General features: G+C 41.2%; 11 protein-coding genes across 45 annotated transcripts; 5 read left to right on the top strand and 6 right to left on the bottom strand.

Annotated features, from left to right (window-relative positions):
• Positions 1–46,726: 46,726 nt before the first annotated feature.
• Positions 46,727–59,095, bottom strand: NFKBIZ (NFKB inhibitor zeta). Of its 2 annotated transcripts, none has more exons than XM_051780990.1 (12): positions 58,497–59,095; positions 57,917–58,056; positions 56,970–57,006; positions 56,767–56,870; positions 55,896–56,659; positions 55,348–55,453; positions 54,871–55,017; positions 54,317–54,380; positions 53,523–53,692; positions 52,755–52,865; positions 52,469–52,636; positions 46,727–51,808 (listed from the first exon to the last, which is right to left on the bottom strand). In XM_051780990.1, the coding sequence occupies exons 1-12, from the start codon at positions 58,729–58,731 to the stop codon at positions 51,755–51,757; spliced, it is 2,100 nt and encodes a 699-aa protein (XP_051636950.1). In that variant the 5' UTR covers positions 58,732–59,095; the 3' UTR covers positions 46,727–51,754. The 2 variants fall into 2 exon arrangements, with proteins under 2 accessions (XP_051636950.1, XP_051636951.1); XM_051780991.1 differs by having other exon boundaries at positions 58,558–58,816.
• A 13,689-nt stretch (positions 59,096–72,784) lies between these two features.
• Positions 72,785–94,559, bottom strand: NXPE3 (neurexophilin and PC-esterase domain family member 3). The gene is made up of 7 exons (XM_051780997.1): positions 94,487–94,559; positions 93,153–93,202; positions 91,068–91,280; positions 83,808–84,568; positions 81,856–81,929; positions 77,948–78,154; positions 72,785–77,060 (listed from the first exon to the last, which is right to left on the bottom strand). The coding sequence occupies exons 3-7, from the start codon at positions 91,158–91,160 to the stop codon at positions 76,510–76,512; spliced, it is 1,686 nt and encodes a 561-aa protein (XP_051636957.1). The 5' UTR covers positions 91,161–91,280; positions 93,153–93,202; positions 94,487–94,559; the 3' UTR covers positions 72,785–76,509.
• Positions 94,560–97,149: 2,590 nt separating this feature from the next.
• CEP97 (centrosomal protein 97) lies at positions 97,150–114,085 on the bottom strand. Of its 7 annotated transcripts, none has more exons than XR_007903403.1 (13): positions 113,893–114,085; positions 111,469–111,611; positions 110,381–110,539; positions 109,888–109,989; positions 109,308–109,421; positions 108,217–108,383; positions 106,829–106,993; positions 105,668–105,798; positions 104,387–105,143; positions 103,289–103,364; positions 100,938–102,575; positions 100,378–100,453; positions 97,152–97,938 (listed from the first exon to the last, which is right to left on the bottom strand). XR_007903403.1 is itself a non-coding variant. In XM_051780982.1 (12 exons), exons 1-12 carry the CDS (start codon positions 113,936–113,938, stop codon positions 100,449–100,451), a joined length of 2,460 nt encoding a protein of 819 aa, XP_051636942.1. In that variant the 5' UTR covers positions 113,939–114,085; the 3' UTR covers positions 97,152–100,448. The 7 variants fall into 7 exon arrangements, 2 of the variants coding, with proteins under 2 accessions (XP_051636941.1, XP_051636942.1); XR_007903404.1 differs by having other exon boundaries at positions 97,153–98,815; positions 101,981–102,575; XR_007903400.1 differs by having other exon boundaries at positions 97,151–98,815; positions 100,378–102,575.
• Positions 114,086–114,151: 66 nt separating this feature from the next.
• RPL24 (ribosomal protein L24) lies at positions 114,152–117,635 on the top strand. The gene is made up of 6 exons (XM_051781087.1): positions 114,152–114,224; positions 114,339–114,414; positions 115,224–115,334; positions 116,434–116,570; positions 116,875–116,938; positions 117,508–117,635. The coding sequence occupies exons 1-6, from the start codon at positions 114,220–114,222 to the stop codon at positions 117,586–117,588; spliced, it is 474 nt and encodes a 157-aa protein (XP_051637047.1). The 5' UTR covers positions 114,152–114,219; the 3' UTR covers positions 117,589–117,635.
• A 2,608-nt stretch (positions 117,636–120,243) lies between these two features.
• On the top strand, positions 120,244–139,529 carry ZBTB11 (zinc finger and BTB domain containing 11). Its single transcript, XM_051780960.1, has 11 exons — positions 120,244–120,743; positions 123,423–123,658; positions 124,293–124,524; positions 125,657–126,444; positions 128,476–128,655; positions 129,168–129,404; positions 129,789–129,933; positions 130,910–131,027; positions 133,533–133,691; positions 134,160–134,335; positions 136,290–139,529. The coding sequence occupies exons 1-11, from the start codon at positions 120,434–120,436 to the stop codon at positions 136,820–136,822; spliced, it is 3,114 nt and encodes a 1,037-aa protein (XP_051636920.1). The 5' UTR covers positions 120,244–120,433; the 3' UTR covers positions 136,823–139,529.
• A 3,991-nt stretch (positions 139,530–143,520) lies between these two features.
• Positions 143,521–152,734, bottom strand: PCNP (PEST proteolytic signal containing nuclear protein). 3 transcript variants are annotated; one of them, XM_051781096.1, is made up of 5 exons: positions 152,623–152,734; positions 149,015–149,183; positions 146,985–147,059; positions 146,428–146,483; positions 143,521–145,484 (listed from the first exon to the last, which is right to left on the bottom strand). In XM_051781096.1, the coding sequence occupies exons 2-5, from the start codon at positions 149,090–149,092 to the stop codon at positions 145,355–145,357; spliced, it is 339 nt and encodes a 112-aa protein (XP_051637056.1). In that variant the 5' UTR covers positions 149,093–149,183; positions 152,623–152,734; the 3' UTR covers positions 143,521–145,354. The 3 variants fall into 3 exon arrangements, with proteins under 3 accessions (XP_051637056.1, XP_051637057.1, XP_051637058.1); XM_051781097.1 differs by having other exon boundaries at positions 149,015–149,235; positions 152,623–152,706; XM_051781098.1 differs by lacking the exon at positions 152,623–152,734 and adding an exon at positions 149,259–152,546.
• A 1,600-nt stretch (positions 152,735–154,334) lies between these two features.
• On the bottom strand, positions 154,335–158,235 carry TRMT10C (tRNA methyltransferase 10C, mitochondrial RNase P subunit). 5 transcript variants are annotated; one of them, XM_051781032.1, is made up of 3 exons: positions 158,194–158,235; positions 156,340–156,493; positions 154,335–156,138 (listed from the first exon to the last, which is right to left on the bottom strand). In XM_051781032.1, exon 3 carries the CDS (start codon positions 156,105–156,107, stop codon positions 154,854–154,856), a length of 1,254 nt encoding a protein of 417 aa, XP_051636992.1. In that variant the 5' UTR covers positions 156,108–156,138; positions 156,340–156,493; positions 158,194–158,235; the 3' UTR covers positions 154,335–154,853. The 5 variants fall into 5 exon arrangements, with proteins under 5 accessions (XP_051636992.1, XP_051636989.1, XP_051636988.1 ...); XM_051781029.1 differs by having other exon boundaries at positions 158,057–158,200; XM_051781028.1 differs by lacking the exon at positions 158,194–158,235 and adding an exon at positions 158,024–158,187.
• Positions 158,218–164,162, top strand: TXNL4B (thioredoxin like 4B). 6 transcript variants are annotated; one of them, XM_051781088.1, is made up of 4 exons: positions 158,218–158,332; positions 158,684–158,856; positions 159,209–159,360; positions 159,813–160,660. In XM_051781088.1, exons 2-4 carry the CDS (start codon positions 158,725–158,727, stop codon positions 159,976–159,978), a joined length of 450 nt encoding a protein of 149 aa, XP_051637048.1. In that variant the 5' UTR covers positions 158,218–158,332; positions 158,684–158,724; the 3' UTR covers positions 159,979–160,660. The 6 variants fall into 6 exon arrangements, with proteins under 6 accessions (XP_051637048.1, XP_051637053.1, XP_051637051.1 ...); XM_051781093.1 differs by having other exon boundaries at positions 158,224–158,327; positions 159,813–160,661; XM_051781091.1 differs by lacking the exon at positions 158,218–158,332 and adding an exon at positions 158,339–158,456 and having other exon boundaries at positions 159,813–160,661.
• Positions 161,219–165,832, bottom strand: LOC127468132 (putative protein FAM172B). Of its 6 annotated transcripts, none has more exons than XM_051781043.1 (4): positions 165,289–165,633; positions 164,874–164,945; positions 162,833–162,970; positions 161,219–162,497 (listed from the first exon to the last, which is right to left on the bottom strand). In XM_051781043.1, exons 3-4 carry the CDS (start codon positions 162,839–162,841, stop codon positions 161,442–161,444), a joined length of 1,065 nt encoding a protein of 354 aa, XP_051637003.1. In that variant the 5' UTR covers positions 162,842–162,970; positions 164,874–164,945; positions 165,289–165,633; the 3' UTR covers positions 161,219–161,441. The 6 variants fall into 6 exon arrangements, with proteins under 6 accessions (XP_051637003.1, XP_051637004.1, XP_051637005.1 ...); XM_051781044.1 differs by having other exon boundaries at positions 165,518–165,600; XM_051781045.1 differs by having other exon boundaries at positions 165,532–165,549.
• Positions 164,188–203,122, top strand: SENP7 (SUMO specific peptidase 7). Of its 12 annotated transcripts, none has more exons than XM_051780949.1 (24): positions 165,660–165,708; positions 167,128–167,174; positions 170,043–170,150; positions 172,358–172,452; positions 177,822–178,019; positions 179,600–179,797; positions 183,179–183,294; positions 184,018–184,193; positions 185,117–185,471; positions 186,031–186,182; positions 187,043–187,189; positions 188,682–188,715; positions 189,472–189,645; positions 191,202–191,464; positions 192,493–192,626; positions 193,781–193,897; positions 195,370–195,489; positions 196,426–196,518; positions 197,247–197,434; positions 197,850–197,902; positions 198,228–198,265; positions 198,494–198,562; positions 199,366–199,516; positions 200,747–203,121. In XM_051780949.1, the coding sequence occupies exons 2-24, from the start codon at positions 167,139–167,141 to the stop codon at positions 200,882–200,884; spliced, it is 3,153 nt and encodes a 1,050-aa protein (XP_051636909.1). In that variant the 5' UTR covers positions 165,660–165,708; positions 167,128–167,138; the 3' UTR covers positions 200,885–203,121. The 12 variants fall into 12 exon arrangements, with proteins under 12 accessions (XP_051636911.1, XP_051636916.1, XP_051636918.1 ...); XM_051780948.1 differs by lacking the exons at positions 165,660–165,708; positions 167,128–167,174 and adding exons at positions 168,075–168,144; positions 169,433–169,503 and having other exon boundaries at positions 185,117–185,441; positions 200,747–203,122; XM_051780947.1 differs by lacking the exons at positions 165,660–165,708; positions 167,128–167,174 and adding exons at positions 168,075–168,144; positions 169,433–169,503.
• On the top strand, positions 203,121–262,200 carry IMPG2 (interphotoreceptor matrix proteoglycan 2). Its single transcript, XM_051780935.1, has 19 exons — positions 203,121–203,197; positions 208,392–208,652; positions 218,186–218,352; positions 226,659–226,690; positions 226,783–226,806; positions 236,327–236,373; positions 236,841–236,932; positions 239,776–239,937; positions 242,587–242,645; positions 245,962–246,206; positions 246,832–246,914; positions 250,489–250,813; positions 251,273–252,987; positions 253,736–253,955; positions 255,188–255,398; positions 257,523–257,711; positions 257,899–258,097; positions 259,052–259,131; positions 259,995–262,200. The coding sequence occupies exons 1-19, from the start codon at positions 203,161–203,163 to the stop codon at positions 260,005–260,007; spliced, it is 4,161 nt and encodes a 1,386-aa protein (XP_051636895.1). The 5' UTR covers positions 203,121–203,160; the 3' UTR covers positions 260,008–262,200.
• The last annotated feature ends 24,156 nt before the right edge of the window (positions 262,201–286,356 follow it).

The following is a 286,356-nucleotide window of genomic DNA, read 5'->3' as shown; positions in this document are numbered from 1 at the left end:
CAATTTTTGAGTTGTAGGACCAGTAACACGGGACATGAGATTTGCATCACAGACACTGGTGCTGTCTCTGATGAAAAACAAGACACCATGACAGCATAGGGCACCAGAGCCCTGCAAACTCCTTTACCCTCCACGACCTAGCAGTTCCCACAGAGCTCCCCAGTACTATGCTCATCCTCTCAGGCTGGGAACCAACAGAAGCTTGTCCTCTCAGAAAGACCTGAACAGCTTTGGAAACACTGTGTGCCTGAGAAGGAAGCTTTGCTGGGGGTACTGCTCTTCGCATAAAGTAGCCAGGTTTGGGTCTGTTTGGGCCAACCTGGCTACTACCATGGGAGCCAAGTCCTCAATGACTTGCTAAACCTTGACTGGAGCACACGCTGCTCCCTCTCCCATCAGCAGCCCTGCCTATACCTCAGTCAAGAAGGACCTCCTTCTTCTCCTCTCTCCTCCTTTTTCCATCCCCACTCCCATGGGCCAATCCCCAGGGACACTTGCCCCTTGGCGAGGTGGGCAGCAGGGGCAGGGGAGAGGAATGGTAATGGTCCACGAGTGCCCTGGTGCATCCATTTGCCATCAGCAACAGGCAATTCACAGCTGGTGTGACCTAGTCATGTGGGGGATTTGGCAGAGGGCCAGTGGGATCTGGCCAGGCCCTCTATGGCTGGCTGACATAGACACGATAGCTGGGGAAAAAAAAAAAAAAAGAGAGATTCTGGAGGTGCTCAGCCAGAGCAGCACCAGGACTTCCCCACCGTGTCTGGAGCTCAGCCATGCTGAGATGGACAACATGCTGTAGTTTTCCTTTAAGTGACAGAGAGTGACCCACCACGATGAGAAACCCTGCATTACCCCTGTGCCAGCACAACCTGGGAAGGGAAAACATTGATCTTCTCATTGCTCAGGTCACACTGAGATGGAGAAGGTGACCTGTTTACTGAGTCCCAGTTGGAAGAGTATAAACCACCTGTGATTTACCAGGACCCCAATTTAATATACCTAAACTGGAAACTCTGCCTTGCTGCAGCTCCTAGCTGTGGAACAGTAGTTGCCACTTCTGCAATTAGGAGAAAAACAGAGCGGTTTATGAAGTACCGTTGTGGGAACGTAGTTTCAGTTTTCAGTGTGTTCATCTGAATATTTTTCCATTGTAGTTCATGTAAGTTCACGCCCTTTGGGTTTCACATAAAGCCGTAGGGTCTGAGAAGCTCAAAAAATCTCAAAATCAAAATGTCAAGTTGAAACGAAACCATAAAAGGTATTTGGATTTGCATGAAAACGGGCCCAGATTTGCTTCAGGAGTTCCTGAAGCCTGGTAAAGCTTTTGAAGAGCCTAATCTGAGTTTTGTGGTTTCAGTGCAGACTGAAACCAGTGCAAAAGAGCAGATGGGCTCCTTTCAGGAAGCCAAGGCAGAGGAGAATGATTAAGAAGCTATGAGAACAAGAATCATGGGCGGGGGGGGGTGGGGGGTGGGGAATTTTAAAAAAATCTCCAAAACCAGATTTTCAAGTGCTGTAACGGCGCATATGAGGAACTAAGAGGACACAGGTCATGCCAAGGCACTGCAAGATAGCGGATAGGTCCCCTTGCTGAGGATCAGGCTCTGAATGGGAGTACACCTGTCTGGAAAAAAGTCCAGCTGTAATAGTGCCATGTGCCTTTCTGCCCGTACATTGAACATTCATCTCCCCTTACAAGCAATCCTCTTCCCACAATACTCCAGCCACACATGAGGCAGGAAAGCAAAATGAAAAGAATAATCTACTGGGCTCATGCTCTCTGTTTAACACCTATAAACCTGTCCCAACATCAAATATTTTAAATTCTGGCTTTGATCTATTTTTTAAAAGAGCTATTTTAATTTCATATGCTCTAAATTGATTCTTTTTGCATTCTTTTCATGACATAAAAATAAACATTTCAGAGTGACAAGTCAATTTAGTAGCTTACTTGAAGACATGCAAACACTAGAATAAATTTAATTGGGAAATTAACTTTTCTTTCCATTAAGAGTCTATACATCTCATTCAATTACACTCTTCACATTAACATCTTTTACACTGACAGGACATACAGGAGGCACTCATTGATTACTTGAGATTTAGTCTCCTGACTGAACAACAGAGTGTCTTAAAAACAATAATATCTTATAATGACTGATATAACATAGGTACAAAAGATCGTGAACAACATAAGTAAAAACTGACACTCACCAGTATCTTTGAGAGTATTTTGCCTCCTACCTACACAAAAACTGAACACCTAACCTGAAAATTAAACTTTCGGTCCCTTCTTCGTGCCATTTCTGAAAAAAAAAAAGACTAAGAGAAGAAAATATAGATTTGGCTAAAACACTGAGTTTTGTTCCTCTCCATCAACATGATATTTAGTTTCACATCTGCTCTACAGTTCATCTTGCCAAAGAAAATAAAATGGTTTCCCACAGCTTCAGCATTCTCTTGAATTCACATGAACTTGGAGTGCTACTTGAATGCTGTGTTATCCTCCCAGGAGCATGCACTCAGGAGATAGGATGGTCCCTGATGACATTGTCATGCAGCATCACTACAGACCAGCCAGTAGCATTTCCATCATCTGCACTTTTTATAACAATGTTTTGCAGAATAGGCTAAATCAGTATTTTGGTGTCCGAATTTCTTCTCCAGCATTTCATCCACTCACAGGTTTACTTTCATGTGGGACATTAAACTCATTTAACCTATGAAGCCATTTACTTTCCCCATCCTTTCAGCACCATCTTTTGTGATATAAATGAATTCCCATTGACTTGGCCTGTTCTCATAGCACAGACTCTTCCCAGGCACATCTTTTTTTGGAGAGTCCATCACAAGTGCTATCACGTACTGCAGTCATGCTTTGGCTGCAATTCTTCAGAGAGGATGCAGAGAATGTTTAGTTCCTTGCACCTTCAAGAGCTTTCTGCATCCTGTTAGCTAAGATCATATTCTGGCATTCCAAGGATGCTTAGTCAGATCATTTCCATTGAAATCAGTTGGGTTTAAATGCTTAACCAGACTCACAGCTGGGCCAAACAGTCCCCATGCCTCACCTATTAGATATGAAGACAAATACTCAGTCCTACACTCCTGCACTTCAAAGATAGCTGCTAGGTTTGTTTGGAAAATTATTGTGAGGCTCCTTTGCCACCTGGCAGCTCAGCCTCAATTTTGACAATACCCTGGGTCAGGGTAAAAATGGCTGAAAGATGAAAGTTTCCATGCCCCAGTCACAGCCAACCAGACTGCTGAGGGATCATCTTCTTTCTAAATGATGATGTTTCAATATGTTTTCAGTTAATTTCATAGAAATAGGCTATAGTAAATTACACAACCTTAAGATGCAAACCAAACCCCAAACCACAACAATTTACTCCATTTAAACAAAACTAAAGAGTTTAATTTTCTCCAACCTTCTTGGCAGGAAAGGTTAAGCAGGATAGTCTGAAGTCCTGTTGTTCAGACAGCTTGGACCTTTGGGCAGTAGTTTCAGAAATACACCCCAAATGATAACAATCCAAATTCTCACAATTTCCATAAGCAGGATTTGAAGTGTCCAACCTGGTCCAGAGCGTGAACTGCAGAGTATGCAGGAGGCAGGCATAGGCAGCTTTCCCTCCTTCATGTCTGGCATTCCAAACAGCTCATTGCCCTGTAGAGTTACTGACCCTTTTATAGTCACTTCTCTCCCTCCAAAGAATCATAGAATCACAGAATATGCCGAGTTGGAAGGGACTTACAAGATCATCAAGTCCAACCCCTGATCCACTACCACCACAGATTCAAAGGAACTGCTGCTGTGGCAGCCAGATAAACAGGAATTTCAATAGCTTCCAAGTGGCCTTCAGTCTTCTCATCAGAGAAGAGAAATAACAAGCTGCCTGAAAAGCCAAGCTCCTCTCCCTGGGTCCATGGGCAGCTTGCAAGGTGGTACAGGCACCGGTGTAGAAGGTTCTCTCCCTATGGATGTGTATGGTCTATGTAGTGTTGCTGCTGCTTCGGGGGGGGTGGAACTGGGTACACGAGTAGGGTCTTAATCATAACTAAATTACAGCTTCAGAGACTGGACAGCCATTAAACCTGTTACCACAGGGTAGTAAGCAGATGGTTCTGGCAACATTCCTGCTGATTTCACAGAGTTTCTAAAAGCCATCACCTTAAAAGCCACCATCCAGATCCCAGCTTCACTGTAGATCATCTTAACAGCATTAAGTGAAAGAAGAGGTTAGGAAAGAGGAGAATCTTTAAATCACATTTAAAAAGGAAAAAAAAAAAAAAGAGGAAGAAGCACAGGAGGAGTATTTGCATTATCCATCCAACAACAACATTTTAAACTCATGGGGAAAAAAAGGGGAAAATTGGAAATTAAAAATTTATACAGGGAAAAGGAAAACACAGCAGACCAAAGGCATGACCCAAAGGGTAGCTGATCCCCACCACATGGCTGCCTGCATGAAGAAGTCTCACTCTTTAGCAGGTTGTAGGCATAGGGAACACTACAGGCAGCTGTACTGGACTTGCAGTACTTGCTCTGAAATTTACCACTGCACCTTGTCGATGGCCAAAGGCAAAACCAAAAAACAAACAAACAAAAGCAAAACAGAAGAGTAGTAAAAATATTGCACCACGATGTTATGTAAAAAGAGAAGCACAGCTGGAATCATTCTGACAAGATTTGGGGTTTGTCCTGTAACATTCATTTCTGTGGTTTTTCTTGGTATCGATGCAGTGTGAAAAGCACACAGCTATGTTTCCCTTTTTAAAAATAAACATGCAGTCCTAAGCGGAAATTGCCTGGTACATGAGGGAGCCAATTCTGCCTTATGTCACCTAGTTGCACAGGCAGGAACTTCCCCACAGGCATCACTGTGTTGGTCCCTGTGAGAGCCACACGTCACTGTGTTACCCAGGGGCACGGGGGCACTGATGCCTGTCCCACTTCACCTCTGCTCTCTGAAACCAGCCAGGCAGCAGTCTCAGAAAAGTGTAAGAATAACGCGAATACACAGCAGTGCCTCCCCTGAATCCATTCCCAACCTACAGCAATTTACATCTCAGGGACTTCCTAAGCCAGAAGTAGTTTCTGTGCATTTAAAACCTCCACTGGGTTTTTTTGCTCCACAGCAGAACAGAGCATTGTGCAAAGACTAATCTTGGTCCATTAATTTCAAATATGCCACTGGTGATCCCTGGCTCTTCCCAGGCTTTGCAGGGTGTGGGAATAGGCCTGTGTAATCCTTGTAAATGTCCCAGAGAACTGTAAAGGCCAGCAAGGGCCAAGGACCTGCACTTTGCCTCCCCAGGAATAAGGCTGGCTGGAGGTCATCAAAGACAACATGCTGGGAGTGTGCGATCCCACCCAGAGCTGGGACACCATACCAAGGGATACAGCACAGGGTCAGAGAGGCTAGACTCAATCCTGAGCAGAAAATATGAGCCATAGTACCCAAGGAAACACAACTGCTGCAGCAGGGTACCAAAACTTCTTGGGAGTTCAGCGCTCCGGCAGACACCTAAACACAGGGCCAGTTTTTCCCATAGCTCAGCACATCAGGCAGCATGCTCTTTGGAAAACCTGACTCACAACGTTACAAGCAGCATCAGCACCTTGAACCCTGTTATTTATCTGCAGGACAACAATGTCTAGAGGCCCCAGACACGGCGTAGCACTGCTCCTTCCAGGCACTGCGCAATTCCACTGGCTGCGAGCAGTAGCTCCAGGAGAGCTGACCTAGTGTTGGCAACACCATCAGCTTCTTGGGATGCTCCGGAGCAGACACGGCTTCCCACTGGCCATAACCCATCCCATTTCTCTTTTCTGATCAATCACATCACTGCAGGGAATATTTAGATTTTAAACCACGGTGCCAGACTCCAGCAGCTCTGTTGCTGCTGGTGAGGCATCCCAAGGACACATTGTGGGGCCTAATTTTATCCAGCTCAGACTTAGCCCCGCTATGTTTGCATCACAGGCGAGACAGACACCAGCAACCAACATCTTTTTCTGTGGCTTGTGTATGTGCTCCTAATCCTTCATCAGTCCTTGGGGAAGAAGCTGCCACTCCCTTCCTGAGCTCATGTTTTGCTCCAACCCATCAGAAGTTCTTCCCCAATATGCATTGTGGAGAGGCAGCATGGGTTTTCATCCCTCTTGTGGTCCTGGACCTCCTGAAAAGATCCAGCTGTGACTTCTCCCCTACACAGACATTTAGGGGGGACTTAGAAAAACAAAGTTTATGCCAATGGGCATCAGTTTCGCCATGAAAGGAGCATGGAGCAAAATAGGAAGGCAGTTCAATCCATCTGGACAACATGGAGAGGGAGCTGACTGACAACCTCCTCCAGAAGCAGAGAGACATGGCTTAGTGGTCTGCAGCAGTGATCCCACAGTTTCAGAAGCCCCAGGCAGAAGGAAATGTTCTGTGTCAACTGCAAAAGGAGGATGTTTTAAAATGCAAAGGAAAAAGGCGGCTTCCTCTAGCACAGGAGAGAGAAGGAAGAAGATAGGTCTAGGCCAGTGTAGCACATCAAGATCTAGATTTGCTTCTCCTTTTTTTCCCCCAACCTTCCCTGTGAACTTAGGCAACCTGCCCTAATCTTATTTGCAGAAATTTTGAGTGTTTTCTGCATGCGCTGAAAGGGCTAGTGTTCAGCACCCTGGCAGACAGGTGCCAGGTTCCCATTGGTCATGCCAGGGACAGCACAGCACCATAGGGACGTGGAAAGGAACCCTGACTGAACCAAAGCCACAGGCAAAGGCACCTTTTGTCTGCAACATTTACAAAACAAGAAATATCTCCTGTTGCCATCAGGAGGAGGACTGTAGTCAGCTCTGAAAACACAGAGGAGCTTTCTTCCAGAAATGGAACCATCCTTTGCTATCCTCCCAATCCTAAAGTAATATAAGAGAGAGGAGACTGGTACCACTGCTACCAGACATTATAAGACTTGCCAACCCATCTGGCCCACAGTAAAGTAGACCAGAAGAGAAAAAGTCCTTGCTGAACCATAACTAATGACATAGGATGCTCTCTCTGATCCAGACCGAGTCTTACAGGCCTTCCACCAAAATTATGGGACAACTCCTTACCCTACATGAGTCAGCAGGAGCACATTGGTTTCTGTGGAAAGGAGGAAAAGTTTCCCCAAATAGAGGATAGACATACCCGTATGATTTTTGGTAGGTGTACCTGTTGGCCAGAAATGTGCTGGCTAACAAGATATCTGAAAAAAATGGCCTGCAATTTAAGTTTTGGCAGAAAAATAGCAATAGGATAGGTCCTTGTTTGAAACCCACACCTCTAAGACAGGTCTTGGACATTTACTACCAAATGTCAAATATATTTATTGTAAAAATACTCAAGTTTCAGAATACGCAGTTGAGAACAGACACATCTCCAGGGGCTTCAGCTCATGGGTAGAGATACCAAGCCAATATTAGGAACTGTTCTCATCTGACTCACCTTGAAAGCGACAGGGGATTTTCAGTATTATCACAACACAAGACATCTTCCTCTGCTGGCAAGAGGGATTGAAAATGACTGACCTGATTTCATAAAAATGTCAGCATGTGTGTGGTGTGTGGTCTGTTGCTCTTCCACACTCCTGTGGTTTCTGGGCACAGAGCAGCAGCCTGCCTGCTACAGACTGTAAACCAAAATACAGGTTGGGAAACTGAAAAGGTGGGAAAGGAACAAAAGACAAATGCCTGGACAGGTCTGCATCCAGTATAGGTCAGCTAACATTTGAATCAGAACAAAAGCAGTAACTGAATAGGAAAGTAATCATTTCCTCTCCTTCGGAAATAGCAGCAGTGTAAGGCACAGGAAGTACACATGCTCTCATGTTTTGATTTTAAAATAAACATCAGGTGAAATGACATCAAGAAGAGATGGAATAAGCTTGGGAAAGTCCTTTTTTCATTATTTTGTCTTTGCTTTTCTTTTCTACACAAAGGCAAAGTTTTGGCTTATTTCTACATTTGCAGATTTACTGAAAAAATTACAGTGGTACCTGAAATTCAGAGTATATCACTATGAACTGTTTAGCAACTGGGCAGGATAATATTTTCATGGGTTAAAACCACAGGCTACTTCAAAATTGAAGTCTATTATTTCCTTAGAAAGATTTCAACGAGAGAAAAAAGTGACAAGACCCAGCGCACAGAAATTAATTTCTCCAGTAAAGGCAAAAAAAATAAATTTTTGAAAAGTTCTTTTTGTTACGTAATCCATCCTCTGTCTTCCTGCATGGAGCCCACTTTCACACTACCAGGCCTGGTGGCACCTTTCAAAAGCGCTTCACTGCTTTAAAGTGCATTAACAGGTTAGGTGCAAAGGCAATGTTACTTGTTTCTACATTGCTCCATTATTTTTCTTGAGTTTCTGATTCAGCCTTGGCTTCCATTTCTTTTTGCTCCAATTTAATGTATTCCTGAGTATTGTTTCAACTGTCCACCTTCAAAAGCAGCTTCTATGAACCCAGCGACCTCTCTATTCCACTGATGGGACAAGGGAAAGAGTTGAGGCCTCTGACTGGGAAGGATCCACCCTGGGGGATGGCAGGCAGTGAATCAGAGGTGGACTCATTCCCAGCATTTCACACAGAGCAGCAGCTGCTGTAAAGTTTCTGTTTCACACACTTGTTCTTGTGAATGCTCTGATTCCACTGGATCTTAAGGCTGATAGTGACAAATCCCATTTCAGCACCAAGAAACATGATACAAACACCCCATGGATAGCTGAAATTGTGACATACACTGCCAGAAACTAGAGATAATCTGAATTACTTCATTCTGCTCAACTTCTGACAGGTAGCCAGCATGCACCAAGCGCTCACACAGACAACCATTAGAAAGGATAGGTACAAAAATGGTAACACTGTTCCACAAGTCAGGTCTTGTGTGTAGAGATCTAGCACTGCACAGGAGGCACCAGCATCTTGAAGTAAATATTCAACAGCATCTTGCTCCCTATATGGTCTTCTTCCCGGTGCACCAGGTTAGGAACCAACCTGTGAAAAACAGGTTAAAGGACTCATATCCCAAACCAGCCTCTATACTGAAAACTAAAACCAAACTCCGGCCAGGTTCATTTTTTGAAGAGCAAAAGAGGAAATGGATCAGGGCCCAAGGCCCACTGTCCCACAGCCCACTGTCCCACAGGCTTGTTCTAAACAGTTCTTCTCTCTGCCAGGCTGGGGTGGCATCTATACTCACTGCAGCTGGCCCACAAGCCGATGGATTTTTCTATCAAAGGATCCATCTTCAATGCATTTGCTCCCTAGCCAGTGCTGAAGCACTATCAAGTTCTTTGCATCCATCAGATGGCAGAGATCTTACCACTTTTAAAACTGTGAGCACAACCCCCGTGCAAGATTGCAGCCAGAGCTGTTCAACCTGGCTCTGTCAGAGCAAGGTCTGAGCAAAGCAAACAGATTTCCAGCAGCAAGCCCTGACAATCAGAGTAACTCGTCTCTAGGGAAACCCCAACTAATATACCAGGTCTTCTTAAATAATGGTGCAGACTCATTTTGCTGTTAGAAGCAGCTGAAATGGGCATGTCTCACCTATTTCAAGGGAGCTTTTGCTGAGTAATTCTTCCTCAAACTAGTTTGCAGCAAGATGGCTCAGCAGGGCCTCCTGTGTGGTGATTCCCTTTGTCAAACAGCACTTTCTGGTTTTATAGAAAGAGAGAAACCGAAAAGAATACTCTCATTTTTCTAAGATACACTTATTGTAAGTGATTTCAGCAGTGTAGGAAGCTAACTTCAGAAAGGCAGATTGGGTGATTCAACTGAACCCAGCATCTTGGTAGTCACTGATTTCCCCTTTGCTCTTGTCACTTCCTCTTTTGAAGACATTTATTCATTTAAAAGTGTAGGATAATGCCTATTTTAGAAGGTTAAAACCACACAGATTTGTGGTTTTCTTTTCCTTTCGTGAAACTTAAACAACCTCCAGTGGGCACTGGATCTGGAGAAGGCACATGGAGCTAGGGAAATAGAAGCATCTTCCAGTAACCTGAACACACTGAAATGAGACGTGGAACCTGCCTGCACACAAAGCACTTCTTCAGCTCATCAGAGAGAAACACAAGAGTGAGAAGAGAAAGAGTGAGATGAAAAGACAGGGAAAGGGCAATACTAAAAAATATCTGTAAACCAGTCTGCCTCAGGGTTTAATGCACAGCATCCATAGCAGGGCAGCTGGTGGATGAGTAGGAGGCTGCAGGGTATGAGCTCTGTCCCTCTCATGCAAAAGCTGAACCAAGCCCTTTAATGCCTGGCAGTGCCCATGCTGACACCTCACAGTCAGCCTATTCCTCCTCCTTCTCCCTGCACCTGCCTGTGTGTCATGCCAGTCTCCTGCCCTCAGGCAGAGGCTCCCCAGCAGCCAAGCACTGCAAATGGGACTGACTCAACCGATCTGTGGGAATTGCTCTGCACACCCACACAAGAACATGGCAAGGTTCATTCCATTGCCAAATCCTGTCTCTCACTGTCCTCAGCTCTGCACCTCACTCCTCTCCACAGCAGGACTAAGGAAGTGTCTCTCATGAGTCAGCAGCCATCACCTCCAGGCACCGGTGCAGCAACACGAGTTGTGAGGGAAGATTTTCCACCTCTGATCAAGGCTGCAATCTCCTGCTTGCTGCCCACAATGCATCTTGACAATTCTCTTTCTAAGAGGGGTTGGGGGAAAAAAGCCTTCCCCATGCGAGGAAGGAGGGAGAGAGAAACCTCAGGATGAGCTGGTGGGTTGAAGTAGGATCCAAAGTGACCCCTGATCCAGGAGCAGCTCCCATGCAAGACAAAGAACCAGATGGCAAAGGGGGACAGTACTCTGTCCTCCCATACCATGCAGGTTTCTAAGGCTCCTGGAGCAATTCTGGGCCTGTGTGGGGCTCACTTGACTGCTACTAAAGCAAATCAGAAAAAAAAAAAAAATAGGAGCTTCCCACGATGCTTTGATTCCTGGGTTTGGTTTGGATTTTCACTTCACTTTGCAGATGACTGGCTCCTTTCCCCTGCACACTCCCTGCTGCTGCTGCCCTCACTACCAGTAACTGCTACACGTGCTGTTCCAAGTTTCTCTTCCCTCTCCAGTTGTACAATCTCCAAAGTTCTTGTTAGAGTGTAAAAACAGCTATTGTCTGCCAAACTACTCAGATGTATCAGCTGCAATGATTAAATACTTTGCAAGATCTGATCCCCTTTCTGCGTAAATCTGGCTTAGATGAGAGCATTTCTTAGCACTTCTTGGAGGTCAGCAGAACATTTTTGGAAACTATTCTTCAAGGCAGGGTGAAGTCCTCTGGCCTTGCTTTTTCCAACGGCTCCTACAAACCACATTACACAAAGAGAGATGTGATGTCCTTCAACAACCCCACAAACAACATCCCTGTCAGAAACAGTGGAGGGATGAGTTTGGTTTCCCACTGGGCTTTTCCTTCTTTCCATCCCCAGCTGCTGCCAGAACCAGCTCCTCCCTCTCTGCCACGCTGCTTGGCACAGCCTCGTGATTCACATGTACATTAGAACCATTACAAGGGCTGTCAAGGGGAATTGAGTCCTGAGCACTGCTTCAAGGTAGATCTGCATCCAGAGCAGCATGCTGATTTTCAGCCTCTCCACCCACCGCATTCACAGTTGTGTTTTCAGATACGTATGTTTTTGGGGGAAAGTTCATCCTCAAGTCAGAAATTTGTTAGGCCAGTGTTGAGCTAGTTCAGATGATAGCAGTCTGGTTTGGCCAGCTTGTTTTCTCTCTCAGGAGCAGCCAGGCATGAAGAGTTTTGACTTGAATTCAATTAGCAAGTAGGATATTTTCCTGTGATGATAATGATTACCTTTCATCAAAGTGTGCTTCAAAAGTTTGCATACCAGGCAGCTGCTGAGAGGGAAACCCCTTGATACATGACTTCTGAGCAGAGGACAACAGACTCGAACCATGACATCATCTGCTAGCTAGAAAGGACTCCGGGAATCTCCTACCTGAATGTCAGTTGCAGGCATGCAAGGAGACCACTGGTTCCTGATTAGCTACTTGCAGCAGGGAAACTCCAGCATTTTCCCCTCTTTCCTCTTGCTAAAACTTAACTGCAAAAGCCTCACCAAGAACACCAGATAGGAGGAAAAACGCTAGCTTCGAATGTGGTAGCTCCCAAGCACTTTGCAGTCAGAGAGGCTCAAAGATAAACCCCACAAATTATATATCTGATAATGAGAAACTACAGATTCTCTGCTCTCCAGCAACTGACTTGCTGATTTCATCACAAACGAGATAAGCAGCTCTGAGCTGTGAAATGTCTCATTTGACACTGAAACAAGGAGTCACCCTAATACATAAAGATCACAAATAAGAGTTGAAATGGCTTTGGTTGGCATTCCCCACAGACTTTTCAGACAGCCCATGGAAATCCAAACAGACACTTCCCATCAGATGTAAAGTCATTTTGCAGCTTAAAATATCTGAAAGCTCAGGGTCTGCTTTAATTACAATAGGCACTTGAAGATTTTCTGCTCTTTCCTTCATCCACCATTTAGTAATATCATTAGGCACCTTCCCATCACTGGGGATACAAGCAGTCTGTCCTGTTTACAGCCCAAAAGTATTTGGGGGACGTTTCGCTGGTACACATCCCAGTCCTCTCTAAGTGTGGAGTTATGGATGGACAAAGCTTCCACATCTTGCTGCATCAGCTCAACAGCTTAGCATCACGACATACTCATAACCTGCTTTCCTCCTTAACATACTGCAGCCACAATGTATTCATTCCAAGAGTTTTAATAGGTAAACAGGGCTGCTTTCATCTCCAATGGGTTACAGATAACAAGCGGTTTTGCTGGCAGATCAAGTCAGGGCTTCACATTCGTCTTCCTGCCCAGTAGCTTGCCTTGCACACTCGTGCTGAGGGCAAACCATCAAACCACCAGAGCCAGCTGCTTGCTCTAGGCAGGAGGTTTGTGCCTGGGAAATGCTCTCAGGGATCCCACCACGATGCACCAGAGAAGGTTGTTGCTGTTGCAGCTGCCTCCCTCTGGCGCAGAAGCAGTAACCAGCAGGCAGGCCATGGTAATACCTTCCTTTAGCACAGCTGGCTTAAAGTGAACTTGCCTTAAATTATAACTGAGCACGCAATATTGCTTAGCCAAATATTTAAAGAAAATGAAAGCTTTATCTGAAGAAGCAATCAATTTATAGTCCAGCTGTTACTTACATAATTACAGCTTAATTTTGAGGTTATAGACCCTTTTGTACAAGATTGAGATGGAAATATCACTTTTAACAAAATAATAACTTTCAGCTAGGATATGGATATTTTATCTAAGCTAGACGAGGTATTGATAAATATCAAAGAGGAAGGAGCTTTTGGCAAGCAGAATTTCTCTTTTTCCACTGATGCAACAGAAACTGTATTATTAAGTACTATCTAGCATTGACCAAACTGGACATGCATCTTAGACCACAGTCTTGAGGCACACAGAGCCCTCGTTTCAGGCTTTAACAAAGGTTTGCAGAACAATGCTCTGCGTGTTGCAGTCACCAAGAATGGGCCACTTCACAACACAGACTGCAGATAAAAAGGCCTTCAGTTGGAAATCAATGGATGTAAATCAGACATCATCCATATAGAAATGTGAATGTGGATAAAAAACAAGCGTGTGTGAGAAGGGATAAGAAGGATCATCACACAGTCTTCGGTTAATTTTAGGCATCTGACTTGGGTGCATACACCAGCCCTATGGAGTCAGCAGAGCATCTAGAAGGTGATTCAGATCCCTGGAGTCCAAAGTTGAGTTGTGCCTCCCCAGGTGGGCTTCTCACCTGCATCCCTGGCACAGCAGGCATCTCAGGTGCCAGAGGTTCTGGCAGAGAAGCTTCCATCCTCTATAAGAGCATCAAGTTAAATTAAACCTGGAGGGAACAACAATAAAATGCATAGCACCCAGACCCAAATAACTTGCCATGTAAGTAGACTAGTGATTGCAGAAATAAAAGGCATATCACTTACAGCACCTTACAGTGGAGGATCTGAAAGCAGAACCTGGAGCTGCTGAAAACCCTGGTCTCTGCTCAGACCCCTCCCTGAAGTACTGCTGGGAGATGTCCTGCTCTGCACCTCCACCCACCCTTACTTTGCTGACTGGGTACCTCTCCAGGGACATGCCACCAATCCATATATCCAGCTGACCTTCTAAGTGCCGAGACCCCGTCTTCTCAGCAGGAAGCAGCGCTACTTGACTCGAAAGAGTTCCTGGCTTATCTTGCCTTCTCTACCAAAGCACAATTGCTCTCTGCGTGTCACAAGCTGGAACAAACACTTGAATGTGGGCAGCTTCAGAGGATCACCAGCTACATGGCACAATGCCTCTTCCAGAGACTTGAGGGTCTACAGATGGAACACTTCCCAAGCCAGCATATGCTTCCTCCCAGCTTTACAGGAGACACTTTTTGGGATGAGATGAGACCAAGATATACCTTCATACAGGCACCAATCCCCATTTCCTCTCCAGGATTCACATGTATCTCTCCCAGTTTAAGAAACAGATACCAGATGCTGGACTGCAGCCAGAAAATCAGGCTGAAAAGCCTTCTTTTGAGGAACAAACATTATTCTCTCTGGGCCATGAGCTAGATTTAAGGCACTCAGTTACATATTTCTTTTTTGTCTCTGCTTTGTACACATTCACACGATCACAGTTCCTTTCCACCACTCCCAGCAGCACCTGAAAGCGTAGTTCACAGGCAGTAGTCACATGTGAGGCAGCTCACAACACCCACAAGCAGATTGGTGACTGTCACAGTCAAGTGTGGCATGCAAAGATGCCACCCCACAGTCTCTGCCCTTCGATGAGCCATGGGCCAGACACAGCCAGACTCTGTCAAGGAGAGCATTTCAGAAACACCAGTGCAGGTGGTCAACTGGCCACATCCTGAGGCAAACACAGCACACAATGTCAGCTGCTCATGGGAGACTCTGCGCGGATCCACAGTGTGAAAGAGAGGAGCAGAAGAAGGATGCTTGAACTATCTGACCCAGAGAATTGGCACTGTAAGACAAGAAAGACTTTTCTGCCATAGAAAGGCTGGTCAATGCATGGAGAGCAATCCTACCAAAGGAAAATACTCAGCAGAGGTGCAATGAAGGGCTCAGCATTTGGTATCACTATGGTGAGTCCCAGAGTCCCTGAGCCCAGAGGCAAACTGTTATCCTGACCATCCTGGACCATCTAAACACTAAGTAAATGCAAAGAGTGTACAAATGCCACAGACCTGCCAGTTCCCTCCCACAGTGACAGAAAGAAAGCTGGAGGAACAGTGCACTTATTTGCAACAAGTCAACTTAATTCCCTGACAGGCTGCTAAAAACAGCGAGACCTTCCCCGGAGCAAATGCTGGGCTCCAAGTGTTTATGAAACAAAAGCCATTGCTGTTCCTACATCTTTTGGAGATATGTTCCTGTTGCTATTGTGAAACAACAAGAGCCAGCAGGAGTCAATATAGACCTGCCATTTCACATCAGCTGGAAGAGAACACCTAAGTTACTACAGCTCTGTTTTTCTCACATGACTACTCTATATGATAAAAATTCTAATTAACTACATAGTAAATCCGATGGGAAGACTCTTTTGCTAATTATTTCTATACCCTTAGGCAACAGAATAAAATCAATATGTAGCAAGAAAATGATAGTGAAATAACCTTGGCAACTTGTGCTGTAGGTAAATAGTGTGGCAGTGGATGGGAATGCCTTCACAAATCAAGCTGCCAGTGAAACCGGGCTTCAGATGTGTGTCACCCACCAAAGCCGCCTCTGCTTCCTTCAGTGCAGCCTCTCAACTCCCTGCAATGTGGTCGTACAGCCCTCTCCTTCCCAGCTGCTCTGGGGAGCTACTCAAGTAGGCTTCTCTACACTTGCTTGTATTGAAAAGTCTATGCTAACAGTTACTTGCTTTAATGCTACTGGAACAGCCAAAAGGAGGGAAAGCTGCTGCCATGCATACTGGCATAACGTTGCTTGTTATTTCTGACAGGGGAATAAGTTTTTGGATTCAGTCACACTTCTATAAAACCAAGGCTCACCACAGTGTAATTTCATGACCCTTCATTAATAGCTCCTGCACGGAAAGATGAGATTTAAAGATTTAAACTCAAGGGATTTGTCATTTTGGACTCTCTGCTTTCCTGTGCCCACTTTCATCAACCTTGAGGGGATCTGCACTTCCAAAAACTACTGAAAGTTTAAAGTTGGGCACCCAACCTAAGAGCTAAGCACATCTGAAAGCCTGGGTACGTTAACATTGTTTGTCGGCCACGGAGTTTGTTTCATTGATCCGAAAGTGAGATAAGGATTTACAAAACAAAACCACAACCACTTGTTACCTGTAGGTGCCTTCATATGCACTGCATTAATTCAGATGTGAATTAGACATGGAAATGCAGCTGAAGCATGCGGTGCTGGTGGAACGGCGTTCCCTTTCAGACTCCTCGAATCAAGTCCCGTCCTGCCGCATTCCCATGCCAAGCTGGCAAGGGCCAGGCCCCGCCAGGAGATAAAGCTGGCTGCTGCGCAGGAAGGTGCATGCAGAAGGCATGTCTAGCAAGTATGCTCTCATGACTAACATTTCGTTTCTGCGATAACAGGCTCGGCCACCTACACAACTAGCCCTCTGAATAAATACTTTTCTGCATGGGTTCCCATGAACAGCAGACTGATGGGAGAGCAAGATAGGCTTTTGCTGTCGCTCTCACAAGGGTTTTCTAGGTCCGGACTATCTTCCGGATCTCACACACAGCTCTTGTAGCTCTGTTTTCTGACAGTCATTTTGGTCAGGTCCACTGCTCCACTACCAAGGCACCAAGACACTGCTTTTGTTCATACCAGTATGTCACTGAGCTCCCAAAACACCCATGTGAGTACAAACTGCAGCAGGGCAGATAGGACAGCACAGTGTAATCCCTTGCCGTTAGTTCACAGAAACACAACCAACAAGCCAGATGAGTTTTTCAGACCCAATGCTCAGCAGCCCCTACCTGGTAAAGGCATCCCCCCACCTCCCTTCCTTTTTTTCTCTCCCTCCACAACGTCCCAGACCGATGTATTTTGAGAGGCATAGACCATGAATCCATACTGTCATCACACACCAGCAAAGCTTCCAAATCTTCAACAATAGAAATTTCTTGGCTTTCAAATACAGGATCTCAGGCTTGTTCACAAAAACGAGCTTACATCAAAGCAAGTTGTCAGCATAATTGCATTAACTGGCACAAAATAGGCAGATCCAACAGTTGGCTTTTCTACTGGCACTAGTTGTTGCTTCCATTTCTTCCACATCGTGCTCTTGGCACTATGGGTATAGTAAATGACTCATGTCTCCCAGGTCCTGAGCACTGTAGGATCATTTCCACAACCCATGGTGGGTTAGCCATGTAAAAATCACTGCATCCCACGCAGTGGGTCACACCTCTGCCAAAGATTAGTTGGACAGCCCACCCTCACCAGATGCTGGGAAACAAAAAAGCAGTGGTTCCCTACAGACAGCAAGGACAAGGCAGGGAGGAAATAGGCAGTGCGCTGTCACCAGCATGAAAGGAACCCATCCTCCAAAACATATCATGCCTTTGGGAAAGTCCCCAGGAGTTTGGAGACAGTGGGATTCCAGCATGGACTGGAGAGGCAGGAAAATAACCTAGGCAGAGAGATACAAGGCTGCAGGCAGGGTACACGCAGAGAGACCAGCCCTAGAAAATAGACTGATAGAAGAAGCTTTTAAGCTAAGTTTTCTAATGGTTGCCATCATTGGGTAATGAATCACCAGCACTCACTGAGCCTAGACTCTGTGCAAGAATCAGGGTGGACCACCACAGCAATCATGGGCAGCTTTATTTCTCAGGGCCCTGTAAACTAGGCCTGCATCACCTCTCTTTTTTTGTTTGCATGAGGAGCCTCCTTTCCCTGATATCTTTAATTAAGAGGGTTGTGTGTTGTTTTTCTTTTACTGTGTGGTAGCTTTTATCTAACAGGTATATCTAAAAAGTGTGCCTGGGGAAAATCATATTCATGGGAACAAACTTAGCAAAGCCACTTTAACCCGGCTGCTTTTTTAAGAAGCACCTCGGGGCAAACCCTTGAAGATATTTATGCTCTGATGGTGAGTTAGAGGCTTCTGAAAACTCCCACTAATCCCATTTCCCTTTATTCCCCTGGGTACAAGCAGTGGGAAGCGCCACTGTCCCTCTGCTCTCAGTCTACAACATTTATAAGGAGCTACTTTAAAGCAGGGCAATGAGCTCCACCCTGCAAACTGCTGAGGGCCCCAGCCCCCCACAGCAACCAGTGAGTGCTCCAGCAGCTCAGAGGGTTCAAATGCGGTTGTGAAGCTCATATAAATCTAAATATCTGCATAAACCACTGATGATGAGGTGCCTTAAGGCTACAGCACATAGGCCAGGTACACATCACAAACATTTTTGGGGGGGGAGCAGAGAAGTTGTCAGTCTGGGGTTGTGATGCAACTGGTGCTGGAAAAGCATGGCACAGGTTGCATCACAGTCACAGAATCACAGTATGGGTAAGGTTGGAAGGGACCACTGGAGGTCATCTAGTCCAACCACTCAAGCAGGGTTGTCCTGAAGCACAGTAGTGAGAATTATGTTCAGACAGCTTTCGAATATCTCCAGGGAAGGAGTCTACACAACTTCTCTGAGCAATCTGTTGCAGTGCTCTGTCACCCACACAGTAAAGAAGTTCTTCCTCACAGTCAGGTGGAACTTCCTGTGTTCCAGTTTCTGCCCATTGCCTCTCGTCCTTCAAGAGAAGGGAAGGTTTTAAGTTGGGGCTGGAGATTACAGAAGTACAGGGTATTTTTGCTATGTTTTGTCATTCCTTTTGGATAATATCAAACTGCAACATTATTTCTAGACTTTAGTTTCTGTTAAAAAAATCTGTACAAGCTACCTTAAAAGTTTGATCCAGCTTCTCCTGAAGTCCATGTCAAAGTGTTTTCTGGAAGGATCAGTCTCTTCCCAAGCAGCTCAGGTCCATACTTTTGGGGAAGAGGGACCTACAGCAGAAAGAGGGGGAGATAGGATCATGGTAAATAACACAGTCCTGTTGCGAATTTCACGAGCTTTAAGTGTTCAGAAGTGGGGGACAAACCCCTTCCTTCTTGACACACAGACCTTTACCATACTGACTGAAAAAAATCCCCACAAGGCCAGCTTGTAAATTCAGGACTTTAAGGAAAAAAAAACTTAAAAATAACAATATCAAAAAACCAAACATCTGGGCAGTTTCCCTTCAGGTGTCTGAGTCTGGGGAGTTTTCCAGCCGCAACCCCAAATGTTTTCACCACAACCCCGGGGGCCAACACAGTTCCCTCTCAACAGGCACAGCAGGGCAGGCAGCTGGGAGGTCAGCAGCAGCTCCTTGGCATCTGAAACCTGGAGGTGCAGGATGCAAGAGAGAAGGATGGGCAAAACCAGCCCAATGCAGCCGCCGTGAACTGTGACCCCATTTGCAGAAGCTGGCACGGCTGTGTGGAATGCACCAGCATGTTTGTGCCATCTGTGGACAGGGAGAGGAAGGGAGGGGAGAGCCCACTGGGCATCTCTCGTCAGTGGAAGTTGATGGAGTTAAAAATTGCCCAAAACAGGCAAAAAATGGGGAGGGTTCGGCAACTTAAATTCAGGGTGCATCGCCCAGCAGCTGCAGCACAACCCGTTATATGGCACTACCAGTCAGTGGAGAGGGACTCATGGGGTGAGGGCCCCACCAGTGTTGCTGCAGTTGGATTCTACTGCCTGCACTGCACCCAGAATGCAACAGCTCCCGGGAGAAATGGCCTCAAAGTACTTCCAAAAATGCATTCAGGCCCTTGCTGCCAAGGAGGCTGCAGCTGGCCCCAGCTGAAAGAGACATGCTGACACATCTGGCCCCATGCTTGTGCCCAGCGCAGCACTGGGGTCAGTGTTCACTGCTCCTGGGGCACGATCCTGATCCACATCCATCCCACCAGGATGTGGTGCCCGTGCACCAGGGCCTGGCCACAGTACTGGGAGTGGGGGGGGAGCAGCAGTGGGGTGCAGGCTGCTCCCCTCCAGCCAAGTGCACTGCAGGAGGTGAAAGCTTGACCTTGCCATCGTGGTCCCACCACCCCTGCTGTGGAGCAGGGACAGAACCCTGAACCAGGCAAACCCGTGGCCTGGTCCCTTACACATGCACCTTGAATTCATGTCATTTATCCTCTGCCTCCAATATGAAACAAGCTCTGATTTTTACTTCTCTGCTGAAAATTCTGGACAGGAACCAGAGTGGTTCTTTCCACACAACTCCATTTCCTTTTTCCTGGACAGTCACTTCACTGTGGTACTTTTCTTGCTTCTTTTCTGGTTGTGTGCTGTAAGTCTTTTTCTGGTTGTAAGACTGGAGTGAGAGGGAAGGTGCAGGAGTGGGTTTCACTGTTGACAGGGACATTCCAGACCCTCCCTAGCTGCCAAGGCATGTGGAGATGGGTATGTACCATGCATTGGCATTCGCTCAGTGCAGGCTGCTCTTGCCACATCTGCAGCACCAACAAAAACAGACAAATCCCCATGCAGAAGCTGTGAGAAAGTGAATAGAGGAGCATGAATGTGATAAAATAAAAACCATCAAGCAGTTGCACTGTTTTCTTGGGCCTCATTTACACTGCAAACATGAACAGCCAAGGCCGGTCTCTTTGACTTTGGTTAAGCTGCGAAACAAAAGGGGTCAGAGCCAGAGGCCAAGCATCACAGCAGGGCTTACTCCCCTGCAGCCAGCCTTTCTCCTCATGGCCAGGAGATTGGGACCCATCTGTGCTGCCCTGGGGAACAGCTCCCAAGGATGCACTGCCCCTGTTGCCCCGGGGTCGGGGCTGTTCTCAAGGCACCACACTGGCAGTGAGGCAGGGTGGCTGTCTGGGGGGGACGTGCTCCTGAGCTTGCTCTGGCCCCGCTCTTGTGGCTGGTGCAGATCTAACTCTTTTCTCTCTGTGTTTGCATTGGGGGAAACACTTTGGGGACACTTTGAGGACCTCTGGGGACCAATCTGGAAGCCCTTTACAGCCTACATCCCTGTCTGGCAACTTTGAGGCTGCAGTCTCACCTTTGAGATGATATGCACATAACTCTTACACTAACAGGCACAGCAAAAACTATCCTATAGAGTCCCTTGATTGCTAACATCAAAGGTAACCTCCTGGCAACACAAACAGACTTGACAAGATGCCTGGAGCATCTGCTGATGTCACCCCATCACCACTCCTTTAAGGATTGGGCAGGGAATCTGCTAAGTTTTCCAGGCTAGGATACCAAAATACATGTGCATATTTGGCCAGGTTGGGGGCTTTAACACAGAAGATGTAACAGAACTATTATCATTATTATTAATATTGTTGTTGTTATTTAAAAAGTATCTATTTCCTGGAGAAGTTGGGAGCTCCAGTCTTACTCTGGCTCCACACATAATAGGAGGATGTTCCTGTCAAAAGAGCTGCTCGTCTCATCCCAGATCACAAACTAGTAGCTTGAAGTAGCACAGATAAAATACAGCTGAATACCTTTATTTTCTGCCACCAGCCTGTGCTGTCAGAAATGAGCACTGATGGGCTAAATCTCCTAAAACAGGCACTGGAACCCTACTTGAGATGTTCTCTTACTTGGGAATTAAGATGCAGTGGTCTAAATCACACATCCAGGCATATTACACTGTAAAACACCTCCAGCACAGTGTTATATGTCAAATGGCAGACTACTGTGAGCTTCATATTAAAGCTTAAACACTGATTGGAGAGGGGCGGAGAAGTGCAGCAGAGAGGTAAGTAAAAGGAAAGGCCTTAAGAGGCTTACAGCTGCCCTGGTATAAAAGACTCATCTTTCAAGCTGATAAAAATATTGTTACAGGCTCTGATAAGAATAATCTCCCGGGCTCTGATAAGACTACAATGAGAACAAGCCTTTTACAACACAGCATTAGTGAACCACAACCCCATCTTGCCCAGAAATACCCTTTCTAGGTGCCGCTTCCTTTTGTTCTCCAGCGGGGCAAGCACTGAAAAGAGCTACTGTAGCTTTGCTCCCCGTCTAGCAAACTGGAGCAACGCAGCCAGGAAAGGACTCAATGGACTCCACCCTACTGAATATGGAGCAATTCACTCCAAAGCAACTAAAGCATGCAAATAATTACATTGACTTCAAATGAAATTATTCCCATGTTTAAGTGTTCTACTGAATCAGGGCCAGGGTGTTTAGCGCTCTGCAGTATCAAGTCTTAAATGTTTTGGAAGGCTTTAAGTGAGAGGGAATGGTTTGGGAAATAGGGGGGAGGAAAGTGGGCGGGAAAGGAGTTCTCCCACTGAATAATAGGTCAATTATCTCTTGAGTTTGTGATGAGTATGAATAGAGAGAAAAATGTTGGAAGGTCTGAGCCTGTTTGGGCATTTGTGTTAACCATGACTTAGCACCCACTGACCCAAAAACTGAACTGGCTATATCGCTAGGAAATTGAATTAGGAAATACATCCTGTAGTAGCCTATGCACACAACTTATCTTCCTTCTTTCCTTATTTCCAACACAATACAAGAACATATTCAGACAACCTGCTGTTCTTGAAGGGATGGAATAACTTCTACAGTATAAAAAAATTACTGAAATCCTGCATGTCCCAAGCTGAAGAAGGTACTTTTTTTGAGTGAATGCCATGAAGCTCCATGAAGCCAGCTAAGCATAAACACCTACCTATGCACATGGGAGGACCTGTAATGCAGGGCATTTGGCTGCAGACATCCGAAGTGGCCTGTGAGCAAAATTAAGGAAAATGTAAAGTGAGGATGGAAAGCCATAGCCTCAGTTTCATGCCAAAAGACCGTGAGTATCCTTTTCTGTGGTCTCATCTCAAGGACCTGAACATACTAACCAGATCATTTCCAGCCTCTCCCAGCACATCACTGGTTTCCTTCTGCCTTAACAGACACAGTTTACGCTTCTCACGCCTGGTCTTAGTTTATTCCAAAAGCAACAGATGAAAGGCAGCAAGCACTAAAGTAAACAGGAGTTTTGCTCTCAACCACATTTGGAGTAGAATTTGACCCAGAATTAAGAAGACACTTTCTACTGGGGATCTAGCAGGTTTCTGATGCTGTTCCAGTAGCTCCAGGAGGCACACCTGCTCTTGGATCTGCATGGCAATTTCTGTGGTTTGGCCACTGAGGATGGTTTTATATTATTTTTAAACATTACCATTAAGAACAAGGAGCTTTTTTTTCTCTTTTCTCTTCTTTTTTTTTTTCCCCAAAAAGCTTGGACAGAACTGAATAACCATACAGGTGACAGAGACATACAGAACATATTCTCAGGGTTGTACACAGAAAATATCTCCCACAGTTGCTCTGGATACTACACCCAGCCTCAGACCCTCATCCGAAACCCCCTCACTCAGCCTCTTGGGACTGACCCTGAGCAAGCCAATTGTGGTAGAAGACCACTAGTGCATCTGGTGTGCTCCTAGAGGACCTCAGCAGCCTCTGCTCTGTGTTTCTGCCTCAGTTCTCTCCCACTATTCAGGGGAACTGAATGGCAAGTGATGCCAGGCTAATAGACACCATAAGCTTTGCAATCCAACCATTACTATCCTATCTTACATAGGGAGACGGAGGCACAGTTGCTGACTCACTCTGCATCACAGAATCAGGCTGGGTAGGCAACCAAAGCTGTGGTCTAGTGCTTCCCACCACTAATCCCCAGGATATATCTTATGCTTTGACCATTGCATAAATAGCATGAGATGACACTTGCTATAAATGACAAAATCAGAAGTGAAAACATTTATGAAAACATATGAAACTGTCTCAAGTGATATTGAGCAGCTGTTACAGCAGTTTTTCACAAGTGTTGCCAGTGATGCAGAGACACCAGTTCACTGGGGGCAGTTCACAAGCCATGGTGAAACAATCTTGTATGATGTACCTGCTACAGGACAGCTAAGGCAGGTACCTGGGCAAAAATAAGAGTGTTTAAGGCATTGAATATGATTTTAAATAGTTTCAGGCAATAAAAGAGTATGTCATGTAAGCATATGTGAAATAATGCTTGGACAGGCATCAGGAACAGTTTCTACATATAATAGGCGTGGGGGGGGGGAAAATGATGTTTAAATCAGAAAAAAAGGCCAGAGGAAAGAGTATTTTACACCAACAGAAATGAAACACTGCTTTTGGTATAACCTACCTACAGCAGGAGTGCAGCCCCTGGGGAATTTACAGGCCTGCCTTCCACCAGGATATGGAGAGCAATAATAGTCGAGCAGGTCATTCCTGCCCGGGAGACGGCAGCAGGGCTGAAATTGGACCCCGTCATTTGCGTCATCATCAAACAATTAGTAACTGCTTCGGGTAACTCGGGCCACCAGCCAGTGCTTTTGAAAACGTCTGTGGCCGGATAAGGGCTGTCATATTCCTGATGTCAACACCGAGGCTTTGCAGTGAACTCTGCATCGTCACATAAGAGCAGCCAGGCTGGTGGAGGAAAAACACCTCCCAAGGTAAAGAGCTGCTCAGGGTAATGGGAGGACAGACCTGGGACTGCACGGAAGGAGGTGCCAGGCCAACTCGCTTCCCACCAGTGTGCCAAGGTCGCGTTACAGTGGGAATTTCCATGGGTAAATGGAAATAACAACAGGGAACTGTCACAGGATAGAAATTGTGTGAACAATTTCCCTTGCATTTCTGTGTGCATTGCCTTGGCATGGCTGGGTGCAGACAGTAAAAAATACTACGCCATTAAGATGGCTACAGGACCTGAAGTTAGAACAAAGGTGGATTCATGCCAGATGCCAAGGAGGAGTTTTGGCAGGTGAATAAAGTTTTCTCATCTCCTATGACCACCTGTTGTGATCCAATTAGCAGTGGACAGCAGAGTATGTTTTCCTTATGTAACCAATGTAGTGTGAACAAGAACTAAGCGTCATAACCACTATATATTTTGTCTTTCTTCTAATAAAGCCGACATTTTGCCGACCCTAAGGGTCTGTGAGCATCTGTCCATGCCCTTCCATCAATAGGGAACAACATTCACAGATGAAATTTCCACAGCTTGCTGATGTTCGCTTTGGCCAGTAAAAGTCATAATGCTCAAGGTGCTCCTTTAGCCAGCTTAGTTTTTAGCACTTCACAAATCAAACTTGATGATAAGCCATTTCTTCAAGTGGGAAGAGCAATAAAGCAGCAAAATTGGGGCCATTATGGAAAATGCTTTGGTATTCTCTGTAATGAGACACTTTCATGATTCACCCTAGATCCAAAGGAAAACATTTCTATTACATGTTGCAAGTCAACCAATTCAAATAACACCTGTGAGACCTGACATCTCTCTCCCTGGCTCAGCAGCTCTGTTATTCATTTCTCCATCATCAAGTAGATGTGTTGACAACCAGAAAAGGCTGTTGTCCTCTCAAATAAACATGCAGACCCCAGTTGTAGCCCTAATAAAGAGACAACTATTTTTAAATCATATACCTAGGCAATTTTTTGTCCAGTTAAAAAAAAGGGGGGTGGAAAAATATACTATTACCACCATTTCCATCAGGTTTTCTTTTGGACAGACATGGGTAGACCAAATCAGAACTCACCATCTAGATACAGGGAGGTTTAGGGGAAACATTTGGAGGATTTTATAAACTTTCAATGTGTCTGTAAGTTACTGCACCAGATGCAAAGACATCACTGTGCATCAAGGACACAGGAGGCGCATGAGCAGGTGAGGCAGGCTAAGGACAACACCTGTTAGCAGGCAGAATGTAGCAGAATTGACAAGCCAGAGCTTTTCACATATTGCTTTTTCTCCCCTCAACAACAGAAGTTGACTGGGGGACTAACTGCAATTCATGTAAAATTCACACTTTCACATTAAAAATTATATACCGTCACCATTCAGAAATGCTTTGGTGGGAGAGAAGGAGCAAAGAATCAACTATCCAGTCTCTATGCATAAAAAGAATAGCCAGAATTACTCCTGTAAATTTATGGAAGAGTTACTCAATCTCTGGTTTAGATCTGAAAATAATCCCTAACCATTAGCTGGTTAGTCAGTTGATCTCATAGGCAAGATAATGACCCACTTTCACAGCTTTTGGATCACATCTCTAATAGTTTTTAGGCCCTGGCACATGTTGTCTTATTTACAAACAAAAACGGGGAAAAAAATCCTCATAAAACAGTAAACAAGGCAAATACTACAGAGCTGGAACCGAGACCAGCTACTTAGCAACACAACCATTTTCCAGTAATCACTTCCAGAAAAAAAAAATGTTTTTAATGTGCACATATTAATTCCGGATCCCTCATACTTATAACCCTTAGATGTTTTTTCTGTGCATTAAGTCCATTGCTAATGTAACAGTCTGGAGCTGAGTGGAGCTCACAGCTACCATGGTTTGGGTTCCACCTGTTTTTAGGTAAACCCTGACTTTCTGCTATTAGGCATATCCCTCTGCCAGGAGCCAGAAAACGAAGATAAACTGTTTTCATTGCTTTGCCACGGCTGAATTGTATTGTCATAACACTCGGACCCAGTTCTAAAAGGCAGTAAAACTGTAGCAAATGGCCAGGGTGGAGGACTGTGCCAGACAGGCTTATTGACCCATAGGGTACAAGTGCAAGTGTATATTTAACATACAGAAAGGATGTATTGTAAGGGTGCAAAAAAAGCATGTCTGTGCCACATAGCGAATTTTTAGAGGGAGCAGGGGAAAGCAAGAGAATAGAGAGCTTTTGGACTAAGCTATTAGTGCCTTTCTTGAGAGGACCTTGTATCACTGCTCTTCTTTTCCCATCATAAAAGCCTATGTTGAGGAACTCAGAATATAAATCTACATAAAAGTCTATTCAGGTTAATGGTAGCACTCAACTGCAAGCCCATTCTCAGAAGATCCCATGTGTCTAAACATCTGCTGTAACCCCCTAGACTCCTAGTAGTAAAACAATGTGATAAAAGGTAATTAATACAAAGCAAGCAGTAAGACAAGTCCAGACTGAAGCAGAAGGACTGCAGCCCTGCCAATAGACAGGAGAACACTGTATGCATTCCCAAAGTCACAAATCAAGGCATATACAGTAACCAGAGAATACCTGTCCAGGTGTGGAGAGATCTATACTTAACAGGAAGACTTAACCTGAGCTAATAAGAGGGAAATGTATGCCTGTTAGGAAGATCTCTTCAGTAGCAAGTAATGAAATTCATTTGATGCAAATGTAAGCCCCTATTAGGAAATACAAACCAGACATTGCATGTGCATTTCCAAACCAGCATAGCTATTTTTACTTTCATTTTGCATATATCCCCACAGATTTTCAGAATGTGTTTTCAGCTGTCTGAATTTTACTAGTCAATACATACTTCACATCTTGTCTTTTTATGCACCAATAGGTTTGGTCTCATAAGCAGCAGTATGTGCACTCTGCCTCTTCAAGTACTCAACATTTCTGTTTTCCATAAGGAACAAATCCTTTTTTACTCAGTTCAAGCAACCATCAAGGGAGTAGGATGACCTTCATGCACTCACAATGCTTTTGTGTGCTTTCTCTACCTGCTCTAAGCCTAAAGCTAAGGTCTTTCTGTGTAAATATTTCTCCGTCTGAGAAACCTTTTTTCCATTCCAGGCTTATAAGCCATTAGCAAACCATGTCAGTCAGGAATTAAGCCCCATCAGAAATTAAGTAGTGTGTGAAATTCTGGGAAAAGGAAGTGTCTAATCACAAAAAAACCCTCAAATCCTCTTAAAATAAAGGGGGGAGGGAAAAGGAGAGGGTTGGAGCAATTGCTTAACTTAAACTGCCCAGAGTACCAGTGAGCATTTTGTGCCTCCTCTTCCACTAGACATGGTTGCCTACAGACACCAGAGAAATAGACAATTCAATTGTTTCTTACCAATTTCATTTTCATAGCTTCTGTCCTCAGGGAGGCAGTGGGAGTTGGAGGGCAACAAGGTTGCCAACAGTGTCCCACACTGGTGTGGGACCAAGCAGGCACAGATCTCTGGAGGTCCCCATCACCTGCACCCGACCTCCCTTCGTCAAGTAGCCAGTGAGAAATGGAAAGCAGTGGGATGCCTGGGAGTAGAAAGGGGAGCTTACCCAGCACCCCCTCAGCAGGACTTGAAACGCACCCCAGCCACCCAAACCCTCCTTGTGTGTGGCCATGGGCCCCCAAGCCGAGCTCTGCCAAAAAGCAGGCTCCCCGTGGCCAGGCTGTACAGTGGTGCCCAGCCAAAGCCATGCTCTGCCTCCCCAAGCACCACTGACCATCACCTTTTCTCTGCTAATGTTGGCTGACTCATTGCTGGACTTGATGTTGTATTTGCCAGTACTCTTTATTTCCCAAGAAAACCAGAAGCACAGCTCTGCCACAAGTTTATATGCTGAAATGGAAAAAAACACATAAATACAAAAGATAACCAAAAATAGCACACTATGTCTTCAGGGAAGCAAATGCAAAGAGCTGACTTTAAATCATTATATTTTTATTATGCAAATAAAAGAGCAGTTTCTTCTACTTCAGTCCAAAAATTTTATCAAGCAGCATATCACACACAGTTGCAGCTCCACCTCAAGAATTAACAATATAAATAGACAGATATGTGTGTGTAAGTGAATATAAACACTTGCATTACCCAAGATACAGGTATATCTTGGATTATAAGGGATTGTATAATGCTCTTGGTTTCTTTGCCATTCCAGCTGTTACACAGAATCCAAATACTGACATCACTGCATGTTATTTCAGCTAAAGAGCTGATAAAAGTACCCACCACAGAGTGCAGAGAGGGTTTATTCATAATTCATACAAGGGTTTTTTTAACCCTGCTGGATCCCTGACTGGATCCCACATACTGCCCATTTGCAAATGCAGACACTGGATACCAGTTTTGTAAATGGATATGTAGAAATTAACAGCATGTAAACTCCTAAGGCCACTGCTTATTTGTTCTGAATGGGCAGAAAAGAGTTAGACTTACACCAGGGCAAGAATTTATAAAAGGCATTGATTTGCTTTAAAAAACAGGAGAATTAGGTCAAACAATCTACTCTCTGATATCTACGTGATCGTCTGGCAGCACTGATTTCGACAGCATGGAAAGAACCTGGGACAAGATGACATCTGAGTCATTCAAAACACAAGGTCACCCTGCAAGACATGGCTGGAGCTTGCACAGTTCCTGCAGCCCATGATTCACTCCAGCTATGCCGAATTTCAGCTCCCATCAAATCATTCTAGCCACCAAATACAACCATGATGTGCAGCCAGTGGCAGAGCCAGTGCTGTGACATGTCAAAATGCCCAGACATTGCACTGGCCAGGCAGCTGTGATATTGGACACAGCTTTCTGAAGCCACAAACTGACCTGCACATGGCAGCTGTGCTGAGTTTTTCCTGAAAAGCAGGGAAGAGAAAGGCATACTGATTAAGCAGGAATCCTGCATCTGGGGCCCATGTAAGAAGGAGGCCCCTGAATCTTTAGAAAGCCAAACAGATAGGATGCCCAGTACATTGCCACACTGCTCCCTATCATCCTTCCCAACGTGCAGGGATGTGCCTGGAGACATCTGGACTCTCAGCCTCCACGTGCTGGGAGCCAGCAGAAAGAGGAGCCCTCAGAAAGACGAGTTTCACACAGCATCAGTATTGAAGACAGGGAAATACCCAATCTAGCAAGAACATCATCCACCTACCAAGAGAAGGATGAATCACCTAGTAGCAGTTCTCAAACTACATGAAACCTTGATTTATTGGTAAATCGTGACAAGTGGGCTGGGCTGTTCATCTCTGAACAGGCTCTGCCATTCAGGCAAACACCCCCAACATCATTTGTGATGTCAAGTGCTGGCACAGAGCTGCTGAGCTCATTGGCAGGAAGGACCTGGTTTCTTCAAGCGTGGTTTTACTCTGAAGTAAATGCCTCAAAAAATTACCTTCCCTCCGCAGGCTGTGTCTCTGCAGAGTGAGTCAGAGTGTAATAGATGTCTTCGGTGACTGAGATAAAGTTGGCATGGCCAGACACAGGCAACGTGCTGAGCACACCCTGTATCCTGAGCTCAGAGTACAGCCATAGCTGGGGGGCAAGACCACCCACCCCTGGGATAGGCTTGTTTCTGATGATCCAGTGGAGCAGTAAAAGCTATGTCTCATGGAAGGAGCCTTTCATTTTCAATTGTTTAGTATTTAACGTGACTCCTTCTAGTGCCTTCAGATGCCTTTTACTTTGCAATATTAACCACAAAAGCAGTCACAAAAAGCACTCTATTAAAATGCAGGAGACCCAAATTCTGCTTTGCACAACACTAGGAAATTAAAACAATATGTCACCATGATTTATTAATAAACTGGATGTTCAGTCTTCAAATGAGAGATGTTACAGGTATGGAAACAAGCTCTCCTATTTTCTTTACCCTGAGTGTGTCACATCACATAACTGAGTTACCATGGACTATAAAATTTCCTCTGAAGTGTCTGATTTTGGTCCCCTCCAGACCCATACACATGGTCAATGGCCTGAAGCAACAGATTATTATCATGAAAAGTTATTTTGTTAAAAGTCACCTGGAAGAGGAGGGAAAATGCAAGTTCTCTAATTTGCTCCTTGACTTGGATGTCTTTCTTGCTCTTTCCCTGAAGAGGAGGTGGTGGGATTCCCCAGCTGGCTTTTGCTGTTAAACATCAGTCTTGTCTGCCAGACTTTTCCCTGAAGGCAGAAGAGTTAACAGAGGGAAAAAAATTACAAAGCAGAAAAAAATTGCTTGTTGGAGATGTTGTTTTTCTGCATAGCACAAATACCTGAAATACTTGCAGAAAAAAAAGGTATTCTTGCTTTAAAAGAAAAACCTGCAGATTTTCCATCAAGGTTCAAGGAAAACTAGTCAATTACTCAATTCTTCATTAAGTCCCTAAACGTATTCCAAGGAAATCTACAGACACATGTAGCCAAGTTATGAAAAAGGGGAACACTTCAGGTCTCAAGTCAGTAATCTCTTTCTTAAAACATAAACTGCCAGAATCAGGCTGCAGCTTGACAATGTCCTCTTTTGTATTTGATTTAAAAGTTCTAATTAAAGTTACTTTTCTTTACAATTTCTGAAAGGAAAAAATGTTTGAAAGTGGGACATAAGGATATTCTAAAAACAGAAGGGAAAAACACACCACTCCAAATTACCTTCAGATCAAGTCATTCTCCTAAGCCCAGGTTCAAGGTAGCCATGGGTTAATACTGGTCTACCAAGACCAGCACTCTCTGTGCACCAAAGTCACTCTCCACTTTTATATCAAGATGAGGAAAAAGAAATGGGAAAAAGTACAAGCCTATGTGTGAGGTCAGACCTTCTTAAGAAACCAAGAAAGAGCTGCTTTTTTTTTTTTTTGTCTTCCATCTTGCCTTTCTTTTGTTGGGTGCTGCTTTGGAGCACACATACATGTTTACATTATCCATGCTTATGGCCTGCACTGGGGGCTCACAAAAATGAATGCAAGCTTTAGTCAACTCACAGATGCAGAGGGAAGCCCAAGCCCATGCTTGAGGGCTTTGATACACTAAGATTCATCAGCAGGCTCCATGGCAGAGCCAGACACAGGTGCTGAACACGCAGATCTCACGGCTGGAGAAACATCCCTGCCGGAGGGGCAGTGAGGGCTTCGGCCACAGGGTTTGCACACAGTGCAGTGCAGAGGGGGGAAGCCCTGTGAATCACAATGGGCACTTTCTCAAGGGCTTCTCGGGAGATTTACAAGTCTAATTCTAATTGTAGTTTACTCAAGCATGGCCTCTAGTAGAGCTGCAGGCATGCCACCCCCCTCCTGCTCCACCTTCACAACCCCCAGGTGAACATCCCATTTCCCAGCCATCTCTTGTCCCAATACACCCGAATCTCCAGGCTCCAGCCCAGCACTTGTATACACCTCCACTGTCTGGGACCCAGCCCCATCCCTCACCTTCATGAGCCAGGAGCTGCCCACACATCCCCTTCACCACCAGCCGTGACCCATCTCTGCACTCTGCGAGTAGGGCTTTTACTGGAAAGGTAAAACAAAATTTACCCTCATTCTGTACATAGTGGAAGTCTTTTTGTTGGACCCACCAGTTAGCACACCAGTGGATCTCTCTGAGCCAGCCATGATGCTTTAACAGGACTTAACCTTGCTGCTCATCAGCAGGTCAACTTTCCCAGAGCTGCTGAATTCTCAGGAGATAACTCAGTCCTTTGCAAAACAGGGGACAGAGAAAAATATGATTTTAGGTCCTCTAGTTTATACAAAGAAAAGCAGATGATGGTGGGGTACCCTGCATAAGGGGCCCACCTGGGCAAGAGGAGGGAGAGAATCCCAAACCAGCACCAGCACATCTAGAGGGGAGGGAGGCATGGTACTGGGACCAAGTACCTGCATCTTCCACCACAAACTGATCTGCATTAGCAGATTTCTGGGTGAGCAGAAAATATTGGTACAGAACATACTGGTCAGAAAAAAATCACCCTGAGAATTTGGACAGACTAAGCAGAGTAAAAAGATCTTTTTCTGAAAACTATATCGATGTCATTTGACCATTTGTTCAGCCCTCCAGATTGTTGCTGACAATTTTGGGTTTTTCAGCAGAATTAGTCATGCTGCAAATTGTTACACCTGAAATGAGAACCACAATCACTAGTTTATCACACATCTAATTAAAACAAACCTAAGTATTTCACACTATATATATAGTATGGTGTTCCTGTGCCAAACATCAAGATACAAAATGCTTTGGAGTTCATACTGACGTCAGTTTTTTACTTCAATCAACATTTACCTTTTAGGTCAATACATTTTTGTGTTTGCTATAACAGAAGCTAGAATCAACATGCTACACCTGTAATTATTTCATTTAACTCTTTCAGTGTTTGAAATAAAGTTTGCAAGAAAAAGGCGAAGCTAAATACAAGTGTGCAGTGGCTTTGCCTGGACCTTTTCTCAGCTAAATCCAGAAAAATAGTATTGCAGGGCTGTTATCTGGAAGAATCACCTTGCTCTTTGCCAGCACTGGCACAGAATATCTAACAACATTGCCAGTAATATTAAATACCAGTAATAGCCCACCTGAATAGCCGGGAGACAAACATTCAGTTATTAAAAGTGATGGTACAGAATTGCCTCATTAAGCCCAGTACCTCGCTGTTTACAGTGGGCTACTGCCAAAAGAAGAACACAGTTTTACAGCCTTTATTGCTATTGTCTCGGCACATTGAAAAAGTAGCCTGTTTTCAGATAACCTACAAAAACCCCCCCGATTTTAATCAACATGAGGTGTTTGAACTCTGTGACCATCATTTGATTCAGCCCTGCTGAGATAAGTAGGAGAACGTATGTTCATCTGTTTTGTTTATACAACAAGTAAACTGTTGGGGTTTTTTTACCCCACACCACTTGCCAGCATTACCCTCACTGGCTTTAGAACTGGTGGAGAAAAAAACATCTGCCCAGGGATGGATGATTCCTGTCACATGTGCTGCGAAGTCTGGACACAGGTAAACCATGACTAATGGTTTCCTCAGCACCACCATCCCAGGGAATGATTTTGCATCCCCAGATATTCAAGTCTAAAGTGGGATCAGTACGAGAAGAACGCATAGAAACAGTGTAAAATGTGCAGGCAGAAAGTCACATGTGCCCTGCCAAAGGGTACACACACACACTCACATGGTAGGTTTGTTGGCAGGCTCTCTCCCCTGATTTCTCTCTCACATGTATATGTATATATGCATATATATGTGTATACATATATGTATGTGCGTGTATATATCTTCTTTTTTTGGGCCACAAGTCTTCCTGCAAGCCTATAATTACCAAACCCCCTTTCACTGGCCTTACTCCAAATTGTTGACAAGGCCAACAGCTGTTCTGCTCCACCAATAACAAGGAAGTGAGGAAAGGCATGTTGTACACACAGCAGGGAAGAAAAGACCCCACTTTAGGGGAGAGAAGGGCAAGAGCCCAGAGGAGATTTCACCCTTCACAGATAAAGCACATCATCATGGGGGTGCAGTACCCTCTGAATGGTGTAAATAGGAGTTTCTAGGCATCTAACAACCATTAGCCTGTCTCCATTCCAGAGGTGGGAACACTATCTCCAGTTTCTCTCTGGGATGTGGGCATGGGGTATTTCAGTGGTTGCTCATGCTCAGGGAGAAACCATGACACTGATACCAGAAATTCTCTTGTGCAGCACCATTTCTGCACCTCACTGCACACATCCCCCTCCCAATTACAGCTCCTCAAAGCAGAAGGCAGGAAGAAGGTCAGTGTGCTCCATTGCAGACTGAAAATAAAGATAAAAAAATGTGCAAAATTGGGTATTAGTGCATGAAAGACAGACACTGCCTCACTTTCCAGTAACTCACTACCTTAATGGCCAAAGATAGACAATTAATACTGTGGCTTCCGTGTTAAATCACACTGGGGGCTATGGCTTGAACCCACTTTAAAGAAACTAGGCCAATCATCTTATGAGGCGTGGGAATTGTTAAATTGGCCTACCCTTTCTGCTTTATACAATTGCATGAAGACTGGTATTGTGGAGAGGCTTTAATGAAGGCCTTATATAGCTCTAGGTCAGGACATTTGCATTTGTGAAGATTACATTGAAAACACAAGAAATGAAACAGCATGAACAAACAGCAGTGTTTTCATCTTAAAAATAAAAAAAAAATAAAAAAACCACGACACATTCCATTCGTGGGAAAATATGGTACAAGGGACTGGGAAACAATGGTTTCTATTTCCAGCTCTGTTGTCAACTTACAGGAGTCTGACCTTAAGCAAATCATTTTACTCTAGAACCTCATTTATCTGCCTCGGGTGTGTAGAGGCTCATTAGTATCCTTACTAATGAGCTTCATATAATCATATGCAAAGCACAGTATTTTAGTTGATTTTGGAAGGGTAAGATTTGTAAAGCCCTTTGAAATTCATGATGATGTAGATATGTAAAAATCTGCCTCTCACTCGCGCTCTCTCTCACACACACACTCTGTCTAGGTGATAAAGACAAATGCCATTAAAAATTTTCAAATTCCCAAGCACAAACAGTGTAAACTCAAAGTCCAGTTTTTGAAGTTTCATTACTTCTCTGAAATAACAATGCTAACACTCACACTCAAAAGAAACCCAAACAGCAGCAGGGTACTGGAGCAGTTGGTCCTGAGCAAGCAATAAAAGCCTATACAAAGTTGAACTTTGGATTACATGTTGAGTTATTGAATTTGACAGGTTAATTTGTTCATTTCTTTGACCTGGTTTATACATTCACTCTATACTTGCAGGACTCCTCCTCTTTAGGTGTTGCTTTTATAATTCCTACCTTGTTGTAGCCCTAGTAGTACAGAGGCAGTCACCTGCTATGAGTGCACAATTGCAAACCTGTGTCTTTCATTAAACTAATTGGTACCAGTGGAAAAAAACCAGTTTTCATGCCTAAGCCAAAAACCAAAGAAATACTCTGTTCCCGAAAGACTGTCCTCATTTTTTGCAGTTACAACAGTCAGTTTAATAAAATATTGTCCACCCATTATTTTTTTGCGACAGAATACCAGGATAAAAGTTCTGACTCAGCCTCCCCACTGGAAATAACAGGTGCACAGGTTTTGACTGGGATAGAGTTAATTTTTTCCATAGCAGCTCATATGGTGCTGTGTTTTGGATTTGCGACCAAAACAGTGTTGATAAAGCACTAAGGTTTTAGTTACTGCTGAGCAGTGCATTAAGGGCTTTTCTGCTTCTCAGGCGGCCCCATCCATGAGTGGGCTGGGGGTGCATCAGAAGTTGGGAGGGGACACATCCAGGACAGCTGACCCCAACTCACCAAAGGGATGAGTATCCCCGCACGTTACAGTGTTGTGCTCGGCAATAAAAGCTGGGGGGAAAAGGAGGAAAGGGGGTACATTCAGAATTATGGTATTTGTCTTCCCAAATCACCATTATACATGATGGGTCCCTGCTTTCCCAAAGAGACCTGAACACCTGCCTGCCCATGGAGAGTAGAGAATTAATTCCTTGTTCAGGTTTGCATGTGTGAACAGCTTTTGCTTTACGTATTAAACTGTCATCTCAACCCATTAGTTTCTTTACTTCTATCCTTTCAATTCTCTCACCCATCTGGCTGTGGGGAACAAGCAAGTTACTTGTGGGGGGAGGCTGAGCTGCCCACCAGGGCCAACCCACAGCAACAGGCTATTTCTAGCAACCCACATACATGCACAAAAGGCTGGAATTCAGCAAGGCTGCCTTAACCAGAGCAAACTGTAGTCACTTACGCTACTTTAAAAATATTGAAGTGTCAGGTTGAACATTTTCCAAAACTGAAAGTGTTGTTTAATGGGAAAAAAAGGAAACAAAAAACAAGAGCACTTACTAAGTGCCAAAGAAGCAAACTGCAATATCCTTGGACAAAGCTGTGTCTCATTTCCCTTTCCACATGCAGATAGTGAAAGGCCTATCCCACTGATTTTTATTATCCATGGGTCTAAACCAAGGATAATCCCTATGAACATCTGCAGTAGAGCATGATGGAAAGTCTCCCTCACACAACCAGATGCATGAAATCAGTGATTAAAATAACTCTCATCTGCACATGGAAAGCTAATTTGGACTCTGAGCAGAGGCAGGACTCAAGTGATTCATCTGCTGTGCTCACACAACCTCTTCCCTCTCCCTCCTAAAGCCCCCAGAGAAGGACTCTGTTCATTTAGTGAATGTGAAGCTGAGGCCCCAGTGCCATGGCTTTCTACTATATGTGGGTACACTAAGGAGACTCAGCAATCCCCATCAGGTGTGTAACCCTCGCAGGCAGCAGTTGCTTTTGTAGGCACAGCCTGGGCAGGCTCTGGACAAGCCTCCACACGTGGGCACTGAGGAGAGCCGTGTGCCAGCTCACCTCCACTCTCCACAGGCAGAGGTGAGCCCTCGCTGCTCAGGGAGCCATGTGCTCACACTTAAAATGGAACACTTTCCTGAGTAAGAAAGGAAAGATTTGCTGTGGGAAAAGCAGCCAGAGCAGCCCTGTATGAGGCCTCAGGGCTCCGGGGAGCCACAGTCTCCTTGCAAGCATATCCCGGCTATTTGAGAGCAAGAAATAGTGTTGGAAGATAATTACAGTGGTGGGGAATTTGTCCTGGTTTGTTTGGGGCAAGCTTTGTGTACACTAAGCGTTTGCTAGGCTGGAGGTTTTGGGTGTTAAAATTAAAGAGAAATTATATTTTTGAATGAATAGGCGAAGCAAAGGTCCCCTTGGCAACTGAGGTTTTGCCAGAGAGAGGGAGCAGCAGAAAGACTACAATTTTACAGGAGATGAAATCAGATTCTTATCACTGATCACTTTTCTACCATTTGTTTTTTCAACCTAATTGCATTACTTTGCATTTATCCTTGGGTAAGGAAAAGGAAAGCAGATTTGAAGTTCGATTTAAGAGAAATTAGTCAGGCAAGGAGGTTAGAAGTCTTTAATTATAGCTTCGTCTCACCAACTGACTAGCTTTGCTCACCCTCTGCACTTGCTGTAACCTCTCAGAAACACAAGGAAGGCTCTCCACACCTTTCTACAGCCAGTCAAAAAACCTCACCTCCCTTTGCCTCCCCAAGAAGCCACAAGGTTCTCTCAGGATTTCACAATATCAGAACCAGATCTCAAACCGTCACCCAGATCCAGCAGGCTCCAGGGCTCCTCGAGCCAACATCACTTTGCCTTCATGAGCCAAACAATCTCCAGCACAACTCCCTCACCATGCAATTTGGGAAGAAGGTGGCTGCAGCACGGTAGCCAGTTTTCTCCTCCCATTGCCTTCCTCCCTATGCTGCTGCTCATCCATCCCTGAGCTGCAGGGCTTGTCTCTCTTAATAGGATCCAGAAATTGTCCATGGGGTCAAACTTCACTGAGGCAGTGAAGGGGTCGAGGTTAAAGATAACCGCTTAAAAAAAAAAAGCTTGTGGGGAGAGTTGCTGAGGCCATGCAACACCTGGCAGAACCAAGGAGATGGTGATCAGTGGGAGAGGGCATGAGGAAGGATGGGGCAAAATCTAGTGCCTCAACCCTGGAGGAGCCAGGGCTGGCATCCATTCCCATCACTTTCTGATGTTCCCTGTCCTGCAGAAGTGGCACTGGCACCAGTGCTTGAAACCCGGGGGGTATCCGTGTCAAGCCCTCCTTGGTGGAGACAAGTCTTTCCCTAAGGGCAGGGCACTCTTTTCAGAGAAACTGTCTTCAGGGGAACAAGACTTTTTTCCCAACCAGAGGCTGGCAGCTTGCCACCAGGCCAAACAACCACAACATTAAACAACCCAGAGCAACCCATTATTGAACCCCTCGACACACCAGCATGAGACACACTACGAGAACCTGTGTGTGACTGACGTGGGGACTGCACTGGAGCAGTCACTGGGATGGCTGCCAAGGGATGCAGACAAGCCCAAGGGCCCAGTGCCTGAGGGAGAGAGCACTGCTGACACCCGGCACCTCAGAGCCTTTCCCTTGGAGAGAGAGGGGACCTGCAGAGCTCTCGTGCCCCCCACTCTGCCCAGTACTGAGCTACCCCTGGTATCTGTGGTTTCCCCTAGGAGAGGACTCCCTTACTGCATCCTTGTCACAGAGGTGACAGCTGATGTATAAAGAAATGTCAAGCATGGGTTTAAGGAGTCTCATCCCCCCCAGGCCAGCTGTGCCAGTGCCACTCTTCATGCTGTAAACTGGATGTGGATTGAAATGGAGAGGACATCACAGTTCTCCTTTCTCCACTGCACAGAAAACCATCTCTTTCCTTCCAGACAGGAATGAACTGGTGTGGGGCAGGGCTGTCAAAAATCCCCACACAGCTTGCAATTACCAACACAGTTCTGTTGCCTACTTCTGGAGCCAGGACTGATGTTCGGGTGTTTCCTACCTCTCAGGCCCAGACAACCAGCAGGCCCACCCACTCCTTCCTTAAGGGAGGGCTTGTTCCCTGCTGGGTGCATGAGCTGGCTCTGCATGCATTTGCATGTCTTCTGATGGCACCCAGAGAGTCGCTCTTCCAAAATCTCTGCAATAGAGACACAAGGAGAGTAATATGATGTTATGATGATTAACACCAAACTCAATCCCCATCACGCAGACCTCTATCCCTGTCCCCAGTCCTCCTCATGTACTTGCACACACACATTTGTATGGACAGTTTTGCAAGTGGGATCACAAGAGAGCACTTTGGGGTCTGAGAGCATGCTCCTGGTGCCAGCATCCCAGGCAAGCTTTGGCGTGGTCTTGGAACACAGGAAGTGCTTTGCTGCTCCTCTGAGAGGGGGAAAGGGAAAGGGAAAGGGAAAGGCAAGAGAAGGTTTTAAGAAAAACTCTCTTTTTTCCCTACTGCTGAGGATCTCTTTCACTTGCACCACTGTCCCCCCTGCTCCAAAACAAGTTTTACCTCATCAGAAAGCAAAGGAAAGCAACAAGGAAAATGAGAAACAGGAGCACAGCAGCAGGGAGAGCCAGGGCCCCAGCCTGGCAGTGCAGGAGAGAGCAAGCCGAGCCATGCCACCAAGAGCTCCCACATTCACATCACCTCCAACCTGCTTCCGTCGGTGCAGGCATGCTGCTTGCATTGCCATGGTGCCAAGGCATATTCCCCCACGCCTGCCCCTCCTGCTCCTCACCCATCCCAGCACAGAGCATGCCAAGGCACACAGGCATTGGGCTGCAGCCAAGCAGAGATTTTTTTTCAGTAAATTCACCTATCAGCCCAGTCTTCACATTTGCAGCTCAGTGATCAATCTCAGTCCATCCTCACCCCAACCAGCCAAAGGGCATGAGGCATCTGTGGAAAAGGGCACCCTAGACTGATGCTCCAGGTTTTTTTTCAAGGCCACTGTGTACTGTACAATCAAAATTACCAGGTATTTCCAAATCTGCTTGGTGGCCTTCTTTTCCAGCTAGCATGTCTTGTGGAGAAAAAGCAAAAGGGCACCACACAACTGGAGAACACTGAAATCATTGTGAGAGTGCTGCAGCTGTGACCTCTGCAAGAGCAGAGCAGGAATTTCGCCCCCACCAGCATGGGTACTGCCAAGGTGTTATCGGGTTGTGCACCAAAAGACGATGGTGCTACTAGAAACTGGATACAAGGATGATTGTAAGAGCTGCAATGTTTCTCTACACTGCCTACCCCCTAAAGGTATCTCTACTTGGAGTAGTTTCCAGCTGGGCTGACAGACTTGGAAGCTGAACTTCTGTTTAGCAAGAGAAAAGGTCTAACATAGATCTCCCCATGGCTTTTTGATAAGGACATGACAGTCAGGAACCACGCCTAAGGAGGCTCTTTCTGGGCTTGTTGCAATCTGTAAGGTCTCTGTCAGCCCTGGCAGAGGATGGTATTGTTGGGCAGAGGGGGGCTGTGCCATTCCCTCCACAGCAGCCCACTGGGATGTCCCTGGGCAGCAGCAGTCTCCTGGGATGTGTCTGGGATAACATAGGGAGAGCTGGGCACCACGCTAGCTCTCAGACACATTTCTTCACAGGGAGAGTGATTTCTGCACGGGTGTCTCGAGAGCCTGCTAAGATTTATTGTTAGGTAAAAATGCGTTGTGCAAGAGGCCCTGTGAGATGTAACAGGAGCTGGCAGCTGCCACTGCACTAGGAAAGGAAAATCAAGCAGCTGTGTACCCCACTCAGAGATATCACATCCTTTCTATACCTTATGTCATACACCTGATATGTTCTGAAGGGACAAGTCACCAGGGTACATCCTGGTGACCCAAGATGTTAGCTCTTTATTAAGAGGAAGACTGAAGACAGACAGATACGGACATGCAGGGAATACCTTGCTCTAAAAAAAAGGGGGGGGGATAAAGTACAACTTTCTGTGGGAGATGGTCTCCCCACAGGAAGAAGTAGAGGTTTGTTTTAAGTGGGTTAATTTTTTTTTAACATTACAAGTATTTTGTTTTAAAGGAATGGTGTTTCACCTGCAAAACCAGAGTTCATTTTATCTCCACCCACTCCCCATTAATCAACCTCAAAGAACACTTTTACAATAAAGAGATACAATATTAGTTAAACTAATGACTTAAATTAGAGACAGGATCATTCCCGCAATCTTGTAGAATGCTTGGAGCAAGCAGACAGATCCTGAGAACTGACAGTGCTGGCTGAGGGGAGTGAGGCTCTTGAACAAGAATTGCACCACGGAAAATCCCTGATTCCAGCAAAAACCCCTGGCCTCACCAGTCTCCATCAACTGCACCATATAGTGCCATGACCTAGACCACAAAGATATGGCATAGCAAAGAAAACACTTCTGGGTAAACACAGACAATAGCTGGAAATCTTCATGGTCCAGTTTTGGGAAAGAAAGGGCAACACCAAGGCAATTCCTGGCCCCTGTGCTGACAGGCAGGATGCAAAGCAAGTCAGATTGGCTGACCTAGTTAAAGCCCCATGTGCAGGGTGGGCAGGAGGGTGAGCTGCAGGCTGTGCCAGCCTACAGCATTAGTGAACAGAAAGGTAAAAAGGGCTGCTGGTCTGCATGGATGCTGGGACCTGCACATAAGGGAAAGAAGCAGGCATTTGACATTTCAGCAGTGAGTTATGAACAGAGGCATTTGAAGAGGAGACTAAGATGGTAGAGCAGGTTAATTCTAGGCACATCAGCAAGGTTTGTCTGTTTCTAGGTTTTACCACTTATCCTTCCTCTTCTAGTCTCCTAAGTTTCAATTTGCCTTTTCCACAGCCAACACTTTATAAGTATCCAACACAAAAGGAAACGTTGGTGGTGCTACAAAGGGAACTTCAGCTAGTAGGATTTGCACAGGTCGGAAAATAGACAGGGGAGAAGATGGATGCAATGGGGAGGCTGGAAATGGATGTGACTCTGGGAACAGCAGCATACAGAGCACAACACCGACTGGTGACAGACACTGAATGCTGTAACAAATTGGTAAGCCTAAGCTCCATAGAGGTGGAGCACTCAGAGGCACCAGGAGAGGCAGGATTTGACTGCCCAAGCACAGGAACAGTGCTCCAAGGAGGAGTCTGAGCAGGAGATGCAGAAAAGGCCAAGCTGGATGGGTGTTTGAGCAACTTGGTCTAGTGGAAGTTGTTCCTGCCAATGACAGAGGGGCTGGCACTAGATGATCTTTAAGGTCCCTTCCAACCCTAACAATTTTATGACTCTGTGGTGACCAAGTACCAGAGCAAAACATGGTGGACTGAATACAAGAAGACAGAGGCTCTTGGGAGCTGCTCAATAGTCACCAAAGAGCCATCAACAATAGTCTTGAGCAAAAAAACAGGTCTTGAGATGAAGTTTGTCAGCAAGGGGGTGGAGAAAGTTGCAAAGTGTATCCCACCAAACTATTAGGGACACCAGCAGAGAAAAAAACAAAACCACTATCAAAGCAGGAAATAAGTGTGATAGGGGAAACTGGATGGACAGACAGAGGACTGACAGCATGCATGAAAGCCAAGAGAGAAGACAGAGCAAAAACAAATTGACCAACGCTCTCCTGTCCCCAAAAAAGGCAGCTTTGATGCAGGTTGTGAAAGAACGAGGCGACAGGGATCTGGGGGCACAAGACAAGGCAGGAGGGTTGCAGTAAGACCATTAGGGCTCACAAGAAAGGATGGGGAGGATACTCCGTAGTATCCATGCAAGATGCAAGGAGATGGGGAAGGAGGAGTAGGGAAAGATGAGAAAATGGACAAAGCAAGCCAAAAGTAAAGCTAATAGATTCAACAAAGGCACAGAAGAGTGTCTACTAGTATGGCAACACTAATTAAGAGGATGTGGCACCAAGATATGATGGCAACAAATAATTAAAGGTAGTTAAGAGGAAGTAATTTAAGGCTAATAAGAGTCAGTAATTTATCAGGAGCCAACAAGAGTAAAGAGTTCGGGAGCAATAAATTCAACAATGGAGTAAAAATAAACAGGCAGAGCAAGAACCAGAGCCATTAGAAGGATAACAAGGACAATGCTGCAGCAGCATATAAACTCTGTACACCAATGGCAAGCAGCTGATGGAGACCCAGATGGAGCTGTCAGGCCTCCTCCCTATCCTTATTCAAATCTTCCCTGAATACCCATTTGCGCCAGGAGGCATTTGGGAAGATATCAAACCAGTGATCAGGGAAGACACATCTTTTTGAAGTAGGGCCCCTATTGCACTTGCTCCTGCACCTAGCATCTTAAGTCAGAGCTCTCGGGGCAGAGGCTGTCACAGGATTCCCACCACAATGGGGTGGACAGAGTGGGGACAGATGCAAGGCTGGGGGAGAGTGGCAGCCACCAGTAGATCCCTGAAGGAAGGTGCTATTGCTGGGCTTGTGGTTGCAGCCCCAGCTAAGGAGTGACAACCAAGCACTTGCCTGGGGAGCAAAGGACCATCCTCCCATGGGAGTGGGGAAACAGGATCCCAAGCATCAGCTTGGGAGTGGGAAAGCAGAAGGAGCAGGTGCCTTCCCCACAGATCTTGCTGCATCTTTAGAGTACCTTGCTAGAAAGTACATAAAGCTTATTATCCATGCTCCTGGAGCTCCTGCTCTGTCCAGCCCAGTTGAACAGGAGACAACTGCTATTGTCCCTGCAGCTCGGACACCTCTCACTCGCTCATGCCCGATGTCCCAAGCTAGGCAGACAGAAGTACGCACCCACTCTGCTGCTCCCCACATTGAAAATCCCAATCCTGAGCTCAGACAGCTTCAGAGTGAGTGAATGGCCAGCGACCGCACGCCGGCGGTCAGGTTCGCTCCAGCGCTCCCTCCCGTCGGCTGTGCCCGAGCTCAGCCGCAGCCACCGCAGCAGCCCCGTCTGCGCTCACGGCTGGGGACGCGAGGCATGGAAAGGGCTGCCCTGGAATCAAGAGACACACCTTGAGACATGGATGCAGAGAGCGTGGGAAAGAAGCTAACGACATTCATGTTCATCAGAAGGCAGATAAAACCACTACAATAATAAAATTTCATTATGACAGCTAAGGGAGAAGAAACAAAAATTCTTTGTTCACTGTGTCTATAATAAAGTACAAAGGTACCTGCCTTTGCACTACTGGTTGCACAGGCAGGTTTCAGCCCTGGGTGAGGACTAGAAGTTGCTGGTGCATTGTGTGTTGTTTTCCAGGTGGCAGATCAGCCCTTTGCAGTGTTAACTCAGCCGTCTGTGCCACAAGGTACATGCAAAACACCTTTCCTGGGGTCCTTCTCTTTATGGGAACAGAGAGCAGAGATGGCAAGATTTACTAGTTCAACGGATGCACAGATTTATGAATTAATGAAGAAAAAGGGAGGACATTAGGGTCCTCGCCAACAGCCAAGGACTATGCTTCATCATTACTAGGCATGGGAGAATCTAAGTTGATTTTCATTCTCAGAACAGAAAACCATTAGAAACCTGACTTTTATTCTTCATAGTGTTTTGGTTTTCAGTAGTGCATTCAATTTGCAAATTCAAGGGAATAGTATTGGAAAAGTGTCTATTTTTAACAAAAGATGGTGAAAACTTCTGAAGTAATGAACTAGTCCTGGATAAAAAGATTCATCTTCTTTAAAGAGTTTTGCTGCCTTATGTACTCCCACACAATACATTTTACATACTTACATTTTGCATGCATGTATATACATACAATTCTCCTACAGAGTACAAAAATAAATTGATCCATATTATAAACTCATTCTACATATGCATGTTTTTTTATTCACAGACATGTGTGAGAAAGTTTGAGAAAATGAAAAACCATACCTGCCTGAGACTAGAGCCAGGGGCAAGGACAGAAGTGGATAAAAGCTGTGTAAAAATAAAAAAAAAATAAAAGCAGTAAAGCATCTTCTCCTATCTGCTAAATTTTTAAAGACAGTCTTTTTCCCTCCCTTATTATTTTTTTAAGAAAAGTCCATCTATCCTGAGCACCAGAGCAATTGATCCAGTGGCATAGTTACCTCCTAATGAGTTATCCATGTCTCAAGCTGAATCTCCTCACCCCTCTCCCAGTAGGAAGACTTATTTTATACAGTTCCATCAGAGCATTCATAGTGGTGCCTTAAGCACTGTCAAAAGCTCAAACCACTAAGACAAATGCTTATTCCTCAGTTTGACTCATCTTTCTTCTTTTTGTAAGAAATCCATTAATGACCAAGTATGTTTTATGATGAGGTTTTTAAAATGTCTTTATATAATTTCACCTAACTTTAAAAAGTTTTTCATAGTTTTACCTCAAATGTTCGCAAAATTTAATGATTTTAGAGACATTGGTCTAGCTCAGAGTTCACTTCCATCATAGCATATTCAATTTGCTCTGGTCTGTTTTTCACTTGTCTTGTTCTGCTTTTTCTCTTCCTGTTCCAGCAATCATGGCTTAGAAAAATTAAATTTTTCAGGGGAAAAAGCTCCTTTCTGAGATTTGTCCAATGGTTGCTCTCAGCAGTCTGGCAATGCTAGCAGTGAGCAAAAGCAGTATCACAGGAAGGGTCTCTGAATGGAGCATGCAAAAGACATGAACTAAACATGAATACCTACAAAAGAAGTGTGAATGACCTACAAAATAATCATGAATGACCTACAGATCAGTCATTGCTTACTGTCTTACTTGGCAAATTTTGAAAGAGCAGGTAACTAGAAGGATAATTGCAAGCCTGCACTGCCTTCAGATGAAGCTCCTGTGGTTCTTTGAGTATCTTCAGATGAGCTTCTTTCCTTCTCTCTGCTTCTGGTTTCTTATCTAGCTGATGGGACTAGTGATTACTACTGGCTTTTGAAGCCACCTGGGAATCTATTGATGAATAATGATAATAGCATGCTACTATCTTGGTGGTTTTTCTCCTAAAACTCTTCCTTGAAAAATGTACATGGGGTTCCATTGGTGACCCAGTTCTTACTCCTACACTGTATCCCCAGCTACGCAGCACAGAACAGAGGACGAGGGCATAGGGAGCATGGTAAGCATCTCTCAGGATCTTTCATCACTGTGACCTCAAATTTCCAATTCTTCTTAAAGAAACCCCAGATTTATTGGCATCACTTACTGGGCTGTTTCTAGTGGAATGAAAGTCCTTGGGCAAGGACCTGTGGTCTGCCAGAGGATAATAACAAGAGGTACCCGCTCGGCTCTCCAGGGTTTATTGGTTTGCCATGAACAGCAGTGTTTATGTAGTCCCTGTCCTTTTCTAAGGAGCTGCTTGTGAGGCAGCTCTGGGCCTTCCCAGAAAGGCCTCAGGAGCCACATAAGCAATGACTGAAGGCTGTCCCAAGGAGCCATGTACTGAAATGATCCAAATTCTACCTCTCCCAGTTGAGTCAATGGAAAGAACTCAGCACTGCTGAAGAGATCTTTTATTTGGGGCCTAAAAACCAGCTACAGGAAGCCAACATGCAGCATTTAATAACCATGACCTACCTCAGAAACAAATGGTACCTGCTGTGGTACCGAAGACCATCGAAACAGAACTACAAGCTTTCATTAAGCATATGCAGAAGCATCTCCGCACTGCAACCACAAGACATTTCACTCAGACTCTTCAATCTGACTTGCAGCCCAGACAGGTCTACAGAAGCACTGTGCAACTTCTTTCAGTTGTCTGCTCCCCCTTCTAAATCTAAAGCACCACCTCAGTCATCTGTCCCTCAGGCTTTCTGACTAGCAAATAGGAAGGGAAAAATTTCACCAGAAACTAAGGGGAAAACCACGTGTGAAGTACAAGTTGGTTAGCACAGCAATCACTTTCTCAAAACAGCCTAGATCATGTTTTCAGAGCTAAGAGTAAGGTTTACCAGGTAAAACAAAGATTTACTGAGTCAGTCTCAACCATGAGAGCTGAAAACAAACAGACCTTAAGAAAACACAGCCCAAGATATGCTACTCTTCTCCAGCAAGCCTAAGATAGGTGCCTGAAGAAGAAACCAACCCCCAAGTCCCACTATTAGAAAAGAGATCGTCTGAAGGAGAAAACAACACACAAATTAGAGACAACCTCTGTACTAGTGTGGTTCCCAATTTCATTAGTGCTGCCTTGAGTGTTTTGCTATCGGTGATCAGATCTAAAGAAATACTGTAAGATTAGACACTGGTCCATTAGCCAACAACAGTAAGGAAATTTTGCCAGGAAACAGAGCTGCCCATATGGGCTTTGTGGGCAGATGAGCATTCCTAGGTAGCAAGACTACCTGTCAGGAACAACTTCATTTCAAGGCTAGTTCTGCCTCATTTACAGGCAGAAATAACAGCAGTCCAGGGGCAGTGGGGGAAGGAAGTGAAATGCTGCTTGAAAGGTGTCCTGATGTCTGGGGATGCCACTTGCCTTTCTAAACCCAAGCATAGGCCCGTGTCTGCACAGCAATGTTGGTCCTCATCCTACTCATGAAAAGTAGAAGGTGTGGTATCAAAGGCTGGATGACACTTCACCAACTTGGGAAGGATTCAGTTGTAGGACCCTCCCAAGCCACCATTCTCACAGGCCAAAACTACCACCAAACACTCAGGAAAAGTAATAGATAAAAATAGAAGAATTTGGTTTCAATACATTGAAATACCAGGTCAATTTTTGGCAGATACTTAATTGCAGGACCCTGTTCTTTGTCTTTATATGTTTACTGCACTTTAATCATCCTCAGCCGTTCTCTTACACAGGAGAGTATATATATTTAGAGTATATATATTTTTTAAAGAAAGGCAACCAGATACACAAACTGTCAGGCGAAAAGAACAAGCAGTTGATGTCATATCTTTACAGTCACTTCTACCACACCCAAGTCTCTCTAATAATGCACTTCCTGGCTATGTTTTTATTGTCTGATAAAAATATAAAATGAGCAACGGATGTGGGAAAAGTACTTTTTCCATCTCCAGAAGCAGAACACATTTCTTGTAAATCATGGATTGCCACCTTCCCCAACTCCAGCCAGATGAGTAGTCCACAAAAATCAGAAAGCAACTCTTTACTGAGGTTTGGCTTACTTAGACAAACAAATCAGAAACATCCTGGGAACAAAGCACCATGTGTCTTAATATTCCTACTCAGACCTAAGCCAGAGTCTCTTCTATCTCTACTCCAACCAGAGAAATAAATGGTGAGCCTGCATCCACATCAATAAAAGCTATTCAGTACTTTCCCAGCACCATAAGTTTTCAGGAAAACACTGTCAGCCTGCAAAAAATTTAGTGTTGCTTCCTCTTCAGTAAAAAGGGTTTGTTTCTAACAGCTAGTTATATCATGGCAGATATGACAGACCTTTCCAAGATCACAGGGAAGAAAAATGAGTCAGTTAGACTAGGGGTGCTTTGTTGTGAAATTGCCTACTGAACTCTTGAGACAATGAAATTAGGCTCTAGGCAAATTAAATTAGCTTCAAACACTTCAGTCTCCCCTTAAGAATTTTCTGACTTGGAGTGCCAGGAGTGCCCCTTCCAGAAGGGTCCAAGTGCCACTGAAAGTACCACACTGCTTCTAAATGCCTCTCACCAGCACCACCTACTTCATGCTCAAGCACTGGCCGAACACATCTTAATATTCTGCCAACCTTATAAGTCCAAGGGACTTTATCCATTTATGAGATGACTCAGGCAATGCCACCCAGAAAGGAGAGCCAGGCAGTCAGATCAGACTGATCTGAAGGCCCAGAATATCTCATCAGCAAATCTTTTTCCTGTGTAATCACCTTTTATAAAGAAAACGAAAATTATCTGGAAAGAGTACTATTGGGCTCTTCATAAAAATAAAAACTATATACCCAAGGCAGGGTCACTTGCAGTGAGAGGAGCAGATGACAGCATCTTCAACACGATCTAGACCCAATTTGCTGTTCACATAAAGCAGTGCCATTTTATCTTTGCATATCCTAACTAGAAATTCGATTCCACTTCCAGTCTCGATCATCATTTCCCAGTCTTATCTGCTAAAAAATGCACAGTTTCCTCTCTCCACCACCTTACCTCAGCACAAAAAGCCATTTTTTAGACTTTCAGCAATTAGTTTTCGCACAGGGCAGGAGCAGAGGAACTGCAAGCATATCCCTGAAGGACTCAAGTGGCTGCAAGGTGATTTTCCTGTTTTCTTCTCATGAAGGTTGCAACCAGTATCGGTGAAGTAAGACTGAACCCATGAACCACTACCAGTCTAGGCACAGTGATTTGAGTAAAGAGAATAAATTAGTCTGGTATCAGGCCTGTGAGTGTCCATTAGCAAGTCCTCAGGGAAGAGCTGTGAGCAGGGCAAGCCTGCAGGACAGTGCCTCAGCACAGAGTGAGCTGCCTCACACAGTAGTTCTCTTCTGTAACTCTTCCCAAAAATGTTATTCTTTTAAGTATGCACCCAGGCTCTCCTGCATCAACAAGTGTCTTGTTTCTACCATTTTTCTACTATCTCTAGGAACTGCATCCTGTTGTCTGGTGTGTGCTTGCTACCTTCATCAATATCTTCCAGGTCTCATGCTGGGAGAGCAAGCAGTTCACCCCCACCCAGTTTCTAGGGCCCGTCCTGGCTCTACAGAACTGCCCTAGTTGACTCTCTTGCTCCCTGGAAAGGAGCTCCTACACACCTCTGGGTCTCTTCCAGTCCCCACACTTTCACCTGAGGGGACACCCTCACCACACAGAGCAGTAAGGCAGGGGCAGACATAGGGTTTATACAATAGCATAGTGGCAGATCCTAATGCTTCATCCGCTTTTCCCTCTTGACTATTGCCATCTCAACAGTTTTATGCTCAGCAGGGACAGGCTGTGATGGCAGCTTTTCCTCCTGAAGGATTGCTGCCAGCTCAGAGCCCATCTTATCTGTGAAGCAAGCACAGCCCAGCCCCACGTGCATGGTCCCATTTGGCTACACAGACTGTCACCTGTGCTAAGGTGACTCTTGTGCCTGGGCTGCAAGAACTGAGGGCCAAGGCAAGGAAGTCATGGGGAGAACATGAGAAAGTTCTTGTCAGAACTTTCAAGTACACAGGGACAAGTGTTCAGGTGACAACCTGCAATGTGGACAACCTGGTGACTATTATCTCTATTTGGGGCATATCCACTAAATACACAGGCAATACAACTGCACAGTGCATGACCCAGAACATCCAAGCACCAGCTTCAAAACCAGCATCAAACAAGGGAAAGCCTTAACAGCAGGATGGAGAGACTTCATTTCATCCTTAACAAATTACCTTTGAGCCTCACAGTATTACCATGCTAAAATCAGATTTATCTCAAGCTTGATTTCATTGTCATTATTTGTATCCCACACAGTAACCACCAAAATTTAATTTTCATGTTTATTCAAACACAAGTTACATGTGACCCTTCAAGAAATACATTGCAACTAAGCCTCCATATATCAGATTTTTTTCATTTAGCTTGTCTACAAGACATACTTTGTCAAAACAGCAGAATCAGACTAATTAAATGGTTATGGCAGAGAATTGCATGTGATGCAAAAACAGCTTAAGAGCAAAGACCATACAGAGAACACATTACTGGATTACAGCCCAGCACAGATCATTCAGAAAGTGATAGGAGGAAGTTTTTTCCAACAGAACACAAGTATACAGCGTCATTAGTATACATTTTGCATTAATAATCATAATTATTAAAAAATAGAAAAACATTAACTTCAAATATTACTTGGCTAACCACTATACCTATAAGGTAAAACCATAAATGGACTAACTGCTCAGGAGGTGGAAAACATTAAGTCTCTAGAATTAACTAGAGCTCAATTCAGTAAGCTACTTATGCATGTGCTTAAGCCCTACCAACATAGTGGGGTTTACACATGTTGAAGTATTACAATTAACATGGAGATATGTCAGCATGCACCAACAGTTTAAGTACATGCTAAATACTTGCACTGAATCAGGATCGTATTCCTTAAAGTGCAAGTTACATATACACTATAAGAGTCATGATCTTTCTCTCTCAATCTATTGTTCCATCAAAAGAAAAACCCCTACTAGGCATGAGAAAAACTGACAGTCCCTTGAAGAAGTATGGCTTTTCATGTGTTATTAACAACAGTGCCAGGACAATCTTAACTGTACTTTCCATCCTCACTCTTTCAAAACAACAGAATTTACCCGATTTGCACCAGTCTAGTATTAAAACTCTATATGCAATTTGCAAGTTCAGGATCAAGGAACTTGTTTCTTCAGGTCATTCCCTAAGTGATCAATAGATTCTTAGAAATATACAGCTGTACAATAGTGCCAGTGACTATATACAATCCTGCACAAGATACTGGAAGAAAGTTAAAAAGTTACATAAATAAATGTTCAACTTCAAAAATATTCAATTTCTCTTGCACTTAAGTGATATTTAAAACACAAAACATTACAAAGGCTGTATTGTTGAACTGTATCAGCTGTCTCTAAAAAAAAAAAAAAATCCTGTAGAATTTCCCTTGTCTACAAGTTATCTGTATGGCTGTTTAAATAAAATCAGTCTTGTTGTAGCTGTGAAATCCAGGTATCCAGGCAAATGTTCCACATACTTGGGAATTAAACATTCCCGTTTGGTCAGAGGAATTTGATTGTTGGGGTTTGAGGTTCTGTTTTTAACTCTTATATAACCCACTATATAATAGTGAACAAAATGCTTTTGTTTCATAGAAACAACTAACATTTGCCCACACCAGGCAAATGGTCTATTTACAGATACATTAGGACTGCCTGACTGACAGTGAGTGTGAGTTGCTGAACTCCAAGAAACATGGAGCCTAAAACGGCGACACTCTCTGCTGAATCGCCTTCCCTTTTAGGATACGTCTTATCTGGAGAAGAGAAAGACACAAAAACATTAGTATTCATCACCCTAAAGTGAGTCATAATGTGAAAATAAAACCCCACCCTAGACTCAGTTTTGTACTCCTCATTTATCTAAGCCTAGGTTCTGAGTTCAGTTACACAAGAATTGATCCAATTTTACACCACTTGAACCAACGAAAGGCAACAGTCAGCCACTCAGCTGTGCTTAAGTTACAAGTCTCTTATGCCAAGAGTCACCTCTTTCATCATGTATTTATACAGCTCCTAGGAAAAAGGGATTTTCTTCATCTGTTACTTGGATCTAAGAACTGTCTTTACTAATTACAACCAGAGTAACAAAAGCACAATCACGGGTCATACTGAGACGAACTGGAGAAGGAGTATTACCTCCAGTATGTTGCAAGGTTACAAAGACAAAACCTATTTTGACAGGAAAAAGCTTTTGAGATGGAAAAAATAAAAGCTACAAGTGAAACCTAAAATTCCAAGTATTTGTACATTCTGCCTGATCTTGACATTGAAACTAAAGATCTCTGAATAAAGTGGCACTTGCTAAATCTTTTCCTTAGAAGCTGCAACTCAAAACCCAAAAGAAATTTTTGGAGAGGAATAAAGCTCTTGTGTAGATAGGGACAGATGGAAGGAGAGGGTTGTTATGACTTTACCTGTTCTCCTACAAGGCCATCAGGAACCAGGTGAACTGGTTGTTCATTCTCCAAGTTTCTGGCACTTGGATCAGCTCCCTTACGCATCAGCAGGCGCACAGCATCCAGCTGGCTCACCCGATACTGCAGGCTAGCAGCCACGTGGAGTGCTGTGTTGCCATTGTAAGCCTGAAAACGACAAAGTAACTCCATGAAGAAAAGCTGAGGGCATGAGACTCAGGACACTTGCGGTGCCACACACAAGCACATCCTGGATTTTATCTGCATTACAGGAAAACTACCATACCTTGGCATTAACAAAAGAGAGGCAGTTGGGCAGCTCCAAAAAGAGACGAATGAGCTCCAGGTTTGCTTCTTCTGCCGCCAAATGTAAAGCAGAGCGACCACTTTTGCGATCCTATCAAAAAAGAAACTGTTAGTCTTCCCTGCAGGTGCTTCACCTATCCAGGGTGAACATGTAGACAAACAAAAACAGAAAGCAAAGTAATTGCAGAGTGTTGAACAAACATACTTGCACTACAATTCACCAAAAGTCAATCTGAATATATATTTTAATATCAACACCTGATGAACAGTGGACCTGAGCTCATCTGGAGGTAAGCTTACATAATGTAACATTTTGATATTTTGGCTAAGTAACAGTCTGGCCCAGCACAGACCTGAATGCACAGGTAAGCCGTTTTTAATTAAATGTTGTAGTTCAAGAACAAATTATCATCAGTATCCCATTACTATGGATACCTGAGTGCTCCAGAGATATTCCTACTTTTACAACACTACTAACTGCAGCCAGTGTAGAGCCATTTTTAATCCAGAAATTAGACTGTCACCTCCCTCTTTCCCTAGGGTTCATTTGCATTGATAATACCTTGCTCCTTGCTCTGAATAAATGCAACATTCTCATCCCATTTGGGCAAATTAAAACTGTAGGGAAGCTTTCAAATTAGTCTACTTCCTTTGTAATAAAGCTGAAATGTGGCGTGGGAGAAAGTGACATGTTCTGCTTCCACATTCTCGCTGGATCTGGCACTTCAGACTAAACCATTTTACTTACTTTCGCTTCAACAGAGGCTCCCATTTGTATCAGAGTCTTGATAGTTTCTACCAGGCTCTTGTTTCTCAGCAGAAGCTCCTGGACCTCAGGGGAGTGAGGTGGCTGACTGTTCTGCAGTTCATGCAGCACAGCATTATGGGCCAGAACCGCACAGTGCAACGCTGTCATACCTTAACATAAAAAAATTAAAATCATCATTAATGAACAAGTACAATACAGAAGTATTGTCTGGCTGCTTTTATCCAAAGGCTAGATAAAATTGCTTCTCATCCCATTAAGCCCAGGGATGGTTCCATATTTGCAAGTGACAGTGACTGTTCCTAAGCAGCTTGAGATTTGGGTTGTCCAACACTGGAGGAGTTAAGTAGCAACCTACTGTGAGCTCTCAGCCAGCAGATAATGAAAGAATCAATTTCTAATATATTTTTTTACAAAATATACATTAGAAAGAGTTGTTTATGGAAAAGAGGTCCAAACAAAGCAGCTCTCAAGTGCCAGAGATTCTGGCTTCTGTATCCACTGATGTAACGCTGGCACTCAAATGTTTTAAACAATAGCCAATTACTACCTACACTCTCTGTGCCAAAGGTGGCAATCATATGCAAGAGGAAAGAGGTCCTGTCAGACACAGACTAACCATGTTTTTATCTGACAGGTATCAGTTGTAACTGTAAAACTCAATCTGACAAAGAAATACTCCATTTTCTTGTTTCTCAATCCAGGATAACATTCATATCAGCACCTATAAAACATTGTAACATCCAGTAACTCTGTAAATTATCTTAACTACTCACCATCATAGTTTGTTGCCTCAAGATCCACATACTGATTGCTTCCCATAGCTCCCTTTTGGATTGCCTACAAAAGCGGGAACAGGTACACCTTTAGGTCTTATCCAAACCACATACTGCTTCAAGTTTGTATACAGTCTCACTGCAACAAAGTTGCAGTAAAAAGGGCACTCCTGTAAGTGTTCAAGAGCAGGCTGGATGGGGCTCTGAGCAATCTGATCTATTGAAAGGGGTCTCCGAACACAACAGGGTAGCTGGAACTACATAATTGTAAAAGGCCCTTCCAACTCAAACCATTCTACGATTAAGAGGAGACTTATTTATTGGTTTGGTAGACTTGAGGATTCCAGCAAATGACTTCAAAATGTTGGTGAGAACCTTAATGTGAAATTCAGTCTCACTTCAAGCTGTTAATGTAGAGCCTTGAGACACACTCGCAGGGCTACCCAGCGAGAAAAGATAAAGGGAGGAGTGATGTTTCCAGAGTTTCCCCAAGACAACTAACACAAAGTGTAAGTGTTAATGGTTGGGGCAAAGCTGTGCCTGCTGGTTCTTACCTGGAGGACCTGGGCATGCCCCTTCTCAGCACAAACATGCAGCGGCGTTCTACCCCAGCAGTCTGTGGTGTTGACTTGAGCCCCCAAGCTAACCAAGTCCTGCACAATGAGATGCTGGTTGGCAGCCACAGCAACCTGGAAAGCGCTCTGCAAACATCAAGAAGAAAATTTAAGCTATTAGTCATCTGATCTCTAACAGGAAAGAGCAACTAAAACAAATAAAAAGCCTAGCTGCCTGGTATTATTTAAGTAGTGATTATGAATGCTAAGAAGCCAGGACAAATGAAGCAGAACACATAGTTTTACCAGCTCAAGGTGATCCCAAGAAGTATTATTAGCTCAAGGTTAATATTAGTATGCAGGTTAAATCTTGGGGTTAATATTAAATAAGCATTTCACCACATCTTTCTCAAGGTCCAGACATGCAGGAAGCACTCAGGTGCACAAAGCAGGTGCAAAGGTTTTTGAGAACCTCACCTGGCCATTGTGCTCTTTAATATCCAGCATGTGCATGGCAGCCATCTTCCTTGCAAGAACATAGGAGAGTGCTCGACGGCCCTGGGCAACAGCAATGTGAAGGAAGCTGCAGGAAAGAGAGGAAACAGTTACACCACCATACAAACCAGGGTTCAAGACATCAGAGATCCAAACACATGGTAAGGGATGTTATGCTGCCAGCTTCAGACCTTCTCTGCATAACTAAGACAGGAACATGGATACTTTCTTACCAGGGCAATTTAAAGCATCTAAATTTGAATGTTTTTCTCTCCACTTACCACAGTCTATTGATAAGTACTCAAAATTAGACAACACAAACACCTCACCTACCCAGTGCGCTGCAACTCTTTGCATCACACCACATGCTTTGCTTGATTACCTTGAACTACTGCACTCATGACACAAACACTGCTACTGAAGGGCTTCCACTATACCACTCTGCCTCTCAACTCCCTCCCCAGCCCATCAAAATGCAAAACCATTCCCCAACCTCCCACATAAGAAACACCAAGATAAACGGCACTCACGTGTCTCCATCTGAGTCTTTTGCAAGGAACTGGTCCTGAGATATGTTAGCCAGTTTGTTTTCCTCCTGCTCCACTTGCCATTGAAAAAATGACTTGCCCAGCTGCGTCGTGCTTCTGGCAATGCTTTGATCAGGCAGAGAGACAGTCAGAGCAGCCAAAGAGACGCTGCGCTCCAGACCACCACAGATGTTGTTGGAAAGCAAGCTGAAGTTCGGGGCATGAGGGGCAACATCAGCCTGTGGGTGGGCACTGGTCAGAGGCTGGAGGGGAGTGGAGATGCCCTCTGAGCCTTCAGAGTCATTCAAGAGGGAGGAGAAGCTCTGGGACGGGCAGTACTGCAGTTCATGGCTCTCAAAGGTGTTCTGCTGGTAGGCAGGAGACTGGTCATTGGCAGCAAACGGCCTGTACTCCAGGGAGGCATCTGAAGGATAACTCTGTGACAAATCTTGGTTCTGGGATGGGGGGAACTGGTAATGTTGCGGTGGATCGAGTATATGCTGGTTGGCATGATCTTGGAATGGCTGGTATTTCTGGGACGGTGAAAAAGCCTGTGTTCCTGGGCTGTCCTGGTACTGCTCACCGGACGAGCCGTGGCTGGAGACAGAGTGCATCCAGCTCACCTGCACCGTGTTCAGGGAAATGGGGCTCGACTCGTTCTTGATGTTTATGATGTTCTGCAGCAGATCAGAACTACTGTCATGCTTTGGGTCGTTTTTATGTGTCTCTTCCATGTTATCCATAGAAGTTGGTGTCTGGGGTGGTGTCTGACAAGAGGAAAAAAAAAAAAATCAAAACAAGCCCCAGAAAGTCGGAGGTACAGTTGTATCTGGTAGTTTCTGATTGTATAAAGCAAAAATTAATACAAACTTACCAGGAGATGTGGGTGAATATTAGCCTGGCGTTTGAAAGAAGGTCCATCAGAAAGGAGCTCAGGAGCCTTTCTTTTGCCACTGTGACCTAGTATGCTCTTCAGCTCTGTTGAAAAGTAAACAAATTTAGAATCCATTTGGAGGTTACTCTTACAACTGATTTAATACTGTAAGGTATGTATAAAAAAAAAACACAACAGTTTACCTGTGTATGGCTCGTAGTTCACCAATCCTCCTTGTGCCTTTCAAGAAAAATCCAGATTATTCTGTTATTATAATGTTATTACAGGGGAAAAAAAAACAAAACAAAACAAACAACAACAATAAAAACACCAAGAAAGCAGCAGTGACTTCCTTCATAAACACAGAATACACCTTATAGTAATTCTAGTACATGGTTGTCTAACCCTAACTTAATTGCTTTTAATTAAGGTTAGAAAATGGAAATACTTTCATGAAATTTAAATGAAAACCACCATTTTTCTTTAGGCTTTTTAAGCTATTTGTTACAATACCACAAAACTCCAGAAAATCTAGAGAAAGATACTGTTCCTTCCCAAGGATTTCTTTTAAACTTGAATAAGCCAGCCAATTTTACAGTTCTCCAATGCCGTGAACTTTTCTATGCAAAAATCTTCCAGTGACACACTTATCTAGAAAGCTTACAAATACACACTCAGAAAAACTATTCTAATAAAATCAAAAATACCCTTTATCTTCTCAGAATTTCCTGTATTTTTTTTCTGTCTTTTCAGACTGGAAGTGGAAGGGCCTACCTTTATACTGTGTGCTCTGCACAGAGAAGCGCAAGAGCATGACAAACAAATCTCTCCTGAGAAGAATCCCCAACCCTTCCAATGAATGATCTCATTGCAGTTAACAGGGAGTTTCTGTGGTTTCGTAACGCAAATGTATCTTTACCCAAACTCCCTTTAGAAAATAAAGCTTCGTAAGAACATTTTTAAGTGCTTCCTTCTCCCATGGTAAACCTTTCCACCGATTTCTGCCCAGCAGTATTCTTCCATTATGCGTTGAAAAGGAAAAACACTGATTCCAGCCACATCAGATAAAGCAGCAGCTCATTTCTAGCGTTATCGCGAGGCACAGTAACCATTAAAAGCAAATATGTCAGTGTACAAAAATGCCGGTTACCTTGCTTTCCTCGGTGGCGGGGCCCGAGGACATCTGTTTGCTGCTCCTGAAATGCAGCAGGAGCTCCTTCACGGAGTTCTTCACGCGGACGCCTTGGAAAGGTCCTCTGTGCTGCTTTCCCCCCCCCATGTGTTGGTCAACTGCGGAGACACGAAAACAAAACCCGATTTTTAATCACTGATTCCGTTTTCACAGAAAAAAAAATAAAAATAGAGAAAAAAAAAAAACACAAAGCCGGGAACTCTTGTGGAAAACCACCTAAATCCCTGGTTAGCAGAGAGGAGCCAGGGCGCTGCCCCCCGCGTCCCCTCCACCACCCCACGGGCGTGCGGCTCCTCCGCAGCCTCCTCGCCCGGGCACCCCCCGGCCGCTCCCGCTCCCAAGAATGGGAACACTCCGGCGCTGGGCGTGCAGCACCTGCGAGCCGCGCCCGCCCGACGCGGCACTCCCGCTTTTCACCGCTTCGGCGGCTTTTCAACCCGAAAGGGTCGGCGACCGGCTTCGCCCCCCGCAGGGACACAGCGCGGACCGCGGCCCCGCGCCCTCCCCGCCGCCCCCCAGGCCGGAGGACACGCCGTACCTTGCAGCGCGGGGCGGGGGCCGCCCCGGGGGTCCCTCCGGCCGCCGCCGCGGCTGCTCACCGAGAGGTCCGAGTCGGATCCCGGCGAGCCCGGCGCGGAGGAGTGCGCCGGCGAGCAGCTGCCCTCGCTGGAGTGGGGCGAGGCCCCGTAGAAATAGGCGAGGTTGATGGGGCTGCTGAGGGCGCCGCCGTCGCCGCCATCGGGCGCCGCGTCTCGGCTGCTCTCCACGATCATGGCGGTGCCGCGGGGCGGCGGGCGGCGGCGAGGGGCGGCTGAGGGCGGCGGAGCGGGACAGGGCACGGCCAGGGCTGGGCGGGCGGCGCGGCGGGCACTGGGGGCGGCCGGGCGGCTGCGGCGCTTATAGCGGGTCCGCCCCCACGGGGCGGGACCGGGACCGGGCGGAGCCGCGCTTCCCGTAAGGGCCGCGGGAGGAGCCGCGCCCGCGGCGGGGCGGGAATCGGCAGCAGGATAGGGCAGGGCCGGGCAGGGCAACGCGAGGGGTTCGTGGCGTGGACAACCAGAGCCCCCAGCCTGGGCACTGGGCAGCGTCGCCAGGGTGGGGGTGGCGGGATGGGATGGGAACGATGGGGTGGTAGTTATGGATGCCACCTCGCACCCTGTCCTCCCAGTTTGCCCCTGTAGGCTTCATAGAATCACAGAACGTGCTGATTTGGAAGGGGCCCATCGGGATCATCAAGTCCAATTCCTGGCCCTGCACAGAACACCCCAAGAATCACGCCATGTGCCTGAGCTTTGGCAGCCCTCGCTCACAACGAACGCAACCCCTAATTCCCACCCTCTTACGGAACTGCAGAGATAGAAAGGACAAGCATCCACCTCAGCCCCCTGTTGCTGATGCCCAGCTCGCCTCCCCGTGTGCAGGTACCTCTCACCCCAGGTGCGATGGCCTGGGAGTCTTTGTCCCACTCCTGCCAGGCCGCGGCTCCGGGGACGTGGTCTTGGGAGTACAGGGATTTTTTGGTCGTGTGCTTCAAGTGAGCAGCATCCAGCGAGAAAGGGAAATGTGAGCGGTTACTCACAACAGAGATGACTCATCTCTGTTCCTCTGTGACTGGAGCGTGTAGTAGGCAGGGGGCAGACACAGGAGTTATTTTGGTTTTAAGTTGCACCATACCATGGTGTCAAAGCCTCTTGGTTGAGGCCAGCGGGGAGAAGTGGGTAAGCAACACAATGCCAAAACAAAAAGTGGGCGAAACCATGTACCTGCGATTACTGTGAACAACAGTACTGAGTTATTACTGATGTTCATGGGGAGACTTCTCAGGTTTCTACTTTTCAGACAAATATATCTGCTTTCCTCATTTCCACTGAGGTCACTGTCTTTTAAAATACAAAAGTGCGATTTTGTCTGTAAGGTTGATTAGGATGGTTTTAGTACTGTGGGTGCTCCAAAAATTATGTAGTAAAACAACATGCAAATTGGAAGTCTATAATTTATATTATTATTAATGTTTCATTGTATTGAAAAACATGGGACAGGTGCAACATGAAATTATATTAATCAGCCCATGAGGAGGCAGGAGCGAATTACTTTATACTATTCAAATATTTCTTTCACTGTCAACTGAAGCAAGGTTTTTGCTGGGAATTAGCTAGGCAGTTTTCTACTCCAAAAACTGCTGTTTTACACCACAGATTGAATCTATGCAGTCACAACAAAATTTGCAAATGGAACCCATAAACTGAAATCAGATGCCAAGTAATGTGAGAAATAGCCCAAGAACTCACTTGCTCCCTGAGCAGCAGCTCTCTCCAAGCACGGGTCCCTCATTAATGAACCGCTTTATGCAGATGAGGATTTCTGAAATCAAGCCATATGGTTTCAACACACAAGGAGATGGTTCTCTGTTCTTCAAGCCTTAGTCCTCACTTACAATACCTTAGCCTTAGGTAGATGCTTTTAAGTATTTCCTCATTGAAAAGCACTTGGTGCTGAGAGATCCTTGAGCCCCCGAATGCTCTTTGCATAGTTGGTGGCTAATGGGAGGACTCACAACTCAGCTTTCTGAAAGCAGATCTGACTGATGGACCTTTCCATTCTCATCCCTGCCAAGTAGCCCAGAAAGCAAGTTATTTTAATATCACCAAGAGGGTCTACAACTACTGCAGCAAATGGATTTCATCTTTTAACAAGCAAATGGTAACATGAATGTGAGGAGTTGATAATTCAGAAAATTAGATTTGTCATTATAGTTGCCTGCAATTGTCTTCAAAATGCCGAGATTAAATGAGATTTCAAACCAAAAGTGGATTTCTCTCCTTGTAGTTGTACTGTACCATGGAAGGTCCCTAGACCACACACAGGTAGGGACAGGCAGCGCCTTTATCCTTGCTATTCAGTAACAATTTTGGAATGGATTTAATTGAAGATTAGTTGCTACATATGAATGAAAACTATTCTATAAAGTAATTTAATGAGTTCTTGTTTGGGTTTTTTTATCTTAAAGAGGATGTGAATTTTTTTTCTCTTCTATTCCAAAGTTTCTATTCTCCTGAATGCTGAATTGCTGACTTGCTCTCCCTTTACCAAGGAAAATCCACTTCAGGCAACACTCTGATACATCAGCTCATACTTGTTTCATCAGTGACATCTTATTTATCAGGTCTCCTGGCATAAACCTACTCCCAGTCAAAGCAGATTAAGACAAGTCTAATTCCACTGAGCTCTGTAACAAAAGGCTCTTTCAAAAATACACACACACCCATAGGTTGCACAAGATGAGCTGGCTCCCAGCGGCCTTGTGTGCTCAAAGTGCTTCCATGAGAGTTACTGGTAAATTATTGCTACATCCACAAATTGTAATTATTAATGCTGCAGACCTTGAACATTTGGGTTTTGGCCCAAACACTACTTAATTTTTGTGGTGACCATAGCCCTGTGAGGCATCTTCAGCCAAAGTAAGTTCCTCTGGGGCAGGGTGGTGACCAAGAAAAAGCACTTGTCACTTCTTCTCCTAATGAGGAACCTGACACAGCCTGTACGAACAGCTACAAACTGGAGGGGAAGGGGACCAGCTGGGAAGGCATTGCAGGACACATGTGGCATCCAGGCAATTTCAGCCTGCTTTGCCTGAGCTATAATTCGGTACAACCCATCAGTCCCAGAGCTGGAGAAGGCTGCAAGGTGAGCACAGAGGTGGCCCTCTCAGTTCCCTGAGCACTGTCTTTCCATGTTTTATTGCACCACCTCCATTTACTGGGATGTATCAATAATGCCAACTAGTGGCCATTATCAGCAGCATTTGTCCTGAAACTCCTCTTCTACACACCTGCAAAAAGCAAGATAGGCTTATCTTGGTATCACAAACAACAACAAAAAAGAAACAGAGTGCACTTGTTTCTGAAAACTCTGCTTCTTCCCTCCCTTCAGAACACAGTCTGGACAACTATTGTGGCATTAAAGCAATCAGTCTCGGTTTAGGTTAATCCAATATACTTGATTACTGAAGCAGCTTTTGAGAGGGTGATTTGTGCATACCCATGAGCTGCCTCAAAGGGATCTGAAAATTCAGTTAAGAACTAAACCAAAATCCTGTTGTCTTGAAGTTTGCATTTGCTGGGCAGGGGTCTCATTGCAAAAATTAAAGAAGCTGAATACCAGCAACTTAAGGCTTTCATCACCGGCTAAACATCTAGGTTAACCAAGGTCATGTGTCTCTCTTTTGCTATCCTAATCAGAACCAGCACAGAGAAAAGATGCAGTGTGCCTACACTGCTCAATCCCTGGGGCACATACTGATGTGAACGTTATAAGGGATGTAGACTTTAAATAAATAAATAAATAAATAAATAAATAAACAAATAAATAAATAAATAAACAAATAAATAAATAAATCAAGCCCAGAAAGTGGAAATTTGTCTTCCCCATGGAGCAGCACGTAGTCATTCTGCCAGGCACACAATCCTTCCTAACCTCCCTCTGTGAGTGAGGAACATGCCAGCTCTCAGAGCAGCCCACGGTTCAGTGGGTATGGGAGCAGAATAAATCTCTCCTCAGTCTGTCTCTCAAGCAGCAGTGCAGGATAAGGGTCAGTCTCTGGGTAAAGTGGCAGAGCACAAGCTATTAGTAACAAGAATTCAATTTTGCAACATATTTCTGGGGCAGTATAACCTTTGTGGTATTTCTCAAACTGGAAATAAAAATGGTAGTTTACAGTCTAGTTGCTTAACGCAAGTTTGCTGTATGGACGTCAAATGTTCCTTACTCTCCAATAGGTATAATTAGGCTCCTGCTGCAGGCTGAGTGGAGGTGAGTGAACACCTCCACCACACCTCTGTACCCCAACAGCATTTCCACACAGTATGCAACCCCCAAACTATCCAGCATAACACCCGGATTGCTTTTAGAATAGCATCAAGAAAACCAGAGATAAAAGCTCAGTAACTATTCCACTCCTAGCGAGCGTTCAGGATCTGTACCTCTGTTTGCTTTACCAGTTTCGGAGAGTGCATGTCAGCAGGTTGGAAATGGTTCATGACACAGGTTTGCTCTAAAAGCTGGTACAGAGCAGTCAGTGTTTCTTCCCTCTTTGCTATACTTGTATTGCTGCATTTTTTTCCTAGACTTTGGTCTACAAGACTGACATTCTGGAATGAAGCTGAACATCAAAAGGGGGCATGTATAAGCCTTCATATTAAAGGAAAACTCAGACTTTTTATTTAACATATTTCTTCTGGGCCTTGCTCCTTTGATCCAAAGAATACCCTCAATTCTGCTTTTTTTTCCTCCCAAGCTACCTGATATTAAAAAAAAACAGAAAAAAAGAAATTAAAAAAAAGTGGGATGCTCCTAAGTAGATCTTTTTTCACTGTGTATATAAGGCAGCTTAAATCAGCACAGACTAAAAGAAACCCTAAACCCAGTAAGTGTTGCAAAGCTGGTGAAGTGGATCTGAGTTCTGTGAAAGTAAACAGTTTCCTTGTCCATACACCTCATGTTTGTGGACATTCCTCTCAAGATACTCACTAGCCTGGTTAGTCATGTTTTCTCAGAAGCTTACATATCTCATTAGTTCATTAGTGCCTTGCAGTAGGAACGCACGGCTAAGAAATACATCCACCACTGATGTCACACCGTGTAAACAAGGAGCAGAAGGCTGTTTCCCCATAGCAAAGGGAAACGTCATATGTCACCTGTAAAGAATACTGTGTGCACATAGATGAGGTAAAGAGTGCTCAATCTTGCCTCAAAATATTTGGCTTCTTCCGATATTCCAGTTTAGAAAGGGAGTTAGTGCAGTTTCTCAGTGCTGTTAGGGAGACCCAGTGTAAGTTTGGGGGAGTAAGCCCCAGTTTTCCTCATGGCTCATGCTTAAGACATTTTTCCTCCTAACTCAGGTGACCAGCCTGGGCCAAAACCTGCCCTTCTGAGCCCACAATAATTTTATGTTCTGCTGTAAGATGCAGGAGCCTGTGTTGCAAACACAGCAGGTGAGTTAGGCCCTGGTGTACTTCCATTTCAGGCTTCCTACCTTCCACAAACAAACAAGAACTGTTTCAAGCCCCTGTGAAATGAAACCACTTTCTAGCAGAGACTGCAGAGCTGTCCCAATGCACATTGCCAGTCAACACTTCAGTACAGGAATGGGAGGAAAAACTCTCAGTTGAGATTTGAACCCAGAAAAACATGGTTTTTTGAACTGCAATCTACCCGGGAACTTGCATTCCTAGACTCTCGATTTATGTAACGGGTAACCTATCTCAGGTTAAGGTCACCATACATCCAGGCTTCCCAAACGTGTTTTTCCACTCAAAAAAGTCGTCCAGGCAGATTTTGAAAATTTGCACTCCTCTTGGACATGGCAAACCAGTCACATCTATCAGACAGCAAATCTAACAGCTGACCAGTCCAGAAACCCCAGGCACAGTGTCAGCATGCATGCAGCTCATCCATGCAGTGGTTGCATGGCAGGATCAACACCTGCAGGAAGCCTCAGCGCTGATTTGCACAATCCTACGCAGCCTGTGAGCATATCATCAGCTCAGGGGTGCAGATCCATGAGCAGGAAAGCCCAGGCAGAAACAAGACAACCACAGTAAAAAGCACTTGTAGCATGTTAACACTGTAGAGATCATTGAAGGAAATGCCCTCATCTAATATCTTGATCTTATTTCACTGTGTTTTCCAGTCTATTGAGTTTAAGTGCTTTCAGTTCAGACGTCCATTCATGAGAGAAATCCCAGCTTTCAAAATGCACGTCTGTCTGACCATTGGGAAAGTCCTGAAACTCAGCTGCAGAGCTGTCCTCCATTAGTCAGACAAAAATTCAATAAACAGGAAATTTTCTCATTTAAAAAAGCACCTAAATCAAGGCAGACAAATAGAATTTTATTATGGTAGGGAAAATGTTAGTTTGCTTTCAGCAGTTACAAAAATTTTCCTGTTGCTTAGGATGAATTGCATGTACTAGGGCAGGTTTTATCTTCATTTAAAAGTGTGCTGGGACAACTGGGACAACATCACTGCACCTATGGATCAGAATTTGCTGTCACATAACTCTCAACCACAGTTGTCCTATGTCTGCCTAAAGGGTATTAATATCATGTAAAGGATACAAAGTACTGTGTTCTTTCTACAGATTGAACAGCCAGCTGCTACACATTTAGAAAGAAATCCGTGACAGTAATGACAAATTTACAGTAATATGTAAATCATGCACAAGTTAGCATAAAACATCAAGAAAGTTGAAAATAAACTCTTTGACTTGGTGGGGCACAGTGCAAAGCTCTGTTCCCAGGCATTGCCTCCCTCCTCCAGTCCTCAGCTGGGAAAAGACACCTACCAAAGCCAGACATATCCTGTCTGACAGGACGCTGCTCTCCACAGAAGCCAGCCCATGGATGTTTAAGTTTCCTTTTCATTTCCTGCCAATTTCTTGAGAAGAAAGCAAGAGTAAAGGCAGCTCTTGTTTCTACCTTGCACATTTTGTCTCAGAAGCTCGTGACTGGGAACACGTAAAATCACACAGCGGTTTCTCAGCAGCACTGTCAGGATTGAGTTTTGCTGCTCTCGAAAGTCCAGGTGAGAAGCAAAGTGAGGTCAGGCCACCTGGGCTGCAGCAGGAGCAAAATCAAAGGGAGGGATGGGGCTGTGCCTGCCATCCCGCTGCTCTGGGCAGCTCAGGGATGGGAAGAGAAGCAAAGCTTCCCAGTGCCAAGGAGAGCTGCTGGAAACACATTTCCAGCAACTGTTAATGATTATGATGACAACGATGATGATACCCCAACCAGCCCCTCCAGGGCAGCAGAGTGCAAGGCAGCTGGACTGCCCCAAGCAGCCCAGGGCTTGGCCACTGCTCATGCCCCAGTGGCAGAGGACATTTCCTCCCCACACACACCCTACTTGTACCCACTGCCATTAAACAAAACAGGAAATGTGGCTTGCTGTAAAGAAAGTTAAAAAAAAGTCTAACTAGCAAAAACAAAATCACATGCCAGACAGTGATCACCAAGCTGACACTGGAGTTTTGTTTGGAGCAGAAATGTGGCCTTCTTTCCAATATCCCTAGGTGACATTTCTCCCTGACCACTGATCACCCAGTCTGGCTGAGGGAGAGCCCAGGGTATCACCCATTCCCTGTACTCCACGTGCCTCCAGGCAAGCCACAAAAGTCCCAGCTGAAAATACCCAGCTTCCATTTAAAGTACTTGCAAACTTAACCACCGCCCGCCGTACACAAGTCTTCAATGACACCATGGTACACACATGCCCCCAAATAATTGGGGTCTAAAACCAGACCACAATTTATCCTCTGCAAGATGCTTAGTGCTGAGCTGCCTTCCCTGCCTGCCAGATATGGGCACTGTTAATGAACTGGGGTGCTGCATAATTGACCTCATGTGGTAAGCCAGAGAAACCCTCACCAAGTGATGAAAAGAAGTTTATGGTTTGGTTTAATAAATTCCTTAGCATAACAAAATTTAAAGTGAAGTTTAGGGTCATTAAACTTACTTCTTTTCATTCCCACAGACTTTTTCTGAATTACAAGAAAGTAGGTGTAGATCCCTATTTTTATATGTTTCCCTGTGTTGTCTCACACTGCACCACAACAGTTTATGCCTCTCCTGTTGAAGCTGGCAGGCTTGTATGCTGCTGATGCTCTGCTATTCCAAAATTAATGATGAGCTGTGAGGAAAGAAATTGTAATCAAGATTATACAAAACACCTGCTTTCACTAACAATGCTTCTTTCATTCAGTGCTCTCTAAGCTTAGCTTTCATCCACAAACAGACAAACATCTCTCCATCTAAACTCTGGAAAGCTATTACATCCTCCCCTGGAAAAAGCAGGTTGTTTCAGAGAGAGTTGCCCAAAACAGCTAAGCTATTTAGGGGTATTTTGCTACTAGATTCACTGTGGGCTTTCAAAAACCCCACTGTTCTTTGTGGTTTCTTCACCCTTGTTGTTGTTACCTATTACCTTCCCAAAAGCCAACCATTCTTCCATATCCAACCCCAAAACAGGCACAGACAATTATAACACAAGCCCCTTGGAAGGCTATTAGAAGCAAAAAGAAATAATAAGAAGAACTCAATATTGTTCCGATCAATTACAGCTTTTTAAAGCAGCAAATAAAATTATAACAGCATACCTTCATGTCGGAGCACTGAAGTTAGAAATAGCTCTACAGAAAACAAGCCCCTTCTTTGCACCCCACTGGCAAACAATCATTCCTTATGACCGTGTCTGTGTGAATGACTGAGAGGTTCCTCTGAGGTTTAATGATATAAAACAGCGAAGCAGTGGTAAGGAAACTATTTTTTCCCCTCCCTCACGAAAGTCCTGCTTACTCTGACTTTCTGGTCACAAAAAAAAAAAAAGAAAAAAAAGAAAAAAAAAGAAAGAAAAATACCCTAAACAACACCCCACAAGTTCATTACAGCTCCAGGCTGAGTACCCACAGGGCTATTTTTATTGCAGTGGATCACACAGCACTTATCTTTTGGCTCAGGTTAGCCAGAAGGAAAAGGGGATGTTATGACATGTGAGGGGAAGCAGCAGGGTGGAGGAGCACAGTGCCGTGAGTGTGGCTCCCTGGACTTTTTCTGCACGGTGGAATTTCCCAGGCAGGGTAAGCCCTGGCCAGGGACATTCCCTTGCCAAGGAGGCTGGCAGGAAACCCCAGGCTGGCGTAACACTGCCAAGAGAGGGTCTAGAAGACACTGATACAAGTTTCACAGCAAGATTAATGAAAAAGTGTGGCACAACAAACGGGTGAAGAGAAACCTTCAGGTACAACACGGCGGGGTTTCCTTCCTGCCAGGGTCAGGTTGTCCTCCTTGTCCGCCTTCTGCCTGGAGTGCTGCCTGTATGGCCACAAGCAGTCAAGCTGCATCTTGTAGCCCTTTTCTGTCTTGGCACTATGGGGTAACCTGGACAAGCAGGTGCCTGCATAGCAGTCACACAGGAAGCTAAAGAGATGCAACGTCCCGTAGGAAAAAAACTCAGCTCCAGCCTTTGGGCGGTGGCACAGGACAAACACCTCTCCTTGGTGACTGTCTGGATTTCAGTGGGACTTTGCCCTCAGAAAGGCTGGAGTAAGTTTCACAGGGCTGGTGTCAGTGTGAAAGCTCCATACAAGCAGGAGCCTGATTAAAATGGAGGGGGGGGGCAAGTGTAAAAAAAAAATAATAATAAAAAGGCTGTCTCTGTCACAGATCTATCAGATGTGAAATAGTCACCTGCTCCAGTAGATATGAATAACCTCCAGCTTGAAAGAAGTCTCCAGGATTTTCCTAAAAGGTGAGCAGATCCATCTGAATCATGCTCCCTTTTCTTCTCCTTTCATCAGTGGCACAGGCATACCAAACACGGTGAGCAAGGACAGGACACACAAATCTTTTCAGGGCAAATATCCCCCAGCTTCAGTGCCTTGTGTTACCCCTTCCCAAATGCACTTAATTCCTACAGTTCCCAGCAGCTGGTGCCAACAAGATACTAGCACTGGACCACTTCTGCCCTGCCCACTGTGTATCCAAGTGCCTCCTGCACTGGAACTTAGATGTTAAACAAGCAGAACACACACAGACTTTACCTACACCCTTGGCCTGCCTCAGTAAGCTGCAGGAGGGAGGTAGGAGAGAACATCCCCATCCCAAAGGTGATAATTTTGAAACCCTCCCCCTGCAGGCAGGAAATGCTGCGTGGGCTCCACCTTCCTGTTCACAGATGTATTATATCACTGGAACGTGTTCAACTGATAATCTTGATGAGGTCAATACTTTTCCTTGAAATAAGGATGCTTTGTTCTAGCTGGGGCTGGTATTTGCTCACTGGAGGCCCGTGGTGCCCTCAGTCTTGTCCAATATGTGGCAGGGCAGTGCCTCAGCCAGACTCAACATCGCAGGCAGTAGGAGCAGCACCTGGAGCACCACTCAGCTCATCCAGCTGCTACACCCCTTTCTCCCAGGTGTTGCTGCCTGTGGACCTATGGCAGCTCCGATGCTCTGGCTCCTAAAGCCATGGGGGACACTTGTTACCAGCGATATATGCCAGGAGGGTCAGCCCCCTCCTGAGCACCAGTCACCTGTGCAAACAGGCATTCCCAGCTGCAAAAAAAAAAAAAAAAGAAAATCCAAGAAAAAAAAAGAAGGGCAGAGTAACAATGCCATGGCTGATATGTGGCAGGGCAGGATGAAAAGTCATGACTTCAGTTAGAAATGAAAATAACTACTTGTAACAATGTTTGTTGCACAGCAAAACAGGGGCAACAGGACATCAGGAAGAAATGTGTTAACGTGGGGAACCTGCATTGCAAACAGCAGATATGAAATTTCTGGGATTGGAAGATACACATATGTTGAACACATATTACAACAATGCAAAATAATTATAATATCTGCTTGTTACTGGAGCTCCTGGTTTCTTTTAATTGGATTTTTAAGACAGGATCTTTTTTCTGTAAAAGAACTTTTTTTTTCTATTTTTACTTATCAAAGCGAAGGCAAAACTAAGACACAGCAGATGCAAATAATAACAATACAAATACATAGGGAAAAATATAAAGGTGGAGCAGAAAGATATGAAACCATTAGAAGGAAGAAGCAGCTAAAGACAGAAATAGCTGCCTTGCCAACAGCAAGTGACAATTCCCTGAGAGAAGCTGACTCAGACAGAGAAAGAGGGCAGGCAGGACTGGAAAGCGTGACTCACTTGGCACAGGGCAAACCAGAGGGCAGCAAGCAGTGGAAAGAACTGACTGCAGGATGGCAAGAGGGGAAAAACCCTGTGAATTTGTCATGGTTCTTTCACTGCAGGTATGTGTGCCATGCCTGTCACCTGCTGTACTCCCACGGGCATGTCCCACCTGGAAGCTCTTTTGTGAGATCCTTCAGAGTGGGCTGCCATGCCACAGCAGAGCATTAGTCCTTGTCATATAAATAGTCCCAATCATTGCAAACAACCTGCAGCAGAGATTTAGAATAAAAAAGGGGAGAGCCCCATACCAAATTGAACCAAAAAACAACAGGTGCATACAGAGGGCCCAAACATGAGGGCACAGGGTGAAAATCACTTGTCTATTTTCAGAGCTGTCCAGGGAAGGGAGACTAACAAGTGGAGGGGCAGGACAAAATGTTTTAACAGGTGGCTGACCCAGCTAACATTGACTGCCACATCATGGTCTTGCTGTCAGACCATACAGCCTGCTGAATTTTCTATGTTTCAGAAAGATCTGGCATCAGATGTACTATTCTATCCCAGTCGAGTTTACTCCTCTGGATGCTTTTGTGACTTAGAAAAAAAAAAACACCCTCACTTTTAAAAGAATCACCCTCTGAAGGACAGTCTTCATTCTAAGTTATCAACATCAATAGCAACTCTAGAATGGACTCCCAGTGAGAGAGCTTCATTCAGTGGTGTTTGTGACATCTGTTTTCAAAACACAGCTACCCAGGAGTTAGAAAACAAACCACCACCAGGACTATTATGTTGTGGCTTATGTTTTTCATTTGAGAGTCATCCCAGGCTCTTTTTCAGTGCCTCAAAGCCCTCTTCTGGCCACATTCATTGAGGATTCACTAATGCTTTAAGCCCACACCAGCTGACACAGTCGGGATGTGGGTGAGGGCACATTACACTTTCACTTATGTTTAGTGATGTGCTTACTCTGCACCTGGGCCTCACACAAAGTGACTTACACACACTTAATTCTCTAGCATTCTCCCACAAAATCCCTCTTTCCCTTTCCATGCAGAGAAGCTCCTGTACAATTCACTATGACAAGACTTACAGAGCAGACCAGCTTAAAACGCCCCAAAAGGCTATTGGATATGCCTTCAACAGGCTAGTAATGCCAACAGAGGAGGACACAGCAATTTTGACAGGATTTTAGAGTCACTGCCCAGATACGAGCTAGGTTCCCTTACATGAAAGTAAGGGTGACAAGCACTGTGGTGAATTCAGGAAAGACTCAAAAATCCAGACTCAGGGAGATACTAAAACATTTCCCTGATTTCAAATACATTGATCTTGCATTGTAAATAGGACAGCTAATGTTAGAAGTTACCTGATACCTTGCTAATTGGGGATGCAGGACTAAATCATGGGATGAATACAAGAAGACCCATTCCAACCAGATCAGAAACCATGTGGTTTTGGCTCTTTGCTGACCCTGGTGAGCCTCCTGTCCCTCTGTCCAGCAGAAAGAGGCTCAAGCCCCTTCCCTGCCAAGCACCTGTGCTGTCTCAGGTAAGTTACACACCCCCTCTGAGTCACCACAGCCACAGAAGAGCACATGACACATGATGAAAGCCTGCCTGTGCACTCCTCATTTTGGTTATAAATGCTTCGGGTTTGTTTTAAAAAGTTCCCCACTATGATATCTGTCACACCTACAAACATGCAGAAACCCAATACACATGGCTTCAAACCAACTGTAAGCAGAAAATTTGGAACTGTACCTAGCATATGATTACTATGACATTGCTGTCAGAAGGGAGGAGAGGAAGATGTGAGTGAGCAGCCTGGGTGGGAAAAACTTCCTTTTTTTACATATTTGGAGAAATACGTGTATGTATGTATATGTATTTCAGTGTACTATCTCAGAGGAGTGAGTTTGTCCCACACAATTGGTATTGCCTTTGGGAACCTCCACATGACCAAATTCCCAACCTTCTTCCTCTCTTCAATGCCACAGAGAAAGACCTTTACGTATTGTTTTTCCTTAAACCCATTCTTAAATCCTTTCTCTTCCTCTCTTTTTCCTATTCCCCACTCCCATTTCCCCTGTAAGGATGCCTGGGTCCTGACCTAACACCACACTGAAAAGCAGCTCATGTTTGCAGCATCTCTCTTCTATTTTTGGCCAAGAGAAGGCTGACATAGGCTGGACACGATTGCAGCACACTTCACTTTCAGTTTCCAGAGCAAAATGCTGGAATAGGGCACTTTACCTTCACCCTGTTACCTCATGGCTGTCAGGTGGCACTGGGAGAGCAGGGCATGACCTCAGCTCTTTGTTTTGGAGGAATGTAGGAGCAGCACCCTGGATCTGGGCCCTACCCTCCCCCTTCAGTGATCACCAACAAATGAGAGGGGGAACAGAAAAACAGAACAGACACTGTTCTGTGCACTCTATTCTAGTTTCCAGGAACTTGTAGTTCAGTGATTTCCCCCCACCAAACAGGCTGGTTTTGGCTACATATATTAGAAGTCAGCACAAAGGACAATGCACCCTGCTTACTACTTTCCCAGCTGTGAATTCTGGCTGCCACCTAACCCCAAGGTAAGCTGGTAGCCATCCCCCAACTCCTCCACCCTGGTCCTCCAGCCATCCCAGAGGCTCCCCAGTCTGTGCCATGCAGCCACTCTCTCCCATGATCTTGAAAACACAGCTCTTGGGCTCAGCTTCTATTATGTCAAGACCTTCTATTATATCAGGACGAGAATAGAAATGAAAAATCATTTATAGATCAACCAAATGACATCTAAAAGCATCGTGTGCCCAGTCCTCATCTTAAAACACAAATCCTCTGTTTCTTCATTTCTCCTTCCTGTCTATTCCAAGCCTGATGCACCAACAACAGGAAACATCAGTGTGCTTTGGTGCTAGGTCTCGTGTCAGGCACAGATCATAAAAATCACTCTAAGTGAATTTAATCTATAAACCATTGTGTGAAACTCCTACCCAACATATAGCACAAGAATGTAACAGGTAAAACTAAGGGAACTACTATGCAACTGTAAAAATATAAAGGATGTGGGGTTATGACCAACAAAATAAACTGAGACTAAATCAGATTAAATAGTTCAAGTAAACTTTCCCTCTTTATTAGGAACTTTTCATTCTTTGAGCTTTTTGGCTATTAAAATTGTTTTTCTGATCACATCAGGAAATAAGACAGTAGAGCTTTCTTCATATTGTAAGCATTTCAATTAATATACATATATTAGGGGAAAAAAACCACCTTTGAAAACAAGTTCTTTCTCTAACACATAGATGTAGTCCTTCACAGCTCCCAACATAGTAAGAGTCTTCCAAACAGTCTAAACATACATGGAGTAATCTGGACTTAACAAGTAAGTGCTTTCTAAATCAAATACACATCTATGACTGAAGTTTTTTGCTGTTACTTAAACAGTCATGAGAGGAAGAATGTTTTAACCCACACCTTGCAACCAGACCAAAGCAAAATTCCAATGCCCTCAACCCTTCCAGGAGACAACTTCAAACCTTTGTTTTTGTCACATGTACACGGAATTGTCACCTGTAGTACATAAAAAGTTGTACAGACACTTGTGGTAAGCCAAGTTTCTATTTTTAAATGCTTACCTCTAACAGGTAAAACAATGAAAAATGGTGATTTAAATCTCGTAAAGCAGAGTCACAACAGTGCTGCACTGCAGATGAAATTAGAAGCAACTGAAAACTTGAAAAAAGGGAAACTTCTGCTTTTTATCCTCTCTTCTCATCAACAATTCAACTAATGTCTTCTAGAAGGAAGAAATCAGCCTAAGAAGATATACAGGAGAAACAAGATTCTCAAAATATTACAGTGCAACACTCTTAATATGTAAAATGGAGTTTACTTATTTTATAAATAAATTGCTCTGAAATCTTCTAATAAACACCATAAAAGTACAGTTTATTTCACTGGGATTTGAGGGATCTGGATTTTGAATAAAGACATTAAAAAGGAAAAAAAAATCTGTACTGAAAGGTTAATAATAAAAATGCTCAGAACAAGAATGAAAATATCAAAAATACATTTTTTTCCCTTCAAATTAAGAAAATGGAAAGAAAAGGAAGACAAGATTTTGAAATATTTTGTGAAATAAGTTCTTATGTTTAAAGAAAGGTACTTAACAGACAACTGAGATATTCCTTTCCAGTCCTGTTTCACATTTAGTAACTTAAAAAATAACCAACCTATTAACCCAAGTCCCTATTAAAATCCATTTAAAAGTTTAAAAAAACTGATTTAAAATATTTTATTGCTTCTATGGTTGCATATACAGTACATACACAACTGGTGCGATGGTAACAAGATGAGAATAGAAATGAAAAATCATTTATAGATCAACGGAATGACATCTAAAAGCATCGTGTCCTCAAACATGAGTAAATCCTCAGTTTCTTGATTTCTTCTCCCTGCCTATCTCAGAGCCCAAAGAAATGAAGTATTGGTCCTCATTCCAAATCAACTGCCAATTTCCCTCAGGTTCATTACCTAAAAGTTAATCTGTTATTAAAAAATTAATCTAATTAAAGGGTGAGGTTCTACTAGAAGGCAACTAGACATCTTTGCTAATAGCAGTCCTGTTCTCTTTCCCTCCATTGTCAAAACATTCAAAAGAATATTTTCTTCTCTATCTGTGCTTGGTAGCTAACAGTGATATAAAGCTGCTGTTGAAGAGCAGTGGCACCACAACATTCAGAGGAGAAACATGCTGCCGCAACATTTTCACACACAATATGGCTTTATGAGGGAAACCTAATGGTTAGTCCACAAATTAGGTAGTTTCCTTCAAAGTACAAGTCTGAAGTCTTATTTTCATTAACATTACTAGGATAGATTTGTTATTCAGGATGAAAGTCTTACACTATACCTATTTTAAAAATCACACCTGGGAAAGATGAAAGGTCATTTTCCATCGTGGTGGTTTACTTTCCCAGACCTGAACCGGCGTGGTCTCTTCTTAGCAGAGGATAAATTTCCATTACCATATAAAAGGAATAAATAGTTACCTAAAGGCAGTGTATGGACAGATGCTATGTGAGGCAGTTGTCAGTAGGAACCAGCAAATTGGACCTCCTTAATTCTGATTTGAAAAGCTAAGAATAAACATTATTTCAGTGTATATGACTCGTCCAGTCATTTTTAAACATTTTTAAATTGCTAAGTTTATAGATGGATGCCTTTTACATGCTGAAAGCATTTACATTTGTTTTTAAAATAATTCTCAGTTGTCCTTTAAAATGAACAAAATAAAAAGCACTGTTGCTGTAGCTGGTAGCACTAGCTTTCTTGGGGCTCCAGCAATGAGAGCACAATCTTTCTTAATAGAGCAGCAAACCTGACAAAGAGCAAAACATTTCTAACATGAAGACACTTCAATTATTTCACTCTGTGCAATTTACCAATTTGCCTTATTAATCTTCTCTGTTTGCTTACGAAGACCCACCTTTGTTTTGACCCATTTCTCAGTAACACCACTGGTGAAGACTGGCTTTGGCCTGAATGGGACCAGAAGTAAGACAACATGGAACACTTCTCTGCTGTTTAATTTGGGAGCTGAATTTAAACAAAATTCTGTTTAAAGCGCTATAAGTTAAAACTGAAGAGAGGCTCAATCCAATTAGCAGCAGTAAACACCACACCAAGAGGCCTGAGAGCCACCAGCTTTCACACCAGCAAACCTGGGTCTGTACTAAGCAGCTGTATGAAGGCAACCCTGTGTGTGCTTGGCTTTTGGGTGCTACGTTTTTTTACCTTTTGTATTGGTAGCAGTGGAGTTCATGAATAAATGATAAAACTGGCAGACTCAGGGCGTGGCCTTGGCCATTAGTGTGTGCCAGTTACTGTTACCCAGTGCCAAACCTGGCCAAGTGCATTCGGGTTCCTTGGCCCCTTCGCACAGACACAGCACACGAAGGATGTACACGAGTCACTGTCAGCAGCCTGGCTTTGCAGGAGCATAACACAGTAGCTTTATCTCCCAGGGAAGGGAAACACATTGGAAAATACTTCAAGTAGGCGAGCCTGCAACTTGAACTTGCAGAAACTGCCCGAGACAGTGTCTTCACTGAGATCATAATACACATTTCATCATTACAAATAAATCAAGAAGTAGACAGTGCATCAAAGCTCAAAAGAGATTCAGTAGTACAGGAAACAAAACTCAAATACTGTCTATTTGCACTATTTAGCAGCCATCTGTAAACACCACAGGTGCCCTATTAAATTTCAGCAAATTCTTCATGACTTAATACTATAGATATTTTGATTGTGCTTCCTTATTAGTGACTTTGGTACACTCCCTTCATGTCTCTAATTAGGACTTTGCAACAAGAATGGACACTGTGTTTCTCTGACATACAACTAGAGGAGACATCTCTTAAACTCTGGAATGTTAAGAGAAAGACCATACCCAAAAGCTTTCCTAGGTTTCACATACAGTTCTGAGCAACAAGACCCTGACAACAGAATCAGTGCCATATGGATTAAATTAGGTATACAGTGCAGACAACTAGTAAAGCTAATAACCCAAATATTTTCTTATTGAATCCTGTCAATTTAATTTAAGGTGCTCTCTAATAATCTCAGATATGAATGATAAGCTTGAAGGAATCAACCTTGCAGGAAGATATGGCCTGAACAGTCAACTCCTCTTTACCACCTTTCACAGCTACCTAGAGTTAAGGCCACTCTACTCATACTGCATGCATTTACAATAACCAGAGTTCCTCCATATCACCCAGCATCATTCCATAGCTCTGACAAAGAGCAACTTCACTTCAGCTGTAGCAAAAGGTGACATAGGGATTTGTGCTAAGTTTGCAGAGGGCATACATAAGATAAAAATGCATCTATTTGATTCTTAACAATTACTTCCTGTGGGTGCAAGTTGTGTGGCAAGTAATGAGCCACAGACATCTCCCAAGCATCCACAAAGTGCACAGCAATTCCTGAGAACATTTTCCTCATGACAGAATCAAGCTGAAAAGAATACCAATCACTGTTAAAGAGGCTCACTTCTGGCCCAAGCTCCTGAACATTAGCGGTTCTGATGACGATTAAAGTCTCGGGGCTGCGATCCAGCAGCTGAATAACTGCTCTCCGAATGTTCCTCAGCCGCCGGATATACACTTCCACAGGGAAGGTGCTGAAGTGGGACCATATGGTTATGGCTATCACGGTGTTCCTGCCCCCCACGATGCCGTTCAGCTCGTTGGCGATGTAGCGCAGTTCACTGCTGAAGACTGTGGAGAAGCGAATGGGTGGTCCGTGGCAGCGGAACTTCAGCAGGATGTTGTGCTTCAGGTCCACAGACATGAAAGGGCCCACGTTCTTAGGACTCCTCAGGTTAAATTCCACGAGATCTGAAAACCCGAGAGCGAGCATTAGCGACAGACGGCGTAAGAGGTCAAAACTATCAGCAAGACGCTGGGACCACAGGGCAAAATAGCGGCAGACAAGGAAATCTGAACACAGTTCTAAGAACTCCAGAATTAAACAGATGATAAGCATAACTTTTTAGAGTGGAGTTTATGGGTGTTAAAGTTGTATGCAAGGCAAGACACTTGGACTCCACAAGGCTGTCAATGCCTTTTTCAAGTTTCCTGAACTATTTTGTTTTCTCTAGTAAAAAAGAAATTCTCCAGATAGCCATTGTTGCCCTATGAATCCCGTGTTCACAAGAACCCTACTAGCAACTTTAGGACTCCATTAAATTTAAGGTGACTTAAACTTGTAGGCACTAAGGAGTCCCAAAGTCTGTGTTCCAGTGCAACTGCTTTATGGGAAAGGGATGAGGGAGGGAGGAATATCTAAATGGCTAATGAAATTCTGTTATTTAAGTTAAAATAAGGGAAACAAACAAAACCTATGAACATTAAAAGAAGTCCTTTGCTACTTCATTCCAAAATCACTGCTAGGACTGTGACGTTGCAAGGCCTTAACAGAAGCACCCTAAGTCACTTCTGCTGTGGCTCCTGGCCAACTTAACTCACAGCCACAACAGTGGTCCCTTTACAAGGACAACTTCACTGATACCTTGTGGCCACATTTCCAAGGCCTACATGTTTCCAGTGTCTGCTCAAACATTTGAATAACTGTCTGCCAGGACTTCTGATGAGGTTTTGTCTTCCCTCTTCCTTTGTTTTGCCAGTGTCACTGTCACTCAGTAAGATCAGCTCTGTGTCTGAGATATGAGAAATAAAGCTTTGCAAAGGTCTTTAAAGACAAAACCAAATTAAAAAAAAGGTACCTGGAACAAATGCTGTCAGATATTCAAACCACTGCCTTATTGTAGAGTCTCCAAACAAGTGGATTACTTTTCCTTGTAAGCACTCGGTTATATCATCTGATTTGTTAAAATTATGGATCCAGTGTGTTCTGGACCTCCACTGGTCTTCATAATAATAACCAGAAGGGGAAGCTGTGGGATCTTCAGCTCTGTTCATAGCGATTACATCTGGAAAAGAAAGATTCTTTGAAATTAACAACAAAACCAGACTCCATAATCCTCATGGACATGTAGTCAGTGATGAATGAACATCTTCTCTAGTTTAAAGCAAAAAGAATGTGCTGGGTTTGACTGGGATAGAGTTAATTATTACAGTAGCTAATATGTGGCTGTGTTTTGGATTTGTGCTGGAAGCAGTGTTGATAATGCAGGGATTCCATCACTGCTGAGCAGTGCTTACACACAGCCAGGGCCTTTTCTGCTTCCTGTACCACCCCTCCAGTGAGTGGGCTGGGGGTGCACAGGAAAGTGGGAGGGGACAGAGCCAGGACAGCGGAATCCAGCTGACCAAAGTGACATTCCAGGCCACATGGCATCACGCTCTAATATAAACCTGGATAAAGAAGGAGGAAGGGGGAGGAGGATGTTTGAAGTGATGGCAATTTTCTTCCCCATGATGGAGCCTGGGGATGTCTGAACACTTTCCTGCCCATGGGAAGTGGTGAATGAATTCCTTGTTTTGCTTTGCTTGTGTGTGCAGCTTTTGCTTTCCCTATTACAACATCGTTATCTCAACCCAGAAGTCTTCTCATTTTTATGCTTTTGACTCTCTCCCCTATTCCACCAGGGGGGTGAGTGAGCAGCTGGGTGCTCCTTGGCTGCCGGCCAAGGAGCACATGATGACCACACAGTGGTCGTGTGCATCACACTTCTGATGCATCACACTTCTGTAAGCTCAGGTATTTCACCCCATACTTCTGCAGCAAAACCTGCAACTGCTGGCAGAGTAGTTTGAACAATCATAGTTTAACTTGGTTTAAGTTAAATGGTATCTCTGACATTGCTGTAAAAAAACCCCAAACCAAACCAAAACAAAAAGAAAACCTAAAAGTAAGTATCTGGCATGTTTCACACTGCGACAGAAGTGCTCTATCGTGGGTGCTTGCATAAGGCAGGGAGGAGCAGAGGCAGAAGGACGAGCAGAGCATCTTCCCTCATCCCCGCCGTGTGGCAGCGCGCGGCTGCCCTCTGGTGCCCTGCCTGCGCACGGCAGCTCCGCTCAGCGCAGGACACAGACCGAGGGGACAACCTGCTACCACCCAAAAAAACCCCCCCAAAAAACCCCAAACAAACCCACCCACCAAAAAACCCTCCAAAAAATCTCTGCCTACGGAATATGGAATAACATATATCGCCACAGTCCTCCTCTATCACCACTAATGCCCTTTGAATATGTTAATCATGAGAGTCTCTAATTCCATGGATTTTGGACTTTCTCGCTGCTATCTAGCTCCCTCACCCTTCACTGCCTGCGACAGGCAGCCCCCTGAGGAGCAACTACACACCAGGGAAGTTCTATTCTGTAGGACGCCTGTGTGATACCTTGCAAGCAAAGGCCAGAGATTACAGGAAGGGAGCTGCAACCTCATGGTTATGTAAATCACATATTGCCATATTTCTCTTGGCAACCAGTGTGATATCGGTACATCAGACTTCTGTGAGGTCATTTCAGGTTTCTCCTTTGCCACTCATGTATTCAAATACTTAAACTGAACAAGCAGGGACCTCTTCCCTGGCACAAACGCCAGCTGCACAGAGCAGACACATCCAGCTACATTTAAGTTTAAATGTTTAAATGATTTAATGTTTAAACACTTTTACCCATCTTGGTGTGGAGATTATCTGTTAAGAACAGTCCTTGCCCTGTTACAACTTAGAGTTGTTTGATAAAGCACACATTGTTTGCCATGGCCAAAATCATGCCAGGGACCATTCTAACTATGTATAGAGTACAAGCACTGGAGGTCCAGGGCCTAAAAGCATCCCCTGGTAGATGCTCCATTATAACATCATGCATAAGCATCTTTAAACATCCATTCCTTACAAGCATTTTTTTGCCACTCCCTTTCTGTACAATATTCTCTGCATGTTGTATTAGTAGATGTTAACCTGAGAGCTTAGAGGTTGTTAACATCCTTCGACCTCACAGGGACACTGTAAAAAGCAAACTACTATTACGTTTGCATAACACAAGTAATATAATCACGAGTACCACAGAAAAGAGCCTTCAGAATGTTTTATCTTTGGATGTTACTTTAAATTAGACAACAGGGACAATGAAGGAAGAGGAACAAAAACCCAGCCAGCAATGTGGACTCATCCAATATTTGTGAAACAGGAATCCTACAGAGAAAGGAAAAAAATCCTTTGTATGGTCATATAATAAAAGACCAATTCACAATGTGATTGCACAACTTGAGTTTTTTCGATTCTAAGTTTTGATGGAAAAGTATTTCCATTTTTTACCTTTAAAGTGGATTTTTCTGCTACACATATACATATAAAAATGGTACTAGAACAACTTTTTGGTGCCTCATAGTAAATCAGCATTTCAAATCTGTGTATAGTATCATATCACTTTTGATCCAGAATTCAGAAAGCCATTACTTTGGGATTTTATAGAAGAGAGTAAAAGTTCCAACCTGAAGTTATAAACTAAGGATAGAAATAAAAACTTGTATTTCAGAAAAATAAAATTTTAAAAAACTTGATCTACATTTACCCCCAAACAAAAAAACATGGAAAAAGAGAAGAACAATGAATTTGTGTGTGCCAGCAATTCTAACAAATCCATACATTCACAATCATTATACTAACATATTAAGTTTATTTATTCAGAGACTGCTGATCCTGGAAGGAATTTCCCTGAGGAAATGTGCTACTCTTATCTACCCTTTCTAACCCAACATTAATCCTTGGGAAATGTAGGCAGGCTTTGATCATTCATAGCTCCTGGAAGAAGGGTGACATAATCAAATCTCAAATTTGCAGCAGTTTCTGTGAGGAAATACACAAGATTAAAAAGGCAACAAAAACACATCATCTAAAGGGTCTAGAGAAAGAAAAGGGACAGAGGGGAAATGCTGCTAACCTAGTAGCAGCACTCTATTTTTTTAGTGAACAGTAAAACTAAAAGCAATAAATGCTGTAGGCTGCTCTCTGTTCAGACTTTATTGCACAGGTCAGGAACTCTACCATAAAAGCCTCTTAAAACCTTATGAAAAAAAAAGGTCTAAAAAGCTCTCAATCAAGAAATATTCTCTGTGTATCACATTTTACACAGGCATAAAAAGTTTGCACATGGATATGAACGAGATACAACCTCTAAGTTTAATTTAGTACAGACTGTCTTCGTTCTGTTTTTAGACAGGGCACAGAACAATAAGGCTCTGGTCCACAACTGTAGGTTCTGTCATCCTGTGGTAACACAAAGGATAGTAATACTTAAATGCAAGATATCAAAATTTGTTCCACAAAGTTCTTAACAAAGAAAGAAAGAAATTAAGAAACACATCACAGCTATTTTTGCTAGATTGAGAGTTTGGTAAACAGTTACCCTAAGACATTTTACAGCTGTGAGTAAATGCTAGGGGGAAAAAAAAGACAGTTTTGGCAAGAGAACAATATTTTCTCTTTTTTTTTTTTTAAATCTCATTTGTGTATGTAATTTTGGGAAAAAAATCGTTATTAGTACTGAACTTATATTACAGTTAACAACCAAAAGCCTTCATCTTTTCAATATAAATATGAAATTAATTTCTATTTCATGCTACAAAAACAAACAAATCAATTATTACCTCATGCCTGTTGCTCTTTTTTATAAATTTAATTATGAATTAAAAACAAGAATCTTATGCAGTTCACTTTACCTGTAAATGCCTTGGGCTTTACAGTGACTGAATCAGGTCCACTGGAGAGTATCGGCCTTTTGATGTTCACATGACTTGAACAAAACATAAACATAATAATATTTGTAAAAATTACTGTAAAATTTGAAGGTGATATTAATCTTGTTTTTCTTAATCCACTTCAAATAAGTACGTAGTATTCACACAAAGAATTTTTTACTCCAAGTTTACTCTACTTCCTATAACTGAACTCATTCTGCATTAATTTCCTCAAGACCACCATCACTATTCTGAATCCGAATTCAAAATTTCACAGCACTAAGACCCCAATCCTGTGCACACTTTTGCTGACACAAATCCCAGTAAAGCTATCAGAAGCCTGCGAGAAGCTCTGGAGGATTTTCCACAAAGATGGGAACTTCCCAGCTTGCAGAGTGTGGGGACACAAACCACTGAAAGGGTACAGTGCTGCAGCAGCTCCCAGCTCTGACAGACCCCTACAGGTGCCCATCACAGCAAATACCTCTGTTGAGGTGGTTGCTGCTTCCAGCCCCTGCGATCCGCAGCACAGAGCGGAGCTGGCGGCAGTGCAGCCCCACCACCACCTGCAGTTCTGCCTCCAGACTGGGCCACTGGTGGTGTGTCCTCTGGGCACCAGACGATGCCCAACCAACTTCAGAGACCTCCAGCAATAAGGTCTTGCACTAGTACAGCAGTTTGCTAAGCACAGAAACAAAGGTCATCCCCCTAAACACCAACAAATCTCAGAAGGACTTGTTTGGGGACACCAGTGAATTCTGATCACTTTGTGTTGGTCACACTGTACAGCTGTGACAGATGCAGAGATTTAATACTAAGCTTTTGTTCTGTCTTTTGCTACTGTTCTGAAGAAAATCCTTGTCTAATGTTTTTCTCCATTTAAGAAATAAATTATTTGGAATTTCTATAAGCCACTCAGTCAAGGATCTCAGAGCTGCATGAAACAAACAAACAAAAACAAAACAAAAAGCCAAACAAACAACCCCTCCTCAGCCAAAAAAAGCAAAACCTTTCCCATTCCCATTTGGAAACATCACCAATAAATATAAGCCAGATTTTACAGGTGAGCTGCCAGAGGCACAGAAAGTCAGAAGACCCACTTACAAACTTGATAAGGAAGAGCCAAAAAAAATTCCACTAATACTTACTTTTTGTTTCTAGTCTTGGTTTCAAACATTCACACAATACTTTCCTAATTACAGTATTGGGAACTGTTACTCTAAAATCTTTCCCAATGTAAGCCTCAACTGAACATACTGCCAAAAGCCTTTCCTTCAACACTTTTGTTGGAGAGCAAGGCAGCAGCCTGCAACTACAACTCTGACACTACAGAGTGGTTACCTTTGTCTAAATTCAGATGTCTAATTTCATACAGAAGCAGTTCTGTCACATCTACCCAGGTACTAAGAGATGGTTTGGGTTTTTTTAAATGCTGAATGCAGAAGAAAAAGATGACTGATTTAGTTTGACACTTGAAATAACATGCACAGGTCATTTGCACTTCCACATTCCTAAGATTTGACAGTCAAGCCTGGACTCCTTTTAAGTAGTTCCGATTTGGTCAAAAAGGCATCTCAAAACATTGTTATTGATACTGCAAATGTAGATGTGGAAACAAAAAATAAGGAAACACTCCCCCAAACCACCACACAATTCAGACAGCATGCTCTTGTGAAATTCAGGAGGTGCAGCAAAGTTGAATTAAAAGCACAGAGAACTACCTACCAAGTTTCTGTAGTTTAAGATTGCTGTCTAAGATTCTTGTACAGCTGAATGGAGGAGAACAGACTATTCAACAATTCACATCCTCCTCCTGCAGATACACTCTTCCTCCAAGGCCATGTGTCATAATAACCAATAAGCCAAATTTGTATAAAAAAACCCAAACAAAACAACTTGACTGAGTATATATATAAATTCAACAACACACATACCTTTGGAAAAAGAGGCTTTCCTCTTTCATCAGAAGACCTTTTAGATATCCACCTTTGGCATGGCTGATTCGGCTGGCACAGGACAGTTTTCGAGGCTTATAACAGAACCACGGCTCACCCGTGTAGGGATCTGTGAAGTTACACACTGGGAGATCTCCAGGCAAGCAAACGTTGCACTCGGTGGTTTCTGAGTACCTCCCAGACTTGAACGAGCTTTTGAAATAGACCCTGTCCGGCCTTTCCTCTCGTAAACGCAGGAGGACTTGGATGGCTTCACTCGGATGGACAAGTGACACAGAAACTTTGACCTCTCCTGGCCAAAGCAAGGTAAAGAAGACTTTGTAAAGGCCATTATGGCAATCTACAATCCTTCCTGTTGCTCCAGCTTTCAGCAGAGGAGAGTGAATTCGCGCCTGTAAGTAGTCTCCGCCATACCGCTTGGGCTTTCCTTGGAAATCCTTCATACGAACGAGGACCTCCAACTCATCACCCACTTTGAAGAACCTGCTGGGTTTCACAATCACAAAGTCACTACGTGTGGGATCAGTGCTCTGTGCAAAGGCAATTTTGTTATCGGGGGGTTTTGGCCACTGTATTGCAGCAAGCAACGTTTCCTGCTCCTCTTGTTCTCTTTTGGACAAAGTCTGCTGCGTGTAACCGCAGTAAGGCTTCCTGGTAGTTTTGTTTGTCTGTGACAGAGAATGCTGGACATTGTTTTCTGTTATCCAATTTGATCCTGAAACTGTGTCATCATCCAGGTTCTGGGGAGGAAAAAGATCACCTGAAACCGTGCTATGAAATGAAACATTGTGAATAATGGATAATGAAATGATCCCAAGAACTGGGCTTTCCTCTGTAGAGCTTTGAAGCTGACCAAATGAAGCAACTTCACCAGAAGACTCGAATCTATTACTCTGACCATGGGATTTCCAAGGAAACAGGTGGGCAACACCTGTTTTGTTACCCTGTTTTGGCAGAGAAGCTTTCATATAGATCATATCCAATATTTTCTATGGCAGTATTTTAGCTACCGGTATATTCCGTAAACATCAGCAATGCAAATAAAAATTAAAAAAGGTTGAAAGATTAAGTAGCAAATTGTAGCTCATGTTTTATTTTCTTCTGTAGTAACATTTTAGTCTTAGAGCACCATGAGGTCTAATAGGTGCCCAATGTAATGCAAGGAAATAGGGCTTCTTTGAGACACTACACTGCAGATGATGCAGATGCACCCCCTGCACACTCCCTGCCTTCTAGAGAAGTCTGCTGCGTGTAGCAGCTGCAGTCATTTATCTGGTCACACTCACATTGCTTCTTATCTAATTATCTGAAATGTGTCTTTCCCTGTAACGTACAGATTGGAAGAAATAAAAGAATAAAAACCCAGATGCTTCAGGGACAATGAATTCATGAGCCAGTTGCCAAGTACAATAGCGTAGAACAAGCTAGGACTGAACAAGCAAAAAAATTATTGGTTTGTTTATTTATAATATTGTAAAAATCTATATACAGCTCCTTCTAGAACCAAATGAAACAGCAGAGTATCCCCTAATTCACACAAGAGTTTAAAAATTAAAATAGTTAAATACAATGCTAGACTAAGAGAGGAGGCTTCTGCTGCAACTTGACATCAGTGTCCAAAACTGTATTTTCATGCAAATGACTGCAGAGATACCATCGTCTTCATGATATCACATGATTTCGCAGGTTTGCACTAGGAAAATTTTAAAAATAGCACAGCCTAAGCCTCCAGAGCTACCCTTGAGATTTCTAATCAGCAACTCCAAATTTACCCTTCAAATACACACAAAATCAGCAGTTAATGAGTAATTAATTATCAGGTATATATAGCAGAACTTATCCATACTTCTATTTCATAAAGAATGAAAATAGTTTTTCAAGCAAAGATTACAATTATATAGTGCATCATTCGCATGGCATCAGAGGATAAAGACTGCTAAAAAAGTCAAACTATGTCATTTGAAATCTTTTAAAATATCATTGTACTCACCAATGCCCCAGTGTGTCCCATTTAATTCCTCCATAACTAACTGCCCAGTAATGTACTAAAATTCACAGCACTTATATTAAAAGCTTATTCATTGTTATAAACCTTTCTTAGTCCACTGAAATATCACCAGTGTATAAAAATCATTAAGAACATAACTGAGATTCAACACACTTTTTCAGAAGAGCGTAAACCTAACAAACAGTAGAAATGTACAGGCTTTTGAAGTCTGTGATATACGTTGGTTTTGATCAGCTTAAGAGTAAGAGGATGAGCACATTAGGATGTAGGATGGATACGTAAAATCTTCTTTGTATGATATCCATGTTAACAATAAAACCTGCAACCTGAAATGTAGACTGCAACATGGTAACTCTAAAATGTAAACTGACAGGTATCCAGACATACATCAAATGTTAACATCACAATAGAAGCTTTTGCTTCTATTTTGCATTTCCATCCAGGATTTAATAAATTTGCCCTGAAGGCCATCTGAGACAATTCGTAATTATTTACATTTTCCATCACAGCAAGCAAAGCTGCAGATGTATTGCTGCATGTTACTTTCATTAGCCCAGTAAATTTCAGCCAAAGCTGAGAGTGAATCTCAGGCATGGTTCTACTTTAAATCTTGTCTACATGCATTCTTGAATTAAACCAAGTGTCTATTTTTGGATACCTTCGCAACTTCTTCCCTTCACTTGCTTGTGCATATCTATAACACAGAAAATACTGCATGGAAATATTTTTAAAAGGTAGCTATCTATTTTAATGCATCCAATAAGCTGGTAACAATGTATCGGTCAGCAAAAATATTTAAGCGTTTTTCTAAAGGAGGGGTGGAGGGGAGAATATGTGTGTCTGATTAATTGTTGTTTTCAGGGTAAGTTCTCAAGAGAAAATTTCTATAGTTCAGCTGATTCTTCAGTGGTTGGTACTTCGGGTCAAGGGGCATGGGAAAAAATCCTTTCAAATTAAGAAGAGAGATGCTAAGACAGCCTTAAAAGCAGACATATCCCTATTTTTAATCTTCTATAAATTTCTTCAGGGTTTTTAACCCAGTCTTTCTGTCAGAGTTGTAGAAGATGCCATTTATGGCCTAGCTAGGCTTTCTGAAGTCTTTCCAGGGGCATACCTATATTTTTCAGTGGAAAAGGGTGCAGAGAAAAGCAAGCCAACAAACTCATTCAGAAAACAGAACATAGTTCAATGTCTCCAAATCAGTCCCTCTGCACAGCAAAGCACAAGGCCAAAGCTGTTCACTTGCAGCTGAGGCCAAGGACACTTCAGCATCTCCAGATTATGACCCATTATGCAGAACAGATCACACCACAAATATTTCCTCAGTCTATCTTCAAAAGGGGTGAGGGCGAATCTCCATGAAAGTAAAAGCAGAGCTGCTTCAACTTCATGAAGAAGCCATTCTTTCTCCAGCATTCTTGTTCATCTTTACAGTCCTCTCTCAAGCACAACCAGGACCATGCATCATTGCAGAGATTCTCTTTGCCAGTAAAGGCAGGGAAAGCTTCACAGTCAATTAATATACTGAGGATCCTTGACTGACATAGAAAAGCTTTCCAAACCATCTTTCTCTCTTTAGTGTTTCCCAGGCTAAGCTCCAAACAAGTGCTCCAGTTCTCCTGCCCCTATGGATACATAAGGGCTGCCCCGAGGCAGATAATTAGCTGACTTTGCCCCCACTCCATTTCCTACTTCCTCTTTCATTAGCATTTCCAAATCTCTCTGGCTCCTCCATGGTATGTTGGCACACTGAGACTGTGCAGAACTGTGGGCTCTCCACTGTACCTAGTAGCCAAAACTAAATAAAATTCCTTTAAAAAAAAAACCCAAAACAGATAAAGAACATTTCTCAAGATTTCTCAAGAGTACTCTTCCTTTATGACACAGATACTTTTAGCTTTTATTACAGTCTCCATGATAAATAACACTTGCCCTGCTTTGCTTATTTCCTTATATACTCCATTCAAGGTGTCATGTATTTTAAGTGCAATTTCCAAGGGACTTTGTTTGTTGGTTTGTTGGGTTTGTTTGAGGTTTTTAGTTTGTGTGGGAGGCATTTGTTTGCTTTTGTTTTGTTTTGTTGAGGGTTTTGTTATTGTTATTTTTACTTTCTGAGTTTTGAAGCTAACCAGAACCCAAATCTGACCACAAAGTACTTTAATGGATGCCTGCCAAGTAACACAGGTAGGACAAAACAGATTACATGTCAATTAAGCACAAACAAATATACAAGCGGTTCCTGGCATTACAGATGTCAAAACAAGGGGGGAGCTAATGGGAGTTTCAGCTTAACTACTCAGCTTTTGGCATTCTCACTGCCAAATAAGCAAAAATGAGATAAAACATACAGATCAATAGAGACAATAATGCTCTCAAAAATATTCTAGAATGATCCCAGAGTACTTGATTAGATCTGCAATGAACACTTCAGTTAAACACCATAATGTAGGTGGTGTCATTGAATGAATTGTTTAAAGTAACCTTAAAACACTCATTTACAACAGGTGGCCAATGAAAATGCTGAGTATTTCAACTGCTGCTGAAAATGTGGAACTCCATCTCAAAGCCCAAGATCTTCCACCAACTGTAACTCCTGGCTTGGAGTTCAGAACAGTTGCTGCAAACCTTCAAGTCACTATCATTAGAGCAGGACACATCACAAGAGATTCCCAGCCAACAGGCATGGTGGAGGAAAAAGACTTCCAGTTTGACCAATAAAAACTCTCAATTTATGCAGCAGACAGCATTTGAAACTGAACAAATTCCAGTTACTGAAAGGTCAGTCATCTTATTCTCAGTAATTTTACTCCCAAGGTACTCTATTTGTAGTCTATGACAGACATGAAATCAGCTCACTGTCATTACCATCTCACAGCACTGAGTGGGTGCTAAACTACATTAAGTGTCAAAGCCAATCCTAAAAAGCCATCACCTAACAGAGAAATGTTCCAGCAACACTCTGAATAAGATGAAGTTATCTTTTGTAGGCACCTGCAATTTAGCAGCAAGAAAAAAAAGACTTTGTTACATAGTTCTTTTGTTCAGTTTCAGCTGTTTGATTTCATACACCATTACTTCATTCTGGCAAGAAACTTCCCTTCTCCCCATACACTCTTTTCTAAGTTCCTTTTAAAAAAACAGTGCTCACAACCAGTCCTGAAATGGTTCTTTCACTCTAAAGCTAATTGGTACAAATTCACAAACTCTCCTGTATCCTAAAGGCATGATGTTTGGCAACATCCTGATACTTGACCAAAAAAAATTATTGAACATTTTACCTATGTTCACAGAAAAAAATTAAGTTAAAATAAAAATACATTTCTTCCAGTACTATAATACAGTGACATGAAGGGAGTAGTGGACAGTTTGGTTCTTTTTCAATACAGAGTAAGAAAAGTAAAATTCTGACATGAGGATTATTGAGAGGGTGTCATTAGTAGCTTAAGAATTTAAGAGGAAAGATTCCAACATGAAAAAGCATAAAATCCTACAGGAAAAAAAGTAGGAAGGATAGCTAGGGAGGGGGGATAGCTGACAACTGCCTTAGATCTTAAGCTTTAGCCAGTTAGGCTAGATGATTTGGGGATGAGAAGCATGTCTGATGCATTTACAAACATGCTTTCAACAGCAGTCAACAAAAAGCCCACCTTCCAGAGCCCAAACAGATTAGGGTACAGATATTCTGTGAAAGCTTTCTAAGGCTTTTTCTGGTTTTGATCTCTGACTGAAAAGAATCAGCACAGACACCTATGGTAGACTGCCTGGAAAATTATGCCAAGACAGAGACAAATACCAGAGCATGTCCATTCAGAAAAGTCAAGACAACAGAAGGGGTCAGAGTGGCATGTTGTGGTGTAAAGATTTACCAGCAACACAACACTTAACCAAGTTTGGAAGAGCAGGTAAGTAAAAGGTCAACAAAGCCATGAAGATACTATCATGAACAATGGCAAGAAAAAGCACAAAGCAAAGCTGCATTTTCCATTTCATTCTCAAAGCACTGCCAGAGCCCTCTTCTCTAAGAAACGTAATTTAAAAAAAAAAAACAGTCTAGGTTTCGAAATATCAACACTCCTCATACAACATTCTAGGTCATAAAAAAACCCAAAACCACAGAAAGAGAAAACAAAAGCTACTTTATATATTACACAAAAAGATCATGTTAACTTGAGCAAAAGGTCCATCAAACACAGTATTTTGACGGCCAATAGTTTCCAACAGCGGGTGTGTAGGAAAAGAATACAGACCAAATATTTCCTCCTAAAGACTTAATGCAGTTTCTAGCCCTTTATGGCTTAGAGATTTCTTAAACACAAGGGTGGACATCTTTAAGATCTAGTATCCTCTAATAGACTTTTCTTCTGTGCATTCATCCAGATTCTTTGAATATATGCTTTTAGCAGCTACACAGCCTTACTGCAAGGACTTCTGCTGCTTTGCTGCAATCCATAAGAAGCATCCCTGCTTCCTTTAAAAATCAACATTTGCAGTTTTTATTTAGTGTTTCCAGTTATGTCACTTGTGGGTTGACTTTAACCTGGGTTTAGTAACTCAGTAACTAAGCAGTTTCAAAGTACATCTATAATAACATGCTAAGTAATATGAATAAATATGTAAGTCAGACACAGCAGAGGGAAAAAGGGAAAGGCAAATACAAGTTGCATCAGTAGAGGCTGGAGATCAACTTGCCATCTAACAGCTCTGCAGAACTGGCCATGTCAACAGGACAGCATTGTGGCAATGAATTAATGAGACCATAACCAGTTGATTGAGCAAAGTGATAGTTCCCCTCAACTTGACCATGGTGAAGAAGACTGTGAACTAGAACACTGTGTCTGGTTTTTGGACAACCCATACCAGAGTCAAACTGGAGAGAACAGCTAAGAATCCCTGAGATGATTAGGAAACCGGAGTGACACTAATGGAACCAAACTTTTTTTTATTTCTTTTTAATCTGGAGAAGACCAAAAGGGGATCTAACTGCAGTCTTTCACTACCTAAAGGGGAGTTACAGAGGAACTGAGTGAAAGCACACACTATAAAAGTAAGACGCAACTTCCACCTGCACACAAGATAAACATTCTTCATTGCACCAGAGGTGCAGCACTGCAACAGGCTGCCTAGGCAGGTTGTGAAATCTGACCGTCCTTGAAGACTGCCAAAACTCAACGATACCTTGTGCTCAAAATGGAATAATGTTACTCAAGAGCTCTTGGAGGGGCTTCACTTACCTCTAACTGAAAAAAATTATGGACCAGCACCACAACAGCCAGTACTGCCATAAGCAGGCAGAAGATCTGCAGTCTGAACGAGTCACGCCACATGGTCCATTCATATCTTTCCCTCCCATGTTAGACGCTGCCATGACTTCCATCCACCACAAACATGAATGTCATTTCGTCTCAGTAGTGCACAGGAGAATTCAGTTGACTTCCACTTCATTCCTGCAAGTGCATTTACAAAAACTATATTAAGTCCTCAAAATATTACTGTAAGTCAAGTTTAACACTGAAAGCGTACAGATGGTGGAATTTGGTAGCACAATAGAACAGTCAACACGGATTTTTTTTGTGGAACTAATCTGAACAGTACTTACATTACTTAATTCTCTAGGTCATGTCAAAGCAAAACCTTATAAAGGTAGTCTCACCTGTAGCTGATACAAAAGAAAGGCAAAAGAAGAGTGCAAGATTTTGTTTTGCCAAACAACAAAACCAAACCAAGTAATAACCACCCAATTTATCCATTAGGCCACACTATCACTATCCAGACATCAGGAGACCAAGACTTCCAGCAGAAACTTGTGAGTTTAGATATCTCCCATTTACCTGTTTACACATTTCAAGAAGTTGTTATTAAAAACTAAGCTCTGAAGCAAGTTTGGATAAGCAAGATAAAAGATGCTTTCTCCAGTTTTCTACTGGGGGAAAAAATTACTGTAGTGTTACAGAGGAGATATGTAACAGAGTTCAATGCACTAAAATTTAACTCTGCATCATACTACATCTTCTCTGTTTTTTTATCAATCCTTTTACCTCATGTACTCATATGCAGTTCTAATAGTAAAAAAATGAACTTCTGGGAAGAATGTGTTCAGTTTTGGTGGTTTTGGGTGGGTTTTTTTAATAAAATAATAGTATTGTTTTCCATAAAATTTAACTTCTGTAAAATATATTGTTTCTTTGAGGTTGCTTGATAGCTGATCCACTATAAAAATCACAGACTTAAAGCCATTGATAAGGTTCTCACAGCTTAATGCTTGCTCAGTAAGACTCTTATTCCTTTCTCTTTGAGAAGGACAATTTTGAGGCAGTCATTTTGCAAGCAAAAAGGATACTGTTCCTGCAGAAGCTCTAAACTTGGAACCAGGAAACAGATGGCAAGGAGAGGCAGTCAAAAGACACCAATCTCTTCAAATCTAATATTCTCAAAGCAGTATTACTCATACAACCATCCTCCAAGTGCAACAACATAATCAAATGATTACATTAACTTTGTAAAACTTTCTATAAATAGTATAACTGAGAATTTATACTATTTCTTAAGTCTAAATGAAGAATGCTGTGTCAAAGTAAACATAATAATACATAAAATATCAAAATTAACTAATTAAATTATTCAACAAATGCACATAGGTTAGAAAACTCAAATATATTACTGGTATAACCAGGACAGTCTCAAAATAGACCACACATCAAATTGCTTTACAAGGATTATAGGGATTATAACTTCAAATGCTTTGCTGAGAATTACAGAGATTGTATTTCTGACCAACGAACAAGCATTGAAAGAGCAAGACATCCATTAAAGTGAAAGTATCAAAATGCCACAAAAATGCACCTTTGTTGGAACAGTTCTGCACTAACAGAAAGTACTAAATTTGCATAAAACAGCAGCTCGGGTTTTAAACAATAACTGATAATAAATATACCTAAATACACGAAAATGCTAATTTAAGGCCATATATGCCCATTTGAGGAACAGAAACAAATATATTAGAGAAAAAGAGAATTTTCAATTGTGTTGCTGAGAATTCTCTTCAAATCACCAAAAAGCACAGGACACTGAAAATCAATAGAAAGTCATTTCAGATGCCTAAAAAGGCCACAAAGGCTATTCCCATGTATTTTTGTTCCAAATTTTCCACATTTCTGTAAATGTCACATGCCCTAAAACATTCGATGTACAGGTTTAGAGCTTTCTTTATGTTAAAGGCCTTAACGTACTGACAGTTTCACCATCCTTGACCAGTTGATCTCGTTTATTTTCTGTATAAAGGAAGCCAATAAGAACATCAAAAAGCCTTAGGTTCTTACCCTACTCCTGAAATGTTCTCTGAAGTCATCCATGCAAAAGGCCAGACAACCTTGGAAACAATACATTAAAAAAATAAATATATCTATACACACACAACTATTTTCAAATAAAATTCGTGCCCTGGCAGTTTGTTTGCAGTGACACAAAACAACATGGCCGTCATGACTCTTTATCAGTAAAATTACTTTTCTACAATAATCCAAGGATTTTTTTAAGTGTTTCATTTTTTTTAAACTTCAATCCTATATCTTTGAATTTTCTCCCATTTATCATTAAGTATTAATTCTCTCAGCTTTGTTCCATGTTATTACAAGTCCCCCTTTTGCCCAAGGTTAAAAACAAAAACCGGTTTAATTACATTTTTATGAAGGGTATTCTAATTGCCTCATGCTCTATTACGGGATTATAGTTCGGGCCTTTTTTCCGAGTTGTCAGTTACTGTCAGGTCTCCATCTCCATAACTCTCTAAGCCAGCAGCATTACGAAAGCATTAGAATTATGAGTATTGGTGCAACCGCTCGCAATGTTGGCACGCGAATCGCAAAGGCAGAGGAGCCCCCACCTCTGGCGATGCCCAGACCGTGCCACTAAGGCGCAGTGTCTCAAGGCTTGGTGCTCGCGTGGCTGCAGGCACGGAAAATCCCATTTGCTGCTGTTTTCCCCTAATTCCTCCCGCCTCGCTCCCCGGAGAGCGGGAGCCGCCAGCCCCTACAACCCGCGGACATTCCGGGCCAGTGCCGCAGCTCCCTGCGGCGGTGCCGCTCCGGGGAATCACGGCTGCTCCCGCCGCCCCGCGGGGCCGGGACACGCACCCACGAGTGAGGGACGGGGACGCCAGCAGGAACCGCCGCTGCCGGCAGTGCGAACCGCACAGCTGCATCTCACTGTCCCAAGCTACTTTACAGGCGCCGCCGGCCGGTCCGCCCGCCGCCCGTATCCCCCGGGGGAGCGGCACAAGGCGGACCCGGCATCCCCTGGGGGAGCGGCACAAGGCAGCCCTGTATTTCCCAGGGAGCGGCATGAGGCGGACCCGGCATCCCCCAGGGAGCGGCACGAGGCAGCCCCTGGACCGGCAGGAAGCATCTTCAGCCGCCGCCGCGATGGAGCGCGGGCAGCGCGCCCCTGCGGGCCGGCGGGCCCGGTGGCGGGGACGGGGCACCCGAGCGGGGCACCCGCCAACCCCGGCACCCCTCACCCGCCCCAGGCCTCTCCACCGCGGCCCCGGCCCCTGCCCCTGCCCCACCGCCGCCCCGCCTTCCCCCGCCGCAGCTTCCCCTCCCGCTCCCCAGGCGAGCCCCGCAGGCCCCGCCGCTGCCGCCCCGCGCTCCCTCACCGCAGCCCCGCCGCTCCCCCGGGCCAGGCGGCGGCCTCGCCCCCGGCCCGGAGGCTCTCGCCGTATATCCCCCGGCCCCGCCGCCCCGCCTTCCTCCCCGCCCCCGACACGGCGGCGGCGCCTCCTCCCGCCCCGCCCCGGTAACGGGTCTGTCCCGGCCGCCGGCGCCGCATCCTGAGGGGAGGGAAATCCCCGGCACCGCGCGCGCTCCTTTGGGGACATCCTAGTTGCTGAGGAGGGGGCTGGATAATGAGAAGGGAAAAAAAACCCCAAACAAAACACATACAAACCCAACACCAAAAAACAAACAACCAAACACAACCCCCAAAAAAACCCAAAAAGCTTCCTCTCCCCCCTCCCCCCCCCCCCCCGAAAAAAAAGCCCCAAACTAAGTCCCCATAATTTTTGGGCCACAGTGGGTGAAGCCAAAGACAGCAGGCTGTGGAGAGGCTGGCATGCAGATGGCATTATCAGGCCCCCCCAGCCGCACCCCCGGTCAAGAGAGAAGGCTCTGACAGGAACCATCGCAGCTCAAACGCTGCAGAGCCCGAAGGCAAGTGGAGCAGGGAGGTGGAGAGGCGGCGTCTTGGCCAGCGAGGAGGTTGTGAAGAGGGAGAGCTGGCCCACGGACCAGCTGCAGGGGCCGAGCTGGGCACAGGCACAGCACAGCAGAATCGGGCAAACCCAGCTGCATTGAAGGCAGGACTCCAAGATGTGTGAGGAGATGCACGCAGCCAGCATTGAGTTTAGTACCCTGCACCAGAGCTGGGTAGCACTTTCAATTTGCTAACAGGACATCTGCAATGGCTTTGCCATCACTTGTAAACACCGCACAAGTTTGGGAATGCCTCTTTCCAAAACAGTCACCTGCTATCAGTTGTTTGCACTACAGGGTAAGGGCTCAATCTTATTTTTACTAAGGAATATGGGGCTCACTTAAAACCTGGAAGAGAGACAGAGCAGCTGAAATATTCTGTGAACAAAACACTTTAGCCATTATAAATATAACTCTTGTCTTCTGCCCCCATCCCCATCAACCACAGCTATTTTGAGTAAGTTATCTTCTGTTTTTCTCTTCCTTTCTGCATCTTGCAATGGTGGTTACATGGTAGAGAGAGAAAGCAAAATCTCCACAGGCACAAGCTTTTATTAGTACTATACATTGTGGGTCAAGAATTGAAAGTCATCTGGCTGCGTAAGCAAAACAGTTTAAGACAGTATTTTGAAAAATACTTGGTATTGATTTTTTCCCCCCTCTCAATAGAGATATTTTGGCTACTGCTGAGCAGAGTTTACCTAGAGCCAAGGGCTTTTTTGCTTCTCACACCACCCCACCAGCAAGGGGGCTGGGAGCGCACAAGAAGTTGGGAGGGTACTCAGTTCCTAGCACATATAAGGATTTCAGCCCATAAAATTAAAATTAACTATTTCCTTTTGAAAAAAAAAATGTCTCCATCCATTAGATATCCCTTTATTTTCCAAATCTAATAAGATTTTAATTTCTGATCTTATTACAAATGTGAATCAAAAACAGGAACAAGAGGGACCTTCAACCTGAGGTCCTGTAGTGTTATGGTTACTATCCCTACAATACACAGCATTTAAACTTAGTAGTACAGCTTTAAGGTCTTTACTCCAGGAGAAAACAGTATCGCTCTTTTCTTTTCAGACCTGAAGTTACTTTAGCTATGCCTCTTTCTGTCTTTTAAATAGAATCCTAGGATGGTTCGAGTTGAAAGAAACCTTAAAGATCACCTAGTTCCAACACTCCTGCCCATGGCAGAACACTAGACCAGGTTGCTCAAAGCCCCATCCAGCCTGGCCTTGAACACTTCCAGGGATGGGGCATCCACAACTTCTCTGGGCAATCTGTGCCCCCACCTCACCACCCTCACAGTAAACACCTTCACCGAAGAGCAAGAAGAGTCTCACTTAAAAAATCTCAGCTATTTTTCTTGGTGTAATGAAGTAGGAACACACAGTAAAGAGTTTAAAAATGCCCACTAACATCCACATGTGAAATGAGTTAAAAAAACCAAAGTTATCTTTGTTGGTTTGGGGGTTTTTCATTGTTTATTGTTTTTTGGTTTTTTGTTTTTTACTTTTGGGAGGATTGTGTTGCAGTAAAACATGACTTTCATATATGTCTGAGCTCCTCAACTGTTTGTTTGTTAAAACTTTAAAGATGTTTTAATTAATCTTCATTTGCTTAAGAACAGAGCAGGTATCTGATGAAACCAAAGGAGTAGGAGGGGGAACAACACTCTTTGCAACTGTGTTTCTCTTGATAAGCCCTTAGTCCTAATTCTCTTTCTAGAAAACTGTACAGAACACTGCCACATCTTTTCATTTAAACACAGCAGAGAATTAAGAACACAAAAGAGAGGGCCAGCAGTAGAAACAAAGGACTGCAAATCACGAAGAACAATTTCAGCGAGGTTGGTGAACACATTTCAAGTACCCTACTACACTCTTACTGTCCTCAGCAGTCAAAGTGGCCATGGAATGAAGCAGTGGCCGTGGAATGCCTCGGCTGTACCAAGTAAAGAATGCTAATGCTTACCTTGTTATCAAATGCTTTCTGTTACCAAACTTTCCATCTCATCTCTAAAAGAGCCCTCCAATCGTAAAGAGATGACTACTAGCCGTAAGAGTCAAGATCAAGTACACGTACACCTTAACATTTTCAATAAATGTACAAATCATTTATTTAAAATTCAAAACTCAGAGATACAAACAAAATACTTAAGAAACAATAAATCCAGAAATGTAAACACTTATAGAAAATATAGGAACGGTACCAATTTAACCACCCGCCACTCTTCACACAAAACAGCAAGAAGTAGAAAGACAAATCAATGCCCAATTGTTCTTTTTTTCTCAAATTTTAGTTTAGAGGTAGAATACTACTGTCAAAGACTCAACAAAATTTAGTTCAGTAGAATTATGCTACAAGTGAATTTGGCCTATATATTTATAAATGTAATGAAGCCAAAAAAGAAGATTCTTACTGAGAGCTCTTATACAGTAAAATTTGGTGTGGCACTTTCCAAGAGATAAAGCACCTTTCCTGATAAATACTTTTTGCAAGAAAAGGATCATGTGCTTTTCCCATTACTGACATAAAGAAAACAATTAAAAACAGACAGAAAGTCCCAGCTTTTCAGTAGACATATAGAAAGCAAGTGTTTCTCAGTAACTTAGTCCTAGAAAAATCAATCTGGGGGGGAAAAGTGTAACTATGAAAAAAAGATACTTTGAAAGACTTCATGAATACTTGATGCATACTTATTCAGGTGGCACAGTCCTCAAGGGGGAGAAAGTTAATACAACAGGGGGGAAAAAAAGTGTCTTTTCCACTATCAGAGGAACTGACCAGTTTTTACATTTTATTGTCATTCAGTCAGTCTCCACTCGATGCTACAATCCTGTCCTCACGGGAAAAAGCGAATCTGTGTGAGACACAATAGAACATCAAGTCCAGTAAAAATTACCCAAGTAGTCTCAAAGGAATGCATATTCCATTTTTGTTCATCAAATGACCTGCTACAAGTAGAAATTAAGATTGGAATTCTTCAGACAATATATACAAATTCATAAAAAACAAGAACAATTTGCAAGCTCAAATACAAACATTATTCAGAAAAAAACAACTTTTTTTTACATACAGACTGGCTGCTAAGTGCATTATTTAAACTGCTGCATGCAAATAGTAGAATCTATGGTTGTTTAAGAAACTTAACTATCAACAATTGTTAGGCTTCTGCAGTTTAGTTTTACAAGGACTTTCTCAAGTATTTGCTGAAGGATATTTGTGGTTTAGAAGCAGCAAAATAAAATTTGCAGTCTTAATGCCTTCTTGCTTTATGGTATAAAACCACTTGTCCCTACCTTCAGAGAAACAGACAAAAGACTAATTTCTGCCACAGACTAGCTGAAAATAGGCTTGCATGGGCCAGCTATCTCATTTGGGGCAAAACTACCTGTGTGGTGCAGTTTAAGTAGTCTGAGCTATATTTAGCTGATTTTTCTGAAGCAAATAAAAGAAGCATTTAAACTGTACTCATGGCAGAGCTGACAACATTGCCTGGCAAATAACCATTAGTTACCTCTCCCATTACAACTGGAGTATCAGCCCAGCACAAAACACAAGGGACAAACTTTTATTGTACAAAGTACATTCTTCTGTTGAACATGAAGCCTTTTCAAAGGAAAATGTTGAAAGAATACAATACTAACACAGGAAGTTTTCAGACATAGGTTTTCATATTTTAGGCCTTCCAATTCCTTTATGAAATTTCCATCATCTCCAAAGGGAGCTGTGCATCCCTATCCAGATAAAAGAATATTACATACCTAGATTAAGAAAACGTATCTAGACAAAGGTGAGTAAATGTTAAGCCATTTTAACTATGATATTTCCAAATCATGATTCTTTGAGAGCTCAAAACAGGACTGAAAGAAGCCATTTTTAAGTATACATCCAGCTTTATTCCTTATTTTTCCACTGTATCCCTCCCTCATTACATCTTTTCCTGTATGCATTTGAATGGTCAGGATGAAAATATTTTCTGTATATACAAACTAATAACATTTTACCCTATAAAAACTAATCCAAAACTTCACCATTCTTTGATTTCTCTATATTTAGGCAACTCATCTTCTACACATGCAAGATACTTTTCAAAACATCAGAAAAAAAAGGTTTTGTATTTCACAGTTTCCCTCAAAAAGATAAAGCTGATCATATGTCAGTACATGCTTCGCTGTACCTTCATAAAACCACCTTTGGATATACAGGTTACAAGTTAATAAGGACAACAGCTGACCCAGGCATTAGTTGAAATGCCTTTGTGTTTGTGTTTGCATTCTCAAGTCCTAGTAACAAAGGAAATGTCAATAAACATCTAGGGCTTCCATGAAAAATTAACTTTAACCAAGTTTTCCCCCTTTGACACCTCCAAAATTCAAGTTGTTTCTCCTCTTTTTGACTCTGCAGCAAAAGTGACAATACAAAATAGCAAAATATCTGTGCTCCCTCAGTGTCTTCAGTAAGTGAAACATTTTTATCCAGCGAGTAATCTAGTTTCTCCCAAGTCCTGCGAATGCAAATAAAGCATTCTGCCATGGAAGAGATTACACCTAACCACTGCCTCTTGAGTGTAAGGTCCAACAACTGTTTCACAGACTGGAATAACTTATCTCTCAAAACCCAAAGAACATCCCTTTAAAGGCTTACATGAAATTTCTTTTTATGTAACATGTTGACAGTCAAAGAGCCAAGTCCTATGAACTGCAGATCCCCAAGCATGACAGATTCAAAGGCAAGTTCAGAACTTGCAGGTGGCAAGGGTATGATCATGTGGACTACACACTTCTTTGCACAATTATTAGATGTTGTGATACATTAATGCACCTGTACCACTTTCAATACCCAAGCACAATTGTGCTCTAATTATGAATATGGTTATGCTACAAATGTGCTGTAACTAGATTCAGCGAGAGAGACAGCCCATTAAGAACCTACCACCTCAGCTGTTTGGGGTTTTTTCTTAAATGTTACCATGTATGGAAGGCACAGTCAAATGTCACCCTGACTGCAGTGATAGCTCTTTTGAGAAGTTAGTGTCCTAGAACTTTTTCTGGGATAGGGAAAAAGAGATGATGGCTACTCTGTACACAGAGGCAAGCTTTAGTCTTCCAAGGTGAACTTCACCACAGGGCAGATGGCTGGTACAAGTCCAATACACCATTTATGTTCTACATAAAGGCTATTTTAAGGTCTCAAGCAGATACTGACCTCATACTAAACTCCTGAGTAGTGGTAAATTTCAGCTCAGAACCTGAAGTAGACAAGCAACCAAAGCTTTACAAAAACTAAATTATTTTACCTGGTAGTGTGGCCATAAGAGTCACTTTAAAACAGCACTAGTTGATTTTAATGACACCATAGCACCAGAAGTTAACCTGTGGATTCAGAGAATTACAATAAGCATGTGTCTTTATAGCTGAGAAGTAAACATTAGCAAACTACTGAAACACTGACCTTCCAGTAAACACTGAGAACCGCAGCATTAGCAAACTGAACTGACCCCTGTAACTCACAATATCAATTTTTATTTCACTAGTGTCCATCACAAACAATATGGCAAAAACAGATTTCCCTTGCCACTTTTGCTGTATACCAAGATACCTGATCCTTTTCCATTAAAAAGCCCAACACAGCAATGGCTAGGCAAGATACAAGCCCTGTTGTTTGCCCAGTGTTTAAGTGGAAAGCACAGCCTAGGTATCTCAGCATATTTGCTAACAGAGAATAAATACAACTTTTTATCCACACCTAGTTAAAGTGTCAAATACTGGACATACAGGGGGAAAGAAACAAACAAAAACCCAACAGAAATATGAAAAAATAATTTTAAGTCATGGCATTTGCTTTTAATATTTATACCTGTAGATAGGAGTAGTTGTGATCCATCAAATGCACTGTCTTGAAAGGCATGCAGATCCAAATCCCACAGTGACATCAGCATCTTTGTGGAGCAAAACATGCCATCAAGTCTGCTGCTGTAACCCAGCAGTGCAGCCTTGGCAATGATGTTCCCAAATCATATGCCCTTTTGAAATTCTTATTTAGTCCTGGCTGCTGCTGGTTCCACTTTGAGTCTTACCTGAGAAAGCAGGGAAATTCAACCCCAGGGCAAGCAAAGGCCAAGGTTTATTTGAAGCTCCCTAAGGTCTCTCCTGTAAGTCCCTGTTTCAGTGCATATGTAAATGACCTAATTCCTAGCCAGCAGCTTCAAGTTATTTCCAAAAAGGTCACTGACTTGGACACTGGTTTTCTGGAATGCATCTTTTATACACTGACCAAACTTTTGTTAAAGTCAAAAGGTCTGAAAAGCAACTTCTTTCACCTTTCTCATCAGACTGTATCCTGCCTATGACAGGATGCACTGCCTGTATCAATTCCATTTCTTCCCATATTGTTTCCCTCTCTTTGCAAAAGAAGAACTTAATCCTTCTTTGTAGAAAAAAAAAATCCAATACTTACTGACACATTCACTCAAGTGAATTTACAGCAAACACTACCACTGCCACTCACAACCTTAATCTTCAGATTAATTTAATGGAAGCCAGTTTTTAGGATAGCAGTTTTATGTTGGAAAATAAAGTGCATAATGATTGTCACTGAGAACTTTGCTGATTTCAGGGTACTATAGTTAGTGTCAGTCCTCAGCAACATAAATAAAATACTAAGTACAACATAAACTGGTAACGTGTCAAAATCTAAAACAGCACACATGAAAAATAAGTTTTGTATAAAAGAGAAAAAGAAAGGAAAGTGAAATGGAATCCCTCATCCTTTGTGGAACTGAACCTATTATACAGCTATTCCAACATGCAGCATCTGAAATGAAGAATCACAGTCTGTTTGCTTCCCTTCTACCATTTCTGAATCCAGTTTGTAGCTTTCTGGTGTCTGACTGATTTCACCTTGGATAGGGGAAGATGTATCTTGAGGGAGATCTAGAGAGACAGTGTCCAATGAAGAATCTTGGCTTTCTGCTGAAACAGCGATTTGTGGACAGCTGCCCTCCATTTCCTCATTGCAATCTGTCACTTCATCAGCCTCTTCCAGCTGCTGAACAGATTTCAAATACTGTTGTATTAGTCCGTTGTCCTGCTCATTACTAGAGCTCTCTTTACTTTGCCCACATTCCCCATGGCCATCCTCTACATCTGAGGAGTATGCTGAAACAGAAGCACCACACTGTTTGACAGTTTCCATTGAAAGAGAGCTCTCTGTTCCTTCAGCTAAGCTCTTTTCAGAGCTACACAGATCACTGGCATGAGTCTGATCAGCTGCAGAAGAATGAAACCCAGAATCTGGGAATTGCAACAAAGACTTTTCCTGAAGATCATCACTAGCTGAAACTAACACAGCAGAATTAACATTTGGTGGGGCTTCTTGCTCAAGTGTGGATGACTGAATAGGTGGTTTGGATGAGCATAAAATACTGGCTGAAGGGGTCCCAGTAGCACCTAAATTTTGCATCACCGAAAGCTGCCATTGTTGAAGGGATTTAACCTGTAAAACAGAGATAAATTCATTATGAAGTGCGACTAAAAGTATTTTGACTTCTAGAGTATTTCTTGCATTTGGCAACCAAGCACTAGTATAAAACCTAAGATAAGAGACATACAAAAGGCTTGATATACCTTTAGGGAAATTTTGTTCTTCCCACTGATAAATCATGGCTTTTAAACCTAGAAGCCCTGACAGAGTACACAAGCTCTCAGTCCAAGTACCTGAAGAAAAAGGAATCTGTTCTTAAAAACAGAAAGGATGGGGAGCCACTATCCAATAATCAATGCTTAAGAAAAGAGTCTTATTTTTGGATGAATAGCTTATTAAAAGATGTATTAATAACTTTCCTACTTCAGAAATGAGTTGCTCACAAGCAACACAGCTTGACATTTCATTTGCCCTGGGTATTTAGCAGTCACATCATTCTTCACGGTTCTGCTACATTTATTTAGCTTCCCTTGCATTTTGTCTTCCTTCTCACACCAGGCCACAATTTAGCCTTTAGTAACAAAACCAATGTTCTTGCACTAATCCTTCTGAAAGTTATTTTCCCCCAGAATAAGAATATAGCAAACAACACAGCAATTCAATTCTATGAAGTCATCAGTGGAAAAAGTAAACCATATTGACTGTCTCTTCAGGAGCTACAGTATGAAATAATGCCTTTCAAATTCATATATAAGCAGGAAAACAACAGGACTAAAACTATTTACCTGGTTCCAAAGAAATCTGACAGCTTCCTCCTGTACAAGCCTTTGCATCTTGTCTTCCTCTCTTTCTTTTCTTAGTCTGCAAGAACACACAGCCAAAATTTATGCATCTTCAATAAGCAACATTTGGGTAACAGAGCAACAAGAATACATAAGGATGTCTACTTATATAACAGCACTCTTGAAAAATAAAACAGAGTCTAACATTAAGAAATTACTGCAGTCTGGCTTGCCATCAATACCCAGCTGCTGACTTCAAGTTTCTTTTTCAGTTACATTTAGATTCTGCTTCCTTTTACTGCAGCACATTTGTTGGCTTGGCAATAATTTAAGTGTCTTTTTGGAAACTGAACCTGAGCTCTTATTTTTTCCTGCACAACTATCACTGTCCCCCTCTACAATAACACTTCATTTCAAATTCTGCTCTCCCCAGCTGATATCTGGACGCAGTACGATGTGTAAGCATTGGGAGTTTCTAGAGGTTCACTGAGCACTCGACTTGATTCACAGAACTTACATCACTTGTGATAGTAAAGAAAAAGTGCCTGTCAGACTGACAGTCCCAGGCTGATAAATAAATCCAGAATTTCTATCTTACAAATTGAGGAACTTTGATAATGATCTTATCCAAACATGGACTCACAGGATCAAAAAATAAAGACAGAACAAAACAGTCACATTTTATAATTGTATCATACAAGGCAGAGGAAATTCTTCTTTTCACCAGCAACAGAGGAACAACTCAATATGGACACTTCATTTATAGACTCTGTAATTGCTAGAAGACAAGTAAAAAAAAAAGTCCAACTCAACAATTTCTATTTTGGGTTATCCACAGAAATATGAAAGTCCTGCTAATAGAGGAATAGAAAAATGTGTTCTAACCCAACCCACTCATAGAAGGCACCTTGAGAATATGTGCATAACTGTGCTTACCTTACAGGAAGTGACCCTGTAAATGTAATCACCATTTTATGTTTCTGATGAGAGGTTCTACTGTGAGTAGTTATATCAAGATCCATTTACACCTGTTATGAAATACCCTGTAGTGATGGTTATATTCATACAGATTTGAAAATACATAGCATGACCTCAACTTACTTTTCTATTTCATGAGTTAAGCAAATTATGTGCTCCTGCATTCTGTGTAGTCGAATTTCATTTCGCACTTCCTTGGCTCGAGGATGGTAGTTCCTCGTGTAAAATCCTCTCCAGCAAGCTTGAAGCTTGGTAGCTGCTTTGGTCATCCTTTGCAGTTCAGCTGCACCTTGGTTAACAACAGCTAATGAATCAGAAGTTTCTCCTGTCATCTGGTCAGGGCAGAGAGTTTTTACTCCTGATTTAGCACCTAACGAGGTGCTGGGGTGACTGTGAAGAACATGATCTCCAGAGGACACTGAGCAGCTGCTGGTGTTAGCAGCCAGTCCAGTTGCTCCTCGGTCAGGAGAAGGCAACACCACCATCTCTTTGACATTTTCTTGCATTTCCACACTTCCTACTGCCCTGTTTGTGTGCTCTCTTGTAACACATGAAGCTTCTTGCTTGTTAGTTGTTTCTCTACTATTAACATCTCTCACACATTCAATCACTGTGTCATCATCATCTTCTAGGCCCAAACTGATTCCATGTAGCTTCAGGTCCAAAGCAGGAGACGCTGGAGACAATCCTGAAGTAACTGGCATGAAAGTAGACTCTGAGGACAAAAGGCTGCTGTTTAGTTTGTCTTCATCTGTCTGTACATCTTCAAGGTATAGATCCTTGTGAAAGCTTCTTTCAAGAGGACAAGTGTTCTTTGCTGCATAGGAATGATCATTGTTTGCACTTGGTCCAACCCAAGAATTCTTCTGGATGACAGGTTCTAGATAGGCAGAAAGCCATATTCAAGTGTTACAGCATTTCAATAACATCTTCATTCAATTCACAGGGATTCACAATCTGGTTTTGATAGTTAGCACCCAGGTGTGTAGGATGATCCAAAATACTAGTAAAGGTGAGCATTATTTCTATTTAAGGAAAATAACCCCTTAACAAAGTAACATCCACAAACTTGGCAAATACTGGATACAGTAAGTTGCACAAACTGCATCCCCTTGGAGAAGTCAACTTTTATAAAATGGAACAGTCAAAGTGATAACTTTGTGTGCATTGGACTGTGTTTTTCACCTAACAAACCTACCAGCATTTCAAGACACGAATAAGCATGGAACAGATTTTTAGACAACAAAGTATAACTTCAGTTGAAAAAGTCTCCAAAAAATCAATAGAATAAAATAAAATAATAACATGGTCTTGTTGTGAAATTCTCTCTGCAAAGTTATCCATGTTGAAAAGAAAAATATCTATTTCCACAGGTTAGATCACAGGTGTAGATTAGCTTCTTACCACTTTCAAGAACCATCTGTGGTGGCTGGGCTGGACTGCTCTGTTCATGAGCAACTGGCACTGTTTTGCTGGGAGCAGAGGTAGGTGGTCCCTCATTTTGGTTTTGATGCATCAACTGCCTCTGGTGGAGTCTAAGCACAAAGTTCCAACAAATTTTGTATTTAAACTTTTTCAGTACAGAAAACATCTAAGAAAATATCAATTACTTCAAAGGAAACAAGTGATCAAAACATTCTAAACAAGAGGCTAGTTATGCAGATCCTTATACCTACAAGACATTAACAGGGCTACTCACAAAGTAGTGGATGTTACAGTCTGTTCCTCCTCCCCTTCCTCCTGCCCCTTTTTTTTCATTACATGTATCAAAAAAAAAAGGGAAAAAGAAGAGGAAAAAACCTAACACTCAATTCTGACTATAGACTAAAAACCATTAAGTACTTCTACACACAAGGAAGGCATGCAGATATTTTAAGTGTCTGATGTAGAACACATTATACCTATAGGTGTTTGAGGAATGGAGGGAGTGTCTTTTATTTTTGAAAGTGACTGAATCAAGGAATAGATGTTCCCTTTACTAAAGGGACAAAATGCTAGTACAAATGAACAAATATTGCCACAAACTTAAAATCATCCTTTATAAACCCAGAGAAAATACAGGTTGTTTCAGCCCAGCTAAATTAGAAGACCATGAGGTAGAGATCAAAGTCAAACTGCCCTATAAATCAGATCTGTGTGTGCATATATACACAGGTGGGAATTTCGGAGGACTGCTTTTTCTGCTGAGGTTTTTTCGGTTTGGTTGTTGAGGTTTTTTTAGATTTTTAGAGTTATATTTAGCAAGCCAACTTCCTGAGTTTTCCCCAGAAACATCATGTGAATGTCAGAGCACTTAGCTGGAGATTACGAGGTGAATATGCTTTTATTGCACCTTCTCCTCCAAAATGGCCACATTTCTATAATTTCTGCCTGGAGGCCAATCTGCACTGACAGTTACTCCTTCCAGATGCTCCCAAGTTTCTGTTCCTTTTGATGAGATACCACCCTCCTGCTTACTACAGGGGTATTGTTGCTCAACTTTCTAATCACTACATCTAACATACAATAAGACCTAGAATTATGTTCTCAATTACACTCTCTAGGAAAGAAACAGTAAGTTCTCACCTTTGCTTACTCAGTATTTTTTCCAGTTTGGCATCCTCTTCAGTCTGGAGTCCGTATGCAGATATGAGAGGACAAACAGTAGCCAAATACTGGACGAGCTGAACATGCTGCCCAGGTCGATATGATCTTCCTTTACCTTGACTGTAGAGCCATTCTGCTTTCAAACTGTTAGGAAGGGGGAAAACAGTCACCATTAATGAATGGCATAAAACCACTAAGTCTCCCTTCCTCTAGGGGGTACCCAAGAGCTAATCTACAAATCTAATCAAAACCTGGAACATGTGCAGTGCCCAGGGGAACTGGGAATTTCATTTCCAGAACAAGGAATAAAGTATTCCCTCACATAAGCATCAAAAAAAAAAAAAAAAACCCTGTCCAAAACTGTGCAGCCTCTGCTTTGTCTGTGTGTAGTCTTTGAGCACTGAAAACACATTTGTGTCAATGAATTTATCATCAAAGCTTTCACAGAAACAGAAGAATTCACACAAACACACAGAACAGGCACAGCGAGCAAATCTTGCCAGCAGTATTCAATAACTGAAATCTGTTTTTAAATTAAATGCACTTCAGTCTGAGAATATTTAATATAACACATATACATATAATAACAGTTAATATAGAAAACCCTATTAGTGACAAAAAAAGAAGTTTCAATTCTAACAGACAACTTTTCAGGAAAGTTATACCATATTACAGTGAAACAGAGCTAAAGGTAGTTTACCTTGGGCAAAAAAGGCAGCTTTTCATTTTAGTAACAGGAAAAGAAGGACATTAATGTCCTGGACTACATTGATGTACTGGACTAGAATGTGTTTATACTGGGTAATACTTATGCTTGGACTGTTCTGATGTGCAGAACTTTGTCATATCATAGTGATATGAATGACTACAATGATACACTAACAAGAGATTTGAGCAAAATAATGTGTAACTAATTGATACCAAAAAAAGGCCAAATGTAGAAATGCACACACAAATAAGACCCTTTATAAAAGGGGACATTTGAGTTTCCCACAAGTTACAGCTTTAATATCTGCTGATTGTCACATTCTACAAAGAGGCTGTAAGCTTGGAAAGGGTAACAGAGCATTAATAAATTGTTACCAGTTTTGTAGAAGTGCTACTGTGAGTTGAATAACAAAACAAAAGTTTGACTATATCTCTACATAAACAAACTTGTGATCTTATATAATAATTCCAGTGTAACAGATGAAAAGTTTAGCAAAAGCAACAATGTTAACCAGCCTGTATCTCATATGGCCATTAGCAACACAAACACAATTTCAGATCATTAGCACTTTTTCATTTTTTTTCATTATTTAAGAAAGCAATTTCAGCTTAGCCAAATTTTATTTATTAATTTTAGAGATTTAATACAATTATGTCACCTTTCCTTCTGAGAAATCACATATCCATCAAGAACTTTAAGGTTCAGACACCAGCTGACAATATATGGCCTGTAGTCAAAGCCAGGGACAGAAGGTGTGGCCATCACACAAGGATTGTTCATAATCGACAGCTGTTCCAACTGACGAAGAGAACTCAGGAAAGAAACCTGGAGAAAATAAGACACATTTGTTATCTGAACCCACTGAATGCTTACAGAATGTACCACATTTTCTAGATGCAGCCAGACATCTCATGCAAAACAACAGAATTACAAACACATTAAAAAGCACATTTTCTTTTGAACACAACACCTACAAAGGACCTTCTACCAACTACTGTCATTTTCCCATTAATTCTTATGTAAGTACTATTAGCCCTTGGAAAGTATTAGCTTCTCTTAAAATCTGGGAATGGAGCTTTATGTATGGAAAGGTTTAGTATTTCTATGATTCCAGTTTACTACAACAGGTGTTGGATTTTGACACAAAAAAAAAAAAAAAAAAACAAAAAAAGGCAAGCCAAAAAGCTGAAGAAACACTATTCTGTTTTGAAGAGAAATGTATTACCAAAACAAGATTTTCCTTCCAACATGAACTCCCAACCAAGTTTTGGCTGCTACTTATATTAAAACAAACAAACAAAGCAATAAAGACAAAAGTCACAGGCAGATTATTTGTTCATCTTACACAGTGTTTGAAAAATAGGTCAGTTGCAACAAGTGCAATTCAAATCTCTGTTCTAAACACAGTAGCTGCAGAAGCTCTCTGCAGCAGTTAATCAGCTCAGCTTTCAACTTTCAATCATGACAGGCTACGAATTTAGACCTAAAGTATACTTTTGACAGCCTTGAATAACAAAAATATAAAAGAAAAAGGCAAAGTTTCTTTCCAGGCTGAATTTTAAAGGTATCACCTAGCTCATGCAGCTAATGCAAGTACAGTTATTGCACATAAACTATTAAAAGTTACTTCCATCAGCATGGGTTGTTTTAAAGAAGAGAGTCCACTCTCAGCTACAACCTCAAAAAAATTGTTCAACTACCTGCTTTTGGTCTACCTAATGGAAGGGTGATGTATCTTCTATATTTTACCTCATTTAAGTCTCTGATTTCATTTTCTGCCAAAGAAAAAACAGTCAAACTCTGAGGCAGGCAGACAGGGGCAGTGCGAAGTGAAGTTATAATATTTCCATGTAGCAACAGAGTCTATAAAATAAAAATATGGTGATGAAATGTATGTTTGATCAAAACCCCCGTATTTCTTGTTCAGGCATTACCTGCAAAAAACATGCAAAAGTACTATAATTAAGGTTTTCTCGTCACAGTTACCAAAAAATGTATTTGGAAACACTTTTTAGCTACAGTGTTCATGCTAAAAGAGTTAACAGTATGCTTTGTCTTGATTTATGACAGAAGTTAAGAGAACAAAGAGCTATAAACAAGAACTCACCATCATATCTTTATCAAAATCATTATAGAAAGTTATAGCAAAATCACTGCCTTGGTTCCTGCAACTTGGAAACAAGGAAAAGAATTCTTACATGCTTCCCTCTAGATATGACAGTAATTCATTAAAATGCTTTAAAAGCTAGTTTGAATTATCAATGTTTTTAAAGGCAGAAATTTCCTTATGTAAAGAATGTAATGAAAATAGAGATAAAATAACATCTACCTTCAGCGATGTAAGCTTGGAGAGATCACCTAATTGAGCTATGTTATTGTCTGATAGATCAAGATGCTGAAGAGACAGACAGGAATTGATTTGTTCAATGACCTACAAAAATAAAGAAGTCAATTACTCACAGTAACTCTCTTTTAGTCACTAAATAAAACCAGGTATCGATAACTATAAATTATTTTGAAAGCTGAAAAAACAACTGGATAAGTAACCCAAAATAAAAACCATGTTTTAACACAGTTTCATTTTAAAGCTGATACTTCTTTTTCCTATTTTCAGGACTGTTTCCTTATTCTCGTTATATTTTGATATCAAACTTTTTATTTTGTCCTACTCAACTGTAGTCCAAAAGCTGCCTTCTTCTATTTCATTAATCAGTAGACACAAACCATTTTTGTTCCACTCAAAACCAGAAATGTATTCAGATTTCTTTGCTTAGTTTTTACAAGACTAGATTCTGGAAAACGCAAAAGAATAAATACTTTACCTTAAGGTTATTTCCTGCCAAGTTTAGCCATTCCAGGTGCACCAAATCCTTCAGCCCTTCCACATACCCAATGCTATTATGAGGCAAGTTGAGCACCCGAAGCTTAGTGAGTTTTGCTACACCCATCATTCGCACCAAACGGTTGTTGGCTACAGAGAGCTGCAGATGGACACACAATTAAAAGGAAGAGTTTTAGCTACACAGACAGAATAGGCTTTTATGTTCAATAGTTAAAAATCTACTCCAAACAGGAACTTCTTCAATCTACGTATTTAATTTCCAAATAAATAAATAACACAAACAACCCACAAGAGCCAGGAAATAAATTAGTGATCAAAGAGCATTGTCTTCAACTCACTCTGTAAACTTAAGAGGAAATTCTCCTAGCAACACCTAAATAAAGGAGAAAGAATGAGGAATCGTGTCATATGAAAATAAGATTTTAAATCCAGAATTGCCAATTCACTGTGCAAATTGTTGCCCCATTCCTGGTGTAAAATTGTACTTACTGTCAACATGGCAGAGGACAAAATGTTTCACATGATTAACAAAAAAGTCCTGTGCTAACAGGGCTGTAATCACAAACTGTTTAAAGAATAGATCCTGATTAGACAAACACTTCAGTAACATGACTGCTAAGCTGACTCTGGTGAAGGTTTGTTGTAGCAACAAACCCCACCTCTCCCATCTCAATTTAGTTTGTCTATAGAAACTATTGGGCAGCTTTGAGTTTCTATGGAGGCACTTTCAGTGATAATAAAGTTATTTTTAATGTTACAAAGCACAAGTATCCAAAAGCTAAGTAGTATCAAAATTTGGATTATCAGTGACTTCTCTAAGTGTTCTTATGATGCCCCCTCCCATTAGGATTTATTTAGTTCATTTTTAGTTGCCTAGGTAATGCACAAAACAGCTTCCTCCACAATCAACTGTAGACTGAAAAAAACAAAGCTATTTTAGCCATCTTTTTTTTTTATGAAGACAATAACTGCTAGTTTACTTTGATTACATAATACACCCTTAAAGCAGAAGATGCTAACATCACAGTACCATTATTTCATAGCAATTTCAAGTCAAGTAATACTGACCTGCATCAGATTCCTGCATTTTTCCAAGTGTTCCAATTTAATTATCTGGTTTTTGTCCAGAATCAGAGTCTGAGTATCAGCATCACAGGGTAAGGTTGGACACAGTTTTTGCAACCCTTGACCTGAGCAGTTGACTACTAAGCCTTAGAATAAAAAGGAGAAAAAAGACAAAAAGGGCACCACAAAGTTTATATATGAGAACATGGACTGAAAAAGCAATGCAAGATAAACCGATTTGTTTTATAATGCATGCAGATAATCTGGAAATACAGGTTAAGTTTCTTTTCCATGTAAAACTGAAGCAAATTACTTCAGTCCAAACACCTCAGAGTAACTGATCCAGTTACTCAAAGATATGCCTTTCAGACCCTGTCACAGTAAAGAACTCTGGTAGAATTCTGGAAAGTCAGTAACAGACCCTCTGAAATGAGAAGCAGAGCAAAAAAAAAAATAAATTTGGTAGCTAAATTTAAAGGTGTCATCCTCAAAACCTCAAATTTCAAAAGAGACTAAATTTTTAAATTCTTCAGAGATTTCAAGTTTTGAGCAGCTTGACTACTAACCATGTATGTGTAGGCATTCTATCTAAACTAAGAATCCATTCTTACAACTATACTACACTACTGGTGGCATTGGGCAGGAACAAATTGTAAATAGGCTAGCATACCACTTAATAATGGAACACACAATTAAAATGCTCCATGTAAAAAGTGTTGCTATATAAAGTTAAAAGGCAAACATTTGCCATCTACAGGGAGCTTGAATGACTGCGTACCCATAGTGACACCCAATAATAATAATTTTCACACATTAAGCCTCTGCTGTGTATTTTATGTACAAACACCATCATAGTGCTTGATCTTCTCTCCCTATCTGCTCAGAAAATAACTCTGCCTTTTTCAGCAGGATGTCTCAAATAGTGTTCTTACCCCAACATGCCATACATATTAATATTCTTACAGTTTACAGGCTTTTAGGGTTTAGTTATGCTACGAGTGGAGACAAACTGAAGAGCAGTAATGCAGAGCCAGCAACATCAGAAACAGTCACACTCCTGTCTTTGCACATTCAGGGAGAAGGTACTGCAGGTCTCCCATTTAAGTTGTCACCTCTGCAACCCCCTGGTCACTTTAGCTAAACACAGAAACTTTGTATCTGCCCATTTATCCAAGGGTTTGTTACAAAAATTCACAACTGACCCCTGAGGACCTAGGAGAACTGCTTGGACCCACAGTACAGAATTACAAGAGTAAATCTTTTATTCATGGGTCTTTTTATTCACACAGGAGGTGCCCCTTTCAAACTGGGGCACCTGCAGTGCGGCTTCACAAGTGGTTGTTACAGCTTTAAAGCACTCAGGTACAACAGGATCTGACTACTTGCTACTCAACACACATCCATTTGCCAAGAAACTATTTCTATGGTGTCACCATCCACCTGCTTCTCTAGAGATCGAGACATCCCTGCAGTCAGTCTTGCTATAATCACTTATGTATGATACCAGACAATGGGAGGGTTTCCCAGAGGTGTTAAAGGGGGTACCTGCCTCTTTATTGTTTGTGAGCACCCTCAAGATTCAGAGAAGCACAAGTTCCTGTTTCAAAACGGTCTGTCCTCCTCCTTGCAACAAGCTGGCGTCCTCTACTTTGCTTGCTTAAGCAAGCATACAGGTATTCAGTATACAACATGAACTACATACATAGTTCCTCCATCCCTGGCAGTGTTCAAGGCAAGGCTGGATTGGGCTCTGAGCAACCTGGTGTAGTTGAAGGTGTCCCTGCCCGCGGTGGGGGGGATGGAACGAGATGATCTTCAAGGTCCCCTTCCAACCCAAAGCATTTTATGATATACAGCTTTAAGAAATCAATATGATTTCATACTATAAAGACTCATTGGTACAATACTTCGGAAACGAGATTTTCCTAATAGGTTTTCAGGAACCAGGAAAACGTTCCAGAAATCCTTATTACTCGTTTGGCAAGAAGCAAGGAACTGCACCCTCAGAAAAGGCGCTGTCTTCCCAAGACCTCTCAGCCCTCCACTGTAGGGAAAACGGGCCTTATTTCGTTCAAGTCGTGGCCTATAAAGCTCCTACAAGGCTGCGGGATGCTCCAGCACGATGGACAGCCGCTTGTCCTGCCCCGAGCCAGGCCCGTTCCCCAGGGCGGGCAGCCGTGCCCACGCCGCTCTCCTCGCCCCGCTGCCCCGACCGCCTCCAGCCCGCCCGGGGAGCGGGCACAGCGCGGGGGCGAACCGGGGAGCGGCCGAGCCGCCCCTCAGCCCCGGAAGGAGGGAGAGACCCCGGCCCCCCCAGCCGAGGCCCCCGCGCCCCTCCGAGCGCCACCGCGGCTTTCGGGACCCGCAGCACACAGCGGAGACCCCGACAACGCAGCCCTGCCGGCCCCCGAGCGGGGCCGCCCTTACCCGCTCCGGCCGCCTCGTCCCCCGCCTTGGCCGCAGCGGCCGCCATGCCCCGCGCCTGACAGCGCCGCCAGGCAACCGAGCGCCGATCCACCCCGCCCGGACACCGCGGCTTTTATCCCGGGCAGGGCGGCGGGTGTCGCGCTCGGCCGGGATGGGTCGGCCCGGCCGGGTGAGCGCTCGGCCAGCCCAGCCCCCGCCCTCCCGCGGTGCAGCCGGGACGCCCCTTCCCGGCCCTTCCCTCCCGCTCCCGTCGGGCCCCGCGCGCTCCCGACACCGCCCCCGGCGCGCTCCCCGCCCCTCCGGCCCTTCGCCGCCGCCGCCGCCATCATGAAGTGAGAGCCTCCGCCGCCCCATCCGGCTCCATCCGCCGCGGGGAGGCCGCCGCGGGGCCCCGGCCGCCTCCCCCGGCCCCCCGCGCCCTCCCCTAACTCTTCTCTCCCGCGCAGGGTCGAGCTGTGCAGCTTCAGCGGGTACAAGATCTACCCGGGCCACGGCCGCCGCTACGCCCGCACCGATGGCAAGGTGAGGCCGGGCCAGCGGAGGGGAGGGCGGCGGGCCCGCGGAGAGGCCGGGCTGTGCGATTGGTGCTGCCCGGGGACGCCGCCGGCGTGGCTCGGGGCCTGCCCGAGTTGCGGGTGTTGAGTGGTGCGAGGGCAGCATCGCTGTCCAGGTGCTGTGGCGTGGGGCTGGGTTTTAGGATGCGGTTTGGAAAGCATGTCTCAGAGCAGCAGGTATTCTGCTTGGACATCCTGCATCTAATGCTGGGGTTTGCTGCTGGTCTTGGAAATGAGTTGGGTACAGATGGTTAGGGTGGAATAGGGAGGAGAGCTCTTTCAGGGCGTCGTGTCACATGTAGACAGGACTGTCCTTTCAGGCCTGCAAAAGGAGGGGTTGGGTTTTGGGTATCCTAGCGCAGTCATCTTGCTGTATAGAATGACAGCTAAGGAAATAAACTGGTTGAATCCTCGTGTGCTCTCCTGGGAATTAGGCTATCTTAAAATCGAATTGTATAGCTAATAATAAATTAGCCTGTTTATTTTGCCTGTTGTTTTAGACAAGCAGGTTCATTTATCTGTGCAAGAAGGAATTGGGTGGAGCATTGGTCTCCCTGTCTTCCTTAGGCCAACTTTTGACTCACTCCCACATACAGGAAGTAGTACATAGTTACTTGAGGACAGACACTTGAAAAGTATGATGTTATCTTCTAAAATTTTTAATAGTCAGAGCTGTGTTAAAGAAATACAAAGGCTCAGTGTTGGAAAACACTGAGTCAGAGATTTACTTCATGCAAACTGTGATAATGTCATTCATAAAACACTTTGCCTTCACAGGTTTTTCAGTTCTTGAATGCAAAATGTGAGTCTGCATTCCTTTCCAAGAGAAACCCCCGTCAGATCAACTGGACTGTTCTGTACAGGCGTAAACACAAGAAGGGACAGTCAGTAAGTATATACCAACTAAAGGCTGCCAAAAGATGTGGTCACTGGTCTGTTAGAGGTCACTTGAGCACACTGCTGTTCAGCAGAAGTGTGACCCATATAACCAGGATGACTACTGACCAATAAGGGTGAAAATGTGATTGCAGTTTCATGAGTTGATACACTGCTTTGTGGTTTAAAGGTAACCAGTTCAGCAAAAACATTATATTTGGGTTGTAGCACTCAGAGCCACAGTAGGTTCAGTAGATCTTAACAGTATAGGAATGGCATGTTTTAAAAGATTAGGGAAGGTGAGTAATGCTATTTAATATGCAGACTTTCTAAAAGTTTGATCTTGTAAACTTCCTGAATGGTGACAGCATAGATGATTTGGGAGTTTAGGGGGCAGGGATGGCACTTCTCATGTACTCTCTTTGAAAACCTTGGGCTGTAGCTTAGCAGAAGGCTTTTCCTATGTTGTTACCGTATGAAAAAGATAAATCACTAAGGCATGTAGCATGAGGTATTTCCAGTGCTCTCGTTTAAACTTGCACAGCAGAAGAGCATTTAGCAAGAGCTCACATCAGTGCTGAAAGTCAGTGTTTTTACCAGTTTGTTTGAAGAAGGGAAGTTGGTGATCGATGGCTTACACTGCTGCCTAGCACTTGATCCCACCTAAAGAGATGTGGAGTGTCTTCCTTTCAGAAGATGGAATCAAATGGACTTTATCCCCCCTCTTTTTTTCCTTCTGTGGGTTACAGAAGGCTGAACTTCTGACATTCTTCCAAAATATTTTTTCTTGGTACCTTGCTGTAGAAGCCTCAAAGATAAGGGAGCTAATGCATGTTCTCAAACACCGAGGCCTGGATAGCCACGAAGCCATCCGAGGATTGTTGGTGACACACTGAGAAAGAACGGGAAGTGGCTGGAGAAGGGGCCACACAGAGGCAGGGCAGCACTTCTCTGTAACCAACAGAAGAAATCGCCAAAGTGAATAAAATTCTACTTCAGTGCCCAGTTTTACAACAGCTTCAATCTCAATAGCACCTTGTTTCTGTAATTGTCTTTAGCCATTTATTTAATGTCTTGTGATGCTAATGTTCTTCATCTTATGCCATTGTAGGAAGAGATACAGAAGAAGCGCACGCGCCGCGCTGTCAAGTTCCAGAGAGCCATCACTGGGGCCTCTCTGGCTGAGATTATGGCTAAACGAAACCAGAAGCCTGAAGTACGCAAAGCGCAGAGGGAACAAGCTATTAGGTGAGAAGTCAGAGATCAGTGGGGTTTTTAGTTTGTTTTTAATCACTATATTTGTCTGTAACATCTTGGCAAGAGACTGTAGCAGCAGTCTCTTCTTGCCCTCTCCCGTAGTGAAAATATTTTTTTTTGTCCCACAGAGTCCTACTGTCTCTCTTGTAGTCACCCTAGAGGGTAGTGACTGCAGAGGAGAAGTCTGCAATAATGCATCCTATTCCTGACCTTAGGGAGCTCTTACAGTGCTGAGACAAAGAAACAGTGAATGGCAGACTCGGATAACTGTTCTTCTTTTTGTGTTAATTAACAGGGCTGCAAAGGAAGCCAAGAAGGCTAAGCAGGCAACCAAGAAAACAGCTGTTTCTGCTGCAAAGGTGAGATATAGTAGACAAAAAGAAATCATGAAATGGAATACACCATGTTGTAACACAACACACAACATTCTGCTGCAGGACTTAACTGGAAATGCCCATTTCTGTTTTGAGGAAGCGTTTGCATATTTTTTCTTTTAATCTGAAAACAGCTTGAGACTTCGAGTAAAGTTAAACATACCCAAATAGCTGAACAGAATTAACTTTTTTTTACAGAATAAATAAATATTACAGTAAAACAACTTTCTGGCTATATGTTAGAGATACTTAACAGATAAAAAACTTGGTTGGATGTAACATTTTCACTTTCTAGGAACTTAATACCAATATATTGATGAGTGCCACCATCTATTTCATTATTACTTATGAATTAATGCCCTATGCTGGCATGATACATGTTGTAGGCTTAGTGGTATGTGTGTAAACATCTATTAACAGGATTCTCATCTGATTGTAATTCTAATCTGAGCTGATTTAAATTGCCTAATTTCTGTCAAAAATACATACAGGGATGCTTTCAGGACTGCAGATAAATTGCTTCTCTTTGTTCATACCTAACTGTTTCTCTCTAGGCTCCTACAAAGGCAGCACCAAAGCAGAAGATTGTGAAGCCAGTCAAGGTTTCTGCTCCCCGTGTTGGTGGAAAGCGCTAATTTGCCAAGCTGTTGGTCATGCTGAATAAACATCTTGTTAACTTTCATTACTTGTGCCATGTTCTCCTCAACTGTGTGAGATACACTGAAGAGAAGGAATCTGAAATAACTATGTCTGTTTTTTGCAGACTGAAAAACATCTTATTGCCCTAAACCACTTGTTTCTTGGACAATCTGCAGTATTGGTGCCTTTCCCAAGTCGTTAACAACTGGCTCATTGACAGGGAAGGTGGAGCTGGTGTTCGCAGGGAGTTCTTGCTGGAGGACAGCACAGCACATAAGTTTATTTTGCATCTGTGACAAAAGACATAAAAAGAGGTTTCTAAGCTCAAGAGATGCAAACTGAAGTGGGGGTGAAGCAGTGCCATTTGTAAGACACCTAGAAAGGTTAATGCAGTTCCTGTGTTGTGCAATGCACGTAGCAAGAGGTAGAGAATCAAAGGAGCAAAAGGTTGAAAAAAGGGACTGGATCGTTTCATGGACTATGTGGCTCTTAAAGGTTCACATGCAATTCATGGGTCAGGAAGTAACAAAACGATGGATTGCTGGAAGCTGTTGTCAGGAAAAAGATGCCTGTGAAGGTTGAATGTGTTCAAATACAGCTGACAGTACATGCTTGCTTAAAGCCTGTTTAATGAGGTTCATATTTAACTTCCAGAATGCAGATGGGGTTTCCCTTAGTAATTCACCCTCCCACCACTAGAGGGATTGAAATTTCTCATGGGAAATACCTGCCTGCCTTAGTAATTATGCTGTGCAGACAACATGCCCAAACTTTGCCATAGTTTTGCTGGACAGCAATAGCCCTGGCAAAGCAATGTCCTCTGACTTACCAGAACCATAAAGAAAACAAACCTCTATTTTCTGGATGAGCTACTTCTCAATTTACTGATGCCACATCTTGATACCTGTTAGCTTTGAGGGCTTGCTTTGTTATCCTACTAAACTGGTCAAGGAAGCAGCTGTGTTCTTACAGTTCTGCTTCCTGCAGTTCTTTAGGGCTTCAAACCCACAATGGCTGTAATGGGCACTCTGGGTTACAGGCTGTGTTTTTGAGTTATGCTTTGTTTTGAGTTTCCTAATAAAATAGATATGGGTCTGGGTGAAGTCTTCAACCCTTTTAAAAAAGGCCCAGCTTGATTACATTAATGGAATTTGCACGGTTACCTTCCAAACAATTCTGCTTTTTGGTAATTAAAAAATGCATAGGAGCTACTCATGTTTAGAATGAGATTGAAGGCTTTTAAACTGATTAAGATACTTGAAAGTGAAGGAGCCAGAATTTGGAAAGGATTTTTAGTTATCTAAAACTGAAGGCTGGAAACACCACTGAAAAGTACCGATGCTAGTGGTGATGATACAAATCCTGATCATGTCAGTGTCATACAAAGCACCTGGTACCCTGCGCCCTTGTGAAAGTTTTCAGCTAAAAAGCTGAAAAAGAAGATGAGCTTTTACAAACAATCTGCTTGAAATACCATTAATATAAACTGTCACATAGGACTAATTTAAAAGACACTATTTGTTAATTCTTTGAAGTTTGCAGGCTTTGGCTGCCTGGTGTTACTGCAGAGGTGCCCTGAAATACTTCTTCCTTGATGTTTATGGCTGAGTTCTAAATGATCTGGTGGAGTAACAGCTCATCAGGTTACTCCTGTCACAAGCTATGCTTCAAGTGAGTGAGGCAGCCTGTTCAGAGCAGGACATTAACCTCAGTTCAAACATAGTTGTAATACAAGGAATTAACATGGGAATTAATATCGTGTTTTCCTAATGCAATGTCATTGATCCTCTATCAAGTATTTATCACCAAAAATTGAATACTTAAATTGGTCATAGGCCCAAAAAATAGGTTGAAAAGGACCTCCAAAGGCCAGCTACTCCAACGCCTTCCTCAAAGCATGTCTATTTTACATCAGGTTGCTGAGATGAGTATCCAGCTGAGGTTTGAACAGCTCCAAGGACAGAGGTCCCAGAACCTCTTAGGGCAACCTGTTCCGTTATTCGACCACCACCGTCGTTAAAAAAAAAACCCAAACAAGCAGAAACCGGAACCTTCCGGCAGCGTTGCTCCATCCCGTCGGTGTCTGTGGGGGACCCCTGTGCTCCCAAGTACCGAGCGCAGGGGAAGGGTCTCTACTGAGGCGCCTTTGGCTGGGCGGACACCCCGCAGTTCCTGCCTTTCATTTCCTGTCTCTGTTACGAGTGTAAAAGCCGGGTCAGAGTTCAGACAAGGAGAACCAGCAGCTGACGTTTAAAATACTTTCTCCCTCGCCTCTCACAGGTGATACAGAGCGCACCGAGGCCCGCGCCGGTGCTGCTCCTGATCACAGTGCAGCCCGAATCTCACTGTTCGTCTGCTCGCTGCCCTTGCTCCCGTGGCAGTTCTGGAGCGGAGGCCGCTCGTTTCGGAGTCAGGGCTCCAAAGGGATTTATTTATTCGGGAGCGCTCACGGCGCCACGGCCGCGCCCTCCCCTGCAGGCTCTGCCCGGCTCCAAGATGGCCGCCCCGGCCCCCGCGCGGCCTCTCCTCTGCCCGGTTCCAAGATGGCCGCCCCGCTCCCCCATCGCGAGCGGCGCCTTCCCTGCGTGCCCGCCCCTGCCCCGCCCCTCCCGCGCGCGGTGGCCCCGGCGTCACTTCCGATTGTGCAGCAGCCATTTTGTCTTTCCGCCGCGGCCGCTGCCCGAGCTTCTCCCTCCCTCCCGCCGCCCGGGGCCGCGACACTCCAGTTCCCCCCTGGGCGCGGCTCCCGCTGGCCCCGGGGCCCAGCCCCCTTCCCCGCCCCGGCAGCGGCTCCGAGGGCGCGGGGGGCAGCTCCCGCGCCCCCCCCCCCCCCCCCGCGTCATGTCCAGCGAGGAGAGCTACCTGGCCATCCTGCGGTACCTGACCAACGAGCGGGAGCCGTACGCGCCGGGCACGGAGGGCAACGCCAAGCGGAAGATCCGCAAGGCCGCCGCCTGCTACGTGGTGCGCGGCGGGACCCTGTACTACCAGCGGCGGCAGCGCGACCAGCAGCGCTTCGCCGAGCTGGAGGTGGTGCTGCAGGCCGAGCGCCGCGCACGCCTCATCCGCAACGCGCACCTGGCGCCCGACGGCGGGCACCGCACCCGCCTGCAGACATGGCAGGGGCTCTCGCAGAAGTACTGGTGGAGAGGTGGGTGCACCCGCGGGACACGGAGCGGGCGGACGGGGCTGCGGCTACTGAGGCGCTAGGGCAGAGTCACAAGCTGGGAAGGAGCACGGTGGGTCGTCTGGTCCAACCTCCCTGCTCAAGCGGGGTCATCCCAGAGCACACGGCACAGGATTCTTGAATGTCTGCGGTGAGGGAGACTCCACACCCCCTCTGGGCAATCTGTTCTAGCACACAGTCACTTGCACAGTAAAAAAGTTCTTCCTCATGTTCTGGTGGAATTTCCTGGGCATCAGTTTCTGCCTGTTGCCTCTCGTCTTATTCCTTGGCACCACTGAGCAGAGCCCGGCTCCATCCTCTTGACAGCCTCTCCCTTCTGATACTTACAGACACTGATGAGGTCCCCTCTCAGCCGTCTCTTCTCGAGGCTGAACAGACTTAGCTCCAGTCCCTTAGTTATCTTTGTACCCTCCACTGGCCCCGCTCCAGGAGCTTCGTGTCTCTCTTGTACTGCAGGGTCCTGAAGGGATGTCCTTGTGCCCTCCCTGGAGAGAGCAGGACAGCAGATTACCGGTGCCACCTCGAAGCACGTGGCCTGTGTCACTCCTCAAGGGGCATGGCTCGCTCTGCAAGGTGCACCTTGGCCAGCAAATTGTCCCAGGGCTTCTTACCCAGTAGCCCTCTTTTGAATATATGGAAACACGGAACAGGACTGTCCCCCTCCAGGTGTTGCATACAGCTCGGTTAAGGCAGGGACTTCTTAAACGGAATGCCTTGTATAGGGAGATAATCCGTTCCATGTGACCCCGGGTTAGCTTTTAACTTCATCCGTGCATGTGATCGTGTTTAGGTACTACAGCTGCCAGTGGTGGTTTGCAGTCCTGGCACTTGTTTTTATATTTATCTCTTTCTTCCAATGAGAAGCTGAAAAGACCAGACCAATTCTCAGCTGAGTCCTGAGTGATATCACAGCTGTTGAAAATGGTGGTGCATGAACAGCAATAATTCCCAGTTGAGGCCTTCTTTTGGCTGAGCCAGTGACTTGATATCTTGTTCCCTTTGGATTTGCTGTTCTACTTTTAGTCCTAGGTATCCATTAAAAAATATCCTGCTTTTCACTTGCCAAGGGCTCAGATTGTGTCTGTATTGCTTCTCTTGTTCTACTTTCTTCATCAGTCAGCAAGTCTGTCATTTCAGCTTTGGTTTTCCCTATCTTAATTTGGAGGGGGTTTGCTCTGGATGCAGCACATCCTTCCAGTACAGATCTGCTTGACTTGAATACCCTTTGATGTGGAAAAGAATTTGTTGTCTCAAAGTTGATATATCTGTTCTGGATATATCAACCCTGTGGTTTCCTTGCCTTTATCTGCATTCTCATTGTCTGCCCAGTATTGGACTGTTCTAGCATCTACTGTCACCCTGTGCTGGAAACTTCCCCGATGGACCTCATCACATCTTCTGTTTGTCAGGAGAGAGCATTCTGTATCCTGCATCTTTTGAGGTTACTAGTCACCTTTATTTGCACAACCTGTACTCTCCTGTTTCTCTTGCACCGAAAATACTAAAATTCATTCCCTGCTTTCAGTTCAAGTATTATGTTTCTTACCTGTGTCTCCTTTAAAACATTGTTTTCCTTTGCCATTGCAATATTCTTGGGCTTCCAGTGGACAGCAGCTTTGACCTAGGTGTCATGTGGGGAGATGGGTGTCAGTCTAGTGTTTGTCTGCTCCAGCTGGGAAGCAATGGGCTGGAGCATGGCTGGCCCAGGGGCCAGGACGGGTGCTGGATACGTGATTTGAAGACCAGACACCTCCTGTGCTGAGAACTAGCCCTGATTTGAGATAAAATCAAGAAAATGTAAAAGTGTTTGAAATAGGCACGAATGTCTTGGGTTGCCTTACCTGTGTGTTTTCCTGATCTTTACAGGGATACATATGGAATGATAGTGCATCTCATGCCCTGAGAAGGTGTGAGCAGTGCAAGTCTAAGACTCTGTCAGCCAAGTTTTTGAGCTGTGCTGGGTTTGAACTATAGAGGCATGGCTCTTCCTCCTAGTGAAGGAAATCAATTTGGATTGAAAGCCATACACAGAAAATGTCTGGGTAACTAGAAGAGGACCCTGGGTTTAGGAACTGTTAAGTATCTAAAATTATTTAGTTACACTGATTAGAGTACTGGTGGGAATTACTTGATTTAAATTCCAAAATCATAAGCAATTGATTTAAATCAGTGTTAATAATATGTATCATCATCATTGCATAAAACACAGTTGATCCCAATTTTTGTAAAAACCCTTAGGTGAGCAGTCCAATTCCTGTCCTCTTCAATAAGAACAAGCCATTCGTGTTGGCTAAATGCAGGATTACATTGCAGGTTTCATTGTCTTGGGATTCTTGCAGTAAATGTCTAAGTACCATTATTTTTTTCTAGCCTTAAAAATCTTTCTAGGAGAGTTTGCTTGATGTAGTGACATTCTAAATGTTATTTCAAATTAATGGGTTACAGTAGTATCGTGCAGTATCATGAAATGGTGTGAGAGAATCAGAACTGGTAATGTGAAGTAGGAACATGTAGGTGATTGACTTCCCTTTCCTTGGTTAGCATGTAATATGGTTATGCTAATCACCTACATGTTTAATTGTGTGTTTAAGATAAATTCAATTACAATGAGAAGCCTAATTAAGCTCCATTAATTTTCCTTAGGTATCCTTAAGCAGGTTAAAGATTACATTAAAGAATGCAGCAAGTGCCAAGAAAAGCTGGATCGCTCTAGATCTCTGTCGGATCCTTCTGAAATGCTGGGGGAACTAGGACTGGATGCAAAATCTCATGAAGATAGCAATGAAACAGATGATGAATTGAGTAACACAGGATCAATTCCAGCTGGATCCCCAAAACCTGTGAAGAAGAAGCCAATAGCAAAGCATGAGCTTGTGTTTGTAAGTACCATTGTTTACATCTGAATGAATTTGAATTGTCTGTTTCTGCATTCTTGGTCATGTACTTATTTTCCATTGTCTTGATAATCTTATAATAGCAAAACAATATAAATTTTGCCAAAGATATTGAATATGTGCAAACGGGTTACTGGTATAGATGGCATGAAATTAATTATAGTACACCACTGTTGGAAGAGAAAATCATCCTGACTCCTATTTGTGCATATAGAATCCGAGGTAAAATGAATGGCAAAATTAGCAGTGGTAAAACATCACATGCAACATTGTCTTGGGCTCTTTATCTGTTCCTTAATAAATGATGCTATATTGATACAGGCTCATGGGCATGTAAAGACACGAATCTAGAAACCATTTCAGACTGTAGCGTAGAAAAATATGGTCAAAGAACTGTGTTTGATTGTGTCTTCCCATTTTTCCAGTTCTGTGCTTTAACTGTGTTTGCAGGGAGGGTGAAGCTTAAAGAAGAAAACAATAGTAAATTTAAGCTTTATGTTATACAGGCTTGAACTGATTGCATGGTTGCAGAAAATAATCCTTTTCTGTGTTTCAGTGTGAATGCTTAAAAAGGCACAATCTAAATGTAATGAAATTTTCATAATGTTGTTTATGACAGGTGGACAGTAAGGGCCTTGTGAAGCAGTCATCTTCCAAACATTGTCTGTCAGTCTTAAACCAGCTGAATCAGCAGAGGCTTTCCAATCAGTTCTGTGATGTGACTTTGCTGATTGAAGGAGAGGAGTACAAAGCTCACAAATCTGTCTTGGCAGCCAACAGCGAGTACTTCCGAGAGCTCTTCATTGAAAAGGGAGCTGTCACTAGTCATGAAGCTGTAGTGGATCTGTCAGGTGAATTGCTGTGGGTTTCAAAGCTAGAAATCATAATATCCTAAGTAAGGTCTTTAATTCAGTCTTTTTTGAATGTTCAAGACAACCAAATATTTTTATCATGCTTTTTTCTCTCTTTTAATCTAAAAGTATTTTATGTGGATTTTAATGCTAAAGCGATCCCTCTGATTTTGTCTGATCTGATTTTCCATGGACTATGGTATTTCATCTTAAAATATCTGAGAAGCTTTTGATTGATTTTTTTACCTTACTTAAACATGGTTCCTCCTTGTATTAGTCACAAATATTAAAAGGGAACATAATCAAATGTTGAATACATCAATGGGGGATGTTGCCTAGCTTCTTGGAGAGCTGTTTAGCTTACCAAATGCTAAATTGTTTCTTAATTCTCTGAAGAAGTATTATGCATGTCTGCTTATTTCTCAAACCTTCTGGTATGTTAAAGATTAGAGACAATTCTAAAATTAATGCTTTAAAAATATGTTTGTAGTGATGAAGAAGACTGTACAGAACATATGCCTTCTGCATTGCTTTCTCATGAGTTCTTAACTGTGCCTGTCTCTGCGTGAACAATACATTTCTAATGTGAAGGTCCAGAAGCTTCCCCAGATCAAATGCTTGATTTATGATTTACACAACTGTGGAAAATTTTACCAAATTCTTATATTTAAGCATTTCTATCTATATATCCATATATTTGTTGTTTCCAATAGCTATTTTTTTGTTTTATTTTTCTGCCGCATCAGTTGATACTTAAGTCCTGAGTGCTTTCTGAATGTAGCAGGTCCAGAAAAATTTTGGTTAAATTAATGTGTTTCAAAAATATTGTGGCTCTCCCAGCATCTTGAAACATTTTTCTAGGGAATTTTATTGTGAAATAAGTTCCATGTAGTTATTGGAAAAGTTGTCTGAGCTTACTTACCCATAGAAAATATATGAGGAGGAAGCTTTTGTGTAAATGACAACTAATTGAGTCCCAGTGGAGAGGCTTCAATGTTATTTCAAAGTATGTTTTGCTCTAAATTTCAGACTTAACCATATCAAAGGTGAACTGTTGTATTCATCATGGAATATTTTGGTGTAATTCCAGGTCATCGGTACTTGCTCTAATACCTTGTTTTATTCCTGGTAGGGTTCTGCAAGTCCAGTTTCCTGCCTCTGTTGGAATTTGCTTACACTTCAGAACTAACTTTTGACTTCTGTAGCATGGCAGAAGTGGCCATGCTTGCCCGGCATCTCTTCATGACGGATGTCCTGGAAATCTGTGAAAATGTGCACAAACAGATGGAAGAGAAACAAATCACAGTGTACCAAAAGGGAGACATTCAAACTGTGGAGTCAACACAGAACTTAGCAGAGCAGGCTGAAGTTGAGACACAGCCCACGGATGGTGCTGAACAGCTTAAGCTCACAGACAGTGAAGTGCCAGTAGCTGTGAACGGAGCTCCTTCCTCTGCTGGGACAGAGGAGGCAGCAGCACCCCAGCCCAACCTCCTGCACCCAGAGCCTCTGGAGGCCACTCCCCATGATCTTCCAAAGCCTGTGGAGCAGTGTGAAACAGCTGAGAATTACATCAAGATCCAGCTGGTGGAGAGCATTTCAAACAACCTCTACGAAAGGTTGGGTGTGGAAAATGTGGACACAGAGAGTCAAACAGAAACTGAGGCCATTCAAAATGAAAGTGATAAAGCACATGTGGACACTGCTGCTGAAGACTCCTCAGAGACGCTCACACAAACAAGTAATGAACAGAGCATCCCAGTTTCCCCCCAGGAAAACCTTGCTTCCAACCAGGATGATACTTACAAGAGCAAGCTTCGCCAGCGTTCTGTCACTGAAGGGGGATATATCAGATTGCATAAAGGAATTGAAAAGAAACTGCAAAGCAGAAAGACAAATCCTAAATCTGCAGTACAGCAGGTATTCTATCTGTCATAAGGCCTGTTGTCAGTAATTACCAGTGTTTCAAAACCTATCTGAAAAGACTGCTTCCCAAAAAGAAAACAAACAAACAAACAAACAAAACAAAACAAAAAACCCCATTGACTTGGCATCAATATTCCTTCCATATTAAAGATTTTGAGAATGCTCAGTGACCTTAGCCCAGCTTGAGTATCTTCTCACAGCAATCTTCTGTGATCTGTGAATTTAATTCTTAACTATCTCATGTGTATGTCAGTCATAGACAAATGTATTTATCTGTTAGAGAAGTGAGACCCTACATTTGTTCAGACTGGAAAACAGCATTGGGAAAGAAAAATTTGACATCCCATGTGGATCTTAAGATGTAGTCATAAGTCACAATAATGCAGTCCTGCTACCTTCAGATTGGGGTCAGTTCAGAAAAAAAGGTTCAAAGAGCATTGATGTTAAAAACTCTAGCACTCGAATATACTAAATGTTTAGCCACCAGTTCCACACACAGGGGAATAATTTGTTATCATTACAACACCCTCATAGCCAGAAACTGTAGCATTAGTCTCTTTCCTACTGATGGACAGTTCAAATCCCAGGTGTTAGAACTAGCACAGTCAAAATACTTGAGCAGCCTCTTTATGAGGGTTGGAAAATGACAAGTTTTTGTTCTGTTTTGGGAGGGGGGAATATTTACCTTCAGGAACAACTCCTGTTAACTTACTTTGCAGTTTTTAAATCCAACCCATTGACACATGAGGTCCACAAACAGTGGCCACCTATGGAAAAAAGCAGTTGGTTTAGATAACTGCTCGGGATTGGATTCAGGAATGGGTTTCTCCTTTCCTAACTCATTTCATAGCTTTTAACACTTTTTGTCTCGGGCATCCCTCAGCTTCCCCCTATGGCACTGGATGTGTCATAAGCTTTGGGAAGGAGACTCCTTTCTGAGTTCCCAGGTTTGATGCTGGCAGAATACCAGGAAACTGATTGCAGGAAGAATGCTGCCGACTTGAATTACAGTGCTTCCACTTGGCATACAGATACTGGGGATGAGGTGTGCTGTGTAGGAATTACTTTCCAAGCTGTTACTAACCACACACTGAACAAAATTACTTTTGTGGCTTCACAATTCTGCTAAGTTTGCATAAGTTTTCAGATCAATAGTAAAATTTAAAAAAATATATGAAAATGTTGTCTCTGTATTGAGTTTGTTTGGCTTCCAGAGGCATGGAAGGGCTGGCATGTTTTAAAAACTGTTAGATACCTTGCTTGTTGGGAGAACAGGACAAAGAAATAGGGATGCTTGTATTTCCTTCCCTTGCCTTATTCTCAGAGCCCCAAAGGGTCCTGATACAGGAAATTTCAGCCTGATCACTTACAATTTGGCTTCTAAAGAATTTGACAGTGAGTTTCCACAGAGGAAAATGAGATTATCAGCTCCAGGTATCACTGTCAATGATGCCTAACAAAAAACCACTAGTGCCTTACATAAAAAAATCTCCAGGAAAGCTGGAATACTCTTAATCTGAAAGAATTTATTTGCTTAAATACTGTGAATTTTTGGTAGGTTATTAATAGCTCATAGGCCTTTTTTTTTTATTTATTTAGTATGATGACTTTTCTAGCAAAGCTAATATAAATTCTGAAAAGGGAAGTTGGGGTTCAGCAAAGGGTTAGAAACATTTGATGGAAATTGTGACTGGTAGTACTTTGTGATTTCCCTGTAACTATCCCTTAGCTCTCACTTAGGCAGTTACTCAGGGCTGAATAGTTATTTGTCCCTGAACTGCTAAATCGTTGTGTGCCCATTATCATAGCCAGCTTACAGTTTTAAGACCAGTTTGTCACTCACCATGAGATCTGTAGTTTTGTAGTGAACTGAAATAAGGTAACTTTCTAGCAGCTAAGTTAACTTTGCAAAATTAACAGGTATTATAGCAACACAGAAAAATCAGGTTTTAGTACTCACTTGCAGAGGAAGTATGAAATACAGTGTAGTAAAATTCATTTAAGAGTTATGTTTTTCCAACCTAGGTTGCCATGAAGCTGGTACAAAGAGGGAAAAAAATGAAACAGCCCAAAAGAGACACCACAGAAAATAACGAAGTTGAAGCTCAGCACAAGTGCACAGAGTGTGGAATGGTGTTCCAGCGGCGCTATGCACTTATAATGCACACACTGAAACATGAAAGATCTCAAGAATATAAATGTCCTGTAAGTTGAAGGGGGTTTTTTTGTCTGTAAACCTCCCTCTTAATGAAAATTCATTGAGTAATGACGTTAGTAATTATTTTTTCTTGCCTTTTCTTGGTACAAGCTTCTATTTTCCTTAAGGATTTCAGAGTCAGATGCAGTCTTGATCTGGGTGGGGTGGGGTAAAATGTGGTGCAGCCACTTGACCTGACAGCAGCACTGTGTGACATGGGAGTATGCCTGCTGCTCAAGACAGTGCTGACATGGGATTTACTTTAGCATTACCAGTAAATTTGCAACTGTGTTTAGATTCAGCTGGAAGTCAGTGTCACTGGGAAGTGATCAGGGGTTCTGTCAGTAGCCATAAGATTAAAAATGTGTAACTATTAATTAATCTGAGATAAAATACCTGTTGGAGTCAGGTTATAGATTTAACCATATTACTCTACTCAAAATCTTTGATTACCTTTTTGTTTTTTAATATAATTTTGAGCATTAAAAGCAAAGTAAAGTTGTGATATTTTCTTTGCCAGCTGTGTAAGAAGGAATTCCAGTACGGTGCCTCCCTGCGGGCCCACCTTGTCCGGCACACTCGGAAGAGCGAAGCCAACCCCGCAGCTACGAGTGCGGAAGGGACGGGTGTGTCTGCAGTGAAAGGGAGAACCAAACGGGAATTCGTGTGTGATATCTGTGGGAGAACTCTGCCTAAGCCCTACTCTCTCAGAATACATATGCTCAAACATACAGGTGTAAAACCACATGCATGCAAGGTAAAGTCGTTTTACCCTCAGAATCAAATCAGTAGTGGTCTCTTGATATTTTGGTATTGATGCTGTGCCCTAAAATTCATGTTAATTTTAGTCACTTCAGAATAGGGAATGCTGCTGTAACATCCTGATGAAATTGCTTGCAGTCCCAGAGCAAGAAAACTAGAATGAATTTGAGTCATGAAAGTCCACATTCCTGTGTCTAGAAGAATGTCTTCCCTCGAGTATTCCTTTTTTTAACAGGCCAGTTCTGTCACTGGTGCAAAATCACAGGCATGGCCATCCTAGTTCCCAAGAAATACAGGAGGTTTTGTTGTGTTTGAATTTAAACACATATTATATAATGATTTTTGTTTGTCCTGTTTCACCACGTACGGATTTTTTTAGGTTTGTGGAAAGACCTTTACATATAAGCATGGATTAAAAATGCACTTGGCTCTCCATGAAGTACAGAAACAGTTCAAGTGTGACTTGTGTGAAAAGTCTTTTGTCACAAAAAGAAGTCTTCAGGAACACATGAGCATTCATACAGGTAAGTGAGGAGAAAGGGAATCCTTTTCCTTTGTCTGGCTGTTCTGTGCTGCTGAACTTCGTTATTGTTCTTCAGTGTCAAAGGCACTGTTTAAAAAAAGAAATGGCAGTTTCTCCTTTTTTCTCTAATGGTCAGGCAGCAGAAATAGAGGGAAGGAGTCATTTTCTGGGCTTATTTTACCATAGCTTAATGTTATTATGCAGATGTTCTATACAAGAACAGGGAATTGTGGTTGGTTTTTCTTGTGGTTTTATGTACATATTTAATGTATCATGTCAATTCAACAAAAAATAGACAGCAAGCTGGAATGTTTCAGAGCACTTACACTTCCAGCCTATACTTCTAGAGGAAAACAAGTTAAATCTCTCAAAATCTCCATGTACATTTTACAAGACTTGCTGAACTAATGCTGACATTTTAAAAAGCCTGGTGTCTTGAAAGATCTTAGGATGTGAAAGAATGACAGTATAATAATTTAATACAATTATATATTATATTTAATATATTAGTACTCATCACTCCTACATTGATGAATTGGAGCAGAAATTTTTATTTTAAGGTATTGTTCCACAAGTTCAAGATTTAGTACAATTAGTTAAGCAATGCTGTGTTGCTGGAAAAGTTGCATAATATGTGAACACAGGCAGTCGAGGGGGGGGTTCACACAAGAGGGCAGTTTTTAGGCTGCACTCTTCTCATGACTGATTAGTAGCTGCAATGAGGTACTTGTGTGTAAAAAAAAAAAATGAAATAAAGCAGTTTAGAGCTGCTACTCCACTCTTTGTGTGTTATTGCATTAGCACATACAAAATACACTTAAAAATTCTGTCTGTGTGATTAAACCAACTTCTCTTTGTAGCACTGCTCTGATTACTTAAGATAAACTATATGAGAATTAAAAAAAACACTCTCACAAAGCACTCCAGAGAAATGGAGGCCTGGCTTGGTAACATATTCTGTTTTGGTTTTTTTTCAGGAGAATCCAAGTATCTTTGCTCCATCTGTGGAAAATCCTTCCACAGGGCATCAGGGCTCAGTAAACACATAAAGAAACACCAACCAAAGCCTGAAGTTCGTGGATATCAGTGTACTCAGTAAGTTGGTTGGTGGGTTTCTTTGGTGGGCTTTTTTTCTTAACATTAAGATCCTCATAATTTTAAAGGTCAAAAGCAGCTCCTTGATGTAGTGTAAAACTATTCCACTGGCCTGGGATAAGACTTTTAAAGCATAAAAGTAAAAAAATGCATTTTTGTAAATACATGTGTTGGAGAGCAAAAGCTTGGTTTTAAACTGTTACCTGGCTCTGGTTTCACACAGCTGTTCTCTAATGAGTGTGTTTGCACTGTAATAGGTGCTGGAATCTGTAGCTATGTGGGTTTACAGCTCCTTTGTAGGACAGATAGGAGTGGTAAGGTTGTCAGAGGCCAAGGGCCTTCAGCCTGGTTTTGCCCTCTCTAAGTGTGATAGGTGATTTCAGTTTAATTTGAAAATGTCCTGTGTAGTCTACAAGGTCAGGTACTTGTGTGCATCGCAGTGCACACTGTGTTTAGCAAACAGCTCTGGGGGAACATCATCATAAATCAAGACTCACTGACTGTTGCATTTAATTTGATTATAAAACATACAAAACCACTTAAATATCTTTGCATTATGGACTTCAGTTTAGCAGAAAGTATTCTTGGAAAGAGTGCATCTCTTAGTGCATTAGTGAAACGTGGATACTTTTTCCATGACCAAGCAGACTATAGGGGAACCTTTCAAGTGACCAAGAAGGACAAATAGTGCTTAATTTTTTTGAACTCTCAGTTAGGTCCCTGGGAAGCTCTCTCAAGTATTAAGAGGAGTTGCACAATTTATGAGTGCCTGTAGCATCTCAAGGTTTTAATGAAAGCAGTAATCTGAAGTATTGTTAAAGGTATCTCTGGTAGTGCTGCTGCGTGCTAGCAAAAGTAATATTTTCTGAGTGCTGAAAACTTACTTTAATTCTGTCAGCAATGTTTTTTAGTGCTTTTTAATGCTAAAAATATTAATCCTAGAAATACAAAGACCTAATAGAGGCCACAGACACTATTTCACACTAGGGAAGGCAGTTTTGGTTTGAAGGCGAAATATATTTTAAAAATGAATTTTTTTTATTTAAGGCAGTAGAGTAATGGATGGAAAAGATCACCTAGACAGAGAAGATATTTTGAATCCCCAGCTTCTTCAAGACAGACACAGTCCTTGCTGCTTCTGCTGCAAAGATCTCTACTAAAGATATAATTGATGTTTTCACAAATGGTTCAGAGACCTTCACTAAGCAATAACCAGACTTTAGTTTTTTAATTTGGTGGCTTGGAATGGAAACATCACTGCCAGGCTTTAGTTTGAACTTCTGGCCAAGCTGAGTGAAGCTGAACATGAGTTATTTTCCTAAAATGGTCATGGAAGTTTTTCAGTGAAGTATGTGTTTGATAAATTGCAGTAATGTGTAAGTGTTAGAGGGTGGTGGTTGTTTGAGTTTTGTACTTCTCTAATGACTTCTCCAAATATGCAATCCTTGAGGAGAGAGCACCGAGTGCCAGACTTTGTGATACTTTTTGATGTGGCTCTGTGAACCAAGGATCTCCAAGAGCCCCATTTGAAGAGGAGCTGTCAGTTTTTCCAGCCTAGGAGGAGGAGTTTGTTTGGGTGGCTCAAGGATCATCACCTATTTTCCCCCCTGCCCTCAAAAGCAAAGGAGACTTTTTCTCCTGTCCAGAATGCCCATTACTCAGGAAATGTAATGTAAAAAGTTTTGTTCCTGCGTGGAAGCTATTTTATATTTTCAGATTCCACTGGAGGTTGAGAATTCTGAGATTTCCTCATTCCGGTGGTTGATCCTCTACAGAAGTTGAATCTTCCACCTTTGCTTGCTGACATTTCTCTGCCTCTGTCCCTTTTTGAGTCGTAGAGCTCTGTGACGTTACTTGAGCGAGGAGATAGAGATGATCAGCAGAATTTCTTTCAAAGGGAGAAACCATGTCTTTGATTAGACCAGTCTCTGTAGTTTTCATACCAAGAAGAGCTATATAGTCATATTGTGGCAAGGTATAAATGAAGGAAAACAATAAGGTTGCCTGGGTTTAGATGTGTATAAGCATCTAGCTAAGGAATGAGTATCACTACTTTCAGATGCTTTCTTGTAGGATCATGGATTTGATATTTTCATTTCTAAAAAAACTACATTTGAACATTACAAAGAACAAATTCCAGTTGTCTGTGTATCAGTAATTAATCCTCTTAAGGGAAGAAGCAGCTGTTAATGCCCTCCTATGTTCATATGGTATAACACAAATCTCTTATGTCTCCGAGTTGTTTTGACTTTGATTATTCCCCATCCAAATCACAGAAAGAATGTAGTTACTCATAAGAGACAGTGTGTTTCAGAGGTCCTCAGGTTTTATCCCAGGCTTTCAAACAAGCTGCTGTTCTTTTTAATTTTCCCTAGTTTGGAAAGGGATTGTGCATTATATAAATATTGATGATGCAGTAGGTGTTCTCAAAGACTTTAGTTGCTATTAAAGAATAGGGTCCCAGTGCCTTTCTTATATAGGGTGCTAAAACATTTACTCTTACAGGTGTGACAAGAGTTTCTATGAAGCTCGAGATCTTCGGCAGCATATGAATAAACATTTAGGTGTGAAGCCATTTCAGTGTCAGTTCTGTGGAAAATGTTACAGCTGGAAGAAAGACTGGTATTCTCATGTAAAGTCTCATTCTGTCACAGACCCTTATAGGTAAGAGAAAATTAACAGCTGAAATGTACTAATCAAAATGAGGTTATACAGATCCACAGCCAGCCAACAAGGAACTGCCTAGTCCACTCTAAAAGTACCAATTGATTGGTGGTGACTGGGGTCTTGAGAATGGGTGGGTGACTTTAAATAGTGTGGTTTAGCTGTTAACCTGCTGAGATAGTCCTGGGACTAAGATACATGACATAGTATGAGGATAAATATAATCGATGAAGTTAGAAATGCTTTGTGTGGGATCTCACTTCCCTAGGAGGTAAGTGGAAGCTTTGTGGCTGTGGATAAGAGAAAATGTAATTCAGTCCAACAGTGTTACTTCTAATTAGGGAACTGCTTGTTATATGAGACAGTATTCTCATTAAACTTTGCCTACCATAACTCAAGTGCATTTTGGTTTAAATACATAAGTGTACCATAATGGTTTTAATAGATTTCTCACTTAACCCATTTTAGGTGTAATGTATGTGGAAAAGAATTTTATGAGAAGGCTTTGTACAGAAGACATGTAAAGAAAGCCACACACGGTAAAAAAGGAAGAGCAAAACAAAATTTGGAACGGGTTTGTGAGCATTGTGGAAGAAAATTCACCCAACTCCGGGAATATAGGAGACACGTGAACAATCATGAAGGTATGTAGAAAACAAACAGTGATGATGCCCCTCAACCCCTAAAACCATGGTGGAGAGAGGGATAATTATTTCTTTGAGTCTGTGTATATCCTATCTGGTAAGAAACGTAGGAGTTCTTACAGATTCTCCAGTTAGGTTTAAGCTAGTCCTGGCTTGATACCTTGCTGCCAGTGATTCCCAGAGATGGCTTTTGGGATCTTTCTAAAACTCCAGTCACACACAGGGACAAGGCCAATTTGTCTTTCTCAGAACTTTAATGGAAGAACTTTTTTACAAGGGATTAAAAGGTGTAAATCTGGCAAAGAATTGGATGTCGTAAAACATTCTCCACACACAGTTAAAATAATCTTCAGATAGGAGAATGACTGGCCTAAATTAAAAAAAAAAACAACCAAAAACCAATGTTGGAAACTGATCAATTTCTTGATTTTTAACAAGCAGTAAACTATGGGATGCTTGGTGAAAATATGAAAACATTTTACAGTTTTCTTTTTTAAAAGTATGTGCATTTTTACTTTAGATGTGAAGTATGAAATTGATTTTTGAAGTATGAAATTTGATTTTTGATTATTATGTTGTTGCAGCTGTGCTGGGAGTCTATATTCTCCTATTGGAGGGCAAATCCCACTTTTTGGAAGCATTTCTCCTTTTAGAGAGCTCTTATGAGTAAATCTAATAGCTGTCTAACTATTGAGGTGGAGATTTTTTGTTTGTTTCTAAATAAAGTGTCCTGCAATAGCCTGATCTTCAGTAACTGTGACTGAGGAAAAGCCAGTATTGAGATGGCATTGGTCACCACCCATACGCCCCATTAGATATTACAGACCATGGAACTTGAATGTTATGAGGGAGAATAAGATTATAGAAACATCAGGTGCTGTATTTGAACATATGCAGTGTAGAAGAGGAGGTGAAACAGGTGTGGGTGTACAGAAGGACTTACAGAAACAAAGGGTAGCTAGAAATAAATGTAAGTGACAAATTCTGTGAAGTAAAACACGGTTTCAGAAAGGCATCACCAGCAAAAAAAAATAATTAGATTTGATATTATTAAGTAGTGCGCACTTAAAACAGGGAAGAAACTTCATTAAAAGGAATCCTGAAAAGTTTTGAAGAAGTAAAATGTTAGATTGGTGTCTTAGTTTAACAAGATTACAACTTAAAAATTAAGAGACTTCAGGCAGAAGTGTGGAAAAGGAAAAGAAACAGCTTTTTATTAAAAAAATCTGAATAAACAACAAATGGTGCAATCAAAAACTTTCAGAAGAAACAAAACAAAGTCCCAAATCCCAGATGGGGAGGAAGAAACCTGCGGCAGCCCGGGGGAGAAATGCAGGACTGTCCCAGCAGTTCAAAAGCTGCTCGCAGCCACGTGTGCTTGCAGCCAGCAATGAAAAAAGAATGAAGTCCTTTTCCCACAGGCAGTCTTGAAAGCAGAATACTTTGCTCTGAGATGGGTTGGTCTCTCTCAGTCGTCCTCCGTGAGGTGTCCTGTGGGGAAAAATTTTCCTTTCAGGAAAAGAGAACGAGGCGGCCAAAAACCAGGCTCCTGCTCTGTCTGGTCCCAGACCAAACCCCCAAAAGCCCCCAAACAAAAGACTCCAAGGCCTCCTTGCCCTGCGCAGCGTGTGCGGCTTTGCTCTGCCCCCACCCCCATCCCGGAAGAAACAGATGGGGGGGCGGGGGCACCACACTGGGAAAAAATTCCAACATTTCTTTTCAAACCTATGACAATTGGGCTGAGCACTTGTTGAAAATCTTACCATTGAATGTATTATGGTTGCATTATATTGTAGCCCAGAAGTTGTGAACAGTATCTCTTTCTTACATGGCAGATCTTACATCATTCCTTTTGTTCTTTCATACTCCTCTTTTCCCTGTCAGTTCTCGTCATGGCTCATGCCTGTTTATGAACTCTGGTGGTCATCTCTTCCTTGCTTTCCCCCGAGCACAGGTGTGAAGCCCTTTGAGTGTCTGACGTGCGGGGTGGCCTGGGCCGACGCGCGCTCCCTGAAGCGCCACGTGAGGACACACACCGGGGAGCGGCCGTACGTGTGCCCGGTGTGCAACGAGGCCTACATAGATGCCCGGACCCTGCGGAAGCACATGACCAAGTTCCACAGGGACTACATACCCTGCAAAATCATGCTGGAAAAAGACACTCTTCAGTTTCACAACCAGGGGACGCAGGTGGAGCACGCCATCAGCATTTTAGCGGCAGACGTGCAGGAGCAAGAAACCGAGATTAGCTTTGGTGCTGGTGAGGGTGAGACTGTGGTAGTGACAGGGGAGACGCTTGAAGCCATCGAAGCAGTTGCAGCTACTGAGGAATGTACATCAGTCTCTACTCTTTCTGACCAAAGCATCATGCAGGTGGTGAATTATGTATTGGCACAACAGCAAGGACAGAAAATGGCTGAAGGGACGCAGGCCATTGAAACTGTAGAAGTAGAAGTGGCCCATGTTACAACAACAGAGTCCATTTAGTGTATGAGAGAGCATGAAGAGTGAGGTATTACAATCTGTGAGAGGCAAGTATTGAATGGGTTATCTGGGGCTTTCAGTGATGCCTGTTTTCAAACAGTTACTCCTCAGTACTGAACATTGTGGTGACGAAATACTGCACCACGCACTAGAGGGAAAAAGTTAAGATGCTCCAGTGTAGGCCAAGGCTTTGAAAGCTAAGATGTCTGTACTGACCATAACTGAAAGAAAAAAAAGTTAGAATAATGTTTTTTGTGTCATGGAGTAAGTATCATGCTGTAACTTAAAAATTAAAAGAAAAAAAACATATAAAAAGGCTGCACTAAAAACTAGAAATGCACAGCTATCGGTAGCTTTCGTTTTTTGTTTTAATGTGCATTTCCTCAGGTTTGTGAGCAAATTACTTCTATTGGATTCTGTCTGTTTACTCCCCAAGACAAGGGGGTGTTAGAATGCTTTGTGCAGCATGTGCTTCATGTGACATACAAAAAAATTGAGGCTTTTTTATTTGGGCAGAGGCACCATTGGCTGTTAGTGAATCCCAGTTTGAAGAATTGACTTAAATTCCGGGTTGGTGGGTGGCAGTCCAAGGTGCAGCAAAACACTGTTAAAATCTTTTACACATAATGGGCAGGGATCTTCTGAAGGCTGAGGAAGTGGTTCTCCAAGATGATTGTGAATTCAGGTTGACCAGAGGACAGCCTACTGCAGGGAGACTCCTTAGAGAAGTCAACTCCTTTTCATTTGTAAGGGAGGAGCTTTCCCTGCAGCCTCCGTGCACAGCCGTGTTCAGGTCAATGTTTGGTTGTCTAAAGGAAGCTGTCGCCAGCACTGGTGTCTGTACCCAAAGCAGGCAGCCTAATGATGGATGTTTCTAGTTTTGCTTTACGTTTAATGTACAAACTCTCAAGTGAAAAAGGTGTAGCAGCACACTTCTTTGGGAATGTAAACATGGTGAAGAAGTCCACCTAGTTACGATCTGATCTTGTAAGGAGGAGGAGCCTTGCTAATTCCCAAATAGGACACACAGCAATATCAGGATAGAGAAATAGGAAAATCTTAATATGGGGTAAAAATCAGATTTGTCTCAAAATTACCAGTGTCTCTAGACCTTATTACTGCTGCTGTAAGAAAATACTTCTAGGGCCAGTTAATTACCCAGTGTTATACCACATAGATGGAAAAATCCTTACTAGGTGTTTCTGCAACCACGTGTGGCTTGGCCCAAGTTTACATGTTCCTTATTTAATACCACCAACAGTGCACATCTTGATGTGTACAAGGTGTGGGTTCTTTTATTGTTGGTTGTTTGGGTTGTTTTTTAAGCAAGCAGATGTTTGTTGAGGTAACTGAAAGTGCTTTGCATATGAACAATCAGAACTGTCTTTAAATTATTCTCAGTCTATAGTGGTATCAAATATTTCCTCATTTGGACAGTGGCAAGATACCCAGGGAGCCAGAAACCTGTACTATTGCAGGGTAAACTTCATTAATAAAACAACGTGCATATAATTCTGTGCTACAGAAACAGATCCACTGAAGAAAATTTAAGAAACCCTATGGCAAAGTAACCACCTCATTTGAATTAGTATTTCTACCTTTCACCTTATTTAACTATGTGAGTATCTGTCTACTAAGCTACAGAGTGGACTGTTCTTTTTATACTTCGCAATCCTGTAGATAAGCAGTTATTGAAAATTTTTCAGCAATGTGTAGTTTGAGTTCCTGTCTTGGATCCGAATTAATTTGTAGATGTCTATTTCAAAGGTCAGGGTCTTCCTTCAAAAAAATAATGTAGTTATTTATACATCCTGCAGCCCTTTACAGTTGTATTATTTTCTAATTACCAAATGGAATAAAACTAAAATTAATATTTAAAAAAAATACTGCTAGCTGTAACTTGAATTTTTTATGGTCAAGAATCTGGAGATAGCCATCCTGCTTAAAATTAAAATACTGCCATTATGATGAAAAAATATTTAAAAGAGCACTAGGTAAAGTTTAAATTTACTTAAATTTACTTGTTTTTATTCTACAAATTATTACTAAAGTGAAGAAATGTTCAAGGAAAAATAGCTGTAAATAATGCTAGAACATTATTTGTATATTTAGTGTGTTACCTTACAAAAAGAATATTACCAGCACCTTAGTTTAATCTTTGGTGCATTTATTTATTTGCCCAACCTATGGAAGAGGCAGAAGTGAATGTGAATTTCAGAGCCTTCCTATCCACTGTAAAAATGCTGTAACTGACTCAATAGACTGCTCTTTAAAAACAACAACCAACCAAACAAATCCCAAAAGGTTGTTTCCTAAACTAGGTTCAGCCAGGAATGTCAGAGCTGAATGTTGTGCGCCCCTTTCCTGACACGCTGTGCCTTACCTTTCCAGAACGGCGTGAGGTAAGTAGGGAGTGTCACTTTTGGCTTTGCTGTTCCCATGTATGTGTTGCCTTACATTTTTCTTTAGACTTCAGCACTTAAGATGTTCACTACCCTTCTGCAATCTATTTGAAGTCAGACTGCAAATATGCAGTTGATATTTGATTTTTTTTAAATAAAATTCATGAGAAGTGTCCATTTATTAAGTATTCCTGGTGAATTCCTGTACATAATTAATTTGATTTGTACATTCTGCTCTTTTTATTTAGTGTTAGATGTATAAAGTTATGGTTAATTCTGTCATCAAATAAACGGAGCTTTGCCATGAATTACTCTTTCAAGAAACTTTTTTTGGCAGATGAGGAGGAAGGGGTTGCAGAATTGTTTATTCCTCCTCAGTATTTCTTTCCATATGTAGGCTAATGTCTGGTCTGAATAGTTCTAGGAAGGCCTGCTTTTTAATTTCTGCTTCAGGCTCAAAGAATTAACATGGATGAGGAAAGGAAACACACTGCCCTCCTGCATTTGGTCAGAACATGGCTCTGCAAGAGCACAGTGCTAACAAAACACCGTGTATATTGATACTGAAATCACTCTGGCTGCAAGGCCTCTTCCTGGGGGAGGCATCTGCTCGGCCCCCTGGCCCCCGCTGTAACCCCTGTGGTTTGTTTCAGGTGGTGGTTCTCTTGACTTGGGTTTCCATACAGCACTGGCACCCCAAGGCAAGCATCAGACAGCACTTCCACCTTGGCCTCTGCTCTGGGATGAATATTTGAGCAGGGGTTGTGGGGTGGAAATTGTCCTCCAGTGTGATCCTGGCTGAAGGATGAGCTGTACAGCTGCTCCTGGGCTGGGAACAGTGTCCTGTGCCTTTCCATTTGCTGTTACAGGAACTTTCAAGGCAACAATGGTGCAGAAAGGCTGATTATCTTTTGTGGTTCATCCTGATTCCTCAGGGAAGTGATAAGGGAGCTTTTTAGTGTATTGGCTCTCTGTAAGTAAAAAAGCAAGTATATAATTAAACAAAAACAGGTTTCAAAGGCTGAGTGCTGAAGGAGTAACGTAGCCTACTGTTGAATTACTACTCTTCCACAGGGATGCAACCATAGATGCAAAACAGCCACGTGATGTGTGGATAATTTTCACACCCCCCTTTGTTTCTACTTGAGCTAGAACTGTCATTCCTGGCTGTTAAAGGAAGCATGGTGAATTTCTACAGTGCTGGAGGGGTGTATATCATGGTAACATTCAGGAGCCAGTCTTAGAGCTGCTGCTGACAGCGGGGTAGAACCCAGCAGCTCTCAAGCAGTTCTTTACCAAGACCTGTTGTGCAGAAGAGTTCCAGCTGTGGAAGGCGAGAGGCCCCTGGTCACTCTGTTGTCACCCTCAGGCCCAGGGCTGTTGGGGAATGTGCTGACAAATCTAGTGTGACCTTGAAGGGGCTCTGCTGAAAGTAAGTTGCTCTTCCTCCCCTGGGAAAAGTTTTGTCCTAGGGGGGCAGTATTTTGCCTTACAGATGGTAACAGAATTGCTGAATGATTTGGTGCTTTTAGATGTGCAATAGTCCGAGCTCTCGTCATGGCTTTAAATTTTACACGTGAACAGGACTCTTAAACAAGCATCGAAGTAACAAAAGCAAGGCACACCCTGAGACAGGCTGCAGTTTCACAACTGCCTGTTACTCACTGCAGTTCTAGACAGTGGAAGCTGGTCTGCCTGTGAACAGGGAGGACCACCACAGTCACACTTCTTTCACAGAGGCACAACTGTGATTCTGTAACTACTGAGCATCAGCCAACATGATTTGTGCCACTACTATGTTTACTAATTATGGGAGGCTGGGGGAGAAAAGGAGAGATGTTTTTATTAGAACTTGCATTACCTTTACATTAATAAACTTGTGCTGCCAGGAAAACATCAACATACGCTCATGACTTCAAGTTTCAGTGGAGCTCTTGCTCCATTTGTGCATTTGTCACATCAGGAAATCCAATCCCAAAAACCAGATTTATGAACTACACCACAAGCTTAGCAGATGTTTTTAAGACCTCACTGTACAACACCGCACCAAGAGGTTCATACTCTGATTAGCAGCGCTGACAGTCACTGCCAGTCCTCCCTCCTCTCTGCCCAGCCTGAAGGCAGCTGGCTTGGAAGTGTCCAGACCTCAAAAAGGCGTATGCTGCAGTCTAAATATTTGCTTTGGTGACTAAATCTTGCTCGGACTCCCCCCACTGCAGACTGTTAAATGGAAGTTCATAAACAGAAACTGAACATGCTATATCCAGAGTTTAAGGGTAACGGTTCATGTTTCATGCTTTTAATTCCATGGATAACTACACTTCTCCTCCGAGGCAGTGGCTCCACATTATCAGATACTAGCAGCTTTCCTAGGTAAGCACTATATAAGATGCCAGTATTTCAAAATTACAGAACAGTAGGAGATCCCTTCATTAATAAAACCAGAAGAAATAAGGAATGTTTACAGGATACAGTAAAAAGCAAATTGTTAATTGTCCCATATTTATGGTGTTCTTCCATCTCTTGCCAGAGGAACTAGACAACAAATTATCACGGTTTTAGAACATTACCTTCCCTTTTGTAGCTTAAGGGCAGGACTGCTCAGCATCCCTCAGTTTGTAATTTTATAATTAATTCAAAAAACCCCAACCTTTTTGCAGAACAGCCTTTAGGGCTGCTTACTAGAGGAAAAAAGCCTTCTTAAAACTCTGCTGCTTCTCCAAACAGATGTGTCTCACCTTACTCTAGACAGTTGTACTTACGCCAGTGATTTCCAATAGTTTAAAACCCACCTGCCTCTTCAGGAAGCAGAGACTGCCCTTTTCTCAAAAGCTGACTTTTCCTCCAAGTCTCCTCACAAAGCAAACTTTGGTGAAGCCACAGCCAGCACACAGAGCTCAGCACAGTCCTGTCAAGGGCTGCTCTGCAAACCTGGCAGACACAGAGACGGAGCACAACACATCTGGCAGCAGCTGTGGCTGCTGCCGTGACGCTCACAGTGGGACACAGAGAGTTGGTTTTGCTAAAGGTCAGTGTATCCTGTGACTGGCCATCCCTGACATGGCACAAGCCTGAGAAATGGCACCTTAGAGACACGCTGGCTGGGACTTCTTCCTTCTAAAATCTTGATTCTGAGAATCTGGACAGTGCACCTCCCACACTCTAAGGAGTGAAATTAGTCAAGCGGCTACACCCAGGATTGCCTGAAACACTGCCAGCAGTAGTACACTGTGCTGTTCTGGGGTTGGGTTTTGGGGGGGGGGGTTGCCTTTTTTTGTTTGTTTTGGTTCTTTTTCTTTGGGTTCTTTTTTTTTTTTTGATTTTAATATAGTTAGCATTAGATGAGTTTGGATTCATTTACAGCCCAGCAGGCCCAAAACAGCCCAGCTGCAGGGTAGCACAGAGGAGGAGACCAGGTAACTCCTCACATCACCTCATGTCTTCAATGTTCTGCAGGCTGCTCAGGTGCTAATTCCTGCTAAGCAAGCATAAGCCTTCTGAGATAAAACTACACAAGTTAGATGGATAGACATTTCAACCATTGACAGCTATACATACCTTGCTATTCTAAGAAATTAATGGTCTCAGCACACCTCCCGGAAGCACTTAAAGACAGCTAAATCAGATAGTTTACCAGGAGTTTCAGGATTCTTGAACATTCTTAGAAAAAAATAAAAAAAAAAAAAGAGGCTCTCTGCACACAAAGACCATGACTATTCTAATATTCTAACAAGAGCCCACAGCTTCAAGTGAACTCCTAGGTAACATTTGCCTTTCAGGTCAGTCAGTTTGTTCTTACAAGTATCAGACATTAAACACCAGCAGACACCTCGTAGCTACAAGATCCAGCTTGTCCGGCACTAAGTCCCACAGGGACTGAGGCCACCTTGATAAATGCTCTTCCATGAAGCATCAGGAAGAGAACACTTGCATCAGGTGAGGCAGGAGCACTGAGCTTTAGAAGCTTCTGCAGTCTCTCCCAGTCTATAATTATTTACTGACCATAGGAGTAAGATAGATAAATATAACTTTTGTTCTCTCACTGGCATGGAAGGTATTTCCTAGTGTGTCTGCTCGGCAATTTCCTAAATGATTTTGAAGTACAAGGAAACTCTGGATATGAGTGTCTACTTGAGCCCAAGATGTAGAAGACAGTGGTGCTATGTCAACTAAAAAATTACCAGATCTCCAAGCTATCTTCTTATTCAAAATTCTGTTTTGCTTTTTTCCTAATACAAGTGATCAACATAATATGGAGCAACTACTAAGGAGCACGAGAAAATAGCTGTTCACTATGAATTACCACTATCTTAAAGGGATTTATTTCAACAAACATAACCACATGTGATGAAAATAAGTGAAAAGTTTGCCTTGCCTAGTTCCAGTAATGCCCAAATCTGTTTTGGAAGTCCTGAAAGTCAGTTTTGAAAGTGTGTTTTTAAAAAACCAAGTATTTCTGCTATGGAAAAAAAAATAATGTATACATTTTTATGTTACGTTTATAACAAGGCTTTTAAAGAAAACAGTTACAGGTATTCAACTGCATCAGACTTCAAAAGAAAAAAGATTACACATACAATACAAAAATACAAAAAAATATTTTTTAGAACTTACAAACTCAAAAGTCTAAGTGGTCAGAGCTTTCCTAAAATAATAATAATAATAATAATAATAATAAAAAAATACACTTCAAGATGCACTTTCCTTTCTGCACTTGCAGGTTCAACTTCAGTACGAAGGTTTTAGAGGCAAGATAAAAGCAATTTGTATACTGAATTCTACAACCAGTTCCTGGCTGAAATTAATTTAGGGATTGACACTATCAGGTATTTGAGTTTAAAAAAAACCCTTATGCTTGTTTGGGGTAGGGGGAAAGCAGGTGGTGGTGTTGCTGTCGATAAATTTGTTTAACCAGTTCTGATAGTACAATGTTTTAAAAATATGCAATCTAGATTAGACTAAAATTTAGACAGTCATTACTAAAATCCTACAGCACTGTTCTGCAGTATGAAAGCCAGGAAATTAAACTGACCAGACTAATGTCATGGCTGAAAATCACTGCAAAAGGCAGACAGGCAGGAAAAGGTCAAGTTTTATTTCTGAAGTCGACACTTGTTAGAAGCATTAGAACTGCAGACAGAGTATTCTTTGACCTGATAGTGTCCACTGAGGTCACAGCATCAAGGCATTTTGTTTTAAATGGCAAGACAGGGAAAGTGCATCTTGGATTTTTCATACTTAAGCAGTGAGTTACTGATTTTTGGTGTGGCTTTTATTCCTTCTAGGCATAGTAAAGAAAAATATTTCAACCAAATGTGAAGCTTAATGTACATTAGCTTGTATTTTTGGTGGTGGCTTTCGTGTACCACTAGGAAATGCTAACAAGCACTACTCAAGGCTAATGATTTAAGAGGAGCACACTGAAAATACTGATTTACCTTTGTAGTGAATATTCTTTACAGACTGTATCTAATATACAGACAAGGCCCATTTCCTTAGGATGAAACAGGCCACAGAAGGTTACACATCCTACATGAAGTTTAAAACAAAATTAGAACTAAGTTACCAGAGCCACTCAGAGCAAATAATTCCTACTTTGCGGAGACTTAACAAAAAGGTGACTGCAGGGAGAAAAAAAATCCAGGTTCTTATTATTTCCTGTGTAGATTATATTCAAATTAATAGTCCAGTAACACTTCTAGCACAAAACAATGCTCTCTCTTTAGCAGAATTCCTAGAAGTCAACTGTTTCTCCTGTTATGAAGAGGGAGCCAGAAGTGAGAATGCACGGGCATTCAATTTTAACCTGATTAAAGAGACAGTAACCTTTTTCATCCACCTTATTTAATCACTGACCAAAAAAAAAAATTCTTAAAAAGGTACCACTCCAATTTCTTTATTATCTGTAACCTTTTGAAACTAATCACATGAACTACAAAATTAGCAAATGCCTTGAAATCTGTATAGAAAACATAAATTACCTCTAATTTCAAACTAATTCATTAGTGTACCACTCAAAATCTTAAAAAAGTGGCTCCAAAGATAGTCTCATACCATTCTTAAAAAAGGAAACTGTTCCTTTAACGTTACACCCTCCCCTCCCCCCAAACACCCAACTTGTAATCCACATCATTTAGTTATTTTCTTGGTCATGGACATTTCCAAGATGAGATTTTATATTTCGTTCCCATAGCTTCTGGTTGTCAGAAAATCCATGCTTTCCTTTATTGAAGGAATTTGGTCCTGCTGAAGTTGGTGTATCCCTGTGAAAAAGTAAAACAAGGACAGTTAAGAAAGTCAGCTCAACTCCAGCAGTCTGTGCAACGTGACACTGAAAACAACAATTTCAAGTCCAATCTGCTGCCAGAAACTACCACACGTTTCTTTCTGTTACATCAGGAGTCCTCACTATCAGCAACGGCAAATTGGCCACAGAACTGATCTCTCCACAGCATCTCCAAACAGAGCAATGAGATGGGGCAGCAGGAGGTGGGAGTGGCAGTAACTGCTGCAGCTGTGAAGAATTCTTCGCAAGGATTAAAAAACTGAGGATCCAAATTTGCTACTGGAGACAAAAACCCCCACGAAACTAGAAAACCTCCAGATGGATTAACTTTAAAAGCAGTCTATCGTGATAAACACCTTTAAAACACATATTCCTAAAATTCATCCCTAATTTAAGCAAAGCCTACTCTGAAAAGGTCCCTATTAATTTTAGGATTGGCCCTCTACTCAAATCTGTAGCAAGCAGAAGAACTACATATATTTGTTTAAATAAACAATTTTTTTTTCTTTCTGAAAGAGATGATTCGCATCTTCCCCTTGTACAGAAGTTAAAAAACCTCACCAGACTGCCCTACTTCAAGGCAATTTACAAAATGGAGAACCAGAAAGATACACAGTGGCAAGCAGGAACTCCCACCCACTACCTTCCCAAGAAGAAAACAAGCTTCTATTTAATGCAGAATCAATTTCTTCATCACAAAGGCAGCAAATAAGATTCAAAGTTCAAATGTAAATGTACTACTTTTAACCTACAGACACAACATTTGAAAATTTTCCCGTTTCCGGGAAAGAAAAATTTCTGAGCCCATTCTATCTTCCTGCATTTCTAAGACATCTGCAAGATGTGACCTGTGCTGCAGGAGGTCAGTGTCATTCTCACACACTCACCTCTCTCCAAACCACAGTTAAAAGCTGACCTACCTTCCAATGTTCTTCATGCGCATCTTGGCTTCTGGAGGCATTTCTTCTGGTTCACTCTGCAGAGAGAAAGGAGGTCAGAGCATGGCTGGGCACTTGCCTTTGAACATTTCAAATGCCTGACAAGATAAAGGATGGACTCCAGCCCCACAGGAAAGCAAAGAGACTTAGGACAGAACAGAGGTTCTACAAGGTTATAGACCGAAATACAAATTCCTTTGTTGACCTCTGTGTAAGAAGGAGTAAGATATTTATGACATGACAAGATATTTAGCAAACCAGAAGCACAACTTTCCTTCACCTCCCCTTTATTAAGCCCAGAAAAAGCAACCCTTAATTCAAATTATATAGTGCATCTCATTTTCAGGTAAAAGTTATCAGCACTTTAATGACTTCTTGAAGCAACACAGAGCTACAAAGTTGTACATTCTTAAGCAGAAACAAGAGAGATGCTTCTAGGTTGAAAATTCCTGACATTTATGTAGAAAACTTTAAAGAACCCACTCTCTCTGCCTCCCACACCAATGGTATTTTGTGTTGATCACTGGCTTATTACTCACATCTTCATCTTCATTGAAAGCTGCTGCTACAGAAAGGGTTTTTGGAGCCAGAGTTGGAACAGGCTCTTTAGGCTTCTGAAAAAGACCAAATAAACAAGTAAAGTAAGTCTACTAACTCAAAAAATCTACCCTTGGTCTTTAAAATATTTTGGTAAATGAAGTCAAACATCTTCACTGAAATGGGCAATCAGGGGGAAAAGTTTTTCTTTGAATCAAGCACATAAAGGTTTCTCTAACAAAAAAGGAAAAAGGACTGCTTGTTTAAGTATGATACACTCTGAGCAAGCTCAGCCCTCTCATATTACAGCTCCCCACAAGCAGGTCTTAACTTTCTAGCACACTGCAAGGCTACTCAGCCACTGGTGCATGACATGAACAATGAAAAAGATCCTGGGTAAGTTGTGGTATTCAAAATTTTACTATGTCACTGTTTCCATTATTCTTTTGGAGTATTCTTATCCATCAATGTCAGAAAGATGAATATGTTTATTCTCCGGTATTTTAACAATATAACAGCTTTTTGGCTTAATTCAATACTTTCAAATGAGCATCAGTGTGTATCACACAGGCCAATTAATATAAAGCTCCTTTGAAAAGTATTATTTTTATTTCCAATAAAAACCTTCCTCCATGTAAAAGTGTAGAAAGCTGTCAAACTCACAACTGTTACAAGTAATACAACAGCGGTACCAAAAGTTGTTTTGACACCACTAAGAGCCAAGTCACCAGAAACAGTTTGCTTCTATAGTACTACCAATTATCTAAACCAATCACATACAGTGCTTTCTCCATTTTTACTTTATTGGTGATTATTTAATATATACTCATAGAAGCTGATACTGCAGCAGAGTCCTTATGCAACTGTCTACAGCTGTTCTTTACTGACAGTGTACAACAGTAACACACCGTACCATATTTAAAGCATCTGCTCCGCAGGAATGGGTAATGTTCTAAGGGACTAAAAATGACTGGAAAGAAACAGGATAAGTTTCAGCACTGTCCCATCTGGTGCACTGTCAGTCACCCACTAAATGCAGTGAGCCAGAAATCCTGAGCCCAATTTATTGCCACTGCAAGCATCTTCTGACATAAGAAACTGAAGCATGCTGGTGGCTCAGAGAAGGCTCAATTCTTCCTCAGCCTGAGCTGACCTGATTGCATTCATACCCTAGAACGCTGCCAGCCCACATCTCCCATCTCAAAGTAACAGAGCACTCTTTTAATCTTTTGCAGATCTGTAGAATGCTGGCACTGCAGGTGCAAGCCTTTCATGATTAGAGTTTGAATTTAATGCAGACAAGGATTTATAATGTATCCATCACAGTGGTAGGCAGGAAACCTAATTGAACTGTATTAGATGGAGAGGCAGTGCCAGGCTTGTCCTTGCCCAAGCTATAGAGGACTGCTTTTGAAGTAAAGAGACTCATCAGATTCACATCTAAACAAGCACAAGGATACCTTGTACCGGACAATAAAGGGCATCAGAATTCCTAGCAACCTATGTAACGAAGCCTTGTGTCTTGCATAATGTACAAATGAATCATACTGACCTTGCAAAGCACAGGCAAAGTCATGAAAAATCAACTGTACTTCCCCATCCAGAATAAGATCTTTGGAGTGGAAGACAACCTATTAAACCATCTTAGAGATGCTTGCTTGCAGCTTTAAGCATCCTATAGCATGAGGTTCCCAGCACTCATTTCAAAGTAGCCTGAGCAGTTTAACAAGTCTGCTCATTTCCCTCAGGAAATTATTCCAGACTTATCAAATCTCATTATGAAATTATTCTCTATGTTCAAAGATCAACAGTTCATTTCAATCAAGTCTTTTGCTTCCTAAGACAACTGACCTGTTATTAATCACCCTGAAGTACTTACACATGCACAACTAGTTGGCCCTGCAATGCCTGCTTAAACTTTATCCAAGTTACCCTCATGGAGTTCAAGGTTTCCCTTTGCGAGGAAGCCTTCCCAAAGTGCTACCCTTTTCACCTCAGTTTCCCTAAAATTAAAAGCCCTTGGGCAACTTACATTTGCTCCTAGTTTGATGGATATTGCAGATGCCTTCTTTGTTGTCTGACTGCCTATGGAAAATCCAAACTTGGACATTTTGGCAGGAGCAGGCTTTGTGGTGAAGTCTTCGGCTTCTTCATTAGCTGCCCGTTTCTCTGCGCTGCGACTCGAACTTTCTCCTCCATTACTGGAAGAAACAGTCTTAGTTTTCACAGGTTTTTCTGCCTCTTCTTCAGGTCCTGGTGAAGTCGAAACAACTTACCAAGATGAGCTACTTTTACTGAGCAGATTGATGGGAGCAGCAACCTCAAAAAGCATTATACTTTGGGTGCAATAGGTAAGGTGTTTTTAGTGACAGCAGTTTCCACCAATGTACATTTAGTGGACAGCAAAACACAAAGAGGAGAAGAAACTGCAAGCACTCCACTACTGGTAAAGAACTTCTTTTGTATGAGCCAGGAAAACAATCTTGAAGCACCATCTCTTTTATTTAGTACGGAAGTCAAAGTTCACGTAGTAAATTACATGTAGATGACTAAATCTTTTTAGGGTTTTAAGTTGCCATAGATAAGCTTTGATAACTGGAATCCCAATTCCAAATCTAGAGTAGATAATCTAAGTTAAAATTAATTCTACTAAATTTCTACAGAATCATGTCCATGCCAGTCTCTAGGCTTGTCTGGCACAACTCTAAAACCATGGGAGTGACTGCAGTGAGGCCGGCTGTCTCAATCATCTTTCAAGTCACTGCTTGTCCGCATCTCATCTGTAATAAATCTGCCAAGCTCTGCTTGAGGAAGGAATCAGCACTAAAAAAACATATATATATATATTTCACCTTTTCTAGGTTTGTATAAAGTCATGGAAAACATAGCAGCTGAACAGTGAACCACAGATTAAAAAAACACTCCAGTAACATTTCCATTCCTACATTATCAGCTTCTTCAGCTACACCAAGAGACAAAGGTGTCCTTGGAAAACTCACACTGAACATAGTAAATGCTTCAGCAAAAAGACACTTCCCTGCTGCTGCAATAAGCAAATCCCTGCAGTAGCAGGAGGAAAAAAAAACCCCAACACACATTAGGGAATGGACAGGGAAGTGCTCACAGTAACAGTTTAAGAAAAACTGGAGTTAGCACCAGTTCATCATCGTATCAAGTGGAGAATAGGACATTCCATGCACAGCAAGTTCAGACCATCAGGGAAAAAAGCTAATGGCAAAAAGCTACTAAGTAAGATGGAGCAATGGGAGAGAAGAAAGTCTGAACTGGAGGTCAACAATATTGTAGCTCTGAGGAAAAAAAAGCAGCAAACAACATCAGGACAGAGGAAGTCTAGGGACACCATCTATATACGTGTATTTGCTATTTCCCAAATCATAAGCAGCAGAATATACCATTTCAGTAGCATTTCTACCCCGCTCTTCCAGCTATCAAGATAAGTGATTGAAACAAAAATAGATTTACTGTTTGCCTTTGGAAATATGGCAGATCACAAAAAATATTTTGTAACTTTAATCAGTTTCACTAGAAATTTGACCCAGAAAGCATAGATATAACAGTGAAAAACCAAGGAGGAAAGAGAAACAAGCAAATTTACACAAGTGACCTTGGGTACTGGTACCTGACTTAGCACAGTTTACCAAACAGCAATCTGCAAGACTAGAAGGTCTTTACAGCTAGTCCATGGAACTACATTAAACAGAATATTCCAAGTCTAGCCTAGGTACACTAGAGAATGTGACTCAAGGGTAGGTAGGAGATTCACTGGCCTTAAAAGTGCTGGAACCATGGGCCTAAAAGTCTATTTTTTCATAATATACAAAATCCACAGCAGTCCAAATCTCAGGGCACACAGGACCAGTCCAGGTTCTGAAACTAGTGCTAGCTTGAAGCTAATTACACTGAAGCTTACTTCTTTAAGGGAAAATTCTCAAATACTGCTAAGCACAAGGTGAAGCCTAACACAACCTACTCACATCTGTTTTCTCACCAAATTTTAAGGAGCATCTCTCTCAAAATTAGCTCCTATCACTGCATTCTGAGTTTTACTTCTACTAGGCTTGATGTAGGATGAACTGCAGAGCTGTAAGGGGCACAGGACAATTGGGGAAGGTGGGCAAGGAGCTGCTGTGCTGTTTGATTTCTGCAGAAAACAGAAATGCAGACACATATTAACCATGAAACAGGTCTCTCCCATGCCAATGCATGCATATATATATATATATGCATTCCAAAACACTAAGGTTTCTTTATTATTTCCTAGAGATATCAAGGAGATCACACTTCACCTACAGAAAGCACTAGCACTATTTCCAAAACTAGACTGATCGGTGCTGTTTTTGTGGATCACAGAAATAAAAAGCTGTCCTACTGCACAGAGGAGTTTTACTCATGTGTAACAAACCACACGAGTGCACAACTTCCACTCTCCAGGTGGTTACAGTGACAAGACTGACAGTGCCAGCTGCACAGCATTCCAGGATCTCTTGTCTCCAGGAGTGCGACCACTGGTGGAGGTGGGAACAAACCAGTTAGTTCTAAGATAAACCCCACTAACCCTGGCAAAGGCTAAAGTTTCCAAACTGCTTTCAAAAATCAAGAGCTAACTATTCTTCCTTAGGGCCAAGGTATCATAACTCATTAAGACCATGTTGCAGCACACCAAACAGTACACAGGGCACTAAGGATCACTTATGTACTGATGCTCTCCAGTTACTGTACTACTAATATAAAAAAAAAACCACAAAAAATCAAACCCAAAGGCCCACCAAAAACCAACAGAGAACCAAGAGTCAAGGAACTACCTAAAAATCAAGTATTCCTGTTCAAATGTCAGTGATTATCAGAAATAACATTCACTGTTGAGGTTGTCCTAACTGGTTTACAAGCCTGATTTAACTTTTCAGCAGATCAAAGAAATGCCCTCTGTCTACAGATACATTTAAGCTGAAAAAAACCCACCAAAACCCAACTACAACACAAATAGAAACACACCAGGAAAAAAAAGTTTTATCTTTGAAAAGACATTATCCTCTCAACTTTAAATCAAGGGAAGAAAAAAGAAAAGAAACATCCCATTAAAAAATTTCGAATAGTGCAGAAAAGACAAGGCTGTCCAGTCACAATATAAATACTATAAAACCAAACCATAAACTTACAGGTTGCTGCCAAAGCAAAAAAAACCCAAGATGCTTAAAAAGGCAATTAAGGAATATTCACTGTACTCATATGTAAAAAAGGTACCGCGGCTGCTAAAAGTAAAGCTTTAAGGTGTTGTCTTCATCCTTGCAGGCAGCAACAACCGAATTTCTCTCAAAACACAGCATAAGTATCCCGCGTATTTTTAACAGAGAGAAATAGCAAATTTGCGTGGAGAAGATGTCACAGTTTTACAAAAGTGCCTGTAAGGCTGAGGACAGCAGGCCCAGACTCGGCCTATCCTCCAGCGCAGCCCCCTCAGGCCCGGGCCGCCCCCTCTCCTCGCAGGGCCGGGCATCACACGGCCCGGCCCGGGCCCGCCCGGCCGGGGGAGGCACTCCTGGGCCCTCCCCACCCCTGCGAGACCAGCGCAGACCCCATTCCCACCCCACAGCTCCGCGGCGAGAGGCGCTACATGTTCACCTCCTGCGGGCTGCGGCCGCTTCGCCTTCTCCCCCTCGGCTCTGCCGTCCGCCATTTTCCCCCGCCTCCGCCGCCTCCCGCGCCGCGCACGCGCCACGCGCCGGCCCCGCCCCTCCGCGGGGCCCCGCCCCTGCGGCGCGCGGGGACGGCCCGGCGGGCGCAGATGGGCACCGGTCCCGTCCCTTCCCTCCCCTTCCCTTCCCCTTCCCTTCCTTTCCTTTCCCTCCCTTCCCCTCCCCTCCCCTTCCCTCGCGGGGAGCGCCAGCCCCCGGCACCGCCAGCTGAGCCGCTGCGTCACAGGCGTGTGGAGGAATCGCGGCCGCTGCCGCGCTGACCGGCGCGCCCTCCTCGCCGCGCGTGGTTTAGCGATTACGGTCCGTGTTTCACCAATATCGTGACCGCGTTACCTCGTCAGGGTGAATGAGTATCTACGGGCAGCGGGGGCGGGAAGCGCCAAGAGGATGGAGCCAGGCTCTGCTCGGCGGTGCCAAGCAGTACGACAGGAGGCAACGGGCAGAAACTGAGGCACAGGAAGTTCCAGCTCAACTTAAGGAAAAACTCCTTTACTGTGCGCCTGAGTGTGCACTGGGACATTGCCCTGAGAAGGTGTGGAGCCTCCCTCACTGCAGATATTCAAGAACCATCGGGACACAACCCTGTGCCACGTGCTCTAGGATGACCCTGCTTGAGCAGGGAGGTTGGACCAGATGACCCACAGTGATCCCTCCCAACCTGACCCGTTCTGTGCCTGTAACAGGAGCTCAAGTGAGCAGTGACACCACTTCCCCTCCCCAGTGTGCAAACCAGTCACAGAAGAGGCTGTATGGCAAACAGCAAAGGACAGGAGGGTCATGGTACCCAGCCCGCAGCGGGGTTTTGGAACTTCTTTAAGGCCCCTTCCAACCCAAACCATTCCATCATTCTATGGCACGCAGCAGCTCCATGTTGTCTCTTCCTCCTGTGAAGAAAAAGAGGCTGCCCAAGTGTGGCACAGACATTCACACAGCCCGTCCTTGCACCTGAGGGCTTCATAGGAGCTGAGGACAGCTCTCAAGCAGCACCTGAAACACCACCCTAGGGTGAAGCTCTGTGTACTGCCCAACCATAGACAGCTGAAAGGAAACAGGTCTTTCCATGAGCCAGGGGTTATCCATGCCTGGAGACTCCTGTGCCTCACAGGCAGTGAGAGGCAGTATTGGAGTAGAGAATCTTCTGCTTTCCAGTTCCCCCCTCAAAACGATGTGTACCAAGAGGTGAGAAATTCCCCCCTCGAAACAATGTGTACCAAGAGGTGAGACAGGGAGTGCACACCACCAACCCCTGGTATATTTGAAGTCTACTCTGTGAAATTATACTCCCCTCTCCTAGATTTTTTAATTTTCAGGACCAAACTCACCACCTGCCATCACTGACTTCAAGCATCAGGGTAGTTGACTAAATTAACAATTTAAGCACCCTTTAAAACCCTTCTCATGCTCCAGACAAAAGGGTCTCTCCTCCTGAAATACTAATAGGACATTTTATCACCTCAAAAGTTCCAACACTGTGGGAAATTTTACATGGCCTGAAAACACAGGCACTCAGGGATAAAAGCTTTTTTTTTTTTTTTTTTTTGCATGGCCAAGAAATTTGATTTATTCCTTTCAAACAGAGACTTGATCTGTGCCAGACAGAACATCTAGAAATAAAATGGGCAGCTCCACAAACTCAAGCAAGGTTTTACCCATTTGTTTTTAGTTCAGCATCCAAAAGTCAATGCATCTGCACATCAAAAGAAGATCGAGGAAGTAATGGGGAGGTCTCTTCTACTTCACCTTAGTAATCTTTTAGCATAAAACTATAGACAGCCTCCAACCACTGCAAATCGAAAGCAGGGAGGTGTTCTCTAAAGAATGACCTTTGCATTCAGTTACAATCACCCTTGTCCCAGCATGGTTCAACAGAACGGACTGATATTCTTTGTGCAGAGTAATTTTTTTAGAACATATTATCTCATTTCTCTTACATAATTTCAATAATGTGTGCATAAATTTAAACAGCTGGACTACTAAGGTAATTTAAAAAAAAAAAAAAGGCAACCCTAACAGCAGTCATTTCGAACTTAAGCAACAAAGACATGTTTTGAGATAAAGAGCTGAACAGAGTTTTAAATGTCCCAAGAAACTGGAGCATTAAAGGGCACAGTTTGCCTGTAAAAAAAAAAAAAAAAAGTCATTCTCTTTTCCATCACTCTATTTCTGCTTTAGTTTATACTTCTTAGGGTAGTTCTTGGCAAATTGCTTTTGTACTTCTTCCTGTCTCTTTCCAAGTTTAAGCGTGTTCACCAGGTCTAAGGTTTTTTTCAGTTCACTTACAGGCTTGGTTACAAAGCCACGATATTTCCTTTTTGGAACAAACTCCAGAGCCTTCTTCCAGTCGGCAGTATCTTTCAAGGTTAATAAAATATTCATCATTTGATCCAGTGTAAGATTTTTGCCACCAGTATTCCAAAGCAAGTATTTATCCAGCGGAAGGGCTGCAGTCTCCAATCCCAGTCGCTTCGCCCGTGCTAAAGAGACTCCTGTTTTTATGCTCTTGTCAACCATCGACCCGACAATATAGATTTTATCGTGATCAAATGTTTTCATCACTTTGGGAGAATCAGCTGTCAGATAGATGAGCTTATCCTTTGGAAAGACTTCAGTGTAGCACTGCTCTGTCACAGTGATAAGCAGCTTGCCCCATGCCTCTTTATAATGCTTAAGAAATTCCCTGTGATAGAGGCTATCATCCTTGAAGTTACAGAGGTGGATGTGGAACGGATCCACAGCCCTCCGATTGCAGCCTTCACTCTGGACCAACTGTTTCACTGTGTTTGCCACTTCTCGGACAGACATTTCTTTTTCGTAAGACATGTCAAATACCAGAGGCTGGCCAAAGATCATGGACTGAGCAGCCCTCCAGTTGTAGGCTTTATCCATAGTGCTGGCCCACAGAGATAAAAATGGACTTTTTTTGGTTTCATCCATTTTTGAAGTTTGCTCTTGTGGTTCCAGCTTCCTTTCCCTTTTCTCTTCCATCTTTCTTTTGTCATTTTTCTTGTAAAGTTCTTTGAGATACAAAAACTTTAAATACTTCTTTTTGGCTGACTTGGAAGGACACTCCATAAACGTTTTTAGCTGTTCTTCACTGACATTTTCTGGAACTAATTTGCCAGCTAGTCTCCACATCTCCAAAGTCTCACGTGCAGCAGCCAAACTGGAAAGCTCCTGAGGCTCAGAGACCGTCTCACTGACCTCTTCTTGCAACCCAGACTTCATTACCTTCTTCCATGCATCTAAATCTAGTTTTTCTGAGGGTTTGCATGAGTTGTCCTGCTTCAGACAAAGTGATAAACTCAGAGTTCTACTGAGTGGAAACAAATCCCTTTTCATCCCATGTTGTGCAGCAACTGGAAGGACAGAACTTCTTACTATTTTTTTCAGAAGCATATTAGCAGACTGCATACTTAGACATGTGCTGTGTTCAAACACTTATCTGCAAAACACCAATAGAAGGAAAAACAACTCGTCAGAATTCACAAAGAAAACACGCACTAATTTTTATTCTTAGTAACACAGACAATAGCTTAATTCTTGGAGAGTACTAGAAATTCCTATTTCCACTATTACTTTTTTTTACTGTTTCCTAAATAAAAACAGTATGTATGACACTGCTGCTTAAAACAGCTATACTTACTGCAATTCAAAATGTGGTCAAACAACCTCCAAGTACTGTCCAAGATCTGTACCAAGTTTTCTGTACCATATGATGAGTAGGAGCCTTTTCAACCCAAGTCAGTGAAATGCTGCATGGACACCAGAAATATTTTTATACACTGAATTTATCTATGCTGTGAAAAGAGAAAGAAGAAATGGAAGAATAAGCAACCAATATATGAAAGGGCCATCTTTTTTCTTTTTACTAAACTGCCCATTAAGTTGGTATTGGCACATAAAGCTAAGGAGATAAACCCTACAGCCCCATTAATTTCACATGCATTTGTATTTAAATGCGAAAGGTCTGCAGAAAAAAAAACACCCAAGACTGTTTAGTATTTTCTTTATCCTATGCACACTACAGAACTAAAATCAGTGAAGTTTCAATGCTTGAGAAAACATGATTTGATCAAAACTAAAATTAGCTCAAAATTTTGAAAACAAAATTCATGATCTCCCTAATAACCTAAAGATAATCTGATGTACAGAAGAACAAGTTAAATCTGATTTTGGGGTTATATATATGTACCTGCTCAGATGAGGCACAAAAAGAGCTGTGTATTAAGAAATGTGACATAACCTGGCCTGCTTTTACTATACAGTAACTGGTCAAACTGGTGACCAACTTCTCATTTACTACTGTTCTTAAGATAAAAGGAACAAAAACAAACAACCAACCTAACAATGTGAAAGTTGAGAAGTGTTACTATAGAGGTGTTCCTAATTTTACATTTCACCATTAAACCTAATGGCAAAAATAATAATCAAAGAAGTATTTTGTCCAGCTTGGAGAAATCAAGGGATAAGTTCCTCAATTAACTTATATTACTGGAGCTTCAATTAAATCAATATTTAAACACCAGATTTACACAGTCAGAACACTTGGTGACAGCTTTTGATAGAGCCAAGTTACCTTCCAGTGTGTCCAACATTCACACTAACATCATTACTGCAAGATTCAATCTAAACCTCTTTTAAGAACTTAGATTTGTAACACATAAATGTTTTTTTTTTTTCTTTTTTAGCATGGCTTCACCATAACTAATCTCAGGCACAGAAAAGCCCTTTACTGATACTTCAGAGACTGAATAACTCTTCCTACTTCCCCAGCACAGCTGCTCACACACGGAATCACAGCGTGGGACAGGCTGGAAGGGACCACTGTGGGTCATCTGGTCCAACCTCCCTGCTCAGGCAGGGTCATCCCAAAGCACGTGGCACAGGATTGTGTCCGGACAGTTCTGGAGTATCTCCAGTGAGGGACACTCCACACCTCCTCTGGGCAACCTGTTCCAGCGCGTTGTCACTCACCCAGTAAAGAAGTTCCTCCTCATATCCAGGAGGAACTTCCTGTGCATCAATTTCTGCCCAATGCCTTTTGTCCTGTTACTTGGCATCACCGAGCAGAGCCTGGCTCCGTCCTCTCCGAACCCTTTCTTTAAATGTTTATTCACATTAACGAGGCTGCCCGTAGGGGGACACGCCAGGCCAGGGCACGCAGTCATGCGGCTCTTCCAGAGCAGCACGGCCCGCTGCTGAACAACTCCTAAACCAGCCACGATCACCCGAGCAATTACCCACGCCAGGTCACCCTCCAGATCCAGCTGTGCCCTCTCCCCTCCCCACAACACCGGCGCGCCCTCCCCACGCTGGGCGGGACCCACGGGCACCGCGGCCTCCGGGGCACCGAGAAACACCTGCCCGAGCTCCGGCCGCGCTCGCCCCCGCCCGAGCTCCGTCGGGGCAGGCCAGGCAGACCCCGGCGGCTCTGGGCGCACCCGGCGGTCACCGTGGGCGCCGGGGCCGCTCCGGCCACGCCGCCATCAGGGCTCACCTCGCGGCGCCACTGCGCCTGCGCCCGGCGGGCCCGGCCCGATCGCGGTGCCGTGCCCCTGGCCTTCCGCCGTGCTCCGCGGCTGCGCGCCCACCGTTCCGGGCTCCCTTCGTCCCCACGGCGGGGCCTGCGGCGTGCGGTGATCCCAGCTTTTCCGTGTTCCATCCCGGGGGCGCGGTGGGGTCTTGATGCGGGGCAGGGTCTGGCCCCGCCGCCACGCTGGTCTGGGACTGGGGCGTGAGGCAAACGCTGGGACCCGAGGGGTTTGTCAGCTCGGCGTGGTGGTCTGTGATTTCTCTTCCTCTCTCCTTGTCTGCCCCCTCTCTCTGCCCCTCTCTCCCCAGTCTCTCTCTCTCTTTTTTTTTTTCCCCAACTTTTTTGATTTAATACCGCGGAGAAGTTTCGCTTATTTTTGTCCCAGGTGGTTGTTGTTGTTGTTTGATGGTGCGTTGTTCTGGTTTTCTGTTGTTTCCCGCCCCCCCCCCCCCAGCTGTCAGGTGGGGATTTAACTGGAAGCGGTGATCTGTCGTGATGAGTTTTCTGCTGCCCAAACTGACCTCGAAGAGGGAAGTGGATCAGGCAATAAAAGGTGTGGCTGAGAAGGTTTTGGTTCTCCGTTTTGGAAGAGATAGTGATGCTGTTTGTCTGCAGCTCGATGATATTGTAAGAGTAATTTTTTTTATTTTTTTTTTTTTATGAACTCCACAAATACAGCTGTTGCATACAGGGGAATATCATATGTTGCTTTTGGCTAGTATGGTGCCTCATGAAAAACTTGTTGACAATTAAATGTAGAATGAAATTATACTATATTCATAAAAAGGTTTGAAAAGCAAGTAAATGTTTGTGTTATTATTGTATTGGGTGTAAAAAGTGTTTGAGGCAGACAAGACATGATATTCTAGCCCTGCTTAAACTGATAAGACATAAGAGAAAGGGGCTTTATCAAGCTTGCCAGCCTCTTTTCCTCTTGTGTCTCAGTCCATTTGTCATGCACTTTTCTCACCCTTTTCAGCTTGCAAAAACAGCTCATGACCTAAGTAAAATGGCAGTCATTTACCTGGTGGATGTGAACAAGGTCCCAGTGTACACCCAGTATTTTGACATCAGTTACATTCCATCTACTGTGTTTTTCTTCAATGGACAACACATAAAGGTTGATTATGGGTGAGTCATCCTAAACATAACATCTCTGTTGTGTTTGTAAGAACAATCAGTCTTTCTCTGTTACCATGGGAAGGGAACACGTAAAACCTATAATGTTGTTACCAGCATCTGCACTGAGAACTCTGTGGGAAGCCAGAAGAAAGTAAAATAGAGAAGCATTTTGAAATATGCTCTGATGCAGTAAGTGGGTGTTGACTGTCAAATATGCCTGACTCTGCAAAAATAGTAAAAAAATGGTTAAAGTCTGAGATGTGACCTGTTTGAGCACCTGTTTGAGCTTTGGAGGTCCCAGTATATTCCTGGCTTGGTTGTGCCATTACAGGGTGTTCATTCTTTCAGCATGACCAGATCAGAACCCCTCATGTCATCATACATATTTTCATGTCTTTAGGTGTTTTTGCTTTGAACACTTTAACATTATAATTCTACCTTTATCTTATGCTTATATTTAGGTCTCCAGATCATACCAAATTTGTAGGAAGCTTCAAAACAAAGCAAGACTTTATAGATCTGATTGAAGTGATCTACCGTGGAGCAATGCGCGGAAAGCTCATTGTGAGAAGTCCTATTGATCCCAATAACATTCCTAAATACGACCTTCTCTACCAAGGAATTTAATGGGTTGAGCTGAGGTAAAGAATTACAGAAATGGACGATGTTCTAGATCCTTTTTTCTTCACCTCTGACGCGGTGGGACAGTTTTGAGTGTTTATGCTGAAGGATCATATTGGTCTCCTTCTGAAGACAGACATTCTGTCACCTCATGCTTTTCTCATAAATAAAGCTTCATGTTCTTGCATAGAGTTTACACAAGTGACTGTTCTTTGAGTTTCATGCTGACCAGCCCCTATACAACAGGCAGGTTGTGTGCATCCTCAACCTTCTGAAGTGAACCAAGGCACTGTAAAGTCTATTAGGTGTCTATTCTGTACCGTTTTCATTCACATACAATGACAGTAAACCTTACTTTATTAGAAAAGCTGTCCTTGCTCTCAAGAGCATTCAACTAACTGTGCCTTTCCAATGGAATTTTGCACTTTTACCCATGCTGGATAACAGGACAGAAGCTCCTTCCAACAGTATTAGCGATGACTGAAATCTGAAATGGATATAAACACAAAAGGGAGGTTGATCTTGTTCTCGAGTATTACTGTTCAACAGTGTTTTTGACTGAGATGGGAACCTACTACTACACTTGCAGGAGAAGGTTTTGCCATCCTTCAAAGCTCTTTTGCAGCCACTGAACACTTAACTCCCACAAGCAGAATTAACTGGTTTGTTTACATTCACTTTAAAGATTATTTGAACTTCTGCTTGTATACATTGCAAACCTTGAGTATGTACATTTAAAAACTGTTTCCCACCTCTGTGTAAAATTAAGCAGCTGAGTGGAAACAGCAATGTCGTTCTTTTCCGTTAGTTTGGTAACTGCAGGCTGCTAGAGTATTGTATTTCTACAGCAGCTCATGTCCAGTGTTCTCACAGGCCTAGTTGGCTTTAAATGGAAATTACCTTAGCTCACTGTATCATGTTTGGGGCACACCAACTCTGACTGGAGGGAAGGTAGTAGTATGTAGTTCCCTGAAGAATTGTTCAACTTAACAGTAAATGTTTCAGGAAGGAAGGTGGATGCTCTGGCTCTTGAAAGATTTTAAGCAATGTATGGTACATAGTGAGGAAGAAACAGATTGTTTACATGTTTTTTCTATTCCAGATTTGTCCTTTTAATGAAGCTAGGCACTTAAGCAAGTATTTTACTGCTAGCTTAGTCTGATTATAGAGCCATAACTGTAGAGTGTTTATTTTTAAAAATTATATACTTGAGTTGATATGCCTTAACATCTTTATTGTTCAACTTTAAATTTCACAGCTAGCCAGAGGGTTGTGGCTTAAGGCTTTCAATAGTGCATTTCTTTCCTAATAGTTAACTTTAGTGGTTTTTTAATCAAAAACAAACAAATTAGCTTCAAACTTAGAACTCTAAGTTGCTCCATAGTGAGATGAAGGTTCTTAGGTGATTGAAAGTTGTAGAGGCAGTTATGAAAGGAAGAGACTACTATCAAGAACAAACCAGTGTGCCTTTATTTATTGGCTCTCTTCTTCTTTGTGCTGCTTCTGGTTGCAATAGGTGAATGCCTAAAAGCTGTTAAGGTCTTAGCTTTCAGGGAGCTCTTCAGGTACCTAAAGATGGCATGGAGACAGCAGGAGGGTGCTAAACCATACTTTTCCGTTCCAGCAGAGACAGTGGGACAATTTGTTCTCAAGAGAAAGTCCACAGTCTTATTTAGAGGTTTACTGTTTGACACCCATTCGCGGCAGCATTTCAGTATCCATTCCTGTATCTGTGGATTGTTCCTGGTCTGGTGCTGTGTGTTGTGCACAGAGTCAATGAAGGCCACGGAGAACACTTTATTCATCACCTCACATGTTCTCTGCACCAGCAGATCAACAAACACCAAGCCACCATAACCATGGGCAATGAAGGCCACATTCTTGGCTGCGCTCTTTGAAATGAAATGATCCCACACATACATGGTGTGCTCCTCAGGGCTGCTGCTGCCCCTCTTGGGGATCCACCAGACAGACTGTGTAAAAGTAACTGCTTTTTCCCTGGTAGAAAAGTGGTGCTTTTCAGTCTTCAGATCCGCAAAGTTGTCATTGGGATTCAGTACAATCACTTCCCAGTGGCTTTGAAGGGCCATTTTGATGAATGGTATTTGTGTTCCATGTCTCAGGCCATCACTGACAATTGTCTTTTGCCCCCACTGTCCAGCACAGAAAACTCCACGGTCTTGAAGAAGTATAATGAGGCTAGAGGAACTTGTTAGTGCATTCTTGCTCATGAAAAAGAAACTTCTTGGTTCATCCTCTGTAGCATCAGTAGGAATATAAACCTTCCGTAGCATGCAGACCCTCTCCAGGAGCTCATAAACATACTGGGTAATAAAACGTCCCAGAACTTCATAGCGTTTATGATTCTGCTCAAATCTGCTCTTGTAATAATTGAAAACAAAGGACTCATTTGTATCCAGATGCCTCAGTTCCCCTTTTATATTGAAGTCATACTTCAGATCCTCTTGATACTCCGAACCCTCTATTAGTTTCCTCAGGCTGAGTTCGTGCTGTATTTGTAACCACTACAAATTAAGAAGACTATGTCAATGTGGCAATAGACCTCCATACAACACCTGCCTAACCCCCCCTCCAGCCTCTGTATTAGAATGCAGATTTAAAAGCAGTTACAAAGAAAATACTTGTTGATCCAGACTCTCTCTTGGTGATGTGTAGTAAACCAGCTGCTTGTAAAATCTCTTAAGAGATTTCGGTTGCTGATTTCCAACAGCAGTAACATATCTGCCTTTATTATGCCTTGATTTCAGCTTGCTAGTTAAAGTTTGTAAGCTAGTTTGTTTATTTAAAGACCTTTTTAAGCTAGTTTGAATTAAAGGCCTTAAGGAGGAAGTTTGTGTACCTGGTTCATTGTTCATTTTAACAGCTCTTCCATCGTGCTGTGTCCTAGACATTATCTTGAAACTCTGCTGAGTTTCAAGGCTGCCTTTGAAGTACATGCCTTGTCAGTTGGAAATAGTCCCGAGTATCTTACTGGATCCTAAATTTTTAAAGAAAATCAAGCTGCACTTACTAAGGACTTCAACCTTCACATTGCTTGTGTACCAGCACACTCTCCCTGTTCTACCTTCAAACTGCACTAGCACAGATAATGCATGTATGTGTTTGCTTTTTACTCATCACTCCAGTTATTCATTCATCATTGCAAGCACTTGCCACATGGATGGGAATGGATGGCAGAATAAGCTAGCCACTGTGATCCAGGAACAGAAGAAAACAAAATCCATGTAGGTTGGAAATATCATGAGGTTGGATTGAGGTCTCTAGTTTCAGATTATCTCCAGTGAATTATATAAGTTTATCAGAACTTCCTATTTTCCTAATAACTCTTCAATCTACTCTGACTGTCAGTGGCTGTAGAATGCTAAACAGTGCATGACCTTTGGTGTGGTTAAAATCCTACCTTTTCAGGAGTTTTGTCCTGACACAGTAATTTTTTTTTTTTAAATGTTTTACATTAAGTTATATTTGTCAAGTTATTTGGTACAAGCTACTCTATATCTTTAAGTTTTTCTTGCTGAACTAACAGAGGTTTTTAGAACACAGTAAAGCACCTTCTGTGTTAAAACTCACTATACCATCTGATAAAGCCAATTACTAGGACTAAAAGGGATCTGAATATTTTCATGTAAGCAACTTGAGTTGGAGCCCAATGCTTTCAAGGAATGCAAGTTTCCCTGAGTAAACTGATTACCATATTGAAAATTATTCCTTAAAGATCCAAATTTTAAAAAGTTTTTAGCTTTTCAACATAGCAACATCACATACATTTTCTTTTTGAGCAATCTCCAATGGGTTAATAATGTTAAGTCCTCTCTTCAGGATCATTCCTGTCTTCTGATTAATAGAGAGCAGGCTAGAAAATGGTACCTTCTTTTTTATCTCACGTAATCAGTACATATAGAAAAGGGGGGGGAAAAATCAGATTCTAAGACACATAATCCATTTACTGGCTTGCCAGTTTCTTGAAAAGGAAACAGCACAAAGAAATTGCAAGTGCACATGTTCATCTATGTTTTTTTCATTCTGCAGGGAGGCACGAAAGACACAAAGGAGATGGCAGAACACTCTTTTTGCTACACTACTGAACTATGGGCAATTCATAGAAAAGAGATCATATTTAGTAGGGAAGAAGCTATGCATATTCATGTTGTTGTCCCCAAGTGATGAAGTGGGAGAAAAATGGACATATTTTAAGGGAAGATGTCTATGGATAAAGGTGAAGCATTCTATAACAATTATGAATAGATAAATGCTATTTCCTTACAGAGTGGCATGCTGTGGATCACTTCTCAGTCCCTAAAAGGTTGAAGACTAATTTCCCAACTTACCACGAGCAGGAAGATACTATTCCCTTACTTCAGCTACTAACAACAACATTGCTTTTTCAGTTCCAAAACAGGGATATGTGATTCCAAATTAAACCCTGTGTATGTAATATTGAACATCTACTTTACAAAGCACTGTGAAAGGTTTCTGAAGATTTCAGGAGGCAGAAACACACACACACAAAAAAAGTTTTACATGAGGTGTATGTATGACTTCCCTTCCTAAAATTGCCTTCAAGGTGTGAAATAAGAAGTTTTGAGGCAATTTATACTAGTTTATCACTTAAGAGTTTGCTTGAATAGCAGGTTAAAATCATATACTTATTAGTCCAGAGCCACAATAATGCCATTTACAGAAAAAATAATCACTTTTTTCCTTCCTCCCCCATTTCTGTTTGGATTGTAAAATACTTCAGCTGTAAATTCAGCTAGTGTTTGTTACAGCAAGTGGCGCATTCTAAACACTACTGCAGTGTAAGCACTACTCTTTATGAGATCTGTAAAGATTTGGGGTTCTTTTCTCTTTAAAACCACTTTCTAAAAGCCCAACATTACCGTATGCTCTCCTGTAAAATCTGTCATCATCGTAGATGGAAATCTTTTTCTCTCTGTGAGTGTAGATAAGTCCTGTGCATGAAAGAAAATAAACCCATCACAGTTTCAGGTTTCATTACTTTATGTAGTGGGGTGTATATCTGTAAAACCTATCAGTAGGTGATAGGGCCACCAAAAGCACTCAAGATAGTTCCGAGTTACAGGCTAACACCCTTCGTTTGTAATTTACACCTAAGTTAAAGCTAAAACCTCTTGAGTGTGAGACTAAACACTTGTCCAAACCAGTTTTGCTTCCCACCACCCAAGAGGACAAAACAGAAAGCTACACACATAAAGCCTACAATTCTGAAGCTGCCCTGGAAAAAAAACCAGCAAAACCAAACTCCCCCCCCAAAAAAAAAAAAAAAATTCCAACCAGTAAATCTTTGTCTCCTCTTGGCTGTTAGGAGGATTTCCTAGGCCATCGGCTGCAGACCGTGGCCACAGCTGGGTTTATAAAGCAGCCGAGCCCTCCGGTAGGGGATTAACCCCCTGCTGGGGTCCGGCTGCCAGCTGAGGGAAACCTGGTTAGCAAGGGGAAATCTAAATCTGCCCCGGGGCGGGTTCTCGATTGCTTCTCTAAAAACAATGAGGTTTTCTCCCACTAGCGGCTCAGCACCGAGATAAACTCCCGAAAGTTAAAGCCCACAGCGGCTGAGGGGCAGCGCCCCGGCGTGGGGCGATCCCGGTGCGCGGCCCGGCCCCGCGGGGCGGGACGAGGCGGTGCCCGGCCCGGAAGTGCCCGGGGAGCTGCGCAGGCGGCGGCGGGCCCGGGTAAACAGCGGCGGCCGCGGCGGGGAGCGCCGAGCGGGGCCGTCCGGTCCCAGCCCCTCGGCCGCTGGAGCGGGGAGTACAGCGGGAGCACGGCTGGCAGGCAGCGCCCCGGCGGGCCCGGCACCGGCAGGAGTGTTTCAGGCGAGCGAGCGGGCGGACGGAGGGCACCGAGGGAGGGAGGGAGGGAGGGAGGGAGGGAGGGAGGGCGGCGGCGGCGGCGGCGGCGGCGTTGCTGCTCCTCGGGAAGGAGGCTGAGGAGGGAGTGCGGAGAGGTGGAATTGCCGGCCTAGGCTCTCGGCACTTGTGCGTTTGTCACTGGGAAGCCCGTTCCTTTCCTAGCGGGAGGAGCCGGCGGTGCGGGGTCGGGGGCTGAAGGAAGCGGGGGTTGGAGATCGGGAGCTGAGGAAGGGGGGTTCGGGACCAGGAGCCAGGCCGGGTCCCGGCGGTGACAGCCCGGGAGGTCCCTTTGCCCGCCCGAGCTGTCAGGAGGCCGCCGCTTGTCGGCTTTCCCTCTTCGGAACAGTAGGCAGTAGTTTGGCTTTTCTCTTTTCTGTCAGTCTGTAGATGTTGCTGTTCCCCACGCTGGGGGTCTTGGGCTTGTAAGTTGAAAAATCCCGCTGAGGTAAATGAAAGTCCCTGAACTTGAAGGGCTTATTAAGAGACTTAAAGCGTTATGCCAGAGTCATACGGAGTATTTATGAAGAGAACAAACACCTATGGATGCTGAAAGCTCTGAAGCTGTGTCCTTCCACTGATGAAGTTTATAGACCACCAGGAATACTTGAATATTATTCTTGGAGCCCCTGTCCTGTAGTGCTATAGCTGTCTTCTGTGACTCCTTTTCACTCTACAGTCAAAGTGTTAAATGCTTATTGATTGTGTGCTGGGGGGGGGGGGGGGCAGTTGATCATTAAATGGCTTCACTAAAGATAAATTCTTGTGGCAATTTCTTTAATGGTTCTGTCAGTGCTGACAATTCAGAGCCTGGCCCAAGCGTGTGTGTCTCTTGTATTATGGTTGTCAATTACTTTTTACTAAGGCTTGGAGTGACAGGACAAGGGACAATTGCCTTAAACTGAAAGAGGGTAGGTTGGACCTGAGGAAGAAGTTTTTTTGTGCTGAGGGAGGTGAGATGCTCGAGTGGGTTGCCCAGAGAAGCAGTGGATGCCCCATCCCTGGAAGTGTTCAAGGTCAGGTTGAATTGGCTTTGAGCAACCTAACCAAGTGAAAGGTATCCCTGCCCATGGTAGGAGGGGTGGGGTAGTTGATCTTTTAAAAGTCCGTTCCAACCCAAGCCATTATATTAATGTGTTTTCTTTGTCCTAGTTTGCTCAAAAAAGATTTTCTTGTTCTTTCTTAGTACCTACTGCTGTGGTCCTGCTTCCCTCTTAATCAGTAAACCACAATTTTTTGTTTATTTTGTTTCTTTTTCTTTTTCCAGTAGAGAAAATCATGTCAGGAAGAACATCATCTTCAAGTCACGTAAGTGTTGCTATAAATTACAACAATTAGCAACAATTTATTTTGAGGCTGTGGGTATCCTAGGGCATTCTGATGTGTTTGCATAACCAAATTCATTCTTCAGCAGTCCAGCAAAAGCTGGACAGTTTACTGTGGTAGCAACCAATACTAATGTCTGCTGTTGAACCTGTATTAATACATGATAGGCTTAGCATTTGATTACACATGAACAGGATGTTTTCAGGGGCATTTTAAGACCTAGGCTAAAATACTAGAGTCAGTAGAGTGAGGTCAAGTAAGTAGAGCAGCTGCACAACTGTGTAATATTTGCTAGTGTTTATTTTTTCTAAAATATCTCTATTAGTAGTACTTTCTAGCAGTGGAAGTACTGGTGAAAACAAATGGTAGGCACAGGAACCGGTTTGATCCAGTAAGGTCTGGACTATCTAGTGATGTAGAAATAAGTTGTTTCCAGCACCTTGTTTATGCACTTTCTCTGACCCTTGTTCCTGCAGGTGACTGTAGCGATTTAATTTGCACAGACCCAGGTTGCGTGAACAAACTGAATCGTTTATTGATTACAATCTTTGGTGTATAGATGGGGTCTGGGGAAGGAGGGACAGGCATTCCCTTTATAGCCGGGGTTAGGGGTCAGGGAAACACAGAGAGCTGGTTTTCATCAAACAGGAGAGCAGGCACTTCTACATTACAGTTACAATGATTGATGGTGAAAAGCAAGGCCATAAAGAGATTTACTACAGGGTTTAGAAGTCTGTTTGTTTATCTCAGATAATGCAAGAATTTCAGGGAGTGAAGGCAAACAATTCAAATTGCTTTTGTTTAAATCCCAAGACTTCTTGCTAAGATCTCTTATCTCTGCAGTGCCCTGAAGAATTTGCATTCCTACAGGTGACAACCTTCAGAAAAGCACTGCTGGTTTAGATGAGTGCCTATACACGTATATGTCTTGAGTTAGTCACCTTTTATTTGGGAAAAGGTGAGGCAACTGCATAGGTTGCGTTTAGCATAGATTCAGAACTCTGTTTACTTCTCAATTTTGTGCTTGTTTTGTAACTTAATTGTGGACACTGCAAACCAACATCTGCTTAATGAGTGTGAGCATTGAGAAGATGCTGTATGGTGAGCTGAAAATGTTACTGATGAACGTATCTTGTGCTTTTTATCCCTTTCTGTCAGTCTGTCTGCCTCTTCTTGTCTTCTGAGTCTGACCTTATCTGTTATTAATGTTATCTGTTATGTTATTACAGAGGTTATCTGAACCTCTTCACCTTTAAATGCATATTAAAATTCTAGGTAACTATGTGTTCTTAGCAATCTCATAATAGAAATCTCTAGTCAGGCAGCTGGTGGAGTTCTGAAGTAAGAAATTTGTACCTGGCCATTAAAGTGCAGATCAGAAGAATGCATTCTGACTGATGAACATGTTTATAGGCCACTTTTAAAAGAAAATCAACCAAACAAATTTGAAACAGTCTACTTGTAGAAGTCCTTGAGTAAGAAAATGTTTTGTTCAATACTTTTATGTTGATTGGAAAGGAAGGGAGGTACTTGTATGAGAAGTTGTTGCCTGTGCGTAACATTTATAATTTATTTTTTAAATTTATAATTTGAAGAATCTGTTATCAAAGGCATATTTGTTATTACAGCCTTTGACCAGCAAAAGCAGTCTGAGGTACTGATAACAAAAAAGCTTAATCTTTGTTTCAAAGAAGTGTAGAGAAGGAATAAGAGCACTCATGATTCAGACTGAAGGACTGGAGTATTATCTCATTATGGTGCAGCATGCTGCATTATGGTCTGTCTGAAGGACTGCCTACTGAGCTAATGGATGTAGTTGATGTATTAATTATTAAGTTGTTAGCACTGCTGTTCTAGAATCCCTGCTTGTAATTTCATGGTACAGCATGGGGCACCTGGTGGCTTGCAAATCAAGTACACTTGACAACTGCCATCATATGGAGTGGCTTCAGCTTTTTCCTGGCTGAGATAGACTCAGTTATGTGAAAGTTTTGTGTTCCCTCTCTGATTCATTCTCATCTGGTTGTATTTGCAGTGTCAGGTTTTGCTTCTCAGGATGCCTAGAGAAAAGGCAATGCTTGCACTTTTATTCTTTCAGTTGATATTATTTTAACTGGTTTAACTAACTGATAGGAATTGCTGTCCTATTTCCTTGTCTTGATGAACTAGTAAGAATTCAGTTTGATAATTTTTGGTTTGAATTTCAGTAAACAAACCTTATTTCCTACATATTTTTTCCTAAATAGGCAAATTTCCATGGACTGTTGTTTTCTCTGACAGTAATTACTTTCCAAATGCTGGTTCCATTTCTGCAAAGGTTAGCAATGACAATAGGTTATACCACTTTCAGTACATTGTAGTCGTGATGCTAAATTATCATACCAAAATGCTAGTACTATTGTAAGATGTAATTGTTCTTCATCCTGAATTTTTTGTTTAGTGAGAGCAAACCTGGTGTGACAGTCATGATATTCAGCTATTTTCTTTGCTCTTTATCATTCTCTAAGCTGAAACAACTTAACTGGACTGTAAACAAATCAGAGTGAACTAAGAAAACTGTCAGTACATTGGTTGTCACCTTTTAGGCACGTGTTCTAAGTTGTGAAGTTAATAAAATAGGAGGAGCTTTTTCAGATGGTTCATGTGTTAAAACTAGCTCCTCATGAGGTATGACTCATGATTTGGGATCAATTCCTCATCAATGAGGAATGCATTTAAACTAAAGTCACACATCAGTGCTTCCCTTACAGCTTAGTTTTTGTCTGACAGTTAAACCTTTGTACATGGCAGTATGCCAGCTCATAGCAACAGGGCATAATTTAGTTTTATCGTGTGTGTAACATCATCTATTTTCAGTTTCGTATACCAAAGAAGAAAACAAACACTGAATCAGAGGCTGTCCAAGTTCAGTCCCCTTTGGCAAGGCTCCCAGGCTCCCACCATTGGGACTACCCTTTAAAAGAGGTAAAGAGAAGTTCTTCAGAGTGTTAAGTGTGTAAGAGAATGTTACATGAGGTTTTGGTTCTGGTTTGGATGCTGGCTTTTTTAATACCAAGTACTGCCTTGGAGAGAAACAGGTGTGTAGGTCTGAAATCTGCCTGCAGGCATACATTTACAGAAATGGAAGCTTTAGTGCCATGTTTCCAGCCTAAATCATTGACAAGCAGAGTTGGTCTTCAGGTGTAGTTTGAAGCTGTCTTAAAAGTCTTTAATTTAAAGATAAATGTAATAATTTTTTTAGTTGTCTTCTGATTTCTGAACTTAAGGTTATATTCAGATCACATAGTAAACTTTTTGTTATGATATGGAAATAACTTTTAAGTTGAGTTTTCAGATAGTTATTGTTTATATCTTAGAGCTTAAACTTTAAGAGAATAAATTAAGTACTGTATCATTTTTGACAGAATTTTAGGTGCTAATACAGAAATAAATGCCCTAAGTACTCTTACAGTCTTTTAGTGTTAATACAGTTATCATAAATTACCGTCTTGACCATCTCAGTCACATATAGAAAGCAAATATTTACCTCTATAAATCTGTTCCAAATTCAGTGAACGTTTTTAAAATGCCAAATGTTGGAAACATATTTTGCTGCTCTTATCTGCTTCAGCTCAGCATCAAGAGTTTGTTGTAGGTTTCAGTGCTTTCAGAATCATGAGGCAGGACAAACAGGCTCGTCCTCAGAGGAATTTTAAAAGCTTGGTGGGGGTAGTTAGGAATTTTTTTGTGATAATGTCCCCTAGGTCTCTTGGTAGGCCAGGTCGTTTCAGCACACTGCAATAGAGACTCACTGTGTGGTTGTATTCTATACTGTTAATTCTTTGAGTGACCAGAGCATCCAATAACAGCCAGATTCTGAAATTGGAGGTAATGTCTCCTGTGGTTACAAGCAGTAGCCTCTTTGGCAGATCCAGACAGCACTTGCATGGAATTCTTTCTGTCTTTCTCTCTGCCTCTGCAAAAACAGTGATTGCACTGGATGAATGGAAAAGTACTTCTGTTTGTTTGTTACTTCCTGTGTGTTGTCTAATTTTCCATTTCTTATTTTTCCTGCCTGTGTCTATATATTTTAGACTTTTCCATGTGGTAAAGGGTTTTATGTGCTTTAAATGCTGACTAGTTTTTTTGTTCTACTTTAAAAGAAAAGCTTGCTCTGATGTATCAGAATTTGGTCTGTGTTGTTTGAGGAACTTGGTGCAGCTTTAAGTGATTTGGATGTATAGGTCTCTACCATGCATGAACACCAGTGATATGAGGTGAAATAGATGATGTTTGAAGGCAGGAAGAGGGCAGAGCACCTTCAAGGCAATTTCTTGCTGCCAAATTTTTCAGTAACAGGGTTATTTTTCATTAGAGTTAGTCCCTTATGGTAGGGAGAAGGTAGTTTGGGATGCACATTCCAGACTTGCACTACAGTTTGTAAAATGTGTGGGCGTGAATTTTTCAGATGCCCTTTTACACCACAATTAGACAGAAAGGAAGATGTTTGCTTTCAGCCTGACTGGCATAATTTCCCAACATCTCTTTGGTTTATTATATTTTACATTTAAAAAAAAACAAGGAGAGATTAGCGGGAGGTAATGGCAGAGGGAGGTAGGTTTGGGGAATTGCAGCAATAACTATGTTTTGGTGCAGCTTCATTTATTTAATTTGAAAATATAAGTGCTTTCTGGGAAGGTAAGAAAATTTGGAAAAAAATGAAGTCTTGCTGTTAAAAATTTTTCCACCTCAGTGCCAAACGTTCAAATTTCTTTTCCTTCTCAGAATTTTATGTCTTTCTATGGAATACAATTGGGTTAAATATATGGAATTAAAGAAAGTAGAGGCTGTCTCGTGTATTTGTGATGTAAAACAGGCCTAATATTTAAATCCCTGTTTGTGATAATCCTTTAAATAGGGAAACAGTTGAATTTTCTTGTACTGTCATATTTTTTAGGAGAAGTAAGTTCCATTCAAGATCAGGTGGTATGTGGATGCTTTAAATGAAGCAGATTCATTCTTTTCGAAATTGTTATATGTGCTCTTTGTGACTCTGCTCTGTTTGATCAGTTACATTGTTTCTATGTCTGGCATTGTTCCATTTTTTCCATTTTTCTAATGTTATCCATTATGACATATTAATGATGAAATCTGAATCTTGAAACCTACCAGTTTTATTTGTTTTGTTTCAGTGGAGATTAAGTGCCAGCTACAGAAAGCCTTCCACAAAAGGAAGAAGGCAAAAGGACCGTGACAGACACAGCTCTAATGAGGAAGAATCAGTTGGGTAAGAAGTCACCTTAAAATTAGTTCCTCTCTGTTCATATATTCAGAGTTTTGCAGTCTGTCTTGAAGATGGGCATCTCAGGTCTCTGGCTGGTTTTTTGTGTCATGCAGAGGTGGTTTTCAAGCTGTTGGGTAGCTCACCTTCAGAGAATCGTTCTTCAGTGATCTCATGGCAGTTGTAACTTTTTCTTTGTTTTAACACAACACAAGACTGTGACATTTGAATGGGAGTGCAGCACTTACTAGAGGAATTACTGCTTATTGACCTGCTTGGAATCCTGAAGGGTGTTTGTTGCTCTCTAAGTGCAAATTGTCATTCTAGCTCTAGATATTTTAGGTATTTAGGTATTTAAGAATCTTCCCAGATTATCTTTTGCTTAGCCTTTTTTACCTGGTTGTCCACACTCATTAACCTAGCTTTATCAACTCTTAAAAACAATTAAAAAACCCCTTAAGCAATATGGTGATTAGTAGGGGAAGGCAGTAAAAAAACTAGAGCTTTTTCACCTCTGTGTTATTGTCAAGACACCTAAGTCAATAATTAAGACAGCTGATGTGCTGCTTCTTTATGCTCTGTTGACAAGAGCAAATATCTTGGTTTCTTTGAGATTATGGCAAATAATTTAAAGTTATCTTCTGAGAAGCTGTCAGATAGATAATTGTTTATCCAAGAAACTTTCGAAACTGTAAGTGCTGTAGTTGACAAATAGAAATGAAAATGTAGAACTAGATTTATTAGCGGCAGCTAGGAAACAAAATGACTTTGTGATGAAATGAATTATGTTTGTCTTAATGAAGCAATTATTATTCCACAAATCATTCAATTCTAAATAAATGAGTAAGCATTCTCTGCCCTGTTTTCTGACTGCGACTGAACTTGGCCATAAGTGGTTTCTTGTCAGGAGATGTGGTTAAAGACCAAAAGCACAGGTAATGAAAATGCTTAATGACACTGCTGAGTTATGTGCTTTTGTGACCTATGAATAGTCATTGTTTAGCCTGGTCTGTATATTCAGAATGCTTCAAAGTGTTGCAGGGAAGAGCTGAACTTATAAAAGATGCTGAATTTATTTTTTCATACCTCCTCAGAGGCATAGCTGTGAGTTTACATGGATTTATCTCAAAATGCTTGTGTCAGTAACTTTAACTGAGGGAGCAGCTCACAGGGTCAACCTGGGAGAATTAGCTGTGTTAATTGCAGTTTTCTGAATTTCATTTATGTTGATATCTGATGTCAGTCTCTAAAGGTCTTTCAGTAAACTTTGAACTGATCTTTCAACATTGAGGAGATGGGGTTTTTTTTAAAGCTACCTTTGGATCTGTTACATATGTTAATTTTCTGTTACATATGTTTATTTTGATATGTGAGAGACTTTCAAATAGCATTTGTAGGTGTTCCATAATTTTTACCAAAATCTTATCGGCATGTTAGTGAGAAATGATTTAGACTGTAAAGAGACAGCAAATATTCAGATATTAAACAAGTACATTTTTCACTTCCACAAAAAAAGATGTGTGTCTAGAGACTAGCTGGAGGTTCTCTGTAAAATTTACTGTCTACAATGAAGCTTGTACTTAGTATTCCATCTGGATATTTGGTGTTTCTCAGTAAGTCAAAGTTGATACAGCACACAGGTTCTAAAGAAGTGGTGTTTGTTGAGCAAAAGTCTAAGAACTGACAAAACTCAGAAGAGGAAAGAGTGAGGTTGCATGCTGAGAGTCTTTCTGATGCAATAGTTTCTATGTTCTTTCTTCCCAGTGAAGAATTTTTCATTTGCATTGCAAAGCAGGAAATAAGTCTCAATGACAAACTTATATTAGGTCCCAGTGTTTTAAAAATGGTCCACTTTTATTGACAGAAGCTCATCTCCAATGTTTAGGGAGACATGTTTTATCTGAAGTGTTGCTTCAGCATTGTTACTGCCACCTCATTTTAGTCAGAAAGGACAAAATGGATATATTAGCACAAACCCACCTTCACATGTTGTGGTTTTTTGTTTTGTTTTGGTTTGGGTTTTTTTGTTGTTGGTTTTTTTTTTGTTTTTTTGTTTGTTTGTTTGTTTGTTTTTTTTAACTTAAATTTTGGATTACAAAATTTGGTAGTTGGTTGCTTTTGTCAGTTGTGCTGTGATGAGACCATGGGGGTTTGTAGCAGCAACTGCAGCTGCTTGCACTTGTATACCTCTGCTTGTGGCCTTGTGCAAAGTTACTGTCAGGTGATAGTTTTGTGATCCCAGAGAGGGCTCTCAGGGCAGCTCACTTCCCTTGTCCTTTTCATATGCTGGAGTTCTCTTACAAATTTCTGTGATTATGTCACAAAACAGAACTGTCATGTAATCTCAATAGTTCAGTTCATTAGGGTCATGACAGAACATTAGGTATCGTGCTTCTGTAATTGGTCAGTTAGTGTTTGGTATCCCACTTAGGAAACTTTTTAGTAATCAAGGAGGTGGATAAGACTATTACAAGGGTAGCTATCACTGCCTGGAAATAGTGTTTAGAGTGTCCACTTACTTCAGCTGTATTACTACTGCATTCTCCGAAGAGGGGAATAGAGGTAAATAAAAAAATAATAATTTTATAAAAATCCACCAAAAAAACCTCAACAAACCACAACTACTCAAAAACCCAAACAAAATGGAACACTGTTCTGAAATTCAAGCTTCTCGTCCTGGTCTGGTTTTTTTTTAGGGAGGAGGATTGGGAGGAGCACTTAAATAAGACCTGTGTGATTCTTTCAGCTCAGTATTTGAAATGTTAATTGAAATACATGTCACAGCTGAATCAAGTACTGACCCTGTAGCAGTCAGGTTTTTGTAGCAGTCATTTACATACTGGTTTCCTCACAAATGCATTCTGTCAGTAATAACTTCCTGACCCAGCAAAACAAGGAGGTGTTTGGGGATATTCATGTTTGCTGCTTGTTGGTCATTGACTTCTCATCAGTTGGTGAAAGGACCTTGAAGAAGAAAGAGGAGGGACAGAGGCTTTCTTCTAATAGGGTGTAGTCAGTGAATGTATCAGAGTTTCCCATTAATGATAGTGTACCACGTTATTCCTTTGGGCACTAGAAAGTCAAGGACCTCCTGAGCTGTGTATGTTGCTGCAGAAGCTCAGGTAGCTGGATACACATCAAGTCTATCAGTGGCTTTATTCTGTAAACTCAGGACAGATGTTCAGCTTATATGGGATCTAATGGGGTGACCCTCGAATAGTATGTGACATCCCACTGGCACAAATTTGTATTATTAGTATGTAGAATGTAGGCGTGAAGGTAGTGGTGTAGACAATAATAATTTAGTCCAAAAGGAATCAGTAGCCTCCAGGTCTCATTTTGATCACTTTCTAGTGCAAATTTGAATGAATTGGAGGCAGCAGTTACAACACTAGTGTGCACAAATATGATCATTGAGAAAGGAACTGGATCTAGTAGCTGTGATTATTGTGTGAAATAGAGGTCAAACATATTCCCCAAAGGGGCATAAGCAATTAATAGCTTTTCATCCTATGCTATCTAAGGTAGGATAATCCTTTTTCGCCTGTGAAAAGTGGTATGAGACTTGCCAGGAGCAGCTAATAGCATTTTTCATAATATGTTTTTTGTTTATTCCATCATTACATGTGTAAGTATATTTTCATTACCTTTGGGTTTGTATTTTTTCCGTTTTGTGGAGGTAGTATGTTAGGTGCTTTAGAAACAGAAATAATTGCCTTTGGTTTTCCCTCACCAAGATGCCTCCAGTTTTACTGTTGTGCAGCTTGCTTGCTGGGTCTGCTGGTGGAACTTGCTTTTGGTGTACACTTTGCTTGCTTTTTTTCTGCTTGACACTAATTTTTATCTTTTGAAATGTCTTTTGTTTGATTTCCAGTAGTTTCATGGGTATGTGCGTGTGCTTGAAATTTTAAGTTCATTTTTGCAGAAGTTCTTGGTTAAAATGCATAAACCCTATTTAAATCAAGGGAATGGAGACATTACAAATTCAATGCTGAATAACAGTGATTAAACCAAATTACAGAGGAGCCTGGGGCCTAAGGCCTAGCATGATGTGAATGTGAGCAAAGCATGTCAGACCTGAGTTTCCAAGGTGGACAGCAAATTATAGGTGGTGAAATTCTGCTTCTGACTCCTTTACCTCCTGCTGTGGACTTTTTCTATCATTGTGTTTTTTAAACACTCAGTGTTGGAATATTTTCTCTTATCTTTACAAATCCTGTTCGTACACGGTCACAGAGTCTTTGTAACATGCCAGGGAGACAATTAGATTTGCTTGCACAGTTGTCAACCCACTGAGGAATAGGAGCCATTTGCTTAAGAAATGTTACTGTAGCATGTGTGTAACACTATGCGTAACAGCTATGTGAGTAATAAAAGGTTTTCTCTAACTATAAGAAGTCTTACTCTATGGTCAGTTTTATTTGTTAGGCAAGACGTGCAATAGAAAAAAGCAATTCTTGCCTCAGTGATCTTTTAAAGCCAACAAATTAACCTGAACTTCAGTGTCCTCTTAGGACCAGCCCTTGGAAAACAAGTCCAGTTCTCAGTGGTTTGAAAAGAAAGTAAATCTGGACAAATCATCTGTGATCTGTAATATTTATCTGCTGATAAGTTAAATAAGGCTTAGTGTTGGGGCTGTACTTGAGTCACAACAACTCTATACAGTGCTATGGGCTGGAGGAAGAGTGGCTGGAAAGCAGCCCAGCAGAAAAGGACCTGGATGTGCTGGTTGACAGCCACCTGAACATGAGCCAGCAGCGTGCACTGGTGGCCAAGAAGGCCAATGGCATCCTGGTCTGTGTCAGCAATAGGGTGGACAGCAGGACCAGGGCAGTGATTGTCCCTCTGTACTCGGCACTGGTGAGGCTGCACCTCAACTCTCATGTTCAGTTTTGAGCCCCTCATTACAAGGAGGGCACTGAGGTGCTGGAACAAGTCCAGAGAATGACAACAAAGCTAGTGAAAAGTCTGGTACATAAGTCCCATGGGGAGTGGCTGAGGGAGCTGGACTTTTTCGGCCTGGAGAAAAGAAGGCTGAGGGAAGATCTTATTGTTCTCTACAATGACCTGAAAGGAGGTTGTGATGAGGTGGAACTTGGGCTCTTCCCTGTAAGTTTGCCTCTTCAGAATCACGTGTGGATATGTTAGCCGTTCATGCCGGAAGAAGAAATGTGATCAAGATCAAGAGATGTGTTTGTGATTCCTGTTCTCAAAAGAGAACTGCTTTGTAAATTGTCAAGGCAGTGAACCTAATTCTAGTGAAGGTATAAAGAATGATGCAGAGACAGTGAACTCATAGAAAAGCTTTGTTGGATTCATGTGACTTAAAAAGTTCTCAGCACCCTATTATTAATGTATTATTATATGTATGGCAGGCAACCCAAAGTTATCTTGACGAATGTCCTGAGGACGAAACTAGGAAGAAAGTACACACAGGCGCAACCTAAAACTGGTGCTAATTTTTCTGATGCTGGCAAGCTGCAGTCAGATCTACCACCCTCATCATCTACTGCCAGCCTAAAGATATGGCAGATTTTAAACCCTACTCTCCAAAGTCTTTTACTGTCTAAAAGGTATGTTGTTTTTGCCTCATGTCACTAAACGAAAAAATTTTCTTTGCAGTTATTTTTTCATGAGAAAGTGTTATTTGTTGTACCACAGCTGTCTTGTCCATGAACTGTATTTCATCTGACTTCGCTGAATTCATTTGTTCCTGGTTCCATTTGATAGTCATTGAGAGAGATGGTGCCAGGCATGTTGTGGTGGTTTTTCTGTTCAAATGGCTTCTAGATGATCTTGTGCTGATGAGACCAATTAATTCTGATTTAACCATTGGACTCTCAAAATGTTCAGGGTTTTTTTATTCTTGTGCAAAGAATACACTTGTATTTAACTGCAACCCTTTTCTCAGAGAAGGTATCAAGGTGTATTTTTCACTGTTCCTGCTTTAGACTACTCATGAAAATAGGAGAATAACAAGTCAGAAGAAAAGCATATCAAGTCCAGTATCGTCTTGACCCTCCTGCAAGCAGTGGTCAATTGTAGATATCCAGGGAGGGAAAAGTATGGCTATAGTGAATGCTTTTTTTCTCTGTGTTTTTTCTCCAAACTTCTGATGGTAGACAATTTAGGGACTTTGTTTATTGGAGGTTACATCCAGTCTACAGTATTTTTCTGTATTAGACTTTTTCTCTCAGTGGTATGCTCATTGTTTATCACCTGCATGCATCTGCAGCATCTTGTCTGTAAGGTAGTCTCCTGTTTAAAGCAAATTTACATCTCTGTGCAAGAGGAGATCTGAGTGATCCCCAGACATCACACAGTCTGTGCTGAAGTCTGCTCTGTGGATGAATACAGACAACAGGAGAATTACACAGTCAATTCCCAAAAGACTGTGTTTTTCAAAACAGATTCAAAAAGGCCAGGAGGTTACTTCCTAATCCAAAACAAAATGCAATGGAAGTGCTAGAATTTAAATCCCAGATTGAGAAATTTAGGTGGGTAAATCGAGGGCTATACAACAAACTGGCTGCAGTAGAATTGCATGAAGTAATTTGTGTGTGCTCAAGTGGGCAGTTTTATCTTCATATTTCTGCTCAGCTTATTTTTGATGCTTGTGTTCTAACACCTGGGAACATTTTTCTGAGTCTTACTGTTCTGTAGAATGCCACCTCGTAATTGAGGGGAACAAATTCTAATTCTACCTTTTTGTGTACCTTTTTTCTACCTGTTTGCTAAGTGCTTGGGGAAATTCAGTCTGTTTCACTGGAGGCTTCTTGTTCACAGGAAAATCCAGATTGTTTGCTCGAGATTTCTGAGAAATGTCTATTGCATGAAAGCTATTTAGAGATAAACATTTACCAGATTTTAAACAGTACTACATGATGCGTTAGAGGCAATGCAGTGTGAATTGCATTTGGCTGAGGTGAAATTATATGGCTAGTTTTTCTTACCCTGGTCTCTTGTTGCTTTTTTGTGTTAATCTTCTTACCTTGTATTTTAAGTTTCTTAATGGGATTTTTTTTTTCCCTAAGGGACTGAAAATACTGATATTGATTATCAAGCCTCTAAGATACATGAATTTTACAAGAAGTTTCTTCCTCTAGATTTCAGAGCAGTATTTATGATTTACTGTTATATATATATATGGCAGGCAACCCAAAGTTATCTTGACGAACATCCTGAGGACGAAAATTGGAAGGAAGTACATAGACAACCACGTAACAATTGATGCAAATTTACCAGCTGCTGATAAATTGCAGTCGGGTCAACTACCCTCATCATCTGTTGCCAGCCTGCAGACATGTCAGATATTAAGTTCTCCTCATGAAAGTTCTTTTCTGTCTGAAAGGTATGTTACTCACTGCTGATTTTGCCAGTCTTCCTGAAATGGCATAACTTCACAATGGAAAAGAATTTCCCTGAAACAATTTTGGTTCTACTCCTGTCTTGAATCAGGAGATCAGTTTCCTGCGTGCAGCTAACATGCTTGTCCAGTGAACCCTTTTAACACTGCATTTGTTCTGATTTGCTGGACCTGATGCTAATGGCCTACTTTCCTTTCTTAGATGGAATTTCTGTTTGCAGTAGATCAGTGTTTTGATTTATGAAGATGGCCAAGTAATTCAAACACATCTAAGTTGGTTTTGTGTCCAGAACCAAAATCTTGCTTTCTTGTAGCTGTTAATGTGTTCTAGCATGATTTCAATTAACTTCTTTTGCAAAATTTTCCAAATTCCTCTCTGTAGTAGGTAATTTCACAATAACCCACCAGTGGTCTCAGTCCTAACAGGGTGACATTGTTTAAGGGCTGTGTGTGTCATCTCACCATTAACCTCTACTTTTCCTCTTTTGTTCCTGTGTTTAGGTTGACTGAGCATCACAGTAATGCTCGACATAGAAAACTAGTGGAAATCAAGTATTAGAATTATATAACATTTTGATGTAAGAAGGCAGTTGCATTCAAAGTAAGCTGTATCCTCTTATCTCTTATGGCTACATCTTTGCTCAACAGCAAGTTTTCCACAGGAAAATTTAGCAACAAATTTGGAGGAAGAAGGTAGAAAGAGAAGAATGTTTTGTTTTGCTTTTTTTTTTTTTGAGGGCAGGAGTAATTAACAGTTCCCAGGTAAAAGTTGAGAAAAGTAAGTCATATTCCTCATTCTGATACATCAACATCTTAGAGAACTGAAATTAATAGGAATTAATTTTTAATTCCTTATTTTTTAATATTGGGTTACCCATTGCTACTTAAATTAACCTGAGAAAGTTGCAATTTAGATGAGGGATTTAGATAGAACAGTTTATTAGGCTGTCTCAAATATTATATTTGTTGCTAATAGTTTTCTATGACTTAGGGTTGAGTGAAGTGTGGGGATTTCTTTCATGTTGTTGGGGTTTTTTTTGTTTTGTTGGGGGTGTTGTGGGGTTTTTTTTTGTTTTATGGCAAAATCTTTTAGTTTTAGTATCTGATTTTTTCACTTGGTAATGTTTTGGATGATGGAAGATAGTGGGTTTATAGAGAGGAGAACATGAACTCTTGAATTGAACTCTCTAAATCTGAGGGAACATCTTGAGTTCTTTTTCAAGCTCATATTTGGAGGGTGGCTGTTGAATTTTATATTAAACACAATAATGGTTTGAACTAGTAATTTTTTTTAGCCATTGGTGTACTCCTCAACTTCCTTTAGCTTTGGATTGGTTCATTGCTTGAATGATTAATATTCTGTTCCTGCTACACAACTTTCTAGTTGTGTATTATGTAAAAGGCTTGTCAGTAGCAGGAACCAACATTAGGATGATTTTTCACCCCTCCCCAGTGACCAGCACAGTAGTACAACTTGTAAGACATATCACATGGGAAATGGAGAATTTAGGAATTATTTCAGCAAAGTGATGGCTTGATCCTTGTCACCTCTCTGTAAGTAAAATCTGTGCATTACATACACTTGGCACTGATTCTTTTGAGGTCCCTTCTTTCAGAGGAGAATAAAACCTCCCCTGTTATAAAGGTTATGCATATAAATGCACATGGTCATACAGAGAGTCTTTTGTATCATCAGAGTAGCTAGAATGCATACTTTGTTTTACTGAAAATTGTCCCAGTTTTGTACTATGGAAATTTCAGATCAAGCCAAAGAATTGTGTGTGATCAGAACAGCATGGTAATAACTTAACTAATCTCTACCAACTAGAACTTGCTGCAAGTTCCCTATTTTCTTTCTTGCTTTTGGTATTACAGAATTGGTGGATTTTGAGTTGCTTTTTCACTGCAAGCCAGTGTGAAACACATTTGTTTGTCACCACTGAACTATCAGTATAACTAATGAATTTGAGGTAGGTTTTAAATGTAAAGAAACAGGGTTTTGAAGTGTTTAAAGTACTTCTTTCCCATGGCTGTTGAGCACACTTGATAGTATATATGCTGCTTTAGCTTCATAGGTGATGCATGTCTGTTAAAGGGTGCTAAATTACCAGCAAAGTTTGAAATTGCAAATAAAATGTGCAGAATTTATGTATAAAGTCAACATGTTTAAGGAAGCTTGTTATCTGAAACAGTCCTGTTGAGATACTTCCTATTATTGAAATGCCTGAATGGTGATGTTGGTGTAAAACAAATGCTGAAAAACGCTTGATGGTTTTGTATGGTCTTTTAGGGCAGTCATATCTATGCAGCTGTTATGCATACAAATATTTAAATTGAGAAAGACATGTGGGTTCCAAAATAAAATTTTCTATAGTGAGGTTATTCCAGAACTAGAGCTACCCGACCTATGCAAGACCCTGTCTTGTTCAATATACAGAATAAATAGTAGCACTAACTGAGCACTTCTTCTGTGTATGGTCCAATTCATGGTTCTTTGTGAATGGAAAGATAATCAGTAATTTCTTCACAGTGCTTATACATACTGTTCATTGTTGTAGTATCAGAGCTCTGTGGAAATCTTTGTTTGTCTTTGCGGTGTTCCCAAAGAGCAACAATAATCTACAGATAGGCACTGAAGAATAGGCATCTTTTCAGAAAGTTTTGAACAGTCCAACAGTTTTGGCTACCTAGTTAGAGATGTCCATGGTTGGTGATGTTCTTTGTGAGTCCGAGCTCAGCTGTCAGTGATTTCAGTCATTGTGATGGACACTTAACTCTTAGCAATTTTGAGACCACAACGTTCACAGTTGGACACATTATAAAGCAATAAACATGAAATCCATTTGGATTAAGTGCTGTGATCCTTTTCTGTTTCTTTCTCTTATGTGTCCCATCCTCCCTTACGGCCTTCACAGCAGGCCCTTTCAAACAGGAATTTTTATTTCAAATAATTTCTCATTACAGGGTCTTACTGAATGGATTCTGTTAGTCATGCTGAATCTAAAAAATATACTACATTGTCTCATTCCCACCATATTAATTACAAGTGACTGTTGTACTCTCTTTCTTTTTCTTATGTGTTCTTGTTGCAGTCACTCCTTATAGCAAATTAGTATTTGTGCCTGATGTCAAGCATGCCAGATTTTCGTACTTTGTGCTTTTTGGAAGCATCTGTTTCGTTAACATTGTTAGAATACCTGTGTATTTCTGCAGTTGGACTGAATTAATAGTGTTTCATTTGCCAAGGTCTACAAATTTTATGAGAAAGGCAGAAGTTTGTGGTCTAACCAACTCTAGTTTCTGTTACGATTTTTTTTCAGTATTCTTTCAAAATTAAAGATAAGTCATAGTTAATGTTATTTACAGGTCTGAACGTTGCCTGAGAAAGACAGATGATGAGCTGTGTAAATTGACCAAGTCCTCTAAGGAACCAGGAAAAACTAATGCTGTCACGTTAAGGAGACGGGAGCTGCAAAAGAAAGGTTTGTAGTGAGCAGTCATCTAGCATTTAAGTATGAATTTTGGAGAGTGTTGGAATAGGAGAGCACAGAAATAGAATAGGTGTTGCAAGCAATGTATATACTTCCTCAAAATGCAGTTTTTTACAGGTATGGTAAAATATGTCAAATGCCTGGTTTTAAATAGGAATAAAACTATGGTGAATCAAACCTGTGGAAGAAAAATGAAACTGAAGAAAACCTCACTTCACTCTTATAATCCTGATTTTCTAAAAAGTCTTTTATAATCAAGAAAGTAATCCATTAAGAATGCTCAGTGGTTTGTGAACACTGCTAAAATGTTTATGCTATTTGACAATACTTGTATTCACTGCTGAAGAATTATGACCTCTGTGCTCAGTCTCCAGGGATAATGTACTGCCTTTTTATACTGATTAGTAATATTTGCAGATTAGAACAGGAAACTGAGAATATTGTATCTGGCAGAAGATTAAAGAAACACTAATTCTTACTTGGAAGGGAGCTATGAATTTGTTTATGCCCTTATCTTAAGTAATTATGCAATAATAATATTCCTAATTATTTTAGGGAATATGTTTTGGCAGCCACACACAATTTAAAAAAGGAAAGAATTATTAAAGATACTCGTGGAAGATGCCTACTCCCGTGCATTTTATTTAAGACATAATGGATATGGAGAAATGTAAAGGTTTTTAAGGATAATCTGTTAAATCACCTCCTTTTTAGATGCAGAAAACAAGCACTATGATGAACTGGAGAAAAGGGGCAGACAGATGAACAGCACTACTCTTAGTCAGAAGGACTCGGGCTCTTTTGCTTCTGAGAAAAGGAAAAGAAGACATAGTGGCCATATTTCTGATGATTGTAATGCACACATTCCAGAAAAATCACTTGTACTCTCTGTAAGTTGCACTTAATTTTAATGTATGTGTTTGTGTACACGCATGCACACACACTTCAGTAGCAGCATTAGCAACATCCCAAATAAAAGAATTGTTGTAATAAGTAGGGCTTATTATACCTGTTGAGGGAAAGTAGTTCAGTGATGCATCAGAAGGAGTGAGTAAATGTACTTCTGTCCACAACATCAGAGTACCCTTATTGGAGGAAAAAACGTTGTGAGAGGTGAATGACAGTGTTTCTTTCAAACAGGAGCATGGACTAAAAGAATTTTGAAAATAAGACATCTAACTGCTTAAGGGAAGCTTCTTTCACAGATGATATAGAGTTAGGGGCTAATTAGGGGCTTTAATACAAAAATTACTAAATATACCTGGGGTTGTTGAAATCTTGCAGATGTCTTCTTCCTCCCTTCTCCTCAGTTTATTGTACTCTTCCTTAAAGTTTTATTCTTATCCATCATTAAGATTTAAAAGACAAAAACAAAACAAAAAAAAACCCCAAACAAAACATAAACAAAAGACTGAGGGGAATCAGTCAAGTACAAAGATTTATATTCAAGCATTTGAATACAATAAAGGCATTCCTGTCACCTTCTGATTAAAACCCCACAGAGACAGGCAACTGCTGAATCCCGTTAGCCCAACCAGAGAGAGAGCTAGTGAAAAATAAGACATAGTTCCTTGTTCAGTTTGAATGGGGGTCATAATAAACTTCTAAAAGGTTGTCCCTTATGTCTTTATATAATAATAACCTTTGGAATATGAGGAGGGAGAAATTGTCCTGAACTGAGCATTAAATGTTGCTGTGTTACGCTGTAATTATTTTTTTCTAGCACATAGCTAAATCTCAGCGATCACTGATATGAACCATCTAGAAATGTCAAGAAATAAACTTTTATCCTGTCTCTGATTCCTGTTTCTAGGAAAAGCGAAGTTTGAGTTCAACTCCTGGCTGCAAAACACCCTGTGAGGACAGACAAGGTGACAGATCTAATACTGTTCTGGTGCTGGATTGTCTTCCCCAGCCATTAGAGAGAGACTGTAAAGACACTTCCACACACAAGCACTTAAGACCTGCTCACAGCCACACAGAGGAGTCTGACTCAGAGTCTCCTCCCAGAAATTTGTCAGAGAAACAGCTTTCTGCCACCACTGAGGACGTGATTTTACCACGAGTTAGTACAATCAGGAAATTGAAAATGGACCCATCTCAGTACCTGAGCAAGCTGCGGAACAGAATCTGCAGGGGTAATCAGCACCTTGTTTCCGTTGACCCAAGTATGTACTATGTCTGTGCTGCTGACAATTACTGTTGGGACACTTAGGTACTAGGAGAACTTGAGCCTGGCTGGCTAGCTGAAACACACAGAACAAAAGATTGAAGATGGAGATCACGTTGTGTGTAATGCACTGTGCAGGTTACAGAACAGTGCCTGGAGTCAGAGGGTCTTGTACTTGAGAAACAGGATAGACAGGAAGATTTTAAAATTCCAGTCTTTATTTTGCAGCTGATTTTGTGGCTATGGAAAATGAGCCTGTACTTAAGCTGATGCTTTAGCTGAGAAAAGATATTCTCTATTTCGAAGCAGCTGAGTTGTGGCCTGTTTCTTTTAATAGCCAAATACTTTTAAGGATCTTGGATAGAAGGTGTTCATAAAGATACAAAGCAGTACTTGTTGCATGCACTTTCATGCACACAGATCTTGACTGGTTTGGGCAATGTACCTTGATATTACGTGCTGCAAGAGAGAATTCTTTACTTGTCTGAAATCCACAATGAATGAAATATTCTTAAGTCTGTGTCATGTAGTATATATACTTTTTTTTTCCTCTTCAGTCGTCCTTTCCAGTGATGATGAAGATTCACCTTCTGAACCACAGTGCACAGAGCTGATGCAGGATAGTATCACTGAGATCAAAGAAACAGACCAACAGTCTGACTTCTCAGCCAAGCAGTTGGAAGACAAGATGGAAAGCCACACAGAGCAGGTAGTCTAGTTTTTGGCCTATGTATTGTTATGCCAACCATTTATTTCTACAATGTTTGTTGTGGAAAATTGTTTATAGTCCCAACCACAAGCAAAATTCTCTGGCTCTGAAGCTTCGGTGTTTCTGCAACATACAGTGTATTTCCTGTTTTGAAAACAAACATTTGGAAATGTTTAATATCAGAAAACAAAGGATCCAATAATAACCCGAGCTAGAAATAGACATGATGAAGATACATCTGTGAAAAACTTGTTTTCACACAGCGTTTTAAATTGATTGCAGTTTCTTCTCGTCAGCCAGTCCTCTGTTGTAATTCAGTGCATGGAGAAATTCAAGGATCTTTGCTGACAGCAGAGAGAGACAGGGTAAAGTTCCCTTTTCTGTGTGGCTAGCAGTAAAATATGATTCTAGAACTAGCCATAAAGGTTGTTGCCTCATTTTAGACTTCATTAGCCTTATGCTGCTTGCTTTGACCTGGATTTGAGTTATCCTGAAACAAGTCAAGAGCCATTGCTGCCTCTTCTCTCAGGTGCATCATTTTGATCATAAGCATTGAATTGGATCCTGAACCTTTGATATGAAAAGAGGGATATTATTTTGTTGCTCTGTTTGAGTTTTTACTTGACTCTAGCTTAGTAAAGTGCACAGATCATTTCTTGGCAATGAAGGTGAAACGAGATCGTTTTAGGCCCTTGAAGACGTTGTCAGTAATGCATGTGTTAACACTTAAAGCTTTTGTGTTATTTTTCATTTGGAAGCTGACTTTGGGAGCAAATTCTTACCAGTGTGATGAGATCCTAAGGTTACACGAGGGAAGTATCTCATTTAAAGCCCTGTAGTAAATATACTTTTTCTTCCAGTTTTTAACAGAGTCAATTGAAGATAAAAGTCTGATCACCTTACCTTCTGAAAGAACACCTAGAAAACAGATGAACCCATCACTGGATGTTACATTTGATAGTCTATACATTGGGAGATTTAAATGCTTATCAAGAGGTCCTGCTAAGGTAAGTCATTCTATTATGATGATGTTTTGAGAATATTTAAAAATTAAAATTCTGGTAGGCAAAACCAGTGGTACTCAGTATGGAACCACTCAGTTTTGATTATTGTTGCATCAAATTCCTTTGGCTAAACAATGGAGTGTGTAGTCCATTACCGTGTACATTTGAATTGCTGTCAGAAAAGCTAACTGATTTTCTGTGGCCACAGTTTTCAGATGTAAAACTTCTGTATAAATGCTGTACTTGAGAAGTCACACTGAGGATGCTTGTAATGAATTCTAACAGAAAATAATGGCAATATTAGTGGCCAATTAATGTCACTCAAAAGAAAAACCAGTTGCTTTTCTCAGAAATAGTAATGATTTAGAATAAAGTAATCCATAATGATCAGAGTTCAGATATATACTGTGCTCTAATCTTGCCTTTTAAACAGAAAATTGCTTGTTTTGTGGCTTTAAAGAGCATAAAAACAATACTAAAACCACTAGTGCATAGGCAACATGCTACTCACTGGGTGTAGAAACATAAGTGAAGATGTGCTTAAATGGAGTACCAGCTCCAGAAGTTTCAACAGGTCTTTGACCAGGCTCATTCTGTATATTGCAACTGAAAAAGAAATGTTTGAACCTGCATATGTTCTGTTGCTTTCAGTAAGACATCTTGAAATCTTGGATTGTAGTAATAATAAAAATTTTAGGTTTTCAGAAAACAGCAGTTTTGTGCAGCAGTTCTCATGCAGTTATGGAAACATTTCATGGTAACTTCCTAAATTAACAGACCAAAATAATTTGAAGGATGAATTGAAATAATTTTAGAATCAATGCTTTAGGTGTAAAGTAGACATTTTCCTTGGAGAACACAACTTCGTGCTTACTATGGTAATGTAGGAGAAACCTCTTCTGTCAATGTATATGAGAACCTTTTGTCAAAGTGACAATAAAGCACTCTTTATTTAGCAAAATCTCTTTGACATAGCAGCAGTGCAAGTGGAATCCTTCAAGGCCTTTAATTCAAAAATTATTGTAAATAGCAAAGTAACACCCCAGTGTTGAACCGTTTCTATCGCGTCCTTAATTCAAATAGTGCATCTGACAACCTATCATGGGTTACTTTAGCTCCTTTTGTCTCAAGTGTTCATCTTTTTTTCTTCTTCTTCTTCTTAAGGAGCCTATAGGCAGCTCTGCAACTTCATTTCTCAGTGCATAGCATCTCTACAAGTTATTTGCTGTCATTTAGGTTCTGCAGTATGTCTTCAGGAGTGTTCTTTCAGGCGAAATAGGCAATATGAAGTCTCAGGCTATGCATATTTGACTTGGTAGTGTCAGGCTAATGGTTGGACTTGGTGAATTGTGTTTTCCAACCTAAATGACTCTATTATATTATTTTCAGTGTATTTGGCTATAAGGAAAGACATGCAGATAATTAAAAATTCTTATATTGATTTAATCAATTTGTAAAAAGCAAAGTAATCTTTTTTTTATTATTCTTATTCCAGTTTACAACAAAGAATATTGTGATCCCACTCCAGGGTAAGAGAATTTTTTTCTTTAGGGTTCTCTTAACTGTATCTTTAAAGTATTGCATTAAAATACTAAGTATGTATTTCTGTTATGAGTAATTTATACTCTTACTTGCTTTCACAAAGACATTAGATAATTTTTACTTATTCACATTTTTCAGTAAAGGAGTTTTGGTGTCTATAATGTAATCCTTAATAACTTATCAGTTTCCTGTACTTTTAAGATGAGCTTTAGTGGCCTTGCCTTTAGTTTTAGTGGCCTTGCCTTTAGTTTTAGTGGCCTTGCCTCCCATATTCTTGCATATCATAGGTGTTGAACTATAGTAAAAATGACTGTGCATATTTTTAAGGTGAAACATTCATCTTTTCAGATTAGGGATTTATACCCTCAGGTGAGTTACACAAAAATGTATGAGTCAACTAAAGATAAGAGGAATATAACTGAATTGGATTGACCAAAAGCAAATAGGAGTTCATGATTTTCAATTTTTTTTTGTTTGCTTTTAGAAAAAATACAACTTTTTTTTTCAGAAAGAATCCCAAATTTAGATGTTTAGCTTTTGGGGTCACAGTTGGTAACTTTGTGTTACATAGTTTGATGTAACTGATTTCAGTGTTGAATTCTCGATATTTTATGTAATACCAGGAATAAAATCTACAAGTACTGTGTTAATAAGCTCTGGTTGTACTTAGATCTCAGCATGTATGTAACATGTATGACTATGGCTGTTATAGGTATGGTTCTTTTAAATTCTGTTCTCTACAGTGGCTCTCAATAAGAATGTTAAGCTGACAGTGGATACTCTGGATCTCAGGAGGTTTGGCTTGTGGAGAAGTGATGGTGGCTCCTCTTCAACAATTATCATTTTTCTTTGGTTGTCTGTGGATTATGCAGAAAACATGGAAACCCAATTGGGAAAGTTAGTTATCAGCAAGCCATGTGAGTAATCTCTTTCCTAAAATGCAAAGGAAAGGTCTAATTTATGGCATGTCCATAAAGTGGTTATTTTACAGTTGTGTTTTTTGAATGTGGAGGAAAGCTTATTGCATTTTAAAGATAATGTGGCCAATTTTGCTTTTCTAAAATGCCTTGCTATACTTGTATTTGGAAGAAAAAACCTAACATAATATGATTCAAAACCACTGCTATTTATTAAAAAGACCTCAAAACACAGTTTAATTGTAATCTGTGTGAGAAAGCCCTTGTAACTAGGCTTGTGTATAAAGCATCTCTCCCTTTAAAATATATGGGATACTCCTTACTCCTGAGTATTGTATATGCTAGATAAAAGGCTTGGCAAGTAAAGATTGAGTTGATCTTTGACAAGGCTGCATTGGGCCATTGCATTATTATTGAAGAAAATTTCCACTAAAGGCCAAGTGGACTCTTTAGTCTTTAGGTTATTATAGACTGACTATTTGTTTTTCTAGCATGAAGCTCTGTAAAACTGAGTATAAATTTCGCTCAGATGTTCACAGTGGCACAATTACACCATGTTTTTACATAAGCAAAATCATTGCAAAATAACATCTACAAAAATGATAATGTCAGAGTTGCCGGTGTGAAATTTAGTAGTATGTATTGCCTGTACAGTCACCACCTGTATGAAGAAAAACTATTAAGTAATGTTAGTTTTAACATAAGGAGTGCAGGTAATTTGAAGCAAAATACTGAGTGAAATTTTAGCAGAGGGCTACCTTTAATTGATGTAAGTTTATTGAAGTTACTGGTAACTTCTGTAGACACAGTTTCCAGTGAAATGAGTGGAATCTGAGGCTGTGAGGCATCTTTTAGTCTTAGGTTTATTTACCTTGGTTACGTTCTTGCTGAAGAAACCTTCTGCTCTGCCTTCTTAGTGTGTTAACATTAGAGGAAAATATAACATAGTGTTGCTGACAGCCTGAAAGGGGTCAGAGGAGTTCCTCAACTTGGAGAGTTAGAGAGGACTTTATAAGACAAGACAGGCTGTGCTGATCAATGCACAAGGCATGGCCAGACAAGTGTAATGACCAGCAAAGTATTTAGATGTGACTGGTCCTTTTTATGCCCTTAACCCTCTCTTTTCCCACACGTCTTCCTCCCCAAATCACCTGAATGCCTCCCTTTGCCTGCCTTTAGTTCTTCCCTTAATCCGTATTAAGTCCTTTGTAATCCCAAAATGCAATTCAGTATCAACCTCTTATCAGTTCAGGAAGTGCTCTAGCATCGACTTAGATCTGGACCCTTGGGCTGAGATTTTCCTGGGAGGGGCCCAGAGTGTGTTTGTCTTCCTCAAAGTCCTTAATTTGGGTTCCTACCTGCCATTTTGCTCCTGTGCTCCTCTGGGCTTATCAGGTGGGCCATTGGTGGGCTGATGGCCCCTGTGATGAACCTGTTAGGGTATTATTTGGGCTCCCCTGCCTGCCATTGTCTCTCTGTGCTCCTTTGTGGGTGTGCAAACAAGTTCTTATCACATAATCTAATAGTTAGTACTATCCATTCTCTCCTTTTTCCAGCCAAACCTGGTGAATTTGTATTTCTTGAATTGTCCCAACCACTCACAGAATGGGAAGAAGACAGACTGACTGAACTGATTACAGATGTGAGCAAGAAGAACAGAGCACCAGATCTCGCTGAGTTTTTGTCTTTGAAGCAAGCATTTCCCTTGTTTAAGGATCTTTCTTCTGAAGAAAGCTCTTTTGTGAGTTACCATAAGGATCTACTAAAGCAATATATGCCAAAAAAGAATACCTCAGATGCTCATGAACCTGCAGTTCAGGTTAGTGTGTAGCTGTTGCTTTCTTTATCGCCACCTGTTGGCATTCACACATTCTAGTAAATTTTCCATCAGCCTTCTTTCTTAATCCATGGCTCAAAAAATATCAGTCATGATTGTTGCAAAATTTGCAGTCAACTAGGCTGTGTCCACAGAGAGAGTGTGTAGACCTCATCAGTGAGTAGCAAGTACCTATGCTTTAGATTGACTCATAGTTGTGTATATTTAGAGTAGGGATTTCCTGCCCTTGTGGTGTCTCCAGGGCAGCAAGTGGGAGTTAATGAAGTTATGAGTGGTGGAGACATTTTTTGGTTGAGCTGGAAAGGCAGCAGAGGAGGAGCTGTGTATATTGCTCTCCAGACACCTCTAGATGTACTTTCAAGCTTCTCCACAGCTTGAAATGCTGAATGATTCCTCAGGCTGCTGGGGAGATGTCTGTGGAAGTTAATGTGTTGTCATGGTTTAATCCCTCTGAGGAGTAAATGTCTAAATCCAATTCTACGTCATTACCACTTCAGAAATTACATATATTTGTTCCCACTAGTAAAAAGCACAGAGACAGCAGATAAATATTATCCGTGAAACTGGGCATTTAAATAGTGAGCCAACCAGTTCAAATCTGTATTGTTTTTCAGGCCAATTGTTTAAGGGCTGGATTTTCAGACCTTCCAAGCACACACAGCTCCAAGTAAGACGGTCTGATACTTGCCTCCATCCTTTCAGGTCATGTTTCTTCTCCAAAAACGATTCTGCATCACTTGACTAAATAATTCTTGGACAGTTTTGGAGAGATTATGAACTAAGACCTGTCATCATTTTAAAAGATCCATTAATTTTTTATTGCCTGAGCGGTGGCTTATTTGCCTAAATCCTGAAGGTTACACTTTTGCTCTCCAGCAAGAATCCTCTTCAGTGATATAGGTTACTCCTGTGGGCTTTAAACTTGAATTTTCTGTATTCTGTTTTACGTATGTATCAAACTGTATAATGCTTTTTACTGCTATTACTGTTTGTGTTTTTTTTTCTGATAGGAATCAAACCTAAAAGTGGTCAGGCCCAGTTATGCCCTTGCAAATAAGCAGAATAGTGGTTGCTATTCTATCTCTTTGTCCTCTGCACTGAATGAAGAATGGAAAGAAGTAAGAGAAACAGGAGCAGTTAAGAAGTAAGTAATATTTCATATAAATGAGAAAGTAAAAGAAATTGAATAAATAAGTTAAGTGAGGGCTTTTATTCCAACTACCATTCTTTAGTTGTTTTTGAAGTTGTGTGAAAGTTGCTCTAGATATCTAAAATATCCCCAAGTCTAAGTGTAGTTATTCCTGTTCCATCCTGATAGTTAACAGACAGAATGGATGTATTACAGGATTACAGAAAATGTCACAGAAACTGAAGAATACCTGAACTGTGACTACAAGGTCACGTCATGGGTGCATCAATGGGGAGGGTAGGGACCTCAGGGGTTCTGTAAGTGTCCATCTAAGTCCATCTTAGCAGAACTATTGCTAACTTAAGATGAGCCTTTTTTAAAATCTAAACTATGTTTTCTTTCACTGTGTCACACTCTATTTATAACTGATGTGTCATACAGTTTACTCGTTAGTACAGGAGCTTGGTTGAAAAAAGACACTTAGTGTATCAAGATGCTGGGAGAGCACTGACATGCCTCAGTTCTGTCTGCACTTGCCTCTTAGTGCTCATACTTTGTAGTACAGGAAACATTACCAGATTAAATTGCTCTTAAGAACCCTTGCCTTTTGCTGTCACTGTTTCTACTGACAGTATCACAGTTGGTTTTGCTTCTTCAACAGCAAAAATGCTCAGTTCATGGTTCCAGGTAATTAATATGGTTTTTAATCTGAAACCTTTTATGTACATTTTAAATACTAGTGGTAGGAGTAACTTGGGCAGTTTTAAACCACTTACAAATACATATGCTACATGAGGTGTAAGCCCAAGTTCTCTGACTGGAAATGCAGGAGTCCTTGTTGGGCTGTTCATTCAGACCATTTGTCCCCTAGTATTTCTTCACATTTTATATAGCCATTTGTCAACTACTTTTATGAAGAATAGAAAAACAAGATGAAGGTAAAAAATAGTCTCCTTTCAAAAGTTTTTCTCAAAGTTTCAGTGTGCATTGGAGTGAGTATTTCTTTTGAAACACTTAGCAGAAGAAATGGTAAAGGACTTTTAAGTAGTTCAAGAACTACTACTTTTAACAGGTTTCCTAGAAAATCTTCTACATGTGAAACAGCCATGCTAAGAAGAACGTCATGTAAAACAGTTTGTCACTGTTATCACGTGATTTATGTTTTCTAGTTTAATTGTTTACCCACCCCCACCTGCAAAAGGAGGACTGGGAGTCACAAGAGAAGACCTAGAGTGCTTAGAATATGGAGAGTTTCTCAATGATGTCATCATTGATTTCTATCTTAAGTAAGTAATCACAGTCCTGCTTGTACCCTTCTTTCTAGGGCCTGATCTGGACTTGAATGTTACTGTAAATTTTGGTCACTAAACACAGTACAACAATTTCAGGAGTAAAGAGTGTGATGAATTTGTATGTTGGACTTTTCTAAAAGCTTTTTTATATTCTTAGCAGTTTTATTTGTTTTAATTTAATTCTTTTTGTCCCTCTAAAGAGCTGTGATATAATCCAGACAGAATAACTGAAGGAAAAAAAGCCTTTTGGTGACCTTACACAACAGAAAGTGCTGAGCAGTGTTAAGTAGGCAGTTGAACAAAGTAGATGGTCTGCACTAGTATTTTATGTACTAAGTTTGCATGAAGTGGAGCATCCTCTGCTATTCTTTGCAATTTCAGGCATTCTTCTGATGCAGATCTCCTGCAGAAAGGAACACAGCTAATACTTCTTGAGGAAGTTGTGCTTGGCTGAGCTACTCCATGCCACCCTGCTAAAGTTGCTTGTGAAAGCAATTTTTCAAAAACTGGCACCGTGGCCACCATTCCCTAAAGTTGAGGTTTATTTTCACTCTGTTGGCTTAGACCTAAGAAGAATTCTGGTTCGTTGAAGGTTGTCAGCAAGAATTCCATTTTACTTGGCATCCAGATGGCTGAAGGAGCAGGAGCTATAGGAAGCCTTGTCTAAAGGAGTGGGAAAGGCAATGTGTTACAAAGTGTTTCAATGGGATATTGCAGCAGACCCCCTTGTATTTTGCCCTAAAATAGAAATAAATAACGCAGCATGGTCCTCTCAACAGCTGTGGTTTCATCTCAACAGAAAAGAAAGATTTAAATTAAAGAATTTAATGCAATCATTGCAAAAACTTCTCTGCTTTTAAAATTTGTTAGACTTCCCACATTCTCAGTTTTCATTGTGTTGCAAGTTGTATCATGTATGACTGTGTTTCCCAAGTCATCAGATGAAGCTGGAGGCACTTTGTGTAGGATAACTGCAATTATGAGAGCTTTGGTCTTCTAGGATGACAGAAGAAACACTCAAGCTGATCTTTATAGTGAAATTATTGACAGTGAAATAATAAGTACTTGCAGAATATTTGACTTAACTTTCACATGCTTAAATTGTCTGTTTTACTTCTGCAGGTTATTGTACTGACCTTTGCATGTTGCACTATGCTTTTTGTACATGCAGGAGTATAGCACTCCATAATAAATTCAGAAGCTTGAATACTGGAGCACAAACCTAGGACAAAAAATTATTGCTTTCTTAGTAGTTGCTTGGCTGTTACACACTCTGATGTCCATGCATGTGAATAGTTAAAATAGAGCAGAGAGAAAAGTTTGGCATGATTAGTGGCTGTGAAGGCAACTGGTAGTAAGTATAACCTGAGTGTGATAAGTCATTAAAATAACTGTCCTTTTTTTATCAGTAATGGTAGTTTCTAGAAAAGGAGTTAAATAATTTCCTTTTTTTCCCTCTTTGGTAGGTACCTGTTGTTGGAGAAGGCACCAAAACGTCTTGCTGACCGTACACACATTTTTAGCAGTTTCTTCTATAAGTGCCTGACCAGGACAGAAAAAACCTCTGAGGGGGATGTCAAAGTTTCGTAAGTTTGTTTTAGGAGCCATTATGACCAGAAACAAGCTATCTATTTATGCCACTTGGAAGTTCTCCAGATCATCTACTGATTAGTACATGAAATAGTAATTGGTGTTCTCCAAAGGATTAGTGGTCGAATATTGTAACTCACAATTAAGCATATTGGTGTTTTTCCTTAAAATCTACATGTGATTCATACTGAATATGAATGAAAATGTTATCACCTTTCTCCAACTTTGTCTGAATCTTTACTTCGGACAGTTATTTATGTATTTGATATTTTTATCAGAAACTCAGAGCAAAGTTCTATGAAATGTTGGTTTCTATTTCAACTTGTGCAAATTAAGAAAACTGAAAATCTAAATTTAGTTTTCTTCTCAGAATTTTCTTATTCTCCTATTATCATCTCCTCGTGCTTTATGTCTGTAGAACTGGAAATTAAATGTGCTCCTGCACTTAAATCTCTGGACTGGAGGGGATCTGTTTTTCCTCTGTTTGCTGCAGGTGTGCAAGATGACCCTGTGCAAGGCATTTAACTTTTTCCCTTCAAAAGATAAGGTTGTATAGACAGGCCTTCAAAAGTGGCATTGGAAAGTTTAATTCATGGATGTTTTTATATTACTATAGATCTGTTTTTACACTGGTGTTTAGATGAGATTTTTGCATTTAGTGTAGTAAATAATAATTACTTGATAAATAACTGCAAGAAATCCATTCAAATCTATGAGTAATTTTTTTCCAGAAGAGTTTGAGATGGTTCAGAAATAGCTTGTTTGTCACTTGGGCTCAATGGTGTGCTGATTTATTTTTAATCTGTGGGGAAATTTCAAGAGTAAGTGAAAAACACATTGAGGGACTGGGGAGGGGTAGGAGTCCTAATTCCTCTGCTTACTTTAACTAAATAGAACAAAACCAAATAACAGTTGTCATTTGGTTTCTTCAGAGTGGCACAGAGAAGACATAGAAGAGTAAGAACATGGACTCGTCGTATAAATATCTTCAGTAAAGATTATATCTTTGTGCCTGTGAATGAGGAGTAAGTCTGTGTGTTTTCAACACTTTTCCTGATATTTAAAGATTTAAATATTTGAATTTTGTGGTGGTAAAAATTTATGGCTGTAGGGTTGGATCATTGGACATGACACTTAAGATTTTGAAGAAGTAACAGGTGTGAAATGGGTGATTTTGAAGTCTGTTCTAAAGACAAAATGCTTATTCAGTTGTCATTAGCAAACTTTGTGCTTTTGGTGTCTATAAAAAGTACTTTGTAAAAGTAGTACTTCCGTAGTCTGTGCCTTGACCTGGTTGAATAACTGACCTGGACGTGGAAACTCTCTTGTAAAACTGAATAGTCATGGAGAGGTACACATGGAAAACAGGTGCAGAAAGAAATGAGGCTAAAGGTGTGCCAATACCTTCAGCTATATTCAAAACTGGGATCACCATCACATATTATTCCTTTTTTCTTTTTCCTTACATTTTGGGATGGGTGCCCAAACATTGATAAATTGCTGTGATGAATTTTGGGTTTGTTTTTTTTCAAAGGAATTGATACTGATTTTTGCTGTTATGCCACAATGCAAAGTGAAAAAATGAATGAGAGGATTGGTATGAGATGCCATAAAGGAACATGGCAATGATGGTTATGTATCACAGAACAGTTGTTCATGAGCTCTCAGTATTATAAAAGCTTTTCATAGCCTTTTGAGAACCAAATGTTACACAGTTTTGACATTTTTCCCCCGTCTCCCTCCTGCTGGGCAGGTCTCATTGGTACATTGCAGTTATCTGTTTCCCTTGGTTAGAAGAAGCTGTGTATGAGGAGTGTCCCCATCAGAATTCCTTATCTCACCAGTCTCCACTTCGGTCAGAGAGTGAGAACACTAGACCTGGTTCAGTGTTTTTCAAGGGTGAAGAAGAAATGGATTCTAACAGAATTTTATTCTCAAAAGGTAAGTAATCTAGAAAAGAATGATGTCAAGCGATATACAGTTCTAATAGTGTCTTAATCCTTGAAGGAGGGAAATTAAGTAAGAGATAGGTTTTAGGATATCAAGGCTGATGTAGTTTGTTTTTATATCACCATGCATAGCAAGGACTGCAAGGTATCTGCAACTCTGGAAAATACTGGAAGGGACATGTAAAATCAGTGATGATTGGGAAGTCATTTCAGTAAGAATTTTATCAGGAAAATTACCCTTAGTAACTCTGCTATTTGAACATTCAGATGGGAATGTTCAAAATTAGTTTATAAATTAGTTCTTCACTATCATATTTTGAACACTAATAATCAGGAACTTGAAAATAAAAAAAATTTGGTTAGAAAATATTTTCTTAAAGACTTACTAATTTGTTCTTTTGTACTAGGTGGCAATGAAATTGCTGCTGCTGCTTCAGTTCTAGATTCAGCTATTTCTAAAGTAAGTACCTTTTTGTACTGACAGAAAAAATGTATTACTCTAGTTCTGAAGGCTGTGAGACTTTGACCAAGTGATTTTGCATCATCTTTTTTGCAGTAGCTGTCAATGTTTGCATAGCCTGCAGTATGTGCAAGACATTTTTGATTCGCCTTAAGTCCTCCTTTGCCCACCTATGTTGCTCTGCTATGCTTTCACATGTTTTTAAAAATGATTTATCTGTCTTTCTGAAATGAGAACTTCTCTCACTACCTTTATATCTATGAAGATGGTAGTTTGTAATTGCTGTTGGTTTCTTTAAAGATTATTTTCTTTTCTTTTCTCTCAGATCTCCCTAAGTAATTCCAAAAGGCAGATTTGTAAAAGGTATGTTTCAGTTTTCTTTCTAATTTTGTAACATTAAATTACATTAAGAAATTCTGCAGTAATTCAGTTATTTTTCATAAAACCACAGCTATAGGTACTTGTCCATTTTTACCACATTGGTTCAGATATTGATGCTCTTGGTAAACTCTATTCAAATAAAATACTTGCTTCAGTAGTGTGATAATGAAAGACTGCAATGATTTGTTTGTTTATTTTTGTTGTATACAGGCCGTGTATACTCATCTTAGATTCTTTGAAAGCTGGTTCTGTGCAGAAAACAGTTCAGGTTTTGAGAGAGTAAGTAACTACAATTTCTATCTTTTAACAAGAGGTGCTGCTGGTCGTATTTCTATATTCAAAATACTTTTTTTAAACTAATACTTTGAAATTTAAGTGATTGGTTTTCCAAAAGGCTGATGTTCATTTTTTTGATGGCGGTTACAGAATTAGTGTTAAATCCACTCCTATATATGTGCAAAAATGTAGAAAGTAGACTGAAGCTGTCTAAAAGTTTGATGTGTCAGTACAGTTAGAGTGGAATGGTATTATTTGTTTTGAAAAGTGAGAGTAAAAATATATTCAGTCTTTTATGTGATAAGTATGTAAGTATTGGAAGAATGTCCTAAAAATTTCAGTACTTTTACATGTTCCTCATTACTTCAACATCTATCAACAACTTTTTAAAAAGTTGTTAGATATTTGAATCAAAACAGAATTGTTCATTTTCTGCTGGCCTCCTAGGATGAATCCAGGAAGAATCTGTGTGATAGCCAGGAAAGATTCCTGGAGTTATTCCTTAAGATTTAAAAATGTTCTGGTATCCTAATAGCTCAAAGAAATTCAGCACAAATAACTGGTTTTAAGTAATATCATGCCTATTTCTGTTTTGTATATTTCTTATTATGTGGTAGAGATGCCTCTGAGTGCAGTAGAATATTGAATAGTTGAAATAGTGTATAAATTTCTTTGACAGATTCTGTTAAAAATAAATTGATTAAAACTATTTTAGCTTTTTGGCCAGCTCTGGAACAATAATGAATAGTATCCCCAAAAAACTGAGCTATTTCTCAAGTATTTCAACTGATTGCTTTCTCTTGTAGGTACCTTGAAATGGAATGGGAAGCGAAGCGAAAAACACATCGGGAATTCAGTAAATCAACAATGATTGACCTGTGTCCCAGAGTGCCTAAACAAGATAACAGCAGTGATTGTGGGGTCTATTTGCTGCAATATGTGGAAAGCTTTTTCCAGGTACAAATCGAAACTACCTTCCCCTTTCCACCAAATTACCTTAAACCCCGAAAACGTATTTTTGAAGGAAATAGCCAGACACAAAAGTCTGTGAGGCACAGTGTTAGAAGTGTCAAAGCCATTTGAAGAAGAGGAGATTAAACCCATTCTTCACATAGTGGCTGGGGTCTTTATATCTGGTTTCTCATCTGACTGTCACCAAACATTTCTGACCCTGTAGTTAAACGTTGCTTTTACATGGACACATTCAATATCCCTAAGTATTTGGGTGTATTTGGAGTCTATTTCATGTATGTATCTTTGCATCAGTTCTTGTAGCATCTAAAATTTTGGTCACCTTGTGCATTGGCCTTTGAGTGACTCTGCAGGCAGCAGCTTCTGGAGTGAGTGAGGGGGTAATTCTTAAAAGGGAATGCACAGACCTCAGGGAGCCTCTCTTTTTGTTCAGCACATACCTTTAGACATCTGCAGATCCTGGGCTTCAGGCACTGCCTTCTAAGGTGTCCAAGTCTTCCTCATCCTGATCCAGTGCACTGCCCTCTTACTCTGTCCTTTGAATGGCTGTGCTTCCTTGGTGCTTAGAGGTGTGGTCCACATTCTCTGAGATTCCTGTGCATGCAAAGCCTTGTGTGGGGCCTTGGACAGCGGACAAGTTTTTCTTCTGTGGGAGAACAGATTGCCATTCCAAAGCACCTGTACACTAAAGCACACAGTGTGGGGGATAAATGTGAGGAATTGCAGATCTGCATGCAGTTGCAGGGCTAAGATCCTGCTGGGTTCGTGGGAATGTTGTGAGATACCTCATGTGGCAGGTGTGCCACAATGGATAGATAAGACTCTTCAGAAAGGACAGGCAGGGAAGACAAGGAGGTAGAGTTGCCCTTGATGTGAGAGCAGCTGGAATTCATGAATCTCTGCCTTGGGTTGGATGAGAAGCCATCTGAGAGTTTATGGGTAGTGACTAAAGAGCAGGCTAATATGGGTGACATAGTAGTGGGCATCTACTGTAGGCCGCCTGATCAAGGAGTGGAACCATGAGTACCTTTTGGTGAGGGTATGTATGTATGTGATTATGATGGAGGAACTGGAATTTGACTTGGAAGCCTGTCACACTCGTGTGGGAACTTGTTTGTGCCTCCTTGGTCTCAGCAGCAGTGGAAGGGTTTGAAATTCTTTTTGAAGGTTGCTTTGGGAAATTCATGCTGTAAATATTCCTTTTTCTGTCACCAGAACCCCATAGTTAACTTTGAAGAGCCACTGCATCTGGAGGATTGGTTCCCTCGTCAACTAATCAGAAGCAAAAGAGAAGAAATTCGTGACCTGATCTTGCAACTGCACTTTCAACAGCACAGTGGCAGCAGCAGCTAATAAATCTAATAAGGCAGACCTAGCAAAGGACACTGCTGTATAAAGTAACTGGAACTCTGCCTAGCAGCACTTGGTCTCTCCCTGCCTTGCAAGGAAGACAGAAAAACCCCACAAAAAGTATTTTTTGTTCAGCATGTATTTATTTAAAGATTTTTTTTTTCAATGGTGTTGTGTGGTCTTAGAATGCTGGGGGGGGGGAAGGGATAAGGTTGTAGCTAAGAGTGTAAATATAAGTTAAAGCTATTGCACATGGATTGCTAATTGAACCTTTGTTTGGCATATGAAAGCTGCTTACAGGTGTGTGCCACAAGGATATAAAAATACTTTCATCTTATGGAGCCTTTTCTTTATATTTCTATACCAATATGAATGGTATATAAACATAGAGTTGGCCCTGAAGACAGGATTTTGATCCTGTATGTGTCTTTTGATTTTGCAACTGATACAAATAGAGTGAATACTATGTATTGTTTTAATTTAAGGATGTAATATTGACTCTCTTTAGAGATTTATGTTTTTGTTTTGTTTGTGATTATATACTGACATAATCTGCATGTGTCAGAAAATTCTGCCAAGATTTGAGGCTGAGTTTTTGTTGTATTTTTTATTAGTATTATTTCCCTCCCTGTCATTTTCTTCATAAAAATGAGTTTCCCTGAGTGGAAGACATTTGCTTGAGAGTGACTGTTGAAATACTCTGAAGTCAAGAGTGGATTTTTTTTTAAGTATTTTTTATTATTATTTTTCTTATCAGATTTCAGAAGACAACTTGCTCTCAAAGTACATGCCAATACAATATGTGTAGGCAGTAGATTTTTAATGCTGTTCACCTATTTTTTGGGAATAATTTCTACAAATCTTATAGTATCACCTGCATTAGCAAGGCAAGCGGGCTGTGCCTTAACCTCAAAAGTCTGAAGGGTTTTCCTGAAAATTAAGGTCAATATGTTTGTGTGATATGTCTTTAAGATATGTTATTTACATATAAGACAAACAGGATTTACACTTTGCTTAGGAGAATTGCATAAAGATGCCTGAATATTGACTGTTTGAACTCAGACTTGATTTGATAAACTAGCACAAGTTTATCAGTCTGCCTACGTATTTATGTAGTTTTTGTCAAATAGTGATCACATAAAATTTTAATAACATTTTGATGTGCACACTTTTTTCTGTACTTACTGCATGATAGAAGGTGATCGTTTTAAGAGGATGTTTTCTCCTGTTCTCCACTGTAAGTTCAAGTGTCGTCTCACCCTTCAGAAGATGTGTCAGATAACCACAAAAGCCACTTGTGTCATGAAATAATCTACAAAACCAGAGCTCTTAAAGCTGGAAGTAGGATAGAGAGTTAAAATAAGAATTGAGGGCAACCCAAAGATGTGAACATTTTTATGTCGTTGCAGAATTCTCAGGGCCCCTTCCCTCAAGACAGAGTAACTCTGAAACCGAGCACTTGGAAAATCCAGTTATTACTTCAGGTTCTGTACAGTCACCCAACACCTCCCCACCCCCCCCTTATTGTTTCTCAAACCAGGAAGCATTCTTGCTGGAGCAGAGAGGCAATTTGAAAACAAAGCAATTTGCTGAGCGCAGTTACCTTCTGTATAACTGTGAACAGCCTAGTACAGTTACTGTATGTTTTTTGTCTTTGTTTCTACTTTAATTCTGTAGTTTGTCACTACCCCTCCTCCCCTCCACCCCACCAACAGCTCTCCCTCTCATCCTGGAGTTTGTGTTGTTCAGTACCTAAATCACAACACCAGCATTACTTACGAGGTTGATCTGTGTATTTATTGTAAAACAAATGAAAGATAAAATGCAGAAATGTGTGCCCTTTGTTAATTGATGAATATTTTCAGTGTTTCCTTATGAAAAATAGTTTAAGCTTTTTCTTATGGTAAAGTTAGTTTTTATCATCAAGCGACTTGTTCTTTTTCAGATTGACTGTTTAAAAGCAAAAATAATGTACAAATTTTTCTAAATTGATTTTATAGCATGAAAGGATTGGCTTTTTAGATTTGCTACATATGTGCTATGAGAATGCCAATGCATTTGATATTAAAATTACCTCCAGAAGTTATTGAATGTGATTGTTACTGTTCTTTTCCCAGCTGCCACAGATAACTCATAAGTGAAAGATAGGCCGTCTTGCTGCTTTTAAGGTGTATACACAGTATGTGTCTCTGAACACAAATGTCTGTCAAAGGCATTATTGGATCACCAGCTGCAACCCATCCCATTCCAGCCATTTGCATTTACCAGGTATGTGGTAAATGCTGGGAAGTGTTTGTGGAAGAAGTTACTCTCCAGGTACTTTAGTACTTCCTTTTTATTTGCTAACCTTCCCCAAAGTTAACTTTTATCATGTGTAAGGCACCAGTCTGACTCAGGGACCCTTTTGCACATTCCTGTGTTTCCACTTCCTGTATTAACCCCTGTTTAACTGAAATGATGGAGTGACATGATACTTGAAAGCAAGCCAATCTTTGTAAGACTTTATCCTAAGCTGTGTAATTTTGGTTTCAAGGCAGTCTATTGTACCCAAAGTGTTAAATGTAACTATCAGTTTCATTCTTCTGCCTTCTGTCTCCGTGGGACCAGAAAGTGGCTTCCATGAAGAAATCTTGAGTCATGGAGATCCATTTAAGGTACTGTTGGCAAGCACAACAAAAGATCTTTCAGGAAAAATATTTAAAAACCCTAAGATTTTATCAAGAACTGGAGAAGTGAACTTGCAAGTGTGATTTTTTTTATTTTTTTTTTTTTTAAAGCATCCAGGGACTACTGTGTTTTTCCTCTGGAATTGCAGGCATAGATTCATCACAGTCCATTTGTGCTTTTGTGGGACTTGCCTCCTAGAACTTGATCCTGAGATGAGCTTGCAGTACTCAGTACATACTATCTTACAAAATTATAAAGCTTGAAGACCACAGTATTAACACTTTTATCTTGGTTATGGCAAAGTAGCAGAATTTTACTTCTTACAACCCCCCTGCCTGCCCCTCCCCATTTCCCACCCAAAAAGACACCAACTGTTTCCAGCTGGAAAAGTACGAATGAGACTTGAGAGGTCTCAGTGTTGAAAATGTGTCGAATAAGGCCAAGACTAAGCAATAATTCTGTTCAACAAAATTGAAGTTGGAAATACTGTTCAAAGATGAAGCATGAACACTGGGATCATCTTTGACTGTTGAACATGGTAAGAGATTTCTGATCAACAATTCAGAAAAGGAGGAATGCTGGGAATAGGTCTACATTACACAGACAGAGTAGATAATGAAGCGTGAGATTTATTTGGTTGATCTCACTTCCTGATTTTTCTGCTCCAAATACTTTACAATACTACACAATGGAAGAGATGTCAGTACAACAGGCTCTGGGGAGCTGAATTTGGTCAGCTGGAGGGTTAAACAGCCTCAAAATATGTTTATTCTTGAGAGGTGGTTCACCAGAGAACTCTCCAAGAGCACAGGTAAAAAGTGGTGATGGTAAAATGCTTGGCAACAGCAACCACAGCAACTGAACAAGTGAAGATGTTTTGTCTAACGTAATTGCCTCAGCTAAACTGATTAGGAATTTCGTTGCTGAATCCTGTCAGATGCCATAAAATCAGTTGCTGTATCCAGTCACAGGAGGCAATTTATAATCTTGATATTAAACCACATGAGCTTGGGGATAGTGGGTGTCTGCAATGATGTGTTTTTTTATTAGAGGCATTTTCATTCAAGTATACCTTTATTTTGTATTCTGTAGTTACAGATGAGTGAATTTAGCATTTTGAATAAATTGCATTTGAACAACAGGGACATTATTTGGAACAGTATGTGTGCTGTAGCAGAATTTCAGTGAGCATTACCCTGTAGAGAACTATAATTCAGCTAATCACATTTGCTGTATGAAAGTGCATGTCATTTCTTCTCAGAAATATAAACTGTCAGAAAACCGTCTTTATTTTTGGAGGTACTGGGATGACCTTGGCCTGTTTCATCACTAGAATTACACTTCCCTTTTTTTCTCATTCAACAAGAATATGCTTTTCCTGAATAGTTTTGAACAGATACAACTTTGCTGGAAATAAAGGATTACACATCTTCTGGTACAAAGTGTTACTGTAAAGGCTGTAGTCAGATCAATGAAGGAGTTAACTTTCCACAGTTATTTTGGAAATCTATTGCAAGAGTTATTTTGCTTGCTTTAAGGAACTTTAGATGATGATTGTATTTTTAGTTATGCCTTTTGCTATTGTATATGTAGGAGATTTTCAGCTGTTGCAAATCTACATTTCAGTGCTGAAATCAGTCGAATTTAACGTTGATAGCTTGAACTAATATTAATAAAACTGAATTTAAATTTTTAAAATATTTTATCACACAGAAGCTGACATAGCCATACTATAGAAAACAATTTTTGACAGAGATATAAAGGAGTTGGGTTTTATACCATTCACATTCTCAGTGCCTTTGAGTACTTTGGTGATGAAAGAAACAGCGATGCTGTAAATCTAAAAACTCTCCAGGAAAGCTTTTAATTGGGTTTCATACTTTTACTGAAGTATGTGTATTCTGAGAATTGTCTGTAAAAGGATTAGTTGTCATGCATTCTGGGCACCATTGCAAGGCTGGTCCTGTGCCGTTCAGTTTTCAACTCCAGTGTGGTGACTGCACGTGATGGTGCTGCCAGCACTGTAGTTAGCTTGACAGAGACAGACTAGCTCAACAGTGATGGTTTGATAGATCAAAAATGTCTAATTCTAAGAAAACTGGGGTCGTTTGAGTAGCTCAGTGGTTAAACTGAAAGTGTAATGTAATAGGTTTGTGAGGGAAAAAAAAACAACTGAAGAACATATATTGATGTTTTGAAAAATACCAACAGGAATGTGTTTCATGTCAGAAGACAGAGCCTAAAAACAATTAATCAGTATTAATAATACTGATAATTCCTGATATGTGAGTTCCTGGGAGCTCAGAAGAGCAGCTGGAAGAGAGGAGTGAGCACTGTATGCTTAAGCTGCTCTGTACAAAAGCTCTGCAGACAGATACCTGGGAAGCCTTGGGAATCCAGCTTTGAAATGCTTACACAAAACCACTACCAAAAATAGTCACTTCAGACAAAACAGCAGTTTGTTCAGATTGATCTGAACGCAGTAACCAGCAAGTCCTGAGTACCACTACCCAGGAGACAGCCCTGGAGATCTCCTAGTTGTCTGAATACAGTCTGCCATTGCAGGACAGCTTCTGTACACGTTTCCGCAGCGAACTGACCCCGGACAGGATGTGCTCCTGAGAGTGCTACTGCTTTCCAGTACTCTCTCCTTTCTGTACTTGTCCTTAGCTGATGATCTCTTCAGGTGTCTACACTGATTTGTTCCTACTGCTTATGTCAGGTAATAAATACCTGAACAGAGATGAAAGAATCAAAACCTGCCCTGGATTTATCTTTGGAGGAAGCACTGTTTTTGGGATGCAAGGGATAGTGGTGTAAGACTTTCTCCTTTAGCACAAACTTGGGCAGCAGCCCTGTCACCAGAAAAAACAGTCCTACAGAAAGGTTGCTTCAGTGCTTACACATGCAATGGTGTTTAAGCGAGCCATGCATTTATGTATGTGTATATATTTGTATAGGCAGAAGACAGAGCACACTGAGACCTTCCACTGGAGGCTAGCATGCTCCCTCTGATGCTTTGTGGTCAACATGGTTTTAAAAAAGAGAAGAAATGGAAAGGCCAATGAAAAAACGTGGTTAATTGGATGTGAAAGGTGCTGTCCTTGTTTGGACTGTCTGTTAATGGTATGACAAGCTCTGGTAAAGAGCTTAGCTGGTCAGATTAAAATTAAAAAATTGTGTCAGTCCATCTGCTAGCTCCAAAGAGTTCACTTCGATCACCTTTTCTTATTTCTTCACTGAAGTGGAATACTGTCTTTGAAAAGAACATTCCCAGGATGTCTTGGTTGACTTGTTTTACCTGATGTTTTCTCCGAAGATAATGATATGTGACGTCAAGACGTTTTCAAGAAGGGCAATGCTCTTGTTTGGTTCAAGGCTACCTTAAAGGCAACAGCTCTTTTGCTAAAAGGGATATTTTTTTTTTTGCTTTTTTATTTATTGTTTTTTGTACACAAATAAGTATGTTTGGCTTAATTTGGAAAATCTTCCTTTGCCTTCCGGGAATGATTAACGCCGATCTTCAGGTAGTTGCAGGTAATGCAGAAATCTTACTTATGTACTTGTTTTCTAAGTTTACTTATGGCAGTGTGTAGAATTAGAAATACGTCTCTGCTTTAATTTTAACAAAGGGGGCTAATACAGAGAAATGTTTGGTCAAATCTGTGCCTTGATAGCAGTGTAAATATGGAATATTTAGAGTGATTTCCACGAAGTATAACAGCACATTTGTGGTTTTTTGAGTGCAGAATGTAGCTACAGGAGGCAATTTTTCCATCTTTGGGAGATGTTAAACATTGGTAATTTTTTCTTTAAGTTTTGTATTAGATCTTAAAAAGTAAGGTTCTGTCTTCTGCTTATGGAGACTGAATATGTGTCAGTTTGAGTAAAGATTGGGATTTTACCTTAGTGACATTTTTGATGTTCTTTTCTCCCTCTGATGTACCATCTGGTGGTGATCTTCTGCACTAGAGCTGACTATTAATATAACATCAAAATAATCACAGTCTTCATCTTTCAGTCATAGAAGTCAAAGGTGCTACTGACTTTGAAGTTGCAGAACAAACTCATAATCTGTGGAATGAAAAATGCCATAGAGTTATTACTGTTCTTTCTCCAATAAATAATTTCTTGTGATTCTTCTTCAGGCATGTTTTCTGGGGAAAAAGTTAAAGAGGTTGAATTAAATAATTTCGGATCAGCTGACTGTGAAGGATAGAGAACTAGACTGTCAGACTAAATCCCAATGTACACATTCTATCCTCAACTGTTTCCACAAGTTTCCTCTGGAATGATGTGGAACAACTAGTATAAGAGGAAATTAACCAAACCCCTAAAACTGATGAGCTCTTTTATTACTTTTTTTCCCTTTGCTCTAGTTGAGTAGGGACCTGTCTCATAGCAGTGAAAGGTGTACCTGTTAGCTGTCCATTCAAGCAGCTTTTCTTTTTGCGAGGGTTATAAATGTTTCCTGTGAAAAGAAAGTGGAATAAGAGTAGTCCTTAATTTATGACTTATTTAATTTCTGGTTCTGAAAGCCTCTAAATACATTTTTATTCACAAATATAGTCCCATTGACTTAGCCAAGCCAAATCACAGAAGGGAAGTTAACCAAAAAGCGTTAGAATTCAAAGGGTTAGAGCTTTAGGCTGTGTAACCATTTGATGGGATGCTGTAAAGAGCTTAAGGTTGTTTATAATAGGACAGTCATACAGACAGGTTCTTTTAACAGAAAAAAGCAGTTTTGTCCTCCAGGGACGATAGAAATGGCATGAAGATATATATATATATGATTTCATCATTATCTCATCTGAGAAATTTATTTGTGATTTTAATTTTACAGCAGAAGCTTATTCAGCTACAGGAGGAGGACAGGCTAAAGGTGTTTCACCAACCCCTCAGCTCAGTGGCTGGCAGTTGGCAAACCCTTCTCTGCCTCCTGAGTTGAAAAAGCCCAATGGCATCATGGAGGCTGAACAGTTCAACAGGCATTTGCTGTTACGAAGGAAGCGATCCATTCTATTTCCCAGTGGAGTTAAGATCTGCCCTGATGAATCTATTGAGCAGGCTATTGCCAACCACCTGAAATATTTCAGGCTCAGAGGTAAGTGACTGTAAATCTCATGGATGCAAAGAACGTGTAATTATGAAAAGAAATAGATTAAGCTTTTAAACACAGTAAATACTAGGCCGTAGGAAATACATTATTACCCAAGAAATTTAATTTTCTGTGATAGTCTTCCTTAAGAGAGCTGTTCTGAGCTAAAAACCCACCTTCTGGTTACACTCATAAGAACTCTGGGTCCCTGGAACCTCAGTGTTTAATAAACTCATCCTTTCTCACAGAACAATTTGAATGCTGAGAAAAACAGGGTTTTATCAGGTTAGCAGGTTATGCAGGTTAGCTAAATGAATGTTTTTTACTTAGTATTCTTCAGGTGCTAGCAGAATTCACTGGGAAACCAGTCAGAAGAGTCCAATCTGAGACACTGGTGTCTCAAGCATGTGACTTTTGACTATGGCTGGTCACACAAAGCATAGTATGTTCTGTCTAGAAAGCCAATCTCTGTGTATCAGGCTGTAGTGTAGTAGGCAAGAAGCCTCTCTTTTAAGATATGGGAGTTGGACAGAGCTATCCCTGAAAAGTTGAAATATTCTTTCACTTGATGAAATATTACAGCAATATGATGTACCTCAAACCATTCTGGCTGACAACACTGGAGTGGGGTGTCACATGCAGTACATTCTGGTATTTGTGTCTTTGTATCGTAGCATTCAAAAAGTTTGTAGTATCTTAACATTTGTACATAACTGGCAAAATGGCAAAGAGGTGCTGTCACAGGAGATGGAAGGATGTTCAGAGACTCATTTTTAGTGAGGCTTGATTGCCTATAGAAGAAACTCTAACTGGTAACACAGTTTATTCACTTAGAGAAGTGAAAAGCTATTAGAAGCAGGAGTTGCTTAGTGTCTGCATAAAAGTAAACATAAAGAATATACTTGGAGGACAAAGTGGAATTATATGAGATTAGACCCTTATTCAAATATGAATTGTGCCCAGCTGGCAAGGGATGTTGACATTGGTGATCATGCTGGCAGTTTGACAGGCTTTGCCATCTTCCTGTTTATTTCCACCTAATAGTACTCAACTACTCTTTGCTTTGCTCCCAATGAATCCATACATACTGTGTGCTTTAAACTGCAATCACCCCTCAATTGTCTGTGATATTGGCACATAAGGACAATATCAAGTAAGCAAAAGTGTGAGCGATAATAAAGAAGAAAAATCCATAAATTATGTTGTGAAAGTGTATATAGGACTTAATGATCCTAGGCTGAACCAAAAATCCACCTATTCCATCTGCTTCCTTACTGGGCTTAACAGCTTTCACAATCCACAAGGATTTCTTGAGCACAAATGCTATGACAATCCTAAGCACTTTTAAGTTATAACTTTTGAAAAAGGTCTTTGCAAGTAGCAGGGGTGACTTTAAGTAGCAGCTGGTAGAGCAAGTTCTGGTTCAAGCAGCTTGTCATCTTCACTTTGGTAGGAGCAACACTTTGCACCGTGTTTGGTGGTGTCTAGTTAATCACATCCTGAGTAAATACACCTGAGGTACATGAGAGTTGATGTGCTGTGGGATAGGTTTGTGTGGCAAGGTTTTGGTAGCAGGGGGCTACAGGGGTGACTTCTCTGAGAAGCTGCCAGAAGCTTCCCCCATGTCCAGTAGAGGCAATGCCAGCTGGCTCCAAGACAGACCTGCTGCTTGCCAAGGCTGATCCCATCAGCAACAGTGGCAACACCTCTGGAGCAACATATCTAAGAAAGGGAAAAAGCTGCTGCAGAACAGCAATTGCAGTTGAAGAGTGAGAATGTGTGAGAGAAACAGCTGTGATGAACTGATCACAGTCTCAATCCCTCATCCCCCTGTACCACTGCAGGTGAGGAGTTAGAGAAAACCAGAAGTGAAGTTAAGCCTGGGAAGAAAGGAGAGGTAGGGGGAAGGTGTTTCAAGATTTGTTTTCATTTCTCATTGTCCTGCTCAGATTTGATTGGTAATAAATTAAACAAATATCCCCAAGTTGAGCCTGTCTTGCCCGTAACAGTAACTGGTGAGTTATCTCTCCCTGTCCTTTTCTTGACTCACAAGCCTTTTGTTATATTTTCTCTCCTCTGTCTGACTGTGGAGGGAAGTGGTAGCACAGGTTTGGTGGGCACCTGATGTCCAACCAGAGTCAACCCTTCATTCACAGTAAAACTGTTTCTTGTGTATTACTGAATTATATACAATGTTTCTACTAGCTAGCTGAATCACCACAGTCCTCTGTCAACAAAATAGTCCTAGGAAAGAGTGTGGTCACTCTCACTCAGAGACCAGCTGCTGTCAGTGACTAGTAAAGTAACTGACCACAAGGGGAATAAATATGAATGTACACAGAATCTGCTGATTTTTTGAATCCCAGTGTGTATTTTTAGAATCTTATTTTTATTCTGTATCTGCTGAAGTAAGAAATTGCTTCAATCTCCCATACTTTCTCTGGAAAGGATGGTTTCAATACCATCTGTTCTTTCCTTGGTTTTGCTTTACTGTCAACAATAAACAGTGCCACTACCTTGGAAGGAAAGGTCGATTGCTATTTTGATGGAAGATCTTGTTAGAAAAACAGAAAAGGTTTGCATGTGCTGATTATCCAGATTATGTTTGTTCTATCTGTGTTTACCTTAGAATGAAACAGGTGGGAATATAATTATCTACCTGTAGCTCCTAGCTTTATTTACTTTTGCTAGCTGGCAAAAGCCTCTGTAAGTGTCAGAGACTGACAGATGAACGCTTCTGTCATAGGCTTTAAGGAAGTGCTTATGTCGTGTTGCTGTAGGCTTAACAGCTTTTTTTTTTTCCTCTGACTACAACATCTGGATTTCAGATAGTGAGTGGGCTGCGTATGGCAATACCTATTATGAATAGTGATGTTCTTTACTGCTCACAGGGAAATGGTAGTCTGAGCCCCAATCAAGTAAAATTTATTACACAAAAAATAGCCATACCCACTCAGACAAAAAGTCTGTTGTGACCAGTCACCTTATGTACACAATTCAGTGAATCTGTCCATTCTCTGTTGTGTAAATTGCTGGTAGATGGCTGAGGATTGTAATAGACTTAGCAGGTTAAACAGAAACAATATAAAGATTACAAAATAGTATGGCTTGTACTGTTTCCCTGTCCCATGCCTGTTAATTGGGTAAAGAGAGGCTGCTGGATTCTGCTGGATTCTAACACCATGGTTCAGGGTAATACTGTTTCTCTCTGCCACCTCTGAGATGTAATTACTCTGGTGGCTACCTTTCCTAAATTCTGTTAGCAACTTTTCCTGCTGTGACCTCTGTCTTAAACTATTCAGTGTATGCTTGTGAGCAAGTTCATCTTTTCGCATGAGTAAATCAGATAGTCTCTCTGCCAGAACTGTGTTTGTCAGCCAGAACTTCAGATAAAGTTGAACATCTAAGGATAGCTTTTGAAGATATTGCCCAAACAAGGAAATAGAGGGCATTGTAGTGTGTCATAGCTGATGAGACACGCAGGCATTTTTGAACTTTGGAAAGAGTAAAAGCTCTTTCTCGGGAATTAAATGCTATGTGTGATTATAATCCCTAAATTTGGTCATCTTGGGCATGGCACTATGCTTGCTCATCTTCCCATTTCTTGGGTTCCTTCAAATCTGTTTACTTAAGCATTAGGAATAATGTTATCTTCTGCACATTGACAGAGTAAAGACTAAAGTTTCCATTTGATACTGAAATCCTAAATGTTATAGATTATTCAGATCTTGCTAATAATGATGAAAGCAAACAGTCAAGTCATAAAAAGTACCTGGCTAAAAAAAACATTCAATAAATAAAGAATCTGACTGAGTGAGCCTTTTTTCCCGTTTTCCCCCTCATCCCTGGCACGTATTATGCGTTGTTCATACCCTGCAATAAATTTCTGAAGTTTATTTGTAGAAGGACTAATTCTGTCTCCCTCTACATTTGAATTTTTAGATGTCAGCATATGCTTCTAAGAAACTTGACTTTTTCCATGAAAAACACTCCTTTGTTGTTACTGAAGTATTACTGGTGAAAATAGTTTGTGAGCTAGAGATTAGTATGTTAGTGTTCAAAGAAAAAATCTTTCATGTGGATTAGCTAATTCACGTTCAACTCGTTGTCAATTTAATATCCTGGTGTGTTTTATAAATTGTTTAAGGGTTGCTGTATTTTAGGCCATAAACAATAGCATTTGAGCAATAGATGAGTCATTTCTCTGCCTGTGTGTATTAGTTCATTTAACAAGTGCTAACGAAGTCTTTGCAGGGAAGACCTCTTAGGAGGTGTCTGTCACTTTAGTCTTAATCAAACCCCTCTGCAATTAAGCCATTCAGTTGTGCAGAAATTGTTAGAGAGGAGGAGTTATTGGTCTCATGTTGCCTCAAAATAGAATTTTCAGTCTGATTCAGTGCTCCTAGCCACCATACACGATTCAACTCTTAAGAAGCACTAATGAGATTTAACTTGGATTACGCTCCAGCACTGCCCACTTACACAAATGGCCAGAAAGCCACCCTACCCCCTACAGGGTGCTCAGTGCTGTCATGTGGTGCCCCTTCTGTTAACCTCAGAAATCCCTGAGCACAGACTGAGTGTAATAGGCTAATTGTCTCTGTTTGAGAGATAAATGAATCCCCAATGGTAAAGCTTGAACCACAAGAATGCTGTGTCCTACCCAGGTGCATGAGATGTGTTGCCATACTGGAGAATTTCAGAAAGAGTGAGAGAGATCATCTCATCACATCACAGATCTTAGCTAGAGGCTTTGAAAACAGCGATTAAGTCTTTAAGAAAGGAAGCTTGAAATAAATTTTTTTCACTCCTTCCTGCAGATTTCTAACACTGAAAAGAGCTTGTGACTGCCGATGTGGAATTTTTTGGACTGAAACACAACTCTCTTAAACTTTTCAGGATATTCTCTGTTGTCTGTGAGCATCACTTCAGTGTAAACACTGCATTTGAAGTAGACAAGCTCCCAAGAGCTGGGCTTTTTGCCTTTTGAATCAGATATGCTAGCAAACAAGTCATATGGTCTTACAACATGTCCAACTTTCTGAAGCAGCCTTTGAAACCTGTTATGGCCTTTAAAGGTCGAGACATTGCCTACTTTAAGTCCTTGTGACACTTGGCTCAAGTAGAAGTTTGCACAGGGGCATGGACCACACATTCCAGTCTTTCAATTTTCTCCCGTCTCCTCTCTCACCTTGAAGATGATTATCTAAATGATGAGCTAAGTGACTTTTAATTTCCAAGGTTTTTCAGGATGGAGTACATGGAAAATGTAGTACGTGTATACAAAGTGTACTTTGGAGACAAACTGCACAACAAGCCATGTGATTTGCATTCCTGGTTTGAATTCTGGTTTATTGTGCCAGTCAGTTACATGTCTTCAGCATACCTGTTTCCTTTCCTGTAGTCACCTGGAATGATCACATCCCTGTAGCAGGAAGTCTCTCTTTATATCATAAACCTTCATTTCTTTAACATTTGAATTACTCAGAGGAAAATTGCAAGGTAGCCAAGAGATGTGTTAACAGTAAAATACAAATTATTTATTATTGCAGCCATGGGATGACAGAAGAAATTTCCTAGAAGAGCTTACCTTCCCATCTATGAGTAGCTTCAAGACCCTTAGCTCACTGCCTTAAAAGATTGATCTCGATTTTATGATTCTTTTTATCAGTTTTGTTTGCTGGGGATTAAAGGCCTCATTGCAAATCCTGACTCCTCCAGGGCCCGGTGCTCCTAATGCTGTCCCGCATATCTGCGCCAGCCCTGTAATGGGCTAGTGAAAGTGTGGCATGAGGTCTAGCCATGAAGACTGGCTCTTCACACGTGCCCTCAGGGCTGATCTGCTGTTCAGGTGGCATGTGGCAATGCTGCTGGGGCTGCTCAGCCATTCCTTCCTGATGCTGGCAGGACTGGCTGCTTGACTGGTTGTTTTTAAGAACTTCATAGCTAGTCTTAGGAACATAAATCCTGGAAAGATCATAATGCAAAGCCTATTCAGCAGCTTCAGTCACAACTCTGAACTGTTGAGCTCCTGGCAAGTTATTATAAGCTCTAACATGGCAATTTTTCTTCCATTCCCTATCTACTTTAAATGTTTTATATTTAAAAGTCAGTTACATTTCTAATTAAAAAGTTTGAGGGGTAAACTGGTTCCCCCGACTCTCATTTTCTTTCATTTTCTCTTTTGGTTTCAAGGAGTTTTTATTTTATTTTAAATCTTAGTCAAAAGCTGCTTCACATATTGTCAGCATATGTAGACAGTGTATGTGACACAGATACTGGCAAGTTTCTGGAAGGTCAGAAAGAAATGATAGTGAGTTATTTTTATACAGTAAGCTATAGTTATTTACTGAAGCTTCCAGTAAAGTCCTTTTTAACTTTATGGTTTCATGCTCCAACTTTTGTCTACAGAGTCTCAGAATGCTTAAAATCTAGTTAATGAAAAACATATTTTTCTTATATGGGAGTTCTCAAGAATTTGTTGATAAGAAACCTTGAAAAACCTCCCTAGTAAAGAAAAACCAAACACCTATCACAGGGGTGGACTCCACCTTCAAGTTAAAAGCTGGTTAATCACATTTACTAGGTGACTTGAATGCACTGTAAGCATAGTGTCTCTCCAGTTCCCTGTGTGGCCACGTCAATGAAGCTGGCTCCTGGCTTCAAAGAACTAGCTCCTTTTTTGACATATCTGAAGCAGTGATGGGAGATAGAATTGTGCTTGTTTCCCTTACATATATGTGGTTTGAACCACACCAAATAAACTGTGCTGCTCTCTTTCTGCGCTTGGAATCGCAACTCTCATCTGACTACAAAACGATGAAAACATTTATGAGAAAGACTGAAACAAAATTGTTCTTTTTATTAGCCAGGCTTTGAATTTGTTCTTGAACACCATATAGATAAGCCTATCTGAGGATGGTTTTCGTGTTGAGCCCTTACAACCTGGATTTGTTATCCTGTAAAGCAATCCCCCGCTTTACAAACTGACCAGTTGGAATAAATAGGACAATGACAAGATGGACTGTGTGTCAACAAGGTTGCAGGGTGAGTGTGTTGGCAAGCAGCTCACCATGGCTGAGGATGTGGTTTCAAGTATTAAATGGCAGCTGTGGTAGATGTTTGCCTGCTTTTAATCCCTCCCTGTGTGTCAGAACTAACACACTCTCATACTGCATAGGAGGAAGAAATGTGCCCACCTTTTCCTTCTGAATACAGAAGGAATTTGCACCATGTTGTCCAGTTTGTTACTGCTCACCTCAGTGGAAACAGCTAGGTAGGACAGGCTAGAGAGAACAAAATATGACTCCTTATCCACGTCCCACTTCCTTCTTCCACAGAATGCATGACTGTGTTCTGACAACTTAGGTCTAATTAATGGGCTTGGAGCCCACAGATGGCACAAAGCCTTTGGGACTGGAATTCAGTGGGGTGTCTAATTCCAAATGAAAGGACACACAACAAATCCTTAATCTATTGGGAACCAATTGGAACAACTGTTCATATGGGAGCAGCTTGTATTCAGGCAAGACACTGTCTCATCACATTTATTTTAAACTTATTTAAGAGCATTAAGGAAAACTGTCTTCAATTACTTGCAACTGGAAAGCCAGTCCTTTGCCTGTTGCCCTTTGAAAACTGTAGGATTAGACAGTGTCACTGCAATGTGCAAGCTCTTTTGTCATAGCTTCAGTTCTTACTGACAGTCTGCTGAGGACTTATCCCAGCCCAAGGGAGTAATCTCATTCCAGGATTGTTGCTTTATAATGTTGCACCTGGAGTGAAAGATCCATTAGTCAAAGTGTAGGATACAAGTACCAGCAAAAGAAATGAGAGCCTTAGTGTAGGCTTCTGGATTTGATACTAGACTTCAGTCTTTTCCCGGATGCCTAGCTCTTACAAGTGGGATGGTAGAGAGAATACTGCAGATGTTGTTCTGCCTCAGGAAGCTTATTAGTACTCTAGCAGGATCCAGAAATCCCAGAGCAGGATTATGGCTTCATTGCCTGAGGTCTGTGCAGAGGTCATACGGAAATGTGGTCCCTGCCTAAAGAATTTTGCAAGGGTAACTTGAGGGGACGACATGAGATGGTACGTGGATGCCTCTCAATTTGTTTCTGATTAATGAAGATGCATAAGTGAAACTGATTGGAAACATATCCAGTACTTTCCAAATTAGTGGTTTTTACAACTGCCTGTAGAGGTTCTGGAATAGTATTACACTACTGACAGTTAATAATGCAGAATTTGGGGACCATGTTCTTCTCTGGTCATACATATCAAAGGAGCTACAAGGCTGATCTCCACACAGGAAAGCTGTCAGGAGTGTGGCATAGAAATGAGACATATCTGTGTATCTGCAGAGTTCCACAGTGGAGAAATGGTCTCAACTGCTCTGATAAACTAAAATTCAGGGTTGAAAAAAAGAAAAGAACTTCTTCTCCATGGTACCGCCCAGTGTGCCAGAATCAGCTAAGCTTTAAGGGTGTTACTGCATGGGAAACAGTTCCTTAAGGTCATTATTTGCAAAGCCTTTGCATTTAAGAAAAATGTCTATCTCTTAGTTGAATGAAAATATGTTTCCATATGTAATCTATGTGTTAAGTTTTACACATGCACATATAAACAATTTTGGAATCCAGAATACAAAGCATCAAGAATAAATAACAGTAAGGTGCTGGTTTTGGCAGCCTAGAGTTAATTTTTAAACTGATTGAAGAAAATGACTTTCTGAAAATAGATTCATGGTCAGTCTCCTGTAGGGTTTTGCTTACGATGTCAGGACTCTCCCGGAACACAAAGCATTCCTCTGCTGGACTGCCTCTATATAAACAGTGAGATCAGATTAAGACCAAAAAGCAGGTTTATCTGCCACTGCTCCAGCCTGGCATTTGTTGTGAGTGATTTTTAGAGTTCACCTTTTAATGTTATTCTCCTCTAGGACACAGGGAAAATCCTATAAATCTTCCTCTTTTCCAGTTATCCTGGATCACAGAGAGGTTCTTACTTAAGGGTAGTGTGACCAACTGCTCTGATTGGCAAAGAGCACATGCGAGATAGAGATCGGGAGGTTAAAGCAGCCAGGGTAGTACAAGATAATTTAACCCTTAATTCTTAATCTGACTGCTGAGAGCTGTCCAGTTCTTTCTCAGTGGATATATACAGTAGGGTTAGAGCTTGCCTTATTTCTTAGCATATTGTTGTCTTTTCATCATCCTGCCTTGTTTTTCAAGTTATTAATGCGACTATAATTCCTAAAACATATTTTAAATTCTGTGTAAAGATGAGTCCAAAGGAATTGTTCCTACTTGAGCCTCTAAAACTTTGAACAGTGCCACTATCATTCTTACAAATTAAGTTCCAGCTCTACTTTCTGTGAGGACATTTGCCATACTATTTTGATTTTCGAAATTTTCTAATTTGACCCATTGGTCAAAGAGCAGTTTCACTCAGTAAAAATACTATTGTTCTTGATGGTTGTTATGAAACTATGGAAGCACTCCTATTATACTAACACCAGACCTTTCTTTTGCCTTCAGTGTGTCAGGAAACAGTGTGGGAGGTCTTCAAAACATTCTGGGACAGACTGCCAGAGCGTGAAGAATATAATGCCTGGATGAGCCTGTGTGAGGAAGGAATAATGAGTATCTTTGAAATGGGCACAAACTTCAGTCAGTCTGAGGAGCACCGGAGTCTGATTGTGAAGGTGGGTACAGCACCTGCTTGGTGTTTTCTCGTGGGTGGGAACATGATGTCCCACTGCAATGTGGAACTTGGCATATCACAGGCAGTAATGTGGAGAGCCCTTAAAATGAACAGGCATGAGTATTCCGGCTCTTGGATCCATAGTTCTGAGATCGGTTCCAAAAGTTATGGCTGATCTAATGAAGAGGGAAGCAACAGTAATGAAGAGAATGTTGTTTTCCATAAGTATGTTCCTGACAAGTAGATGGTGTCTGACACCTTGTCTGAAAAGGCAGCATGACATGAGTCAGGTTGTGGCACATTTCCCTCTGTGGCATGTAGCTGTCTTCCTGCTCTGAGCTGCACACTGAGATGCCTTCAGTCCAACTGGCACTTTGAAGCAGGAAGCTCTGAGCTGTATTTCTGATGCTACCAAGACATATGGCAAAATTGCCTGTTTGATGTTCTGTAGGTTTGTGTTGTCTGCACACTGCTGCCTGACTGAAATGAGAGTACCTAAAAACATAAAAAGCTTTGGTGTCCTATGAAGGCAATTGATAACATTGTCACCATGGGGAGTTGCAGAGGTTAAAATCAGAGTACAAGTGTAAGACAAGGTAATAAAAAAATGCTGAATATCTTGGTATATTGTCTGTTATTTCAGTTTGAGCAAGCTTATTTTACCTTAAAGATAACAAAGGGGGCATTAAGCCAAACTAAAGAACCCTATCTCAAATGAAATACCAAGATGTATTTTCAGGAGTTTGTGAATTTTAAAATTAAGCGCTTAACTTTGTATTCATCTAAGATACAGTAGATAGCTTAATTTCTCTGGATAAAAGGCTGTCTTAAAATGTATGGTGGCTTGTGGACTTCCTTAAGATTAGAGTGTCTTCTACTTTTGAAAGCTAATGGATGAGTAGTTTTATGAAACTTATGATAAGCCTTAAATGTGTGATCCTATAGGATCAGTGATTTTCAGCCAGTGTGGACACACTGACTTTTTTCCCTTCTGTTCTTTTATGGACCTGTATGCTAGGAATGTGAACTAAAGAATGTGAATATGAAACTGTTGTGGATAATGAAAAGAAGGTGTTTTGTTTGTTTGTTTGTTTTCTCCTGAGCCTGCATGTTAGTCTTTACAGGTGATGCCAACCAGTTTGCTTCTGTGATGTGTGATGATGCTGTTATCCTTAGAAGACTTTGCAAAAAGATTGAGAGAAATAAAATTCATTTGATTTGATTTTTTTTATGTGTAGAGTGATGTATCATTGTTTTATGTGAGATTTTGGCAGTGAGATGATCTATAGTGGCAGCATATTAAAAGAAATCAAAATGGCTCTTACAAAGAGGATGATGCATCTAACTTCCCACTGCTGCTCTACCTTTTTGGGTATGGCTCTGCAGCATTACAGTGGAGTCAGATAAAGTGTTCTGTGTTTGATCTGGCTTATGTGTAATTTAGGTTTCCTTTTTCCTGTAGATAGATATATTCCTTTCAGCATTGCAATATTCTGGAAAAAGACTGTTCATCCTTCTATTTGCTTTAAGCACAGTTGGCAAAAGGTGACAATTGTTGGGCTGATTTGATGGCAGACTAGTCAGTGATAAGACGGACTGAATGCTGTCACCACTGTGCTCCACATAAAATGTCACAAATCTGTCAGGTGATTTTTTTTGTTGAAATAAAAACCTGAACTCAATTTAACTTTGAACCAAAGACTGAAGGCAATAACACTCTCTCACATCCTCCAATCAGCCACCCTCAAAAGATCCAATGGCGTATTTTTGAATACATAGGTCAGAGTGTGAGTTTAATTGTTAGCTCTAGTACTGACTCACCATTCTCATCTGTGCTCATGCACAACATTTTTGTCAGTGTGAAACCTTTTAAAGTTCAAACAGATCCAGTGAATACATCTTTGCTTTTAAGAACATCCTTCTTCCTACCCTCTTGTTCTTTCCAGTCTCACCAGCTAAGTTGACCAAGTTGTGTGGTCAAGCCTTTCCACTGTTTGAGGTTTTGTTTCCCTCTCATTACAGCATGTTCCTTCATTTGTTCATGGTCAGCTGTTGCCATTTGTTTTTCCATTCCTTAGACTTGATCTCTAAAGTGCTGAGCACTTCTCATCCAAGAGCTGCCATCATGTCACAGTGCACAGTAATCTGTAGTGTGCAAGTGTGATACATGTGAATAGTCCCCACTCTGCTTAAAAGGAAGATTCGCTTCTGCCTGGCACTGTAGAAAAGCAGCATACCTAGTTAGCAGTAGTTTTTTTGTTTGGCCATTACATGCCTCATTAAATACCACTTCTCTCTAATCTTCCTCTGCTCTCTAGCGTCTGTAAATCAGCTGTGGTTAATTCCAAGAGTTTAGTTCAGAGCATGCAGCTGATAAAGGTAATTCTGCTTTTCTTTTGGCTGTTAGTGCCATGCCATTGCTCTACTGCCTCTTATATTGGGCATGTTGGCAGTTTCTGACAGTCTTGTTTCAGAGTGTCTTTTTGCATTACTTTTTGGTAGACAGCAACATGAAATTTAATTTTTAGATGTCCTGCATGCTGTGAATTTTCCATTTCTCTCTCTCGAAAGAAGTTCAGCATATCTAAAAATTAGGAAAAATAAATCTGTGGGGTTTCCAAGCTGAATCTTCATCCAAATCCATAGCAAAATGCAGCTTAAAGCATGATATTGAAGTGCTTCCAGGGTAAAGTTCTGTCTGCCTCCCGCATTTCCAATGTGGGCATGTATTAGGGCAAATTCATCCTTTATGGCAGATTACATGTCACAATTTCTACTTCTCCAGACTTCAATCAAATTTCAGAACATAAAGTTTTACTGAGTTGCTGTTCGTTATGGATCTGATGACAATCTACAATGACAAGACATTGAGAAATGGTGTCATGAGAAATGAAGAATTAAGGGAGCTCCCATAACTTAATCTGTTGAGCAAATACTCAGCTATACCTGCTAAGGGCTCATATACAGCCCCAGGTGTATAACAAAGCATATCTGATAGCGTTGGGCATATGAAATGGGACAACATGAATTAGGTTATGAATTCTTTTCAAAGGAAGCAGGTCTGTGTGATTTTTGGTTTCTGGTGAGAGAGAGAGATTTGTGCTGTGTGCACTTTTTAGTGGGTCTGAGAGCCACGAGTTAAACTCAAAGTTAGCCTTGGAAAGGAGTTGTAGCACAGCTTTGTTTGAGAACCAAAATGCAGTTTGCCCAGGAATCCCCAAAACTGTGATGAGAGGTGCTAACCTACCAAAAAGCAGCTTGGAAAGCTCCTGGGACAAGATACAAACCCCACGATGGTGTTGACTCATCAGTACTTTTATTTAGTATTGACTTTCCAGCCCATCCGCAGCTCCGTCTGTTTCAGAGTATTTGCAGCACAGACTAACTGCTCAGTGACAGATTAGGGTAAAAAGGGCAGAAGACTTAAGATGCCTGAATGGGCAGCATAACAAAACACCTCCTTAGCATGCTGAAATGGGCACTTAGCAGTGTAAAATAAGTGATTTTGCCTGAGTTCTGAGAACTGTGTTCAAAGATGGGATGCAGCATCCCAACGATGTGAGTAATTTGTAACCACTTACTCCTAGTGCTGTAGTTTGAATACCTCACAGAAGTAGATGATTTTGTCTTCCCAAGATTCGTGCAGCAGAAACACTCCTTCTGCAGTCTCTCCTCTTCCTGCTCTGTGAACTAACCATTGTCCTTTTTCTGTTTAATCACAGAATATTCTGAGTTGGAAGGGACCCACAAGGATCATCAAATCCAACTCCTAAATGAATGGCCCATACATGGTCAAACCCACAATCCTGGTGTTATTAGCACCATGCTCTAACCAAATGAGTCAATCTCAGAGTCAATCAAATGTCCCAGCCACAGTTTCCAGTCCTTTACATTTTTTATTTTGCATAGAACACCTCCAGATTCTTCTAGACCTGGAAAAAAAGCAGACCCTGTCTGCTCTTTCACACTCCCCATTCCCCCTTATGGATGCAAAAAAGAAAATCCCTTGCCCTCCTTTGAGCCATAATGTCAGATTTCCTTCACCTTTGCTCTTATCCCTACACTTACTGTTCTCCTATTGACTTAGACTCTTTTAATTGCAAGGTTTATCCTTCTCTAACTTAAAAAGAAAACCCCACACCCTTTGCCACAAATATGCAAATAGAATAATTACCTTTAGTTGCTTCTTCAAATCTTGCCTCATCTCTCTTCCATCTCTTAGGCAATTTCTCTGGTCATTCTGCTCCAATTCCAGCCTAAATCTTCCTTTTTGATCTCTCCTTTGCACCTGACAGAACGCAAAAACTGTCAGCCATGAAGCCTGTGTTCATCTCTTTCCAGGCAGAGCTCAGAACTGATGCTTCATCTTCATCAACCCTGTCCAATCAGATCCTTTACTTTGCAAGTCTCTAGTTTTTCCTCATTTTCTGTTTTGCTCTTTGTTTCTAGATAGCACTGCCTAACACACTGAAGAATCACTTCTGTATTGAAAGTTCACCTCTGCTGTGAAGCTGTCTGTTCCACTAAGCTGTCCCTGTTATCTCTCTTATTGTAGGCCGTATTTTTACCTCACCTGTCAGGGATGTGCCTCAGAGCACTGCTCCCTATCCTTTCTTTCCCTACAATTTCAGTTGTGGACACTGTGATCCATTTCCTTGAATTATCCCCAGTGCTGTGGCCTTGTCTTCATGAGAGCGTGGTTCTGCCATGCACCATGGTGGGACAGGCAGAGAGAGAGTAATTTCTTGGTGTGACTTTCCTGTTGTAAATGAAGTGTATATGTGGTGTTAAATCAAATATGCTTGGTACAATACTACACAGATAGGATTAAACTAATATGAGATTATTTCAGATCTCCTTGACATTTCCTCCACCTTTTTCTCCTTCCTGGGATTACCTCCAAGATATTTTGTCTTCTATGCATAACAACTGTCTCTTAGGATCAGGCAAGAGTATCCTATATAATTGCTTTTCTGCAAGTTCATAAATTGACAAAAGCTCATCCAGTTGGTACTATATGTGATTTTGGTATTGTGGTATTGTGGTAGCTTGTATTCAATGTTCTGGACTTGTATTAATTTGTGAAAATTTTGCGTTACATAAAACTAACTGTTCAGAAAGGGGAATGTTAGTGCAAATGACACAAAACTCAGCTCCCAGCTTTAGAAGAATTGGTATAATAATGATGTTAGGAAGAGAACTAATTTTGTACAAAGCATCTGCCAGAGGTAGCTTCACTTAGTAAGAGCTCCCCTTGAGTTTTGGTGTGGCTGCTGCTGTTGTGTAGAGCTATTTATAGATCATTTCCAGTATTCAAAGGGTAAAGACATTAACTAATCTTTGCAGGTCCATGTGCAGGAGGTGTGTTTCTAACTCTAGCTCCTTAATGACGGAACTGAGTCAGAGAGTTGAGGTGTTTTGGCAAAGGCTATTCTGTAATAAGTGAGAAACAAAGCCAATATTAGAACTCTAGAGCCTGTGTCTTCTAATTAGGGGAAAAAGGGTGCCTGTTCACAATGAAGTTGGAAGTATGTCAGTGCTTGCCCACACCCCAGACTGGAATGCAAATTAGACCTTTAATAGAGGAAGACAGTCACACTACAAACTATTGCAGACCGTGCTAGTTTAGCCATAGGGAATGCTTTGTTTTCACATCCTAGGTTGAAAAAACCCTACATTTAACAATATAAAAAACTAGGCTTATATTTCAGTCTGTAGGACTGATCCAAAATGTGTGAATCTGTTTTTCAGTCCTCTGTAGACTGTAAGAAGCTGAAGACTGGGTATTCAGATCAAACTTTCCTTTTGAATTTGCTGTAAATGCTAAGATTTTACCCCTGGCATAAAGCTGCAAGGTGGTAATTGTCTGTGTGCAAGCTTTATATTGGCATATGGGTTTTGATGGGTGATAGATGATGGTCATACTTTTATAAACTCATTTGTAATTCAAAGTGTATGCCTTTTTTAAAAAAAAAAAGCTTTACAGCATTATATAGCAAACAAATATGAAGTGACAGTTTTTACCATTATTTTGCAAAGCTGCTGTTGAATCCAGTGGGATATTTCATCTGAGAAAGCATGGTGAAAAGTCTAGTCATTTAAATGGCCATTTAAAGAATGTAATCCTTTAAAGGTAATTTATTTCATGAAATGTGATTAGTAGTGAAGAGAGGATATTCTGTCCTGAAATAGGTGAATTAAGGAAAGTCCAGCTACCCTATGCAGAGGCTATAATTCACAGGCTTAGGCTGTGCTAGTTTACTGCAAAATTGGATGAGAATTTAGTAATTTGATGCCCTTTTAAAAGCATAAATGTGGAGACAGTGTGTAATGTTTGTTTTTCTAGGCCTTGGCTGTTAAAATAATAATTTGACATTTCAGATTTGGTTCTTAGAAGTTCATCTTATAATTTATGGAATAGATAACTTGGAAATAACAAGATATGTTGGTTAAGTCCAGGGACCCAGGCTCAGGAAATCTGGGAGCCCCCAGCTCCTCAGGCTACCCTGCAACAGACTTTTCATCCAGGCACCCCTCACTGGGGCATCTTGCTCTAAGAGGTGTTTAGGATTACACTGACCTCTGCTGTCAGTGACCTTTGAGGACTCATGAGTAAAGCTGCTGGGTACAGACTAGCAGGTGGTATTGAAAAGATATGTGAGGCCTGTAATAACCAGAATTATTTTTAATAGCACCTACAAACCGTCTTGACTGCCTGAGCATGGAATAAAGTCTCCTTTTCTAACAAACAAACATTTTTTACTGTATGAGCTACTACTTATAGATAACTTTTCGAAATCTTGTAGAGAGGGAATCAGTCTCTCTGTTCCTTGTAGATCCCAGTGCACTAAGGCTGAGTACAAGCACTGTATAGAGCTGTATAGTGACCCCTTAAAAAACCATCCTAAGTCCAGTATAGCTTTAGTGGCCCCAAGTTAGAGTTTTCACTGTAGACTACCTGGTTTCTGTGTTTGTCACTTAAAACTAGTCTCACTGGGTCTTACTTTTTCATACTAAAGTATCTCCAGATGCTTCATTTAATGGACCTGTATAATAAATGTTGGTCAAAGAACATGCTAAAAAGCAAACTGACTGAACTTTGTATTTTGGCAAAGCCCTCCTCAGGCTGATATCCAAGCTGCCTGCCATTCTAGCTGTGATCACACTTAATGTCCACGGATGTCCTGGAAAGAAGAGAAGGGTAGTCATTGACATGGCTCCAGATCAATAATGACTGAATTTCAACACTTCCCTAGAAAAACAGGTGAAGAGATAATGAGCAGGTTAACCTGCTCAAGAAGTCTCTTTTGCCTTTTCACCCCTCCTTCACAAGAAGAATGATGAGGTTACCTTGGAGTGACAATCCTTAGGTCACTGAATACATATGAGTGTTTTGCAGAGAAGTTTTCAAAGTGGAAATAGTATGTGTTGAGTTTATTGTATTCTAATTTCAAAGGAGATACTTTGTGTTGTTTTAACTGAAAAATATATCTGTATTGATCATATAAAGAAAGCCAGCCCAATAAACACTCTGCCAAACAATCCCTTCTCACCACTAAAACAGAGAAGCAGAAATTTTTTACCTGGACAATAATTTTCTATAAGTATTTTGTATTCTGTTCACATTGGTACAGCAGCAGGATACAGCATTATTTCTCAACAGCTATCATGCTGCAAACTGCTGAGGACCTACTCCTCTTCTTGTGGCATTCCTCCCAGAATCTCCTGTGTGTCTTATGTAGGACCAATGACACTAATGCCACAAGAATTTTGATGGAAAAAATATGAATTGCATAGCTCTGCTTAGTCTTTATACACCAGTACAGGAAAAAATGTCATCCCTATCACTTGTATAACCTTAAAAAAAAGTCATCAGATTAATCCTCGTATGTTACTTTAAAATGTAACTGTACTTTCAAAAGATGGTTTTATATCTATAGACAAGTAGCAGAAGTAATATTGTGTTTCTGAAGACTACTTGCTTAAAAGGATCTTGTTGCTGGCCTCCTCTGGGTTGAGAGAATGTTGTACCTGTAGGACAATGCTGGACAATGTAGAAATGCAGAGCATCTCTGACAAACCTAGTACTCTTTATAGTGTCTGATGTTGAGTTTCAGTTGTATTTTGTAAATGTAGGACATATTTTCTTTTCAGTGGGGACTTTGTTAATAAATTTTGAACTTAACAAATGAAAACACAGAGAATAGAATTATTTTGGCACAGAGAAGGAAGTAAACTGCATTTCAATTCCTTTCACTTTATGTTACTCAAATATACTTAGGACTTGTTTGTTTGTTTGTTTTCCAGAAACTGTCCTATATAAAGGAAGCAATGGGCAGGTGAGTGTCTGTGTTCTCCTTGCATTTTATTCTCTCTGGAGATAACAACTGGTGTTGTGACATTTTGTAACCTTTTCTCTTTTCATTGTCAGCTCCTGCACTGATTGGGCATGTGGGTAAGTAATTCTCCCTTTCTAAAGGCTCCTAATAGGTCGTTTCTCTGGTTTTTGCTGCTGCTGGAGTTGATTTGTGCACTGAAGATGAACAAAATTCACCTTTGTGCAAAAGGGCATATAGAAAAGTACAGCAGAGAAATCTGATAGTTCTTGCATGTGAACCTCTGTCCTGGCATGCTTGGCATGCTCAAAATATCTCAGCCAATCTGGGGCTTGTACTTCTGCTTAAGTATGTCATCACCTTGTTGACCATCAGGCTGTCAGGTGCAGGTGCAGGCTATTTACCTGAAGAGGTTTAGTGGGGGAGATCTATTTCGGGAAAAAGATGTGTCCACAGTTACTTATGTTAGTGTCCTGGTTATCCTGCAAACCTTTCCCAAAGGCTTTCAGGTAGTTCTAGTCATTGTTACAGAAAAAAAAAAAAAAGTTTTGAAATACTCTTTTAAAAACAGCTTCTGAGAGATGTATTCTGAAAACAGTTACAAGGGAATTGGCTGCTTGGACTCGTCACGCTTTTAACAAGGCAATAAACCTGAAAACTGGTCTGATTTGTGGCTTCTTTGTACCAAAGTGAACCTGAACTTGACATGTTATTTTCATGTCTTTTTGAACTGAACAGAAAACCAGTTCAAATTATTGTTGCTTCTTTCCTACTCAGAACGTAATCTAAGCTGTTATTTTTAGGGCAATTCAAACCCAAATAACCTGGTGCTGAACTCATCTGAAAAACTGGCATGTTCAATTCCTTGCTTTACAGGCTACATAAAGCTATGATAAGTATGAGTAATTAATTTACTGGGAAGAGTAATAACTTCACAGAATTCTAAAAAAACCCTCAACTTCCCAATCAGGTATCCTCATAATTATTTCATAACAACACTATATATTAAAATTAATAACATGAGATGATAAGGGCAAATGTGATTCCTAAAAGATTGGTTTCTCTCTGTCCTGTGGAGCTGAATGCTCCTTTGACAAGAGCACTCCCCAAAGCCTCCAGGTCAGCTGGGTTAGCATACATGTCTTCTGAAGAAGTTTGAGTTTGAAAGCCTACTGCATGCATCTGTATGATCACTCACGAAATCAAGTAAATGTAGAGACATGCAAGAAGAATTGGAGTCACTGCCTGCACTGGGCTAAACCACAGAACAGTGCAAAAAGCCCAGCATTTTCAAGGTGGATTAGAGTGATTGATGTACAAAAGCCATCTTACCAAGTGTTTTGTGGCAGGCATTAAAGGGGCTCCAGTAGAAAATTGGCAAACTTTTCCAACTCAATTCACTGTGGGGCTGTATTGCATCTTTCTCAGAAATACACTGCTTTTATCCCAGTATATGTTGCTTCAGACTGTTTATAACTTTAGGATGGGATCTTTATAATCACCATCAGTTTAAAATTTGAGTTTAATATATCTTTTCCTCTAGAAGTTGTTGTTTGTCTTGTGCTTGGAAACTGTAGTGGTTTGTAGCATAAAGAGCATGATACAGGACTGAAGCAGTGAGAGAAACAGGTAGATTTGTTCTGGGTGATGGAGCATCAGAAAGAAATTAATATAAATTATTTTGGCAATATTAAAGAATCCAAACTTATTCTCAGAACATTCTGGACATCTTATAGCATTTGTGGTTTACAATGTGAAGTTTGTAAGCCAGAGCTGTATAAAAAAAAAAGCCATGGTTGCCGTGGGTAGATGTCTCATCTCACTTAAGATGTCTTCCATCAAGAGCAGTAAGTGAGCCACCTCAGTACTACCAACAGCCCATGTTATTATTTCCTGCAAAATTAACCTCTAACTACACATCAGAATAAAATGAAGATCTTTTAAAAATGTTCTGTAAGAACCCAACCCAGAATCACCACCAGCCTCTAAGGCAGTGTGGGAAATCCAGTGTCAAGTCCCTCCTGCACAGGAGGAGAGGTGAGTACAGTTCTGCCATTTCCTGGGCATTGCTGTCCTTGCCTGCTGGCACACATGTGCAGAGAGAGGCTGGTCCAGTGCAGGGCACTGCTGGGGTTTGAATGTGACTGATTTGCCACTCAGCTTTGTCATCTGTATCAAAATAGGCAACTGTTCTGGTCTCGTCTCAAGGGACGGCAGGACTATCCTAAATATCTAAGTATCCAGGGTACGATAAATATCTAGATATCCAGATGAGATGTTCAGGTGAGGTACTCCCATTGCCAGGGAGGGACAGGCTACTCCAGATGATGCTTTGAAGTGGGGGTCTAGCAGGAGTCTTTGCTTTGTCCTCTGGTGAGTTCCAATGTCTCTGATAACTGTGCAGAAGCAGTCACTTTACTTTGGAAGCCTGGCACTAGGCAGATTTCTCAGTGTGTTTTCTCACTGATAAGAGAAGGAAATTTTGCAGTAGAGGTTCATGTTCTGGAGCATAGCCCCCACAAAGAAACTAAAAGAGTACTATCTTTTTATGAGATTTGACCAATCTACTTTTTCCTGTGAAACTTTTTTTTTCTTTGAAACAGTTTTGTAATTTAGGGCTGACCAGGAATGGAAGACAGGCCCTTGATATCTGTTGATCATTTTAACTATACTACTAGATCAAATCAAAACTACGCTGAAAGCCATGAACAGCTATAGAATTGAAGCTGTGACTTAAATAATTTAATACAACTCATATAATCCTACCTAGATGTCAACACTGTGTCTCTTTCTAGCTGGAAAAAGCTTTCAGCTAGTTCAGTGCTAGGATAGTTTTAATGTAGCCTACAGAAAGGTGTCTTGTACTGTTGTAATTTAGTTCCCAGAATAACTCTCAATCCGGCATTACTGACAATTACGTAACAGCAGGATGGAAGTTTGTTCCCGTAAGGTTAGTGCGCTTGTTCACACGGGTTAAATGCTCAGGTACCCCGGCCTTTTAAGGAACTGAAGGATTAAATTGAGTACCACTGAGGAGAAAAACCTCAAAAGGAAAAGTAATATAATATGACAGAATCCAGATGTGTACACAGCAACCCAGTGGACATGTGAAGGTTTTGTCCCAGATGGAAGTGTGGAAGCACTACATCAGACTTTTACTGATTGCTTTATTCAGTAGGCCATTGGAACTTTGCATAATGAAATTCTGTCTCTTAATACTGGAGTGTGTGTCATGACAACAGGACAGTCCTTTTGTCTAAGGCAGACCTTGAGAATCAACCAATGGCAAAGGAGTAGCACAGAATTGTTGTGGTAGAAAACTAGAGCTTTTATGCCATAGCCTCACTTGATTTCTGTAAGCACAGTAACATACTGAGGAAAAGATCAAGAGTATAATAGGATAGTTGAAAAGGATTAATATAATGCACTACTTTTTCACTTCTTCAGAAGCAGCTCTTAATGTCAAATTAAATAAATAGAGGCATACGTCCTTTCTGATGGTACTTGCTGACTCTGAACTCACTGAAATTAGTCTTAGTAAATCATTTCAAGACTTCCTTTGTTCTGTTCATGTTCTCTGCCTTGAAATAAATTGGCAAATTTAGGATCCCTATTTCATCAGTGGCAGCAGCAAAGGTGGTTGATGTATCAACTCAGATTTTCTACTGTTTATCTAAATGTGTTTGTCTTCTGTGCTGGGATCATTTCATCAGTTCAGCAGTTCTACCTGCAGTGAAGTAGAAATGTACCTGAGCTTCTTTACTGTTTGCATGTGGACTTGGCAATGATATTGCTCGTTTCAGAATTTTTTTCTTATCTGCACGGCTTTACCACTTGTGAAGAGTTCCACACCGCTCCTTTTCAGTTGCGTATTTTCTTTTGTGCTCCCTACTGTCTGTTAGCAAATATGAAAGGTTTGTCCTGCTTTAATTAAAACAAAAATAGATCAAAATTCAAGAACTACCTAAATGAAAACTAAGACAAATGCATGTACAATTTGAAAGGAGAAGAATCTGAATACAAGGCTCAGTCTTGCATTCTGAACTTTAATACTTCTTAAATTGCATAGTTAGTTCAAGGCTGTGTAATTAAAATATTTAAAAATGAGAAAATCAGACAATAAAATGGTTTTCCCTTCTTTGTGCAATATGAACATTGAAGTAATATTGTTCAAGAAAAATAAATACTTGACATAGCAAATTAGACTTCAGAACATTCAAATTGATAAACAATGTTATAAATAATTGAAAAACTGATGGATGTCCAGAACAGGTAGTACAAATTTGAAGGTGTTCAACCACAAAGTTAAACCTTGAAGAGAAATGTAGAGAAAAATCTAATACCTTTTATAGAATTTCATGGGGAGCTGTGAAATGGTATCACTGGTGCCCCATTTGACAGGTTCAGAGTGTTGTTTCTCCTCAGTAACGCAGTATGGCTGCACATAAAGAACCTGTTTAGGCTCTGTGGTTGTCTTTGAGTCAATGGAACTCTGTACATGCTTTGGTGGACTGGAACCTATCAAGTCTTCTCCTGACATGACTGATGTCACACAGAAGTACGTACCATGGGGTTTGAAAAAAGGGGAGTGTAGGCAGTGTTTGTGAACTGTGTTTGCTGTATTGGTATGTGTAGGCTGTCCATAAGCACTGTTTGCTTCAGATCAACTTCCGAGGCTCTTATGGGTCTTGTCTTACACCTGCCTAGATCCTGCTGTCTAACAGAGCTGTGTGATCTGAAACCAGTTGTTTCCCACAAGGAAACACAAGTGCAGTGTTGTTCGTTCTGGTGCTTAGACAGTCTGCTTGTGTGTATTCCTTCCTGCATCTCCATACATATGTGTATATTTTTATATTTTGCTTACTGCTCAGCCAAGATGATCCAGGGCATGACTCATGCAGGTAGGACAATAGAAATTACATTTCATATGTCTGTGTCTCAAATTCAAAATAAACTCTTGCTAGAATACAGTCCCTCCACCTGGAGTGGCTTGCTTGTGTAGGTAGAATTAAAAATAAAGTGTGGGCCCTGGATTAATCCTGGGGCAAACAAAAAAAATCCCTTGTATTTTGAGTGATGTAACTGAAGGGGAATTTGAATCTATGTTTAGCTTGAAAAGTGGTGTGTTCAAACAAATCAGCGTACGTGTTGCCATGTGCATTTTGATTGATTTCCTTAGAGATGCCTAGTACTATTGCTGCTTTTTTAGGAGATCAATGAAGTGGGCATTTGAAAAATTAATATGTTAACGGAAGTAGAAGTCTAAAAGAAATGCATGCAAAAAGAAAGCAAACCTCACCATTCTGGTAAAACCATAAAAAAACAACACTGTGCATAAAGTGAGGTTGATTATAGCACAGTTTCATAAAACAATATTTTATCTTCCTGAGAAAATGTAATAGCTGCTAATTTGACCAAATTTGATACTTGATTGGTCTTGTTTGATTAGACTGATTACAGTTTTACTAGGTGGTGTTTAAATCCTTGGCTTTTAATTTCCAGCCAGCTAGAATTTTGTCACTAGTGCACTAGTATTTTGTCAAAAAATTGGGTAGCTCTTGAGTGCTTGTATTTGAAAGCCCCTCGGTGCCAGTAAGTATGTATTACCTGGCCTTGACAAAGTGTGGTCTGTTGCTGCTTGAGGAGATGGGTTTGCTATGCAGCCTTAACTCTCACCTTGACCGTGGCCTTAGTCTCACCTTGATTTTCAGCACTGTTATGGTTGCCCTATGGCCTGGCTTGGTCTGTGGTTGTCACCACATGGCTAACCTGGTGCTTAAGGTGACATTAATGTTGGAGAGCTGCCATTTGTTGGAGTCTGTGACAGAGAGAGTCCTCTGGGACCTTTGAAACTTAGAGGACTTTATTTTTATACCAGTCTATAACTAGTAATCTGCTCTAGAAGTAGTACTCTAGAAAGCTAATTTTAGACTTTTCCATTTGCCAACTCCTCCTCCTTTGGAAGTGTGATTTATACCATAGCATCAGGCAAAGCATCACCAGCCAGTCGAGAGAGGTAATTGTCCCACTCTGCTCTGCACTGGTGCTGCCTCACCTTGAATATTGTGGCAGTTTTGGGCACTGCAATATAAGAAAGATATTAAGCCATTAGAGAGTGTCCAAAGGAGGGCAATGAAGATGATGAAGGGCCTTGAGGGGAAGCCATGTGAGGAGCAGCTGAGGTCACTTTGTCTGTTCAGCCTGGAGAAGAGGAGACTGAGGGGAGACCTCATTGCAGTCAACATCCTTACAAGGGGAAGTGGAGAGGCAAGCACCGATCTCTTCTCTGTGGTGACCAATGATAGGACCCATGGGAATGGCTTGAGGCTGCACCAGGAGGTTTAGTTTAGGTATTAGAAAAAAGTTTTTCCCTCAGAAGGTAGCTGGGCACTGGAAGAGGCTCCCCAGGCAAGTGATCACAGCACCAAGCCTGACAGAGTTCAAGAAGCATTTGGACAATGCTCTGAGGCACATGGTGTGATTCTTGGGGATGGCCCTGTGCATGGCTAAGAGCTGGACTTGATCCTTGTGGGTCCCTTCCAACTCAGCATATTTTGTGATTCTGTCTGTTTTTTCTTGTCTACTTTGAGGATTTTTCCTCTAAAAACTCGAGTAACTTAGTTTAAACTTACCTTGCAGGTACACTGGCAAACACAACTGTACTGGGTGCAGATGCCCAGGTGCTGTCAGCAGGGGCTCCCTGTGAGGAGGGACCAGGGCTGCCCCACATTGGTTCCAGCCAGCTTTGACTGTGCCCACCCCAGGGCACAGCTGGCCCCTACACTCATGGCAGTGGTGCCTCAGGGAAAGCCTGTGTGAGAAAGGGCAAGAGCATGGCACAGGGAGAGGAGTAGGGAACAAAAAGAATGAGAAACTGTGGCATAGGGAATGCCAAGGTCAAAAGCACCCTACCATGGCAAAGCAAGTATTCCCTGAAGCCAAGGGAGGGCTTAGACTGGAACAGGCAGAGCATGTGCTGGGTAGAGGAGTTAGAAGTGAAGTTGAGCCTGGGTGGAGGATAAGTGGTGTTCTAATGTCTGGCAGTTTCTCACTATCCCAACATACTTATATATGCAATAAATCATTTTTCCCCAACCTGAGTCTAATTTGCCTATGGAGGTAATTGGTAAGCAACCTTCCTGTCTTTATCTTGACCCAGAAACTTTTCACCTCATTTTCTCACCTGTCTTGTGGAGAGGCTGGGTGGGTGCTTGGCCCTTAACCAAGGCCAACCCACCAGAGAAGTAGGTGCTCAGTTGGTCAGATGGTCATTTTGGTCCATTTTAGATGCCCTGAGTGCAGAAGGCTGCCAGGGATGATGTGGGAACTGTGAGTGACCCGTGCTCTGTGGGGCAGTAGCTGGAGATCAGGAGTGCCTGAAGGCTCCCCAAAATATACTGGGTACCAACTCGTGGGCAGCTGGATCGAGTCCTGTGAGTCTCAGGTTAAGATCAGAGCTTACCACAATAAATCATGTTTCTCACTGCCCCCTTCTAAAGAAAAGGGGGCTGATACAAGACTCAGGTAATTTTTGTATATAGGTTTGAACTGAATAGAACACTGCAAATCCCGTAGCAGAGTTTTTGCTGCACATTGCTTTGCTTTTGTTGAGTTTTTATTCTGACCCTAGTTACACTAATCAGTTTGTAAGAAAGAAAATGTTAGACTCACCTCTGCTGAAAAGTAGAATCATACTTGCTTCTGAACATTAAACATGCACTAAAATGCTTTTTTTACTGATGCTGTAATTTGGTGAGACTGTAATCTAATTCCTATTGAAATTGGTAAAAGAAATGCGTCCTGGAGTTGGGTGAACCTAATTGGAAAATATTTCATCAGACTGATCTATTGCAGTTCTAAGATGATTAACAAATAAGGAAACTAAATCAGCCTAAAATATAACAAGCATTCTTAAAAAAATATCCTTAAGAGAGGTGATCTTGTCTGTTATACTTGCTAGTAAAATTTTCCAACCTTGGAAATGATTCCAAAATTTACTGAGGTTGTCAAAGAATTGGTAGAGAGTTATCTTGTGCTGTGCTGGCTGAAAACAGGTACCAGTGTCCACGAGATGGAAGCAGATACAAATAACTACATTTCAAAGCTTGCATATTGCTCAGCTACTTTAGTTGTTTAAAAAAACGCATGAAAGTACTGTATAAACTCTTGAATAAGCATTTTCTGTTTTGTCTGGAGATTGTTTTATTTTTTGCTAATGTAATTGTTGTGGAGATCTCACCCTGTCAGTTTAACATTCCCTGAACTATATTTTGGTATAGTTAATCATTTCGTGCAGGACTAACCTGTGCCTCCTGGGAAAGGATGGGTGAAAAGATTCTTGACTTAAATAGAAAATTCATCAGGTTTGACTTCAACTCTGTTTATTGGCAAGTCTTATGTGTCCATGAGAGGTAGGGGGAGAGACTGTTTCAGACATTTAACTTGGTGCAACTATCATGTCTTTGATCATATGCTGGTGCCCTGGTATCTGTAGTGTGTAACTTTGGATCTGGTTGTCTGGCTGGTGCTGGAAGCCTTTGTTTTTTTTAAGTGATAAAGAGACTGATTATACATCTTGAAGGAGGCAAAGTATCCATCAAGTCTGAGTGGAGTTTTCCTTGAGGACAGACTGCAAGACCAGTAATATAATATGTGAATCAAAAATCAAATGTGGCAAGGCTTGGAACTATGGCCAATGTTGCATACATTAGAGTGAAGACTTGCTGCAGTACTTATTTTATGGCACAGGTATGACCACCAGTAAGAAAGAAGTTCCTTTAGAAGTGAGAGAAATATCTCAATACAATGAACTTCAATAATTTTCTGAAGTTCAGTTTCTCTCCAGCACTTAAACTTCTAATTTTACAGCTTGGACTGTATATATTAACAGTATGACAAACCTGAAAAATAATTTTTCCTTCATTCAGGAATGACTTGTTTCTGTCAGAGCATGTTTCCTACTCTTGGTAACTTGACAGTTGCTCGGGGCTTGCAGAATTGGCTCCAAGGAGCCTGGGTTTACTGTAAGAGCCATGTCAAAGCTGTTAGTTTTTCTTCAGGCTGGCAGTCTTCATCTGATTTTTACCTGAAATGTTTTTCACATTTGGCCTTGAGTTGTTTTATGTGTGTGTGAATGCAATAATTGGATTTGGAAGCTGATGCCTTTTGAAAATTTCCAAATAAGCAGAATAAAATTAATGATAAAAATAACCCATCTTCTTGCAGTGATTTTGGTAGAGTTATGGTGTTTGTACTTTAAAAATTGAACATTTTATGGAGTAATACAGGTTATCTTTGTGTTTTATTTCTGGTCTTCACAGTTGCCTTCTTTACAGAACTGCTAGAAGGCAAAATGTATAATTGGATAGAACTACAAGTCAGTTGGAATATAAGGGGGTTACCAATCTGGAGAGGCACATGGTGTGTTGTGTGATGCAAGTGACCCAATATCAAAGTTGCAAAAGATAACTGAAATACTGCAAAACCTAATTTTTATGAAGTTATCAGCAAAGTAGTACCATGACAAATTTCTTCTGCACATACACTTTTTTAGTGTGCCACCAGAACCACAGAAATATAACAAACTAATGTCCAACATGTCCAACTTCAATTTCTGATTTTATTTTTATCTGTCAATAGTGGGACTCCAACTCCAGCTTCAGATGCTGATGTTACCACACTGAGAGGTCAGTTTTCATCTAACTCCTGTTAAGGCTGATTCTGAATTCCTAGATAACTGAGAAATTTGATGGTGTTCGGACTTCAGAAAGAGCTGTGAATTTTTGCATCTCTATAATGCTGTTTGTAATCTGGAGATCATGTTATGTGCTGACATTATTTTGTTACTGTAGGAATCATGAAAATCCTACTCGACAAATTAGTTCTGTGCTCTTTTTACTGCACTTAATTTCACATTTTCAAAAATACATCTGCTTAGGCAGAACATTAACATTTTATTCTGATTAGTGTATTTGGTACTTTTCCTCCAGCTCTTCAGGTGTTTCTTGTGCTGTTGCTGCCGTGATGATGGGAATAGAAATCAAATTTGACTGTTGATTTATTCTTGCTGAACTGCTTCTGGGTATCTACATGTACATGGGTATAAAACCTCCCCCAAACCAAACAAAATAATGCTGTTCTCTTTCAAACTCAGATGCAGCTGCCAATGTTCCTCCCCCTGATGAGATCTCCATTGAGAGTCCTGCAGGTGGTACCATCGAGGAGGTAGATGTTGTAGACACCACTGTGAGTGATTTTTTTCATGGGGTTCAGCATTCTGTTGCCTTTCCTAAATGATACTTTTCATGGTCATTTACATTTTTCTAGTATTTGAAGGTGTTAACATGGTGTGTTAATACTAACTAAGATTTCGTAAAACCAGGGCATGGAATTTCTAAAGTTTTAACATAATTTCCTGGGGAAGTATTTTTCATTTGCAGAGGCTATGCAATGCCACTTCCCTGGCAGTGGGAGAGGACAGATCAGCTGAGCTATCAGATGAGGATTTAACTTAGAGTACTAGGACTAAAGGGGGAATGCCTAGTGGTCCTGACAGCTCCAAGAACAATGTGGAACATTATTATTCTTGTGGAAACACAATATACCTTAGGTTGCTGTAGTAGTGGTACAATGTGTAGGATGCAGAGAAGTGGCCTGGACAGCCTTGAAGATTCTGATTCTCTGCTCCTTTTCCTCTGCTGATATAGATGAACTTTTATTTATCGTAAGTCACCCTTACTGTCATATTTAAACAAAGGTCAGAACACAGAGAATCCTATGCCCAGTAATTAAATCATCTCTGTAGAAGTGAGCTGAAAACCACTTGGCAAATACCCAGGGAAGTATTTGCTTATAGGAGAGCTCCTCTGAATTTAAACTTTAATCCCAACTCTAGAATTCAATTGCATTATTTGTGGTCCTACATGACTGAAAAAAATTTTGCAAACCAGTGGTATGAATCACCTGGCTTTTGTTTTCTTATAAAAATGAAACTCTCAATGGATTATGGAGAAGCTTACAAAGTTTCACATGCTGCATATAAGTAGAAGCTGATTTATGGTACTGGGTTTTATTCCATAACAGTATGGCTATGAAACAAAACTGAGCCAAACTGTACACTTCTAGAGCTTTCAGGGCTGACTGGAACTCTGATATTGGAATAAATTCTGAATATGAAACAGGCAGACGGCTTCAAACTCAAGTCCAGGGTCTGGCTTTGTATTATGTACCAAGAATACTTGTGGTTTGGTCCTATGTACAGCGTCATTCTTTTTCAAAACAGAACTGCCTCTACTACTTCTGCTGGAGCAGAGAATAGGACCACTCAGTAAATCAGAAAGAAACCAGAATTAGATTGCTGCTGCTGCAGTGTTTTCACTCTATACAGTTACATCACACCTCATCATCGCTCAGTGCAGCCAAAATGCATTGCAGATTACAAGACCAAGAGTGAGCAAAGCTCATATTCTGCACTTGTATGTTGACTATACCAGGTTTTGGGGGACTGATAAATGATTTAAAGTATATGTTGTTGCAAACAGCCATATGATAGCAGTATATATATGCCTGCTAAGTGTGTATCTCTCAAATGCTAACTAGCTTGAAGTACTGCGCCAGTCATTATGGTCTTTAACAAAGTTATCCAGTGAAAAAGGGATGGAGTGCGGGAGGAAGAGAATTTAACTAAAAATTTTTAGAGGGTCCCTAAACAACATATACGTTATTCACTGGAAGCAGATAAACTTTCTGGAGAAAGGTTTTTCCATTTCCTGCACCATACATAACTTGGGCTGCAGTTTTGTTGAAAAGGTCTATTTTGGTGGGTCTCTGTTTTCATTTTTAATGGGGAAAAAGCAACAACTGCATGTAAATAGGCAAAGTCAAAGCCCCTAGCAAAAGACATTTGTCTATTTGGCTAAAGTTAACTTAAGCCAGCCTTCCCTTCCTTGCTCCAGAAATCTGGCTTTTTTTTTTTTTTTTCCTCACATCTTTCAGTATGCCACAAGGAATAGCTAGTTTTAAAATACTAGGGAACTAAGCAGAAAACGTTCTTTCTGTGTTGCTCAGTCATTCAAATCAGATTTAAACTTAGGATTGCCTGCTGCCTGTGGCAGCTATGATAAGCTTCATGCTTCCCTCATGCATTGTACAGCCGCTGCCACAGGGCTCCTTGGGCAGCTGTAGATCCACCAGTTGAAGGGCACTGCTTTAGCTCAACAGAGGTCCCAGTGCCCATTGTATATCGGTGGGATCCTTCACTTATTGAAGCTGAACAGCAGAGTGTTGTTCCAAATGTAGAACTCAACAAAGGTAACTTGTCTTCCAGGTGGAATAGTAAGTAGGAGCCGTGCGATAAATGAGTACATTTTGGGTAAATCAACCTAGGCTGACTGGGCTCAAGTGAGCTGTTTGAGTATCCATGGCTGTACTTTAAATTGCCTCATAAACATTCCACACAACTAGATTTCTGTTTGTACCTGAGGTCAACTAGATAGACTTGCACTGCAGACATCCATATGGAAAATAGAATTATCTGCACTATGAGAATTCTCAAGAAATGTTCTTGCTTAGTAGATTGCCTCATTAGTTGCTGCCTCTGTCCCTGAGGCTTCACAAGCACTCCATTATAGTGCAAGGCAAACAAGTGTGCTGATGGCTCAAGTGAGCATGCTGAGCTTTGCACTGCAGTTTTCATGTGTCATTAAGTATACCTGTGACCAGCCCACCAGTAGTGCCCTGAGCTGTTCCTGTCCATACAGGGCTCAGGTTTTCTGCCCCACCATGAGCCAGAGAAACTTTCGGATTTGCAGCAGCTGGAGAAGTTTCTGTCCCGTGTAAGAAAGATATTTGGATCCAAACTTGGGAATGTAGTGTAGTATTGACAGATGGCAGACCATTTGTACACATACACATTTAGGGATGCTTTTTACATGGAGTAATCCCACATTAGGTAGGAATCTGGTCTGTGGTGAGCAACAAGGATTTGTTTCTTCAAAAAAAAACAACAACCAAAAACAATGGGCAAAACAAACAAAAAAGAAAGCATTTAAATCAACTCTTGTTTTTTTCCCTTCTTCCTTCCCTTCCAGATCAATAATGAGATAAAGACGCAGGATGAGAAGCAAGTGAGACCTGTAACTGAGCAGATGATTGAGTTCAACATTTTGATTGCTGGTGAAAAGTACAGTGAGGAGCTGAAGGACCCAGCTACTGTGGAGCATCAACTGCTGTCTGAACGATTCATTTCTCAGGTGATTACCTTCCCTAACTTCCTTTTTCCTTTTGCTGGCTCTGCAAAGCAATAGCAACACAAAGCATCAGTGTCAGGGCTGCTTTTTTCTCATGGGCTGTGCGGAACCAGCTTAAGGCTTTTGTTGGCCTGAGGCAGGCTGGAAAATACCCACCCACTATGGGAATACACTGTTCTGTCTGACATGCTGCCTTTGGAAGCAGAAAAGTACCGTACGTTGTGCGTAGCATGCCAGCTGCTGGAGACCCTAGTTTTCTTTTTGTGATTTTAATGATATATCCTGCTATAATTTTTGCAGGCAAAAGAGGTAAAAGTATGTTTTTGGGAGGATCAGAAAATTATGCTGAACCCCTGAATGGGGACATAGTCTAAACAGGATCTTTCTGAGGGATTGTGCTCTCATTTTCTTTCCCCCATTTTCTGATCTCCTTGATTTACTTTGCCTCATGTTAGCAAAAGAAACGAATCCAATATTTTCACTTATTTTAGTCCTTTTAAAGACCTACTTCTACCAGGGCTGGCATAGACCTTACCATTCTTTTGGAATTTTTCAGTACCTCTCCCTGTCAGTGTTACTGCAGTAGAGCTTTTAAACTCACAGAGAAGTAGTTAGTCTCTTGTTTACCTACTGATGCAACTTCATTAGTTCTTAAATTTGTAGGACTTGAAAATTTCAAAGAAACATTTAACATCTCTCCAGTGACCAGTCTGCTTAGAGTTCATTTCAGTGTTTTCTAATCAAGTCTTCCAGTTTGAATTCTTCTGTAATTAGCTGTTCTGGGCAGTGAAAAAAGATGATTTGAGGGTCTGAGCAAACCAGCCTGCCAGCACTCTCAAGTAGACAGGTCCATCATCATCTGCTGATTTGGACATGCACTGAAATGGGATAGAGGATACCTTAACAATTACTGTCTATACAGAGTAGGTGGTAAATGGGGAGATCAGAAGAATTCACAAACAGCAGAATTCATTTGTTATTTGTGCTCAGGAGCAACATTTCTTTGAATGAATTGTTTGCATTGCAGTGAGATCCTCTCTCAAATCTAGGCTGCCAAGACAACTCTTGCTCCTCATTTATGCCCAGAGTGAGCAGTTCATGGGACTGCATTTTAAAACCCCTTCACCCAGTTCTTAAACACATGCTCAAATCCCATTGGAGTCAGTGGGAATGAACTATGGTTTAGACTGTTAGGCACATACTTTAAAGAAAAAATACATAGGTGCATTATACATATAAATATACACATGTATGTATGAGTTATTAAGAAAATTGTTTCAATTATTTTCATTTGAATGCTACAATTAAAGTTACTGGCCCACCAATATACAAATGTATTCCTAAAGTATTATAATATACTGCTGTGTTCTAATTTTCCTCTCCCTATTATTTCCAATTTTTTAAAATTTTGTCTATAATGGTGGTAACTTTATTACCATAATTTTCTTGTGTCAGGGAGTTTGTCTTTGTTTTTTCTTGGAGAGGTATTTAGAGTGCCATATGGCAGCTCATCATGAGGCTTATCTTTTCTCTAGCTTTGCTTCCTTCTTTGTCCCATCTAGTTGGGGTTCTCTGTTGAATCCCTTTTACTGGGGCTAACCACTCTGCCAGATCCTGAGCCAGATGGGAAAGAGATGTGTACTCTTCACTGCAGCCAAAAAGCATCACCACAACTGTCACAAGTTGCTAGCGTAGGCTAGACATCTTAATTTTCCTAGTTGTGTGGCCAAGTAGCAATGCCATAGTGTGTGTGTGTGCATAAGAAATGTCAGATGGGACAGAGTCCTGGCACACGGATGTTCCACTCCTTTGATCCCTTGCCTGGTTTTCTCTGAGCATGAATAAAGAAGCTCTTGAAAAAAAGAAAGTCGGCAGCACTTTGATTGTTTAAGTCTCACCAGAGACAGTTTAAAAATAGGGATATCAGGGAGCGGAATAGGAATTTGCAGAGTAAAAAATAATCCTCAACTGGCAAAGATCTTTTGGGAGCTAAAAAAACCCTCCAAACCAGCATGAACCTTCAATATTCTATATCTTGTAGCACAGTTGACTACTGAAACAGGCGTGGATGTACTTCCGTTTTGCTGTCCCCAGCTGTCTTTTTTGAACAGCACTGCTGGTCTCTCCTGAGCCCTTTGTAAGTTTAGGGCAGTGGAGGTGAGCTGTGTTTTGCACTATGTTGTGCCTCTTTGGAATCTGAGAGGTCCCTTTCTTATGGCAGCCGCTGCTCCACTTAAGTTGCTAAGGTCCAGAGCATTTTCCTGATTTCTTTTTAATCCAGAGGGGTGTGGGAAGTAATGGAAACTCTTTGGGCAGAGAGGGATTTGTGCTGCATAAATAAGAAAAAAGAATGTAGTCCACTATGGGCCGTGCAGGTCTCTGCAGTCTCCTTGAATGTGTCTATACAGTTGCTGGGGAATGCTAGATGTTGTTCTTCATACTTTTTATTTTCCCTTTTCCTTTTCTAATAACGAAACAATGTCACCAAAACTACTCTTCCATAAAGAAAGAGAATAATCAACCATTTTTTTCCTGTTAGATATAACAGCTCAGGTATATTTATGGAAAATGTTGAAAACACTTCCTGATTTTTTTTTTTACCACATGAGTAGGGTGAAGGTGTGTTAATCTTTTGTTTTTTCCTCAAAATAGATTAAAAGTGTATTTGAAGTACTACCTGGATACAAAAACATCCACATCCTGGGTTACAGGTAAAAAGATACTGATGCATACGTGGTGGTCGGAACTGATCATGTATGATGGTGCAGTGAGCTAACATGATGCTTGGAAGAATGTTGGGCATGTGTGTGGGAGTTCCTAGGATGTATTAACCAAAGGACAAGTGCTTTCATATTTGGTACCTCTATATATAACAGTTGAAATAGAAATACAGAGCTGTATGCAAATGCAAATATTATGGTTTGGGTTTTTTTTAATGATTCTATCGTAAAATTAAAAGGTACACTAACATCTAATACTTCTTCTGTACTGTTGATATCTCCTAGTATTAAACAAGGAAGAACACAAACCTTTTTGGAAAAATGTGGTGTATTTAAATTTCTTTTTGAACTTCTTAATGTTAATTTGGGATGACTCTAAACGTTGGTGTTTAGAATATGTAAAGGTCTTTCTCTCTTGGATCAAAACAAAGGTGGGCAAATAGTTTGATATGCAATGTTTTTACTCTCTTTATTCCTGTAAGTATTTTTTTTAAGACTAATTTCCTGAATTCAATTTGTGCTTCAGAATGACATTTTAAGTTAATTTGCTAAGTTAATGCATCAAACATCTGATGTCTGAGTTTTGGGGTACATGGATCACAAACTGTGATTTTTCTTGAATGGACTGGATATAACTTTCAGAATCTAATGATAGTGTTCATGAGTTAATCTAAATTGTGTTTTCTTTGAGACTGTAAGCTGTGTTTCTTAGAATTTATTGCCTAGGGAACTGTAGCTAGATTACATACAGGTAACAAAGTAGCTATAGTGAGAAAGGTTTTGTGGCTGGAACCTTAGACTGTGTCCAGTTTTCAGCCTGGAAGGCAGCAAAACCTTCCATCTTGGTATTTTCAGTCTAATACATTTGCAAGCTCTTGGTTCATTTGGGGAGACAAATAAAAGGTTGGTATTTCTGGCAGAGCACCAGAACTCTCTCCTCTGCTGTGCATGACAAAACCCCAAGGTTGTAGACTAAACCTTTAGGTAGAATTAGTGAGCCTTGATCTCCTTGATCTTGAACTGCATTATGTGTAGTAAGCTGAGATGTCTTTGCTGATTCCTTGGGATCAACAGGAAATATCAGTTCAGTAAAAGCAGAACAGTTTATGTAGCAGAATAACAATGCAACTTAGTAGTATTTTGCTTTGTGCATTTTCAAATTAGTGTACCCTGTAGAATACAAAAGCAAATTTGTAAAAACTATAAGACCTAAAGGAAATTATGACACTGATTTAACAGGTTTTGCTGTTCTGTTTTGTTTTTATATTCAGCCCTTCTGAGGAAGACAGGTAAAGACAACTTTTTTATAAATATTGTCATAATACAGATGGAAAAAACATGTTTAGCTGGAGGACATTGTTTTGGGGATTTGTAGTTTTGGCTCCAGAGCAAGATAGTTATCCAGCATAAATATTATGTGACGGGTTCTACCAAAAAATGCAAGTAACTTATCTGTTTTGATTAAAGATAAACCTAATTTGCTTATTTAAGTCCTAATAATAATAATAAAAAGAAATACTCAGGGAAAGTCTACCTAAACACAAGTCAGCTACTGGGCTAACTTGTGTATAAGAGTCTCTTTTGTGAAGTAAACAAAATTGCTTAATGATTACTCGAGGTCTTCATATTTTGCAGCAAAGTCTTGAATATATCAGGGGTGATTATTATACTGAAATAAAAGTAGGCAAGAAAACCACAGTTCTCCAGCAAAGGCAGTTGCTTTAGCTACTTAAAGGGCAAAGGTGCTGCACGTTTTACCAGAATTTTCGTAAACGTTCTTTAGCAGAACATGGGATCAGTCTGGACTTGTTTTTCATCAGATATATGCAAGTTAAGAATACTAAATTTTCTTTAGTATTTTAAGAATTTCACAAGACAGAAAATGAACTGTGGCATTAACTTACTAGGTGTATTGTTTTCTTTTGTGTATATCTCAGCAAAGGCATAGCCAGTTTCCATGGAGAATTTTAAAGAGCATTCTAATTTTAGGAGAAAGGTTAGATAACAAAAATCTCTTCACAAACTGTAGTGACTTAAAGCCATCCCCTACTACTGTGCACTTCTGGAGGATAAGATGCATGCAACTGTTCACAAAGACTATGTTCCAGCCACCAGATGTTTAGCCTTTTGCAGACAGATGATGGTGTTGTAGTTATTTGTTAGGAATTATTAAAAGCAACTGACAGTACAGTTGTATTAAATCTAAAGGTTATGTTTGAGGAGCATGCTCTGTTCCATCTTTGCCTTTTCACTACTGCTGCCCTTTATTTCCTCTTCTGACAGTGTCCTTGATGAGCTTATTTTGGACTTATTTCAATGATAGAGCCACCAGCAAAACTCCAGCAGGCTCCTCAGTTTAGTCAGCGTGTTTGCAGATTATGTCTCTGTTGTATCTGGTGCTGGGACTTTAAGACTTCCCTGAACAGAGAAATTATTTTAGCAATCCAATTCAGCTCCCTGGAATGAGCAAAACCTGTATTCAGGGCACATTTTTCTAACACTTCATAGGTTACTTAGTTTTCTTGCTGTATTCTGTGTACAGCCAAAATATGTTATATTTTCTAAAGCTCCCTTGTGCTTATGCCCAGTGTATAGTAAATTGGATTGCTGCCTATACTGTCATGTGGAAAAGGACATGCAAATGTATTCAGAAAAAGAAAATTAAGATAATGGGGGAGAATTAATATGAAAAAAACCTAAGCTGTATGCAGATACAAAACCGAGTTATAGAATAAATGATCAAATGAATCTAGATAAATATTCCCAATTATAAGCTGTATTAAATACCATTTTATTGCTATTAAAGACATTCTTTCGAACAGGTTGACACTGCACAGTGACAGTGATCAGGGCTCTCACTTGCTACTGTAGATTGCTGCTATATACAGCCTGTTTTTCCTTTTGGTTTTCATAGCTCAGAACCATTCCCATCATTGGCATGACCTTAAAATCATCACTCTCACCACTGCATGCTGGTGGGTCCATTAATAATGCTGGTAAAAAGCCAGCCTTTTGGTCTGCTTGTGGTCTGTCTACCATTCATTAGTAGAAGTACAGGGCTGGGAGCAGACCAGGTGTCAGCTTTTGGTAGCCTTTTCCTTGAGAACTTTGCATTGGTGGAAAGCACAAGCAGATACAAAAGTGAAAAGAATTAAATAGTTTTTATTTAGAATCCTTTAAAGCCATATATTTTTATATTAAAAAGTGTATTGAACAGGTTCTGGGGAAAAAATATCACAGTGTTTGCTATACTTTGGAAAACCTGGCATTTCTCATCTGTGTTCTCTTTCTCTTTGTACAACTGAAGTGGGGTAGAAGTTCACTATGCTGTTACATTTGATGGAAAAGCCATCACCAATGCCACCTGGGACCTGATTAACCTTCAATCCAACAAGGTGGAGGACAACTCCTTTATGGGCATAGAGGATAATCCAACAGTTGTGTACACCATCAGTGATTTCCGAGATTATATTGCTGAAATCCTCCAGAAAAATGCTTTGCTTGAAAACACTTCCTTGTCTTTAGACCCTAACTCTCTCCAGCTTACTAATGGTGAGTATTAATTATGATGCACTGGTGTGTCACACATCTGAATTTTTATAAACTAAATCTCAGATGAGCAAATTATTCAGTTGCCCTCTTAATAATTAAACAGAGAGAACAAAACCAACTATGTTACAACTTGTTTTGCTCCGATCTTAACTAGGCCAAATCATTGGCAGTAGCATCCCATTTTTTTAATCCATTAGTTTAGTCTCTTTTTTTTTTTTTATTTTTACACTAAGGCTTGTGCTGTGCAATTCCAGTAACACTTCCAAAAATTAATAGGAATAAAAAGGGTTCACATGGTACACCTTGCACCAAGGTGACCTTCAGCTTAGTAGCCCTGTGTTGGCCTTGAGCAGCACAAGGAAATACCTGGGTTATTGTTGAATATTCAGTGATCCTGCTAGAGGTGATGAAAGAGGGCTGTCACCCCTTTGTTCTTATCTTTCCTCTGTACTTCCTATCAGTGATTTGGGGGGCATTTCCAGGAATAAAATCTCTCTGACAAATTTTTTGAGAAGATTTTACTCACAAATCTGAGATCAGAGAGGGTTTTTCAGTCAGTCTTCCAACATAACCTCCTCACACTGCTATGGCAGCCTTTAGATCCCAAGTATTTATGTTTTCACAGTGAAAGAAATACTACACCCCACGTCAGAAGACCCATCCTGGATTACTGAGCATCCAGTTGTGCTGGAGCGCCCGGAGTTCGATGTGAGTGTGGTTCTGAGCAGAGGCCTTTGGACACATTTGAACAGTTTAACTCAGCAAGGTGGAATTGTAGCCAACACCCAGAGCTCCTCTATCCCACTGTACATGCAGAATAAGTAGTAATGAAGGCACACCTTATATTAGAGTAAAAACTGGTGAAATCTCTCATATAACAATTCTGGTGTCTGTTGCTCTAAAGGCATGATTCTTCCTTCCATTATCCTATGTTTTTTTGGAAAGCAACAAATAAATGTAAACCCTAAAGCTGGCTGCTGGAAGAGATAAAATGCTAAGTTTCATATGCTCCTTTTGTTACTGTATTGCCTTCACAGAAAATTCTCAGCTTGGTTTTATGTCTATCCCCCTAATGCCAGCAAAGGAAACAGAAATATAACAGGCAGTGAAATTGTAATTATCTCCTCTGATTACCTCTGGAACAAGCCAGGACATAGACTGAAGTTTCCTATTGGACAGGAGGCTCAGTATCCCTAACCATGTCTGTACAATGCAAAGGGGCTTTAGGCAGAGATACTGAGTTAGGTGCTGGCCACACTGAGATCAAGTCAATTAGTTCTGCCAACAGTGAGAACTTCTGAATGGTGGAGCATTGTCTGGGCAGTAGGTTTCTGCTCTGCACTCAGTTGTATAACACAGATGTGCCTTCCACAAAGAAATGAGCTCAGATCGTGCCATAAAATCCACTTCCCCCTGTGCTGGATGGTAGGTTCTCACTAAGCCTGTTATGAGACAATGCTGTGACAGACACATCTAATTTCAGGTCAGCTTCTGAAAGCTTTATGTAAGCAAAATTTGTAGTCACTTAACAGAACCCAAATATTATTAGAATGGAAAGAGGTATAATATCCTCAATTTCATGCCAGCTTTTCCTGAGTTTTAAAAACTAATCACTGGTGTCTAAAATACAAATTCATATGGATTTACCATAATGGCTTAAACGTAGTGTGGATTTAAGTTAACTTTCAGGGAAGGTCTTTCTCTTTACTAGAGCTGTCTAACTAGTTTAAAATATTGCACATATTTATTTTAGTAAGACAAAGAATTCTTCCATCTTTACATTCTATCTGTGGATAATCTGGCAGATGTGCAGGAAAGAAGATTTTAGAGTAGCGGTAGCTTTGCAATAATAAATTTTAATCCAATTTTAGGGAATAGTATGTATGAGAAAAAATTGTGGAAGTTATATTTTTCCAATTATGAGCTATGAATAAAGTAATCTATGACTTCAATCAAGAACTCTAATTACGTAAAAGATATTGAGTATATCCCCAAACCAGCTGTGTACAATCTGCAATACACAGATAATTTGGGAAGTAACTTCACATAAATTTAAGAAAATCAAAAACATGCTTAAACAGTAAAAAATTGATCAATTACTTCCACAGATGTCAAACCTTTATGGATACACTTAAGTAGAACTGCTACCTATGGAAAAGAATTTTGCTATGATTCTTCTTAGCTGATTTGAGAATAAGTTGGATTTGTATTATCATACATACTTATGACATAATGTGGGTCTGTCATGACTTCACTATCTAATTGCTAGCAGATGGTACCACTAATTTTTTTTTTTTTGAGTTTTACAGATCTCTTAAAAAGTAAAGCAAAATTAAGTCTATTTTTTGAAATCCATATTTTCTTGTTATTTCTGTGAATTGTAACAGGTAGAATGCTCTGGCTTGCTGAATACAATGCCTTTCTGGCAGCAGAAAATGGAAAATCAGGGAGGGAGTTCTGTGTTTGCAGTCATCTGTCATATTTGTAAGCCTTTCAAAAGACATTAGCAAAAACCAGAACTTGCCAAGATGATATTAAACTTGTTAATATAATATATTGCACTGTAACAAGAATCTTTGAATAATGTTAGTTGCCATAGGAACATCTATCCACATTCGAATAAATGATGAAGTGCAATCCCTGGCAACTAAGTGCTCACATTAAAAAATGTATTGAGAAGCTATTGCTGGTAGTCCTTATTCATTCTTTATGGAATTTATACATGTAATTTGTTTCTAATTTTGTATAGTAACTGTTTTTACAGCTTTATTTATAGTGGTCAGTTTTGCCAAAAAATATTATTGCTGGAGCACATGTCTATGTGGTATATATACTTTTCAACTGCTTGTTACCATATAAACTAAAGAATGTGAGGAGACTGTGGTGGCATAACAACTGGCATTTTTAAATGTGATCAATGCAGGTAAACAAGTAATTTAATAAAAATTTCTTAACTGGCCTGTTTCCAAAGCATTCAAGTGCAGTTTGAATGAAGCTGAAAATTTAATTCACCCACATTTCGACCAGGAGTAAAATTTCAAAGTGTTTGGATTCTTCCTGTTATCCCTGCTGGTCAAGTAACGGAAAGAGATTTGACAGGAATGGCGTGCTACAGAAATAGTTAAAATGGTTTTGAACTGTAATATGTATTATAGAACCCTGTGTCCACTGCCCACTTAACTTTGCTCATCACCATCAGCAGTTGGTTAGTTCTTAGTAAATTGCTGCTTCTTGAAAGTGCTTGGCAGGCTTTGTATCCCATGGGTTTTTTTGGTCCGTATCACGTTGATATGTGGCCATGTGTCTGTGTGAAACACTAATTCCCGAATTTTAGGCTGGCAGCTTGCTTTTGTAGCCTTGACCAAATAACTTATCTCTTTATTGGCTTTTCCCAACATAATTACCTCATCAGACACCATGATAGTAGATTAATATTCAAAGATGAAATGTGCTAACTATTTTAACTGTAAATCAAATAATGATTGGGACATGAAGTAGTAAGTAAACAGTGTGGAAATTGGAGATGTAAAATCAAATTATCTTTTCACATTCCAAACAATTAGTTCTGCATACTCTTTGTTGTTCATAGTTACTGCTGATAGATTTATTTTTTTTTTCTGCACAGGCATCTTGGCCTTGAAACTAAAGTTATTCCAGGTTCTCAACATTCTTCTTTACATTATGGTTTTTATTTCCCTCCTGAGTTCTTATGCCCAAAAATTAAAAGATACCAATAAATGATCACTGGGCATGCATACATTCAAGCTCTGTTTCTATGCTGTTTTATGTATCATAGTAACTGCAATATTATAATTAATATATTGACTGCGTACCTGAATAATAGCTGCTAAAACCTCATCATGCTTTAGGAAGTCAGGCAGAATTTATCTTTGGTTTAATTAGAGATGGACAGATTCATTTTTTTAGTACAAGAAAGGATAAGGGGTTGGGTATAGATGCCAAATCTGTTGATCCTGTAAGTGATGTTGTACTCCAAACAATCTGAATGGCTCCTTTCCCTTTTCAGTGGACACGACTGGACATGACATATGCCACAAGGACATGCATTTTACATGTATATTGCACACGATTAGCAAAGGGTCTATATTTGCCAATCCTCCCAGTTTAGCCCCTCCTGCTGCTGTGCATTGCTCTCTCACAGAGGCAGTAGTACAAGACTGCTGCTGCCTGCTGTTAACACCCTCTATGTCTTCAGCTCAATGCAGATAATCAATGTTTCCCCTGTAATAGTGGAAATATTAATAGTAGGTTTATGTTCCAGGACAGCACCTTTCTAGCTGAACGTCCCTCAGCAGATGAATCGACAGTCAGCAATGCCTTGCCCTTTGATTACACCAAACCAGACTCCACTTCAGACAGTGAACAGTCCAGTGACAGTGAAATCCAGCCAAGACCAGAATCCGTGGACTCAGAGGCCGGTTTGGCACCTGAAGCTCCACTTTCCTCAGAGGCTGACGACACTTCTTTGCCTGATGGGCTGAATTTAGAGGATGGGAGTCAGACTCCTCATTTGATCCCTGCACCAGTGTTAGAGCATGATTCTGAGGACTCTCTGGAATGGTTTTCACCCCCCAGTTCTTTAGATGGTAAGTTAATGCCATTGACTGGAGCTTAAATTTGGATGCCAGTGTTTTCTGATACTCACCAAATTACAGTTCACCAAAATGACTTTTCAAAACATCTAAAAATTGGCTTTCTTTCTCTGCTAGTTTTTACCTTTCTTGTATGCATATACTTAAGAACAATATACCAAGGTAAAATGTTTGTAATAGCTAATAATGCCTGTTTATCCCTTCTGGAAATGATACACACATGATGCTTGTTTAATTTCATAGAATTAATTTTGCATGTCTTGACTTGGCCCATATAATATCTGAATGGAAAGTGGGACAGGTCAACATGGGTCCATCTGACTTTGGCATACAAAAGCCAGGATATATTATGGGAAACATGGAATACAGATCTACAGATAATAAAGTTAATGTAATTTGACCCTTTTTATCATAAACAACAACTAATGGGAAATTTATTTTTATTTTTAATAGTTGAAGATACTGGACTATCTGAAGATCTTTTGCCTTCAAGTCCCTCTCACCTTGTGCCTGAAGAATTTCCGTCTACAGATGATTATGCAGTTCCTCTGCTTCCTGCACCAACAGTGGCCTCTTCATCAGTCATAGAGACTGATGTTAAAGAAATAGTATCTGCTGAGAAGGAAGAAGAAACTCAAGGTAGTCCTGAGGGCAGTGACAGTGCAGACTCTGTGGAAGAAATTCCTTTTCCCTTAGAAGTACCCCCTATGGAAGATGAAACTGATATGTTTCTTGGAGATAGAGTTATATATGATGATGGGTCTGGTTCAGCTTTTGATGGTTCAGGAAAAGAAATGGAATCAAGTATCTGGCCTTGGGAAGAAGCAACACTGGAACCAGTTTTTTACCCTGGTCCTGATAGCTGGCTTGAAGATGACAATGAGTCTTTGTTAATCAAAACTGAGGATATTCCTGAAGGCATGATCTTAGACTATATTCTCAACTCTGAGAATAAATTAGATTATGATCCTTCCAAAGATGAGAATGAACATATAGTCAATATAAAAGATTTCCTTGATGAGTCTGAAATATTTGTCTTTCCAGAGACTACAACTCCGCCAGTACCTCTGTTACAGACAGAAGAGCCATCATCTGTGGAACCATCTACACAGGCAGAAACACTGGGCATGTATGATTCTTCTTTTGTTAAACCATCCTTGGTTTTGGAGCCTTCGGTGGATCATTCTGCTGTAGACATGCCAACTGGAGAGGTGCCTGTCTCACCACAGTACACAGATCTGTCTGTGGAAGATCGTCTGCTTACATCTACAGAGACTGTCAGTATGGAGCAACCTGAAGAGTCTAGTGTAGATCAGAACATAATTTCTGAAGAAATTGAACACCAAAAGGAAGACAGGACAATGGTAGAAGAACTATACACAGTGAAGCAGTCAGATGTAATGGAAGCTGCTACAATAGGACACTTGGACACAAGCTCTTCAGGAACCATTCTGCCTGCAGGTCCTTCCATGGTAAAGCCTGATGCTTCCACAGAGGAGCAGCAAACCCTAGATTCATCATTGGCAGGCCAAGACACTACTGGATCAGCAGTGAAGAGACCAGCTGATGTTTGGCCTACTGACAGAACACTAGAAACCTCCTTAGATCAGACAGTGCAATTAGCAACGCCAGCTGCCCCTCAAGTTTCAACTGCAGTTTCTTCTGTGATAGATCAGACCACTGTCCTGGAGGACTTTGCTGGGCAGGGTGCTACAGACCATGTTTCCATGAGTTTCAGCACTGCTGTGAAGTATGAAACAGTGAGAGTAACAACAAGCCCCACTGAGCTTCCATCCCATCTCCCTCCTGTGGGAACCACAACATCACTGTCTGTGGCTGCCTCAACAAAGCTGGGAGATGAAACGACAAGAGCCCTAGATATTTCAGTAGACCTGGACCGTGTGAGCACTGTCCACTTTTTTCCTGAGCAGACTGAGGAGGGAAGGAGAATGACCGAAAGTCACATGGAGCTAACAACTCGTATCCAGTCCACAGAGATGGCCAGTGTGGCTTGGGCCACACATGAAACTCACTATAGCAGTACTGTCCCATCCCGAGCTCTAGTTGTGTTTTTCAGTCTTCGGGTTACCAACATGATGTTTTCAGAGGACCTCTTTAATAAAAACTCCCCTGAATACAAAGCATTGGAACAGCGGTTCTTGGAACTGGTGAGAATGACTTCTATACTAAATGTCCATGACCAGATAGACACAAATTGTTGGCATTGATGTTTAATAATCTCTCTTGCAGAGAGCAACTCAAAACTGGTGTTTACAGATATGATTTTTGTCCCCCCCCCAGGAAAATTCTGTCTGGAGACAGGTGGTGGGATGTTTGTCTTTTATTTAGTCAATATTCCCTCTAAAGCAGAACTTTTTAGTTCACTTTTTAGTGATGAGGTAACTTTTCTGCAACACATTCAACCTATCCTAAGAGGTGGCTCAGGGAGCTAAGCTGGTCCTTCCCTGGCTGATGACTAGCAAAGCCTCACAGGAGTTATGCAGCAACAACTGCCAAGTTTTAGCTGGGAAATTCACCTCTTCTAACTGAAATGAATATTTTTTTGTGGGAGATAAGGGAACAAAGAACAGAGGGGGAAGTGGGACATGCTTCAAGGAAAAACCCTGTGAAATAGCAGTTATGGCTGGTGCTTAGATCAAGGGAGAACTGTATTTCTGAATCATAAGTTTTTAGAAACTGTCTGACAACTGGTATACTCTTAAGAGATGCCTGAAGTACTCAGGCTCCTGGCAGGCTGCCAGCACAGAACTCAGTTGGGTAAAGGTTAATGCCTTTGCTGCGGGATTTGGATAAAGTCATTCAGACTCCTGCTGTCTGATGCAGTAACAGTGCAACAGAACTGAGTAGAGAGAGATTCAAAGATTCAGCTTTTCTGTCACATCTCCTGTGTTGCAGCTGGTGCCCTACCTTCAGTCAAATCTGACGGGATTCCAGAATCTGGAAATCCTGAACTTCAGAAACGGCAGCATTGTGGTGAACAGCCGAATGAAATTTGCCAAACCTGTGCCTCGGAACGTCACCAATGCTGTGTACTTGATCCTGGAAGACTTCTGCAACACTGCATATCACACCATGAACCTGGCCATTGATAAATACTCCCTGGATGTGGAATCGGGTAAGGACAGCAGGGAAATGCAGTGTAAAAGCAAGGCATTTAGAACAATTTCTGCTTTAAGTACTAAGGATCCCAGCAGCTCAGAGACTGCCCACTGATTTTCACAGACTGGGCTTCAGAAACACAATCTTTCAGAGTTTAAACAAACAAATAAAAATCTGTTATGGGACTAAAGAGATGAAGATAAAAGTGGGACTCAGACAGAGCAAGCTGTATGGGATCCATATAGAATTATGGAGACAAATTGACTCATGTAATACTCTATACAATACCACTGCACTTTACCTGGGGAGCGAGGGAGTAGCCTGCTCAGGTAGAACAGTGGTGCTCATCTCTCTTTTGTTTAGTTTCATGTGTGGTATGAACTTATTCCATGTGGTTACTCCGACAGGTGGTAGCCAGTTTAGCTGCCAGGTGAGCATCTGCACAGGTAACAGCCGCTGCCTCATTCTTGTGGTAAGGCCTTGATTGCACTAAATAGTTACAGGCCCTCTTGGTTCACTTCTCTGATACAGGGAGAAAGTTTTTTTTCTCTGTCCAATTAACCAGTAGTGGAGAAAGTTTTTTTTCTCTGTCCAATTAACCAGTAGTTTACCATATAAGCAACTCAAAAATATTGCCTGGTTAGAGAAAAACAAGAGTGCTGACCTGTTGGCAAATGGTAACTGTTCTTCACAGGTAGCTCTCTTAAAAAGATGGTCTAATTAGCATGAAAAAATCTTCTGATGTTGATCATTTAGGTGTATGCCAGCCTCTTAAGCTTGATACAAGTGAGATCTCTTGAATGCTATAAGCTTGTGTTCCTTGCAGACAAAAAGGCAAATCCCCTCATAGCAGATGGTGAGTGCCCAAAGTCCCACTGCCCTTCCCTATATGCTGCCTAGGTTTTCTGTAACAAGAAATGCTGGAGTTCAGCTGTGTTTTACTCATTTGCAAAATATAGTTCCAGCAGAGAGAGAAAAGTAAGAAAAAGATCACTTTATATACTTGTTTTTTTGATTGTTTTGTTGAGTGGTCTTCTCTGTGCCACTGGCATGCACTGTGCAGACAGAGGAATACTTGCTAGTGCTTGTTCACCTCAGCAGAACCTTTTGTTACTTGGGAGAGATGCACACTGGATTTTTGTGGATTAACTAAGAGACCATTAGAGAAAATGGCAGCAGACAGGCAGCACTTTGCCTCAATTAGGGTTCTCCTCTATCATTAATATATTCTGCTCTATGTATTGTCAGGTGAGCAAGCAGATCCCTGCAAGTTCCAGGCCTGCAATGAATTCTCCGAGTGCTTAGTAAATCGCTGGAGTGGAGAAGCTGAGTGTGTCTGCAACCCTGGCTACCTGAGCATTGACGGGCTGCCGTGCAACAGCATTTGTGATCTGCAACCAAACTTCTGCCTGAATGATGGCAAGTGTGACATAAGCCCTGGGCAAGGGGCCATCTGTAGGTAGGTCATCCTGCTGTTTGAAGTTGTGCTTCCTGTATGAAAACCCTTTATTGTCTCCTGTGTTGTAGCATTCTACAAGATTTGTCTGAAATTCTGTACAATAATGTATAACAAGTGAGTAGATATTATCGTTCATGTTATGCTGCTGTGTGCAAGTCCCAATTTTAACATTAGTTTTCCTGTGTATATATCAGAAATGAGACAGTAACAGATTATTTCCTGATGTTTCTATTCTATTAAGCTAACTAGGAAAAATGGTTGCACACACAGTTGTTCAAATCATTTGCATTGACCTTTGGGGACAGAATTTATCTCCAGAGGTTCTGTGAAGTAGCAAAGTGTTGGATAATGTCATATAACATATAGGAGTTAATTCCATCACAAAAGTTCATCCCTGAAAGGCAGACTGATAGAGAACAAATATTTTAAATATAATGCTTTTGTTTAAGAAAAAGTTATAAGAGTAAATACTGGACATTTGGCAAAAATCATTTGTGATTCATAAAAGGATCAAGGCACAGGCCCTATAGTTCAAATTTTTGCTTAAAAAAAGATATAGATGCATCTGAACAGGATTGCTGTATTTTGCAGGCAATGGAAAAGACTTAGTACAAGATACAGACAAATTGATGCTGCTGCTGACACTGCATTTAATTTTTTACTTTTCAAGCAAACTAACAGTCTATTTTTAAAAGCAAAATATACCTATCAGCAAAAGTTAAGAGAATTATTGCAAAGAAAAATATTATTACTAGTAGTTATTATTTATTTCATGTGATTTTTCTTTTTAAAGCTTACCTAGAACATCTTTCAAGTCAGAGTCCTAGTATTTAACAGAAGAAAAAAATTTTAAAAACTATAAAAATGGGTACTATCACAGATGTATTATAACTTTGATAATATTTGTATAGTAGTATTAATTAGAAGCAGGTAGGTATCTGAAATCCAGCATGTTCCAGTCTGTATTTATTAAGAACTTTCTGAAAAAGCCTGAAGTATTACTTGCTACTTTCAGAAACTATTTCAGATAATTATGTTAGAAAACTTAATTTACTGATGTTTCTTATCAATAAGGTTCATTGCTGTGTCGTACCACCTTACAATTCCTTGAGTTTTTACAGTAAAAACTCCCAAACACACATAATGCAAATATATTATTTTTCCTGGTGTATTTAAAGTCAGTATTAACATTAAAGTTCTCATGTTTAAAACCGAAGTAAGGCAGGAATACTGAATACTGTTTTGGGCAACCATTCCAAAGATACAATCTTGAACATAGACTTCTTTCTATCATTTATTTTGTGTATCTATTTAACAAACCATTGTGGAGTTCACTACACTATAACATTTTGCTCAGTTAACACACCTTCATTTGTATTTATGTTACAAGATGATAAAGGCAACTGCTATATCAGTTGTACGGTACTGGATATGTCACATGCAAGGCTCAGGCAAGGCAGGACTTTTTACTTAGTCTAAACACCTTCCAGTTTTAACAAATCACAGGATACTCTAAACTGCAAAAACCAGTGACTTTTTCCATCACAAATACATTACCCTTTTACTCTTTTACCTATCTTCATTAAATTCAGTAATTGGGGTAGTTCCTCCTGGAGAAGAGAAGGCTCCTATGAGGTCTTCCTATGGCCTTTCCATATTTAAAGGGGGCTTATAAGAAAGATGAGGACAAACTCTTTATCAGGGCCTGTTGCAATAGGACAAGGTTTTAAACTAAAAGAGGATAGACTTAGACTAGATATAAGGAAGAAATTTTGTACAATGTGGATGGGGAAACACTGGAACAGGTTGTCAAGAGAGGTGATAGATGCCCCACACTTGGATTGGATGGGGCTCTGAGCATCCTGGTATAGTTGAAGATGTCCCTGCTTATTGCAGGGGTTTGGACTAGGTGGCTTTTGAAGGTCTCTTTCAACCAAAACTGTCATATGATTCTATACCAAAAAGAATGTTCGCAATAATAATAATAATGAAGAAAATTGGTGATCGAACAACGCGAACCTATTTATTGAGGTGACTTAACTGAGGGCACACCCTAATGAGAAGTTAAATACAGTAATCAAAGCTTTTGCTGGTGCTTAATTTCCCTGTGTTTCTTTGCGGCAGGTGTCGTGTGGGAGAGAACTGGTGGTACAGGGGGGAGCACTGTGAAGAGTATGTGTCTGAGCCACTGGTTGTGGGTATTGCAATTGCTTCTGTGGCAGGATTTCTTCTTGTGGCATCTGCTGTCATCTTCTTCTTGGCCAGGACCCTTCGAGACCAGTATACAAAGAGTGACAGCGGTGACTCACAGGGGTAAGTGACACCGTCTGATACTTTAGAACACATCAGCTGCAATAAGGATAATTCTGTCGTAAGTCTTATATCACACAGTTGACAAGCGACAGGATGTGCAGGCACCTCCAAATGCCAGGCTTCCTGAGTCTATCTGCTGCCCTTCCAGGCTGCAGAGAAGCTCACAGTTTGTTTATTGCTCCCCCAGGCAGGGTGACAGCCTCTCGTCCATTGAGAATGCAGTTAAATACAACCCCATGTATGAAAGTGATACGACTGGCTACAGCCATTATTACCGGAGATATCCTCAGCTAACGTCCTACAGTTCCACCAGTGCAGAGACATCCACAGACTACAGCAGTGAAGAGATCAGGCACATTTATGAAAACAGTGAGCTTACTAAGGAGGTAAATGATCTTATTTTCATAGTGTCATGGGAAAGATCATGTAAGCAGTAAGCTTATTCCACACTTCTAACCTCCGAGGTGGGCCCTGTCTTTCCCCAGTGTCTGTGCTCTGGATAAACAAAATGCAGCTATGACTGCTGCAACTACTTAAGAGAAGACAGAAAGGGTTTTTTTTCCTGCTTGCTTTTAGGTGCAGAGAAAGGAATGGGTTTGTTCTGACCTGTAATGAATTTCACATAAAAAAGGAGCTGACTCTTTAAGTGACTTCACAGGATTTGGGGAGGTTTAATGTGTTGCTCAACACAACCTTTACCTTTTAATGCTAACTATCTTATGTAAGAGGAGTTACCCAGTGAAAAACTGGTACATCCAGGTCTTTTCACAGGTTTTTTTGTTTTGGGTACTTTTTGATGTTTTTTAAAGTTTAGGTCTTTCTATAACCTGCAAGTTAGATCACATCCTTCTCCTTTCTTCCTGAATACACAGTATCCAAGGTTTACTCTAGAAAGCTAAAAAGAAGGGATTTATTTACATCCTAAAACTAACCACATATCCTTAAGAAATTGTGAGAGGAGTGAATCCACCATGTAACTGGAATACTACTGAAATAGTAGGCGAAGTATCTGTGAGAGATAAATGGTTTGTCAAAGCCTGTTGAAATAACACATTCTGTCCAAACACTGGTTTTGGTTGAAAAGTAAAGTATTACTGAATTCAGATGAAGTGCTTCACTTAAAAAAAAAAACAAAAAACAAACAACAAAAAAAACCCAAACCCAAAAAAACTCCAACAAACAAAAAAAAACCCCACAAAGTGTCGGAGTGCACAGTTTCAAGCTCTACTCCTTGCAGCAGCAATGCAAAGGAGTTTTATTTTCCAAAAACCAGAAAACAGCTATTTCAGTAGTATTCTAGTTTCTATTATGTACTTACAATTCTGTGTCTTCTATTCTAGGAGATTCAGGACAGAATTCGAATTATAGAGCTCTACGCTAAAGATCGTCAGTTTGCAGAGTTTGTTAGGCAGCATCAAATGTGAGTGAAATGTCTTGTCTGCATATCTAACTCCTTTGATGTTTGCTCCTGTGGCCTTTACTACATTACAGTATTTTTTAAGGGTCTAGAAACTCTGGGACACTAAAGGCTAAGATTTCAACATTATTTTTGAAGAGGTTCGACCCTTTAAAAATACTTAATAATCACTGTTAAAAGTAGACAGCCCCAGAAAGTATGTTAAAAACAGTGAAGAGGAATCCCAAAGTTAATGGGTGTCAGAGCTCTAACATCAGTTTAGGTCCTTGAAAGCATAGATAGAACCTTCTTAACTCTCCTAATGTGTTTCCCATTGCCTAGTGTTCTACTTAAAATAGAAATTTTGAAAGCACGTTAGTTTATCTTGGCAACTAAACCAAAACCTGACAGATCACTAGTACGATCCTGTCTGGTATGGTGGGCTCTTACCATCATAGAAAGTTTACAATTCCAAACAATTAACCAACCTGAGCTGTGTGCATTGATGAAAGCTAAGCAAGAAGAAGGTCATCAAGGAATTAATTATTAGCATATACACTCTCATGAACTCCCACTGTAGCAAGCAGCAAATCACAGCTTGCTGAGTTAGTTTGAAAGATACTGTAGTAAAATTCCTTGGGATTCTGTTAAAAATAGCTACAGTAGCAAACAACTTATGTTCTCAGATCTTCAGCTGTAATTTTTTTTAATTGAAAATAACAGCAGTTCACATTTTTCCATGTCAGTAGTTCATTTTTTCATCTTGAAAAGCATCAGCGTCTGAATTTTCCACAGCTGGAAAGCAGTAAGGGCTGTCTTATATAAGCCTTGAATCCAATGTTTGAAAGAGATGAGCTTAATCATTCCTTCTCTGTTTTTCATTTCAGGAAGCTGCTTTAAGAAAAAAAGAAATTGATAGAATACACGTGGGAGATAAAGACTACCTTGTTGCCACAGCAACGGGCTCAGATGTAACTGCAAAGTTACTTATAGTCTTAACATTGCATGGATGGATACAGATGTTTTCTAAATGAATGACTAAAATGTACAGATGTCTGTTTATCTCAATTACTTCTGGCTTTTCCGTGTAAAGTGACATTTTTGAGAGGCGATCAGAAGTGACAGAGGTTATGAAAGTTCATTTTTATTTAACTCCAAAATGGACAGTGAAAGTTTTGTACACAAAGGCAAAAAAATCTCCTCGGGCAAGAGAAGATACATGCACAACCAAAATAAAATGCTCATTGAAAATCCCTGTCTGGCATTTATCCCCTCACTGGAGGCTCCAGTAGTATTTCATGGGTACAAAACACTAGTGGGAAGGAGGGAAGGAGTTGTAGGGGGAGAACTATTGTGCTAGAATTGTGTTAGCATTATTTTAAAACATTCCCGTTATCGACACAAACATAACTTCACTGGAAAAACCTTCCTTCTGTACAGATGCCCGATGTATGTTTTGCCACCTGGCATCAGCAAAACAGACGACAGCACTGAGCCTGCAGGCCTCCTCAGGGCTCTCCCCAGCAATCAGCATCCTCACTGCCTGTGACCCCAGGGGAGCCTTGGCAAGGCAGGGCAGTTCTGCTGCAGTGCAGTACAGTGTCTTTAAAGCCAGGATGGTTGGTTCTCCAGCTGTTTCTGGCAGACACACCAACTGAGGCACTGAAGGGCTGCTATCATACAAAATGTTCTGTGAGGCTTAAGTGACTAACATTGACTTTTTTTGTATGTGGATAATTGGTTTCATATTTTGTAAGTTGATATGCATTATTTATTTGTTGTGTGTTTCCTTATCGGCTTATTTTCATCATGGATTTAATCGTTGAAATAGAAAGATGGCTAGTTTTAATGATGAAATGCTACAGTGGCATCGTGCCCATCCTTTTATATATATTATATTTAGTGTTTACTTAGTGTTGAATTGAGCCAACTAATACTTGTATTTTCTTTACTGAACTGGGCAATAGCCTTCCATGAGCTCCCTTTCAAATCAGGCTGCAGTATTTAAGTGCATCCATATTTAGTAGGTTGCAGCACTTTTCTGTGGGGAAGGGGAAAAGTGAGATTATTCTTAGTTTAGTGGAAATCAGCATGGAATTCCTTAAACAGAAGAAGTCGGCCTGAAACATTTTAAAATAACTTGAGATTTACAGAAACAGACTTTTACCTTCAAGTTATGAAGAGAGTTCTGACTACATGTTAAGGTGTGTTGGGGCTCTGTTCAGTCACTCAGTGACTCATTTAAGGCATTAACACAGCTGTCAGGGTTAGGGCACAATTATGATCACATTAGCTTATGCAAGCAAAAATGGCCAAGTTATTTATATCTACGATGTCTCTAGTTCTTGGCCCACATGTGCCAACAGCTACCTGATACTTTTTAGTATCTTTAGTACTTTTATTAATAGTGAGAATTACTTAATAATTGTCTATAGGCAGCTTAGCTAAATAACTGAATACTTCAATGCAATTCTTCTACGTGTCCCAGAGAACCTCACTGGATCACTGGTGTAGTACCTTCTTGCCTTGAGTGGCAGGGGATGGGTATCAGAGCCACACATTTGTCTAAGAAATGCTTATAGAAACCACTGTAAGCCAAAGTAATGCCAGACAGCAGTTAGTAATATGGTGCTGCTCAACACTTTCGTGACCAGGTGTTATGAGACAGAGGCCCCATTCTACTGGGTGGCCCAAGGGCTGTCAGAGCAGCTGGTCCAGAGTTTCTGAGGCACAGCCCACTCCTCCTGGCCCTGCAGCAGAATGGCTGAGCCATCCTGTAACACCAGGGCCTGTGATCATAGCAGAGAACTACTGGGCTCAGGGTAGGCATCAGCTTGTGACTCGTTTCTGTGCAGCTCAGCTGCCAGCCCTGGGAGCTTCAGTGCTGCTCCTGCTAAGTGCAGCAGTGGATGGCAGCTGGGATCAGGCATGTTTTAAAGGTATTTTTAGTATTTTCTATGCACAAGCTGAGAAGAGGCTTGGTTACACTGAGTATGAGGTATTTCAGTGTATATACAGTGATATTTTCTTTGTGTGTGTGTGTATACATATGGACATGACAGTATCTTTTCACAACAATAAAAAACTATTTCCAAAATATTTTTTCTATAAAATTCATGCACAGACTATGAGTTGGACACGGATAAGGCATCTTAGCCATGACCATTTAAGCATGTAGGACCAGAAAGTCTGTTTTTTGTTTGGGTTTTTTTTTTTCAACAGGGTTGGCTAAGCTGTTAAACTCCTTTGCTAACAAAAGTGCCAAATGTAGTTCATTAATGCTTGTGAGATTGTAGTCTAAATATTCATTCTGGAAAGCACATACCTAAGTACCTTGCTTTTAGTGAAACTCTTTGCCTATTTTGAAGATGTTTTGTCCCTAATCAAAGAGCCAAAGCATGTCATTACTAAGGTGATCTCGAAATCTTAAAACCAAAACTGACTCCCTCTGCTTCAAACCTCTTCACCTGAACTGTTTGGTGATGCATCTTGCAACATGCCAAGAACTTAGTGAATGACTGACTTTCTTTGACATTTTCCCAATCTAAGGCAGAGATAAAGCACTCTAAATATCCTAACAAAAAAAAAAAAAAAATAAAAAAAGCCCAACCCAAACCAGTTCAATGTATAAACCTACCAGTCTGTTATTGGTTAACATGCAGGGTTTTGATTGCTAAAAGTTAAAAATGCAAGTTCAAATGACTTTGCTTAATATAAGAGCATAAAAAGCCGTTATTGTTTACTAAACACTGACAGGTCTATCAGCATCTGTGGCCCTCCTCAAGGCTTGAAACACAATAAAATGAGGCCCTGCAGAACACTACCAGCTGCCCCTTTAACAGGGGATCTCAAACAAACAGCAACTCATGTTGGAGCACATCTACTGCAAAAACTACTAAGTGCAAGTTCTGCCTAAACTATTTCTGGGGTCTCTCAAGGCCTTCCCTGGTGCCTCAAGGTACTAGAATTCTACCACAGCTGGAAATTCAAACAGAAAACAAGTCTTCTTAGCTTCAAGACTAACAGCATTTCAAGAACTGTGTGCTTGTCTTTTATTTGGTAGCTTTTTAGCAAAGCACAGAGCCTTGGACACCAAAAAGCTAAAAGGCATTGAGTAACTGAGTATCTATTCTGTTAAGCTCCAGGCTTCCTGTACTGCTGGGTAACAATTTGGTTCCAGAAAATAGATTTCTTCAGGTCTTCAGAAGTAGCTGAAACTACGAATTTCTCATCTCCTCCAAAAAAAGAAAGCATAAATAAACTCATTACAGTTTTAAGAACTTATAGCTTAAATGTTAAAATGGAAAAAGTCTTCAACAATCAAGACTTTCACTCATGTTCCTCATCAGACCTGCTGGAATCAGTCCGTGTTGTGAATGGCTGCAGAAGGAGTATGGGAGGACTCCGAGCACTCTCCCACATGGAGTCTGTGGACAGCAGGCGTGCTAAGGTGCCAGAGCTCCAGTGCAGGGTCAGTCACCTCATTCTATTAAAACACAAAGCAGAAATATTGACCAATACCAATTTGTCTGTCTGTCTGTAAGCATTGGAGGACAGACACAGACTGACTTTGTATAGCACAGGAAATGTGCCAGGGCATTGTTACTGTTTAAAAATTAGTAGAAAGCACACAGGACTTTCATGGCCCTTTGTTTACTTGAAATGTACTATAACACCAGCAGTATTTCTGTCTTTCCACTACTTGATCCAGTTTGGGAACAGATGTGTTATGTTCTATGTAACATTGATCCATTTGCTTTTGTTTCTCAACTGAAAAAAAAGAAAATTCCAAAGCTGTTTCTGGGCTAGGAATTCTTTTCATTTGTCAATCCAAAGAGGAAGGTTTTGGCATTGCCATGTGCAACACTAGTTGGCTCTCTTCCTCTAAACTGTTAATAACCCCCAGAAATTTTAGTTGAGTTCCTGTCCTCTTAGACTCTTGCCCATGCTGCTTCTCACCCTCCTTGCTGGGTCACCCACTGCACTGTGTGGTGGGAAACACATTCATGGCGGGCAGGTCTTCTTGGAGGATGGCAGCAGGGTGCAGGACTAAAATTATGTTTTGCCTGAGGTGCTGCAGCTGTTCTGAAGGAGTCAGCTGAACACCACCTCCAAACCTGCACTTTTAGATTTCCTGTGTTTCCAATTAAACACAAAACCAGATTTCAACTTTCATTTGTTTCAGGGTGAGAAATACCCTCAGTACTGGAATTTTGTGGGACAGATGCCAATTTATTATATTTTGTAAAAAATCAGTTTTACCGTCAGCACATCTAAGGACTACGTTTCTGTACTAAATGTATAAGTTGGAGTAAACTACACTTAAAGCTTGACCTTTTGTAAGGGGACACCAGCCCACTGCCAGCTCCCATTTATACAACCAAAACAACAAAAAAATACTGTCTTGAATCATTGGAGGTTTAAGTGTTGTTCAAAAATCTCATATTAAACACAAATCAGACTTAGTCCTAACTGGAGTTGCGATTGCATCTCCACAGCTGATTACCAGATGGGGAAACTATGCCTTTCTGGAAAGGCTGACGTAGCTTGAACAGAAATGAAAATGGGAACAATAATGGATACAGCCATACATCAAAACTTTATGCAGTAACACGGGCATGCATCTGGATAAAAGAGGGCAAGTGAAGAGGTAGATTGTCAGAGGTGAGCAATCCCAAGAGGGAAAGATTTCCATCTGCTCATGGAAGACAGCTACAAGGAAATTCACTCAGCTCCACCTAAAGGGATTATATGATCTCTCATCCCAGAAAGGGAGGGGAATGCAAAACAGTGCCAGCAGCAGCACAGGGCTTGAGTCTCCCAGCATGACCTACAGGTAACTGCTGGCTCAGTTCACTGTTCACAGTTCCCATCATCTGCTCAGTAAGGGAGTGGCTGTTGTTCCTGTCCCTAATTTGAGATGGGAAGATCAGAACTTTTTGATCCACAAAAATGCTTTATACAGTTTTCCAGTAAACCAGAGACTGCTGCACAGCTTTTTATTTTTTGTCTTTTATTATTTCTTCTTTAAAGTTTTGATTAAAAAAAATCAAACCAAAACACACCACCAAAAAAAAAAAAAAAAAAAGAAAATCAACACAACTTTACCACACTTATTTTTAGGGTTTTCTTTCTACATCCTTCCCTTAGGCATGAATGGAAAGCCACAGCCATGATAGGAAGGCAGTGTGGTGCTACAGAGCTCTCACATATGGAGTTCTCACTTTGCCCTTCTTGCCACCACAGTAGCATTTATAATGTCAGCATGTCCATATCTGCTTAAAAAAACATCAAGCTAAATAATCCCACACTAAAATATTGTCCCAAGGCTTGCAGGAAATGTGACTGGGAGCCTCATACCTGTAGAGATTGACCTTTCAGAAGACTCAAATCTTTTGCATTATGCATAAAGCTCCTGATGGGACATGTCTAATGCAACACTGAATACACCAAACTAACAGAAAGCAGATTTGGTGGATATGTGACTTATGAGTAAGGCTGATGGGAAGTGTTTTTGGGGCCATCTCTCAGCACACCACATGACACCACTGACATTTTTCAAGGAGCAAAGCACGCAAGAACTTTGCCCTTACCTGCCAAGAAAAAAGGAGATGGAAGTGTCTGGTAAGGCATTTGAGGTAGAGAAGCAGTCTACTTGCAGAGAACCACCAGCTTGCAGGCAGCCCAAAACAGTCTCCAAAAAGGGACAATTTAGCCTGGAAAAAAGGAATAAAGTGATGCTAGGAAAAACAAAACAAAAGAACAGGTTATTATTTTAAAGGTTAAAAACATCCCATAATCACTATCATTTGATATACACTCAAGTCAGTAAGCTGCCCCTGGCTAAGCAACCTTAATATTGCTTTGAGAAGAGCAGGGCAGAACTCTGACCATTTTGCCCCCAGTCAGGCCCTCTGCAACCTGCTGCTGCCACATCTAGAGATAAGCAAGGAGGAAGGATTAAGTACACCATATGTATCTATCAGTGGATGTTAAATGGAAAATTTTACTTCTGAAATATTAGTAAGGGATGTGCATGACCAAGTATTGCTGAGGTTCTGCATTTCACTGCTCAGCACCTATTAGAGAACTGTCCGGTATCAAGTACTCAAGCTGCCTGTGAACAAACTTGTAAACCATCAACCATTTCTCCAGATGGAACACTGCAGCATCCCATGTCATGATATAAAAACCTGATTAACTGTGATGACCAGTATTTTCCATAAACATTTAACGAAACTTCCCATTGTTTAATAACTAGTGTGCAAAAAGTAGATGATTTTATAACATGAAAGACTTGAGCTGGCAGATCATTGGGGAAAAAAAAGCCCACAAGAAAACCCATTAATATAGGAGAGTTATTCAACCCTGTAATATAAAAACCCAAAGATGTGAATTTTTCAACCCTTGTGTGAACCTCTCATGAACATTTTTTAAACCAGCTCTAGTTAACTAAGCCTCTTGACATACAAGGTCAGAATGGTTGTGTGCAGTCCCCATTCTGCTCTGGAAAATGGGAAGCCTCAAAACTAGCAAAGATCAGTCAGCAAAGAAAGGACACAATCAGGGGCCAAATTTGAAAATCAAAAGTATTTATCCAGTTTTAAATGAAAGACCGTGCAAAATCCCACATGCAATTAATTCTGAAGAACAGAACTGATACAGCAAAATACAGTTACTTACTCTTTGACAGGATTTTCTATCATCAGGTATCTCACACATCTGGGTTTACTTGTACATTTCAGGACTTCTGCTGATCTACACTGTGCTTTCCTCAGAACCCTGCCACTCTGAGCTTTCTTGCCTCTAGTTATTATCAAAGAGCTTCAGCTTGGAGTGGCCTAATTAGAACTTGGTTCAAATTAAAGAAGAAACCAGCCCACTAGCAACAGCAATACTAACTATTCTACATCTGTGTGAATTGGATTCCACTTCAGAATGCTTTTGAGGGTAGGAAAAATGAGAAAAAGAAGGGGAGAAAAGCAGACAAAAGACAAAGCTTGGCTACAGTCTGGGGCAGTGCCAACAGCTCAGATACAGGTCTATGGGAAGCTGTAGAAACAGAAAGCAAGCTGTCCCATCCATCTGTTTTTAAAGGCTCTCACTAAGGGCAGAAATAAGGACTGATGTATTTTCATAACAGGAGTGAAAACAGCAGAATTCCTTGAGCTTTGGAAGAAGCCTGGAGGGACATTTTCCCTGCAGGATGTGAGACGCTCAAGGAAATAGTAATTTCAACTTTGTCTGTTTGGTATGTGCACTGAAACATCTGCTCTGTTTTTCCATACACAGAGCATGGTAAAATCAGAGTTACAAAACCTAACCTCTGAAATGAACTCTGAAATGAACTAGAGCCAAAGCAAAGAATACCTTCAAAATGGGGGAGGAAGGGCTAAAAGAACACTCAAGTTTCTTACTAGTGCCAAAGCTCACAATTTGAAATCTCTCTACCTTTCCACATTTTTTTCCATGAACATATAAAGAAAAATCAAACTCTGTTTCAGTCTTTTTCAAAACATAGGCCATTCTTCCTTAATTTCCCAAATGAAATTTTCTATTTTTATTATCCCTTACCCTTAGTGACTGCATACGCAGATGCCTTCCTCCAAACTCCAATCCTGCATGCCACTGTGGCAACATATTTATCTGTAGCAAATTCCAGACACCACTCCGACTACACTTCCTTTATTCAGAGGCTGAGAAGAGAATGTCCTCCTATCAATCCAGCTGTGTCTTCATTTTCAATCTTGCTGTAATAAAATACTGCAAGAGTTTTTTCCAAAGCAGGTGTAGTGGGTTTTTGTTTGTTCTGATGCCAGATGTATAAAGCCCTTCTCATATTCATTCCAATTCCACGGCACAGCTGACAGTCTGCACCTTTATACCTGCTGATGTGGGGCGGAGATACTACGCTTTCTGCACTGCTTATGGTACCAAAAGTCATATCTGGAGTCTCATTCTACATCCCAAGGAGCAAAAAGAGATGTTATCAGCCTACTCTAGTTACATTTTTGGTTGATTCCAACTGACTAAATCTCATTTGCAGCTGCCTTCAAAATACCATATGGATGGAGATACGTGATTCTCCAGAGCATCAGCAAGAAAGTCTGATGCAACCACAGCCTGACAAGCAACTGTCAGCTCAGAGTCAAACTCTTCTCTCAGTATAACTAGGGTTATGCTGTATATGTATATACTACCAGTATAACATGGCAACAAAGTTGCCACGTAATATGAGAACCTCAAACAGTCAATATCAGACTAAAATGGAAGACTTCTAGCTTAGCTTTGATTCAGAACAATGGTCTACAGGTAAAGATCCTGTGCAGGGTAACACAGACCGAAGGTCAGGGTAGGCTAACCTGCCTTCTGGGGTAAGCTATTCTACATGGACTAGGAGGCCCCTCGGTTTGCTTCTAGCACTAGTTTGAGCACAGCAAAGCTGGCTCCAGGCCTGTGCAGGGGAGCTCACAGGACACACAAGTGATGGTTTTATCAGTGCTGATCCACTGCCTTGATCAGCAACAGAGATCTGGAAAAGCAGGTTGGCAGCAGCTGGCAATTGCTGGTCTGGAAAGGGTCGTCCCCCAGGGGCAGCCAGCATTGCTCTCTTCATTGCCCCTGCATTCACAGCAGGTGCCCTCTCAGCAAGACCCCTATCCACACCTTCCCATGAGCAGGGAGACCAAGCTCACTCCCTGATGATCAGTTTGGCCAAGAAGTGTTTCTCTAGCTTTGTTGGGTAGTCACTTCTGGCACACTCACAGCACTGTGCTGGTTCTCCAAACAGAGGCAGGGTTGAAGGGTGCTGGGTACTGCTCACTGCCAAGGATGGTAACATGAATTGCAGCTGCCAAACAGACATTTTCCAGTGTCTTCTGGGCAGACAGAACCACAAAAACAAAAGTGTTCTCTGGTTTAAGGTTCTGAGGGCAGTTCTCCTCATAGCTTACTGTAGAAACTGGTTCCACGACTGACTCCTCTGCAGAAGACCTTAACTACATGTACAGTCTTCGCTTCTTAAAGGAAGACTGAAAAAATGCAGTCCTATTCAAACCATCAGCATAAGCCCACACATTTTTCTTACTTTGAAATTATTTCTTTAAATCATGCTGGAAATCTTAAACCTATCACTATTAAAAAGCAACCTGTCAACTCAGATATTGACACACTACAGAAAAATCTGCTGCAAGGTGTTTCTGAAGACTAAATGCTTTACTTTCTTTATACATAAATGGCATTTACTAACACGCTGACAGAGCTGACAGTATAATAGAAAACATTGCTCAGAAGAACACAGCTGTTCAGCTAAACGACCTTAATTCAAGTACTAGTGTTTTGCACCTACCATCGCAGTATCTGGACTTGAAGCAGAAGCTGCTTCAGTGGTGATAAAACCACATTAAGCATATTTCTTCATTATGACCAAATGTTAAATCTCCAGTCCCATTCTAGAAGCAGTGTGTTGTAATCAGGGTGCTTTCTGCACAAATCTGGCTGAACATCCCCCTCTGGACACTTAATAGCCTGAAGAACATCCAGCCATTGAATCCCTAAGTGTGTCCTACAGCTCCAGAGTTGATCATCAGCCAGTCTCAAAACATCCTGGTCTAGATAAACTCCTTCAACTCTGATCTTTTCCATAGCATCTCCCTCCAAAATTGCCATCTACCCCATCAGTCACCAAGGTCCAATCTTTAATGTCTTCCCTGTATATTAAATAAACCCTGCTCCCAGAACCTCAGAACAGTCTCATCCCAGTCTGGTAGATTCTTACAGCAGTGACAGTAAGCACTGGCCATTCCTCACAGTATAACACTTTTTTTGGTAGTAATAATTAGATATTATCCACCAGAACACATATCGCTTCCCAAGTTATCACACTCATTTGCAGTTTGCCTCTCTGCTGGGGCTGTCAGTGACAGTCCACATCCACAGGAGACTGCAATGATGTCACCAACTCATTTCACGGAAGCCCCCAACTCACTATCCAAGGACAATTAATTTTCTAGTTGGCACTGAATCTGAGGAACACACATAAAGCTCCACATACTTTAACTTACACTTCATCTGAACATTGCCCACATAAATAAGCACAGACACTAATGAAAGAGAGATGTCAACACTAAAAGGTGTTGAAAATTATTTTAGGAATAATGAATGCTTTGGGGATTAACAGTACCATATGGTACCTTTCACCTCCAACTTACTGGTACAAATCCAGCTAGAGCAGCGTGGATAAAAGCCTTTACCATCTGGTGACTTATTACTTTATGGAAAATAAACAGGTGTTTACATCTCACACACACTTAAAATCCACCACCATAACTGGAAATCTTGTTGGCTTTCTCAGTAGAGAGATCAAAGAGGGACAGAAAACTCTTCTCCCAGTATAACTGGTCTATTTACGTGAGAAGTGAGGACAGCTGAATGCCAAGTACTACTACCACCCACTACCAGAAACTAAAATATGATCTACCATTTTTCCAGTCTTTATTAGGAAACAGGAGGATTTATGGCTTTCAAACCTAAATCTCATCTACTGCTTTCCTCCCACACACACACCCTGAAGCAGTAGGTGTAACAATATTCTCTTTTCCTACAAGCTTTATCTAGCTTGTATTCTTAAATCATCACTACTGTAACAGCACTACTATACAATATTTCACATCTAGCAGCCCTCATATCAGCTGTAACAAGGAAGTCTGAAGTAATCAGCACTCATACCTCAGTGAATTCTTTTCAACATTAATCCTTTTAATTCAAGAGAACTGTCTGAGTTTGAATTTCCTGGTTTCTTAATAAATTTGCTCTCCCATGCTCCAATTTCTCCCTATGGCATAGAAAGAAGATTTTAAAAAAATAAAATTACTATTGTCATTATTATTTTATGAAACATATAAGCATATTAATTTTACTAAATATTAATAAACATATTAATTTTAAAATTAACAGCAACAGGTACATAAATATCCTCTGAGTTTCCTCTTCTCAATTTATCACTTGGAAATGTGAAAATCACTTTTTGTATAGCAGAAGTTACTGGTAGTTTAATATATCTTATTTTTGTTAGTGGCAAATGCGAGCTTCTCTGAATAAATCAAAACTGGAATAGTCTGAAGCTAATTTGCTTGTCTTATTTAAAGCTCTCTTTTTATCCTGGAGCAAGTAGTGGTTTTTTTGGCTAAGGCAGAATGCAGCTACTTTCATATCACTTAATGACCAGAAGCACAAACCACATCAGAGAAATCTCTTAAGTTTCCTTGGCAAATCTGCACCTGTTGTGTTGTAGCCTCTTAATCAAAAAACCAATAAGTATTCTTATTTCGTTATCCCATGTACACATTGGACACTACGGATCAAAGGCATGGTGATGCAGTCCAGAGAATTTCTGTTCTTCCTCCTTTGACTGTTTTATCAGTACAATTAACACACACCAAGTATGACAAAGCTAGAAATAACTAAGAGAGATTAAGATCTGCCAGAAACATCATCCTAAAAATCATCTTATATCTTTTCATACACCAGTCACACTAGCTCCCTGGTCTGACCACCTGTGTCTGGATACACTGCCTGGCAGGGCTCCCCAGGGAAAATTTCCATGCATCTGCTAAACTTTTCCAGGTATCTTTGAGCTTTTATCCTTAGTCTGACAAATACACACATAAAACATCTGTGACTACTAAGTTATCAAATATTTGGAGGCAAAAGCAGCCCTGTACAACAGAGAACAGTTTGCATTACTTCAAAATGACCAAGCTCCAGGCTCTAGTTTAAACACAGTATGCACCTAGGTCACTGTAACAACTTCTCACTTCGCTTCCAGTTCTTGTGTGCTATTAATCATACAGTTGCTGAACCACAGTGGAACTCCTGGGTGAATTAATGTGCAAGGTTTCAAGGGGTGCTCTTCCCAAAATAAAGTGCAATGCATGAATGGTTACTCAAGAATTTCAAAATGACCAGAAAGTGCACAAGCCCAGATGCTGTGGTATCAGCCATGGCCTGCTAGAAAGTCTTAACCCATTTTAGGATTTGCCTGGCACTTATCCATTTAAGATTTTAATCCACAGTCTTTGTCCTTTAGATTCCTGTATGTATTTGTGGCACAGACAGAAGGTAAGACTGCTTAATTTGAGCCTTGCTTTCAGATAGTCCTGATAAGATTCCTGTCTCTTGTCAAAAGGAATGACTTCTTTAAGGCTCTCTGCTGGTGCACTACTCTAGCAAGTTTTCCCAGGAGAACAACAACAACAACAAAAAAAAAACAAAACAAAACAAAACAAAATCAAAAAAGCAAGCATTTGACACATGTTTAAATGCAATTACAAGATGGCTGAAACTAGATGAAATCCTGGAAAAGAGATAAAGGGACAAAGTCTGCTTTGAAACAGACCACAAAACATCAACACAAGCTTGCAGTGCTCTAAAAAAGGTAAACCAGAAGCAATGGGAGGTACCAGGGACACTGTCATCCCCATAAAACCAGCTCATACCAGACTGCAGTGGCATTTGCAAGGCAAAACAGGTGGCTTATTGGATGCTGCATAAAAACTGAGCAAAGATCCCAAGAGGGTCGGTAAACTGTCCAATTCACAAAAAGGGCATAATCTAAGCTTTCAGTGCCTTCCCACAATTTTCAGCTCCTCTGGGACCATGCATCCCAAAAGGCAGAGAAATCATTGGTTCATCTGCACATTGCAAAGACTGTAAACATTTAGAAGCCTTGTCATCCATGTAGGAGAATACATCATCGCAACCATAATCATAACCATGGATGCAGTAACATTATTCTGGGCAAAGCTTAAACCCAGATTTCAGATCTAGGTGCTAATCATCTGATTTACTTTTGTAGTAATATACAAGGAAAACTGCCTCTAATTTTGTAATCAGCAAGCTTTCTCACTGTCAGAGAAAGACTCTAAGCCTGTGGATCTACCCATGCAACAAAAGAGCCCTCAGCAAAGCTCAGGTGGAGCCTACAGGCAAAGCAAGTCAGTGATCAGTATCAGCCACCCTAAAAACTGTGGATAACACAGGTGCCATTGCAGAGGCTGCTAAACCTACATACTTTGCACCTTCTCCCTGTACCCACCTGGGCACTTCTGCTGCCAAGCTCTCATGGCTAGATGCTACACAACTTTGTGCTCAGCTGAGCAGGGAGCCCAAGCCAGTAGAAAGCCCCCATTGTAACAAGTGTTTGAGCTATATCATATGAATTGGCTGCTCACCTGGCTTCATTCGTGCCAATGCTGGCACAGGGGCAAGGAATGCAGTCTGAGTAAAAGGGATGGTGGGACTTCTATTTCTGGCAGCAACCTATGTGTTTAAGTTTCATAATCAACATAAGTCATAGTGAGTATTTTGTACCCGACCAACAGACTACACAGATTTCTGTAGGAACACTACTACTCTCTGCCCATCGGCTTCTTCAGTATTTTACAATATTCCCTTTCAGCCCTCTCAGGGGGATTCCTACTAAAACCTCAAACTATCAGAATATCTGAGGAAAACAATCAGACTCCCAAATCCAGCATGCTCTTCTTTGGTAGAGAGAAGGGAAAGTGCAAGGGAGAAAATACTTTCTCATTCCGATGTTCACATATAGTTTGAGGCTGGGATGTCCTCTTTCTTGGCTATTGAAGACAAAGCTGGAAGGACTGCAAAATCATAGAATCATAGAATCGATTGGTCCAAATCCAGTCCATTTACTAGATCATGGCACTCAGTGCCACGTCCAATCTGCATTTAAAAATCTCCAGGGATGGTGAATCCACCACCTCTCTGGGCAGCCCATTCCAATGCCTGAATCTTTTTGTTCGTTAATGACTCAAAAATAAGGATACAAGTGTGTCTACACGTAGACATCTCTTACTTGTCCAGTTAACTCTCCAGGTGGGGAGGGGAGAATAAAAAAATAAGTAAAATAAAACATTGAATTCTTTTTTTTTAAATGACACACAACTATTGCAGCAGACTGCAGTGCTATTAGATGTACCAGAATACACTCAGAATAAAAGCAGGTGTGTGCTAAGAGTATATTCTCTATATCTTGTCATTTTCCCTCCCCCAGTTTATCTTTTAGTCTCCAATTCTTTGCACTCTCCTTTAATTATCTCAACTTCTCCCACTCCTTACCCGCATTTCTTATAGTATGAGTATAATCTTTCATTTTCTCCTTTCATAAAGTGTAACTTGAATGAGTCTTGCACACCTGAATATCACCTGATTTTCTCATGTCCTGTCTCAGGTGTCTCAACTTTAAACAGTACTTTGTGTCCATTTATATCCGGTTGTCTTTCCTTGATCATACTATTATGCCCTAAGTTCAACATCATGAGCTCATAATTGAAAAGAAGGACTAAAATGTGTCTGTCTTGCTATTCACCTGTAATAAGAGAAGCTATCTGATGCTGCATCTTCTTCTGAAGGAGGCACCTTGCATACAAAGACATTTAACAAGATCCACTGATCTGATAATGAACTTAGAAAAACTGGACAACAAATGAGAAGCTGTATTCCTGCATTTAATCACACAGTGGCTCTGGAGGGGCTGCTCAGATTCTGGACTCACTCCCACTTGGAGTCCTCAAATCCAGATATTCTTCCCCGCAGCTTTCTAAAATGGGACACCTTAATTTAACTTCCAAGAGGGAAATGTGATGGCCATTCTTGAAGGCACCTGACAGCAATACCTTTTGACATGAGCATGTATGTGTACTTCATCCTTGTCCTCATCTGCACCCCTGATTCAGCTGACCATACAAAGCTAACATACTGCTTCAGCCTTCGCCATCTGTCCTCATCCGCTTTTGGCAATTCGGGCTTACATTCTGTACATGACTACCATGATATAGATAAGCCTCACTTACAGGAAACTGCTTTTACTAGGCATAGCATACCTGGGTAGTATGCATACAAAAGCATAATTCTGTACGCACAGCAAGTTTGCACCGTCCTTTTCTCTGAAACAGAGGCAAAACTCAGGACCAAAGGGAATAATGCTATTGAAAGTTAATGCATGCACATACACTGGAATTTTCCTCAGTGGCTCACATTTTTAATTCTGTCCAAAGGGAGCTTCTTCCCTCAAGTCGTATCTACACACATGACTCAAATACGATTTTCACAAACTGTTCACAAAGGAATTAATTAAGTTTTGATTAATCTTTTGTCAACTTCTGTATCCTGACCTGAGTTTCATCTTTTTTCCAGACCATTCTGTCGTGGTCTTAAATACAACGTGGTTGAAAATAATCTTGTATTCTTCTGTAGAGATACTATACTTGTGACACTGACCACAGCATTTTTATCTGTCTCTCTCTCCTCTCTGGCTTCTGCCCACTATTTCTTTCCTTGGAATACCTATAAAGTCTGATCTTTCTCATCAGTCCGATTTTTTTTTTAGCCCCATCACCACTGGCTTTCTATACTCACCACATTTCTTTAGAGCTATTCAGTGTAGTAATACTTAGGTAGTTACCCTAACTAGTAGCTTCAGTTCACTGATTTGCCACCCTCATAAGCTTGGGAGCTCTATCAGGACTCATCATCTGTCTCCAGGAACATACTAACCTCCTCTTCCATTTTATTGCCTCACTGTACTGCCATCCCATCCCATCCCACTTTGTGCTACCATCCTTTGCTGTCCCATTGTCTGCATTACCTTCAGTAGAAAACTGTTTTTCACAACTATCTGTGGAGATTTCCCTGTCTTCCTCTTTGAAACACTTTTAATCATGATTTCCCACCCCAACCCCACAGACAGGCTTCTCCAGTAGGAAATCTGCCCAACAGATGTATCCAATTAGTGCTGCTAACTTAAAAATAATGACCAATCCGAACTTACCAAAACCTAAGAAAAGGAAATTTAACTTCTTTGTAATAACACAGAGAAATACATCCCATTCCCAGTTTTTTATATAGCCATAAACAGACCATTCTCATATTCTGAAATTACATCTGGCCTCGTAAGTTTAGTTTGCAGAATCACGTTAATTTTTCTCAACTCTGGGCCACAGTGCTCGCTGTCACAGGCTTTCTATATTATCTTAGGAAAGTTACTAAGTTACTAAATATCTGGAAGTCTGGAGCACCTGGTTCATCTTGCTCAGATGCATGGTAGAAAAACAATTCTGATCTGTGCACCTGTTTCCCAATTTATTAATTTCTCTTGTCTAATAATTAGACAGGGATAATATTAGTGCATCATCTGGGTGTTGAAGAGGGTAATTAAACACTTGAGGAAGGTTCACATATAAGTTGTACAAATGTATTACAGTAAAAGAGTAAAACTATAACCCAGCCAAAGCCAATAAATCTGCCAAACAATAAACATAGAAGCAAAGCAGTGAAACTATCTCAAACTCTAATTGTGTAGAACAAATAAAGATTTATGAAAGATCCTATCAGCCACTAAACATGTATTACCTATCCTTCAAGTTACATCTAGAAAATTCTCTGTGCTTGTATTGTTCACCTTGTGTCTCATTAACCTCAATGTCATGGTCTAGCAAGCTGTCAGGTGGCATAACTATAATTGTTGTCTTAAATTAAAACTGCATGCTGAACTACCAGCACAAGGGCTCATTAGAAAGAATAAAGGAGAAAACCTGGCCAAACTTCTCTTTAATTTTCATTTATCCTTTAAGGACAATCAAGAGAGCAGATGGTCTATCATTCCTGAACAGCTTCTGACTAAAGAGAGCTGATCCATTTATTTAAGAGTCTTATCTCCTGTCAGTCCTGTCTTTGGCAAATAATAAGGTTTCCCCCTATTACAAGAATGCTTTTCCGATAGGCCTGGAAAAATTTAAGCTTTCCTGTCAGTCAGATGAGCCCCTTTATCCCATTTGGCAACAAACCCAAACGTCTGTAAAAATAGACTGCCATCTGACTAAGCAACTGGGGGACTGAAAGACACATGCTGGAATGCAACCAACCTGAATAATAGTTAATCAGCTGATGCTTTTCCAGCAACACCTTCTGGCTGCTCGTAAAACATATGAGACTTCTTTCAATAGTGCACTGAGAAACAAAACAAAAAAAAAAAAGTGAGCATTTGCTTTGTTTTCTTTGCTGTGGGTTTTATGAGTTCTCTGCAGAAAGTTTCATGTTATTTTCACCTTTTGTACTTCTCTCGCCTCTTTCACTTTTTGGGACAGAAGGGAAAGATAACTGACTCAAAAGCAAACACAGTTCAGAAGGCCTAAAAGACTTCTATGTAAAGACTATTTAATGTAACACACACCAGTCTGACAGTTTGGCATAGAGGAGTGACCATTGTTGGCTATTTGGAAGGCAACAGACCAATATGGATCAGTCTTTGTGGGAGTGAAGTATTTCATCATACTCTGATAGTATATTATTAGATAGTCTTGAAGACATTCCATGGAACACTAGAAGACTAGGTGAGCAATTAATTCAACACATCCCTAGAAAACTACCATGTTTTTATAGTATCCCAGAGAAATGTGAATTTTAGAGGAAAACATATGTGTCTCAGTCCTCTGCTAAAGTCCTCTAGGAGAGAAAGTCATCTCCAAGATGTAACTACAACTGGTTTAGGGAAAATTTCCACTTTCTACTCAAACTCCACAACAGAAAAATTCTGACTGGAAATTGCACATCACTGACTGATCCTTTGAATGCTGCTGGAAGGCAACCAAGCTATTTACCACTTTGCAATAGAAAAAAGCTAAATTACTTGGCACAACCCATTTGCCACCATGCAGGAGTTTTGTTTGCACGGTTGCTTTTTAAAAACCAACAATAAAATCCTTTTGCAAACAAAATGGTAGCAAACAGCTTGATACAAACAATAAATGTAAATTCTCCCTATTCTGCCTACTCTGCATGTAATTTTAGTGGATAGTGAATGCTTCAGATCTTGCAGAGAATATGTCCTTAGATCCCAGAGCAGACAGGCAAATTTCCAACTTGCTTCCTTTTAAATACGGTAATTAGTTCTTGATCTTGAATTTTTTTTTTAATTGGGTACCAAAATAGGAGTCCTCTGAGAATCAAATTTTGCTACTGGAAAGCCTGTAAAGAGAAAATTGTATATATTATATGTATAAATATAAATGTATATATTAAAAAGGAAGAGATGTTTAGATCACGGTAAAAACAGGAGCTCCTCATTTCTTCAAATGATACTCTAATCTGTTGGAAGGAAGGTCAATTTAGGATTATTGTAGTACATACTTTCTATTAGCTGGGGGCCTCCTGCTCACCCATATGCTGTTTTTCCTTTTAAGTGCAGCAAGGACTATTCATCCCAGTCAGGGAGCTGCATGCAGTCAAACTAAATTACTGCCTTTGTACTGACAAGGATCAAATGAACATTTGGGGTCAAAAAAACCTGTAGCCACTAAGCTAATTATAGCTGGGGGTGAGTGTGCGGGGGAGGAGAGATGAGAGTTGGTTGGCTGGACTCGAGCAAGTGATGCGAGTAAACCTGCACAAGTGGTGCAGAGTTTATTGTAATGGCAAGAGTTTATTGCAATGTAAATGCTGGCATGAGAACTTGGGTCATAACTTTCTCCTAGCCCAGAAAAATAGGAAATGTGAGCTGCTGATTGTAACATGTTCTCAGCTCTCAGAAGCATGAGTAAAAAGAGCATGTTCTATTGCCAATTTCTATTCTTTTTTCTTTTAGTATTTATTTCTGGGGTGTGTGCTTTCCAGTACCTGTTTTTTGGGTATTTTTTTCCATCAGCTATCAAAGCTGCACTCATCAGTATACTTTGAGAGGCAGCTGAAAGGAGAGAGGAAAGTGGGTGTCTTATGGCCATAAAAGTAATAACCATTTAGAGAGTTTTATCCTGTTCAAGCAAAGCCAAGCTTCTAGTCCAGACTGGCCCCCAACCTTTTTCCTCTCAGTTTGTGTGACCATCAATGGCTGGACAAAAAGGTGTATTGCAAGGAACTCTCCCTGTAGTCAGGCTGAGTTGTTTTGTGATGTGTTACAGATTTTCATGAAAGAAAATGAAGTTCAGTAACCTCCTCTACAGAGGCAATGTGTAAGCTTCTGATTAAACAAGATCCAGCTTAAAAAAAAATGCATCTGTTGATAAACTTGCCATTATTTCAAAAGGATGTGTTTGAAGTAAGCAGTACTTGAGGTAATGCCTTGCTGATCCACAGATCCGCTTCCCATGATAACTGGAAGGCTTATTTCACTTTCCAAGAAGTTCTACCTGGCTATTGGTCATGTTGGGCCAATATCATGACAGAAGTAGGATTTTGTTCCTACATCATTACATAGCAATGCAATCACTGCTCCACATTCTTGTTCTGGTAACAATTATGATGTTTTTCTGGCAGCCAAATTGTTCGTGTAACCGGTGGACACATACACACAAATAATAATAATAATAATAAAACCAAACAAAATTCTAAACAAACAAAGCAAAACAAACAAAAGCCCAAAACAAAAACAAAACCTGCAAAACATAAAAAGCCAAGCAACCAAGAAATCTTGCTGTCACATCCCTCTTAAAAGAATAAGAAATCCTATTATGGCAAAGGATTCCATTACAGACTTTTTGATCCCTTAGAGATGACTCCCTCCTTTAAGATTTCCCACTTTTATTGATCCAACACATTTTTATGAGTCTCAAATTGTATTTTACATATTCAACCGTGAGAAAATAATTTCTGTTCACTGAACTATTCACTATGTCTGTCATCATCATGGCTAGGCTTCGCAAATGAAGATTTGGGGACTATGTCTGTACTGCACAATAAATCCCAGTATAGAAACACCTCGTCTGGCCCTTCTGGACAAAGAGGGGTTGTACCATGACAGCTCCTACCCAAATGCAGAGACAGCACAGAGCTGCACACCAGCAAGCTGCACCACCTTGGGCTTACTAACAGTGTACTGACACAGTGACGATGCATCCAGCTCCAAAATGGGTGCAGCCTCTGCCAGGAAGGCACATTGTGCCCCCATAGCACAGTACTCAGCACTCAAAACCTCTGGCCCAACTTGCTGAGTTATCTGTTGTACCAACAGCTAAAAGCCTGCGGCAACATAGCACTGGAAAGAACAGAAACCTCATGGTTCAGGCCTGAATCTAACCCCGGGATTAGGGATTAAAAGCACGGGTTTTCAGGGCAAAAGCAAAACAATCTGCTTCAGTGAGTGAAAACCTCATGTGAAAACCAGATGAACTAATACTGGCTCTTGCCACCTGAAGGTAGTACAATACTGGGAAGTTTCTTTAGACAGTATCTAGTTCCATACAGGGACTAAGATTTCAGAAATACATGTCACACAGCATATGTAAGAGAGAGATGAAGTCCCACTGCCTCTACCTCTCAAAGACTCATCTCTTTTTGCTCCCTGCAGTTCCACCCTTGAACTAAAATCAGAAAACCACCACTGCTCTCACTACTTTCTCTCTGTTTCCAAGACTACTAAGTGGGTTAAAAGCCTTTTCTTCAATTTCTTTTCCAGGCTTTACTGATCCAGCTTCTATATTCTGCAAGCTCAGAGTTCTAACATCTCCCACAATAAGATGAAGAAAGTTTTCTTCATTCTCACTGAGCTTAATTTTGCTATACTTGTTGAATTAAAAAAAAAATAAAATATTCAGCACATACTTCAGCAAGCCGTACTTTTTCTTCCTACAGCTTCTTGAAGAGAATTAAGCCCAACTAAATGTAGCATTTTCAACAGCCTATAAAATGTTACCACAAACATGTTCCTCCCATAAAAGAAAGCGCCTTTACCATCTCCTGGTTTTTGTCCCTTAAAATTAGCTGTCTTACCTATCACTCACTTTGCCTGCATTCAAGAAAATATCCTCCGTGTGTTGGTACAGACACTGCACGAACCAAACTTCTTTTGGTAAAATAACCAAAAATCACAAGAACACCCAACAAATCCAAATCCAACAAATAGAATTTCATGGAATCCTTGCTTTGATTTCAGTGAAGTTTTTCAGTGAGTAAGGCTCATCTTAACTGCAAGCTAGTTAAGGACAACTTGCAAGCACTGAACCAAGAAACACTTGTCACATTACTGTATGAAAGTCAGCTGTGCATCCTATGTATTTCAAAAAAGAGATGGGGGAAACATGTAAACAGCACAGGAGCACAAACCACTAATTTTAATGTAAGTCAACAGATGGACAGTGTTGCTTTAATACAGTATTATCAGACAGATGTAGTGCTAGTGCAACATACTTAGAAGTTTTGACCTACAAAGTCCTGAGTGAACTGCGACTCTTCAGTGGTAGTCCCTCACCCAGCAGTGACATTTCTAGTGAGTGATATCGCTACAAGATCTTGAGCAGGAAACCCCTGTATTATTCTTTATAGCCTGACAACAACTCAAGACAAGTCTTTTAAACTTGGGTTTTCTCTCCTAATTTATGATTAAAAGAAGAAAGCCTGGAGTGAGAAGCAAGATATTAATATATGTGCGAATTGCTGCCCTGCTATTGTATCACTGGCTATGGGCTTGCTTCTGGCACAATTTCTGTTCCATTTCTGCTTGCCTTCTCATCATGTTGTCTATGGAGCAGCAGCACACATGCAAAAAATATTTGCCTTTTGGTTTACCTGGTCCTCTTTACTAATTTATGAGCATACCAGTCACATCCAATACTGAAACCTTCTCAAAATTATCCCTGCTACAATTGTGATTGTGGTCTTTTTGATTCTGCTGTAAGAGGGGAGTAACACCTTTGATTTGAACTAGGAATAGAATCATGGAATATCTTAAGTTGGAAGGAATGCATTAGGATCGTTGAGTCCAACTTGCTCCTCCTCACAGGACTACTTAAAACTAAACCATATGACTAAAAGCGCCAGCCAGACACTCCTTGAACTCTGACAGGCTTGGTGTTGTGACCTCTTCCCTGGAGAGCCCGTTCCAGTGACTGGCCGCCCTCTCCATGAGGAACCTTTTCCTAATGTCCAGTCCAGACTGTGTGCTGGAGATGCTTAAGCCCATACCCCATTACTGCTGGTTCACTTATTTCTCAAACAGAATCATTATGCACACAAAGCCGGGGCAGCAGCGTGGTGTCCTCAGAACCAGAGGCATGGACACAGGTGTGCCTGGAAATGGCCAAGCCCGAATCCCAGCCGTGACCTCCGGGTAGCCTCAGCCTGCCGTCTGCCGCGCTGCCCGGCGCGAAGGGTCCCCTCGAGGGGAGCCAAGCAGCTGCCACATCCCACATCCAAGCACTGGAGCGGGCCGCCCACCGGGATATCCCGCTCCCGAGGACTCAGGGCCACCTGGGGCTGCCGCGCTCCGGTCGCCAGAGGGAGCCAGAGGCTCAGGCGTCGGGGCCGGGCCGGACATCATGGAAAGTACCGCGTATCCTGCGTGATATAAGTAATACTGGCGATAATTACACATTAACAGCGTATTAAAATACCTTTTAATAAGTCTTCGTACGTAATTGTATGTAGCTGGTATTTCTGCACCTGGCATGGGGCAACCCCGGATGTTCGTACAGACTGGAGAATGACATGCTGGAAAAGCGGTGCCGTGGGCAGGGACCTGGGAGTCCTGGTCAACAGCAAGTTGAATATGAGTCAGCAGTGCCCTGGCAGCCAGCAGGGCCAACCGTGTCCTGGAGGGCATCAGGCAGAGCATCACCAGCCAGTCGAGGGAGGGGATTGTCCTGCTCTGCTCAAGTGCAGTTTTGGGCACCACAATGTAAGAAAGATATTAAGCCATTAGAGAGTGTCCAAAGGAGGGCAATGAAGACCGTGAAGGGCCTTGAGGGGAAGCCATATGAGAAGCAGCTGAGGTCACTTTGTCTGTTCAGCCTGGAGAAGAGGAGACTGAGGGGAGGTCTCATTGCAGTTACAACTTCCTTGTGAGGTGAAGAGAAGGGGCAGGCACTGATCTCTTCTCTATGGTGACCAGTGACAGGACCAGAGGGAATGGCCCAAAGTTGTGTCAGAGGAGGTTTAGATTGGATTTATATTCTTTAGAAAGAGGTTCTTCACCAAGAGGGTGGTTGGGTGCTGGAACAGGTTCCCCAGGGGAAGTGATCACAGCACCAAGCCTGACAGAGTTCAAGAAGCACTTGGACAATACTTTTGGGCACGTGGTGCACACATTCTTGGGAATGGGTGCAGGAATGGCCAGGAGTTGGGTTCGATAATCTTTGCAGGTCCCTTCCAACTGAGCACATTCTGTGATTCTGTGATTTGACTGGTATGTATTTAATTTCCTATGAAATCATGCTTCCATAGGAATCAAAGCATCAACACATTGAACTCCATACCCCAGCTGTTAATTGGCAATATCATCTGCCTCAGAGCAAAGTTTTTCTCTAGGGAACTATTTTGGCACTGAGTGTTTTATGGTGTTGAAATCCAGAGGTTATCTGAACTTGGTATGAAGCAAATCAATGTGAAGTCTTCTACTTCTGTTTGACCAAAAGCCTTTGCAACATAAAGACATACAAACTCAGTACCCCTGTTCTTTCAACAGCCACTTATTGCATACATTCCTGTATGTTGCCTAACCATGGAGATTTATGTTCCTGTTTATTTGCAATATTTTCATTCTTCCAAACCTCATGACATTTCTGTCACCACTGTTTCTATCACCTTTGTTTCTCTGTGTCTCAGACAGAATTCTATTTAACTTGTATACCCATGCATAAGGCACATAAAGCACTGCTGCTGAGCGTACACAGATGAGCACAGGTGGTGAAACTTCATTTGGTGAAGTGGCTCAATGTGTTCAACTGTGACAGCAAATTTGAAAGAAATTCTGCCAAGTAAATAACATCATGCCAAACGCCATTTCACAAGGGATTATCATATGTATTGTACTTTCTAAAGATAAAACTCATTAGTAACAGGAGGACAGCTGAAAAACAAATACTAAGTTCATTCTCCTTGCAAGGTATGAAGCATTCTTTGCAAACCCCACGATTTTCAGTTCCTAATGCCTAAGGTGTGGTACTGGACTAACAGTGGCAAAATCTCAGCCCTCACTTCAGTGCTCCTTGAGAAGGAGAGAACAACTGCTCTCTCCAGTAAATACCATTCACTCATAAACTCTTTTGGTAAAAATAAAAATTAAGTTCATAAAACATCCCATGCTCAGACCCATGTAATGGTCATACTCTCATAACACAAGAAGTAAAGTTTTAACATGAAATTGAATTCATCTTCCTGTCACTCAGTTTTATAGATATTTTCTACATTCCATCTCAGTTGTATCCTGTGAATGTATCATCCAAGCTGTCAGAGCAAAGAGAAGCAGTAACACCAAATAAAGGAAAGTTATATATTTGTATCAGCTAATCTGATTCTGCTTAAGCTTCATATTTAAGATACTATTTTTCAGTCCAGTTTTATGAACTTTTCTTGCAAACAGGTGAATATGAAGTAATAACTGACATGTGCTGGAAAAAAATAAAGATGACTCAGAACCACACAAATGTCAGAAAAGCATCAGGCATTTCTGATCCCACCAAGAAGAGTCTTTTGTAACTTTACTTGAAGAAATAGCTGCATTATGATGGCTGGATACAACTCAACACAATGCAATGGGTCTAGATCTTTTAGTAGTTCTTTGCTCTACCTCTGTTTTGGAAATGCTGTCCCTTAAGGGTATGTCTTCCAAAAAATCACACTCATTCTGTTTGTTAAAGATGTGGATAAAAACCCTAACCACATCAGTTCAAATCAGCAACCGTGCCACTTAACCAGGAAAGAATTTATAATAGGGAGGGAAAGATGCTCCAAGATTAACATCTATTGAAGCTGAAGGAGGCAGAGCAGAAATTTGCCTTGCATATACCAGGAAGAGGAGTTATTTAAGTTCAAACTTTGGACTTTATACCCAGCAAATCATGCATTTGTAGGAGTGTGTTGCAAGCCAGCATCACCCCAGAGTGCCTGTGTGTCCCGAGATACTATGCCTTGCTTCTCAGAAGAGTGTGCTAGCTGAGGCTCATCTCTGCATTGCATGGCTTCAGCCCAGGGCTGGCCAGCAGCCACCTGGCACCAGGCACAGGCGAGAGCACGCTTGTGTCTGCCTGCTAAATACCATGCAAATGACCCCTTACTTTACGGTTCTGGTATGAAAGGGACTGCACTGTCCAAGAACACACAGTGAAAAGAATATAGTTACACGGTAAAAATAAAAAGAAGATAGGAAGAGGATTCAAGATAGGCAATACACATCAGCTGAACTGCATTCATGCTGGTGGACTGAAGGGAATATAGATCAGAGTACATTTTATCCTACTATTACATTGCCTAACATTAAGAAAAACTCTTGTTGATTTTTTATAAAATTACTATTAGAATGAGATCTAACCTCTATATAAACTGCAACTAATTGCCTGTGGCACCTGTAGTTGACCTGAATTTAGAGCCTTAGATACCTAAACTGTGAGTGATGGTGTTTGAGAGCTCACTAAAGCTGTGCACATGCCTAGCATGCTGGCAGGTTGCTAGAATTTGACTAGCATTCTGTACTCCATGGAAAATATCAACTCCATTAGCATACATACAGCTCAGCTTCAGATGTAAACACACTTGCACTTCATTAGCTGTTCAACAGCTAAGAGTAAAGCAAAAGCCAAACTGCCATGGATTGTGTTTAACATTTTATTTCATCAGTCTGTATTACTAACCTCTCATACTTTCCACAAGTATGAAGAATGCAAATGGCAACTGCATTGAAAATTGTGCAGAGTCAGCTTGCAACAATTATCTCATTTTGATGCATATATTATCTCATTTTGAACATACAAGCAGTTTAGTCTTTGGATCTTCACCTTCAGAAAGTTTGCTTCAGGTCTTAAGAACCTTGAAAACCTCCAACTTTCTCTTCCCTCCTGCAACACCTCCCCCCACTTTCCTGCAACCCCCAAATCATATCCAACCAAAAACCCCCCACAAACAAAATAAGAGTTTCTTTCCCGGACAAGAGACCAATGGTATTTTCCAGATTTTACAAGACTAGTTGTATTTTTCAGACTGGTCAGGGATAGGGAAGAAAGCCAAGTGAACAATAAGGAGTTGACAATATAGCTGCAGTTTGTGTTTCTTTCTGTGGTGATTGAGGACTTTATATGAGAGATATTCTTCTTTTCCTCCATGAGAAAAAAGTTATCAACACATTTTAATTTCACTTAGAGCACTCAGAGAAGTGCTCTAACTGATGTGAATTACCAGTCAGGGATTACCTCACGTGTTTGGCCAACGAGGACAGTTTACTAAATTGCCAGTCCTCTGTCCAACAAAATT

The sequence above is a fragment of the Manacus candei genome, unplaced genomic scaffold (assembly GCF_025592945.1).
Source record: "Manacus candei isolate 608988 ecotype Guabito, Panama unplaced genomic scaffold, ASM2559294v1 h1tg000014l, whole genome shotgun sequence".
Classification (NCBI taxonomy): domain Eukaryota; kingdom Metazoa; phylum Chordata; class Aves; order Passeriformes; family Pipridae; genus Manacus; species Manacus candei.
This window is presented reverse-complemented; position numbering and strand designations above follow the sequence as displayed.

Coding starts and splice junctions, on each gene's coding strand:
- NFKBIZ (XM_051780990.1), bottom strand. CDS start 58,731: ATGATCGTGGAGAGCAGCCGAGACGCGGCGCCCGATGGCGGCGACGGC. Junction 52,866..53,522: donor GAGCCTCTGTTGAAGCGAAA/GTAAGTAAAATG, acceptor CTTTTTTGATAG/GATCGCAAAAGTGGTCGCTC. Junction 51,809..52,468: donor ATGGCCTTGTAGGAGAACAG/GTAAAGTCATAA, acceptor TCTCTTCTCCAG/ATAAGACGTATCCTAAAAGG.
- NXPE3 (XM_051780997.1), bottom strand. CDS start 91,160: ATGTGGCGTGACTCGTTCAGACTGCAGATCTTCTGCCTGCTTATGGCA. Junction 78,155..81,855: donor AAAGCCCAAGGCATTTACAG/GTAAAGTGAACT, acceptor TTTCTTTTCCAG/ATGTAATCGCTATGAACAGA. Junction 77,061..77,947: donor TCTGACAGCATTTGTTCCAG/GTACCTTTTTTT, acceptor TCGGGTTTTCAG/ATCTCGTGGAATTTAACCTG.
- CEP97 (XM_051780981.1), bottom strand. CDS start 113,938: ATGGCGGCCGCTGCGGCCAAGGCGGGGGACGAGGCGGCCGGAGCGG. Junction 111,612..113,892: donor GGACGAGGCGGCCGGAGCGG/GTAAGGGCGGCC, acceptor TTTTATTCTAAG/GCTTAGTAGTCAACTGCTCA. Junction 108,384..109,307: donor AAATCAGAGACTTAAATGAG/GTAAAATATAGA, acceptor TATTTTCTCCAG/GTTTCTTTCCTGAGTTCTCT.
- RPL24 (XM_051781087.1), top strand. Junction 115,335..116,433: donor AACACAAGAAGGGACAGTCA/GTAAGTATATAC, acceptor ATGCCATTGTAG/GAAGAGATACAGAAGAAGCG. Junction 116,939..117,507: donor CAGCTGTTTCTGCTGCAAAG/GTGAGATATAGT, acceptor GTTTCTCTCTAG/GCTCCTACAAAGGCAGCACC.
- ZBTB11 (XM_051780960.1), top strand. CDS start 120,434: ATGTCCAGCGAGGAGAGCTACCTGGCCATCCTGCGGTACCTGACCAAC. Junction 124,525..125,656: donor AGCTGTAGTGGATCTGTCAG/GTGAATTGCTGT, acceptor TATTCCTGGTAG/GGTTCTGCAAGTCCAGTTTC. Junction 134,336..136,289: donor ACACGTGAACAATCATGAAG/GTATGTAGAAAA, acceptor CCCCGAGCACAG/GTGTGAAGCCCTTTGAGTGT.
- PCNP (XM_051781097.1), bottom strand. CDS start 152,677: ATGGCGGACGGCAGAGCCGAGGGGGAGAAGGCGAAGCGGCCGCAGCCC. Junction 149,236..152,622: donor GCGGCCGCAGCCCGCAGGAG/GTGAACATGTAG, acceptor CGACTTCACCAG/GACCTGAAGAAGAGGCAGAA. Junction 145,485..146,427: donor CGCATGAAGAACATTGGAAG/GTAGGTCAGCTT, acceptor ACTTTTTCACAG/GGATACACCAACTTCAGCAG.
- TRMT10C (XM_051781032.1), bottom strand. CDS start 156,107: ATGCAGTCTGCTAATATGCTTCTGAAAAAAATAGTAAGAAGTTCTGTC.
- TXNL4B (XM_051781090.1), top strand. CDS start 158,725: ATGAGTTTTCTGCTGCCCAAACTGACCTCGAAGAGGGAAGTGGATCAG. Junction 158,857..159,208: donor GTCTGCAGCTCGATGATATT/GTAAGAGTAATT, acceptor CACCCTTTTCAG/CTTGCAAAAACAGCTCATGA. Junction 159,361..159,812: donor CACATAAAGGTTGATTATGG/GTGAGTCATCCT, acceptor GCTTATATTTAG/GTCTCCAGATCATACCAAAT.
- LOC127468132 (XM_051781046.1), bottom strand. CDS start 164,903: ATGATGACAGATTTTACAGGAGAGCATACG. Junction 162,498..164,873: donor ATTTTACAGGAGAGCATACG/GTAATGTTGGGC, acceptor CTTAATTTGTAG/TGGTTACAAATACAGCACGA.
- SENP7 (XM_051780947.1), top strand. CDS start 168,090: ATGAGTGCCTATACACGTATATGTCTTGAGTTAGTCACCTTTTATTTG. Junction 169,504..170,042: donor CTGGTTCCATTTCTGCAAAG/GTTAGCAATGAC, acceptor ATCTATTTTCAG/TTTCGTATACCAAAGAAGAA. Junction 170,151..172,357: donor GGGACTACCCTTTAAAAGAG/GTAAAGAGAAGT, acceptor GTTTTGTTTCAG/TGGAGATTAAGTGCCAGCTA.
- IMPG2 (XM_051780935.1), top strand. CDS start 203,161: ATGCTGGGAAGTGTTTGTGGAAGAAGTTACTCTCCAG. Junction 226,691..226,782: donor ATAAAGGAAGCAATGGGCAG/GTGAGTGTCTGT, acceptor TTTCATTGTCAG/CTCCTGCACTGATTGGGCAT. Junction 258,098..259,051: donor ACAGTGAGCTTACTAAGGAG/GTAAATGATCTT, acceptor CTTCTATTCTAG/GAGATTCAGGACAGAATTCG.